Below are 277,134 nucleotides of genomic sequence, written 5' to 3'. Positions count from 1 at the left end.
AATGGTCGTAGCTACACATTATTTATTACACAAGTACAAAACTGAGATGGCTTTTCCTATTACAGGAAGCCCAGGAAGATCTCACAAAATCTCTCTCCCCACCCTCTTTGGAATAGGAACAGCTCACGCGTTCTAGCTTTTCTTTGTGTAAGCTATGTGGTAGAGAGGACTAGGTTACATTTGTTTATATAATAATAAACCCACATGCCTTGGAGTTACAGAAGAGTCAGTGACCCTAGGGCTTTTGTTTACTATGAAAAAGTGTCTTTTGTTGTTTAGAAATGGGGTTAAATACGTAAGCATCTGATTTAACAGAGAGACAGAAGAAAGAAAAGTGTTTAGTGGGGAATCACTTGTTGTTGCTGACGACTTAAAATGAATCTTAAACTGTCTTCATAAGCTGTTCCGTACAAGGTAACATGGCTTAAGAGGGAGAATCTTGAAATTTAATCTCAACATTTATTTTCTTGAGAAAAAAGCCGCTTACTGTTGGCTAGCCAAATATTCAAAGGGCAACGTTTGATGTTAACATGAGTTAACATTGACTTAGAAGCTAACTTAAACCTAGGTGCCTTCTTCTTATTTGTCTTTCAATCTTATTATAATTTGATTTAACTAAACCTTGGTCGCTTTACATTTGATGTGATTCTTTCATTATTTCTGGTAGCACAATAACACATTTGCATTCAAATACAGTGTTTAGGGTTTCATGTTTTGGTCATAATAAGTGGGCGGAAATTTAGTGTTTTTTTCTCCTTTATATTCAAATACACTGTAAGCGATGTGATTGTATTTTTCTGGCACACTTTAGTTTTCTTTTTATGTATTCTGCTTCCCGTCGTGGTTTCTTGATCTACATGACCATGCCTTTCTAAAACTTTGTGTGGAGACACATTTTCATATTTATTCCTTGATTAGTGTCAGTAATCATTATTTCTTGAGTAAATGGGATTTAGATTTCAAATTTAGTGGGCTGTTGTTATCATGTTGTTGAAACTGGGTGTAAGAGTTACCCGACATAGGTTTTGACTCTCCCTCTCTATGTGTGCCACACGACTCTTTGCTTTTAACATATGGAGACCGTTAGAGATAACAAACAAACACTCATTTTCATAATTTATAGCACTATTGGGGAAACCAAATTTGGGAACTTTCATAGCTTTTTGTTCTATTGTTTTATTTCTTGGAAGGTAAATATTTGTGTATATATAGATAGAGCAACCTGTGTCGGTAACTTTTTGACATGTTACTTCCATTATGTCTATCTCTAAATGGCCGACTGGTTTTTCGTATGCGTTTTGTTTGCTTTTCTGTTTCTTTTTTTCATTTAGATTCTATGTTATTTTATAATATTTCAAACTTATCAGAAGAGGAGATTCAGTTATACTAAAACGTTTGATAGAAATACTGTCTTTCAAAATGTAAACATTAGGAAGAAAAAAAATGTAAACATTAAGAACCCAAATGTTAACGCAAATATTTTATTTTTCACTCGGAACTTTCCTTATTCTCACTATTTTTGTTTGTTTGTTTTTCATTTTCCTGGTTAGTAGTCTCTTTCTGTCACAGATCACATGAAGGTCAGAATAATTCGGTTTTCCCATTGCCTGAATTAGTCAAAAACGATGATTAAATCAGTTTCATGGGACTATGCTTTCCAAATTGCTCCTTTTGCAATCAATTAAAGTCTCCCTTCATAACAGTACAAAAGAAAGGATAACATTCAAAGTTTTTCAAATTTAACCATGTGCACTATACAATGACTTATTTTCTCCTTTCACCTTTTAACACACACACACACACACACACAAGATTCTTATCTGCATTGTGTGGCATAATTATTTTTTAAAAGTTTTGCGTTATACAAGTGGTAGTGTGGAAAAGCTCCTTACCAACCTCTCTAGTCCCTGCACATTGCATAGTCGCATTTTCTCTTTCTTTTCTTTATTTATTCAATTTTGGGACACTACAAATTGGCATCCTCTCCCTCTCATTATCCTTCATTCTCATTTCCAAACACCTCTCTACTTCTTTGTTTCGCATCTCACAAATAACCTCTCCTTTTCTATCTCTATCTCTCAACAGATTTCATCTACTCCTAATAAGAAAATGGGAACTGTTGTGTATCAACAAGGGTTTCAGTCATCTCAGCTTAATGAGCCTTGGGCTTTAAGGCTTAGGCTATCTTCACCAACCCCTCACTTCTCTCAACCCTTAGCCCTCAAGTCTCATTTGCTTGACTCCTCTAATGCAAAAGACACCCAAAACAGCAACGATGACAAACCAGCTGCTTCCTCGGGTCCTGATTCGAGTAGCTGGAGCTTTATCCAGTCTCTATCCTCTGGCTCCTCCTCCTCTCTCTCGAAGACGACTAGCTCTGAGAAAGAGAAGACTTATGTTCAACGTCCTTCTTCTTCTAGAACTCTAAGCGACGAGAGCTTAGCATTGTGTACTGAAAATCTTGGAAGCGAAACTGGCTCTGATGTTACTGACGTCGAAGATCTGTTCTTGCTTTCTTTATCTGATATGCAGACCAAGAAACTCGAGGTAACAACAACGGAGACAAGAACGTTGAAAATTAAGAAAGGTTGCCCTAGTGATCTCCCACCTCCGTTGACCAGTATGAGAGGGTCTCAATGCATTCAAATGAGACCACACCGTGAAGATGGAAGATTGGTCATGACTGCCACAAAGGCACCGCCTCTTAACAGGTGCTTCCAAGCTGACCGAAGCAATGGTCGTCTCCGACTCTCTATCTTGAAAGACTCAGATGAGAATGTAGAAAACGAAGAAGTTAAGATTGAGACGGAAGAAAACGAAGAACACCAGGATGAGGACGAAGAAGACAATGAAGTGATGATGTACAAGGAGAATGTTCAAATATCAAGAAGATGTATTGAAGGCGATCGGGAAAACAGGAGATTGCTAAATTGGGAATCCTTCAGCATTGCTACTTCCCAAAAATAAGATACTCCTTTGTTTTGCTCTGTTTTTCACAATCATTTATTGTAATCTTTTTTTCAATTTTCAATAGAAATATCGCCGTTTCCCAACTCGGGAAAAAAAGTAGATTATAAAAGTGAATAAAAGAGATTTATTAATATATAATAGGAAGAAATGGGCAGAGGGAATATGCTCGTGGTCTGGTCGGTAGTTAATCTAGTTTGGTAAGAAAGATTCCCCTGAGTGGTCCGAAGTTAGTGGCATGCACACCCTCAACTTCGTTGGGACCATTGGACCCGGAAGCTTCCTTAATTTTCTCATGCCAATACTTCAAGTATATAAGCCTTTTCTCAAAAAAAAAAAAAAAATACTTCAAGTATAACCTCTTTAAATTAATACTCTATATATTAATATACACTAAAAATCTCTATAAAATAATATAATTTTATAGTTTTAAATTGAGTTGTTGGTTCAATTAGTATATCGATAAATTAATATATCTATAAATTAATAAAAATTATAGTTTTAGTGTAGTCCCAACATTATTAATTTATAGAAGTTTCAAATTGGTAGATTGACTTTAATAATCATTAATTTTAAGTTATATACTGCTATTTGAAGGTCAAATGAAGGTTAATGACAAACTCTTAATTGAGAAATGTATTATTTTCAAGTTATATATACCTTAGAAAAATGGTTACATAACCTAATGATTTGGATGCAAATGCTTGAACACTTAATTAAATGAAAACGGAATTTACAATTCACCATTTGAAATAAACATACAATTTCACATTCATTTTTATTATTTTTATAATTCTTTTGATATGACATTTATTTATATCCCACAAAACTTCAAAAAAAAACAAAAGCATATATCTATATAATATGTGTGTCAGTTTGTGTGTTAAAAATGGTATATATATATATAGCAAATAGCAAGCATACAATTTTGAGATATATTTGGACGTGAATATATGTATTCTCTCAAAGATAATCAATTCAATTGTATTAATGTATAGAAGTATTATTTTTTTCTTCTTTCGAATATGGGGTATCTCGGATTAGACTAATCTCTATAGAAAAGGCATTCGGTTTGACTTTTGACTCTCTCTCTAATACTCTCTCCATTTTATTTTAGTTTTTATTTTAGATTTGTATACATATTAAGAAACAATTTAATTTTGTATATTTGTAAATAAAAACATCACTACCTATACAATTAACCATATTTTGACCAATAGAAAAATAGAATATCATATAAAGTTAAGAAATTTTGCACTGAAATTTAAAACAACACTTATTTTAAAAGAAAATTTTTACTCTATAACAACAACTAAAATAAAATTGTGGTTATTATGTAATGAAAAGTTTACTCTATAATGACATTTAATTTAAAGCGGAGAGAATAGACATTTTTATAATTTTTCTCTTACCAAAATATTGTTTGTAAAATAAAAATTATATAAAATAAATATATATATATATATATTAAAAAAGTTATACCTTAATTCATAAAATTGATAATAACATGGTAACAATAAACTATAAAATCAGTATGCTGCAAAAGTTGTATACACTTATTATTATACATATTAATAGTGATTAGTAGAAAAATTAAAGTTCATATATATGACATATATATAATATTATATATAATATTATATATAATATCTAATTTTTTATTTAAAGTGGATATGTATAATACATATATTCAGTACTTTATAGTTTTGTTATTTAAATAATGTATATTATTTTATATATATATATATATATATATATATTTGATTATATTTTGAATTTGAAGTATATTTTTATTTCTAAACAGTGAATGTATATATATATTTTTTATATTATTAAATTAAATATAATTATTATTTTAATTTTAAGTAGTTTAAATACTAATGCTTTACCAAAAACACTATATAAAAGTATTAGCAAAGAACATTTGTTACTTTAAAATAATTAAAAATAGTTGATTAAATAATAAAAAGTATGATGCTTTGCAAATTTTTGCCAATCAAGACCATATAATTCTTGTAAAATTTTAATTTTTGTTTTGGTAGGCAACATGGATAGTCTTATAACAATTTTTTTTTAAATATACTATTCCTATTTAAAAAATATTTTCTAACCAACCATCAGGCTTACGTAATTAACTCAGATAGTATTCAAAACCATATTTCCTTAAAATTGACAAGTCTCCAAATTACTAAACGGCAATTATATTGGGTAAGTGGCCACTCTTTTTTTCTTTTTGAGTAAGTGGCCACTCGTTTTCTCTCTATATGGAGTAAAATAAGAGCGAAATGTTGCCAGCGACACGTGAAACTCTAATGAACTGAGCTTTTGGGACCTTTTAAAAATAAACGTTTCTTTTATGTAAGAGTTTTTTGGCTAATGTTATTGTTATTATTATATACTGTGAGTGGTGATGGCTATATAAAAGTTCTCTTTCACGTTCCTTTTCTTGCAAAGCAGTTTGCATGGGATCCGCGTCTATCCATTTGGGTTTTTGAACATTAATTTGGGTATATTATTGCATGTTTTTTTTTTTTGCAACTGAAAATATGTATTAGAAATATATTATTGCATTAGAAATATATTATTGCATGTTTAATAGGCATTTTATGTCAAAAATCTTTGGTTGTGCTTGTTATAATCTTGACTTGTACTATTATTTTGGGTATAATAAGGAATCGAAACATACATAGAAGTACCAAATTTAAAATCTCCAGAAAAATAACTCACACATTATTAGAACATCTACAACTCATCTATATATTTGTCTCTATAATACTAGTATTTAGAGTTAAAACTGTCTTCGTAAAAAAAAAAATGTTTTTTTCCACTTCTAATATAGAGCTTATTATTTTTCACTCTATTTATATAGGAAAATGATAGTATTCTCTATTTTTACTCTATATTTGGATATTACTATTTCTTAAAAAAAAATACATCAAACTAAATCATATTTCTATTATAGAGTTTTTCTGTTTTAAAGAAAATAGCAAGATACATTACAGTCTTACTATTGTACTTCATCACAGTCCCAGTAAATTACTACATAGTTTGATCATAAACTTTTGACATGACTAAAGCAACCTCGTAAAATATCAAAAATAATAACACGTTTTATATATGGATCCATTGATTTTGAATCCTGATATGTTTGATATTCCTGAATGAATGACCGTTTTAACCATCATTTGTTTTATTTTCTTTTGTCAAAAAACCATCTTTGATAGTTTCAAAAAGAAAAACCATCTTTGTTTCAATCTAAATAATTCATTATCCCACCAACTTGATATCATCAATATGATTAATGACGCAATATCTTTTTGGTGTGTTTCAATTAGGTTAAGCTTTAATATACATTCTGAAAATGTGGAGAGAGCATTTAGGTTCAAAAGTGGCACTTAGGCAGGTTTCTTTGTGGCTAAGTTGAACAAAAGGATTGGTGTGTGATTTTTTTTGAAGTATGTGGACGTCTAATATACTATTACGACCATGACGTCGTTCTCTTTCTATTCTATCCTCAGTTCCTCACAAGTGTCACACCTCATTTGATGTCACCCTTCTGCCCTCTTTTCCTAGACAATTTTTTTTAAAAAACTTTTGTTATAAAACCAAAAAGAAGCACTTATTTAAATACAAACTTTTTTGTTCTTTGAATGTGGGCTACCTTTAGATTCTTTTTGTTGTTGTCGCTCTCTTTGACCGAATAATTAACCAGTTAAATTATGAATTTAATTGCAATATCAAAATTGCCGACAAAAAAAAATGCAACATCAAAATTATTATGTTAAGAGACTATATGAAGATATCAGCTACCTTATAAGAAAAGATGGAATTAAATGTACTTCTTGGTAACTAATACTACAAAAACGTTTTTTTATAACATGTACTACAAACACTTATTTGTTAAGAATTGCATCATATGTTAACTTTTAGAAACAGAAAGAATTTTATTCTAACGCGAAACAAAAAATTTGCAAAATCGATATGTTTTTTTTTCAAAAAAAAAAAAAAATCGATATGTTCATTTGGCGGGTGTACCGGGTGGATCCGTGAATCGTGAGTAGTGGCAACATGGCGACAAAACCAAATCCTTGCTGGTACTCTATTGGTGGATTTGCTCCTGCCCTAGAATATTATATAATGATTTTGCAACGTGATTAATGGCGTTTTTGCATCTATTTGTGAAAAGGTTTTCATACTGAAAATATTTTACGAATGAGAAAAATGTTGAGGGCATATTCCAAAATTGTCGGCAAGCACAATGATACAAGACTGTAAGCAAGTTTCTAAGTTTTGAGGAAAACAAACTAACTAAACTTCTGAAATAACTAATGACAGAGAGAAAAAAAGGACAATACGAAGATAGACTATGAATTTGTTTAACACGTTTGATTTCTCTTATAACCAATTTTCAATAACCGTACGGGTATGTTTCAGTGGTATTACCTTCCATTTTTCAACAACTCAATAGTATATTTTTGTTTTCTTTGTGACACGATCAACCTAGTGCATAGATATACTTGCCCTAGAAAATGGGTGCATCTGTGACGATCAACTTCGTTTGGATACACACACTGACTGACACATGTTATTTCTTGACAATAATTAGAGAAATATAAAAAATACTTGAAGATATCCGAAATAGTAAAAAAAAAAATTATAATTCTCGGCCAGGAAGATAAGAAAGTCATTCATCACATTCAGAGCGTAGGCCTTCTCTTCTTATATATTGGATAGTGCACTGTAAATAGGAGCCAATTCAGATAAAATATTGAGTTTCTTTTTCAAAGAAAGGGATTCTAGATTGAGTTATAGAGTGTTCTTTGTTTGATATGAGCGAAGTATCCTTGTTTATCCATATATAATAAACTTCCAAACTTTTAACACGAAGAGTACTGAACATTTTATTTAGAGCCTAATTTTATTAATATATGGCTATGAAACCGTAAGAGAATTTAAAATGTCAATTGGCTTTTAGTTTCTTAATGATAAATTTTTCTTTTCAAAATGTTAACTGGTAAAAGAAAGTAAACTGTTTTTTTTTTTTGAAAAAGGCTTAAAAGAAAGTAAACTGTTACAAAAAGGAAATGAGAAAGAGAAAGTGAGGGTAAGAAAAGTAGATACGATTCGCTCTCAATCTCTCTTGATATTTTTTCAGTCATAACATGAGAGATGGTGAAAAGAAAGTGACGTTTCAAAGACGTATCTTAAACGCAAAATTTCACTTGTCTTCTTCTTTAAACATTGCGTCTCTCTGAAAATAGTCAAGTCCCTCAATCAAAACGCTCCCTCCTCACACTTAGAACATCCAACAAAAAAGGAGGCACAAAATCTAAATACAGATTATAGAAATCTCGACAAAATCAACATTTCAAAAAGTGAGAAGATATTCTTGTTTCTATTTTACAGCTCTATTTTTTTTCCTTTGACGTCCATCCACCACTACCAAGTACCAACCAACCAAACTGCACTATGATAAGTGTTAAATGTTTTTACTCTTGTGTTATTTTAAAATGTTTATCTTCCTCTCTTTTTTTATTTGGCAAGAAATGAATCATATAGTATCAAGACTTTACTGAACGCGGGCCTGTAAATAGTAAAAAAACAATAATTGACCTAAATACACTAGTATACACAAATATTGTAGTAATTTGTAAATGGAAATAGAAATAATATTGTATCATAACATATTATATATCCACTACTATTTGAACTTATCACATGTCAGTTTTTGTCAAAATCCGTACAGTTTATAAATAATTTAATATGCATAAAATAGTACATATTACAAAGAATGCTTCAACTTTTCTCTCTTTTTCTGTTTCATATAATAAAATCTGAATTCTAAAATTTGGATGCCACTAATACCAAAATAATCTGGAGATTTGATTATGGATTTAGTTTAGAAATAAACTATGGTTAAACAATTTTAATAAATCAATTTTAGAGATTCCAAGTGATTTTTATAAACCTATTATAATATTTAACTAGGTGTTTTGTTTGTAACTTGAGGGCTTAGTAATTTTACAAAAAAAAACTGTAAATTGATATATTATCAATTGAAAAAATATTAGGATAATTATTTTCATGTTTTTCAAAATATTTAATAATTAATTAAATATTAAATTTTTATATACTATAAAGTTTTTTTTTTAATTTTAATAAAATATTTTTAATTGGTAAAATAAACTTGAAAGTTTCATAATACATAAAACTATATACAGAAATTTATATTCATTTTAAAAATATTCTGATGTAAAATATTTTTGGATAACACAATATAGAATCTTTTAGACAATGATGATTACCAATTAGTAAATTTCGTTTTTAATTTAATGGTAATTATTTATTAACAAATCTAATATAATCTAAATATTTATTAAGAATAATAAAGACTTTAGAAAAAATCACATCATAAATAATAGCATTATCTTTGAATTATTTTTCAATTTTTTTTTATAAATTATCACAATGATTGATTTTGATTTTCCTAATAAATTGTTTTTAAAGAAATATGATTCAATATATATTATGTGATATATATTAAAATAGAGTTGGTTTAATATTACTAAACCAAATATAATATAAACATACATATAATATTCAATACTATTTAAGTAAATATAATATATAGATTTAAATATGATATCATCATTAGAATTTTTTAATTGTTCTCAATATTATGATAAATTATCAGCTAAATCACAAAAAAATATTTATTAAGATTAATAATGAGCATAAACTATGACTTGGAAAGCTGATGAAATCGTATTCTAATCGTTCGTATGCCTTGCTCATATCGAATATTTAGAATTATATACTAACTATTACACATATTCATTTAATAAAGTTTTAATTAATAATATAGATTACTTAAACTAATGACTTAGCTAGAAAATATTAAGAATATGATAAATAAACAAAATAACCAGCTAAACATTTTTAAAAACATGACAAATAATCAAAATAATCTAAAATCATGAAGAATATGACAAATAAACCTAATTATTATATTATCAGTAGAATTTGTTAATATCTATTGTTAATGAACTTTATTAATTAATAACCTCAAAATCTTAAGAATAAGAAAACATTATTATAATATTAACCATTAAAATCATAATTTAAATATAAAATTAACCTAATTATTATATTATCAATAAAAAAATTTAATATCCATTTTTTAATTTATTTAATTAATAACCTCAAATATCATGATAAATATATATACTATAAATAATATTTTATATGATAATATATATCGATCGATAGAATTTGTTAGTATCTATTTATTAATTAATTATCTTAAATACTATGATAAATATATATATATATATATTAAATAATTCTCAATAATAATATTAAATAAACTAATGATATATCCTAAAATCATGGAAAATGACAAATAATTATTTTCTAATAATAATATTAATTGGACTAATAATTTATCCTAAAATCATGGAAAATATGACAAATAAGAAAAATCATTTTTTCAAAATAATTGTATTTGTATCAATTTATTAATTAATTATCTTAAATACTATGATAAATAGATATATATTAAATAATTCTTAATAATATTATTAAATAAACTAATGATATATCCTATACTCATGGAAAAATGAGAAATAATAATTTTCTAATAATAATATTAATTGGACTATAATTTATTCTAAATTCATGAAAATATACAAATAAACAAAATCACTTTCAAATGTATAGATAATGCTACAATTACAATGGTTCGTTATAATTTTCATTAGTGGACCTAATTAGTATGGGCTCATCTTCTTCATTTTGTATAATATATGGGCCTATATTCATGTGCTCTTCTGTTTGTTTCGCCGCAGCTCGGCTAAGAAATGAATCAATCCTTAAATAATTTCTAGTTAATGTTTTTAGATACAGTAGTGGTGTTATTTCAACCAGCCAATTCAAGTACATTAAATCTTTGTAGTTATATAGCCAAAATACTTTTTATATGTCCTAAGCATTTTATGTAAACTTATACCTACAGATACTGATGCAATCATGGTCGAACCTGTGAATGCATACGAGTGGATGCAATCCCGTGGATGCGATTCTGTCGATGAATCCGAATAGATGCAACCCCGTGGATGCAATTCTGTGGATGAACCTAAGTGAATGCTTTATTCCAATGCTCAGAAAGAAGATCCAATTACCATATATGTTGGGCTCATTATGAGATCAAGGTCCAAGAAGCTAAGTGAAAAGATTGCTTGCCTTGTTCAGAACCAAGAAAGTGAAGAAGAGCTACTTGGCGAAACCACCGCCACTCCAACCATCTTCATTTACTCAGATGTCTGATTTATGTTTTCTATGATGTTCATGCAGCTTGCTTAATTATTTTTTGTCTTTTTTATGCTTTCCAGACTGTTCATGTAGTAGTTCTGGTATTTTCTATTTAAGTATTTTGAAATTTTATCAAAAACTTTAATAATCACTTTAATCAAAAACTTATTTCTCTCTTTGGTGATTCATTTGTTCTTTGAACAATTTGATTGTAGAGGTGTGTGAACTCAAAACAATCAACAAATCTCAAACTGGTGTGTCAAATCTAGAGTGAAAGAGAGAGTTTCTGAGGTCTTTTCGCAACTCTCATCGTTATAATTTATCAAATCCTTTCAACCCATCATTCTATCCACCCTAAATCGTCCATCAAACCAATATCCATCAAAAACCCCATCTTTCAATCTCTTACAGAGTAGATCCAATCAAAATCAGAGTGAAAATTATTGGGAAGAAGTTATCACATACATTAGTTTCAACTCTTTTTATGGTGTAAATATTAAGTAAAATAAACAATCGCTTAGTCATTTGACAAAAAAATAGTTTTACCTCTTTACATAAACTCAAATAATGTAAATAGTTTTTTTCCAAAGAAAATTGAACCCAATTGACGGAATGCCTACTAGACATTCCTTTTCCACGAGACCAACACTAGTTTCAATTTTCAAGATAAGACTGGCCCTTGTTTGTTTTAGAATCTTGCCATAGACAGAGGTTGCAAGAAGTAAAAAAGGCAGTGCAAATAAGCTGATCATTACTACAATAGCCCATCAAAATAAAACGATAGAGACAACACACAAAAGCAATGAGACTTTCACCCAAAAACATTATTTTTACAGAACAAAGACAATGAAAGAAACTCATAATGAGGCTCAAAACATAAAGAAACCAAACTGAGATTATTATTCAAGAAAAGAAACTCAAAACATGAAGAAAGAAAAGAGAAGAACCAACAAACACGAAGAAACGACACCGTTAACTCCAACTGCAAAAGCTCCTGAGTTACTGTCCTTAGTAGCCGGAGTATAGCCACCCTCAGTAGTATTTGTAGTGAGGATGACCACAATCCAATTATCATCAGAAGCAATACCAATGCCAGTGAACTTAGAATCATTCAGGTTCTGGTTGTACCGTGACTTTGTGAAATTGGACAAGACAAGGCTCGCATCAAGGTTAGGAACACAAGCTGGCATGATCTCACCGTCTCTGGTTGCGGTTATGTTGAGGCGGCATTTGGTGAGGAACTTTGGAAACTCTGTGAAACCAGGTTGTGATCCAGGGACGGAAGCAGGGCCGGTCATGTTAGTGCATGGTTGGTTCTTGAACTGGTCTGCGAGTTCGTCAGCGAGGCATTCAGCGTTGTTGTTATGTGTAAGTGTTGTTAGGTTTAGGGATGTTCTGTAGTCGTTGATGCCTTTAAGAAGAATGTCTTCCTCATCTGTTGATTTTAAAGACACAACACACACACAAATCATTTTCTTGCGGGTGAAACAAGAACCTGAATCAGAACTAAACTAGTAATATCGAGATCTAGCGAAGGTACGAACGAGTTAAACAGGTTCGATGGTTTATTTTCGGACAAGATCTAAAGTCAACATTACGATCAACAGTGTTGAGGTACCAAAATTCAATAATTCAAGAATATTCTTATGGAAATGAGGGAGCTGCTTACCGTTGTCGGAAAGAACAGGACGATGGAGGGAGAGACTGACAAGTGAGAGAAGAAAGAGTAGGTGGAGCTTGGATATCGCCATTGATGCTTGAGGAGGTTCTTTAGCTTTTTGCTGATTTTCTGCGATGGCTCTTCTCTCTTTCTATGTATTATTGGCGTTTCGCTTTGACTCTTCTTCTTCTTCGAAGTAGTTGGTTCGGTCTTTTTGGTCTCTTTCTTGTCCAATCGTTTTGATAACACGCACTCTCACGCGCAGACAAATTAAAAACGATATTATCTCTTTAAAAAATAAATAAAATGTTAAAGAAAGCTATTATACCAAATAGAAATAGTAGCAAAATATCTATCACTTCATCTAAGAAGCTGTTGGATTTTGAAATTTAAAAATTTTACACTTCATTTATACTAAACTGATAATATTTTATTATTGGGAAATTTGATTGGGTTTGTCAGCAATGGAGAAGCTCTTAAAGGTCTAGGGGTGTTTAATTTGAATTTGGTTGTTTGTTCGGATTTTCTTTTAATTTATAAATAGTGATATCAAAAATAAAACCAATATTACATGGTTTTGGCTTCCGGTGTTAGATGAAACTTCAATTCTAAATTTGTGATTTCTTTTTGTCGTTTATTTAGTTTTTGATTTTTCGATTATGGTTTTTGCATGGATCAGGTTATCGTTTTTGCTAGATTGATGTGTTGATTTGTAGTTCAACACTCTAGTCTCAAGAATGAGGAACTTGGCATTGTCATCAGGCTGATCACAAGTACATAAATTTTGAGTAAATGAAACGATAAAAAAACAAATATGATGAGCTCATTACACAAGAGAAACAAACCAACTATCAAACTCAAAACATGAAGAAACAAAAGAGAAGAACCATCAAAAGAAAATTGTTAACAAAACCGTTAATGCCGAATGTGAAAACTCCAGCATAATGGTAAATAACGGCCGGAGAAAAGCTACCTTCGGATGTATTTGTAGTCAAGAGGACAACCACAATCCAATTGTCATCAGAACCAATACCAATTCCAGTGAACTTGGAATCATTCAGGTTTTTCAAGTAGTCTGACTTTGTGAAATTGGTTAATACAAGGCTTTGATCATGGTTAGAAACACAAGCTGGCAGTATTACACTGTCTCTCATTGCGGTTACGTTGAGATGGCATTTTTTGAGGAGGTTAGGGTAGTTTGGGAACTGAGGTTCGGATCCAGGGACTGAAGCTGAGGTAGTGGTGTTTGTGCATGGTCGGTTCTTGAATTGGTCTGCTATTTCTTCTGCGAGACAATCTGCGTTGTCGTTTGGTGTTAGTGTTGTTAGGTTTAGTGATGTTCTGTACTTGTTGATAGTTGTAAGAAGAAGGTCTTCTTCATCTGTGGATATCAAAGACAGAACACAGACAATTTACTTGTTCGTGAAGCAATCCACAAATGAATAAACCTCAATTTAAACTAAACTAGTAAGAACGGTTACTACGAGTACTGGAACACAGAGGACGATGGAGTTACTCACCGGAAAGAACAGGACGATGGAGGGAGAGAATGACTAAGAGAAGAAAGAGTAGGTGGAGCTTGGATATCGCCATGACGCAAAGGTTTTTAGCTTTAGCTTTGCTGAGTTTTGGCGATGACTCTATCTTTAGTTTCTTTCGCTTATACTCTTCAGAGTCGTTGCTTCGGTCTTTCTTTTGTATTTCTCATCAGCAAACGGTCTCGTTTAAAAGAGTTTTTCCCCTTTTTAATACTAAAATCTTAGATTAAAATCATGAAAGTGTATATATTGATCATATAGTTGTACTTGCTATAGAAAAATTATATAACAAGTATGTACTTGCTATATAATTTTGATAAAATATATATGAATTTGTCCTTGATATATAAATCCTATAACCATATATATTCTACCATTTTATTTTTAGAATTGCTCTAAAATATCACTTAAATGAAATTTGTGATCAAGAATACTACCACATCCTTAAATGGTTTCATAAATAAATTAATGTATAACAAAAGGATGGGAAATCAAAATGATGAACTCAAAATTTGATTAGAAATTCTCGGAGATAGTGATTACATAACCTATCAAAAAGTTGTTCATATATATATATATAAAATCATGGATCATTGGCTAAAGTGATTTTAGTCTATGAAGAAATATTTTTTTTAGAAGAACTACACAAACATTTATACTATAATTTATTTGTGTTCCAAAAAAAAAACTATAGTGTATTTATTTTCAAAAGTATTAATAAAACTCTGCAAACAGAAAAAAGAAAAAAACTATTCTCCTGCAAATATTTTTTGTTTCCTTGATAAAACTCCAGTAGAATATGCCATTGTGAAACATGTCAAGACAAAAGATAAATGTCTTAAAATCTAAACACAAAACAATAACTAGTGGTTGATGTAACTTGTTGAAGATAGGGTGGAAGCAAATCCTTCCAAAATATCAAGTAAAATGCTAGTCCATGCAACTCTCTTTTCTTCGCTGTTATCTCTCCACTTGTCTCAGAACTCTTCAACAGCCAATATTTCCAGCAAAAATGGTTGCCTCTCCTGACTGCAGAATCTCCCTCTCTGCTCCGAGCTGCCTACGCGGCTCCTCCGGCTACACCAGGCACATTAAGCTAGGAAGCTTCTGCAATGGGGAGCTCATGGGGAAGAAGCTTAACTTGGCTCAGCTTCGATCTTCTTCAACCAACTCCTCTCAAAAGAGAATCCAAATGTCTTTAAACAGTGTAGCTGGAGAGAGTAAGGTAAAAAACATTTCAACCTTAGTGCTTCTGCTTCTTATATCCTTTGATCTTCTGTTTACCTCACCAACCTCCAGGTACAAGAAATTGAGTCTGAGAAAAGAGATCCAAAGACAGTAGCTTCCATTATTCTTGGAGGTGGAGCAGGAACTCGACTCTTTCCTCTCACAAAGCGTCGCGCCAAGCCTGCTGTTAGTTGCTTCCATCTTTCTAAATTTTCCGCAAAACAAAGTATAAAACTAATTTTGGAATATTGTGTGAACTACAGGTCCCTATCGGAGGAGCCTATAGGTTGATAGATGTACCGATGAGCAACTGCATCAACAGTGGAATCAACAAAGTCTACATACTCACACAATACAACTCAGCGTCACTGAACAGGCATCTAACTCGTGCTTACAACTCCAATGGAGTTTTTGGAGACGGCTTTGTTGAGGTTTTGATATTGCTTTCTTCATCACTCTTTTATGAACCAAACTTGGTTAACTCATCTGAGGCAATTGTTTGAAAAAAAATATTCAGGCTCTTGCAGCCACTCAAACGCCAGGAGAAACAGGTAAAAGGTGGTTCCAAGGTACAGCAGATGCGGTTCGGCAGTTCCATTGGCTTTTTGAGGTAGAAACCAAACTTTAAGTAGCTTATATCTTCCCATGGAAACACAAAGTGTCCAACATTTCTTTTCATAGGATGCAAGAAGCAAGGAGATAGAGGATGTGTTGATCCTCTCTGGTGATCACCTTTACAGGATGGATTACATGGATTTTGTACAGGTGAGACAATATTACTTCATCCCATGTCTATCAACAAGAAACTCACAAGTACTCGTAAATAGCAAGTAACAAAGAGGAACAAATATATTGCAAATAACTCATTCTTGATAAGTACTCGAAATAACAAATACTATTTTTAACAAGTAAAGTACAAGTTTAAATTTTCATTACTCGTACAAGACAAGTCTAGTATTACTAAAATAGTAAGTATCCGCCTTGTTCCCAGTCCTAACTGATAATTCAAATCTGCAGGATCATCGACAAAGCGGTGCAGATATAAGCATTTCTTGCATACCAATAGATGACAGGTGAATGCAAAAGAGTCCAACAAATCCATTCAAAGATCATGATTTCCTAATAGTCTCTTTTCTGTGTTACATGGTAGACGTGCCTCAGATTTTGGTCTAATGAAGATAGATGACAAAGGAAGAGTCATCTCTTTCAGTGAAAAACCTAAAGGAGATGACCTGAAAGCAATGGTATGTTGAAACTTTTTAATAGGAACTCTTAACCAAACCTGAAGATTACTGTAATATTATCCTTAGGCAGTAGACACAACTGTTCTAGGACTTTCCAAGGAGGAAGCTGAAAAGAAACCATACATAGCATCAATGGGAGTTTATGTTTTCAAGAAAGAAATACTGTTGAATCTCTTGAGGTAACAACACTTTTAAGCTCTATATTATGTATATGCATTCTAAGAAGTTTAAGTGTTCTGAAACCAGATGGCGTTTCCCAACAGCAAACGACTTTGGTTCAGAGATTATACCCTTCTCAGCTAAAGAGTTCTATGTGAATGTCAGTAACACTCAGTTTTATGCACACATTCAGTATTGTTATAACATCAGGGGATAAACAAGATCTTTTTGAGCAGGCCTATCTCTTTAATGACTACTGGGAAGATATAGGAACGATAAGATCTTTCTTTGATGCAAATCTCTCCCTCACTGAGCATGTAAGGACAAGATGTAGCTAATAATCATATAAACTCATTTTCATATCACTTACGTCTACATATCTTACCTTGTAGCCACCAGCATTCAGTTTCTACGACGCAGCAAAGCCTATATATACATCAAGGAGGAACCTGCCACCATCAAAGATAGACGGCTCTAAGGTTAGTAAAACCAGCTATCATTTTTTCGGTTTTAGCCCATTTTCTTCAGGACTAACTCTTTAAGTTCATTTCATTTGAAGCTGGTTGATTCGATCATTTCTCATGGCAGCTTCTTAACCAACTGCTTAATTGAGCATAGCATTGTGGGTATTAGATCAAGAGTAGGCAGTAATGTTCAGTTGAAGGTAGGCAAAAAAAAACAAATATCTTTCTAAATCATAATGAAAGGATTGGACTCTAAAAGCATGAAAACTATAGGACACTGTGATGCTTGGGGCAGACTTCTATGAAACTGAAGCAGAAGTTGCAGCACTACTTGCTGAAGGAAAAGTTCCCATTGGAATAGGAGAGAACACAAAGATTAAGTAAGACTAAATGTTCACTTTCAAATGGTTTACCTTAGAAACAGAAGGTTCCTGATTCCTTTCTCACTTCTCCTTTCCCCTACAGAGAATGCATTATAGACAAGAATGCTAGAGTTGGGAAGAATGTAGTTATCGCAAACTCGGAGGTAATTTTTTTTTCTTTTTATTTAACAAAAAAGGACCCATCAGACATACTAATGTGATGGTTTTGCAGGGAGTACAAGAAGCAGATAGGTCATCTGATGGATTTTACATCAGATCTGGCATTACAGTAATCTTGAAGAACTCAGTAATCGCAGATGGAGTTGTGATATGACTATATGAGACTTAAGTTTTAGTTATGAGAAAAAGTCAAAAACTATATTAATAAAAGCAATTTATTTGATAATGAAGACACTTCTCATATAATCATTCCATGTAACTAATCAAGTTGCATTAAGACAAATATGTGAAGTTTATGTACATAAAAATTCAATAGTGTACCTAAAACATCAGTTCCTCGCAGCTGAACATTAGTTCATTTTCGAATCTTTGTAAGACAAATCTTTCCTCAGAGGTGATCAGGTTGGTAACAATGCACTTCCTATCCGAAAAAGGTTTTCGACCAGCTCTTCCAGCTCTGTGAAGATAATCTGTAGCTGTTTGCGGGAGATCAAAGTTGAAGATGTGAGTTGTTTCCGGTAGATCAATCCCTCTTGCTGCAATATCAGTAGAAACAAGAAGAAACCCTCCTCCTTGCCGGATCTCTGTTAATGAAGCTGCTCGTGAATTGAAATTCATGTCTTCCTCTAGTAAGAGGATCTCCAGAGAGCCATCATATGAAGTTTTGAGGAATTCTATAAGTAGAGTTGTGGAAGGATCGTTTCCAGCTTTCTTTGACTTCTCAGACTGAAAAGAAGAAACAGAAAAAGAGTGTTAAATGGTTTTGAATAGGTGAAGTCAGGAGGGAAATAGAGGTTTTCAAAACCTGCTCTCCGACGAAAATAATAGCTGATTCAGGTGCATCAGACTCTAACAAGGCGAGCAGTACTTGATGCTTGTTTTTCTTCCCACACACCTGCCAAAATACAGATCAGAACAGCTCAATATTTAGACAAAAGAGGTCAGAACAAGTTATAGATCTTACTACAAATTTGTGAAGAAGGCACAAAGGCATGGGCGTGATAGCGCTAACATGAATATGAACAACATCCCTCTGCAAGAAATATAGAGTCAGGCGGGGTAGTATTTAATCTAACAGTAGCTCAAATCATTGATAAGCAAAGACCTTTGTCCATTTTTGTTGCATACAGTCATGCACAAAATGTTTATGCTGGGGAATGGAAGCACTGGCGAAAACCGTCTGACGTTTATCGCATGAGGAAAATGAAGTCAGAAGCTTCCTCACAGGACCGGCTTGTTTAGATGAGTAGAATAAGAAATCAACCTACCAACAAGTGACAGAAGAAACTATTCTCAGCATGATGTTCAATGTGAAGAACAGCATCTATCATTTGCTATGGAGAATAAGTGTGTGTGTGTTTATACCTCATCAACAACAAGAACTTTCACCGAGTCAAGTCTAAGTATGTGCTTTTCAAGCATGTGGCATAAACTTGCAACCGTAGCGACCACAATTGCTGGCGGCTCAGCCTGAAAAAGAAAGAGTTAAAACTTGCTAAGCTAACTCGCAAGAAGAAATGGCTAAGATCATTTTTAAGTACAAACCTTAAGCCAGCTTTTGTGCCTTCTTAGCATCCCTCCATCTAAGAGAGCCATAACTGTACATCCTTTCACCTCAGCATCGGTTGATTTTGCAGCCAACATTCGAGCAACCTTTGTAACCTAAACCACAAAAGAGGCAAGAATGTCCATATAAGAAAAGTAAAAACTCATTCAAAATCAAGGCATATAGTCTTACTTGCATACCGAGCTCCCGAGTGGGAACAACAACCACAGCTTGCACAGAAGATCGTTGAGGGTTTATAAGAGAGAGTATGAGTAACAGGTAAGTCAATGTCTTGCCTGAGCCTGTCTACATCACCCAAAAACATTAACCGTGTTCTGACAATAACAAAACAGATAATAGATATAAAGGAAGAGACTTGGGCATGGAGGATGCAATCACGGCCAGTGAACAGAGTAGGAAGAGCTTCTCTTTGAATATCCGTGGGAAACACAAACCCAATCTCCTCCATTCTAGCAAAACCCAGTTCACAAGTTTCGAACTTTATTACTAATTCGAATCAAAATTTTAACGGGGAAGTAAAAACAGAGCTTTTAAAGCCAAAAAGCAAAAAAGCAAAAAAAAAAAACAGAGCTTGCCTGTGTAAAATGTGTTCGGGGACAAAGCCTTGGCAGATGTTTCGTAGAGTTAAAGCAGTTGTTTCAGTGGGAGCGTTGCTTTCGGTTTCGGAGCAAGTGTTGGTGACGGCTTGGAGGTTAGTAATCCGAGAATTGGGGGAGGATTGGAGAGGAGAACAAGTAGTAGAGTGAAAGAGAGAGAGTTTTCGTGGTGTTGATAAGAAGGGAGGATGAAAGGGTGAGACTTTAGGGAGGAGGGAGAAATGAGGAACAGAGAGAAGCTGGTGGGACGCCATTGATGAGAGTACCTCCGGTGAAAGGAAGACGAAGGATAACGAAATTGAACTTTGGGACCAAATCTGCCGGTGCGGTTTGGTATGGTATGTTATGGTTTAGTGTCGTTAACAAATTTTACTCATTGTGATGTTCAAAAAAAAATGTTACTTTTTAAATTTACTGAAAGTTTATTTTGGGCCAATTTTGCAATTTACCACACAACTTTGTAATCCCTTATATATTAATTGAGAAACATTTGAAAAGATGTAACCTCAATTTTGTATTAATTAAAACAGGCCCCAATGCATAGGTGACACTCAATTAGGTAGTCAATTAAATTCAATTGAAAAATAAGTAGGTCCACATTCGATTTTTATATGTTGTTAGATACATAAGTTGGTCAAACTATATGATATAATGATATGATATGATATTTTCTTTCCTTAAATAAAACCTACGGAATTACCATAAATGACTAATATATATATGACAATTAATGAGTTTAATAATAAAGATTTGATAACAATGTATATCTCCTCCATCATTTTTTGTTTAATTTTATATTATTAAAATAAATTAAACAATCAAATTAGCTATAAAAATAAAATTTAGATTTTTTCGTATATGTTATATTTTGAATTTTTAAAAACGACAATAAATGACTAAAACTATTAAAATTATTATGTTAAAAATTAATGATCAATGGTTTAACATTTTTATTATAAGAAGATACACATGATTTTAAAACCATATGAGTAAAAAATATCATTTAATAATAAAATATATATATATATATATATATTAAACACTATATACCATAAGATTACATAAATATTTTAATATTAAAACTTTCAATGAATTTTCAAGAACATTTATAAATTATAAATTTATTAAAGATTTCAGATTGAAAATTTTGTTATCGATGATTTAAATATTTTGTTATAAAACGATATGAACGATCATAGAACCGTATGATTATAAATTCTTATTTAATATATAACTATACAAAATATACTATTCCTAGAAAAATAGGTTGGTCCATCTTAACTTATATTACACTTTTTATTAAACTAACTATCGAATTGATAAATAACGTACCAAAAAATGTTTTGCACTTTCCTTAAATAAAAGCTACGAAATTACCTAATATGATTAACGTATATGTGAAAATTAATTATAATGAATAATAAATATTTGATAACAATTTTTGTATCTTAGTTCTTTTTTTTAATTTTATATTATTAAAATATATTTAAAAATCACATTAAATATATAATAAAAACATTTATAATTTTTCTTATATGTTATATTTTGAATTTTTCAAAACGTCTATAAATTATTAGAAATTTGAAGATCCCCACTCTGAAAATTTTGTGATCAATAGATTATTTTTTTGTCATAATAAGTTACAAATGATCATAAAATTGTATTAATATGAACTTTTATTTAATATTATAAGAAGATACACATTATTTTAAAACCATATGAGTAAAAAATATCATTTAATAATAAAACATATATATTTATATATATATATATAGATTATACTATATACCATAAGATTACATAAATATTTTAATATTAAAACTTTCAATGAATTTTCACAAAAACATTTATAAATTATAAACTTATTAAAGATTTCACATTGAAAATTTTGTTATCGATGATTTAAATATTCAGTTATAAAATGATATGAATGATTATAGAACTATATGATTATAAATTCTCATTTAATAAATGACTATATAAAATATACTATTCTTAGAAAAATAGGTTGGTCCATCTTGACTTACATTATATTTTTTATTAAACTAACTATCGAATTGATAAATAATCTACCAAAATTTTTTTTGCACTTTCCTTAATTAGAAGCTACGAAATTACCTAATATGATTAACGTATATATGAAAATTAATTATTATGAATAATAAATATTTGATAACAATTTTGGTATCTTAGTTCTTTTTTTTAATTTTATATTATTGAAAGATATTAAAAAATCACATTAAATATATAATAAAAACATTTATATTTTTTCTTATATGTTATATTTGAATTTTTCAAAACGTCTATATATTATTAGAAATTTGAATATTCCCACTCTGAAAATTTTATGATCAATAGATTATTTTTTTGTTATAATAAGTTACAAATGATCATAAAATATAACGCATATGAATTTTTATTTAATAAATATTCAAACTAAATAATATATATATATATATAAACACTAATGATTTAAAGCAACAAGATTGGCTGGTCAATTTAGTCGTCCCGTTGAAATCTTTCAAAAGTATGTGAAAGACTAAAATCAAAGTAAATATGGATTTAGAATAGTAGTTATATTTTACTAACCAAATAACGAAAAAATCGAACCGAACCGAAACCAACCCGATATCCGGATTGAACACCCGTAATCCAAATGAAGCCAAACTATTGTTTCATTCTCCAAAATATAATAAAAATAATAACTTAATCCCGCGCAAGGCGCGGGTCTTATCCTAGTGGACTTATAAAACAAATTCGAAATTCAATTGCAAACACAAAAGTCCAAGTTTGCAAGGAGAAGCATGAACTTGTTCACTGTACTATTATGTTAAAAGTTAAAACTCTCTAATCACCGAAATATATATCTTACTATTATGTAGTAGTATACAACGAAAAGAATCTTGTAATGATTCCACTGCCACCTATAAAATATATTACTAGTTTATGTATGAATCAAAGTAACTGTATGTTTTCGTATCTTGTCTTGAAGGTTGTTGGCTGCTATTGATATTAATGTGCATTTAAATATAGTTTGTCTGTCTGTTCATTACTTCTTTATTACCATTTCCCTTGTATCTATGTTTTATTAATGTTTGATGTTGGGGGTTTGGTTAATATTTAGATTATCAGTTTTGTCTGTGTGAGCTTGTATTACTTTCGGACATCACCTATTCATTTGCTTTTTTACATGTGATACGTCCTGAAAACTAATAAGCGATTTTTAATGGAAAACGGAGTTCATCATCATATTATTTTGCGTTAAATAGAAAGACTAAAGGAATGAGAATGAATAATGAGGGACAGAGAGAGAGATGGGCATGTGAGTGAGAGTGGCATGACAGAAGGTGTGTGAGCTTGTGACAGTCTTTTTGGACCTCTTAGTTATTAGATCTGATCTTTTTATATATTCAGACAGTGTGGCAAACTCGTCTGTGATGTCCCAAAGATATTTTGATTGATTGGACAAAGTTAGAGAGAGACACAGAACATTTGCTCATTCCACATGGGGCTTGTCTTTACACATTCCTCCATCACTATTAGTTGTAATCACCCAACAAGATTTCATACCTTGATTTTTAATTTAATCCTTGAAACATATTTTACAAATGGAGAGAAGTCAATGAATATCTCTAAAATGACTTAAGAAAAAATTACATTAAAACAAGAACACACTTGGAACAAATCTCCAAGACCTTCCTTACAGAAGAAAGAACGCTTTGTTCTTCGCTGATTTACAAACAAATAAATCTTATGCATCTATAGAATATATATAGTTATATGAATCAATCACACAAAAACCATGAATCATGTAAAATATTTGCTAAAAACTAATCAAGTGTAGATAGATGCTGCATCTCTGTAGCTTCTTCTTGCGATAGAAGCATGAACATTACCAGTGATCATGCTGCTCTTGTTGTTGTGAGTGGTGTGAGTATACCTTGAGTTGTCCTGATACTGTTGTTTGTTTTGATGAAGAGAGTGTTGTTGCTTGGCGTTGAAGGAACTAAACCTACCTTGCTTCGGATGATGAGGTCTTCTTCTTGACTGAGAAGATTTAGGGATGAACACGCCAGTTCCTTTGCTTGGTTCTTTATGATACATATATGGGGCCGTTTGGTAGCTTCCTCTGAACATACCCTGTTTCCAGAAAGACACAGTTAGAGAGAGGTATGTTTTGAGAGAGAGATTAAGTGTGTGGAGAACAAACCTGGAACGCAAGAGAGGGTGTAGAGAGAGAAACAGGGTTTAACTGTTCATCTTCATCCATAATGAGAAGAGAGATCTGTTTGCTTATGTCTGCAAAGAAGACATCATCATCAAGCTCTATCTCCATAGCCGTATATATCTTAGTTTTCCTAACACTTTGCAAGTCTTGTGTTATTTCTTTGCTTGAAGTGGAGTTTGAGGGAATGTTGAAAGAGTCAAATATATAAGCAAGAAAATATTGGCCCTTTGAGAGAGGAAGAGAGAAGAAGAGCATGTGGGTGGGAGAGTGGGGACAGAGGAAAAAAATAAAAGAGATTTGAACAATGTAAATCTAATCTGGCTAAGTCCCACACAATTAGGACACACACAACATGAAGGACAGAAGGAGGTTGTGCATTGATGTTATCCAGTTGTTAAATGTTGAAAAGACAAATCAAAGTTCACAATATCCACTCTGTTTTTGTTACATTTTACATATATCTCTTGACCAAAAACTTTTATAGCTTTACTAAATTACTATCAATTTAACTGAACTGAACCAACAAGTGTTTAGATACCCTTGGTTTTCATTATTCATCATGATATTAACAAAACAAAACAAAAACAAAAAAAGAACAAAAACTAAGGAAATCTTTGTCATGGGTCTTATGGCTGTGAGATCCTAAAACAGCCACATCTAAAGACAGCTTGTGGTGGGCAATTGAGGAAATGGACAATACACAATTTGGATTTTGTAGAGATAGAGAATCTCTATATATGATATGGTTTGAGGATAGTGTTTTGAGTGAAAGTAGGGTCACACGCCTATCCTACTAGATGATAGTTCATATAAACTATTTCCCAAGGCAAGCTTGATGGTCTATATGGTATATGTACACAGTTATCTGTTTTATCATTCACTTTCCGAGTAAAAGTAATCATGGAATTCATATCATATCACCTACGTTAAACTCTTATAGACGCAAAGAAAAAGAAGAAGGCAGAAACGTATCAAGATGGAAAACTGTTTTGATTGTCATAAGCCTTTGTTGTTTGCTTTTAGTGGCATGTTGTTAACTGATGAAATCACTCAAATCTTTGAAGGTAATGAGATGTATTTTACAAGTTGTAAATTACAACCAAATATGCTTTATAACGTAATGAGTAATTACATATCCCCACCCAAAGTAACCTAATCACCTTATCAAACTACAAGAGCAAGAAGATGTTGTTTACCAAAAGATGTTATCTGAATCGCCATTGTTTGATCTTGACTAACCTTCTTGCTTTAGGAAAAGCGCACAAAGAAGCTCATTCCACAAATCAGGAACTCCATGGAGACACCAATGGATGCAGTCTTGCCTGTGGACTTGTGCAGGACCAGCGAAACCAGTGATTGGTGGCCATTAGTTTAACCATCTTTGAACTTTTCGAGTAGTAAAGAGACGACAAGACATCTTGAAGGAGTTTTGTATCTTCCCATGTCTCTCTGATGAAACCAGAGAGGCTCCAAAATCAGACCACGTGACATGAAAGAAAACTGGAGACTTAAGATTGATCGAAGAGTCATGTGTCTAGTTATGTGCAACAAACCTGAAATTCACGGGAGAAAATGCGCTAAGAAGACTTGTGTTTTGTTTGAATCAACCTCTTCTTGTATCCATGTCACAACAGTCTTTATAGCTCGTCGACGTCTATAGGAGGCATTTTCATCGTCACTTTTGCTCCTTCCTTAAAGTCACAACCTCTGCAGGAACAATCCAAGACTGGTCAGGGAACTGATTGGCCCAAAGTTAGAGCTTCTAACAGACCATAGACTAGATTTAAGAAGCAATGACTAAGAACACAGAGGGCCTACTCATACAGGAAACACACTATTCGGAAACAAACTGAAGGAGGAAATAGTATTCAGAAAAACACTCTAAAATGCCCAGTCATCTTCTCAATGCATTAGCGTGGTGAAAGTGTTGTGATTGGTGATCCGCAGAATCATCCATTACTGTGAATGACTAAACTAATCATATGCGTTTCTGCACAATCATTATCTATCTTTCCTGGTCCTCGTCTCTACATCCTCATCACGTCCAGATTCCTCACCTTCAGTTTCATTATGCCCATAGAACTTCGTCTTCACTTTCTTTTCCGTCAAGAATACAATGAGGGACCTCCAAAAGTCGTACACCACAGCCTTTAACCCTCCATTTTTTATAAAAGACTTCGAACTGAAACACAAGCTTGCTGAAAGTGGTGTCTTCGCCTTCAGGGAAATCATGGTTTAGACAGAAAGAAGACGGTCTGCATATCCATATAGATCCTGGTTCATATGGCGCATGTTTGATCCATATGAGACAGTGAGGCCATTCTGTTCACCGCTACAAGACACCCTCATCAATGAATTCTCATCCTCTTCATAGTTATCAAAGAGTTCCTGGATGATCCAAGACACACCCTCTTAATTATCAACGTCATAGTCTCCTGAAAGCAAGATGCAAGCTCTGAATCTGAAGGACGGAAGAAGAGACCTTGGAGTCATATTGATCGTTAGGGATCCTGAAGTAGTTTGGTGAGTGAAGTGTGCAGGCACTTCCACATCTTGTACGACCGCAGATTCGCAATCTGATGTCTGGAGGAACCTTTTCGTTTCTTGATTCAGGTTGAGACAGTCAGAACCTTCACCATCATCATCACTTTACCATCATTTATCATCATCTATATTTACGTCAGGAATACAAAGAGGGACCTCCTCCAAAAGTCGTACACCGCAGCCTTCTACCTTCCAGGCTTTACTATGGACTATGAACACAAAAGAAAGCTCGCTGAAAGTGGTTTCTTCGGCTTCAGGGCAATCATGGTTTAGAGAGAAAGAATCTTCAAATATATGCAAATGCCTTCGAAATACGCGTACACGTGTCATCTGGATCTCGTCTGATACATAGTGGACAGTGTGGCCATTTTGTTTACCCCTGACGCGATAAGACATACCACTCAATGAATCATCACCCTCTTCATCATAGCCATCATTGTAAGATGGATTATCACGCTCTTCATCATATGACAGCAAGATGCAAGCTCTGAATCTGAAGGATGAAGGAAGAGGTCTTGGAGGCAAATTGATCGTTAGAGAACGTGAAGTAGCTCGGTGAGGGTAGTTTACAGGCATTTCTTCACCAGGTAAGAACGCATATTTGCAAGCTGATGTCTCGATGAGATTTCTTGCTTCTGGATTCAGTTTGTAGCAGTTGGCAAAGTTTAGGCAAATATTTGGATTAAGAAAAGGAGATCTTATGCTCCTCAAGGATTCACAATTATCTGCATCTATAAATTGAAGGGAACTTGGAAGCCCTGGAAGTTCGTCGAGCATGACGCATCCTCCGACGGTAAGCCTACTTAGTCCTGAGAGATATCCGATGCAATTTGGAATAGTTTCCAAACCACCACCCACGAACTCTAATGATATAGGAGATGTAAGAGCCTTCTCAGGTAGACACTTCGGAAAAATGTCGCAAACATCGTAGTCTGATCGTAATGTCCAACCCCGCTCAAAGGCAGGCCCCCACTTGATTATTACTTCAAATAAGTCAGTACCATATCGATCAATATAATCAAGGTGACCAAAATCATCTAAACTCAGACATAGAGACACGAGATTCTCCAACTTGGAAATGTTTGGAGATATAGTTTTCAGCTTCTTGCATCCATACATAATTAGTTTACGCAGACGAGACAGATTCCCGATCCATGACGGAACCTCTTCTATCTCTGTACCGCACAACACCAACTCTACAATGCTGTCTGGAACGTCTGGGAACTCCTTGAGGTTTGTACACCCAGACATATCCAATTTATAAAGACAAGACCAAATTCTCATTAATGATGGCACTTCCTCTATCGGAGTATAGCTCAGCTTGAGTTCCTTCAAACTCGAACAACCATTGAGTTTTTCCAAACTTGAGCAACCACTGATTTCTTTCAAACTTCCGGAATTCTCGCAGTTACTGAGATTTCATTCCTCGAGATTGATTAACCTGCCTATAGAAGAGGGGAGCTCCTTCAAAAGCAAGCAACCCTTAAGTTTGCAGATTCTAAGCTTAGTGGCATTGCTAATAGAGCTTGTGAGCTCTAACAAACTTTTGCATTCACTGAGATCTAATTCCTCGAGACTTGTTGCTTTTGAGAGATCTGGAATCTCTTTAAGATACTTAGAGAAACTCAAATCCATCCGCTTGAGGCATTGGAGAGGCTATACAGAAAAAAAAAGACAAAGAAATAATATGAGTTAGAATTGACTGTGTTCAAAAAAAAAAAAAGAAAAAAAAAAGAAAGAGAATTGACTAATCGCAATACAATACAATAAATATTTTTACTTTGATTCCCTCCCAAAGCTTCTCAAATTTGTTACTTCGCATGATTAGTTCGACAAGAAACTTGCCAGAGAACTTGGAAGGCCAAAATATCAATGGACAGTCGTTCCAATCTATCAATCTGAGTTTGTCGGGAAGACAGTTGAGGCCTTCGGGTATGCGTACTTTATCAGATTCGACTTTTAGAAACTGGAGATTATTCATCCCATCGAAAGCGCTTTTACTTGTTTGGATTTCCTCCCCATTTGAATAAATTAACTGTATGCCTAGAACAGTTCCAGTACCCTAAGAAGAGATTATTCAAAAAGAACTAATAACTCTCCGCTTACAAACCCATGGAAATAGAAATACTGCAGATGTTAAGAAAAAATAAGAAACTTACAGTATTTTCTTCAAGTACATCAGAAATATCCTTGGTATCCATCAAGAACTGTCGCTTTCCAGGCTCCTCCAAACACTGTTTCTTGACAATTTCTCTTGCCATTTTTTGCAGTAACCTATGCATCCTTACGGATCCTTCTTCTATATATATAAGAGATTTATAAGCTAAGACTTGAAGCCCATGGTTGACGTCCAAACTGCTTTTTTCAAGAAGTCTCTTCAAACGATCAACCGTTAAGAAATAAGGGAACTTGGAAAAGAAACAAGCACAATGCAGAAAAAGAGCTTTATCTTTATCACTTAAACCGTCGTAGCTAAGTCTTAGAGTTGATTCAATTTCTCTGTCAAGGCTAGACTTGAGCCTTGGTAGTGCGTCTATCCACTCCTCCCTGGACATTCCTCGCAGATACGATCCCATGACTCTCAAGCCTAGAGGAAGATCCCCAGCAAGTCCAGTAACTTCCCAAGCAAGACTTTCAAAACCATAATCCGGAGATTTCTGACCGAAAGCATAATGGCAGAAGATCTGAAGAGACTCATTTCTGATTGGAAATTTCATCTCGTAGATATGATCGATCCCCAATCTGAGTGTCTTGAGAAGTTTTCTATCTTCAGTTGTAATGATAATAATACTTCTGGGACCAAACCATCCACGCTGGCTTGTAATTTCCTCTAGTTGCCACCAGCTATCCACTTCATCAAGAACAACCAACACCTTTTTGTCACTCAGCATTTGTTGAGCCGCTCCTAAGTGACGAACCTCAATTTCCTTTTGGTTGAATAGTTGAGACAACAAATTTTTATGCAAACACAACTTCAACTGATAGTCGTTACCACAAGGCTTCTCATAACTTCCTCTGATGTTCTCCAGAAAAGTGTTGAATGGAAAACAAGGAGAGAGTTGGTTGTATAAAACTCTGGCGGTGGTCGTCTTCCCAATCCCAGCAGGACCCACAAGCGCAATGACCTTAACTTCTTCTGACTGTAGGATCAACTTTGATTTTATCTCTTTGGCTTGAGCTCCTACGCCTACAAAGTCATCAAAGTCCTTTGATGGTGTAAAACCCAACACAGCCATGACATCTGAGGCTACTTTGTTGATCAAATCAGCTTCACTGTCACTAACAAAAACAGAGGCCACTCACTAAAACAGTAATCATGATAAGTAGCTACACAAGTGGAAGTAAAAGTGAACGAACCAGTTGCTAGAGTGATAACCAGCTATACCCGCAACATCCTTCAAAGCTTGCCTCCATTCCTGCTTCACCTCTTCTGTTTTTCCCACACAGGTCTCATCAAAGGCTTTTCCGAAATCTCCGGTCTGTTTCCTCACATGAGATGGATCCACTTCATAGAAAATGGTCATCACTGTTTGTTGATCCTGTTCCCTGAACTTCATGATTTCCACCAACTCATCCAAACACCAGCTTGAAGAAGCATAGTTACGGGAGAGCAAGACAACAGCAACCCTTGATTGTCTGATCGCTCCTACAAGCACTGGACCGACAGATTCACCTCGCTTGATCTCGTTATCAACGAAAGGTATGATTCCCTTGCTTTTGAGCTCTTTCAGAACGTGACTAAGAAAGCCTTTGCGCACGTCTTCTCCACGGAAGCTCAGGAAGACGTGATACAGCCAGCTGCGAGACAGAGATGAAGAAGAAGCCATGGATAACATCACGAAGAAAATGATCACTAAGTTTTCAGATAGAAAGAAGAAATAACATCGGAAAAGAGTAAAGAGGCGTAAATTGATAAGGAAACAGTAGGAAACAGCCAAGTCAAGTCAAGAAACGTATTCTTATACAAATTATTTGTACTAGGATTTGGCCCGCCCTACGGGCGGGTTATTTACCAAAATAACTACATAAATATATATATATATATATTTTATCAATTTTAATGAGTATTTTAAGATGTTTGGCTTATTTTTTTTTAAAAAATGATATTAATATTCACCTTGCAGGTTTTGTTATTTTTTTTTATAAAACATGTTCACAAATACATGATAGTTTCATATGTTTTAGTGTTTACTTACTTTAATTATGATAGTTATGATAGTAAGCATAATGTAGATTCAGTATAAAACCTGGATTACATTTTCGTTTTTATACATTTTTTTCTTGAATACACTAATAATTTATTTTCCAATGTGCAAGCAGAATACATACCAACTATAGAGGTTCAACTACTTTAAATTACAATTATAATACAAAATTCCAGTTAAATATGTAGCTAAAATACTTAAAATTACAATTATATATTTGAATATATTATTTATTTTTGGATAATTGTGTTGTTTTGGTTGAATTGTTAGTTGGTATATCTCCATCTTGTTGTATCTAACCTATCATTCGTTTTATTTTTGTTGAAAACTTGAATGTTAGTAAAAGTTCTGAATTATTTTTTACTTGTATTAAAGTTTTTTTGTGTTATGCGAGGAATATTAGTTTTTATGAAAAAATTGTGAACATTATTATAAGACATTAATGCTTATATTGTAAATCAATTGTGCAGTTGCTTATTGTAGATAAGCTCTTGTTCTTTGTTTTGGTCAGTAGTACTCGGCTTATGGATACGGTAGTTTTGGAGCAGGGAGACTATGTTATAGGCAATGTGTTTTTTTTACCTTTGTAGTTGAGTTATATTGATAATTTACTTGCGGTTGTTTTCTATTTTTTTAATTGTAATTTTCCTTACAAATTAGAGGGAATTTTTCTTTTCACATGGGTCATATGACCACCCTAGTGAACGAATAAAATCCAGTAAACGCAGTTTTAAGTTTTAAGTTATGATTTGTGTGGCTGGGAAACTTATTAACCTGAAGGCTCTAAAGGTATATGCCGAGGATCTCTTCGACGTTTTCAGTGGTTTCTTAAAAAAATATCAAAGAAGAGACTATAGCCTGGTTTGTTCACGAAGTGTTGTTATTCCTTTTATTTTTTTTTTTAATCTTGTTTATTCAACGAATTGTTATTCCTTCGTTTAGTTGCTCCTTATTCCTCTTATACTTTGTTATATCATTCGTAATGATTACTAAGGAATATGGCTAGTGATTGATCTAAGTCTTTGACTTTCAAATTTGATAAAGAAAATACATTTACTGGTAGGCCAAAGTTAGTCATTTGTGACACTTCCAATAGATATTAGAACCAAATAGTATTTGATTATGACAATAAATGTATGACTGATTAGCAGTCAAACCAACCTCATATTTGATTAAGTAGGAAATATGCTTATATTTAAAGTAAATTGCCTGGGAGACGTAGGAGAAACTAAATAAATTCAAAAGGAGATTGTATCCTCTTGAAGCTAACCGCTGTGTGCCTTCTTAGATGCATTGCTACTTGGTGGGAGCAGTCTTAGTGGATGTATAGCCACCGGGTCCACATATGGCTCATTAGCATTGTGGGCATGTCCAAGACTCAGCGTGGATGTAAGTGAAGTTGCTCTGTGTATATTGTCTCCGTGTCCGTTGCTTCCCTGATTTCACAGAAACAGACATGGTTAAATCCTAGGTAAAATAATGATGTTGTGGGCAGTGTTCTAGAAAACTCACACCATCACCAAAGTCTGGGATTGGACGAAGCTGACGTTCATTGAAGATTCAGAAAATAATAATGGTCTGACGCTTTGAAGTTAAATGAATGGTGTCAACCGGAACTGAAATCGTATAAGTGATGCCCACAACATCGGAAACATCAGAGATGAACGGGGAGCTTGCTTTCCCGTGGTTCTCAACATTTGTATGGTTGTACACTATATCGCGATTACCTGTTTTAAATTTGAAAGAATGAACATCACACAATAGTTTATTTATGCAAAGTTTTAGAGCTGTACGCTTACCAATAGATGCTTTGTTTCGGCGGCTTATCAACTTTGTCATTACATGCCTCCCAAAACCTCAACAAACGGACTTCAGCGACGTTGATGCAGCGGCCGGCTTTCCAATCGATGATGAAAACGAAGGAGGTTGCCATCGCTGATTAGTGATTCTCTAAGGATTATAATGTTTGAGAGGGAGCAAGTGATGCATATCAACGAAGCTTGCTCTCATATTTATAGGTCTAGATTCACTAAACATGGAGGAAGAAGGGGTTGTCATGAATGCGGCGTAGTGGAGGTTGTGGTCTCTGGATCAACCCCAAACCGTTACGCCATTGACTGGCCAGAGGGGTGGTGAACATAAAACGTCACAGCAATAACGACACCGTCGAGAGACGTAGGGAAGGAGCGAGCAGGTTAGAGATGATGGATTAGTTTCAGGTGGGTGGCCTGTTAATTCATTAAGCCACCTCTTATCAGAGAAAGAGAATCGACAAAGGGACGGCGCTTAGGGTTAGGGATGATGAAACGGGATCCATAAAGCGATATAACCCGAACGTCTCTTATCATATTAACATATTGGGCTGGGAAATGGTTTAAATGGACTGGGCAACTAACTTAATTTTTTTTTTCCAAGCCCAGTCCGGGATAACATGGCACTTTTATTGGCTAGGAATATTTGTGCCTATGTGGTAGTGCTTAGAGAGCTCCAATTTAGCTGCTTTTATATAGTAGGATTCAGTGCATAGTGGAAACTAAAAGTGATAATTGTATGGATTTAGGAAAATAAGGAAAAGGTTCTTTGAGAATAAAACAAAATTGAACAGAATAATAGTGTAATGATTACTAAGAAAAAACGTAACTGTAGTTTAACTTTACAATCTTCATGGTTTGCTTCAGATTAAGCCATTATCGTAAAGAACAGAGATTGTGTACCGTTGCTGTTCTTACAAGTCATTCAATTTAAAAGCAGCATAAAAAAATTTAGAGAAATTATACTATACTTGGGGTAAAACTGAGTGAATGACGGTTACAGAATGATCTGAGATCAAGAAAACAAAAGAAGCAACAAGGTTTCTTCCTTGCTTGCACATTCATAGGTTCTGTCATCTACTTTTTCTCCTCCCACCCCTCGATATTGTTATTATCCCATCTCCCTTCTTCTTGACCATCTACAAGAACAGAAAAGTAAGAAATTGTAAACAATCAAAGTTCTAAGTTAGAGCTTCTAAACAGACACCATGGATTACATTTAAGACGCAGTGACTGACTAAGAACACAAAGGGCTCACTCATCCAAGGAAACAAACTGAAGGGAGAAAGTATATTCAGAAGAAGACATTGAAGGGGCATCAACTAACTATCAATTTTCAAAAAACTAAGACCTTGACAAGCATCAACTAACTATCAATCAACCATTCACTTGAATCCGACTTGGAGCATCATGAGATTGTTCTAGAGACATTGCAGGGGGCATCAACTCACTATCAATCATTCACGGCATAATAGATCTATCTCTGATTACACACTAACGCAAACGAAAGAATCGAGCTTTGAGAGAAAGTGAATACAAGACCTTGTTCTTGTTGGTGCTGAGAAGCTTGAGATTGAACAGATCGTTCGTATTGTTCAGCCTTCTCAAGGAAAGGCTTGTATCCAAGCTCCAGCGACATGTACCCGAACGCCAATGATCCCAAAACCACCACCGATGATCGAATCGCGTTGTCCATCGCCGTCCTCTTCATCCTCCTTCCCCTCTCTCTCGCTCTCTCCAACTCTCAGTGTTTTCTTTCTTTCCCTAAAATAATAATTAAAAAAAAAAAAAAGTAAAACCCACCAAATCAAACAGAGGGTTCCTCTCTCTCTCTGCTCTATCGAAGCGGTTGAGTTCTCTTTTCAACTGTGCTCAGAAGACAACAGTTCTTGGTACGAACGCTTTGTGGCTCAAAGTTCCATTCTCCCCCAAGCTCATCAGATCAATGAGCTCCACATCGGAGGCGGACGCAGAGAGTGTTCTGAGACTCGTGACGCCATCTCTCGACCTTAAACGACACAAAGGCCAAGCTGGTTAGAAACTTACCTTCATCTCTTTTTATTTATGAATCAAATTTGAAATTACAAAGTTTGAGTCTTTTTATGTTAAAGCTCATGTTTTTGTAAATTGATCTTGTGTTTAGGGAAGATAGCTGTGATCGGAGGCTGTCGTGAATACACTGGAGCTCCTTACTTCGCCGCCATTTCTGCTTTAAAGATCGTTAGTAGTTTCGTTTCTATTAGCCCCATGACAGATTCTTTAGACTCATCTTTTGGTCTTGTCCGTAGGGTGCTGATTTGTCTCATGTCTTCTGCACTAAAGACGCAGCTCCTGTTATAAAGAGTTATAGTCCTGAGCTTATAGTTCACCCTGTTCTTGAAGAATCTTACACCATCAGGTGAATATTCCCAGTCCACACATTTGTTTGCTATTAAGTGAATTTCATGATCTCAATGTTTTGTTATGATGTAGTGACTTCAGTGAGGAAGAGAGGAAACAAGTTCAGGAGAGAGTGGTTGGAGAAGTTGATAAATGGATGGAAAGATTTGATTGTCTTGTGATTGGTCCTGGCTTGGGAAGGGATCCTTTTCTCCTGGTACAGATTCATTCTCATCACATTATGTAATTTGAGTTTTTAATGGTTTGACTTGACGACTCTGTGTTTCCAGGAATGTGTGAGTGAAATCATGCTTCTTGCCAGAAAGTTCAATGTTCCTTTTCTTGTAGATGGGGTAAGCAGTTACATAGACCTTAAAGATTGGATCAATCTCTTCTCTTCCTTGTTTAATATTACGATTCTGCAGGATGGGCTGTTTCTTGTAACAAATTCCATTGATCTTGTCAGTAGCTATCCGCTTGCTGTCTTGACTCCGAATGTGAACGAGTATAAGCGTTTGGTTCAGAGAGTGCTGAACTGTGAAGTAGATGAAGAGAATGCTGAAGATCAACTACGTTCCTTGGCCAAGCAGTAAGTACAAAACTCAGTTTAGAAGTATCCAACCAAATGCCATGTAGTTAGAAGTATTTCCACACAGACCTAGGCTGAACTGATGACTTTCAGAACTAAATCTGGTGTAATGATATTAGACGCATGTGTCATTCAGGATTGGTGGCGTAACGATTCTGAGGAAAGGCAAGTCTGATCTTATAAGCAATGGGGAGATAGGTGAGTGACTTTTTCTCTTATCCTCTCTCTATGTTAGAAATATTTTGAGAATGTCAAGTGTGGTTACGTCTATTTCTTGCAGTAAAATCAGTGAGCATATATGGTTCTCCAAGGCGATGTGGTGGACAAGGTGATATCCTCTCTGGGAGGTGAGTTCACTATTCTTTGATCTAAAATCATCAGATTGCTCTTGTGTAGCCACTAATAGTCTTCTACATGTGTTTGGTTTCATCTAGTGTTGCAGTGTTTTTGTCATGGTCGCAACAGCTTATATCAGGTCATGAAAGGTTGTTAGATTTCTCCTTCATCATATGTTTTATTGAGATTTTTTTTTTCTCATTTTGTTTTTGACGCTCTCTGAAAATTTTCAGTCTCTCGGAGAATCCAGCCATATTGGGATGCATAGCTGCATCTGGACTGCTGAGGAAGGCTGCATCTCTGGCTTTTACAAAACATAAGAGATCAACTCTCACAAGCGACATTATTGGTTGTTTAGGGGAGAGGTATTGATTTTTTAAGTACTGAAGCTTCTTCATCAGAGAATCCACGAAGCATTTTTTTGGCATTTATATATTTGCTTCTTTCTACAGTTTGGAGGATATCTGCCCTGCATCTTAATCTGCAGAACACTAGAGTTGGTCTTGCCTTCCACTACACCTTAATGTCTGTGAGAAACTTCAAAAGATGTTCCTGTTCTCTTTTGTCTCAGTATTGTTCTTCTCAGTGACTGTTGTGATTATGAAATAGAGATTACTACTCAATAATAAGGATCCATTCTATGCCAATCTCAGTATAACTTCATACATATCCATGTCTGAGAATTGCGGGATTTACGAGAGAAACAGGAGATGCAAACATTAAGAGAAGGTTAATTTATTGGGATGCAGACACTAAAAACACCAGAAGAGACAGACATTGGCTGTACAAAGAAACAAAAGACAAAGGAGAGATACAACACTAAACACACCATCACCAACCATTGATAGCTTTAACGAACTCATAGGACAGCTTGTTTTTTCTACATCATTATTTCATTTTGCTGTTAGAGTTCTCATTCTCAATCTGCAAGAACAGTTGCTCCTTCCACCTGTGTGTTCCACCACCATTGTTTGTGTTATGAGCATTCTTAAAAATGTTGGAAAAAAAAAACTAGATATGATTTGTTCTTGGAGAATCAATCAATCACCTTGAAGGTAGCTCCCCAAATTTCTTCCTCTTTAGCAGGAATGGCAGTGATCTTGTTCTTAGGGTTCTCAAAGCTCCTAAGCCCACCTAACGCAGTCGAGTAGAAACAGCCTGCAACACAGACAATTATTCAGATCGCTCTTAATATAGCTTGCAGTGTCTTAAAATCTTGAACTTAAAAAATGAAAAACCAACCTTGAGGGAAAGAAGCAAGTGATTTCCCACAAGCACCTTTTAGCAAGTCAAGATCATCAGCAAATGCCACATATCCATCAGCTGTTATCCCCCAATACAATGGTACCTTACCAACTTGGTCCTGCAGGAAATTTAAAACCAGAGTTTTACCGCCAAACTCAATCTACCTCACAGTAAAAGAGGGGGTTAAAATGAACTTACAGAGGCTACAAACAGAGTGGAGGTTGATTTATCAAAGACCACAAAGGCGAAATCGCCACTTAGGTGAGACACTACGTGGTTAGCCGGGTAAGGAGCTCTGTCACGGAGAGTCTTGTAAGCCTCGATGACCAAGAGAACCTCGTTTGCATTCTTTGCAAGCCCATATTGCTGCTTCAAGCTTCCTAGGTTGTCAAGCGAGCCTTGGAACAAACAGAATATCTCATCTTTAGCCCCAAATGACCTGCATAAATTCGAAAAAAAACCATCTTTAAGACAAGCATAATAAGCCTATATATTATATCCACAGAGTTCAAATTAACTCAATTTGAGATCTCTAGAGGAGCAAAACAAAGGTTTAGACTTTTAAATCCTTTTGATCAAAAGTACTAAGAATGTCAGGCATGATAATAATTCATAAGGCAATCAATAAATAATAGGGTTTGGTGGACCAATCAAAACAGCTTTTGTAGATTGGCCATACCATGTCACATCCAAAAATACATATTTCCCTTATGATTCTTTTAAGTATATAGATTTGTGGATGAATTTTGAGATATAATTTTTTTACCACATGGTGTCTGGTTGGTCATCCCCTCGGAGAAAATTTATTTTGTGGATAGTAAATAGTGATTGTACCACATCATTGGTATTTGACTACTTTTTTTTAAAAAAATAACTCATATAGTTATCTATTATCCGTTCATTAATGTGATTCATGCGCATGTAGACGTCTCTGTCTATGAACAAGGACCAAGTTTTGTCTAGTTTCAGTTTTGTGGTTAATGACTTCCAAATAGAATCCAAGTCTCTGTGACATGAACAATTCAGTTATGAGTCATGAGAAGCTTGTGAATCATCTTTGGTGATCTACACAGCTTCTGAGACGTGTTCTTGTGTTCCACCGACAAGTCGAGTACTATTTTTTATTTATTTTAAGGTATCTAATTTTTTTGGATCTCCCAATATTATATTTTTAGGTCATGAAAATAACATGTAAATACGTTACTTGATTTTGATTATGTGATGACTACATAAAGATTGAAAGAACTACCAATTGGAATCTTTACTTTGAATAAATATTCAGATATTTTAAAACTTTAGTTTTCCAATAAGTTACCTATGCTGTATATGCATATTTATCAAAATAATATATTAGATACAATATTTGGACTTTCATTATTGTTTGGGACCATGTACCACACCACACCACAAACACGTCACCCTTAAAATAATCCCATTATGTCGATCAGAATCTAGACTTTTATACAAAACAAAATTATCTACACCATTAAATATAGTCAGTGATTTTTACCAATCTTCTCTTCTGTGTGATTTTAGATAAGAAAATAGGACGAAATAGGGTTCAATTGGTCGATACATGCAACATGAACCCCTACTTTGTTGTCTTTTTATTATTGTCTTTTTGTAGTGATTTTTTTAAAGAAAGTAATTAATTTTAAACTCGATGAAACTAAAACGCTCGACGATGATTTCAGTACTGGAATCATCATGAAGCTGATTCCAACGAGAAAATAATATAAGTAAATCGCCCGCAACTCACCTTGGCCGGAGAGGACTCTCTTTGTGGTGGGTGTACGCAAGCTGCACATAGTCACCGACTTGTACGGACACAGCGGATGGGTTTTTCTGGACGAACTTGTTAACTAGAGTCGCCCCGGTTGTCTTTGGAGACGGAGTTCGGCTGCCGGCTGCAACCAGCTCTTCCGGTAGCGATACTATAGCTCCGCTGAAAATTCCCAACATCTTCTACTTCCACCGATGATAATAACTACTTGCTGAATCTTTGAGTTCTCTCTTTGTTTGAGATTATATGGGACAATGGATATGGGAGGTTGAGACAAATGAGAGAGATGGTGTTTATTTAATATAGGAGGCTGACGAATGATATGGTGGCATCTTCGTCATTTCAAGTTTTCTGAATCTTTTTTATTGATTCTTTGTTTTTTAGTTCTTAGTTTAATACACTGAAAATAACGTATTGACGTGTATACGTATGGAAGTGACGCACAAATACGTAAGTACCACACGGAAGAGATGGAATCATTCTTGAGCGTTAGATTCTAGTTTTTGTCGGGACCTATGTTGCCTTTGTGGTCTCTTGTCTTATCCATCTCCTTTTCATATACGTAGTTATTGAAAATTTCTCCAACTATATAACCTTTTTTATTTAATTATTGTGAATATTACTGTTTAGAAGATCACTAAGTTACAATTTCTAAATTTAAATTACTGTAATTTTTTTTTGAGATTATCTGGAATTTATTTATTTGTTTATTTGCAAAATAACTTTATTAAATTTAACTCGGTTTCTTTTTTTTTTTGATAAAACTTTTTTTTGATAAAATGTTAAGAAAAAATATCATAGGATACGACGTTGTTTCCATTTTTAAGCTACCATACACTTTTCGTATATAAGAAAATGATAACATCCACTTACAAGTTACAACTTTCTCTTCCATTTTCTTCGCCTTATTTTCTTACATTTTAATAGGAAAACCAGCAAAAAATCATAATGAAACTAAATGTATGTAACTGGTAAAATGTAATAATATGCACAAACATATAATTATCCTTTTCTATAAAAATATAATATACTTTAGGACGAAATCTGACTATTTAAATCTAATCTTGTCGGGGAAAAGAAATATGTCATATTAATTAAATCAAGTGATGTATCACCATATTTATCTTCTTTTTACGCTTTTTACTAATACGATTCCATTGAAATCACCAACCATCACCAGGATATTTAAACTGGTCTTGGTATGATGCAAAACCTCTTTTTGGTTTAAATCAGATCAGATCGTTTTATAAGCCAATAAATTAGGAGCAATGTAGAATTTATGTTCTGAAAACAACTTGAACCTAATTTAAATGGACATGTATCATCATTGAATTTTGAAATATGATTGAAACTAGTAAGCTTAAGATTTTGAACGATAAAATTTAAACATCTTTAACAAATGAAATAAACACAGCTACGTGATCCATATTATCCGTGTCTTACTGTATAATTTCGTTCGCAAAAGAACTATTCAGTTCTCCTGTTTTAATTTATGGAGTAATAATTTTCGAGACATTATAAATTCATCAAAGATTCAAAACTCTGTGTTACATATGACATATCATTCAATAATTTGGAGCTTTTGTAATAATAATCAATCTTTCTTCCTTTTTGGGTCAATAGTTACAAATTTCTTATATTTTTAGTTTTAATTTTGTTTTTGAGAAAAAGGAATAAAAACATTATCAGAAAAGAATCTGAATCTGTGTTGACAAAAGAAATATAAAATATTAAGAATGTTAGAACAGTGGACGCCCATCGTTTTTGTTTTGGAGACTGGCCCACTGCTTTAGTAATTTTTCCCGGTGGATCAGGAAAAATAAAGAATAATAACCTACTTGACAATTCATGTGAGTGGTTTTGCAATCTTACTTCGATTTTGAATATGATATATTTGTTGCTTTCAAATTTAATGGTACATCGCTGAAATTTGAGATTTGATAGAAGCTAATAGATATACGAATATAAACCCAAACCTAAAAAATTTCATTTTCAAAAATTTTAAGACTTAAACTGATTGTTTTTTTTTTACTTTTATCTTATAAGTTCTAAACAAATCGATAACATAATAAAATATTTTTGATTATTTTTTAATTACGATAATTATCCGCGTAAGACAAATGAAAAATCAATACCAGACGATATTCAATCGTTATATGATATCATGGTTTACCATATCTATGGAAGTTGTACTAAAATCATCTTCACCTCTACTTCATAATTTATTCCAAAAGACAGTTGGAAATGGAGCATGAACAAAAAATAAAAGATTATTCTATAAATAATAGAATGATTTTTTTTTATTTTTTTTTCATACTCCATTTTTCTGTGTTCAAAAAAAAAGTTCATACTCCATTTTTTACTCCTTTTATAGAGTAAATATAGGAGCAAATGCTTCCCGCCTTCTATGTATTTTTCAACAAATATTTGCAAGTTGAAAATTTGATTCCAAAAAGACAATGGTGAGTTGATTGATCCACAAAGTTCGCTGTAAAACAAAGCACAACCTTATGCATTAGATGTTTGCGCAAATAACATTGTTAATACTATAGTAATTGTTTCCAAATTACGTAACCTAAAAATTAATCTTCAAATTAAGCCTACAATCGAATACAAATATAGGTGAGTTGCTGAAGATTTTTGACCATTGGTTAAGAAAATGACACATTCAAAAAAGGAAAACCCATAGAGCATAATAAAAGGTTTGGTGACAACAACCGAGAAATGTATAAAGATAAATAATAAATATATTTCTAACCAAGCTACCAAAGAAAACAATGTGGACTGACGAAATGTTGAATAAATCGTTCTTGTTACGTAGTATGTATCCTTGATTCAAATAGTTAAAAAAAAAAAAGAGTATCCTTGATTCAAGCTACAATGAACGCAAAGAAAATATCGATACTCAACCAAAAAAATAGGTTAAGCAATATATATACCCCATCTAAAGATCAAACCGGAAAATGTGTTTTTGTTTCCATAGTTTTGGTGACTAGCACAGATAACCTGCATAACAAGCTAACAACAGACTAGTGCACAAAAAGAAAAAGCTAACAACACATTAACCAGGCACTTATATCATATACGTAATTGCAATACTTTTTATAATGAAACAACATCTTTTTTATAAACTTAAACGTACCTTGTTTAATACTTGAGAACATACAATTCGTTTCCTCCTTTCAGTTAATCAATCGGTATACTAAACAAATTTCTTTAGGTCAACGTTTTTGAGCGTGAGCTGCACTATTTGACATTTTGAGTGGACAACTACTGTTTTATCTTGTTCAATGTCCACGAACGTGGATGATTAAATTAGTATCATACTACATATTTCTATGTAAATAGTTTGTTTTTTGACTTTTCTATCAGATTCAAGAAAACTTATATATAAGTATAAAGCGGATGAGAAACAAACGTTATCATTTTGTTTTATTGATGTTAACAAAATACACAATAATCATTTTCTATTTTCTATTTAAAAAGAAACTAAAAGCCCACTAGTAGTATTATTTTCTTACATCCTCGCAAGATAATAGAAGATAGAAAGAAATACCTGACCAATGGCAATCATGGACCTGGGAGTTATTGAAATCAACCTTATGATTGCAACTCAACAATCAAGAACTCAAACTCAAACTCTTTTATTAATCTCAAAGCTCTAGAAACAATTCTCAAAAACTAAAGCTTGTAATCTCACAAGTTATGCAACAAGATTTGCATCTCCTTATATACTACATATAAGATCCTAAACTCATTAGGTAATATATCTTGTAGATAACTCTCAATCCATCTTTATCCTAATCTCATTAGGATAACTTCTAACTCAAGTTAACTTAACTCCAAGCTTAGGTTCAACAATCTCCCCCTTAAGCTTGACATCCTCACTCTTCACATCTTGTACTCCAATGAAGTCTCTCATCTCTTTAAACTTAATCCTCCCAAGAACTTTAGTCAAAATGTCAGCCTTCTGCTCTTTTCCAGCTACATGGTTCACGGCTACAAGCCCTTCTTCAACACACTCTCTGATGAAATGAAACCGCTTATGTATATGCTTGCTTCTTCCATGAAAGACTGGATTCTTTGTCAAAGCAATTGCAGATTTGTTATCAATGCGGATCATTGCTTTCTCGGAATCCTTCACAATCTCTCCTAGAAGTTCTTGCAACCAAATAGCTTGTTTAGCAGCCTCTGTTGCTGCCATGAACTCAGCCTCACATGAAGAAAGGGCTACGATCTCCTGTTTAGTCGAACACCACGAGACCGGGCACTCGTTCAGATAAAAAATGTGCCCAGTAGTGCTTCTACCATCATCTGGATCCACATTGTAGCTACTATCACTATATCCCACAAGTCCTTTCTCATTCTCTCGCTTATAGAACAAACCGAGGGAGCAACTACCCCGTAGATACCTGAGAACCTGCTTCAAGGCGGCTGCGTGTGATTCCTTAGGTTGCTGCATATAACGGCTCAAGACACCTACGCTGTAAGCAAGATCCGGACGTGTGTGTATCAAGTAACGAAGACATCCAATGTTTCTTCTAAACTCCTTCTCATTAGTATCTTTTTCTTCTATCGCTTTAGACATCTTCAAACTAGGATCCATTGGTACTTGAGCTGCGTTACTCTCATGCATCCCTGCTTCTTCTAATATTTTAATCGCATACCTTTCTTGCTTTAACACAATACCAGCTGCAGACTGAATTACCTCAATCCCTAGGTAGTAGGTAAGCATTCCAAGATCAGTCATCTCGAATTTAGTCGCCATCTCAGTTTTAAAACATTGTATAACCTCCAACTTTGAACCAGTAACTAAGAGATCATCCACATAAACAGCTACCAAGAGATCTTCCCCATTCGTTTTCTTTCTGAACAACGACGGTTCTTTGGAACACTTTTCGAAGTTCAGCTCTTTTAGTATTGATTTTAGCTTGATGTTCCAAGCCCTTGGAGCCTGCTTTAAGCCATAGAGAGCTTTGTGTAACCTGTAAACCTTATCTTCACGTCCCTTAACCTTAAAGCCTTCAGGTTGTGAGACGTATACCTCTTCTAACAAATCTCCATGAAGAAACGCCGTCTTAACGTCCAGATGATGAATCTCCCAACCATTGGATGCTGCCAAAGCAATGATCACTCGAACAGTTTCTATTCTAGCAACAGGAGCGAAGACCTCTTCGTAGTCGATGCCATGACGCTGCACGTATCCTTTAGCCACAAGTCTGGCTTTGTACTTACTTATACTCCCATCTGCGTTGCGTTTCAGCTTAAAAACCCACTTTAATCCAATTGCTTTACTCCCCACAGGAAGTTCCACAAGCGTCCAAGTCTTATTCTTCTTTATAGAATTGATTTCATCCTCGCAGGCTTCTCTCCAGGCCATCTCGCCTTTTGCCTCATTCCAGTCCCAAGGTTCTTCGTTAACGAGAAGAAGAAGCCTTTCTGTCTCAACATCTTCAGACATCAAAACGTAGTCATCCAAATAACCTGGTCTTGTACTAATACGCGTTGATCTTCTCGGAATTGTCTCAGTGTCCTCTGTTTCCTCTGTTTCGCTATCACCGCGATCACTATCTTCCTCTACCTCATCGTCTTTGGTCTCCACTTTAACCACTTCTTCTTTTCCGTAACCAGGGAGTGTGAGTTCGAAACTTGCCTCACAAGTATCTTCTCCGTTTTTATTCCACCTCCAAGCTTTGTCTTCAGTAAAAATTACGTCTCGACTTACCACTGTCTTGCGCGTATTTGGATCGTACAGACGATATGCCTTGGAGCCTGGTTCAACTCCGAGGTGTACTAGCTCTCTAGACCTATCGTCAAGTTTCTTAAGATGTGGAGTGTCCTTCTTTGCGTAGCAGACACAGCCGAAAACTCGTAGATGCCTCACATTAGGCTTTCTCCCTTTAAGACATTCATATGGGCTTTGATCCTTTAGTGTACGAGTAGCAATCCTATTAATCAAATAAGTTGCGTGTCTCACAGCCTCACCCCACAAATAATCTGGAATCTTCATGTGTTTCATAATACTTCTGGTCATCTCCATTAAAGTCCTGTTCCGTCTCTCTACTACTCCATTCTGTTGAGGTGAGTATGGAGCTGTTAGATGACGATTGATCCCATTTTCATCACAGAAACTTCGAAAACCTTGAGACGTGAACTCTCCTCCCCTGTCTGTGCGCAAGGTTTTAATGGTGGCTCTGGTTTCTTTCTCAACAAGTCCTTTAAACCTTTTAAAGTGATCAAAAGCTTCACTCTTTTCCTTCAAGAGAATTGTCCACATGTATCTCGTGTGATCGTCGATCAAAACAAATATATATCTGTTTCCTCCCGCAGTTGAAGGTGAAATAGGCCCACAGAGATCACCGTGAATCAGTTCGAGAGCATGTGTGGCACGATAGTTCGTTGCCTGAGGAAACGAAGCTCTCGTTTGCTTCCCCATAAGACAGGATGTACACGTTTCCTTTTCAACACTGATCTTTGGCATGCCGGTGATCATCTCTTTGCTTATCATCGCTTTCATAGCATCCAGACCAACATGTCCGAGCCTTGCATGCCATAAGGTAGAATCACTAACCTTCTCGAGCTGTAAACACTTTGTACCTTCGACTTCCATTGTGACTTTGTATAGACGGTTTCTTGACCTCATTGACTTGACTAGCACGTTTCCCTCTCGATCACGAAGTGTTAGGTAGTCATCTCGCATTCTGACATCACAGCCTGATTCAGTAGCCTGACCCAGACTAATTATATTGCTTTTTAACTCTGGTATAAAGTAAACATCAGCCAAAGACTTTCGTTTCCCGTCTCTAGTAACAAACTGAATCGAGCCCTTCCCTTTGATGTCGATTCTAGAGTCATCACCGAACCGCACCTTCCCTGAAATATTCTCGTTTAGTGATGAAAAATAGCTTCGATTCCCTGTCATGTGGTTGCTAGCCCCATTGTCTAGATACCAAACATTATCAGTTCCTGATGAAGTCTCAAACTTGCTCGGTCTCACATTATCTTCATTTAGGTTAACCACCTCATGCATCATCAGCTCCTCAGCCTCGTGTGTACTATCATTCTCAGTTTCCTGTGTTTCTTGAAGTTTAAGTAACCGGTCTGGACAGTCGTAGACATAGTGACCGGTTTTATCACACCTAAAGCAGACAACCCGAGATGCATCTCTCCCTTGTGTCCAGTTAGTTCGTCCATTAAACCTTCCTCTTCCTCGTCCTCTATTGTTATAGCGACCACCTTGTCCTCTGCCCCTTCCGTAGCTTTCTTGTGGTCCTTTTCCTTCGCTGTTAGTATATAGAAGCTTTCCATGATCCTCTGGTTCGTCTTCTACCTTAATTCTCTCTTCATAGGCCTTTAGTCTTCCCACAATATCCTCAAAGGTTGTTGTGTTTAGATCAAGAACCTGTTCGAGTGCAGCTATGATATGGATGTAATTTTTCTTCGGAAGACTGCTCAAGAACTTCTTCACCAGTTTTGATTCTTCAAGGACTTCGCCCAGGGCTGAAGATTTTGAGGATATCTCCGCAAGTTTTCCAGAGAATTCATCTATGGTTTCAGTATCCTTCATCCTCATACGGTTAAACTCATCCATAAGCGTCTGTAACCTTGCCTCTCGGACCCTATCAGCTCCCACGTTTCTTGCCTTAATTGCTTCCCATACTTCTTTTGCACTTTTTAAGTTTCCAACTTGTAGAACTAGGGTTTCAGGAATTGATTGAAATAGGAATGCTTTAGCTATATCGCTTTTGTCGCCATCATCGGTTCCTGGTTCTATCGACTCCCAAACCTTATGCACTTTAAGCAAAACATTCATTCTCATGTTCCAAACTGTGTAGTTGGTGGTGGTGAGCATTGGACATTGAATAGCTGATGGACCAGTTGTCTTTGGTTTAAACGTTGTCACTGTTAAATCTGTCATGCTTCTCCTCTCTTCTTCTCGATCGGTTTGATTCCAATAAAGAAGCTCTGATACCACGTATTGAAATCAACCTTATGATTGCAACTCAACAATCAAGAACTCAAACTCAAACTCTTTTATTAATCTCAAAGCTCTAGAAACAATTCTCAAAAACTAAAGCTTGTAATCTCACAAGTTATGCAACATTTGCATCTCCTTATATACTACATATAAGATCCTAAACTCATTAGGTAATATATCTTGTAGATAACTCTCAATCCATCTTTATCCTAATCTCATTAGGATAACTTCTAACTCAAGTTAACTTAACTCCAAGCTTAGGTTCAACAGGAGTGGGAACTACAAAAGCTGAAAACAACTATGATATCGTTTTGCAAAATATTTATCTTTATACAAATTTCAAAAACTATTTAAAACAAGATAATTATCCTACATGAACATGACATATACAAGGTTTTCTTGGGGGGGGCCACATACGAAAATCCAATATGATAGCCGTGTTATTTTGGTGCTAGAAATCATATTTGATAGTAACCCAGCATGATAAATGGTAATTGTTCATAACTCACATGTGATCACTATATTATCTATTCACTACATCAGAAACCTCTGGATAATGCTTGTTAATGAAAATGATTTGTCCCGTACGGAAACTCATTGATTTAGGAGTTACAATAGCCAGATGCTAATTAATATTTGTGTGCATCTACGTGAACATGTTATGACTTTCTTTATGCGTAAACCTAAACACTACAACATAAACATTATATATTTATTAGGATATTATTTAAATCTATGTAAGTTTAAATTTAATAGCAATACTTTTTATTAGTGTCTAAGTAATAATATGACCAAAGAGAAAAAATACTGTTTGACCAAGGTATATATGTGATCAGATCAATCTTGTCATTATTGAACCTTATTAGTAAGAAAGAACTACTAGTACATAAACAAAAACAATGATTTGGCACTAAATAACCCAAACAGAATGCAATATATTTCCTCTAGACGGTAAGGCAAGGCAACACGAGTTCTTTCTGCGAAGTGCCCAGTGAGTTTTCAACTTTTCATCATTATATTTTCCTTCTTCTTACTCAGTATACCTACCTCTGCTAGTTTATGTGAATCTTGTAATGCGCAAGAACTACAATAAGTCGTTTATGAGTGTTTGATGATAACCCTGTGCTTGCTCTGTAAACACAGGTTACTTGAAGGAACTATAAGATCAGTGAAGAACCTCCTTGAGAAGTTCCATCAATCGTTTTTCCTCTACCCATTGACTTCTCCAGGCAAATTTATTTATGTAGGAGCGTACATGCCTTTGCTATTCTTGTAGCCCCTCTTCCAATGGTCGCAGCCTCTTTATACATTTGATGGATGTAACTCCCTTGCCAAAGTTATAATTTAGCAAAAAAAAAAAAAAAACTCTCTTGCCAAAGCCACTCATAACCCCGCTGAAAACCTCAAGTCATGGAAATGGTTAGATGCGACCAAACAGGTCTTTGCGTTGTACTTTTTGGGTTTCATCGTCACACTGCTTCCTTACTTTATTTGTCAAGTACCGTGTCAACATTCCCCAACAAACCGCTCCATCATGTGGGCTACAACATCCTCTTCGCTTCCCCGGGTTGCTCTCCATTCTCCTCTCGTCATAATGGGACCAACTGGACTGTCTTGAAATCAGTAACCATTTCAGCTGCCTTCAACGGTCTATGCCTCATGTCCATAATCAACTTCGCCACCTCATTTCAGCTACTTGTGCCAATGTGTCTAATAGTTCGTCCTGTAAGAGCTTGTTGCGTGCGTCGTGCAGCTGCATTGTGTTGGTCACTGTCGCATTCCCGGTCATGTTTTTCGCGATCTCGAATGGATTGATAGGAGAAGGGCTTGTGGCCTGGGTTTGAGCCTTGGAGGAGAGTTTTGGAGATGGTTAGAGTTACTCTGGGCTTGGAAGAGTGCGATATATCTATACATAGGTATGGTTCATCTTCCTTGCTGGCTCCTTTGCCTCTGCATCTTGTTTCATCCTTCTTAACTTTTTTTTTTACTTTACTTTGTCAAAAAAAAAAACCTTTTTCCTTTACTTGGAGGGAAAGTTACACACACTCTGTTTGAATTTGTTTACTTCATCCGACAACCATATGTTTTGTATTTGTCGATATGTACGAGAGTTAAACTAGAGATTTAATTTTACTACAAAGCTTGTTCTACCTCAGCCGAAGACGTCATCGTGATCAGCAGAGACCGACCGGTACACACGAGCCATCCAATCAGCATTAATTAGATTCAGCTGCTGATCCGCAGAGAAAGTCAGATTGATTCTACGTACAAACTAATTAAGAGACTTTCTAGAGTAGAATTGCGATTAAAGGAATTGTCACGTGGAATAATGTATTTGAGGATTCGGACTATAAACAATAGTTCTCCATGAGACAATTGGTTAAAAGGACGGTCTAATACAATATGATGAGCTATTTGTAATCATGGTCATTCAATGCCGGTCCAAGATTTTCCTAGCAATATGAAACGAATTGATCACAAGTTTAAGGTACGATGGTTACTCCCTTTGTATGCATCTGTTTATCAAATTTTCGATCCAGCAAGAAGTGATCATAATATTAACATAATATATGTATGTCTATATAATGCTATCCTAATATCAGGTAATTCAATATTAAAACTACTTTGGAAAGAAATAAATATATGATGTTGACGTAAACCCACAATGCATGTGAGTGTATTCCATAAGCAGGGTTGAAAATTTGCATCTCTTACGTACCATTAATGCTAAATGTTCCTTAAACTAGCCTACGCGGACACACCTATTGATCTTCTCCTTCTTTTCAAATATATTATTTGTTGTCAAGCATTAAATCATTATTATGCATGGAGGTTACGTAGTCAACGTTCAAATATTAAAAGATACCATTACTATGGCCACCAAACAAAATTAAACAGAACACCATTATTTTCTAAGATCCTAGGTTTGTTTTTACATCTACTAGGTAAGGAACCCGTGCAATATTGCACGGAAACTCATTTTATAGAAATAAATCTTTTATATTTTATAAAAATGGTTTATAATTGTTTAAAAAAAAAATAGATGTGTTACAAAACTATTTTGCATGCATCTATATTCTTTTATTGATAATACTAAAAATCTGTGTGTTTTAGGTTTGGTTTGTAATAAAATTACACGCATGTCTATGCAAAGTAAGATATATGTCTTATTATATATTTCTCTAAATTATTTAAAAATCTCAAAAACTGAATATTTGACTTTATTTCTGCTACAACAAAATCGTTTTGTACAACAATACAGTCAAAATCTCATTTTTGGTTTTTACTAAGATACATGAATAACACATAAAGTTTCTGTATTTAATGTGTTTCTTTAAAATCTTTAATGATTAATTGAAAAATAGATCTTTCTCTTTATCTCTGCTAATTTGTTTTTAAAATATGATTTGTCAATTCACATAACTCCTAATATAAAGATTTAAAAGTTGCAATGGTTAGTAGCCAATCATTACAATGTTTAGATAAGAGTTATAATTGTTAACACCAAAAATTGCAATGCTTCACCACCAAATTCTATCACTACTAATAGTTGTAATGATTTATCATAGTTATAATATTTCATAAGCAAAAGATACCATCACCAATAACCGCAGTAATTTACAAATATAAAATAGTATAGAATAATTAAAATTTGCAATGATTTACTTATAAAAATGAATTACTTATAGTTTCTAAAAAATCTATACGCAATAGCTACAACTGCTTCTTCAAGAACAACCGTAAAACTCTTTTCATTTCTGTTTTTTTAATATCTATTTGTTAAACTGCTTCTTCAAGAACAACCGTAAAACTCTTTTCTCCACCATGGCTGCACCGCCATTGCAACTCCAAAACTCCGTTCACATCGGCACTACAACTCTGTTCACCGCACCGCTACTGTAACTACGTTACATTTTAAAAGTTAGACGGTTAGACGAGAATAAGTACATATAACAATTAATAGAGAGTTGCAACTGTAGGACATTTGCAACTTTACAAAAGTTAAAGTGGTTAGATACAAATAGCATAGGTACGGATAAAAAATGCAACTTGTGGTAACAAATTTTTTAAACTAATTAATAAACCACAGCTCTTATAACTAATAGATTTAAAAAAATCGCTAAGGGTTAGTGTTGGTTTGTTAAAAAAATATCTTAGCCATTTTATTAGATTAGTGAAGATTTTACTTTGAAAAAAACATAGACATAGATTATTTATAGATTTTCAAAAAAAAAAATTTAATTTAAAAGTAATTATTTTGTAATGATACTCATAAGAATACTCATAACTTTTAAATTTAAAGGTAGTTATTTTAAAATAATATTTTACAATATATTTTGAATAGACATATCATTTTAAACCAGTTTAATTATAAAAGACACTTTAACAATTTTAAAAAATAAATTTTTTATTTTGACACATCATTTCAAAAAATAAATATTTACTTCCCATACATCACCACTTGTAACGAACTATTTATCTACAATGTAAAACCATTTGATTATAATATCTGTGTGTATATGTATTTGACCTTCCATTTGCTTTGTTTACAGCTTTCTTCCAGATCATCAGGACCGGAACAAGCGGAGGCATGGCATAAACCTAATCACAAATCAAGCTAGAACTAAGAAGCCATTTTGCAACATGAGAAGCTGTTCTCTTCTTCTGTCCTGTCTCTTTTTCTCCTCCTGCATACTACTGTAGAATGCATCAACTTTGTATTGTAATCAGTGGCGGATCTAGAGATGAATGTTATGTGGGGCATTACCAAAATTGTTTAAGGAACCAACCAGGACACGAAGAACACTATCAAAATTTTACATGAAATTTTTAAAAATCATTTGGGGCATCTGCCCCACCCTATGACCATGTGGCTCAGCCACTGATTGTAATTTACAGCATGTTAATGTTATCAAGTATTTTTTTTCTTTTAAGTTTGATGTCGTTCTTGTTATGCTTTAGTGTACTTGGTATGCCACACGTGTGATTGATACTAAATACAAAAAGGGTTTAACAATACAAAATGGTTTAACAGTTTCCTTTGCGTTAAAAGTCAGATCTTGTGTAAAGAAGTTCCGACAAGAACCGGGGCTTCTAGCTCTAGTGGTAAAGGGCTTACAGCTGTGAGTACCGCCACCTGGGTTCGAATTCCGACCACTGGAGAATTAACATTTCGGCATCGCCAGGGACATAAGACCGACACGGGGCAACACGTGACTAGTCTGCATCACTTATGTGGGGCCAGGATACCTCTGTATAATTCAAAAAAAGAAGTTCCGACAAGTACACAACCCCAAGTTATTTATTACACAACACGATGCTTTGTAAGTATACTGCAGTCCCGAATATATAAAAAGAAAAACCAAAAAAAAACAACAGAAACAAACCAACCGAGTGTGAACCGTTCGATTCCAAGAGGACATACAAACCTCAAAGATGGACCCAAAGAGAAACAAAGTAAAAAGATGATTCATCAGGCCGTAGCCGTAGGGGAGGGATGGAACGCTGTTCCGCAAGCGATCCAAAGCCTCTTTCTCCCACCAGGAACGGTACAGCCAGGGACCTTGGCCCACTCCCTGGTAACAGCATTGTAGGTAATCAGACGGTTCATCTGTCTGGACCTCAAGGACAACATCATCAGACAACCTTTATTGCCTAGACAATTCATCCTTATGTGTTTTCCGTAAAACTCCAAGCACCATATGTTTGGCATTCTGTTACGCTTCAAACAGATCATGAGGAAACTCCTGCCATATTTTTTTATCCATGTTTCCATTAATTCCATCATCTCCTTCTGTGGATGGTTTTCCTTTATTCTTCTCTTTTCGAGATCGCTTGACAGTATCTAACATGTTGAAGATTCCCCTAGGCCTCTTTCCACCAGCAGCCATTAGAATATCACAAGAATAATCAGCAGAAGTTTCCTCAGTAAAGGGCAAAGGCAATGAGAAGGCATGGACATATATATATAGGCTATTTATAGATTTTCAAAATTTTGTTTGAAAAGTTACATCTCTTTCAATTTAAAGGTTGTTTTTATTGAAATAATATTTATATGAAAAGTCACAACTTTTCAATATAAATGGTCACATTCTTTCAATATAAACAGTTATTTTTTAATAAAGAAACACAATTTTTAATTGTTGAAAACAAATAACCTTTTAACTTAAATGAAATTTACAACTTTTGGAATTAATCATGATTGCTATCACATTCTTTCAATATAAACAGTTATTTTTTAATAAAAAGACACAACTTTTAATTGTTGAAAACACATAATCTTTTACATATCCGAATAGTCACAATATTACACATAATCTTTTACATATCCGAATAGTCACAACCTTTAACAAGTAAGAGACACAACCTTTAATAATGAGCTAACGCAACTTTTACCAAGAAAGAGACACAACCTTTTATAAAAAACACCTTAATGAACAAACACAAGTTTTAACAAGAATTATGATTCTTATAAAAACACACAACCTTTGGAATTAATCAGGATTCCTATTATTAGTAGATAAATACCATACATATGTTATAGTCCATCTTCATCACAAACCAACCAACAAAAAAAACCCTAACGAAAACAAATGATGGGCAAACTTTGCTTCCTCTCCATTTTCACGGCCATGATTCTGACATCACAAGCTCAATACCTTCTTCCAATCACAAAACACGAACCCACCCAACAATTCTACACCACTCTCGACATCGGAACCACCGTAAAATCTCCACTAAACCTCCTCCTCGACCTAGGAACCAACCTCACGTGGCTCAACTGCCACCAACTCCAATCTTTAACATCTCTTCACACCATCGCTTGCGACAGCGACTCCTGCAAGGTCATCCCTGGAAACGGTTGCAACGAAAACTCATGTCTTTACCAGCAACCTAACCCTCTCGGCAGCGAGAACATAACGGGCCGTGTCGTCCAAGACGCAGCCTCCTTCTCCACTACCGACGGGGGAAACTTACTTTCCCAAGTCTCCTTGCGCATCTTCACATTCTCATGTGCCTACAACCTCCAAGGTGTATCCCCTCCGGTAGATGGGGTTTTGAGTCTTTCTCCCGGAAGTTCGTCGTTCACGAAACAGGTGACCTCGGATTTTAACGTCATCCCGAAACTGGCTCTCTGCTTGCCTTCATACGGCACTGGTCGCTTCTATGTCGCCGGCGTTTACTACATCATCCCTCCCTTCGATAACAGCACTAATCAGATTCCTAAGACTTTAACGCCGATGAGAACTGACTCAGGAGATTACCTAATCTCTGTCCAATCCATCTACGTTGACGGGACTCCTTTGACGTTGAACCCTAATTTGCTTCTTGGCGGAGTCGGAGCCAAACTAAGCACGGTGGTTCCGTACACTGTACTCCACACCGACATCTACAATGCCCTTGCTCAGTCATTTACACTCAAGGCAGAGGTATAATTCCCAAAGATAAGAAATCATTTTTTACACTTATATGAAATAAAACTAAAATCTTGACATCGTAATTCGGTTTAGAAGATGAACACCACATAATAATGTTTAAAACTATACATTATAATGAGGAGTTTCTTTTAAATGAAAAAGGTGAGGATATTTTTTTACAGAAAAAAAAATTATATTCCATTTCATGGACAAAACTTAGGTTTATACATTCCAAGTTAAAAAAAAAAATAGAAATGAAGCAATGTCATGCTAAAAATGAGATTTTCACTAATTCTGTTTTTTTTTTTGGGGGGGGGGGGGATTTGAAATTACACAGGCAATGGGGATATCTAAGGTCGCATCCGTTGCGCCGTTTAAAGATTGTTTCGATGCACAAAACGTCGCCGGAAAGGATATGACGGGACCGAACGTGCCGAAGATAGAGTTTGGGCTGCCGGGGAAGACAGGGGAGGTGACGTGGGGATTTTATGGTGCTAATACGATGGTGAAAGCGAGTGAGATGGTGATGTGTTTGGCATTCTACGACGGCGGAATGAATCCGAACGATTGGGTTGTGATTGGGACACATCAACTTCAAGAATATTTGCTGGAGTTTGACTTGAGCACGTCTACGTTCGCTTTTAGTGACTCACTCTTGCTCCATTCTACAACCTGCAGCTCCACTTCCCCTTCCTAAAAATAGAATCAGTCACATGCGTATGACATTATGATATCGTCCCGTTGCTCTTGAATAATATCTTCTTTATGTGATCACATCTTTTGAAAGCATTCCTCCATTTCGATATGAATGATAATTTGAAGATTTTTCACACTTAACAATAAGCATATAGTTTATTCAAAAAAAACAAAACAATAAGGATATGATATACACCATCACGTCAAATTGATAGATGTTTCAAAAAGTAAGATATTTTCAAATTTCAAGAGTAGTTTTTTTGTAACTGAGAGTAGTTATTTATTACTTTTTCTAAGATTATCCCTATAATATTTATTATTTAACTATTAAACTTAAGTAATATTTAAGAAAAATAAGGTTAGACTTAGAAGAGTACTCACTAGTCATTACTAACATTCTCTCTCAAGATATATATTATTTGGAGTATAAATCTAAAGTATCATCTATTTCATTAACTAGTTTTGAAACTTAAAGTATTTTGATTTTTAAATTCAAAAATATAAATAAGTTTTGCTTATGAACTTCTAAAATATCACATTAACGAGTCTAGATTAATATAAACATCACTTTAATCTATTGAGAAATAGAAATGATATGTCTCAAATGTCATGTAAAAGCAAGTAAATCAAAATCATTTGCTTATGTGAGTTGAATCTATCTTTTCGTTTTCATTTTTGCATTGCCAATTAAGAAATTAGAAATATATATATATATATATATATATATATATATGATAAGATTATATATAATTTATTTGAAATAGTTAAATAACTCTGTCTTTTGTTGTAAATTTAAATAAAATTTCTAAATTTATCTCTATAAAAGTACTTCACATATTTGTTAAAGATGAGAGACTGAAAATGGAAAGTCTCACGTATGCAGATCTTCATTTCAATTTTATCAAGTAGCAACCATATATTTATGTGTTCACATCTTTTTGTCCCGTTTCTCTTGAATAATATCTTCTTTATGTGTTCACATCTATTTATAGCATTCCTCCATTTCGATATAATAATTTAGACATTTTACACTAAATAACAAACATATATATGATATTATACATACCATTCAAACTGATAGTTTTTAAATCGTTTCAAAAAGGTTGGATATTTTCAGTCTTCAAGAGAATCAAGACTAGTAGTTATTTTTCTCTTTTAAGCTTGTGCCTATAATATTTATTATTTAAATAAATATATATCCTAAGTAAAATTTAAGAAAATATAAGTTTAGAAGAGTCACTACTGATATTATGTCTCAAAATATATATTATTTGGAGTAAAGATCTAAACTATATATCATCAATATTTCACTTAACTAGTTTTGAAACTTAAATATTTTGATTTGTAAATTCAAAAATATAAATAAGTTTTGCTTGTGAACTTCTGTAATATCACACTAATTAAAAGAAACAAACAAAACGAGTCTAGATTAATATAAAGATATTTTTTAATCTATTGAGAAACAGAAATGATATATGTTCAAAAGTTATGTAAAAGGATAAATTGCTTGAAATACACTAAGTTAAATACAACTTTCAAAAATATACTCAATTAAAAATATTTTGACATTTAGGTTTATGGTTTATTGATTATTGTTTAGAATTTAGTATTTAGTAGGTGGGTTAGGTTTATAAACTGTTACAAATAATTATTAAACATTTATACAAAAAAATTAGGAGAGTTAATTTTATTTTTTTCATATAAACTTAATATATTTATGAAAATGATTATCATTTAAAAGTAAATTTGAAAAACGATAGTAAATGTGAGGTAAATTTAAGGTGATGATTGTTTTGTTAGATTCTAGATTTTGGTTTTTGGATTTTGGTTTTTGGTTTTTAGTTTTTGGTTTTTAGTTTTTGGTTTTTGATTTTGCAGTAGATTTTGGTTTTTTGAAAAACTTGATTGGTGGTTTTTGATTTTGGTTTAGTTTTTGGTTTTTGTTTTTAAAAGAAAAGAAATTTTAAATATTATGAATAGTAAAATATCTGTTATTGAAAAATAAAAAAATAAAATACTATCATCAAAGCATACATAATTTTTTTTAAAAATAATTTAATTAGTTTCTGTTTTTTCTTTTAAAATTAATAAAATATTTTTTATTGAAATTAAAATGTTTATTCTGAAAAATAAAATGTTTATTCTGAAAACAAAATATTTATTCTGAAAAACAAAATGTTTATTCTGAAAAATAAAATATTTATTCTGAAAATAAAATGTTTATTCTGGATTTTTATATTTGATTTTAGATTTTTTTTTTCTAAATTCTGATTAAATTTTTTTTTTAAAATTTTTATGTTATTTTTAAGAAGTTTTAGCTGAAACATTTATTATTTTACACAAACTTAAATTACTAAAAGAATATATCAGAAATTTTTAATAAATAATAGCAATATATTTATTAACAAAACAGGTAACCTTTACATAAAAAAATAATAAATTAATTTTATTTTATTTTATGAAAAAGTTTTAGAAATGTTCTTAGTAGATATGATTTTTGTATTATATATTATTAAACAAATGTTTTTTACTAAATCTGATTTGCTTGTATTAGTTATTGTTTTATTTATTTATCATGTATTAATAAATAAATATAGCAAAACATTAATTAAAAAAAATTGAAAACTGTCGCGAGTTTTTGAAAAAAACCACAAAAACTTGGATTTTGGTTTTTCTTTGGAAAAAACAGTTATTTGAAAAAACTAGTTTTCCTAGATTATAAGGAATCTATTTATCTAAAAACTTGATTGTCTAAAAAATAGTTTTTAGAAAAACTAAAACCAAAAACCAATTCAAAAACCACAAACAATCAACCTCTTCCCCATGTAAAAGTAAATATAACAAAATCATGGGTTTATATGAGTTGAATCTATACATTTGGTTTTATGTTTGCACTGCAAAATAAGAAATATATATATATATAGAGAGAGAGAGAGATATGTATATATATATATATAAAAAGAGAGAGAGTATACATGATTTTTAGAAATATTTGAACGACTCTTATCTTTCGTTGAAAATTTAACTGAAATTTCTAAATTTTCTCTGTACAAAGTACTTAAGTACCGCACATATGATGGAGATCAGAGATGATAGACTAACCAAATACTAAAGTAGAAAACCTTATAGGAAATATACAAACCAAATGTCCAACGTTTTCAAGGAAAGTCTCATGCTATCCCGTCAACGGAAAGGACTTAAATACTCTAAGCACATCGTCAATTCCATTTTAGCAAGTAGCAACCATATTTTTTCTAAATCAAGAAGGAAAGTTATAATGGCTTCTTTGACGACATCAATAATTCACCCTGAAGTTCCAAACTGAATTCAACAAGTTGGAAACTCACCTACTGTAACCACGAATTAATTCACGACTATACATATTCAAATAAAACCAATTTGAAAAGTAGGATATTTTTATAAAAATAAAATCTACTGAGAACATAAAAATACGAGCTTAAGAAAGCGACCAAAACCATTTGGTCTTCCCATTACTTTGCTTCAAATATTGAATGAAAGTTTTAACATTTTGAGTTATTTCATTGTATCTTCTTTAGTTCAATTGGAGTTTTTTTTTGAAACATCCAATTGAAGTTTAAGTTTCAAATTATATCTAATCTTAGTGGCTCTGGGGCAACTCTTTTCAGAGTGTTCCTTATTTTCCTCCTTTCTTCCTATGTTTAGATATTTCAAATAGAAATCAGATTGCAATCAAAGTTGTAGAAATAAGTAATAAGACAAAAAAAAATATTAATGATTATTAGATTAATACACCTATTTGATTTTGAAAAATGAATGATAATTCCAATTATTTAGTTTGACCTTTTTTACTTATTATAATCCATACTAGGGTTACGATTATAAGACAAGCGTATTTGGGTGTTCAAAACTTATGCTAATTAAACAAGATATCCTCTACCCGTTTCAAAATAATATATGTTTTGGAATTTTCACACTTATTAATAAAACATAATAAAACTTTGTTATTAATGCATAGTTTTTGTAATTTTAATATTTTCTATATTTTAAAACCAATAAAACTTCAATAAATGCAATTAATGTTCTTGAAGTTTACAATTTTTTATCATTAGTTGACAAAAATTGCATTAGAAATATAAAAAATACATCTTTTGAAACAAAATATTTTTTTAGGATATGTAATTTTTTGAAACGGATAGGATATTAAGAGCATCTCTAATGTTAAACTCCATTTTCTCTTTCCAAAATAGAGTAAAAGTGAATATGGAGTGATGAACAAACAAAATTAAATTACTCTATTTATGGAGTAAACTTCACTATAGAGTGAGATATGTAATTGGATTGCAGGATTTTTTACTTTATATTCACTTTTACTTCATATTAGAGGAAAATATGAAATATGGATGGAGATGCCATAAGAAGACAAGAGTTACATAAGGCATTATATACAACAGGATGAGCTAGTTATTAGGATTAACTCTCTGGCAATTTGAAATGTGTTAATCTCTAGCTAGGTTTGAAGTTTTAGATATGATTGTTGTTCAAGTTGAATGTATTTGTTTATATCAATTTCCGATCTGGAAAGAAGTAATATTGTATTTTTGATATATGATCAGGTCAAAATAATACTATACCGTAGATCTAACCACCCAAGTTATTACCCCTACCAGTTAATGCTACACCGACTGGTCTCCATTTTCTCAAATATAGTTAATGGTCTCATGCATAGTGTATGATGCATTGATCAATACCATTAATGGTGACCAAAAAGGATACATTACTTTTTATATAGAAGGAAATAAAAATACTCAAATAATTTAATCTTTCATTTTCTTAAAATACGAAACGTGTTCTTAGGTCAATAAATATCAGACATCTATTGTCCAACTTCATCACAACAACCAAAAAACAGACTAATAAGAAAAGAAATATGGGTGGCCTTATGCGCCTCACCGTCTCCCTCTCCATGTTCGCCGCTATAACTCTGACATCACAAGCTCAATACCTTCTTCCGATCACAAAAGACGAACCAACCAAACAATTCTACACCACTCTCGACATCGACTCCGCCGCAAAATCTCCCGTCAACCTCCTCCTCGATCTCCAAACCAGCCTCACGTGGCTCAACTGCCGTAAACTCAAATCTTTATCGTTACTCCGCCTTGTCACTTGTCAGAGCTCCACCTGCAAATCCATCCCCGGGAACGGCTGCGACGGGAACACCTGTCTTTACCGGCAACCAACCCCTCTCGGCGTAACCCCCGTCGTCACCACCGGCCGTGTCGTTCAAGACCGAGCCACCGTCTCCAAAGCCTCCCTCCCCCGCTTCACATTCTCCTGCGCCGAAGAGAAACGCATCCAAGGTCTCGCCCCTCAACTCGCCGGAGTTCTTGGTCTTTCTCCGGGACAGTTTCCGTTCTGGAGACAGGTGACGTCAGCGTTTAACATCATCCCGAAGTTCGCTCTCTGCTTGCCTTCCTCCGGAACCGGTCACTTCTATATCGGGGGCGTGAAAGGTGGTAATAACCGGGTTCCGATGACTTTAACGCCGTTGAAAAATATAGGCTCGGGAGATTATCTACTCTCCGTCCAGTCGTTCTACGTTGGTGGAAGCCCTTTATCGTTGAGCCCAAGTTTGCTTGAGGGCGGAGCTAGGCTGAGCACGGTGGTTCCTTACACCGTACTGCAAACCGATATCTACAATGCTCTTGCTCGGTCGTTTACGCAAAAAGCAACGGTATTAAAAAATAAACTGATTTTTATACATGAACAAATTAAAAATCTTATTTTTGATAGTAGGGATTCAAATTTACGTGTATAATAAATCCAACATCTGTATAATAAATACTCTGTCTCAAATGATAATAGTATTTTATGTTATTTTAAATTAGTTTCTTACAGAAAGACAAGTTTTTACCAAAATCACAAAATACTTCTTATTTCTCATTTTTAAATTAGTTAATAGTGGCAAATTTCAGATATTACAATAATATAACCATTTTTAAATTTCATATTTTAAGTTATAAATTGTTGATAAATAAATAGTATTAGTTATTTTGATATATGTAAAAATTCTAAAAAAACTGTCTTATCATTTATTAATAATCTCTGTTTTAAATTTGAGGTTCAACTTATTTACACAGAAAATAGGAATGTTTGAGGCTCCAGGGCATGCACCATTTACAGACTGCTTCGACGAAGGCGCTTCCTCTAGGAATAAGAGGGGACTGAAGAATGTGCCGGTAATAGAGATTGGAGTGCCGGGGAGGGCAGGGGAGGTAAAGTGGAGCTTTCACGGTGAGAATACGGTGGTGAGAGTGATGGAGACGGTGATTTGTTTGGCGTTCGTCGACGGTGGAAAGAAACCTAAAGAGTCTATGGTCATTGGGACACATCAGCTTCAAGATTATATGATCGATTTCGACTTTAGCACCACGCTTATGGCTTTTAGTGACTCACTCTTGCTCCATAACACTAGCTGCTCTACGCGGCCTTCCCGGAAATAGAATCATTTCACGCATGCATGAGTCATGACATTATCTTTTGACTTTTCAGCGTGTAACACATGTGATCCAGTCGAAATTTAAATAAACTAGTATATAATCCGTTTTTCTTATTAAAACATCGTTTATTTTCTTTTTGTTATAAATTATTAATTATCCGTATAACGTTTCTAAAAAAATTGTACATTAATGAGACAAACAGTAATAAAAACCCTAAAATTTCCAAGCCGCATAATTAATTACTATAAGTCTACTGTTTGAGGTATAAAATATTTATTTTTATATTTACATGTCTACGATTTTGTAAGAGCAAAAGGTTAAATTTCTCTAATCTTTTTAATTTTATACTTACTACTCTATTTAAACATCCGTCATACCAATCATCTATCTGATCTTATTTACAATTAATTTTTCTTTCACTGGAACACAACAAAATTAGAAAGCTAATATTCAGTCATAAAAAACAAAATTAGAAAGCTTCTAAAGAAATCTACCCAATGACCTAGCTTCCCGAGAAAGCTACCAAAGGTCACTCACACAAACGGAGTACTTGATTACTATAAAACACACTATCACTTTCATCGTAGCAACCATATCATTTCCCAAAAAAAAAAAAAAAGTAAACGTATACAACAATCGTTGATCAACTTGTTCCCATTCTTCATCATCTTAACCCTACAAACTTCCCTCACGGCAGGCGTCAAAAAACCAAACCCATCTGTTTTTCTACTTCCCTTGATCAAAGACAAAGCCACGAGTCTCTACTACACAAACCTCAACCTCGGAAACATTAATCACTCTCCTCTAACGCAGAGCCTCGCCATAGATTTCGGTGGCGGTTCAGCCGCTCTCCTCCGCTGCAACACCGTCGTAAAATCCATAACCTACCTCTCCATTCGTTGCAACTCAGCTGTATGCAAACAAACCAAGCCCGACTCGTTCTGTTTCAACAAGACCAACACTTGTGGCAAATACGTTTCCACTTCATTCACCGAGCATCCACTCAACACACTTCTCGGTACTGACTCCGTCTCTTTTCTCACCTCGAAACCTAACGGCGTCACTAACTCCGTCCACTCTCCGTTGATATTATCTTGCCCCAACAACGCTAACGCCTTGAGACTCATGCCAAAGGTTGTAAACGGAACCATAGGTCTTGGCAACTCCTCGTTCTCGCTCCTTTCCCAGCTTACATCTATGCACAAAAACCGGAGAAAGCTGTCTCTCTGTTTGCCATCTAAACCTGCCGGTTTAGGAAGCCTTCACATTGGAGGAGTCTCTCCATACACTAACGATGTTTCCAAGAACTTAGCCTCAACGCCTCTGGTAATTGACCAAACGACCGGTGGGTACTTTATCGACGTTATGTCCATCGAAATCGCCGGAAACGTCGTTCCTTTGGGTAAGAAAAGGCGTGGAAACGCTATGATCTGTACTTTGGCTCCTTACACTGTCTTGCAAGGTTTCATTTACAAGGCTCTGGTTAGTGAATTTGTGAGAGAAGCCAAGATGTTGAGAGTAGCAAACGTGAAGCCTTTCAATGCATGTTTTAGCTCCAAAGGGATGGGAGTTTCTGCTGCGGTTCCTGTGATTGATTTGGTGGTGCAAGGCGGAGCTAAGTGGAGGATTAATCGGTGGAACTTGCTGGTTAAGGTGAAGAGAGATGTGGTTTGTTTAGGGTTTTTGGACGGAGGTGTGACTATGAAGACGACTGAAATGGTGATAGGAGGTTTTCAGATGGAGGATCATCTAATGGAGTTGGGTCTTGAAGCTTCTAATAAGTTCTCTTTCTCATCTTCGCTTTTGCTTAAGAATACTTCTTGTGGTCAGAACAGAATTGTCTAATCACATATATCACCAGAGCGCTTCTTTAAGAATACTTCTTGTGGTCAGAACAGAATTGTCTAATCACATATATCACTTGTATCTCGAGAGAAATGTTAGAATGGTATCGGAAGCTAGGAAAAAAAATTAGTTATATCTTACAAATATCTATGTACTGTCGGTGTTATATCTTTTAAAAATATGTCAGAACTCAGAATGATCTGGTGTACTTTCTTGTCAAAGTACAACAGATTGAAAAAGACACTGTTAGATCTCATTGACTTAAATTTATTGGTAAGAAAGATGATAACTTTCATAACATCGATAATCAGTCATGTACACTACATTCCAAAGAACCTAGAAATTGAGCAAGAAGTGTTGTGAAGCAAAAGAGAAGAAGAGAAAGAAAACTTGGAAGCTTTGACATCAAACTCCAGCAAATTATTCTCCATTTGAAACCCTCCGATCACTATAGGGCTCTTTGGACTCACACCTCCGTCAACAAACCCTAAGCAAACCACATTTTGATTCACCTTCACCAGCGAGTTCGACCCGTAAATCTTCCACCTAGCCCCTCCTCTCAGCACAAGCTCGATCACCGGAACTCCACGTCCTCCGTTGGAGCGGAAGCACGCACCGAACGGCTTCACCGCCGGAGCTTTGACCATCTTAGCACTTCCGGTGAAGACTGCGAGAAGAGCCTTGTAAATGGAAGTGTGAAGGACAGTGTAAGGAGCCAATGTGCTGATCTTTGTAGTTCCATGGAGTATAGGAATGTTCTTTCCACCGATTTGGATGGACTTCACATCGATTAAGTACTCACCAGAGTTGCTACTGATCAAAGGCGTGGAGGCGAAGATCGTGGTGACATCTTTACTGAAAGGCATATAATAATAAGGGCCTCCACCGATCCAAAGATCACCGGAGTACGACTCCATTCCTTCCGTGGAAGGCAAGCAAAGTGACATCTTAGGAGGAAACTTGTACATAGAGACAAGCTGTGAGGGAATCGATATATGAGTGTTAGCTAGACCAATGGACCCATTGAAAGCCGAGGGTATAGACTTTAAGGCAGTTGCATCATCAGTGCAAGTCAAAGTCAACGTAGAGATCTTTTCGCTGTCCATATGGTATACTCCATTAGGAGTGTATAGTAAGTAGAAGGCGTCTCGGAGGAACCTAGCATTGACTGGTCGGTTAGTCAATGAAGTTGAGAGGTAATTGCCACAGGTAGGCTTCTTGGTGGTGTTGTTCGGACAGGAAAAGCTAGGGTTTGCGAATTTGCATGTTGTGGAACCGCATTTGATGGAGCGGTGTGAAGGGGATTTGGCCGCGGTGGCACAGTTTAGCAATAACGGTGCGGCTCCGTTGAGGTCGATGAGGAAGTTCTGGCTAGGGAGATCCGTGCCAATGGATAAAGGCAAAGAGTAGAGATTTGAGGCCTTGTCTTTGTAAATAGGGTGTAGAAATGCTTGAACCTTTGGTTCATAAGACTGCGATGTGTTTGCTAGGTTGAGAAGGATAAGTGAGAGTAGTAAGAAGATCTCACGGGAAACCATTGTTTTGTATATATTTTTGGACTTTTTTATTTGGGACTTGCCATGTGAATTACGATAACTGATCACCATGTATATTTAAAGAATGATATGTCTCCTCTTTGTTTCTTCTTTGGCAATTAGATATTACACATCGGGTAGCTTAGTCTTTTGAATGTGAATGCCGACAGAAACATCTTTACCACTTGGTCTCATTTAATAAGGTATTCTGAATATACAGCTATTGCTTATGCAGAAAAGTTATTAAAAACTTGACAAAAAAGAGATTTTATAAGAGTTTTCTTACTCATTCTACTCTAACAAAAAAAAAACTATTGTGAATTTTATCCAGTTTCACAAAATGGCACTAGAAAATACTATTTTCTATTTACCTATAGAAAATGTCTACACTTTTTTTTAACACTAAAATTTCATTAACAGAGGAAAACTCATTACATTGGTGGGATACATTGATAGAACACTTTGCCAGCAGGTTCATAATCCCCGGAGACGAAGCTCCAACATCGGAGAGGCTTAAGTCCCAAACAAGGGAACACTAAAAGTCTAAAGCAAGAAAGATCCCGATTTTTTTGTCTACACTATGGTTTCATATATTAAAAAATTCCACTAAAATTGTTTCTTAAAACTTAACACAAGAATAGTTAAGAAATAAAATTTACAAACTCCTAGTATTATGGATTAACTTTTAGTGGACAAAAAGAAAAAAGTTAAACACCACTATTCCAAAAGTTTCTTTAAGTAGCATTTTCTATAAATATTTCAAGTAATTATGTCTATAAAGACATCACTCTGAACCGCTCCGATCCGATTCAGCCCCGCTCCACCTCCTCTGTTCAGAGTTCGGACATATCTATATTTTAAGATATAGGCAAGTTTCTTGAAAGAATCAATGAAATATCCACTTTTGTCATATCTTTATAATTTAATTCAATCGATCGACTAAAACTTTCTCCACTTGGTAGTAAAATATAAAAGGAGCCCATTTCATCATGAATGCATTTTATAATCGCAAGAGCACCTCCAATCAATAGATACTTAGTGAATTTTTAAGTAATTAAAAAAGAATTATAGAAATTATGAGAGATACATAAAAAAAAATTAAACGAGGACTTTTAAGATACTTTTAGAAATTTATAATGAATGTGTCAAACTAAGCTTTTTTCTAAAAACTAAAAATTAATTCATTGACTAAAATTTAATTAAAATATTATTTTTTTAAGTTTAGAATCTTAAGTAAAAGCAACATTATTGGTAAGCTTCTCAAATTGAAGTTCTTAACTAAAAAATATTATTATTTTAACATTAATATAATTATTTAATTAAAATTAATTATTTTTGATAAACTGAACCAATTAAATACACACACGTGGAATCATACGCTTATGGTATCATATCTAAAAGTATCATTTTGAAATATTTTTCTTTGTCTTTCTTTTAATTTTTCTTTAATTTTATTGTTAAGATATTGTTGTTGGAAGTGCTCTAAGATATTACACCAATAAAAATGCTCTAAGAGCAACATTATCGGCACTTCTTAGGCCCATATCTTAGTGTTTTTGGGTCGAAAATTAAATCAAAAACACTTAAAAAGAATACAAACGGATCTTAACTAAGAAGTTTTCGGCTTAGTCCTTAAGTGCTATGTGGCAGCAGGCGATTGGGTGAGCAGAATCCGGCGAAGCCCGTGGCGGAGACGAATAGCACGATGCTGAGGGAGACGCAAGAAGATCCGCAGAAGGCGTCTTCTTCAACGTCACAGCAACCTTCCTCTGAAGATGCCCGAAGATGCTGAGATCAAGCCTCAGGTTCGTGTATTTTGATTTGGATAAGTGATGAATGAACAGTAAAACTTCCACCTTTCTCTCAGATCATTCAAGGGTTTGATCTTGAATTGACTCAATGATTCAATTTTGATCAGGATCCGGATTATGGTGTTTCTCCAAAGTATCCGGGTTTGTATCCGGGTCTTGTTCCCGGGTCGAATCCTGGGCAGTACGATGAACAGACGAACCGTGGAGCTGGTGTTTATGCGGTTCCTGTACATGTGGCTGGTCTTCCTTTAAACTATCTCATTCCTCTCACTTACCATGTTCCCATGTAAGTGTACTTTCCATTCGATACTCTTTGACTAGTGTAATGGAGAAGAATCGTATTTGTTGGTTGAATTGTTCTAGCTAGGAAAAACTGTGTAAAGTTGATCCCTTTAGGTTCAAATCACTGGTGATATTGCTTTTGAGATGACTTAGTGCTAGAAAGGTGTAGGCTTTGTATTGTACTTCCCCTTCCTTACTTACTCTTGAGTAGTGTAATGGAGAAGAATCGTATTTAGGTTCAAATCACTGGTGGAGTTGCTTTTGAGATGACTTTGTGGTAGAAAGCTGTAGGCTTGATGATGAATCTTCTTTTGGGTTGATGGTTTTTATCTTCTTTTGGGTTGATGGTTTAGGACTAGACCAAGCAAAGAGACTGAGGCTGGGGGAGAGAACCAAGCGCAAGGTGGTCAAGTTCAGTAGCAGCAGCAACAACATGCAGGTCAAAGGCAAGTGGTGGTACAGAGATTTGAGATTGCGTTTCAGCTTGACATATTGCTAATACTCAAGCTTGCTGCTGTTATCTATTTGTTCAACCAAGATGGATCAAGACAACGGCTAGCTGTTCTTGTGATTTTTGCCACCATTATCTACTTGTAAGCCTCCCCATTGATCCCTAACGTGTTGGTAAATAATTTGAAATTAGGTGTTTGGAAACTTTTGACAGATACCAAACTGGAGCCCTTGCATCTTTTATACCTAAGAACCTTGAAAAGTTCCATTGATAATATTGTATTTTACTTAAGTATCTTAGAAAACTTCTTAGACTAAAAATAGTAATTAAAAATTCTAAGATGTTTGCTAAGAGTTGCTATTGATAATGTTGCTCTAAGAGCCTTCTGACATTTAGAAAAAGAATGTCATTCTAATTGTAAAGTTGTAAGATGTGCTGTAAACATGGCACAGAAAGTGCGACCGCCGATACAGAGATTACAGATCTGACTATAAACAATTAGTATCGTTTTGTTTATCAAAAGCTCTGCTTTTTTTGCCCAAAACATTTTGAAATTTCTATGAAAAGAAAAGTAAAATATCAAAGTATAAATGTTGAAATGTAATGAGACGAAACACAGGTTAAACTGGCATAGATTACGGGCATGTGTATCACATGGAAAGAGAGTGGGTTTGTTATAAAAAGAACGTATGGACGACATCATGGGTTCAACTCATCTCTGGGAAGAAAGCGCCTTACGGGCATACACATCATAGCGACATCATGGGAAGACTTATTTGACCTATCTCACTGCAACCATAGTGTTTGGGAAACAATAGTTGAGGAAAACCGTGCTAAATTTGTCAGTTGTATCATTTTCTTCTTATCTTCCATGTGAATGATTGTCACAAAGAAAATTGTAACGCCCCGACCCGCCCACGGCTAATGGGCCACCCACGCCCGCTCTCTCGGCCCGTGGGCCCCATCCCGTCTGACGGTCGGTCCGTTAATTTTCCAAAGGCTCGAAATCATTGTTTACTGACCCTGCAATCACCACCCGACCTTTTCCCATGCTTTGGCCTCACTCGCACGCTATCGCGAATCACTTCCCGATAGGTCACCCATCCTTCCACTACTCCAGCTCAAGCACGCTTAACTCTGGAGTTCTTTCAGGATGTGTTTCGGAAAAGGTAAGTCAACTTTGGTGACATAGGTAGCCAAATCAATTCTCTTAAGCCTTTTCACATATCACAACTCGGGATGTTACAATTCACCCCCTCTCAAAGAACGCAACGTCCTCGTTGCGCCCCACGACAGGTCTCAAGACGCCTCTCAGGTCAGAACTGAGATGGCTAACCAGCTCTGATACCACTTATAACGCCCCGACCCGCCCACGGCTAATGGGCCACCCACGCCCGCTCTCTCGGCCCGTGGGCCCCATTCCATCTGACGGCCGGTCGTTAATTTTCCAAGGCCCGAAATCATTGTTTACTGACCCTGCAATCACCACCCGACCTTTCCCCGTGCTTTGGCCTCACTCGCACGCTATCGCGAATCACTTCCCGATAGGTCACCCATCCTTCCACTACTCCAGCTCAAGCACGCTTAACTCTGGAGTTCTTTTAGGATGTGCTCCGGAAAAGGTAAGTCAACTTTGGTGACATAGGTAACCAAATCAATTCTCTTAAGCCTTTTCACATATCACAACTCGGGATGTTACAAAAATATGTGGATTGCGTCTTCTTCTTTTGACCAGTTGTCACAAACAAATTACGTACTATACTAAATGTTTGTTAATGTATTTCCGAGAGAAGATCTCAAATTATTGAATTATAGAAACTAGATTGTCAAACTCAAGATCTCGATCGAGATGATAGGCTTGTATTCTCTTTTTCTCATGCTTTTAATTTGAAAATATTCAGTCAAAAAAAATAAATAAAAGAAAATAAAACTAACCAGGGGATGTATAGTACGACATATATTGTTTAATTTATATATGTTGACTTAGAAACTGCGAATAACTCACAGAAACATTGCAATTGCATGCGTGAATCCATAAATTACACGAATATATAATATTGATTGAAAAATATATCATTTGTAGTGCTTCCACGAGATCTAGGAGAATATTACATCAAGTGAACCATGTGGATTTGACCAAAAAAAAAATGTGAACCATGGTTAGATATCATTCATTGTACTTTAATTACTAGTGTCTCGACAGAAAATCTTATATTGGTTTCCTACATAGATTTTTTAGCATTTCTACGTACATTAACCACGTAATAATAAAATACACTCATAGAATATTATGATTTGATAAGCATTTCTAAGTTTCTAACTGGAATTTTTTAGCTGAAGCATAGTGCTTCTAGTACTAGTCTCTCGACATATATCATATTTATGGGTACTACATTTCTTCTTAGCATCTCTGATACTCTGTGTACAATGAGTTATTGACCACCCAGTCATCTTAATTATAAAATACGCACATAGTATATTATAATTTGGCAAGCTTTTCTAACTGGTACTGAAACATAGTATATAATCATGACCAAATTCAAAACTCTAGCCTTCTGTTCCTATCCGAAAAATCTCAGGGTTTTAGTCTGTTCTTCTGATACATGTACTGGATTTTGATAAAAGAACCAAAAAAACTCATCCAGTGTATACAAGAGATTAGGCTTAGATATGGCAAGAGCAAATAAACAATAGCTTAAAATACAATTAGGAACATAGATAAATTTCTGGTTCCCGATGAAGATTTACAGCCTCACTCCGTAACTTTCTAGTCATAAAAACTTATCATAGATAAATTCACAAAACAAATAAAAACATCCCCATTATGTTCTGAGCTTTCCATGATCCATTTGCATTATTTAACCAACAAGATGCATCATTCATCTCTCGTCACTTCATCATTATATCTGCAAAGTCTACTCAGGATACGTGGTTTTTTTGTTGGCCGAGATTCAAGGAGAACGCTAAAAACAAAAATTCTCAACAACAAAATCACATCAAGTAACTCGTGTGTTATGTAGAACAAAGATAAGAGTGGAAAATAAGTAGACGGTCCATTATGCTGTTGATTCTCTTCTAAAGTTTAAAGCAAGTAAAAATAATGCACCAGCTGGATCAAACCCGGGTCTGTACCGTGGCAGGGTACTATTCTACCACTAGACAACTGGTGCGTCTGTGATATCTCTCCCTTTATGTTTTAAAGTTTTCTTAATATAATTGTCCTCCGCAAGTACAAATGTACACTGCCTTTTTTTTTTTGCGGTGGTGTTTTTTATTTTCTTACAGATTCCAATACACTTTAGTGTTAATATTAACTGCTGTTAACTTGTGATGCAGATAGTTAATATTGATATTGCTGTTAATACTTTCTTAGCTTATCTCCATTAGTTTGTATTACATGATGTCCAGTTGTCCATATGCACTTTCCATAATTCTCCCCCTTCTAAACCACGGCACCCCACTCGTAGATAAAACAAACTGGGCCTTGATCCAAACCACAAAATATTTAAACCAATTGAAGCCCAATTATACCATAAGCCTCAAATCACATTACAGAAATTTGTACTCAATACCCCAAAAAAACTCAAATTCACTAACTAACCAAAATCACACTCCCTCTTTTTTTTTTATCTTCCCATCTCTCTCTACCTTTTCTCTCAAAATCTAATTTTAGTATTTTTTTTTTGGTTATTTCACAAATAGTCCCATCACACTAATTCATAAGATTTGTTTCTGTTGATGTATTGTATATCAGTATATGCGCATGGATGAAGTTTCAGCCCATTTTGTGTAAAATGTTGCCGGCAAACTTAACTTGTATAAACAACACACACAGATGTTTCACGTTGGCAAGCTAACCAGTAACCACGTAGCAAATTTCATTTTCAAATTCCGATCACTGGTAATTGGTAAATCAGTTGTCAATCAACTATTTATAATATAGAGAATCCCATGATCATTGTACGATGCAATTGATTGCTCTTTAGAAAAAATAAGATAGCGTTAACGATGGGATTTTACAAACAATATACAATTACGACTGTAAAATATCCCAATGATAAAGCTACCAACTTCTTTTTGTTTTAAAGTGAAAATTTATTAAATCAATTTACTGTTCTACTAGTTTATCATTCTGATGATAATATTCATATTTCATTTGTGTTTACTAGTTAGAGCTTGATAATGAACATTCTCAATGGAAAAGTCAATGTTGATGGAATCACTTTGATAAAAAAAAGAGTCTCTAGTGACTACTAGATGGTTAACCAATACTTCCAGAATTCAATTCCAAACGACCACCACATTACAAAAGGAAAAGCACAATATATCTAACAAATAATAGTTTGCATTTCAGCAGAAAAAACTCAGTAACCTAACATTCCAATTGGAGCACTGTGTACACAACTATATACAAAAAAAAACGTTATCAACAATAAATTTCCCAACATTTAAAAAAAAACGACCCACTGGATGATGTTATGCAATCACTCACATGTTCCACTTGCTGTTCCTGTCTCTTAGTGTATCAAAGTTAGATGGTGGTGTCCTTTTGTGTATACAAAGTCATCGAGGGATGTTGTTCAATTACAGTCCTCAGATTCTCTGTGATCTCTCTTTTTAAGTTGAAACACTTTTGTAACTCCTATTTACACTACACTGCTTCACATGCCCAAACATTTGTACCACTAACTTTTTCCTTACTCTTCTTTCTAATTCACATCCGCCAATGTACTAATTACTTTTCTTTATGATTAACTGATTGATTTTGGTTCGTAACGTACTACTTTTCCTCTTTAATTTTGCCGGCAAAGAAAGTTAAATATTATTAGTAATGAATTACCATAGAGAGTAGCGAGAGGGAGTAGTGATGACTGATGAGGCGTGAATGTAGTTTGGTATGGACTAAACTGGGGCCCACAAACATGGAAATCCACCGTACATTAGAAAGATTCTATATTAGATACGTGGGTCACACTAATACTTCTCGTAGCTTACGATCCCCACCGTTAATTATTATTTTCTCATTTCGAGGTTTTACACCAGATTATTGCGGTTACTTACCGGCTCTTCGACCCGGCTCGACTCATCCCATAATTGTTTTTATGTTAATTGATAATTATTTATAACAAGTGAATTATGTTATGTACTTATGTGTCATCTTTAAATTTTTACAAAAACAGATTAGTCAACCTAAACATATAATATTCTTATAATTGATAACATTAATTGATAATCTATTAATTTTTACATTTTTTCTTTTTTTTTAAAAGCCATAAATTAACAAATGTTGTTAAAATATATATGACAATTTATGATTTTGAATAGTAAATATTTAGCAATATATCTTCTATCATTTTCTATTTAATTTTATATTGTCAAAACAAATTTAACAATCACATTAACCATATAATACAATTTAAAATTTTCATATATATTATATTTTAAAATTTTAAAAACAATTTAAAATTATTATAAGGTTAAATGTCTTGCAATGAAAATTTTTATGATCAATGGTTTAAATTTTTGTTATAGCTTTATAAAAATGATTATTAAATCATGTAAGTAGAAAGTCTCATTTAGTAGGTATTCAAATTTAAAAATAAATATTTTAGTATTGTTTAAATTATACTACATACCATATAAAATGCATAAATATTTTAATTTTTAAATCTTAGAAATATGTATATACTTGAATTGATAAAACTTAAATATTTTCTAATTTTAATTTGATCAAATCATTAAAATATATTTTACATATCTTTTGTTTTATCTAAAAATAATTAAAAAAAATATTAGTTTAATAAATATTTATAAAATATTTCGCTCGGTGATTTTTACCTATTGATATTACTACTTTCAAAGCCTCTACACGGATTTCTTCTTTCTTATGATGTCTTTAAAGTTTAAAAGCTACATTTTTTAACCGCTCATTAACAGATTTTTTTTTATAGTTGCGGTGTGATTTCAAAGGTTTTCTAAGCTCAATGACTAATCACTACGATGTCCATAGAGATTTGAGTTTTTTTACCATTTAAAATATCTACGGATAGCCAAAGAAAATCAAATAGAGAACGGAAACTCCAGATGGAACTTTTTTACTATTAGGTTGAAACCGCTTGGTTGCTTATTAGCAGATAAGAGATCATTTTTCGTTTGTTCTTTTTGGCAGACGTCCCCGTAACAAGCAAATCAAGAATCTATTGATCACTAAATGACCGACTACAGTATGCTTTTGATATATGACTATGAGACATGATCTCGGTAGCGATCTCACGAGACCAGGCGACTCATGCACTGTGCTTATTATGGCCAAAAACAAACACATCTCTCTGTACAAATGGATACAATATTTAGTTCGTTTACTTTCGTTTGAAGATGATGTTTGGTTCGTTTCATACAGAACATTCTGCATGGGATGAGCATTATCAATTTATCACATATATAATATATAAACAAACAATCACGATTATTTCCAAACACATGACATTAAATTGCGTAATTTTGTTTAACTTTTGCCTGGTCATTGATTCGATGGGAATAGGAAAAAATGTTACCCGTTGAAGATTGGAGAAAGAATAAGCAGAAGCAGCCAGTGAATTGAGCATTGCCATGTGAACATCACTGACACTAGTCCATATTGGGTATTGAGCCATCTCTACTCGAACTTCTCACTTTGACTCTTACAAGTCTAACTCTTCTTTTAACTCACTTTATCATTTTATTAATTTTGCACCTTCACTAATTTCTTATTCCTTCTTCTTTTTTTTTTTGATCAAATTTTTTGTTTGCTTATAAAGTCATATTCTCTACACCCAAGTGTCCGACTGGTGCTTTAGCTCATTTATCTAATTATATTATACCGTTTATTTATAGAAAAACTTGTAATATTTACAGTATTTTCTCAGTGTTTTGTGTATTTGTAAGTTTTTTTCTTGTTTTCATTTCTCGTTTGGGAACTTATTTTTCTTTTTGGATTGTGACTTGTGAGTATGACATCTTTATGTGTTCCTTAGTGAATTTAGACATCCGTGTTTGTACCAAACTGTGTATGTTTCTTATGGTTCAAAAATAATTATTTTCCAGTCCTCCCATTGATAAATTAAAATCCGACCCTGACCATAATTTAACTAAAATTTGATCTGACCCACCAAATAAACCAAAATGAAATTTGGCAGAAAATTTTAAAATCAGCCCAAATTTTTTTAAAAAATATCGAGGACGATGTCTCTCTATTGTGACAAAAAGAGAAAACCTAACTCTAAAAACTAGATTTCCAATTCAACCGATGAAAGAGAAAAAAATTTGGTGAAATCAAGTGGGACTATTGACCAAAATCGAGAGTGAGAAAAGACTTAGTCTTGGGATCGATTAACTTCTCTCTCAATTATGGCCAATAATCCCACACGATTTCACCGACTTCCTTTCTCTCACACTGATTTGAATATAAACACTAAATTTCATGATTTTCCTCTATATGGCAATGGGTTGAGCTTTAGTTAAATTGCGGTTGGGTGGGTCGGATTTTAATCAAACATGAGAATTAAAAGAGTTAACATTTTTTCAACATCTAGCTTTTATTAATAAAATTAAGCTTGTGATATTATTAACTACATAACATCATTAAATTGAGTAGTTGTCATACATAACATATATTTCATGTAGCTAAGTATGCATCTGTTTAATTTTTGCATGACTAATCATGTAGTGGTCAATACTTCACATAGCTCTCAATCATTTTTTCTTAATTATATTATTATTATATGATAACAAGAGAACAAAAATTCCCCTGATTTTACGGTGCAGGCAAAGAATAGTTGTTGATTTCCTTTTCTAGACGTAATAATTGTTAGTTTATCTTGGTTTTTTTTGAAGTAAAAGTTTATCTTGGTTTAGAACTACACAAATGGAGTAAGTTGTATAGAATGTATTGGCTAAAAAGGCAGGGACTGGGGTAAGTAAATATTAAAAGATAAATATGCAGGATATTTGATGGGAATTGGATAAAGTCAGCTCTGACTTGTTTTTTTGTTTAGTTAAATAGATATTTTCCTATCTTTTACGTGCTGCTCGAGTATGACCATACCAATTCATATTATTGTAATTTAACCATATTCATTCGTTTTAACAAAATAGTAGATCTGCGCGGATGTTTGTTTTAATTTTTATATACATAAATATTTATTTTAGATCATTATTAGTAAATATTTTAAAAAGTTAATCATATATAACTATTTGAGATACAATAATTTAATAATTATATAGTTATATGTTGCAGTTAATCAATTGTTTAAAACCGTCATATGGATTTGTTGATTTTTATTATATATTTATCTTATTGTATTTGCATTTAGTAATTAAACAAATTAATATATGCATGAAATAACATATTTGAAAATTATTTTGTATTTAATTTATGTTAAATTCTTACCCGCATTTCAAAGCTACATTTCCTTTTGGCAATATGTTTTTACTTTTATTTAATTAGATAATATATTATTGTATAAAGAAAAAACTTAATTTTATACATGTATTATATAGTTTGCTAGTGTTAAGTCATTATGTCATCGTATTATATTTTTAACATGAATATTTTATATTTATGAATGTAAAATTTATAAATTTATCAATTTAATATAAACTTATCATTTTTTGTTCAATATAATAATTTTATTTCAACATGATTGATTATGATTATAAAAAGATAAAAATAGGATAGAATTTTTCATTTTATAAACAATAACTAAATATATATTAATGCATAATAATAGTTCATTTCTAATTACAAAATTAGTGAAAATATTTTCATAATCTATTAAAAAATTAAAAGATTTTTAAAATATTTATCAACAGATTTGTTGTAATAATTTTTTAAAAAATAAATATATATATATATATATATTTAAAATGAAAAGATATCATGATTAAAGTAGTTACAAAATTTTTATATTATCAGCTTTAATGAAATACGGGAAATTACCACAAATACCACATTCATAGTACCACTTTTCATGTTTACACTAAATACTTTTACCATCACTTTTAATGAAGAGTAAAATACAATTATGCCCTTAGGGTTAACTAATCTAGACTTAGGGTTTAGAGTTGAGGGGTGGGGTAGGGTTTTTAGAATGTGAAATTTATGATTCTAATAAATATATAAATACTTAAAAATATATAAAAAAATTTTAAAAAATAGTTTCAAACATAATTTTCGTTTTTCAAAAAGAAATTTGAAAAAAAAATAAAAAAATTCAAAAAATTGTTTTTTTATCAAAAAAGTTCGAATTTGAAAAAGTATAATTCGAAAACATTAAAAAAAATATTTTTTTTTTTATTATTTTTTTAATTAAATAATGATTTATTATATATATAAATAACAAGGATATAAGGGTCTTTTGCCACTTAATGAAGAATATATTTTTGAAAATGTCTCATTAGTGGTGGTAAAAATAAAAAGTGGTACCATGAAAGTGGTAAACATGTAATTTCCCCATGAAATACATGTCAATTTTCATACATGTATTATATAGTTTGATAATGTTAACTTGTTTTAGCAGCATATTATATTTTTGAACATAAGTATTTATAATTATGAAAATAAATTAGATGTAAATTGATTATTTAATATAATTTTACCATATTTAGCTCAATATAATAATTTTTTAATACGATTTATTATGATTGTATAAAAGATATAAATTAGGATATAATTTTTTTTTCATTTTTAAACGATAACTGAATATATTAATGTATAATAATATTTAAAAAATAAATACACAATTGGTGAAAATATTTACATATAATTTTTAAAATTTAAGATCTTGTTAAAATCTTTTCAAACAGATTTGTTAGATTTTTTAAAATATATATTTTTATATTTAAAATGAAATGATAATATGATTAAAGTAATTCAAAGATTCTATGTGTTATTACTTTTAATAAAGTACATTTAATAAAATTTCTTAAGGATGGTCCAAATTAAAAAAAAAACCACACCTGAAGTAAGTAATGACTTCTATTTTAATAGAATAGATATGAAAACCCCAAAAAAAATCAGTATTAATATATCGAATGAGACATGACTAATAACATTGATGACCTGGTTTATGGTTAAATATGACACCGACAATTACATTTAATGGTTATTTATATTATTAGATTTTTTTTTAGAACATGGTAATAATTCATACCTTGCATTTAATGTAGATTAATATTTTTGATATTTTTTTACAATATGATAATATCTTATATGTCATCACTTAGATAAATATATCCAAATATTACACTACAAATTGATGAAAAAAAAAAGATATAACAAATTTTGAAAAAATATTTTATTTAATTTTCTTATAATTTCGAAATATTGTTTTATTTTATTAAAAAAAAAATAATCGTAAAATCATTAGTTTCTTTGATATACTATAAATTTTATAAATACTGTTTATTTTTAATTTTTATAATTATACAATTTTATACCAATTTTTTATTAGTTTTATACAAGTTGATTTAATATATTTAACCAAACGAAATAGATAATTTCTTTCATTTAAGATTGTAATTTTAAATATATATACATAAATATTCTTAAATATAATTTAAAATAAAAAAAATTATGTTTATCTTAATTTTATGTTTAATTAAATCAATTTATATTAAAATATTGGTAAGAAAATAATGAAATCTACAATATTTAATAAAATTTTATTTTAAATATAAATATAAAATTTTAAAATTATTACTGGCAGAAAAACACATAGTTAATTTATGTGAAAAACAAAACAAAAAAAATAAATGGATGGTTGACAAAAAAGATATAAAGGAAATGAAAGGATTCGTGTCGACCCACTAAAGCACACACTCACTAAGTTGAACCAATCATATGCATTACAAGGACAAGTCTTTTCTGATAAGCTTTTATTTGGATCTTATTATGATAATTGATCGACTGCACCATACATTTGTTTACATACAAATTACATAAACAATACATCTTACATATAAAGAACAAAATATTATTCGTGAGAGAAAAAGACTGTTGCAACATTCTGGGTTGTCAAAGATAAGCCTTATCAAAATTGTTTTCTAGTATTTTGAGTTTTTTTTTAAGCCCGTGACTCGTTCGTGTCTTGTTGCTTGATCACTCTTCTCTCTATCTGTATAAACACTACACATGTTTTATCGATTACATTCACAAAAAAATTAAAGATACGTACTTTTTTTTGCAACATAGCTGGAGTGTCGGACTAAAGACTACTTCAATTTTTGCATACTTGTACTACATAATTACTCATTATCGTGCATTAGTAATAGTCTACTAAGTATGCATGTATAATGATATGAAGGTTCTGCGATGCAACTTTTTCTCTCTCTCCGAGTGCGACTAAACAGTTTCCACGGTGAGTGCGTTCCCGAACCACCTCAATTTGGTTCCTTTGGCAAAAAAAAAGTAAATATCAAGGAAGCAAATGAAATACTTAAAGTAGACTATTACGAATGCACGATAATGAGTAATTTGTAGTACAAGTATGCAAAAATTGAAGTACAGTCTTTATTCCAGCGCACTCCAGCTATGTTTTTCTGCTTTAACTTTGGTGAACTCCACTCCAGCTATGTTCACAGTGATATAAATAATTTAAAACGAACAAATCGCTCGGGTTTACTAGATTAGGAAGGTGTCTAAGATTTTGAATATCATCGTGACTTGATGAGACTGACATAGATCAACCCGAAAATTATACAATGCAATAAGGAATATATATGACTTTTATTTCCTTCCTTTATTTTGTTGTTGTTGTTGAACAGTTGTATACTAGCCGTTAGTTTGTGTGTGGTTTATATTCTGCCATATTACAATTTGTTTCTTCCCGCTATTGATTCGCACTATATGAATTGTGAGTCCACGTTAAGCGAAAACTCGTGGATGCAAATCCTACTTGCATACCTAAACGAGACTCAAAAGGCAAGGCAATACTTTATCTGAGTAAATAGCAGAGAATAAAGAAAACATAATACATACACTAAAACTGGTGACTGAAACAGTCAATAAGTAATGTTTACAAGATAATTTATTTAGATCAATACTATAAAACTGTACGAAAGCGTGTAGTTCAATAATTGATAATCAAAGACTTTTAGCATACTTGCTTAGTTGTTTGTCAAAGTTATCTTTGCTTTGCTTCTTCTACCAGGTTCACGTGAGCCATTTAATTCTCTTACCACGTCAATAGATTTATAACTTTTATAATGGATGAAAATTATAATAATGGGAAGGTAAGGAAGTAATAGCTTTCCTTTTTTTTTTGTAACACGAAAGTAATAGCTTTCCAAATATGAGAAACATTAATGAAAAATAGCAGAGAGCGCAGAATGCACTAAACTTTTTTTGGTGGTTAGAGATTAATACAAGTATATGTCAAGGAGAAGAAGTTTATGAGATCATTCGACCAAAAAAAAAAAGTTTATGAGATCAAACGAATGTTTCACCTTTATTATACTTTCAACCAATTAAGATAACGGAAATGTTTCTAAAAACCCAATTCCAACTTAGACGAGTTTTATTTCAGATGGATGTTCTCTATTTTTGTTAGCCACATATATGACCATGAAACTTCACAAATCTAATTCACACTTAAATTTTGGAACTATCTATCTACTGTTTAGTTTAAACATATATACAGTCTATATATAGTAGCCGAGGTTTCTAAAAATATGTATGCGTCTTATTTATTTTAAACATAAATTACATACAGTCTATGATAGCTGAGGTTTCCAAAAACATGTATGTATGATGTATCTATTGTCTTTTCAAAATGTATCCTGATATTTTTAAAATAAAAAAAGTTAAAAAAAAAAAGAGTTTGCTCTTTTATACTGTATTTTTTCTTGAATGTTCTGCTTGATCAGTTGTCAAAATGATTCAGATCCTTGAGTTCCAAATAAGACAGATTTGACTTTTGTTGGTTTGTAATATTCCCTTCTTTCATCATCGGAAACACAAACAAGCTTCTCCATGTGCTCACTTCCTTTCTCCAATAATCTCTTTTCGGGGCTCTCAATATCACACACGCTCTTTCTGTTTTTGTCACACCCACCTGGCCACCTCTGTATTTTAGTGTCTGCACCAAACAAATTTGATGCATGGTTTTTTTTTTTGAACTGGGCATGGTTTGTTTTCTTTATCACATCAAATTATATCACATACATACATATATATACACGCACGTACGTACATGTATAATATTTCGGATTGCATGACCCGACCTTCACGTGAGAAACCCTTACATTAACTTGCTTGGATTTGGTTAGATATTAAAAATTGTAAAAACAACATTGGCTACATACAGAGCCAATTTTTATAACCAGTGGCGGAGCCACAAATCTTGTGTAAGAGGAGGACATCTGCTTCTATGCCTTTTCAAACTCCCATGTAAAAAACATTGACTAATTTTCCTTTTTACAAACATTGACTTTTAAGTATGTTTTTTCTTTAACAAATCTATTCCAATTATGTGAACAATTTTAAATATGTCTTCTATAAAACAAAATCGCCTCTGGACATAATAAAATGAAACATTGGTTTTGAATTCTTAAATTTTAAGAACTAATATACATAATGGAAATCTGTTAAATTAAAGCCAAAAGATATTTTTAAATTTTTTTACCTTTAAAATTTTAAAATTTTCTCAGGGTCTGGGCACTGGCTATACATTAAACTACGAAAAGAATCAAATTTAAGTTAAACTATAACGAATAGGTGAATGGTCTAGTGCCTGCCCGCAATTCGATTGGTATGCAGGTTTTCATGGTACGAATGAGGGAACATTTGCGTTAATTCATAAAGCTCCTTTGTTTTTATTTTATTTTTTCACCCTGCTTGTGAGTAATTATGAAGCATACCAACTTTTATAAATTACGTGGCCCCCTACTGCATTTATAAAATTATCAAAAATATCCTTATTTAATTTCTCTGTTTGACATGACAATTATAGCAATTTAACGGCGTTAACAATAACATCACGTCATCGTAACTCACTCGTAGTTCGCGCGGATTCGTAACCGGCGAGCAAGTAAAGGCTGAAGGGAGGGTCCCACGCGTCTCCTATACAGGCTGTGATTTTGACGTTATAACGCTCAATAATTTAGTTCTGATGACTTGGCACTATCTCATTGGATAGTTCATGAACACGAAGGTTTATCTGACTAAGATCAGTCTGTCCTCTGTAGCAGAGGCTGAACTCCCTTGCTTTCATTTACTCTAGCTATCTAACTTTTGGTAGATTCTTTAAAGAAAAATTTAACTGATGTATTTATATTTTAAATGGAATTAAAAGTTTTTAAAAGTTATTATAAAAATAAGTTTATAAAATTGAAGTAGTTATTTTGACCAAAAAAATTGTAGTAGTTATATAATTGTAATACTTGCTTTCTTAGGTTTATAGGTTTCTTTTAAAATTAAGTAGTTTTTGTAATATTGTAATAATTTTTTCTTAGGTTTCTAGGTTATTATTGTAGATTTTCGCTATTGCTGTAGTATTTTTTGTTATCGTTATAGCAATAAATTTTCTTAGGTTTCTAAGATATTCTTGCAATAAGTGTAATTTTTTTTTTTGTAACTTAAGTGTAATTTTTCTTCAATAGCAATAACAATTGACTGGAACATCTGGTATTGTCCTTACTCGAATTAAAATTCACATACATGCATTCTGTTGAATCAAAAACTTTTTAAAGTGTGTTTATTTGTAATATGCCCTAGGGGTAAAATGTGAACACTGGAGATCCACTTTTTCACTTTTGGTGATAACTAAATGAAATATAATATTCACTCCGTTTCAATATAGATGATGTTTTAGAATGATTATTTTGTTTCAATTTACGAAATTTTGAAATTTTAAAATTAACTTTAACTTTATTGGAAACTGTTCAACCAATTAGATTTTACCGTTTTTTTTATAATTGGTTAACTGAGTTTAAAATTATATCTTTAAAATGTTTTTCAGAAAAAAATTCTTAATATTTGTGCACTAAGTGAAAATATTAAGTATTATGAAACATAGGGAATAATAATACTAAGGGACAAAAAATAAAGAAACGATGGGACCCAAAGAGAAAACAGAGGACAAAGATGGTTGATCTGTCAAAATTTGTAACGGGTTATTGGCTGGTAAAGTGTAAAGGCAGTTTAATGGAGTAGTAAAACTAGTGATTCACCGTGGAATAGCGTTAGAGCTGTAAACAAGCAACGTAATAAACAAAGTGTCGGTCCTGTCGTACCTCGAGCAGCCTGTTCTAAGCCTTAACTAGTCTTCTCACTCATCACTTCTTTGTCTATATAATGAACTGATCTGGTTAGTATGCAATCATAAACAAAGCAAATGTAGTAGTAACTTTATTTTCTCCATTCTAGGTAATGAAACAGCCGCATATAGAATTCTAAGTGAATTGATAAAATAACTTTTTTAAAGTAATAAAAAGCAAAATACGTATGAAAGAAGCAAAATCTGGCTGAATCCAGAGCGCTTCTTTAATAAGATTGTGTGTTATGTAACGTGTACAAAAGCATAAGAATGAGAAAGAGAAGAAACGTGTGCTGCGTCAGTGACGCTAAACACTAGTAGCTGCCACACACATCCATTTAAGTTCACTTATATGGGTCCCATTCATCATCTATCATCACCATCTTGATCATTCATGCATACATCATCGTAATGAATATGATGACGATGATGATCATCTTTTGTTATTCATTATAAGTTTTGACTTTGTTAATTACGAGATTAAACCGGTCTAGATAAGGACTATCGACATTAACGTTCACGGACGTTGAGACTGCATCACAATTCACAACCGTTGTGCCGCAACCAAAATAAACCCGTTCGTTTTGCCACATATGAAATTTTATTTGATTGTGCAGAATGCAAATCACTGGTGAGGAGAGTAAAGCAGATGCTGCTATCCTCGCATTCAGCGTTTTTACTGTCTATCTTTTTATTATTTAAAATACAACTGATTTGTTTACTTTAATCTGTAATCTTTTTCTTTTTATGAATATATTCAAACCTAATAACAAAAGCGAAATTAAAGCTAAAACCAAATGGACAATATGATCTAAAACTATAGTGGGTGGGACACAGTTCCAATTCCATTACTCATTATGTTTGCTCAGTTTGGCAAAATGAAATAAAGTACTTCTTGGACGAGTTTTCTCGATTTCAAGATCGAGTTAATATAAAATATACTGATAAACAATTTATTAATAGTTTTTCAAAATAAAGAGTTTATTGATTCACAAGTGTCAATATCACTAATCGCAGCTAGACTTGAAGGGGTTTGGTATCTAGTATCTACCAAACTTGTTCTTCGCAATTGCGCATATCATATATAAGAATAACAAATATCATGAGTCACTTTGTATATAAAAATACTCATTTCGTTTATGGCTTTATTTATATTATTTTGTCTGAAACATCTAGACAGCAGATATGAACACTAGGCTCTCGTTAAGAAAGTAAGAACCTAGACAAAACTTGCAATATAAAATATTCGTTTGATTTTATATTATGATTCTATAAGTTACTTAAGAACTATCACAAATTAAAAAGAAAAAGAAAACCCTAATATAACTTAGGATTTGATCCGTTGGAGTTTAGAAGAAGGATTGTAAGAACCCTTAAACCATTAAGAAAAACCCCCTCATTTCCATGTATAATCACAGACCAGACGGATACACAAACTATGGCAACTTTTGATGTTGTTTTGTTTTTTCGTTTGCTCACATGATGTTGCAGCTTGATGTATTCTCATCATTGAAGTAATGAGAATACTGATCACCACCATGAGGCGGATATTGGTATGGATACGGATACGGGTACGGATGTTGTTGGTACGGTTCAGGTGGCAAGTAGTTGACAGCGGGAGGTGGTCGAGCGTACATCATCGGCTGGAACCGTTCGTTGCCCATGGCTCGTTGCTGGTTCATAACTGCCGCCAAGTATTGTTGTTGTTGTTGTTGTTGCTGCTGCTGTTGCAAGTAGGGATTTCCAGGCACTGAGTCTTGGCCACCACCGTTGCTTCCATGGCCTTGGAAATACCCTGGCGGGGCTCCTACGGATGGGCCGCCGCCACCTCCTGGACCCATTGCGGGTAATCCTTGAACCGCCTGCATATTATTATTTCCCATTGCACCAGGACCACCACCACCCATTGATGGTAGATTACCAATTGGACCACCCATTGCCCCACTCATTGGCATACTCATGGTCGGAGGTCCACCTCCATTGCCGCCTCCCATTGGCCGGAAACCTGGTGGGAGTCCTCCACTCATGGGTCCTCCTCCGCCGCCACCTCCACCGCCAGCACCACCCTTTTTGCCTCCGTTGGGACCACCGATCATCTGGCCTCCGCCACCACCTTTATTACCGTTAGGACCACCACCACCTCCCCCATTTTTCCCATCAAACTGTCCACCACCACCGCCGCCGCTTTTACCACCGTTTTGATTTGGATTCCCCACATTACCCCCACCACCTCCACCGGGACCTCCCTTCTTACCACCATTACCTCCACCACCGCTAGGCATTTGAACAGGAAAAGGAACACCACCGGGGCCTCCTTTACCCACAATCTTACCACCGGCGGGTCCAGGACCACCGCCGTTTTTGTGAGCGTTTAACATTTGTTGAGCGTTAGGCATCATCATGTTAGGCATCATGTTATTAGGCATCATCATGTTACCACCAGGTCCACCACCCATCATAGGCTTCATCTTGTTAGGAGGAGGAGCGTGATCGTCAAACTCATCATCCTCCAAATCATCATCATCAAACTCGTCGTCTTCATCAAACTCATCATCATCGAATTCATCATCACTGAAATCGTCATCATCATCATCTTCAGGAACGTCAAACTTCACAGCCTTCTGATTAGGATTCTGAGGATTCTTGTTCACAGGAACAGAGCCAGGGCCTGGACCCTTCATCTGAGGAGGCAGCTTCAGATCTTGAAACCCTTTCATCTGCTGAAGCTGTTGAAGCTGCTGCAGTTGCTGTGGATTCAGCTGCTGCATCTGTTGTGGAGTTAACTGTGGAAGTCCCATCTTCATTGGCGGCCCACCACCACCCATCTTCATTGGCGGCGCACCACCTCCTCCACCACCACCACCCATCTTCATTGGCGGCCCACCACCACCTCCTCCACCACTCATCTTCATTGGCGGTCCACCACCTCCTCCACCACCACCCATCTTCGGTGGCGGTCCACCACCACCACCACCGCCTCCCTTCTGGACTTTGTTATTGTTTCCACCCCCATTACCACCACCGCCTTTGCCGCCGTGGTCAATCTGCATGCCTTTGAACTGATTGGCCAAGTTGGGTTGGTTCTGAATGGTGTTATTTCCCTTTGGAGCTCCCCAGATTTCGGCATGTTTACCAGATTTCAAGAGCTTCTTGATAAGAACAGAGGGGTCTACATTTCCAGATACCGTCACTTTCCCTTGCTCTGCGTCTATCTTTGTCGTGAAAACACCTGTACCGGCAACCAAAAACAACTTAGCCTAGAGTCGAGTCAAAATCTGAATTAAAAATGAAAATATTTCAGAAAGTCAAATGTAGAACGTGAAAATTTATTTTTATTTTTCTTGTTACTATACCTTCAATTTTCTGCAAGATTTTCTTAACTTTTTGCTTGCAACCATCACAGTGAATGTTCACTTTTAGAACACAAGTCTACACAAGAAAACACCACAACAGAGAAAAAAACAGAGTGGACTTTCATATTACTGTAAGAATATTAAAATCGAAACAGAAGAAAAAAAAGTGGTGAGCAAACCTGTATCTTCATAAACTCTTCTTTACTCATTTTTTTCCTTCAATTGGTTAAATTTTATCTCACTAGATCTGCAACAACTACTCTGGTTCTTGAAATTTTGATCTGCACAGTTAAAAACCAAGAAAATGTTACTATCAGTAATATATTCAAACGACAGAAGCAAATATAACTGTCAACACAAATATGTTATACATTATCTGAGAAAACAGTAACAATAGCTGAAGTGAAAAGACTTTTTATTAGATATTTTTCATGGAAGGCATATATGCAGAGAGAAGATTTAGAAACAGAGAAGGCAAAAGCAGAGACGTACTTGAATGAAGCAAAGAAGAAGAAGAAAGAAAGTTTCAGGCTTTACAGTAAGTTTGGTGAACATTAACTTCTCTACTTCATCTGTTTCAGAATGAAAGGGAGGGAGAGAGAGAGATGAGGCAGAGCTGATACTTCGATATCTTTTTTAAGATGTGCTTTAATTTATTGGGAAAAATGGAGTGAGTGCAAGTACTCTTATTTTGGGCTAATATGAATAAAATATTATTTTAATATTTTTATTACCATAAACATTATTTTAATGATTAGATGTGAAAAGTAATTGCCAAAGTAGATTAGGAGTATGTGTCAAAGAAAATAAACTACATTAGGAGTACGAGTGTTAATGGTATCACCGGTTTTAATATTCTAAATTCCATATCAGTATATATATAATTCTATTGTTTAATAAAATGTTGAATTTTTTGATCATCGTGGAAAAGAATAGTTATTTACAAATGAATCTAAAAATCCAAACTTTTTATCGTTTGCACATATTCTTATCTAATATGAGCCTCAAACCATTACTGCATCAGTTTCGTAAGTTTTCGCTTCTTGTATTATCGAGTAGACATAATCCTTTGCTTAATATTTTTCTCTATCACTTTTGCAAACTGGTTTGCTGGTCGACATCGCTGTGTCGTCTTTCGTTTCTATATAATTTTATCTTTTAACATACAAATAAGTTGGAATTTCGAAATAGTATAGATTTTTAATTCCATGAACTTACAATATGTTTTGCTTTATTTTATCCAGCATTAGACTTTCCGGTTCAAAGCAATAAAATAATTGAACATTGAAAAATAAATTAATAAATTTCACTGTGAGTTATATAAACTAACTCATCAAAAGGAAACGTTAGAAATGGGGACTAAGATCACTATGTGAATATTCATAAAATCCCCTCTATATTAGTGAGTATAAAGTACTACATTATTTTATAAGAATGTGCTTTTACTTTTAATTTACTCCTTATCAGATTTTCGTAGCTCAGCTTATGTGGCTTGGCGTGGCCTCAGCGAAACAACCAGTTGTTTTACGGAGTAGGAATTAATCCAATTACATTTAGATTAATTTTAATTTATTAATTACGACAGTGAACCAGTTAGTTTAACGTTACTTTGTGAGAAAACGTGAAGTAGTTCTCTCTTTATTCCTTCCGTGTAAACCGGTCCTAGGAATTTTGCGACATCATATTTAGGAACGATTCATTCTCATTAACTTCAATAATTTCTCTCCGTTTTGTTTTATAACACTGAAGTAACGTGAAGTTTTTGTTTATTTTGGGGAAAAACAGAGTAGATGTAGAATCTGATTATATATTTGTTCAGTGTTCACACATGCTCCACAATCTGGTTAACCGGTAGATTTTTTTCTTATTATTTTGAATAATTATTTTTTGATTAACATGGAGGTATTGCAAACTTATGTAAACGCTCATACTAAATTTTAAAAGAGGTGTATCCACGCATATACTTTTTCTTTGGGTATGTAAATGTATCGTAAGTAGAGACTCATATTTATATAGGTGTCCAAGAACAATATGACTTAATTTCGTGTAACATGTAAATCAAACTAGAAATGTGTTAGTGTCCCAATCCGTTTTCTTTACCACTGGACCAAAAGATTTCAGACTTGTATAAAATTTATAAATTATGGATTAATGTTCTTTTGATAATTTAAATTATGAATAATGTATGTCAAAGTATATATTTATAAAAATTATATTTTATATGTTTTAACTAAGAGTTATAAATAAATTTGGATATTCTATCATTTGAAATTTGTATTAAATTAACTATTAAATATCTTTTTATATAGAGTTATGCAAACATTAAAATATTAAATAAATACATCAAATATATAGAAACTAACCCTTATATTATACTTTTTGACATTGCATACTGACATAAAATACGGTATTCCTTTATCTCCAAAGCTAGCATCAATTAATCTCGCAAAAAAAACTAGCATCAATTTTTTTTTGAAGAAAAATTCATACAAATTTACGATCAAATTAATACAATCGAGCGGATTCAAATATTATTTTATATTGTAGAACAAATTATTTTATGCGAATGTAGTGAACTTAATACTTATTAGTTATGTAATTACGCCACTGACAAAAGGTTAATATGTGATTATAAGACAAAAAATTAAATTTTAACTATATTTTATCTAGAGAAATAAATACATTATAAAACCTACTAAATAAATGCACTAAATATATTTATCTAAATATTATGTAAAATAAGATACTTTGATCTCCAGCTACATCAATTTTTTATTTTTTTGAAAAAACTATTCATACAAATCTACGATCAAATCGATATAATAGAGCCAATTGAAATATTATTTATCATATTGAACACAAAATTAATTTTAATGCCAATAGAGTGAACAGAATACTTAGTTATATAATTATGTCATTGACAAAAAAAAGTTATACTCCCGTATGTAGTTATGTGAGACCGTCCTCGTACGGCTTTAAATAGTGAGATTATTAGATGCTGTTCATTTAATATGTGGAGCCATCGTAATGAATTGATTGCTAATTTGCTACACTGGTTTGAAATGAATCTCCTAATATTACCGATCATAGTTTATATTTCCTATGGATCAAAAGTGTGAATGGTGACAAAACGAAAGTATACAATCTATGATATTTCAGCTGGTAATTATTTCTGATTTGGTTTAGTATTCAATAGAGTTTGATTTGATGATTCATACACTGCAAAGAGCAAATTTATATATGTGGGATGATATTTATATATCACATGGTCTTTAGATTCTTTTCAGACTGGCTCAAAACATGGAGTGTTATATGGAAAAGGGCAAAAAACAATTAAACAGAGTAAAGGAAATATTGTCTTCTTCAATCCTTTCATTAAAAAAAAGGAATAAAGAACTGGTTTGGTTTATATGATTGTATAACACAATCATGATTAATTTAATTCTACGATTCAAATCACTATTGACCACAACGATTCACATATAATCGTAATAATTTCTCACAATTATATCATTCACGCATGGCTTGGTTTTTCAATCATTCACAACTATACTCGATTTATTTATTTTATTTCATATAAAAAGAGCCACGGATTAGGGTTTAATGACAAGAACTGATGAATGCATTTGCTCTGCACCAATAACGTTTTGACATCAAGTTTTTCTTTCATCTGGTAACTAAAAGAGAATTACAAATTTGAAATACAAAAATAACTATACCCGAGCCCGTTATTGAACCAACTAGATATCACAATCAAACATCCAAAAGAGGAAAACTAATAAGCCCTAAATAAAGAAAATAACACTACCGTCAATAAAACTTAAACAAAAAAGTTCAAAGGACAAAAGACTTAATTTAGCCAAGAATTTAAACTCTAACCAAAAGAAATTGCACAAAGGAAGAACCATACGAGAACTGTAGAAACGGGAAGGCCGAAAGTGACATCAAGTTATCCATGTTAATCTTTTATGTTAAAACTATTGTTTTCTTTAAGACCATCTCCAATGTATTTTGCTATTTTCACCTTTAAAATAGGGGAACTCTATAATAGAAATGAAATATGCTCCAATGTATTCCCCTAAAATAGCAATCTCTAAAATATAGAGTAAAAAATAGAGGAATGCTATTTCTTCCTCTATAAATAGAGGAAAAAATAGAAATCTCTGTTATAGAGGAAGAAATAGAGGTGGGTTGGAGCAATTTCACCTCTAAATGCTATTATAGAGGTGAAAATAGCAATGTGTTGGAGATGCTCTAAGTGTTCAGAAACTAACGAAATAAACATTAAAACTTACTGTATAAAATAAACACAATTTACGGTGCAATTAAAATTGTCCATGCTTTATTACCTTTAGTCGAAATTTTCTTGAGAAGTTGGGTAATACTACTACTAATAGTTATGTCAAGTGTTAAGAGAAATTCGTATACACGAATATGGTTTTCATTTGGCTTAATGGAAAACAAAGAGATTAACCTTAAATGAAAATAATAACAAACAGAAATTTATAGTAACTGAAACAGTGAGAATTGTGGGGAAAAAGGGTGGGGTTGGGAAATGATGAAAGGCTCACCCTTTCGAGTGAACATAATCACGTTTTCGGCCGCATCAGTTCTCTTAAACTTATTTTAATATTCAGTTATTAAACATTATTTAGTTTCTCTAAGTTTAGACACTTTTCTTAGACGCATTGATCATTATTTCCCTTTGTCTCAAAAGCCTAAATATTGTAAACATAGCATGAAACACTATATCCCCTCCCATTGTTTTAGTTTTCTTGTTGGCTTTTAATTAATATAATAAATAGAATATTTTCTTTCTTTACAGATTTCGTTGTTAAAAAAAAGATTTCATTGTTGGACGAGAAAGAAAATCAAAATTCACTGTTGTACAAAAAATAGTAACCTCAGGAGGTTTAATAGTTTGCAACTTCGGTATTACTACATTGTGAATGTGAATATTGTGGTGGGTGATGTCTTTCTGTTTTTTTTTTTTTTTAAATATCAGATATGCTTTATTGATGTGTTGGATAAGTTGTTAAAATTAAACGCGTTGGTAGTTAATAGTAGTACCAGGCAATTAAAAATCTATATCAAAGATATGTTTTGTAACATATTAAAATCTATTAAAGATATGTTTGTAACATATTTCTGAATGGGACTAAAACCTAAAAGAAAGTTCTTGGATATCACTTTTCTTTTCTCATTGATAATATTCATGGTTCCGAATAATTGATGCCACAGGACAAGAAAGAATAGCATCATCACGTACATAACAAAATCTCAAAGACTCAAATCGATCCTTTAATCAAAAATGAGATGATAACAACTGCGAACTTATCCTCGCAAAACACCGAAGTTTAAGATGTTAATTAGTTGTTAGCAGATTAGTATGATGATAGCTTTAGCTGATATCACATGCACTGAACATGAAATTTGATCATAAACCCTAATTTTGTTAGGTGGTACCGTGTCCAACGTTGTTCACGCGTTTCTTATATAACCTACGTAGGTTTTTATGGAAATGCTTATAGTATAGAAATTTTCAAAATAAACAAAAAATGGACGAGCTTGGTACAAGTATGTTATAGGTCCTATAATAATATATATACGTGTTAGAGCGAAAAAAACAATAAAAAGCGATACTCGTAGAAAAAATTACAAGATCTTTTCATCGCCATATCAATGAAACTTAGTTTGTAGTTTTGTACCATATAATTGAATAAGACAAAAGTAATGTTAACTCATATATCTATTGTATAATGTAGTCCAAGTCCTTTATAACGAAAGGACATGGTACAATTTTGACATTTATGATAAAGTTTTGCCATGGCTGGGGGGTTAATTATCTCATTCAAGTGTGATGTATTATTGAATTATTTGAAGTTTCACTTGGTACATATATACTTACACCTCGTATTCAAGGATCAAAATATTTACGAGTGAATTGGCTTAAACCCCAAAAAATGATGAAATTAGCAAATTATCTATGATAGGACAAGTTTTGTGTCTATCAACGAAGTCATAGTGGTGTAGAATTTAGGGTATTGACTTAATTAGAGAAAAAATGTGTAAATATGATATAATTTCACAAGATTTATCTCGTAAGTCAAATTTATAAATGGATATACTAGATGATACCCTTACGATTGACACAATATTTTATTTTTGGTAAAAAATTGACACGATATTTGCTCCTTTTTCAAAAAAAAATCTTTTGACAAGATATTAATAGAACTAATTTAAAAGTTCGATATATACTCAAATAAAATAAATTAAAGAAATAAAGAGAGTTGAGTTTCAGTAACGTGGAGTTGTAAATATTTAGCATGTACATTTCTTCGACTGAAACTTCTTAAAAGATCTGAATCTGAAGAAAATCTCAAACTCGCGTCAGACAACATGAAAACAACCTCATTTTAATTGGCCAGGCTACCAAAATTTTGAGTAAATTTTGGGATTATTGCGGTAAAAATGGTAGCTGAATTTTTGCCTAAAATGATAGAACTAAGTCACATGACTCTGCAATGTTCACATGGGGCCATCTTCGTCTTATTGACAAAATGACATTAATTGGAGCTTTTGTCCCTATTCTCACTTCTTGTTACCATTAAGATTCGTTTTCTTCTTTCCTATTCTTAAACAGAGCTTATCACAATGCGTTTCGGACTCGAATTGCTAAATTTTATCTTTGAAAATGTTATACTTATAGTCTATTTAGTTCATAATTAGTTGAATGTTGACAGTGTGCAAGATGATAAAATCTTGTAATTTTATGGTGATGATATGTTTGAAACTTGAACAGTGTGAACTGACGCAAATGATAATATCTTTGACGGTGGTACCTATATTCGTACCCATGCAGCATATTTATCGGTATTTAATATCTCCATACTCAATTACAAGGTATCCGACATTACTGATGTACTTATATATTCAAATCCTAAAAATAACCTCGCTTGGATATTTTATTAGCATTGGTAATATTTGTTCCTTTGAGTAACCTCATTCGTTTTTTGTATTCAGATAATCCGGGTTTTATACCAAAATTGTTCTAAAATGATATAGTTTTTTTTTTTTTTGATAACCGAGTGTCCTGACCACACCGTGGTGGTCCAGACTAGAAACCGAACCCTTTAGCGGCGCGGACGCACACCCGAAGGTGGATCATGGCCAGGCAACGGTCTTCGGTCTCGGGCGCCAGAGCAAGTCCGCATGTAAATTCCCTGGTGGCCAGTGCGAGTCGAACCCGGGGCCGTACTTGCAGCCACAAGCCGTTTACCACCAGACTAAAATGATATAGTTCATTAGGTAAAACTTCATCATACGAATCATTTATGTCTTAGGTGCAAAAGCCAACTGGTCCAGCAAGTGTGTGTAAGTTATAAGAGGTGAATTAAACTCTGCAGACGATCAATTATAGATCTTCGGTTCCCATGTTCCCAACCACTAGACCACGACCATTGAGTTACCTCGTTTATTTTAATTAATTTCTTATTGTCTAATCAAATGGAAAACAAATTTGAAATTGGCTAAAACCTTAAACTTCTTTTAAAACCATATCCATTGATAAGTTCAAAATCTGAGAAAAGCTATATAAGAAGGTTGGTCTAAAACCAGAACATATGAAACTGAAAATTGCTGGATGGAATTTACATCGAGTCAGATGAGAAATAATGTTTGGTAAGAATTTGATTAAACATCCTAGTAAGACTAGTAAACACTGTCATAGGAAAAAAAAGGAAAATGTCACATACATTCAATAAACATTCTAAAATAAGACAAAGATAAATCATACATCGAGTTTTACTGTTCATTTTTTTTAATATATGTTTGAAATATTTACAATATTATTAAATACATTGTTTTGTACTCCCTATGTTTTTTATTGTGAGTAGTTTTAGATGAATGCAAAAATATTAATAAAGTTATTAATTTTTCCAAAAATAGTATTTTATATATAAATTAGGTGTAGTTAAATCAATCATAAATAAGTATATATTGTTTGATTGGTAACACTATACCCAATAAAAGTAAAAATTACTTAAAATTATGAAAGCTACTTATATTTTGAAATAAACAAATTTTACTTAAACTACTTACGATAAAAAAACAGATGGAGTATAAGTTATAAACTCAAGCATAGCCAATGCATGCATTGTTTCTGTTTGTATTTACAATTTCAGTTTCTTTAAATAAGAAACTATTTTAAAAGAAAATTAGAAAACAATTTTGGATTTTTATCAAAGGAATATTATGTCTATATAATATATAGATCTGATACACCATAGCATCTGTATATGGAAAAAATAATTTGGCTTCTGAAGGTTACTTCACTACAATCAAATGAAGACTTTTCTTTTATATCTTCCTAATTAAATTGTGAAATTTGAACATTCTGTCAAAAGAACGAACAAATATTCACTTTTTTCTTTCAAGCTTAACTTCAGTAGGAAACATTCTCCATCCACAACTTGCTTTTCCTTTTCTTTATTAGCCTTTTTATAATAGACAAAAGGCAAATGAGAAAAAAAAAAGATTGCTTGGTTGAATGTTCTTCATCAACTTCAGTTCTATCTCTCTTTATTTTCTCTAGAATCTCAATAATTATCAAGGTCCCCATTTTTGACTTCTACACACCCATTTTACTTTCTCGAAAACAAGAAAAAAAAGTTAAAAGGAAAACAAAAATGAGGAACACATAGAGCTATCTTCTTTTGAACATAGAACATGAGAAGCGGATTGATTAATGTTGGAGCCTAACCTTCTTTTGGTAGCATGCTGGTCTTCACCTTATGAGTCACCGAATTGAGGAACTTTACCGACAATGGCTCCGAATGTTTCTAACCGTCCCACCCTGCACCGTACTTAATAGTAACAAAAATCTCTACATATATATCATATATAACTGTTAAAACCGCACCGCAATTGTACCGATTATTCCGCACCGCTCAAGCCGCTGTTACTATTCGGAGCCAATGTCTCTTATAATATCAAAGACATTAAACGCGTGCACACACTGCATATTAAAGAGATAAATTAGCTGTTAGCCTAAACTTATAGCGTAAGACTGTTTTTAGCATAATATTTTCAAAAGTCTGTAACCAAACTCGGTTAGGGCAAATACGTAATGAAACTAGAAAACCCATGAGGGCGACAATTCTTGTATACAATATACCTATCTCTTTTTACAAGGTAATATGATATAACTGAGATGAGGGAGCCTTATATCTCCTTCAAGAATATGTGACATCCATCAACAAATCCTGCAAACTTTGTCAACTTAAGCCATTGAGTTTGTGTTAATAATTTAAACACAAGCTCAATGACAATATCTTTGAAGGAGGAAGAAAGACTGAGGAACGAGCTTAAACTGAGTTATAAACTTTAAAATCTTGGATTACGATCTACACTAAAACTTGATACAAAGAAAAATTAAAGATATTAGTAAAAAGATCAGAGACGTTTAGTTCAGACTTCAGTGCCAAGGTAACCATCGTGAGAAAAATGGCTTTCTAGCTTATGTTTCTAAACTTGTCAAATCAATGGTAACATTAGTAATGAAAAGGAGAAAAAGCTAGCATTCACTCAAGAATCTAATTGGTTTGATAGCCAGGTTAACGATCATCGCGTTGAAGTAGCTTTTAAGGAATTCTCTAAAGCCGTGATCTTTAAAGCCAGTCAAGACTTTCATAGTTTTGAGTCTCGTTCAAATATCTGTTGATTGTACTCGTCATCTTAACACCTTTAGTTAACTTGCGACGCAAGAATGTCTATGTTCAACTTCTATCAGTGAGGTGAAAAGTTTTATATCATTTGATTTGTGGACTTGTACTGTTGAGTGTTAGCTCTCTCATCAAATCTGTTATGTTTGATAAAGACGAAAAAGAAACAAATCAGGTAGCATTGGCTTCATCTAGAAACTTCACCGGGACTGTTTTTTACCTGACAAGGTGTGGCCAAGTCTAGTTCTCAAATGATCATCACTAAGGTCAGAACTAAACATATCGCCGTCTCCCATGTAAGCGCAGAGGGAGTGATATCTGCCAGGAAAAGATTAATATTTCTATTCAAATTTTCCATATTTTCAAGGCAACGATTATGGTACAGTGAAATAGATATCATCACTAAGGTTCTCTGCTCGGCCTTCTTTTATCATGTTTGCAGCCAAATCTATCATAGCTGATGTTGTTTCAGGAAGTGTTGCTCTATACACTCTATCGCTGACCGGTGCTTATGGAAACACATTGCAATATGCAATATGCAATATCCTGTTTCAGAATGCGAGAAGAAAGAGAGCTTCTGACATAATTTTTTTCCTTTCAGAAACATAATGAAAAGAGAAAAAAAAAAGTGTTTAGGGCTTAACTAATCACCTGGCAGCCGGTGCTGTGACCAAGCAGAACAACGCCTTCAGAGTTCTCTTTGTTGATGAGATAACTTATAAGTTGATCGATCTATTGTGCATCCTGAACATTGAAATCTTTGCTAAGAAATCTGCTTAGTGGAGAAATTCAAAGATGAAAGTGGCCCTCGTGGCTGGATGAAGTCGTTGGCATACTTGCGTCCCAATTTACGTTGTTTTCGTCTATGTTTTATTTTTTAATATAACGTTAATACATTAATTAGTCCACGCTCAATTATGATGTCTCATGATTAATTGGAAGATTATGTTTATGTATTTATGTAGGCCCATAATTTGTTGGTAGACCCAATAATTATTATGTATAACCCAATAAAAGACATGCAAGTTTAACAGCCAACTAGGCCCATCTTCAGACCGATTCAGTGTTTATACGAAAATACCTTCATTATGCTTTGCCCTCCATCTTGATGTACATGTACCATGTACAGGGCCGTCTCAAAAAAATTTAAGACCCTGTTCAAAAAAATATTAACTATATATTTATAATGATATAATGAAATAGTTTTAAAACTTAATAACTTATCTATATATATATGAAGTTTCTCTTTAAATTATAAACTATAAGTTTAAGAATATATCTAAATTTTTAAAATTTTAAACCAAATATATGTATTTATTTTTAAAAATATTTTAATATTTTTTAGTTATAGAATCGGACCATGTTCGACCGTTCCAGTAGCACATGCTATTAGACGGCCCTGACCATGTATATATATCAGCATATGCAGCTCAAATAATAAATACATGCATTTGTGATTCTATGCATACGTGCAGTTTAAATGACAGAAATAATAACGACGACTAACTAACTATAACTACCTAGAATTTTATTTTCCAATAGAAAATAATTATGATGATTTTGAAGTGACTTATAAACATAAAACCGATAGGATAAATAGTCAATTCAAATTATACGTCAAAAATTACATCAAAGAAAATCTAATACTCCATATAAGTATGGTTCAACTCTATTTAGTATTAAAGGTTTGGGAAACAATTGATCGAAAAAGCTTACGTGGACAATATCATAGTAAGCTGTGGGTTAGATATCTGTCGACAACCATCTGGTTCTATTAGATAATTTGATCTCTAGCAAAAAACATCTGGTAGTTTCTGTTTTTATAATGTCTCCAACAAATTACAATGTCTGATTCAAATTTCATTATAAAAACAGAAACTACCATCACGACAACACATTTGTTAATTTAAGTCTTGTTCGTTTGCATGTCGTAGCTATCTATGACTATGACTTCCATTACTGTTGCAGGTTCCTGCGATTTACAATATATGGCTGTGATCTATGATAAATTATTGTTCGTTTTACTGTTGCATAAAAATTAGTTTTTAGTTTTGAAAACACGATTTGAGACTGGCTGCACGATCACGACGAAACAAACAATAATCTACGATTTGCGAACAACGTTATAGTTGTGGGATCGATCGTGCGACAGCAAAACAAACAACTACAGAGTAGCTGCCCTAGGTATATGCGGGGAAGCATGAGCTTCCAGTCCTATTTTTGTCCTCGTAAATTCTTCATTAGAGCAGTTAGTTTAAGGTTTTAAATTGCTGGACTGAGTAGTTCGACTATAGCTAGCCACCATTTTTTCATCACGAAACAAGTTCAAATTTTATCTTTTTTGCTTCCAGCTCATAATTTTTCCGGACCAGACCTGAAACTACAATTTGAAATTGTTTCTAGTCGCAAGTTGCAAATCACAGGTCAATAACACATAAATGAACAGTATCCCACTATTGTGGACTGTTCACCTTTAGTATTGTTTAATATCTAATAGTTAATGACACATGAAATTTTGTTATTAATATATAGTGATAATCTGGCAGTGATATTGTTATAAAAATACTGACCCAAGAAGAGTGTTTAATTTACCATTTAAAACGTCTACGATGATCAACAGATATAAAATGCATAAAACCCGATCCATGGTTGGTTATTTTGTATCTTTCAAAAATAAAAGCCCTAGGGAAAATCTATCCAATGAAACTATGAAAGCATTCATTGAAGTACGAAGGGGAGTATAAATGCTACCTGCGTCCGAATCTAACCATGTCCGTAATGTATATTACATCGAAGTCCATTATCGAATACTCTTTATCCTTTTTTTTAACACCTATCGAATACTATCAAATCCAAAATAATGGGTGTAATTTACATTTTACAAGAGTGAAGAGAGAGAGTGTGATTCTGAATGCAACTGTGTGGTTGATTAATCATTTGCAAGTGACTACACATGTATAAAAGCCCTCTTTATGCTCCAAAATGATGCTATCTTTATTCAAAACATCACAATCTCACCTTCTCAACGTATCGTTTTTTTTAGCCAAAATATCATTTTTAATTTAAATACTAAACATATATATTAAAAGGATATTAGAAGGTGAGATTGTGAATTAATCACTATCGACCAAACTTCTTGCATCGTGCGACGCACCTGACACTTTGTAAGCTATATCGCTAATCTGGCTAGTTTTGGCTAAATTCTGACCCTTCTCAATTCCATTTTTGTGACAGAAGTTATATAGGGACTGGCTAGCTAGCTAAGCCCAAAACCAATCCGATTCAATTATTGTTTTAAATTTTGGAATTTAAAAACAAAAGGTTAAACATATTGTCTTCTTAATCATTTAATTTTCATTATAATATTAAAAGTCGTGACACACATTTTATAATTAATAAGCCAAACGAGCGCATATGTTAACTGATACTTTTGGTTTTCAATCTTTTGCTCAAAATACAGGTTTATTTATTGTGTGCCAAAAGCAGGCTTATCCCTTACGTTGTGTTATTCATCTATACCCCCAAAGAATTGTTTCATGGTATAGTCTAAAAGTCAACCAGGTTTGTAGATTGGTTACTATCTAAACCATCTACAATTTTTGAACCATGTATCTAGTTTTTTTTTTCTTCATCTATTTTTAGTACTTTTGTTCGCAAATGTATTAGAGTTCTAGTTGAGCTTCCTCAGGAAAATCTAATAATTACAATTTCTTTTTCACTCTGTTCATATATTTATTAATTGATTTGTCTGCTTATAGCTTTGTATGTGTATTTATTCTTATGTCTTTATAGGCCCAAATGGGTTCCAAAATATGTTATAAAATATTGAGAAACCTTATCTCCACTTTGGACCATGATAACATTTTTAAATTTTTGAAGGGCACTCTATTAAATATTTTTAACAAATTTATTCTGTTTTATAATATTTTGATAATATTACTACTGTAGAACGGAATCATATTTCGTTTTTATTTCTACAATAATAACGATTTATAGTAAGTCCTTAGCATTGGCCCCTACCAAAGAAGAAAAACTAAAAATTAGGGAAAAGAAAAAGAAAATTCCGAGAGAATATGAAGTTATCAATGTCAAGTCAAACGTCAAATGTCAAATGTCAAATCTATGCTTCTTATTTATCGAGTGTACGGACACCTTTTCTTGCGGAAAATAGGTAACCTAGTTAGCATGTCTAAGATTTTAATAGTATAAATAAAGAACAATCGGGATGTAACTTGTGTAACAGGTAAAGATGGTTGGTTTGAAACAATATTAAGATTAAAATCGTAAATCATGAATTATATATATACAGAAAAATTAACTAATTTATACTCATTAATTTAAATAAAAATATCACTGGTTATTTTTTTTGGCTTTTTAGCATAATACTTCAGTTAAATCAAGTTCTGTATAAAATGAAAGTAGAGCATTTTTTGTTATTTCATCAGCTATGTGATAAAATATTTTGAATTGATTAGACATTTCAGTTTTATTTATATAGAAACATAGTTTTTCATTTTATCTGAAAACATTTAAATGCTTTTGTAATTAACTTTCAATTTGATATGTGCGGTTTATTTACAGTTCATGGCTTTTATTTTAAGTTGTTTTATATCTTAAATAATTTAAGTTTACCAGTTTTTGAAATAAAGTTTAAACCATTTTCGCAACTCACTTTCAATACTTCAGCAATCTATATTAGCGATTGTATTGTAATATCAATCGATCTTTAGTGAGTTATCAAGGCATCGAACACTTCTGTTTTCAAAGAAAGCAAATTCCATTGCTCGTAGCTTTGTTGAAAATAAAGAGATCCCCCGAAAATTGGTGTCACCTCATGGTTGCTACTTTTCATATGATGCCATGGTGAACGATTAAATATAGACCCATAACACATAACATGAATTAAAATCAATTAAAATAACATAAAGATACAAGTTATGCGAACATAAATTTAAATCATAAGTTTTTTTTGTAAAGAGGAACCCATCAGCGATGTCTTTTAGTTTAAGTTGACTATTAACATTTTGTACTTTTAATAATTAATTTTGTAACGACACCATCATTTTTTGACCTTATACTAATTAAAATGAATATATGTTTCTTATGATATACAATAATTGCTTAACAAAAGCTATATATTATATATCATTCTCCAAATCAGCTACACTTCTGTCTCGAATGATACAATTTGTGTCATTTTTCCCCGGTCAACCGATTTAAATTTATTTAAAAAGTCTATCTCAACCCTACGTCAACCCTATTTCGACCATACATTCATTTAGAATATGTTTTTATATTTCGATAAAGGGCTTTTTTCATTTAGAATAACTAGTGCAATATATCCTTTAATTGCTTTAACACTATGCCTATTTATACTTTTTAGTGTAACATAAAATTGCATATATATTATAACGCACGTGTGAGTTGCAAACAATATAAAAATGTATGAGCATAATTATATAACCAAGCTTCTATTTTTGCAAACCATATAATTAATTTATTATAATTTTTCCTTTTTATATAGTTTTTTGGTAGTTATATTCTGTACTGGTCAGTTAAACATGAAAAGCAATTAGTTCAGACTAATCTTCTGTACTATTGCACATCAACCATCTAATTTTGTTATATGTTACTTTCTATATTCTCCATAGTGGTGACCCACGTGAGCCGTGGGGGTTTCTTCGGGTTAACAAAACTCGACGAGGCTAATAGCCTATCAAATCTCATAGACTGACCTTAGAAGAGTTTTGGTTGGTCTTGAGGCCGTATGAAATTTAATATTTTTATGCCATATTGTTTATAGAACAAGCGTGCATACAATTACAATTTTTTTTGAATTCGATAAATGTTATTCTTGAATTGAACGACATAATACATCATCAGTTTTATCATTAGAGGTTAAGCCAATATGATATCTTAATTTATTCGCTTCACTAAACGTCCAATCAATATAAATTTAGTCCAACCACTAACTTGATTTCATCATATAATCTTTTTTTTTGTCTAATGATAAAAAAATCTCATCATAAAAGCAAGCTATAAATTTTATATGATTAATTTCTCTTATCAAGATAGATGTATAAGATTATTTAGGAGTGTTAGTGATCTTTTCTGGATGTCCAATACAATTGTTGGTTTAGTAACATTTTAGCCTATATATATAGTGTAAATCTGACAACAAAGAAAGAAATATATGAACAAGTTTGCAAAATAGTATTATACGATTTTATTCATTTTTGGCTAACATTCAGTTTTTTTTACAAAACACATCTTCAGATTAAAAAACTTTTAAAGCACAAAATCTTAGTATTACAGGCTGTTTCAGTTAGGATGATTACTTTTTAACGATAGAAAAAAATACTCATACTAGACATGAAATGCTATAGATGTGGCTTGCTTCCACTATAGAGCAACTCCAATGTAAAATTCATTTTTTCTTCCAAAGTGGAGTAATTCTATAATATAATAAATTTATTTCTATTCATCAAAGCATATTTAATGGTTATTTTATTTTTCATTCTAAAAATAATTTTTTTTTTAAAATATGTTTCAATAGTACTCTTTTCATCATTCTATAATTGAACGAAAAATGAACACACTCTATAAATAGAATATTATTGGAGTATAACTCAACTCTATTATAAAATTACTTTATTTTGAAAGAAAATATAAGGAATAATTGGAAATGATCGTATAGAATAGAAATTGGAGTAAAAGATTAGAGCACTTGTTACTTCAAACTCTATTTTAGAGTAAAATGGATTAGGGTTAGAGATTCTCTAAACACCCATTTTATGTATAGGTTGAGCATTTTAATTAAGAAGAGTTAGTGGCAATTAACAAATAAAACTAATTATTGTGCTCGGGAATAATTAAGCGAAATAGCAAAAGGCTTAAAACCGAAAGCCAAAAAACAAAAAAAAAAACTTCGAGACCTTAATTTATTCGATTGGCTCAGAAATCGCATCACCAATTTAATTTTAGTTGATTCCACTAACTTCAAAATCAATTTTCTATGTTTGTATGCTCCGATCAAACATGCGAGGGAATTAGACCATTTTGTTATAGTATATGTTAACTAATTCAAAAAAATATGAATAACAGTTGATGCGTTCATACCAATGATCACTAAAATTCTAACCGTGTCACTTTAATAACGAATCATAATCAATCTAATATAAAAAGTAGATTAGTCGAATCTATTATCAGTAAGTTTTGAGATAAAAAGTTTAACAAAAATTTGTATATGATATTAGAGCCTATATTCATCTGAAAGATCATATCCAATCCAACTACAATAAGCTAATTTTTTTTTTTATCTTGATCAGATATATAAGGAATGTTGCAAGAAAAAACGTAAAATATATAGTAAAGTATTTAAATTACCTAATTTAAACAACTCATTAACTTTGACTCTAACTATGACAATTAACAACCACGCTTAAGTTGTAGTATTGGTAACCATTGAATTTGATCAGTGACCAAATTTAGTGTATAGGTGCTGCGGATATAAAAAAGATCTGCGGATTCTGATTAGTCCGAAACTTCCGTGGTAATAAAAAAAGGATGTGCTTATATATCTAATCATTATGTGTCAAGACACAAGTGTCTGTAAAATATACAATAAACAAAATGAACAGCAACGTCGCTTAACACACCCCGAGACAGCTATAAATTCCAAGTCCCGATCTTTCCTCCACAACATATGCTCGTTGAGAGCAACAAAATACTTTCCTTGAGAGCAGCATATGTTACTAAATATTTATCACAACCTGAGCTAGAATCTTGAAACTTGCCTTCTCCCCCACATTTCATTTGAAGTTATTTCCATTTCCTAATTAATTAGAGAGGTTGATTACAATAAGAAAATATTGTTTATATCGATTGACAGGGAAGAGACAGTGCTCCGGGAAACAAGCCACTTCAAGGTTAGTAGTATTATCCGGGAACGGTGTCTCTGTCTTTGAACTTAAACGAATCTATTGCATGTTCTTATGTTTTTAATTAGATCTGTCTTAAACAACTATTTATATATAATAATTAATCCAGCAGGGGAATTTTTATAAGAATGAAGCCATGCATGACGGCTCTAAGACAAGCGATTCCACCATTGTTGAACTTCAAAGAGATATCCACCGGTTTGAACATGGTCGACGTTCCCTATTTCCGGCGAAAGGACAAGGTTGTTTTCGTCATGGGAGCAACCGGAACCGGCAAATCCCGTCTCGCCATCGACCTTGCCACTCGTTTTCCGGCGGAGATCGTAAATTCCGACAAGATCCAAGTCTACAAAGGTCTAGACATCGTGACCAACAAAGTCACTCCGGAGGAAAGCCTCGGCGTCCCTCACCACCTCCTCGGCACCGTGGAAGACACTCACGAGGATTTCACCGCGGAGGATTTTCAGCGGGAAGCAATCAGAGCCGTTAAATCGATCGTGGAGAGAGACCGTGTCCCGATCATAGCAGGTGGTTCTAATTCTTACATAGAAGCTTTGGTCAACAACTGCGTTGACTTCCGGTTAAGGTACAACTGTTGCTTCTTGTGGGTTGATGTTGATAAACCGGTTTTGCATTCGTTTGTCTCGGAGCGAGTCGATAAAATGGTTGAGATGGGACTCGTCGACGAGGTTCGCCGCATCTTTGATCCGACGTCAGATGATTACTCCACCGGAATCCGAAGAGCGATCGGAGTTCCCGAGCTAGACGAGTTTCTCCGAGCAGAACTGCTAAATTACCCGACGTCGAAGCTTCTGGAGACGGCGATCAAGAAAATCAAGGATAGTAACTGCTTGCTTGCGTCTCGTCAGTATCAGAAGATTCAGAGGCTTTATAAGCAGTGGAAGTGGAACATGCACCGCCTAGACGCGACGGAGGTTTTTCTCCGGCGAGGAGAAGAAGCTGACGACGCTTGGGAAGACAAGGTGGCTCGCCCTAGCGCACTCGCCGTCGACCGGTTCCTCAATTACAGCGAAGATCACCATTTGGAAGGCGCTGATATACTCCTACCGGAGATATCCGTCGTTCCGCCGTTTCCAGCCGCCGTGGCAGCGATTTCGCGGTGAAAAAGAAAGAACATAACAAGAACCGAACAATCTATATGCTGAAAAAAAGAGAGGGAAGTTCAAGAAATAAAAGAGACAAAATAATGCCACGTGGTGATATTGGTTAAAAAATAGTTACGATAATGCCACGTCGCAAGATGGGTCGCTGTCGGAGCAGATGACCTTTATGTTACTTATTGTTAGAAGTGTGTTGCGGTTAACGGAATCAGTTTTGAGTGGATGCTGACAGGTTTCCCTTTTGTTCCGGTATGGTACTTACCTAGGATGTGGTGCGGTTTAGTGTACGGTTACACGGTGGATTAGGTTAGAGTTATCAGTTTAGAGTCTTAAGACAACCAGATGTCGTTGGTCAACGCGGTTTTGTTGAACATGGACCCCATTTTTGACGGCGGGTTGCCGTCCGATATGTGTTAGGTCTTCTAAGATGTGGTTAAATAATTCAATCAAACGGTTGTGAAGTGATTATTATTAGTAGTTTATAAAGGATCTCTGTTGTGAAGTGATTATTATTAGTAGTAGTTCATAATAATTCTGGCGGGTTGCTGATGAAATCCATGCTGGATAAGACGTATGTAAATTTCTAAATTGCGATTATGTTAACAAATTATAAATGAATTTACATCATCAGTTTTTGTCCAACGAGAACAAGAACAAGAGGATATATATATATATATATATATATATATATATATATATATATATTTTAAGAGATTGCCCACTGGCCACTACCCACCACCCACCGCCATGCACCCCTTGTCCATCTCAAACAAACAAGCATGTACTCCCATTTGTAATACTTCAAGAGTGTGATTTTTCATTTCAATTTGGTAAATCATATGTCAATTACAAAGCAACATGTATGGTGTGTATTCATACACTTTGTTATGAATGTTTTAAGAGTTCTTTCGTGTTTACGTTATGTATTAGGAGATATGAGATAAATTGCTGAATAATGTTGGTTTAATGACACCTTATTAAATATGACTTGAAAGAGACAATATTCATGCTTTAGCAGTTGCATGAATTAAAACTCAAACATGAAAAATGTTAGTTCTGCTAACGACAAATATAGTTTAAGAATACGCGTGAGTACATTACTCTACCAATATACAAAGTATTATTTGTTATTTTTTCATAACTATATTGCGTTTGTTAGACAGTATTAATATCGTAAGTTTATAATAATTGGACCAAAATGTGCGATGGATGTCAAAAACTATTCCCATTAGGCAAGTTGTTTAAAATTTTGGAACGCCTCTATTATTAGCTCTGTCTACACGTTAGATGTATTCGAGCCACAACCCACAAGCTGTTTTCATAGCATAATATATATTCCAATATTTAAATTATTACTTAACGTATCTTACAAATCAATGCGTGTCGTCAAAGGATAACAACTCAATATCAGGTGAATCCATGTGTGTATTCTGTATATGGTTTATTTTAGTTGAAGTGATATATTAAATAACTCAGTTTTGTTTAAGTTAAAGCCATCACCACTGCTGGTATTTGTTAGAGTATCTAACCATTAACAGAAAAAGAAAGAGAATAAGACATGGGAAACTGTAAAAGAAAGAAAAATCATTAGAAACTACTAGACTACTTGTACAATTGTGACCGATTCAAGGTTCTGATTTAATTAATATTATAATAATATTAAAGTTAAATAATTAAACTATGTGAAGAATATTTCACCATCAAAGTAACATATATTCATTTTATGTACTTTTATATCAGTCACTAGAGCCATGCTTTGTATGAATTATTTATTGAATAATAATTTGAAAGATGCATGCATTAGTCCGTCTAGTCTCATCAACTTTTAAAATTTAGGGACAAAGTTATGGGCTACATATGGTTAATTAATGGTTAACTATCTTTATTAGAGAAGTTGTTAATCTTTATTCTCATTTGGTATTGGTTGAAGTATGCAGTTATCGTGTAATTATGAAAAATCAAGGTGAATTTAGGCATGCTAAAATAGCGAGGACAAATCTTAACCATTGACCAGTTCAAGAGCTTTTTAATGGACAAGAGGACTAGTGAAAATTAATATATGGATGCATGCATTTCCGATATATTAAATATAGAGTTATACAATAGTCACTAAGTACCTTTTTAACATAAAAATAAACACTGGATTAAAACATTTCTATCGTTACTGAAATTGACAAATATGTGGGTATGCATATTTTGAGTGGATCAGTTTGATCTCTTACCAACTCTAAACAGATGTTAGTATGTAATATTTTGTGAGTCCAAAAATATTTAGTCATTCTTTTTTATATATTCATGATCAAATGAATTCATAAGTTTTGATATGATTTGAAGAAAATCGAACAAAAATTTAATTGTATGACTAAGTCATTGAAATTTTTTAGAATGAATAAATTTACTATACGTATAAGTATTTAATTTGGCTTTTAACTTTTAAGGTTAACTGATTTACTTTTTATAGACACACAGGTTATAATGAAAATCTTACCGAATATATAAGTATTTTTTATTTTTATATTAATGATTTATCATTGTAAGATACATCGGTTATATGAAAATGAAATTCGATTTAATATAACATAAGATAAATGTTATATAAAATATTTGTTATAGCAAGAAGAACCTAATCTAAATACTAATATTTGTTCCAAAAAATTCCAATAAACCATATCTAATTTCAGTTTCCTATCTCCGAAGATTTTTCCTTAATTCTAAATTGTTCAAGATTTTATTTGCCAACCAATATCTTGCAAGATTTTTTTCTCCCTAGTTGTTAGATTCTATATACATTGAACGTACATTTTCCTCTTCTGTTAGTTATGAATTCCCCGTATAAAATTAAAAAGTGATAAAGAGCAAAGTTTGCTGATATATTAAAAGGATTTCTAAGTGTTTCTATCGTCCACAGAATATATTAAGAACTTAGAATAACCTTAAAGTTGTTAGATATTACAATCAAACCATTAACTTGAGTGTACTTACTAGACAATAGTTGACATAAAAAAGTTGAAACCAACAAGAATTCTTTACAAATATCAAACAAAACAGTTTTTAAAACTGAAAATAACATCATTAGTTACTACAATTTGATATTTTAGGCTGGTGCAAACTGTGCAATTGATTACCTACTCATAAACTAAAGTGTAGATAGCTTTTTTTAACGCATTACACAACTCGAGAACTTGGACTATGGAAGATAACCAAACTCTACACGACATACAATAAAGCATAAACAATTGATGTACAAAAACATCTAAAATAAACTGACAGCAATCTTAATATTTAGACCAAAAAAATTGAGAGCAAACTTACAAAAAATTAGAATGCTTCAAAACAAAATTCCTAGCAACACCATAACTTGAGAGATAGTAACTTTAAATTGTGATATTGATACCCAATCCACACTTCAAAATATCCTTAAAACAAAATTCGTTGCATTTTTAAATCATAAACGAACCACTACACAAGATAGCAAAACGGTTATAAATATGGACATACACCTTCATTAAACGTTTGGAGAGGAAACACTCCTTAAGGAGAGGTGCATGATAAAACAGATCACTTCTCCCAAGAAAATGATGCGAAAGTATAGATACTTGGTATATTTTTTCACATCTTAATAATGATAGCAATTCAAAACTACATCATAGTTTGAATTGCCAATTAGAAACCTTTATATGCTTTATATGGGTGGACAGCTAGGCTCGAATTGCCAGTTAAGCTTAACTAGTATATAAATGGAGCGAAACTAAAAGTCCAAACTAAACAAGCCCCATTATTATCAACTTGTGTGTTCAATTGCAAACGAGACTGAAGCAGAGGAGAGGTCATACGGGAGAGAAGAAGGAAAAGCAAAGAAGTTGTTGTGCAAATCATCGGAGATGAGGTGCCAACAAGAGATGTTAAGTGGTCAGCCTTCAGTGGTCTAGTGTGATTGATTTGTTTTGGGTAATTTAAAGGCTTTTTAGTGGGCTTGTTTATGTATGGACCTTTTGTATGGGCTCACATAAAAGCGAGTGAGACAAGTGGCTCGTGAAGGTGAATCGATAACGCGTCTGCACTTTAGTCGTTTCGTGTTTTTTTTTAATGAAAAAAAAGTGTTTTCACCTTTACATTTGTTAAAAGGTATTAGGGCTCTCTTTACCACTACGGCCAAGTGGACGTTGGTTGTGGTCGTCTCGTGTTCTTGTATAGAAGAAGAAGCTTAGCCACATCACGTCTCAGAGAGAGCTAAGAGAGAAGCCAAGCCAAGCCAAGCCAAGGAGTCAGCCATAACATGACGAGCCAGATATGGCTTAAGAACTAGATGTGAGGAACAAGGGTGGGAAGTAAGATCCTGCCATGTTATTTGACTTCACAGAATTGCTACCTTTGTCTTTCACGTTGTAATCTATATTCCCTTCAAATTCCTATTATTTAATAAGTCTCAACGATTACTCCGATAAACACCAAGATCAGTCACCAAATTTCATTGGATCTTTGCTTTTAATAGAAAGTATTGAAAAATAATTGCTGGATCAGATAGTTTCAGATCCTCCATTAGAGATGATACAATGCACAAATCTGCTCAATGCAACCGTTGCTTCACTCGTCTTCCATTAGCATCACACCCATCAGCAAATACCTCTTTTCGATGCCCTAATGCAATAACAGAGTGTTCACTACGCCTTGCTACATACTCCAATAGCTCAGTTAGTAGAGATGGACAACTTTTTTTCAGATAATCAAACCCATCTGTTTGCATCACAGCTGATAAAAACAAGAAGGAACCAAGAGACTATTGGCACAGAGATATTGTAATCCCTCGGTCCCTCAGTGCACGACTTCACCACACCGACACAGCAACGAACCAAGAGACTATTGTCCTTGAGATAGTCTGATGACTCTAAACCAGACCTCCTGAAAAACCGCTTGTAACCCCTGAACCAAACAACCATCAGATACATTATCAACACTGAAACCACTAAAAAATGTGTTCTTTTATTGCAAGTTTGAACCTTTCAAGAAACAGAGAGAAAGGAAAAGTACTCACCACACACTTCCACGATACTTGAGAGTATAGGGTCCTTTCTCGAGTGCTCTTTCGAAATGGCTATGAACCTTGTGCTTCCCATTACCACTCTGATCCACAAGCGTGAGCTCGAATAAAGCCCTCACATCGGTTCCCTCGTTCGCGAGGGCAATGAACAGAGAGACGTAAGACGCGTTATCCTTCGGACTCTTGCCGTCTGGGTAGAAGTAGATAGCCCAAGAGTAACCTTCGACGTGTATAATTTAAATAGCATCCGTCAATGTATAATTCAAAAATCATTGTGATGTGCACGAAAAAAATAGAAGGAAAATTTCACATCTCTCCCGCCTTGGGCCCGTTAATTATTTGTTGTTTATTGGGCCGTAGATGATTTATTATAATCAAACATATGTTTCATTCCATAGGAGTTTGGATTTGTGAGACACACTGTCATATCAGTTTTCCCTTAATTTCCTTATCAAATTCTTCATATCCCCAGCAACATAATCTTCCTTTTCCTTATCAAAATAATATTCCAAAGTTGGGGAAATATTTGGACTTTCTATATGAAAATGAACTTTTGTAACATGGTTTCTCATGGCAGATATTAATCTTAGTATCAATTAACGGAGTGTAAAATGTGCGTGTTTCATTAGTAAACTATACATGAAATCTATAATGTACTAAACAGACGTCAAAAAAATATCTAGAATGTGCTAAACTATACATGAAGTAACTTCAAAAGAGAGAATCAGACACCTTTTGAAGTGGACGGAGGGCTCGGGGAAGAGGGAACATGATGGCCTCCATGCTTCACCCTTCTCTCATCATCAGCTATCGTATTAAAAAAAAAAAGAGACTGAACCAAATCTCTTGAAAGTCTCTCCATTACAAAGGTGTCGCATATAATAATATGTCTTGTTGGATTTGCACAATATGCCAACGAGATGACGCATACTTACGCAAGCACGTCTCATTATTGTGGCAACTTTATAAAATCAAATTATGTACCAGGATAAGGATGTACTTGATGTTCGTAGAGTCTACGACCTTGGATGATATATAACGAGCGTTCGCTGCGGTTGAAGCATGTTAATTATCGACATATATGCATGCATTTAATATATATATTACTTGGTTAATTGTTTCACCACTTAAATCAAATCAATTTTACACGTAGATGTACGCATTCAATCACTACAAGTCAACAAAAGAAATATAGTTGTGGATATAGACTTTTGGTCCTATAAACTTCATTACCAGAAAGAAAAAAGAGTACAAACCATTTTTTTTGTTCAAATAGTATTAAACCAATTAAACTTATTAAATAATGAAGAAAGTAGAGTGTATAATGTATGTATTAGCCCTTTCAGTGGAATGATTAATCTTGGTGAAACCATAAGGGTTCATCAGATTCTTTCCTGTCCTTAATTCTTAATTTTTTAATTATTTTAATTCTCGAAAGATAATCAAATTTGAAAATACGGATTCTGATGTTTATAATAAAGAAAGGAAAACATATAGCATAAGAGGCACGAGGAATCATTTGCATCGAATAATAAATTGCCTTATATGTACCCAACAAGCTCATAAGAAAACTATACAAGTACTTAATTATTTCTTTGCTAAGATGCCTAAGACACAAGTACGTACTCTGACTATTATATAGATTTCAAAACCAAATAGTAACACAATCGGATATCGAGATTGATCGTGGATTTGGTTTTTGGACTCGAGACACATCTTAAACTCTTGATCTTATTACGCATGCACTGTCTCCGTTCTCCAGATGCGCTTCTTTTTTTTCATCTTTCCTTGGAGATTAATATTGACGAGCAAAAAAACTTATTAATAAAGATAATGAGAAAGATTGTTGGGAGCACAACATGAGATAGTGATGTATTAAGGTGTCTAAAAGAGAGTGGGGCTCTTTGCTTAATTATTATTGAATATAAACTTGTATGCGCATGATACAGTGGCACTCAATTTATCCTCATTAGAACCAGCTTCATCTACTCTCATTTTTATTTTACGCTCCATTTACTAATAACTAACAATATTAGCTTACACTTCTATAGTTCAAAAAATTTCAATTGAAAAATATGTCCAGTTTTGTTTTTTTTATTAATTTTCTTTTGATATATATCATATATGACGGTTGAATCATGGTCATTTGGATGTCTTGGTAATGTTTTATAATTCTTATCTTTGTAAGCGAATTTGCTTCTTCTTTTTTTTTGTTATATATGCACTCTCACATATGTAGATGGCTAAAGAGAACGTAATTACTATACTATTTTTAATCTACTAACAATCATGCTTAAACCATCGAAAGTTACTTAGAGTGTCATTTTATAAAATTCTTTGAGTTGGATTGAAGTCCCATTAACATATGATCATCTATTTCTGTTGTTTCTTTTTCAGTTTGGCCGTAAAGCATACAGCAAAGAAAACATAGAGAAAAAAAAAGAGATGAAAAATGTTTTTACCTGATGATTTGATGTGTCTTAAAGTCACCTTGGTCGCAACCTTCAGACTATAAAATTTGGTTTGGGGTTTTTTTTGGGGTAATATCAACTAAGATAATTTAAATACTTTTTTTTGTTCGGGGTTCCAAAGTTAAAAAGAAAATCTGACCTCGAACATAGTTTATCATCTAGAACTAATCACATTAACAAAAAAATAACTAACTTTTCAGAGCGATATTTTCTTTTAACTATGTGCGGTTAGAATGTGATGGCGGAGCCAAGGTGATATCAGAGGGTCAAATGACCCATGTGATTTTGTGCAAAAAAGTTTTTTTTTTACTTCTGTTCCCAAAAGAAATATGATGAATTTGGCTTATTGACCCATAGAAAAAACATTTGTTACCAATTTGACCCCTCTAAAATTTTTTGCTGCCTCCGCCTATAGCTTTTTCATCAAATGTGTGCAATAAATCGTGACTGATGGCTAAGGCCAATTTTAAAAAATATAAATTGCAGTTATATATAAGGACCCGTTATATATATAATATGTGTGTTTAGTTAGAACTGTATATATATGCTTTATATTTTTAGGCTAAACATCCAATATATATAAAAATCGTAATATAAAATTACCACATATAACAAATTCCTAATACGCGTAATTTTGGTTTTCCGTCAATTACTTAGATCAATTTCGATAAAAATAATATTGATTTTATAAAAAGAAAATATATTGTCAAAGAAACAACAAACGTACCAAACATAAGCGTAGTTGTCACCAACAAGAGTGACTTGAGTAGGGCCACCATGGTTCACATGTCAATGTCTTAAGAATTGAATTCATAAGTCATGGGCCTACTTTCCTCTTTTGTCGTCGGCTTAGGGCGCATTTCCAATGATGCTGTAAGAATCTCAACTCTTATGTGGGTCCTTTTCCACGTCGACGGTTCCCACCAAATTGCTGGCCCCACAATATATATTGAGACGAAGAAGAAGACTCGTACCTAAATATATCATGCGTCAACTTTTTGACAGTAATTCTTTTAGGGGTCAAAGCAATAGGTTTTTTTGGGGAATGTTCAATTTATTGCGCAAGAAAAGATTGTTTACAAAGAAAAAAGTACAACTCCTGAAAAGGTCATATAAACGCTCGAAAAAGAGGATAATAAGATTAATTTGACTATCTTCAACTTCCAAATCATCTTCGAGATCATCTAAATTAGAACATACTACTTTCGATTAATTTTCTATGAATTATTGTGTTGCCTAATCGAGCTAGGTAGCCATAACAATTTAGGGTTAGATACAAACACCAATGCCCATATTTTTTTTTGGTTGGTTTGAACTTTTAATTTTCAAAAGTTATGTTGTCAAATTTTGTTATGCTTTTTAATATGTGAGAATCACAAAACGTATATTTTTTTAAATGGAGGAAGTATAACTTAGCCGTTTTGGTGATTTATAGTAGTATACTTCTAATTAATAACCCTTTTTCTTAAAAGAAGAAGAAGGAGAAGTATACTTCGAAACTTGAAAAAGAATTGTTAACCCAGACCTGAATAGATTAGCATTTAAGGGAATAAAAAAATACAGCACGCGGCTTTAAAAAGAGAGAATAGATTTTGTGGAGAATGTTTTTTTTAACAGAAAATCTTAGACATCTCCTTTATATTATTATTATATGTGTAAGATGAATTAAGTCACGTGGTACAGTTATATAATGGATATCCGTGATTGACCTTTTTATGATACAATGTCTTCGAAGTTTAGATCCATTGCTCCAAGGACTTTCACTACCTCAATTTCAAAAGCAAACAAACATGATGTGTTAACCCAAAACCACTAAATATCGTGAATGCTAAAACAAAAAGAATTGATTACAAAAACAGTTTGCCCACAAAAACGAATTAATACATGCATTATTAAACAATAATGCTAAGAAATGTAGGTTTGTAAACGTAAATGCATTCAGAACCTTACATAAACACTCGTTAATGGAAAAATAATTAAAAAAAATCCAGTCCGATGTTTAAATTTTTTTTATTATATTAACCGTCTTGGGACCGGAAAATTGTTGCATTCTCTACAAACTAAATCGATCAGATGATTTGAACCATCTCAAATAAACGGTTAATAAATATCCCACGGAAAACTATGGCCAAGAACAAATATTGTATGAAAATAAATTTGATTATTAGTTAATTTTATTTCAGAGTTAATCAATACTCTACAAAAATGTAGAACAAGTCTTGAAATATATACATTTTGTTAGAGAAAACTTTCTATAACAATGGATTAATACATTTTGTTAGAAATAACTCAAGAGTTAAGCGCGTTTGAATTTAAGTAGTAAAAAGATAATTAACCTATCAAATGATTTACCATATTGTGTGAATGGAACCAAAACACAAAGAAATGTCATGTAGTTGATTACATAGTTAATAAATAAGTCTTAGAAGCCTCCATTAATATACCGCCCTGCACACATATGAAGCACATAAACCGAGTGAGTAAGCGTGGAAAATTCATTAGCCGTAGCCGGTCAATCGTTACAATATAACTTAGTTTAGTTTCAAAAAGTAATACTGTATATATAGCTAATCTTGTGGAATTCAAATTTTGTTTATCGTGTAACTATAGTATGGGTGGAATATTCTCTTTTAAATTTTGTTAATTAATTGGTTGGTTAATAGTAAATAAGTATGTGTGGGTGTGGGAGTGGGAGTGATGGAAGAAACTAGTGAGAGAGAAGATTGGTGGGTGCGCGTGCAGCTCTCTATACGTGGGATTGTGGTCATAATTCTTACTGCGCTGCTACCCTAAAACATTTCCTCCCTGTGGTAGGATAATCATCAACCCATATTTCATGTTTTTCTCTACATTCCATTCATGTTATTCCATTAGGTGTCAGCAGTTCGGCTGGTTTTGGTTACTATGGTATTTTAGTTTAGTCCAAAACTTTATTTGTTGATTAAAAGTTTAGTCCAAACTATGCGGGTTTCTTTACAAATCTGATGTCCTTAATCATGCTTGACACATAAGATATTGAGAGTTTTTTTTGTTTTTCAACATAAATATATCTAAGAAAATTAACCCATGATTGGTTTATATAAGATACAGTCATATCAACACTACTCCACGTCGACTACCATAATTGTATAACTTTTATATTCTAATTATCACAACCCAATCAATCGTTTATTTGTTTATATTATACTACGGTTCAGTTTATAAGTTTATAACTGTGGTAATTTTTGGAAAAAAACTAACTTAAATTAAAAGCTAAGAATACCATCTATAGTAACGAGGAAGAAATTTTAAGCATTAAGACCAATCGATTACTTTTCTTTTTTAGAATATAAAGCTATAGACAAACTATCTGGTCCCAAATCCTTTTTACCTATGAACTCGTATATTGGTGACTATGTAATAATCATCATAGTTTAGTCTACCAAATTAAGTAGAAGCATTTATCAAAAGGTTATCGTCTGCTCAAGTCAATGAATTCATGCCTTGCTTAGTTTTTGCTCTTTTATGGGATAACTGTTTTTGTAATACTGTTTAAAAATGGCATAACTAGATGGAAAGATATTAGATATTTAATTAGGATGATTTATTAATGTGCATGAAATGAGGTCTATGTATATCAGGTACATGATTGAATAGTTAGGTGAGACTCAAATAGTTCATCTATTTAGGTGTTGATGTCGGGGGATCCTCCAAATTTATTATTAGGTTCAGGTTCAAATTCAAGTAATTCAGATAATATGATTAAATTTATAATTTATCAGTTAACCTTTGAGTTTTTGACCTGATATATATTATATATAGCAATGGAGTCAACCAAGAGTAAACTACTGGAATTGGAGGTGATTCCCACAAGTCACAAGTACATGGATTTTTTTTTTTTTTGAAAAAAAGGGTTTAGTACATGCATTTCTAATGATAATTTTTGGCAGATTATATATAATTCATGCAAAAAATAATGGATAATGATAATGCCGGAATACAGAGTTAGACATCAAATTGCATGGAGAATAGAAATGATGTTGAAAGGGCACTTTTGGTATCACGTAATGAAGCATTCATTTCATTCCTTCCTAATAAAATTGTAAAGGGAAAATATATAATTAGCAAGTTGCCACGCCTGAGCATTTTTTATTTGGTAGTAGTTTGTTTTTCCGTTAATTCGATAAGTTCCCGCCCGACAAATTTCTGAACCAACGATCTAACAAACATATAAGACATTTGTAATTGAAGTAAAACCTGATAAACTAAAAAACCGGTTAATAATAATAACCATCCGATTCAGATGCTTTTACCGGTAAATTATTATTAATAAAACGCCTATAGTTGCAATGATATATTTGTGAATCTAGCTCCATAGATTTACTGGATGAATAAGTTGACTTTAAGCATAATCTTACTTGATCCTGATTTCTTAACAATACTGTATATTGGACGATAAGCATACAATTTACTATGAATAATTAAATGGCGGCTGGTTAATGTGTAAGTCTGCAGTGATCAGGGTTGTCATTGGTAGTGGACAATTATAAGAGTGTTTAATGTCCATAAATCTTTTCATTTGAACCTAAATCAAGTATCTAATGAAACCATATACTAGCAAAAAAAATATAAAGAATCAGAAACCATACCACATTTTAACATAATTTATATCATTAAATTATCTGAAGCATGCAAAATAATAAACATAATTGAGCGTAAATTTCTCTATCTAATGAAAATTTGAATGCAGATATAAACTATAAAACTAATACACATATTAAGTCGCAATTCATTTAATATTATTCAAACTCGAGAAATAAACATATATTATTGAAATGTCAAATCTCCAAAATAGCACCTTTCTAAGTTTATATCACAAAAATAGCACTCAACAACTAAAATGACCAAAATAGCATTTTATCTTTTGAAAAATTTAAATTTTTTTATTTTTCAAAATTTGAAATCTTATCCCCAAAACCTCACTTCTCAACTCTAAACCCTAAAACCTAAACTCTAAACCCTAAACCCTAAATTCTAAACCCTAAACCCCACCCCTTGAATGCTATTTTTGTGACTTTTAGCCTTAAGTGCTAGTTTGGAAACAAAAACTTGATTTAGTGATATTTTGGTTTTTTTCTCTTGTTGAAACTCAGATTAAAAATACCAAATAGTAGTGTTGGACGAGCGATTAGTTATGAATACCAACAATCTATCTTTCATTCTGTAACTATACTCATTTTCTCTTTTGGTGTCACTAACTATTCTTTGTTTCAACTTTATTTATTACGTTTTAGCAGTCTTGATCCCTCTCCGGTAATATACACATAAGGATATGACCAAGCTAGTTGTGGTCAAATGAATTGAGGGGTAAATGTTTAATGATTCTTGTTAAGGCAACAATATGGACTTACTTATGATTCGAACTTTAATGAGGTCTCTCTAAAGCTAGCCCCCAACAAAATCATCTTCAAATTAGCACACGATTTATCATTTCTCTTTCCAACCAAAAAGAGCTTCCTGCTACATCCAATTATTCATTCTTTTCGTCATGTATGAAGTATTCAATTCGAAATTTTTCCATATGTTTGGGAAAAATATATCTGACTCAGGATGTTGTTCTTATCTTCTCTTAGATTTTGGAGCTTGAATATGTATGTTTCTCGTATTATACGGCTTAAACTTCCATATTGAATAACATGTTTTTGGTCAAAACCATATTAAAAAAATAGATAAGGTTTACGTGCATATATATTGAAATAAACAATTAATTTTAACCTTTGGTTGCATCTGTATGTGCATTAGCAATTGTTTGACACACAAGCCACTAAAATTGATGTTTCTTGCAGACACTTGTTCCACTGCCTTTCAAGATCTTTATAGTGTGTCTGTGTGTGTGTGTGTGTTTATACATATAGCTAGTCAGATTATATTATTTAATATGCGCCACGTAAAATGGGTCCTTTATTTTGGCATGATGAGTGATAGGTAACGTGTATTTGGAACCAATTACGAAGAAACTAATATTTGTGCTAAGAATATTTTAGAAGGTTACGGTCGACAACGATTTTGAGTCTATTCAAGCCAAAAGGTGGAAGTATCGTAGTTTAGTGGCTAAGATTTAAAAGGTTCTATAGCTAGATTTGAGTTTTCAATCTCAAACAACATAACTTTTTATAGATTATAGGATGCAAAATTTAACGGAGCTTTTAAAGTGCGAGCATTGCAGGCAGAGTCGTTCGTTATAGTCGTATTCTGAGTATGAGTACTGCGGGCAGAGACTTGTTATGGTCGTCTGCTGTAGAAAGAGCATGTCCATCGAAAATGTTATACATGCATAATTATCCGTTGATTCAAGAGTTTTGGAGAGAATTTCATCGTGAAATCATTATCCATGATCATTATATTATATGTAATAGAATTAGAAATTATATAATGATGTAATTGTTTTTCATTGTTTTTTTTTATAACCGTAGTGTGATCCCAAAGGATTTCTAGGCCCAAGGACTAATCACTACGAGTTTTGCAGGATCCGCATTTTCGTATCACTTAAAGCGCTCCGGATGGCCAAGAGGAATCAAATCCAGAGAGCGGTACTCACAACTGTGAGTCTTTTACCACTAAGCCAAGACCACTTGGCTAATTGTTTTTCAATGTTAAAAATTCAAAATCTAAAATTGAGCACAGAGCAAATATCTAGATATTTGAAGATATCTATAATTTGGTACATTTTGTCTGGATAATCAACTCTCTGATCCACTCCGTAATTATCCAGATATTCAATTTCAGTCTTTGAAATACAAGCTATGCATCCAGGATGGATCCACTTGAAGAGGCAACGATTCAATTGACACCGGTAAAATAACAAAAACTATAATTTGTATGATTTATACATCAATAAATTACAGTTGGTCTGAATTTAACATTGAACCCCCCCCCCCCCCCCCCCCCCCCCCCAGACCATGGTTTGATTCTCCCCAAAGACACCTCTGACCCCAGTACCATCTTTTGTTGGATCCACCACTCTACACATCTCACTCTTCCAATTATCCCCAAAAGTTTTTGTACAAAGGTCAGAAACGCACAACCCATTACAAAAATTTCTCATTACAGAACACAAGAAAACATAACAGAATCAGAAACGCATACTCATTAGATCTCTCACATACACACATATTCATAGATACATACACGCATACATACATACATACATTCAAACACGTAGAAAGCAGACACAAACTCTCATCATCTTTCTCGTTTCATTATGCCTTGCAATCATGATATTTTGGTCTCTTAACCCGCATGCTCCTCCTTCTCTATATCCTCCAGAATCTCTCCCTATAAATATCACTTCTCCTCCACTGACCACCACTACCTCTCTCTTCTCTCTCTACAAACACACATTCTCTCTGCTCTGTCCTAGCAACCCCCTCTGTTCTGTTATACTCACCCATCTTCTTCTGACCTTGCAATGGCAGTATCCGGGTTCGAGGGATTCGAGAAAAGACTCGAACTTCGTTTCTCAACAACAAATAACAACCCAATGGGCCTCCGTCTAATAGACTTCGAATCACTAGACCAAGTCCTAAACGAGGTGCAGTGCACCGTGGTCTCCGCCGTAGCGAACCACAGCTTCGACGCTTACGTCCTCTCCGAGTCGAGCCTCTTCGTCTACCCAACCAAAATCATCATCAAAACATGCGGCACCACGCAACTCCTCAAATCAATCCGACCGTTCATCCACCTCGCGCGTACCCTCAGCCTCACGCTACGCGCGTGCCGCTACTCGCGAGGGAGCTTCATATTCCCGAAAGCGCAGCCTTTCCCTTACACTAGCTTCAAAGACGAAGTCGTCATCGTCGAAGAAAGCCTCCCCAACTCCCTCCGTTACCGTAAAGCCTCCGTCATGACGCCGTCTAATAATAATAATAATCCTTCACGTGCATGGCACGTGTTCACAGCGAGCGCTGACGTGGAGCCCGACGAGCCGCTCGTTGTAGTTGAGGTCTGCATGACGGAGCTTGACCGAGTCAACGCTCGGAGCTTCTTCAGACGGAAAGGCGACGGTAAAAACAGCGACTCCGCCGGGAAAGAGATGACGCGGCTGAGCGGTATAGATACGATAAACGCAAACGCGTTTATATGCGATTTCGCGTTTGATCCTTGCGGCTACTCGATGAACGGAGTCGACGGAGACCGTTACTCGACCATCCACGTCACGCCTGAAGACGGTTTCAGCTACGCGAGCTTCGAGTGCGGTTTGTCTCTATACGACGACGGTCACGGAGATATCTCGGAGGTGTTGACCCGCGCCATTGATGTTTTCCGGCCGGATTGCGTCTCAGTCGCCACCACTTACGGCGGCGAGGATTATAGCCACGAGGTGACGAAGCGCGTGGAGCGCATGTTGGCTAAGAAGCTCGGTCTTACGTGTCGGAGCAGGCTTGTGGATGAGTTTCCGGGTTCCGGCACGGTTGTTTTTCAGTCGTTCACACCTCGCCGGCAATATTCTTCGCCGGAGGGAGGAGAACAGTAAAGAAAGGGTTTTAGGTTTTTAATTTAGTTGAGAGGAGGAAGAAAAGGGGAGGTGATGACGTGGAGGGAGATGATTGGTTGACTTGGGTAAGGAAATATATAAGTGGGAACGTATGATCATGCACCCCACTTTGCACTTGTGGCAATGTCACGCCTAAGCATTTTTGAGGTTCAGTGTTGTAGAATTTTAGTGGGGGATGGTAAACAATTGTCTGCTCTTTTTTTCCTTTTTTTTTCTTTCATTTGTTTCTTATGTTTGTTTTAAAAAGAAATTAAATTATCTTAAATATCTGTATCAGTCTTTTGTTATACGGTTTAATCGTTCTTACTTGTATGGTTGCAAATTAATTCATGCACCACCGTCCCAAGTATGCATGGTTTTTAACCTAACAAGAACAAGAGAAATCAGATAAGATTGTACAAATATGCATATAATTTTTTTAATATAACAAATAAGCATATATGTTGATACCAAAGATCCTCTAGCTAGTAGCCAAGATATGAATATACGAAAAAAGTTTTGCTTAACCAGCTTTGGTTATGTTTTGTCGGTTTCAGTTACATCCGGCGTTAGCAAACATGTCTCAGTCCGGAATTAGCATTAATGATACTTGATAGTATATGTTACGCCTGTTGCTGATGTTAACAAGTTCGGTTAAATTATAGCACTGGTGTCATCTTCATAATTTTTGAATAGTGAAATCTAGTAGAAATGTAAAACTCATGGTTAGCCCAACAAAGGCCGACCATAACATGGATTCAGACCTAATAATGTGCATGTTTAAGTAATTTAGACTATTAAAAAATACTAAACAACAAAAATATTTACATGCTCAAGCCACGCTTTTGCTATTGACCTTCTAAAAAGAAAATTAATATATAGTTAAAGTTAATAATCGCGCATGTAAACTCTTTATCACCCTAACATATACTAAAATACAATTTGCACGTGACAATAATCGGCTAAAAGTAAAACCCAAATTTTATTATTATGCCCATGAGCAAAATGTAACTCGTTTTGTCACTAAGATATTCTTAGCAGTGGAAGCCACTCCACTATATGAAACTTTACTTTTGTAAACGATTGATCTAAGTAAATCGTTTTCCCCTTAAAAACCACCACTTAATCAATTAATAAACAATCAAACAATTTTCAAAGATATCTAGAGAAGGCTGAAGTAAATGAACATGTATCTCAGAGTTAAGAAGCTTATCTGCTCACCTATTCCTTTCCCACCACAAGATTCATGTTCCAGTAACCTAAACAAGTAGCATGCAATTTTAAACGATGTGTAGCTTTTAGAAGAAAGATGTAAAAGGGCCTTCGCTATAAGAAGTAGCATTCCATTAAAAAAAATTAGCATTTCACTAAAAGGATTCAAATGAGAGCAAACAAAAAACAGAGACACCCCTCAGAAGTCGAACCAAGTCTTCTGAAAAAAATATCATTGCTGTATAAGAACTAAGAAGCCACTAATCAGTGCTTCCTAATCATGTGTGGCTTTTCCTCATCTCTGTCGTTTCTCCGTTCTCCTTACATTGCATTCCTTCGAAGCTTGAACGTGGAACGAATCACAAACAACAAAAGGTTACCAACACTATCCGGAGCCTTAGGCCCATAAAAGAACTTTGATACAAATAAGTGGTCAACATGTAGTTAAGTCAAAGCTTATAATGTTACAACAGTATTTGTGTCTTTCTCTAATGACTTCAGGTCCACTAACCTTTGTCGGGTTGTCCGGAAACGGACTGTGTCCCATGGCGTTAACCCAGCAACGTGGGAGCTGTCACATCCACATAAACAATGGTTTCCTTCTGAATGTATCGGAAAATGGTAGTAAATTTTTTCACTTTCATATTGACTTTAATTAGAAAGTTGAGATTGGACAATACATTAGTCTGTTACTCTAAATTTAGGTTTTAAAATATTGATCAAATTATTGAGAATATTCTCTGGGAATTTTCTATTTAGAAAATATTTTTTTTATTTCATCTAAAATTAAGAAAGAATAGGCGGATTTTCAGTTATAACAAAAGAGAAGATGAGGTGTAATAAAAGAGAACCAATGATCATGTCTTCCGTTACTTTCTCTCTTCTCTTTCCTTAATCTCATTTTCTGTCTCCAATTCCATGGAAGGCGTTCGAGACTCCTCAGAAACTCTTGCTTCCACGACAACGTCTTCTCCGTCTCCCTCCGAGTAATTTCCTTTCTTTATTTTTCTTTTGACAAAACATATAGAGACATATGTTTTTAATGTTGCTCGGAGAAATAAGATTTGCAAACCATTGCACGTGAACCTTGTCTTGCAAGTAATCTGAAAACAATGTCTCAATTTTGCATGTGATCTCGCAGCGATGTAAACGTTGAGAATCGTGGAAAACAATCAACTCCTCTCTCAACAAGAAGATCTCGAGCTGGCTTCTCTGATTCTTTCTCTTCTCATGGTAAAATAATTTTTAAAAAATCATTGACTTTTTGAGATTATTCTTGGCTAAACAATTTCATGAAAATTTTACCATCATTCTATCCAGATGAAGAACAAATAGCAACCTTCTGCGCTAACAAATCAGAATCAGACGATGATTTACTAAGCAACATAGAATCTGAAACACTATCATCTTCCGTGTTGAGCACGTCAGACACATCATCATCAGAAGCTAATCATCATCCCCACCATCGCCGTCATCATCATTCGCATGTAGGTCCTACCAACGGTCACTGGAGAGGTTTCCACCGTTTACTCAAGAAAGGATCATCAGCGATGCCATTCAATACATTCTCACATCTCAAAGGAGTTCCTAAACTAACCAGGCGCAAGAGCAAACGCATAAAAGACAACATGGTCCCTGTTCTACCTGCTGCTGCTCTTGACACTGATGACTTGCTCCTTTTCAAACCTTCCTGGAAAAATTATTCCCTCCAAGATATTCAAACCGCTACAAATGGCTATAGCCCTGGTTAGAAAATCTTACTTCTAAGAATCTTTTTTTTTAAAGAATCTTTGCTACATGCTGTATGTTATTTTGTTAAAGAATCTTTGTTACATTTTTTATGTTATTTTGTTACATCTGAGAATCTTTGTTACATTTTGTCTATATACGGAAAAATGTGACATGAATATTGTGGATATTATGGCAGAGAATCTGATCGGAGAAGGTGGATATGCGGAGGTATATAAAGGAGAGATGGCAGATGGGCAAATAGTAGCCGTAAAGAAACTGACTAGAGGGTCTGCGGAAGAGATGACTATGGATTATTTGTCAGAACTAGGGATCATAGTTCATGTAGACCATCCAAACATTGCTAAGCTTATTGGATATTGTGTTGAAGGAGGAATGCATCTTGTTCTTGAGCTATCTCCTAATGGAAGCCTCGCTTCTTTGCTATACGGTGAATAAATCTCTTTTCTTATTTGATGTTTTCTCAAGTAATCTTGTAAATCATTCATTTGATGATTCAAAGAGCTACCTGAGATTTTTATAACATTTTTGTAGAGGCAAAAGAGAAACTGAACTGGAGCATAAGATACAAAGTGGCGATGGGAACAGCAGAGGGACTGTACTATCTCCATGAAGGTTGTCAGAGAAGGATCATTCATAAAGACATCAAAGCTTCTAACATCCTTCTCACTGAGAACTTTGAGGCTCAGGTAATGATTATTAAGACAAATCTAAGATCTACCTACCCTAATATATATTCTTCCAAACTTATGATTTTTAAATAAGAACATATTCATTTCTGGCACAGCCGGATAAAATGTTCAGCTCCAAAATTCTAAAGAGCTATCATACAAAGTTAATTTAAAAATGTTTATAAAACTTCAATCACTAATCCGGCTCTGAATAAGAATAACTCAAAACCGTATCCCTTTCTTTCTTAGATATCTGATTTCGGGCTGGCGAAATGGCTACCAGACCAATGGACTCACCATACTGTATCCAAAGTGGAAGGAACATTCGGGTTTGGAATCTCTCATTGATGTAGATCATATATACATGGATTCACTCATCTCTTGGACTTTTTAAATCTCACATAATGATCTCTTATGTGTTTCATACATCAGTTACCTTCCGCCAGAGTTCTTCATGCACGGGATTGTAGACGAGAAAACAGATGTATATGCTTTTGGTGTACTGCTTCTTGAGCTCATTACTGGTAAACAAGCCATCGACAGCTCACAACATAGCGTTGTCATGTGGGTATGTAATGTGTAACCCTCTCTTAAACCCTATAGCTAGATAGAGCCCTTATCTCATACGTACTGACATGGATATTGGTCACAGAACCAATGTGAGTAGATTGTTAGACCGTCTCTAATGATAGTATGTGAAGTCTCATACATTTCCACAAACCAAAAACTGTTATAAAAAGGTGTTTCAAAAAGTTGAGAAATTCATCCAAATTTTCTATTTACAAAATTTAAGTAGATTTTTCAACTTTTGTAATACTTATCTAATATTATAATAATTTTGAATTTTATAAAATATGAAAGACTTACATGAGATTCTCCTTATTGGAAACTTAAATGGAATATGAGAGGGTTACATGAGATTTCTTATTAATAATCCATTTCTTTGTGAAAGTACCAACATGGACTATCTATGTTTTTGTAGGCCAAGCCATTGATCAAAGATAACAAGATCAAAGAACTTGTTGATCCGATTTTGGGAGATGACTATGACTTAGAAGAGTTGGACCGTCTTGTCTCCATAGCGTCCTTGTGTATACACCAAACCTCCATGAACCGGCCTCACATGAGCCAGGCACGCATAACAAAAACATTCACACTTTTCTTTAGCAAAAGTGATTAACATGGTCACACATATATAATAATTTATGATACATACACACAGGTTGTGGAGATTCTGAAGGGAGACAAGTGCAGCTTAGATAAGCTAAAAGAAGGAGAAAACTCAAAACTGCAGAGGACATACTCAGAAGAACTATTGGATAACGAAGAATACAACTCAACAAAATATTTGAACGACATTAATCGACACATGGAGACTGTTCTCGGAACATCTAACGACTCTTGAAACATCTTACTTGTTAAGTTACAAAGAGAATGATTTCACTTGTTGCATATGGTATTTGATGATGTTGTGTTCTTCCTTATTTGACTAATTGTTTGTTAAATGTTATTCTATTTGTTCTATATGTTTATTACTAAAATATATAATCTCAAATTTGAAAAATGTTCAATACAAAAAATCAAATACAACACTAGTATAAGATGGTCATTTCACAGAAAAGACAAGGCATAATTACATTATCTGAAATTGAATGGAGCTGGACCGGGCATACGCAAGATCCGGTACGGTATAACAACATTCTAAAAACCTGACATGCAAAACTGTTTTGTCGTTATTACAAGAGCATAAATAAACTACGAGATCAATGTCTTTTCTTAGTTCCGTCTTCTCTTTCCTCGTACCGACCCTCGTTCATTCTAGATCTAATCAACTACGATGTCGATGTCTCATAATGTATTGTTATTGTTCTTCCCTATCATCTTCTCCGTCCTGATTCAATCTTCCACTAGCGCCATTGTTAATCCTTCCAGAGTCAAGCAGGTTTCATCGAAACCCAGGTTTGCCCTCGAGTGATCTTTGGGAAAGTTTGAACCTTTCAATGATGAATCGGAGAATTATATGGTTTTTCTTTGTTTCAGGGCGTTTGTGTATGAAGGGTTCCTCACGGAATTGGAATGTGATCATATCGTTTCCCTTGTGAGTTTCTCTTCATTTCATCTTTAGCTTTAATTTGGAAACTTGTCTGGTTCTAATTTTTCATTTGGTCGGTAAAAAGGCAAAAGCGAGCCTTAAGAGATCAGCTGTCGCTGATAATGATAGTGGAGAGAGCAAGCTCAGCGAGGTTCGAACCAGCTCTGGCACCTTCATCCCCAAAGCAAAGGTTCAAACTTTCTCTCTCTCTTTGCTTCCCTTCCTTGATTCTTACTTGTCTTTATGTGAAGTTTTATCTTTTCTCTCTGTTTGATCACAGGATCCCATTGTTGCCGGTATAGAAGACAAGATCTCCACATGGACATTTCTTCCTAAAGGTACTAACCAAGACTTGAAATCTCATATGCTTGACAAGATGAAAGTCATTTAATTTTCTGTTTGTGACAGAGAACGGAGAAGACATTCAGGTATTGAGATACGAGCACGGTCAAAAATACGATGCTCACTTCGACTACTTCCATGACAAAGTCAACATTGTCCGTGGTGGACACCGCATAGCAACGGTTCTCATGTATCTATCTAATGTCACAAGAGGTGGAGAAACCGTCTTCCCCAATGCAGAGGTCAGATGAAGTTCTTGTATTGGTTCATTTGTTCTCTCTTTACATAAACATCTGTTTTTGTTTTAATAGATACCTTCTCGTCGGGTACTATCTGAGAACCAAGAAGACCTTTCTGATTGTGCTAAGAAAGGAATCGCCGGTAAGAAACCAAAAACAAAACAAAACAAAACAGACTTTTTGGTTTCTGTGTGTGTGTTTTATTGGTGTAATGTTTTTTTTTATCAGTGAAACCAAGGAAAGGGGATGCTTTGTTGTTCTTCAACCTCCGCCCTGACGCAATCCCTGACCCGTTGAGCCTTCACGGTGGATGTCCTGTGATCGAAGGAGAGAAATGGTCAGCGACCAAGTGGATCCACGTGGACTCATTTGACAGGATTGTGGCGCCCGGTGGAAACTGCACTGATATGAACGAGAGCTGTGAGAGATGGGCGGTGCTTGGAGAATGCACGAAGAACCCAGAGTACATGGTTGGTTCTGCTGAGCTTCCTGGCTATTGCAGGCGTAGCTGTAAGGCTTGTTAGACTTTGTTCTCTTAGCCTCTTCTAAAAACTCTATGTTGATGTCTCTTGTAGAGTTGTTATCGTTGGTGAACTTATTCTAACTGGAATATGTATAATTACAACAGTTACCTCGAGAGAATAATATGTAAACACATATACTTAGGCCATGCATCTAGATGTAAATATTTGTTCATTTGGACATAGTTGCATCAGCTCTAAATGCTGAATCTGGAAACAAAATACACAACATAAAAAAAAAAATTGATATTTGAGATGAAACAAAAGTACAGTTTGGATGTTGCATTTCCATCTCAAAATCTAAAAGTTTTAAATATCTTTCAATATAAATAGAAAAAACAACTAGTTTATATTAATTATTAATATTAGATATTTTCTTTACAAAAATTTTGAAATTGAGTTCTTTTAAAACTTCAAAATCATGTTTTTCCTGTTAAAATTGCTAAATAATATTTTTCTGCCAAAACCAGAGAATAATATGTAAGCACATATACTTACTCAGATCCTTTATTGGTTATGTGATCCATTTCTTCTTTCTAAGCGTTCTGCTTGGTGGTGTGGTCCGTTTCTTTCTTCTGAGTGTTCTGCTAGGTGATGTTGATCCATGCCTTCCTTTGTTCTTCAAAGCTTCCTATGATTGCAGATTGTATCTTGTCATTGAGCTTAGAAGCGAAACTCTCGTAGCAGCCTCTTGAATCGATGCTTTCGAGTATCTGTACTCGTCTTCCATGCAGTTTATCAATCAATATCTGACCGTCTTTCGATTCAGACCCTTCTGCGATCACTTTAACTTGCTCATCTCGTAGTTTTGGCTTCAACACAGCATGGTCTCCTCCCAAGACCATTGCTCCAAGAACCTCTCCTAAGAACATTCCCTGGAACAACAGTTAAGTGTTTGTTTAAAAACCAGAGAATATTAAACCGTTAGGAAGCGGAAGACTAGAGAGATTTCTACCACATGCTTGTAGCTCCTGTGATCCTGATGAAGAGCATGTAGTCTAGCGAGTAACTGGTGCACGAATTGAGATTCAGGTGTTCTATCAGTAGAGTTGAGACTGTTGAGCATCATCTCAAAAGAGGTCAAGTTGCGTTGGGTGGCTAGAGGGATGATTGTGATGTTTAGACCGGATTCAAGAACAGTCTTAGCTGCTAAAGGATCAAGAAACATGTTAAATTCAGCGTATGCATTTGAAGGAACAGTGAATATGTTCCCTCTGTCTGATTTGTTAATGTTTATGTCCTCCCACAATGTTAACTTCCTGCAAATTTACATAAAAGTTCTCTTAACTAAAGATCTTCAAACGAGAGAAAGTAACAGAAGATTCTCACCTTGATAAGTGAGGTTAAGTTTTTATCTGATGAGATGATCTTGGCTAAGCTAGTCAATGGTCCATTGGTTAGTACAGTGATCTTAGACACTTCACTAACGGATTTGGTCACATGTTGCCAAACTTCAAGTGCCAAAGGTTGTCTAAGTCCAGGACTATCAGTGTTACTCGGAGCTCCATGTGCCACTGAGGTCTCTGCAATGTATCTGAGAAACAGTGTTAGTAAATAAATATGTAGAGAGACCTTAGCACCTAATGTGTATCATATATATAACGACATAGACTACTCTATTTATTACAGTGCATATTTAAGTACCTACGAGCGCTTCTTGGGAGGTCACGAGCGAGGCCATAGAGAGTGTCGGAATCAAGAAAACCGCCACAGCCTTGAGGAATGGCCTTGGCATACAAGCAATCTCCAACGGATGGAGATGTTGGGTCAGACTGGTTTAATGCTAGCATGTCCCCTAGACCTACTGGTATGTCGTCACGTCCCATCATATGAAGCAGATCATAGACCACATCTATAGTCGCTGCGTTAGCCCAACCGGTAGGGCTGACAATAATTGCCTGTAAATTTCAAAAGTGATGAGAGAGTTACTTGTGTAACAAGAAATATGTAGAGAGACCTTAGCACCTAATGTGTATCATATATGTGTATCAAAACACTCGTCTTTATTCTATCGTTAGCGGGAACCACATACCTTAAGTACCAAACCAAAAACACCAAAACATATACCAAAGTGATAATGACATTTTGATGACTAATCCATCACTAAATTAAAATTTGAGCATTATTTCCTTTTCATTTGGATTTTACCACAAAAAAAAATGAAGGTGGATGATTCATTGCATGTTAGCACACGTATATCTTTGAGTCTTTCCTGCTAAAGTAATTGAATGCCATGTTTAAGATTTAGCACACGTATATTTGGAAGCTTTATCAATCAAATGAGTCCAAAGAGTAGCCAGGAAGCATATACATTCAATCAAATCTTTGAGTGGTTATAAGTATTTTTGTGTTGCTCTCTCTCAACTTGGTGGCGTGTTCCATTTCTTCCTTTGTTCTTCAAAGCGCAGATTGGTTCACATCATCGAGTCTAGAAGCAAAACTCCTAAAGTAGCCTCTTAAATCTACTCTTTCGAGAATCTCCATTTGTTTTCAACAAAGTTTATCGATCAATATCTGACCATATCTTGAAGCAGAACAAATGTATATAAGACTAAATTACGATTATTATTTGTCCAAGAATCATTTTTAGACCAAAAACAAACATTACACAGTCAGCTAAAGCAAACCCCATTATATATAACACTATTCTATGAGGAAAAATAAGATCACTGAGCAGACCATTTCTTGTTATTACAGTTGAAGCACCACCACCAGTCATTAAGAAATTGGGAAGAAGATGAACACAGAGAAAGAGCAAGGAAAACTCATCTGATCTGCGAAGCTGTAGCTGAGCCCTGTTGAAAGCTGAGACAAGCTTTTTTAAAACAGCTCCCTTCAAGCTTTCTTTGATGAACACACTTTCACGGGGTTAATATGAGAGTCTCTGCCATTGAACTTTGTATCAAAGTTTGTGCGCCAATCTCGCTCGGATCGCCACTGCAAACTGTGTGACCTTGTTTGGATGGTAGATAACCGCACAGACCGCAAAGCAGACAACGAATGTAGTGATTAAGAAAGCAGTTTGACGGGACCTGATTGTTTGGGCAGAGTGTATTGGTATACAGGACTTCCTCGGCCAGTCTCCTTTGTCACTTACGTTCATGACAACCTCTTTCTTTAAAAGAGGATCCGTTTCATTAACGCCAGTATCTGGTGAAGCCGCTTGTATCCTCTCCTTACAATCTAATCCTGCTTCCGGATCCTGTAAACACAAAGGGGAGGGAATGTTAGTATGCAAAACCACTTAAAAGAGTAAGATTTTGCGCAGAATCCATTAATGTATCTTCATAAGGATATCACAAAGCACACAACTAACTACCAGTACTGGAGCAAGAATCCAAATGTGTAAGACAAGTGAAGATTGTGTGCCAAGTCCAGTTTATATCAAATAAGGGAAATAAGATGTTAGTGAGAATACCTGATTGAAGTTTAATGTTCTTGATGGTTTGTCTTTATGAAAACTGCTCTCACAACAGCACGCTGATGTAACTGGATTCACCTTTGAATCTTCATCGCTCTGCTGCTTTCTGGCTAGATTCATATTCTCATGTAGAAGCCTCACGTCGCAGTCACATTTACTGTGAATGAGACTGCCTGGATCCATTTTCTTCACCAAAGTTTCCAGATTGTGCAGTATGTTTCCTAAGATTGAGGGCGAGTTACTACTTTGTTTCAAATAATTCAACACTCGGTTGTATCGTTTTATCTGACATCGGTTCACGGTTAGTTCAGTGCATTCTGCAGAGGGCACCTTCACTGACCATGCAATATCTAACAAGAGGCCAGTAAAGGTGCTTTGCCTCTCTTTGAAATCCCTGCAACGGCAAGTCAAAGAACAATAGCATGCGGTAACGTCTTGCTCCTCTGGAAAGAGTGTAGCATTGAACTTCTGCTCTATTAGTTTCATTTCAGAACAAATAGCTTTGTCTCCAATTATTAGAGGTATGAAATTCGATAGGCCAGATTCGTTTTCAACCTACAAAAGGATTAGAGGAGGACCATATTATTTTCAGAAGCAAAGCTACTTGTAAGAAGGTATATTTTCAACAAATGGATACCTCGACAAATGCAGGGCCAAAGAGATTAGGGTCAGAATTCACAATAGTTATCCTGTACAACTTGTTACTACAAGAACGCTTCCCATCCTGGTCCGGTGCAGGTACAACAGAATAGTTATGTGGTAAGTACTTCCCAGAAAAAGACACAAGAAACCTGCAATGTAAGCATTATCATGTTATTCTTTCCTATCCAGGTCATCGCAGTGGTCACATGCCCAAGAAACGTAACCAACACATGATGAGTTCTTGAAATATAGTTCCATCATATAATAACTGACAGACTAAAACATGCCAGAGAAGCACGAAGCATAGATCAAAACAAGGGCTGATACCCATACCGGCATTTGGGTTGCACAAGGTTAAGTCCACAAACAATGAGTTCCATTGGTTTTCCAGCTTCAAAACATGTTGGATACACAAACTGAAGTTTCGGTGACTCTAATTTTACATCAACTCTTTTTAAAGTTGTTCCACCTGTCAAAACCAAAACATATAAGAATAAACTTACACTAATAATGTCTGACTCACAAGATTATGCGTATTTAGTATGATAGGGAATAAGAAAAACAGAGGAAAAAAAGTAAAGCACATCATCTTGCCTTTCAAAAGACGGAATATCATGTTATTCAAATATACAGTCATCGAGCCTCTTCCAAATAGCATCTTTCCAGGTTTAAGAATAAATTCATCAAGATATGCCACCGGATCTTTAGACAACTGCTCAAAGGAAGGAAACGCTTATTACGGTGAAAAGTCAAAGAGAGGATTCACAAGCTTCCAGATAATGCACACTTTTCAGAAACAAAAGAGTGACATGACACAAAAACCCGTAAGAACTTTAATGTGTATATAGTACTTAAGAGGGAAAAATGTGCACAGAAACTAGAGCACCTTTAGAAAATAGGTGAAAATAAACGATTTTTATGTTGTGTTATGGCATCAAGAACATGAAAACGATAAGTAAAAGATAATAGTATGTACCTTCGCCCACATAATCTCTGGCATTGCAATAAAGACAGTCAAAATTGTACATCCTGGGCGGATATAGCCCTCCAGCTCAACAGGCATGGTCGCCAACCATTGGAATATCTGCAAATTCAATTGATCACACGAAAATTAGTTCTTTGAGATGTCGAAAAGGGTAAACATAGTCTCTGAAGACTAAACTGTAATGTAAAATTCTTGAGTATACTTGATGACGTAGTCTCCGTGGGAACTCTGCTGGATTCCAGTCGTAGAGCTTAAAAGAGATCCGTCCTGTAGGGCACTACAAGGAAATGGAGAAAAGTTAGTTCATAAAGCACATATAAGTTTTTGATGTAAGAATGGCTGAAGAGAAACCCACCACAGTTGAGTAAGCACTTTTGTTGTCACCACTAGAAGGTGAAGGTTCAAACTTTGTGTCATTCATTCCTTCATCTGGTTGAGCTTCACCCGAACCTGTAACAGGGACAAAGTTGTCTGCGTTGATGCTATGAGGAAAGGGTACAGAACCCTGAGTGGGAATATTCCGATCTTCAGAAATCAATGAAGCCTCTTGTTCCACTCTCTGATCACTAGAGCATGTATTATCTGCTTGAAGTTTAATAACATATTCAATAGGATTCAGCTTAAAATTCCAAGAGAACTCAAGCATTAACAAAGAAACCACATGATGAGATGATTTGTGCTGTTCAGGTATACCTTTGCCATCATCAACATCAATTACACTGTTATCATTCTGTGATAACACTTGCTGTTGCTTAGAAGCAACTCCTCCTTTATCTACAGGTTTCCTTTTTCGCCTGTTATTGTGACGCTCTAGCTTTCTCCTACAGCTTCGTTTTCCCTCATCAAAGTCCGGGAGCACGTGGAACCTGACATATGGTTTACTCACTGTAAGCATGGAACCAGCATCGATACCACCAAAAAAGTGATAAAAATCCCCGCTAATAATATTGACTACTGAACCGGTTCAGCTCAGCTTAGTGCAAAACAAAGAGAGTTGGATAATGATATATCTGAAATCTGTGGAATCATTCAAACAGATCAACTGCCTCTCCCCAAGTTATCTAATGGTAAATTGCCCCCAATATGAATAAAAAACACAAATCCACTATCCAACCAAAAACACCCATCTCTCCTTATTTCTCTTCCTATCTCTCTCTAACCTTTCACTAAAAATCTAATTACCTTTTTTGTTAAGCCTTTATCTAATATCTTCTTTTTTTGAATACCAAGAGGTTAGGGGTAGAAACCCGTAATCCCCCAGGCTAGAAACCACATGTAATATTAGTTTCGTCCCAGCAATCACTTGAACTAGGACTAACTAAGAGCATCTCTAACTCCACTACAAAAAAAACTGAAAAAAAAACTGCAAAATGGAGTGGAAAATGTAGTCATAAACAAACAAATGGAGTGGAAAATGCAGTTTGTTCACGACTGCATTTTCTACTCCATTTTGCAGTTTTTTTTTGGTTGGAGATGCTATAAAGATAGATTCATAATCCAATCAAACAGACAAGACAACAGGAATCAATCAAGATCCTGAAGACTCCATGTTGATAATCAACTCTATTGTATGTATCTATTAAGCCATAGGATCAAATCTCAAAGCCTAGAAAAAAAAAAGCAATAAAAGAACATTACTTTCCACACTGTTGACAGTATCTCTTATCCACTCCCTCAAGCACCACGGAGCTAGCGTTAGCACACGCAAGACAAACCCTATGCCTTTTATGATACCCTTTGAGCTCACTTATATCCACTTCACAACCCGGAACCTGACACCTAACCACACCCGACCCGCCTCGAACCCGCTTCCTCTTCGGCAGCTCAGCCTCCTCCAGCTTCTGATCGAGCTCCGGACACGAGCACGGGACCATCCCTTGCACGAAATTGGAACAGAGCAGCCTCGGGTCACGCTTCCTGACCCGATCCGAGCCCGAGCCCGATTCATCCGGAGAAGGATACGATTCAGATTGCGTCGTAATCATCGCCGGAGGAGGAAGGGGGGAGAAGAGTAGACGGTCGTCGTCTGCGGCGAAGTCAAGGAGATCTCCCCAATCCCACGTGGCGGAGGAAGGATCGTCGTCGAGCAATGCCGGCGGTTGGATATCCATCTCCGGCGGTGGTGGCGGTTGCGACATAGAAGATTGTATATCTGATGATGCGTTCGTCTTCGAATCGTTTAAGGACCCATCGGTTGTTGAGGAAGTTGGTGATTTTGGTTGAAGGTTTTGGGTTAAATTGCAAACTAGTCCTTCAAATCTGGGGAAAGGCATTTTCTAAGGCAAAAATAAAATAAATTATCTCAACTACTACTCTACATTTTTTATGAACATGAACTCGTTGAATTTATACAGTCATGATTAGTTTCAATCGTGCTGTAATAGTTTATTCATATATTATTTTCCTTTTTCTGGTGCTTAAATTTTGATATAATTTACAAAAACTGAGTTTTTTATTTAATATAAAGCAAAATAATAAAATTTCTAAGGCAAAATAAAATAATTTATCTAAACTAGTGTACAGTTTTTTATGAACATGAACTTGTTGAACTATTAAACACAATCATGATTAGTTTTAATCGTGCTGTAATAGTTTATTCACATATTATTCCCCTTTTTTGGTGCTTAACTTCTTTTGACATATTCTTTGTGACACAATAGTATATGACTGTGATTAACTTTAACCTACACTTTTTAAAAGCTAAAATGAGGTTAAATTTTTTTCTGTCTATGTCTGATTTTATATTATCGCCCCCCCCCCCCTCCCACAATTAGAGCACATTTTTTCAGTGACACAATTTCGCTAAAATATATTTTTGTGTCCAAAAAAATCACAATGGGTAAGATATGTAATTTTGAAGGTATATAGGGTAAGATAGGGTAACTTTTAGTTTATTATTTAGTTGTCTGATTTCAATGGTACTAATTTAGAAAGGGTATGGATCATTAGTGACACAAAACCATATATCATTATTTTTTTTTGTCAAAATTGAACAATACCGTTTTCATACAAATTAGTAAATCGTTGTAGTTGTGTTCCAAACCAAATGCAAAAACATGTTGAAAACAAAATAATTATATTAATTAAAATAAGTTAAAATAAGATTAGTGAAAACAAGTTTAAAAGGTTTTATAAACTTGATTGAGGAGGGTAAGGATTGTGTGAGCCGGGTAGGAATGTTGGGGCGTGACAAGCACGCGTTACATTAGTTTAAAAAACTTAAAGAGAGAAGTCGAGTGCAAGCTACGCGAGTTTGAGGAAACCGATGGTTCATCAGTCGTTATCGAAAACGACGTCAGAGCAGTGTTATTTGGGACGTGAGCTCTCTCTTTTTTTCTTTCTTCTCCAAGAATAATGGTAGAACTTGGCTTGGTTCCAAGTCAAACACCATAGGAATGTCGACACGTGCCTCCACTTACCATGTGATAACTACTGTATAGCAATAATACATGTCTAGTGATTGGGTGGCTGTGGTACGAGAATATGTGCTGAAAATTGAGAGAGTAGCCCAGTTCTTGATAGGGCCAGTCCGGGCCCAAGAGAAAATGACGACATCATGAACATTTAAACCACCTGAATGAAACCGATGAAAACATTAAGGGCCACTCTCTCTGTAACATTCGATGATGCAAAGCAAATGCTTTTGAAATCTTTCCTTTTGAGACAAATCTTGCTTACCTTATGCTTGACGTGTGCAACGATAATCCATCAATATATTTTTTAAGTTATTTTCAAAACTCAAAGGTCACTATGGTTTGATAGATTCTACAAAGATGGACTCATATATTTATTTATTTTTTGACATCAGATGGACTCATATTTTTTTTTCCGTCAATAATATTTTTTATTTATCCCAATGAGATACTAAGAGCCCAAACAACATGCAGTTAAAACCCACATCGGGGCAACTTAGAACAAATACATTACTACAACCAAGAAATTCTAAGATCCAACATGACAATAGCACATTAAGCTAAGATGGACTCATATATAAAAGACATATTTCTCTTATTTTGAGGACATTAGTGACATCTTTTATTAAATTAACTTGGATATAAACCAGTCACATGATAAGACCTTGTGTTGAGAGTCTAATTAATAGTTAGTTTCAGAAATTCAAAATTATATAATCGAATGATATCAGGCTGATAAACAGATTAAAAAAAAAAAACTGTATATTATAGTAACTAGTGATTACAACGTCTGAATCTTGCGTTACAAGGCACATCTCTTGTTGCTTTGTGCGATAACTGAGGCTAACAATAAACTTGGCTTAGACTAAAAGCAACAATGATTACAATAATCTTTTTTTCTTTCACCCTGTGCACGTACTACTTTACTAATGACGACAAAACCAAACACCATTTTGTGAGCAAAGGTTTGGATTCAGACAAAATCTGCTGAAAGCGTTTGTTTTTTTCTGCTTGGTTATGAAGTGGGTATGCCAGGAACTTCAGGAACTGCAGGTTTAGGCTGCTTGATCTTCTCCACTAGCACTGCTTGAGTAGTGAGAACAATGCCGGCAACAGAAACCGCGTTTTGAAGAGCGAATCTTGAAACCTTGCAAGGATCTGCAATTCCAGCGTTAATAAGATCCTCATATCTCCCAGACATTGCGTTGTAACCGCTTCTCCATTCGAGTTCTCTCGTTTTCTCCACCACAACTGATCCATCAACACCAGCATTGGTTGCTATGACCATTGCAGGTGCCGTGAGCGCCTGAAAAAACACACACACAGAGTGATTATAACTTCTGAAAGGGTCTTTCAGGAAGGTTAAAAAAAAAAAAAGTTTCATACCGTTGCTACTATATCTGCACCTATTTGTTCGTATAAATCTTCCATTAGATTCTTCTTGATTCTCGGGATCTCGTCTAAAAGATGGATATACGTCGCACCACCACCTGGTACTATACCTTCTCTCATGGCTGCAAACGTTGCGTTCTTCGCGTCTTCTATTCTAAGTTTCCTGTCCTCAAGTTCTGTCTCAGTGTGACCTCCCACCTGAATCAACACCAGGTTAAGCTGATGCTTTTAAAGAGGACTAAAAAAATGAAAAATCACGTTGTGTCTGCATATTATAAGCAAAGAAGGGTTATTGTAAAACCGGACCTTTATTACAGCCACGCCTCCGGAGAGCTTAGCTATTCTCTCTGCGATTTTTCCTGTCATATATGAATTATCTGTCTCAGCTAGATCCTTCTTCATCTGAGCTATTCTCGCCTGAATCTCAGGTTTAGTTGAAGGGTCTGCCACTATAGTTGTTGAGTTAGCTGTGATTGTTACTTTCCTAGCAACGCCTAGCTGATCTGAAGTTGCGCCCATTAGACTCATGCCTAAATCTCCGGCAAGATAATCAGCTCCTGTTTTACATCATTTCTCATGTTAGAATCTGAACACTGAAAGTACAAATGAGTGTGAGAAAATAAACCTGTCATGAGTGCAATGTCTTGTAGCAAAGCCTTTTTCCCATCCAACATTCCAGGACATTTAACAACAGCGACATTGATCAAACCTTGCTTCTTATTCACCACAAGTATCTCGAGCACTTCAGCCGAGATATCTTCTGCTATTATAAGAAGCGGAACACTCAGTTGCGAAGTCTTCTCCAGTAAAGGAACTAGTTCTTTGGCTGAAGTGATTTTCTGATCCGTAACAAGGATTTTAGCTTTATCGAATTCCACAGTAGACTTCTCTTGGTTTGTGATGAAATGAGGCGACATGTAGCCCTTGTCAAACTGTACAAAAGAAAACATTCCTCATTAATCGCAGAAACTCAATGTTTTGTTGTCATTGTGAAGCTTTTAAAACTAACCTTCATGCCTTCCTCGACTATAACAGATGTTTCTGAAGTGGAAGATGTTTCAATGGAGATGACGCCATCAGGTCCAATCTTCTCCACAGTTTCAGCAATCAAGTTCCCCACAAACTCATCGTTACCAGCAGAGATTGAAGCCACGGCTACAAAACACACAAGAATATCTCTTGAATTTTACATCAAACTAAGACAAGAGGTTGATAAAAAAGCATAGTTATGGTAATAAGTAGTAAGTAAGTAACCTTTAACATCACTCTTCCCTTTAACAGGAAAACTTTTCATCTGCAACACCCTGACCAACTCCTTAACAGTCTTGTTCATTCCGTTCTTCACGGAAACAGCGTTAGCTCCAAAAGCAATAGCCAAAGAACCAGCTTTGATCATCTCTCTAGCCAAAATGATTGCAGTAGTCGTCCCATCACCTGCTGATTCGTTCATTTTAATCGCAACCTACAAAAAACATAGAGCTAACCAGTCTTAGTGTAATCATTCTCATTTATCTTCCCAACTAACAAGGAGAAGGTAATCATTTTGAGCCACCATGAATGAACAACCTCTTGGATAAGTGTAGCTCCAGCGTTTTCGATAGTGTCAGATAGCTCAATAGCTTTAGCAATGGTGACACCATCGTTAATAACTTTGATTGTATCTGATTCAGCCAACACTACATTACGCCCTGCGCTCCAAAAAAAAAAAATCATTTCGTTATCACTTAAGACGTCTCTAAGCAGGCGTGGTTAGCTCATAATCCAATTCAAATTCAACTTAAACCAATTCAAAATTCCGGTTTAACCAATTTCAGGAAGAGAATTTCAAATCCCAAACCTCGATTTTCTCTATTTGCTATATTCTTAGAGGGTAAGAATCGTGTCTTACCTCTAGGGCCTAAGGTGACGGAGACAGCATCAGCTAGTTTATCGATTCCGGCTTGTAGAGCCTCTCTGCTATCTTTACCGTACAGTATCCTCTTACCTCCTGCCCTCACCACCAAGAGCTTCCTAGGCAATTGAGGTTTCTTCCCCTGACCGCTACGGCTCTACAGGACAGAGAGAACTTTATTCGTTAAAATAAGGGAATAATAAGAATCTCGGGAAAGAAATGGAACCTGGAGAAGAAGCATATGAACTCACCGGAGAGATTGTTGCCGGCGAGAAGTACGACGGTGAAACGGCGAACATTTCGTGTCTTCCGGTTTATATGGTAAAGAAGAGGGAGGAGGGAGGTTTTTCCCAGGGTTTTAATTGATGTTTCTGTAGAGGTGAGCGAGTTTTGGAAGTTTGATGACCCGGACGAGTCAAGTAATGACTCAACTACTTCCCTTGTGGGCTTGTCGCTAATTCAATCATATTAAGGCCATATAACATAACGGCCCATATAAAGGGACAAAAATCTCTTATGGACCAAATGGTCAAAAAAAGTCTACAACATCCAAAAAAAATCTAACATGGACCAATTAAAGAGAAATGACGATTTTGCCATTAATGAAAGAGTAATATGGGCCATTGGATCATAACATCTACGTTTTAATCTTGGCCATACAATTTAACACGTCTCATTCTCCCTCATTCTCTTTTTTTAATCTCAGCCACTCACATCCACACAATCTTTCTTATCTCATTCTCTCATTCGAGTTGGTAAAACTAGTATAATTCGTACAACTAAACATTTTAAAAAATTATATAATTAGTATAAAAATATTATAATTTACACATGAAATTAACAAATAAATATTCTAATTGGTATATGATGACAAAAATGTCTTCTAATTCGTTTAAGATTTTTCAATTTTTTGTTATATTATTGTATTACACACTTAATTTTATATTATATATTTATACTTTTAAGGTTATTAACTATATTAGCCATATTTTTATGATAATCAAACATCAAACATATTTTACAAAGCTATGATGTGAAAATATTGGTACAACCCTTATAACTAGACATATAACCAATATATATATATATGTATATATATATATAATTTTTATTATATATTAGACTAGTATTACTGGTATAACTAGTACAACTTCGACGTTTCAGAAATTAACAAAACCAATTTGGTATTTCATATGAGAAAAACAATCATATATCCCAGTTGGTATGTACTCATAAAGTTTCTTTTAATTTAAATTGAAGTTTTAGAAAAAAATATAAAAATTATTACACAATTCCATAAGTTTACATGATCTACCTTATACTTTTAATGTTTGTTAACTTGTTTGTCCACATAAGTTTTGGAAAACATACATGAAATGTCGTTTTACAAAATTGATGATTTCATTGTAACCGGGCAAAGACATGTAAACATAAATAAGTGGTACAACTGAGGTAAATGTATTTATTATGTGGTACAACTAATATTTTATGATTTCACTGCCAAAATACAACTATGCACAAACTGGTACAACTCAAAAACTAGTACAACTATATACAGTCGGTACAACTAGAAAACTGGTACAACTACTTGTTATTTTATTTAGTATTATTTTAAATATGCATCATGTTGTAACTTAAATATATCATCCCATTTAAATATGTAATTATAGATTAAAATTATGCTATGAATATATTTGATATCTTTTTTTAAAAGTAAAAATAATTTTCTGTATTATTTTCATTAATATATTTTCTTGCAATATATTTGACTTAATATTATTTACTAGTTATTTTTTAATAACTTTTCATTATATATTAAACGTTTACTACTAGTACAACTCATATAATTAAAAATATATTCATATACTAGACATGTAATATTGGTACTACTGGTTCAACTTCTTAATTATAGAAATTTTATTGGGAAAATTGCCAAAACAGAATAAAAAAATAGAATGGTTGTCCCTATGGTATAAATTCAATCTAAAGTTGTCCCTATAGTATAATTTTCTTCATAATACCAAAATTAACCTTAAACTAATCCCATTATAAATGATTAATTGTATTTAAAAAAAATGGAAATCAGTTTGTTTAAATGGGGAAAGAATAAAAAAAAACAATCTAAAGGGAAAATTGTACCCCTAATTCCCGTAACCCTAATAAAAAATAAAACAATCTCTCCGCCTCTCTCTATCACAGCGACGAAGAAGGCGATTGCGTCTTCTCCGGTAAAATCAACGGCGAGTGCAGACGCCACCGGTGGAAATTTCGGTTCCCACACTATTGTCATAGTACAAACACCAAACATGAAGCTTATCCATCATTTTCAAACCCGTGAGGGCTTCTACATCATCTTTGCATTATACTCTTTTAAATCTTCTACATCATCTTTGCATTATACTCTTTTAAAACAAAATATAACCATATTAGTTGAAGAGTTGTACTGGTTATACGCGTTTCAGTTTTACTAATATACATGTTATACTCCTTCTAGCTGTATTATAGGCTATTACAAAACACATCTTAACCTAATATAATTTTTCTGGCTTTGCAACTACCTTCTTCGGCTTCGAGAGCAAAAAGAATGAAGATGATTTTTTTCCTAAATAGTACAACTAGTAAAACAAATTCATTATCAAAATTAAATATTATAGAAAACAAACTATTAAGATATTTTAACACATATAGGTGGGAGGATTGTACCAATTTTTCATTGGTTCTGCATCATCATCTTCTATAACATTATTAATAAGCTGAAAACAAAAACCAAATATCACTATACTAATTGCAAAGTTATACTAGTTATATGCGTTCTAGTTGTACTAGTCATAGTGGTTATACTCACTCTAGTTATACTAGATGTACTGGTTTGAGTTGTACTAGTTGTACTAGTTTGAGTTGTACTAGTTATACTATTAATACTCTTTGTTCTTCTTTGACGCGAATTTTTTACAACGAAGATGAAATTCGATTCAGATAAGAGTAAATCGATTAAGGATGATAATAGGTCGATCGATTTGGGATAAGAACAAGAAAACAATAATATATTCTGGGTTAAAAACAAGAACAACAAAATTGGATTGTGGGAGGTGAAGGAGATTGTGTTTTGATTTGGGGATGTAGGGTTACAAATGGGTCGGATTCTGGGTCAGAAAATCGGTCGGATTTTGGGTAGGATAATAGTGGCACGGGTTGTAAATAAGTTAATTTCTTCTGGTTTTTCAGTTATTTACTTTTGTTTAATATTTAAATTTTAACTGAAAATAAATAGAAATTATGAGTGGGTCATTTTAGATTTTTTTACCCCTTGTGGTCCATTTTAGGATTTGATCCCATATAAAGCCTAACCGTAGCTTCTTTATCCTGGATAAAACTGAATGAAGAATCTTTATAAACACTAGTTGTCAACTGTCAAGTATGGCAAAAGATAAGCACATAAAACAGATTCTGTGCCTGGTTAAAGAACAATCAAACAATGAAAACTGAGTCATTTGGCTGTCTTTGAGAAGTCGCTACGAAAGCACTTGAGAGGAAAAAATGGTGACGACAACAAAAGGAAGAGAGTAAATAAGCTCATTTTAATGAATAGTTCCCTTTTCTTTATTAGGAGATTACAAATTAGCTTGTGATTCTCATTTCAGGGGACAAACTTTCTCGAAGGCTTCTTGCTCTTTCCTACAGAGATCAAACTCGTTTGTGTAGTAATACATACACCCAACGTAGTCATCCATCTCCTTTTGGCATTTCTGGTGAAGATCCTTCAGCCTGCAACAATTATCAATCCATCAACAAAACTAATGTTTTACCAGAGGAGGTACCATATAATGTTTGAATGATGCAGAAATGATATAATTAAACACAGTATGATTGATAGGTACAACCGTACAAAGTCTTCTTGTTTGATATTATTAGAGCTTTGTATCACTGTATAAGAGTACACAACTAAACATCAAAACTGAGTCTTACACCAACATTCCAAGGGAATCAATTGGCTTAAAAATGAGAAGTTTGTGAGCATGAGCATGGTACGAATGTGTCCCTACTATGTGAAACAGATGGTTGTTCTCTTATGTGTGCCAGTTTCAAGGGTATCATAATAGTGAAAATGCATGGCACATATAGCTCTTTCTAGATTCTAAGCCCAGAACACATACTAAGCTTGCAAAGAGATTTTGAAGATACGTACAAGCCAAGGACACAGCGAGTGACGTCACGACCCTTGTCGAGACATTTCTCAGGGTTTGGATCGTTCTTCTTGCATTTCAGAAACGCAACGTTCTCCGGCATACATCTTAAACCTATATGCTTCGCCGACGCAGTCAACACTGCAGAAGTAGGGATCGGGTTCCCCGTCGCGTCCACCGCACTCGACATAGCTCAGAAACTCACTGCATCGGAACGGAAAAGATAAAAGTCAATTCAGTCTAATCGTAAAGCATCAAGAAAATCAAAAATCAAAAATCAAATAATCTACACTATAAGCTAACAACGAAGGAGGGTAAGACATACCTTTTCAACGGATCGATTTGGATATTCTCCTCCTCTGAACAGAGAGAGAACAGAACCAGGTGAGAGTTGCTTAGAGAAAGCAAGCCACTCTGGGCCTATCAATATATAAATGGGCCCAATAAAATAATTGTGTGTATAAAGCCTTTTTGTTTTATATTCATTTCTTTAGCTTCTTCTTCTCACTCCCGATTCCTCTCAGCCGTCGTATCGCCGCCGTCTCGTAACCGTCTGTCATAGGTGAGTTTCTGCTGCTCCACCTCTGTGTTTTATAATCTGTTGTTGCAGTCGGTGAATTCTCCTGCTCAATTTTATTGATCTGCTGCCAAAATCTATGAAAATGTATAGATAGTATAGTAAATGGTTCGTGATTGCACTTTGCTCTTTAGGTTTCTAGTTCGCATGATGATGCAAATATTGAATTGAGATTTGATCTTTACTCTTTAGTGATGTTTCTGTGGTTTAGTGTATTGAAGTGAGGAAAAAATGGGGGACAAGAGGAAGAAGACGTTCATGTTCATCCGTCTGGTCTCAGCTGCTGGAACTGGGTTCTTCTATGTGAAGAGGAAGAGTAGCAAGGGTCTTCTTGAGAAGCTTGAGTTCCGCAAGTACGATCCTCGTGTCAACCGCCATGTCCTCTTCACTGAGCAGAAGATGAAGTGACTCTTAACTCGCTTCTTTTTTTTCTTTCTTTTGTGTGTGTGTTTCATTGCTTTCCAAGAGCCCCATAACAAATCTCTGCAATTAGTATTACTATTCAGTCAAAGAAGTTCTCAATGGGGTTTAGACTTTTTGTTAAGTTTCAGTGTGAGGCTTGCATCAAGAAAGTGGGTCTCTTTAATGGTCTAAGTTTACATTGAAACTCAGGGTCTACAAAAACGCATAAGACTTTATAGTAATCCAAGTTCAACAGTTCGCATCAACATCTTGATGTCAAAGAGACAGGCTGACAGAAACCTAGAGCACCTTGGTTCAATCGTAGAACAATCTTCTTGAGTGTTGTTGAGTTCTCTACAAAGTATCTAACAAGGTCAAGTTCCGTTGCTTTTATCGTGATCGAGCTCTCGGTATCAACAGACTCAACTGATGATATAAGAGGCAGTGCAGTTAAAAGTCTATTCCTCCCCTCTTTACTTGAAAATCATGAACAACTTAATGTGAATTTATGTGTAAAAAACTTGCATAGTTTTAGTCAAATCTTCACCAAGGTGAGGGTGTTTTGGGTTTGGACATGTCTCAAGAATGATTGGCAGCATCTCAGGAGAGGAGAGTTGGAGAACATAGAAGCACACAGACAAGCCAACCGATGAGATTTGGATCGTGTGTTCATAGATGAACTGCTAAAAACAGAGGAACTTAAGGTTAATATTTAGAGATGATGTCTTCCGTGAGACACACGCATTAGTAAAGTCCTTTCAGTCATCACTTTAGTCATTTAGCCTTTTCTAATTAATTAATTACCAGAGAAAAAAAAACAAAAAGAGAGAAAAAAGGACAAGACTTTCCAACCTCTATAGATTGCGTCTCTCGCTGGCTAAGGAATCTATCTATCTGTCTGGCTTAAACAGATTGAATCACTTTGGTTCTTGGGTTTTTGATCAGCTCGACGATTACGATGCAAGATTCTTCTCCTCCTTCTCAGGTAAACTCCAAATCTTTGTTACTCACTAAAAAACGATCTGGGTTGTATAAAGATTTGAATTTTATCAGGTTAAAGAAGATGTCACCAGATCTCAACCAAATAAAACCCAATCTGATGCTTCAATCCACAAACTCCCCAACCCTATGCCTATAGGAATCTTGAGGAACCTGAGTCTGAAAAGAAAAGCTTCTCTTCCCAACTATGAGAAGAGATTGCTACTTAGTCCAACTGTTTCAGAAGCCTCTGAAAAGCCTAATAGCTCCGTTGCTTCTTTGCCTTATTGGAAAAGATGCTTGTCACTTCCTTCTTCTACAAATGCTGCTAATAAGTTGTCTCTGGCTACATCTACACCGCAGGCTTCACCTCTGGGGCATACTGACCAATCTACATCTAATGTGAGTAGAGTAGTTTATAGTGTGCAAAAAAGTTTTGATTTTTCTGTATGTCAAGGTTAAAATGTTGGAGTTTGTTTTTGCTGCAGAGGGATGGTGCATCAGTTTCAAGATCCTTGTCTATGCCTGGGAGAAACAAAGTCATTGTACGAGCTGTCTCTTTTGACAACAGCAGCAAACAACACGTTTCCAATGAAGCAAGTGGTAGTGGTAGTGGTATGTTACTAACTTTCCTTTGTTTTTTGTGTTGGATTCATGGGAATGATTGATGAGTGTTGGATGTTGATATGAGGAATGGTTTGATTCATAAACATCTTTATCAATTGAAAGAATTTAATTTTTTTGTCAAGTTTTCACTTCTGTGTATGTTCTTTCTTGTGTGTGTTTCATTAGCAGATGAGATCACTCCGGTTACTGCGGAAGAAACTGAAGAAGAGATCCCTGAAGAAGAAGCTGTGTGCAGGATTTGTCTTGATGTCTGCGAGGAAGGCAACACGCTGAAAATGGAATGCAGTTGCAAAGGCGACCTCAGGCTTGTTCATGAGCACTGTGCGATTAAGTGGTTTAGTACAAAGGGAACTCGAATTTGCGATGTTTGCAGACAAGAAGTCAGAAACTTACCAGTGATTCTGCTTCGTGTCCCAACAATCAATCAGCTTACCACTAGACGGGAACTCACTCAGCAGAATCCACAGCCACAAAGCATTAGGTAATATTCAGAATCCTTTTCAGAAACTTCTTGATGAATACTAACAGTTGAAGATCATTTAATTGTTGCAGTGTGGGGCAAGAGTTTGTAGTGCTTGTACTCATCAGCACAGTCTGCTACTTCTTCTTCCTTGAACATCTACTGGTATTGCTTGTTTTCTTCCCCTGAGATATGTCATTACAAAGATTACATGACATGACAAGGTTTCTTTATATGTTCTGTAGATTCGTGACTTGAAATCACAAGCTATCTTTGTGGCAGCGCCATTCTCATTCACCTTAGCTCTCTTAGCCTCAACTTTTGCCGTCGTCCTCGGTATAATACTGCTCCCTTTTTTATCCATCCATGACACAAGTCATGTATTAATTGTTATTATCCCAAACTTGCAGCTATAAGAGAATACATGTGGACATACGCAGCTCTTGAGTTTGCACTAGTGGCCTTGCTTGTTCATCTCTTATATGTTACAGTAAGTAAATGCTACTCAAAACACCAAATCTCAGACATACATTGAAAAAAAGTTCTCATGCTAAAGATCTTTTGTTTCAGTTTGGTTTGCCGGTTGTCTACTCAATGCTTTTCGCGGGGATTCTTGGTTTCGGTATGGCAATGTGCTTGAACCAGCTGTACGTTTGCTATGCTTCTCGGCTTGTGCGAGTTCCACAGAACAGGAACTTAGTATAAAGAAAGTCTCTTGCCTTTTTGTAGTTCCCTTCTGTTCTCCCTTGAAAGCTTGTATATGAAAGTGTATATTGCTGGATTAGAAAGATTCATCTGAAACAGTAAAAGATCTGTAGATGTATATGGGTTCTTTGTACGAAGCAATATGAGTTTTGTGGGACTACAATGAAAAAATGTGAAGATTACATCAACTGAAAGAGCTGTTATGAATGAGATCAGTAACTTCTTTGTGAAATGGAGTCTCTAGGCTTAAAAGTATTTTGCAAATTTATGACATGTAGTTGTTATCTTTTTATTCACACTTCGTTAAAAAGTAACGTCCTTTAAGTTATGGACAGTGTAAAAAGGGGCGTTCCGAGAATCGAACTCGGGACCTCTCGCACCCAAAGCGAGAATCATACCACTAGACCAAACGCCCTTGGTTGGTGGATTTAACATCTATACTTAAACTAACGTCAAACGGAAAACAACAAACCAAGACAGCTTCATGGTGATGCTCTAATATTACAAAAGTGAAAATAAAGATAAAGCAAGAAGCACAATTAAGCGAAAAGGTTCACCTAATTGATTCCACAGTCTCTGGTAAACTTGAACCGAGGGTAAAGACTTATTATCATGCAAGTTAACTTCTTAACCCAAAACAGAAAGCTACACATTGCACAAATTGCAAAGTCTATCTCTACTAACTAGGAAAGAAAAACCAAACCTCCCTACCAGAATTAGACAAATTTCTGCCCAAGTTACGGGACAATGCAGCTATATCTAGCTTAACATATAGCCCTAAGAATTTCCTTTCTTTCCCCAGTTAACCAAAATGGAGAAACTTTATGTGAGATTCCTAGCTCACATTCACTACAAGAAAACACAAGATTAACGATGAAAATTAACGAGGAAAACTGGTCCTCGTAAATTTACGTTGACTTTACGAGAATCTTACAAGAAAATTTACAATCAACGTTAGTTCGTCGTAAAATAACGAGGAAACGATTTCCTCGTAAAAACCACGCAAGGTAACTTCGTTTTTACGAGGAAAAACTGTTTCCTCGTAAGCTCGACGTAAAAGTAGCATCTTCTTTACGAGGAAATAGTTTACATTTACTTAACGAAGAATTTTCGAGTCCACCCACTTTGTAATTGTAACACGTTTTTTGTTTCGGCTACCTTACTAAATTCCACATAATCACGAGTAATGAAAATGATGATGTTTCTGGTGATGACGAAAATGTCGATGTATCTGACTGATGTATTTGTGTTTTAATATGACTGATTTTCAGACTTAATCCATGTGATTTGATGGATTTAATCATGAAAATCTATTTATATAATTTAATTTTATGTAATGGGGTTTGAATTAGAAAGAAGAGATTGAGATTATTAGTTAAGGAATTGTGGTTTTAGAATTTGGGGTTTAGAATGGATAGAAGAGATTGAGGTTAAAGGGAGGATGGGGTTGGGGTTGGGGTTTGGGGTTTCGGATTTTAGGGATTTAAACGTAAACATAGTTATTTCCTCGTAAATTAACGAGGAACTTACGACGATTCTTAAAAATAAAGAACGCGGCACTCGTTAATTCCACGTAAGCAGAAATCGTCGTAAAGACCTCATAATAAAAAAACGATGGCCTCGTTCATTCCTCGTAAAAATAAAAGCGGGCCTCGCTAATTCCTCGTAAATTAACGACGATGTAACGAGGAAACGAAACGGGAATAAATTGGTTTGCCGTGATCAAAGTTACACCTCGTGGACAAATCATCAGTGGAGAAGAACCACCATTGCAAGAAGAACAGATAGATGAAGTTGAGGTACCTGAACAACAAATTGATGACATCCTTCTCATTGATCCGCATAATCATGAGTACGAAGATATTACTGACGATGCCACGGACGAAGCTGTTGAAGACGAGTTTAATGAAAATGATGATGTTTCTAGTAATGACGAGAATGTCGATGTATCTGATTGATGTATTTGTGTTTTAATATGATTGATTTTCAGATTTAATGCATGTGATTTGATGGATTTAATCATGGAAATCTATTTATATAATTTAATTTTTGTAATGGGGTTTGAATTAGAAAGAAGAGATTGAGATTATTAGTTAAGGAATTGTGGTTTCAGAATTTGGGGTTTGGAATGGATAGAAGAGATTGAGGTTAAAGGGAGGATGGGGTTGGGGTTTGGAATATATGAAGTAGAAGATAAGGAAGATAAGGAAGAAGGGGTTTGGGGTTTCGGATTTTAGGGATTTAAACATAAACGTAGTTATTTCCTCGTAAATTAACGAGGAACTTACGACGATTCTTAAAAATAAAGAACGTGGCACTCGTTAATTCCACGTAAGCAGAAATCGTCGTAAAGACCTCGTAATAAAAAAATGCGGGCCTCGTTCATTCCTCGTAAAAATAAAAGCGGGCCTCGCTAATTCCTCGTAAATTAACGACGATGTTACGAGGAAACGAAACATGGACCTCGCGAGTTCCTCGTAAATAAAAACACGGGCCTCACGAGTTCCTCGTAACTTTACGAGGAATTTACGACATTTCATAATTTCCTATATATACACGCGAGTTCTCACTTCCCATTTCGTCTCAACTTCCTCTCCCTTTTGTAGCTATGGTACGCTCTCTATTTCCTCTCTAATTTGATTAGTTTAGGTAGATTAGGTGGTTAGTGTAGGAAATTTAGATAGTTTTACGGATTTTATGTTAATTAGTGTTGATTAGGTGGTTAATGTAGAGAACTTAGTTAGATTTATAGAATTTGTTAATTATTGTTGATGTTAATTTTAGGCGAATCATCATCCGTCACACATGCCGACGCGGATGTAGAGAGGAGGAGTGAGGAATTCTACCGGGGATGAACGACCCTTAGTTTTTTTTTTTTCAATGGTTGTATTATAAATTCAAAAATTATTTATGTATAAATTATTTTCGTATTTAATATTCTTTTTAAATTAGATTTTTATTAAATAATTAAATACATTGTTTTTTTTTAATCTGGAAAATATAAACTCAAAGTAAATTCGTAGCTAAATTACGACAACCTTACGTGGAAATTTTACGAGGAATTAACGAGTAAAATATTTACGTCAACACTACGAGGAAAGATTAACGAGTATTTGACGTGGAAACATTTACGTGTTATTTACGAGGAAATGTTTTCAAGGTATTTACGAGGAAATGTAGCGTCCCCCTTACGTGGAAGGGTTACGTGGTTTTTACGACGAATACTTTGCTTCGTCTTTACGAGGAAATGTTTTCTCGTTAGTTTACGACGAATTAGCAAGGAAATATGCGTTACGACGAACAAATAACGACGAAACGTGTTTCCTCGCTAGTTCCTCGTAAAACTGATTTTACGACGAACTTACTACGAATTTCGCCGTCGTTAATGTTGTGTTTTCTTGTAGTGATTTTAGGATCATTTTCCTCACATTGATGCTTATTTCCACTTTTTCCTTGAAGACTTACAATGTATTGGAAGAGCACTATCGAATCACTAAGTATTCATTCAGATTCTTCCCCATTTGCTTCATCAATTTAGTTACAGCAAAAGGACTTTAGAACGATGATGATTTGTTTGAAGCTGTCGATAATGTCTATCTTTAACCTATTTCAGGTTCATTAATTTTTATTTCATATAAAATGGAATCCATGAGGTAAGATGCCATATTCCCTTTTTGACAACAGTAAGAAGTTGTATTCTCAATTCATTTTGTCGATAAAAATATCTCATAAATGGACTAATGATCATGAACAAGCTTAACTTATTTTTTCAAATTTTAAAGTATGTCATTTGGGTATGAAGATTTAAACATGATTCATGTCCACAACAAAGACAATTGATGTCAAACACAAATGCAATGATATTAGATGAAATCCATGCCCAATATTGGATATATCTTTTTTAAAATCACTAAAGTAATCTATTATATACACTGCAAATTTCTTGATAATTCTTAAGAAACAAAAGTTTTTAAAATATTCAAAATTCAATAATATGAGATTGTGTAGTCATACTAACTCGATCATAGATTAATGGTCATACATAATTGTACTATATCTGCATAAGGTAACAAAATTTTGGTTTTTACTCTTAAAAACAAATGGATAACAAAAATGTAAATAACGTGAATTATTTTTTTTTAACACTTTTAGTTTCGATAACTAGATATGTTCAGTATTGGTTATTAATAATATCTCCATCGCATAAATCCCATCATACAACTAAGGATGGTACATAAAATTGACCAAATAAAAGTTACCCACACGAGTATGCTTTCATTCAAGGAAAGCTGTGTAACCGCACAATGTGGTAGCACATTTTTTCCTTGACAATATCTTATTCCGGTCCGAACCGTAGAGCAGGAACGTCTTGTGGTATGACATTGTAATCTTCTTAAGCTATTAGCAATATCCTCCATCACCTGCGATTAAGACAATGAACATGAATTATTTATAGCACATGGTTTTATTTCAATCTTGAAAATATTCATAATAATTTGATAGAAAATAGAGTAACATAATATTTATTCAATTTCTCTAATTTTCTTTTGCATAGATGTTTGTTATCAACACTCACAAGAACAACATAGTAAGATCATGTCAAAACAAGTTATCTTTCTAGCTCAACACAACCTCTAAGAACTCCATATCTTTCTCCGGTTAACTGGAATGCAAGAACATAATGTGATACATGTTTTATATCCACAACAAAGAGAATTGAGTGAGTCAAGAGGACATGATATAATATGGAAAGTCAGGCCCGCTATTAGATATATCTTTTCAAAGATTACTAAATCATCTATTATACACATTATGATTTTTCTGACAATTTCGAAGAAACTGAAGTTCTTTGGAATATTATCTTCATTAAACATTTAAGTGAATGTTGTGTATCCATCCTACCTTGGTCATATATGGTCATATATAATTGTACTATATATATTCTAGATAACTAAAAGTTGGTTAACTTGATAAAACAATGGATAACATAAACATAAATAAAGTGATTTGTCTATCGTAATTGGTTTTATTTGAATATTGAAAGTGTTTATAATTTGATTGAAAAAGAGTATTCAAGTCTAGAGTGTTTTGTAATTCTTTTTGTATAGACTACATTTATAACAACATCCTCCTTCCATTTAACAAACTACCATCTTTTTTAATTCACAGATTTTCATTTGATGTTGTTGAATCAATTCATAAAATAAAATATTTATCTCTTGGATAACTCGTTTTTTTTTATGTTGAAGATGCCAAATTCGATTGGTTTTGACAACAAAAATAAATATGTTGAGGTAAAGGTTTTTGAAGACATGCCAAACTATTTCAAACCAACATTGAAAATTTGACGGCGAGAGAGATTCAAGAGTGACGGTGAGAGAGACAAGCTCGTGATATTAGGTTTAGGTTTATAGTTTGTGAAATTTATTAGGAGTAGAAATTTTACAGTTTTACTTAAACCATCTCCATCGAGATGATTCAATTTGGTTCAGTTGACTGGTTTTAAAAATTAAACCTAAATTTATAAAACTCATCAAGATGAACCATTTAGATGACTTGTAATTTTAAGTCTAAACGAACAATAATTTCATCTCCATCCAGATGGTTCTCATATGTGAAAAGTTGTTGCAAGTTTGAGTACAAGTATATGTTTTAAGATTCAATTTGATTAGTTGGGAAACTGATGCTTGTGTTGTTTTTCTTATTGTGAGAATAACCCAAAAGACATATAGTTAGTAAGCATGCATGTGGCTTCATGACCATGATGTATGATCATATTTTTGTGTGTTTAGTTCTCTTTATTTGCAAAATATTGCTGATTGTTTTTCTTTCCACTTTGATAGGTCATGGTGAACCAAAGAAAACCTTCACATATATATTGGAGACAAACAACACATGACAATGCATTCCTCATAAATTTTTGATGATCTTAATTATACTTGAAAAACTTGTATCAATCTTTAATATTGAAGAGATTATCCTGGTTGTAGTGGGAGGCCTACTATAAATGGTAAGCTCGAATTCTTTTATTCTATATTGATGTGTGTTTTGACTCATATTTTCAGTTTACTGGTTCTTTTTTATTTTATAAGTTTAATGAAGCAGATTGTACTTTTACAAAGGTTAAGCGGTTAAACCAATCATTGCCAAAAAAAGTGAAAAAACAACGATAGGTTTCAGAAGTTACTAAACTAGTTACTAACAGATGATCACTAGGTAGAGTGTTTCAACCAGTGTCCGAGGAGTCTCCGGACTTTCTTGTGGTTCTTCCTTGCGATGATGGCCTGCCGGACTAAGCGATCAATGATCTTGAAGCATCCTTGGGGGGTCGAGGTTGGTGAAGAGTGAAGTCTTGCATTTCTCTCAAACCAAATTTTGTAGATCGTTGTTTGGATAACCAGTAGACGAAGCGTAGTACGGCAGGTTGTGTCCTTGATGTCTGACCATTCGAGAAGGGCCGTCCGAGTATGAAACATGACAGGGCAGGTTGCATTACTGGTCCTTTCTTCTTTCTTTCTTTTTCGGTTTCTTTTGTAGTCGAGACTGAAACAAACCTTAATCTGAAAGTTAGTTACGTGATCTAGTAATTTCGTTTGTAGTATACAACAACATGCTGATTATATAGTTAAATACATTGACGTGAGACCATGTCTTAAGTCTACTACATACCATCAAAACAGGTAAATACAAACGAAAAAAAAAACTAATATTAAAACATAGATTTAATCATTAATAAAATAAGAAGTTGGCTGAATCAAGTCCAACAAAAACCATATTTAAAAACAACTAACCAATCAAAAACTCGTTAAAGACAGACACTTCTCATCTGCCAATTCATCTCCTCTTCATTATCATCTCATCTTCCGTGGACTCATCATCAGATCTTAAGGACACAAAGAAGAATGGGTGGGATGTGCATGTCTTCGTGTTGTGGTGGTGGTGGTGGTGGCGACGATGGTTCTAGTTTACTATTACATCTCCTCATCATGGTGGTCGTCTGCCTCTCTGTCATGGCTGTCTGCACCTCCAACGAACGCCGTACATCCGTTCGTGTTGCCCGGTGCCGTTGACCAACCATCTAGCTATATCAGATCACAACAACTCTACAAAAAAAAGATTACTTCGGATCCTTTTCTCTTATACATGTATGTGTTTTGGTTCTTGATTAGTGATAAATAAGGTATTTGGTTTTGGTTCTTTGACAATGGTTTTGTCCTCTCTTGTTAACAAATTAGATTGGTCAGAATGATATAAATCACATAATCTCAACCGAGTTTTCACCATACAAGTATACAACAAACTATTTGGTTACAACTGAAATAACGTCAAATATGCGGGGCTGTTGTTGAAATTTTATCTTTTGTGTTTGGTGATGAAGTTACGCGGCAGAGAGTATGTTGATTCTTGATCCAGAGACAGGGAGAGTATAGTGAAGAGAAGAGTCCTAGTTACGTGATACACACGCTTAAGACTTGTTTGAGAATGGCAGGGGTCAAGAGCTCAGAGAACAGTTCTTCTAGTGGAAAGTTTAATGCAAAATGAGTTTTGACCTGTAGTGTATGTAACTAATGAGATTATAAAGTATCTGTGAATTTGAGACATTCGTTGATCCAAACAACCATAGAGAAACACACACATTGCAACATGTATTATCTGATCTAATAAGCCTTAGATTTCAGCAAATCTCTGAAAACATTTATATCCAGGTAAGTTTTTCCCCTGGATCAAGAATATATAACAAGTATATTATACATGACAATATAAGAACAACAAACAAATCGAATCATGAAGAAGACAAATGTGTGTTTTTGCTTTTGTGACCAATCAATCTTTTTATATCCTTTTCTGTTATATAACCAATCATCAATCTTTGCCCCTAGCAACAAGAGTTCTTGGTTGCTTTCTGGTGGCAATACTTGAAAGATCTATAGGTTTTAGTCATTGAGGAAAAACAGGAGGTGCGACTGCTCTAGTGTTGTAAGATCTACAATGTCCACACTTCTGTCCTATTATGTGGAAGTAGACTTGTGTTGTGTCGTTACAGTCATTGCATAGTATCCAAACCTGTTGAATGCAACACACATAATCTTGTTAGTAACTTTCAAGTTCGAGTGACAGAAACAAAGAAAATTATTTACCTTCTTGTCACGGTAATCTGAAGGCATAGAAATGGCTTCAACCTAAGAAAAACCAATGAATATAATTATGAGATTTAATGTACTTATACAAAGATTCAACAATGGAGTTTGAAACTAACCTCTTCATCCATCCTCTGCCATGTTTTAGACATATCAATCACTGACCTTGAGCAAATCGGACAACAAAATCTACATCAAACAAAAAACACACACATTCAAGATTTAAACAGAGAGGCAAATAGCCAACAAGAAAAGAGTGAAATTACTTGTCACGTTTGAGCATCTCATGATAGCATTCACAGTGCATTGTGTGTCCGCATTTCATCACTGTAGTTTCTTTAAGTGAGTCAAATAGATACTGCATCAACAAAAGCATACTATATGATCTTCTGAAAATTTTCAGCTGTAAAGTTATAGCCTAAAGACCCTAACGCACACACATACAGTACCTCGTAACAAATGGGACAGTGATGTCGCATTGAATCCTCCACGCAGCGGTGGTTGTTCCGCAGACCAATCCCATAACAAGATCCTAATAGCAAGAAAATGGATCATTTTATGAGTCAACAAACATTTTTTTTGTTTTTTTTTTCTGAAAATGAATAAGTTAGTTTACCACATTTCTTGCAATGGAAGAAGTTCTCACGCCCACCAACTCTGCAACACGTTAAAAATAAGAAACTCATTACACAACTCTAAAAAGAACTACAATAAAGAAGAATGTACAAAAGATCCTCACCTACAGATTCCACAGTCATCACAATGGAACTGTTCTTTTTCAATCTGGAACAGGACAACACAAGAGCTATGATTAGAATCAAATACCGACAAGAAAGAGGATTCAAATCAAAACTTCTTTACATTATCATCATAGAACTTGCAGATATTGCAAAAGTATTCACCCATGTTGACACCACAGTTGGAGCAAACTTGAGCTACCTGATACGTGAGTGATCATCATAACTCATAAGAATAGTTATATAGCAATTCAGACTATAATGATGAGAAAAGTTACCGGCTGCTCTGTATCGCAAACAGAACAAATCACCTGAAAAAGAAAGAAACCACCATAAGATGCAACAGATAAGAAAAAAAAATGCAAACTTGCTGAGATCATATAGTTCAGTTAAGAGAATGGGATCGTGTACTTGTTTAACGTCTTGACGAACAAGCTCATGACGGTCGTAAATATTCCGCAAAGTGCTCTGTTTTAACAAAGGAAGGATGATTTTTTTTTTTAGGGTTGGGACATAACAGAAAAAGTAATTTCGGACAGTAAGTTGAGAATAGATATTACAGTGGTCTCGTTGTGACAATGGCGACAAGAGAAGACTTCGTTGCAACAAGGAGCTCTGATTTGGCATCTCCTCCTGTAATGCTCACACCTAACATACATGGAAGAGAAACGATCTTAATATTGATCAGAAACAGCTTCAAATTGACACAATTGAGAATTATCAAAGTTTCTGGATCGAGACAGATCTTATTGTTACAGGCCAAAAATAGAAACTTTTCGAAAACCCATGAATCAGATATGGAAAAAGGAAGAGACTTTGTGAAAAGTGCCCCATGAATCAGATCAGGAAACATTGATCTGATAAAACAGAGTAAAAGAGAGGAGAAACAGAGGAGATCTTTATTTACCCGAAACCCATGATGCCAAAATGAAGGCGATGATCATTGGGTGAATCTTCCATGAGAACAGGAGGAGACAATGCCCGATGGAGGGGGACTCTCTTTCTCTTTCTATCTAATCTATCTACCTTGCTTTTTTGACAATTCTTTTCTCTCTCTCTCTCCTCGTGAATGTTGTTGTTTTACTTGTTAGCTTGGGAGTTCGTGAAGCTTTAAAAGAAACGGAATAAATTAAAGATAAGGTGAAAAAAGTGGAGGGAGGGAGGAGGATGGGATGACATGGCTACAAAGTACAAACCGTAACAGAGAGTGCCGCTTTATTTGACCAATCACATTTCTTGATCGTTATTTCTATTTATTTCTTATTCCCCAATACTTTCTTTACTAATAATAAATCACCTATTTGTTTACCAGCTATATAGTTTTATGGACGGCTAAAGTTAGTGATTCCTGGTCCTAAAAGAAAGAGGCAAGAAGACATGTTTTGTCTGCTCTTGCAGAAACTGAATATCACATTCAGACAGGATCTGCTCAGCTTTAGATTCACAACAAGGACCAAAAGGCCACATGCACTTACACCTTGCTTGATTGATTGGTAAAAAAGAGAGAGAGGTAGAGTAGTTTTAGTATCTGAAAGAACAGAGAAATACAATTTGATATTCATTCACATATATACATAACTTGAATCCAATTTCTATGAGATCTTTACATGTTTTTTTGTCTTATCAACTGATAACCTATTTACAAAGCTTTGATTATTATCTGTACACTATCTTTTACAACCACAAAGAATCAAAGAACCCTTCTTCTTCCTCCTTCACATTTATGTCTCCCAACCTCACCCTTTCAAGCAACCATTCTTGTTCAATCAACCAGCTACTATATACTAGAGACTCCTGTTTTGGATAGAGTATTCGTTTCAGTGGAGGGAACTGTCCGAGACAGGAATATATTACCCTTTGAATCTTTCCTGCTGTACCTCTCCACCTCATTGCTCATCACTATGTTGCATTGTCTCCAACTCTCACACATCAAATCCACCCCAAAGTAAGTTAAATGGTCAGATATGCTTCTTCCCATCACCGATCTGAAATAACAAAAGACAACAGATTAGTTACTACCTGAACTGTACACAAGTGAGAACATGAAACATAATATGATGTACCAAGTGAAACAAGTTAGTTACTACCTGCAGCATGTAGGATCTTCACCGGTGTTGTCACAAACTTTCTCCACACCAAAACGAACAAGTTTCAAAACACTGAGTTCTCTCACCCACACCTGCAACCCGACACACACTATTACCAAAATGTTTGCATAAAGATCTCAAAAGCTGTTACTCGGATGAACACTTTTGTTACCTCTGTTGGGAAGTGGTGGTATGTTTTACGAGGGAAATAATAGAAGTAAGGAGGCAGATGAGGAACTATATCATGGTCATGCGTGATCCTGAAGGTATTAGGCACAAGCAAACTGTAGTAAGATGCAAAATCCGCATTCCCAATACGAGGTTGCCCAAACGTCATGACCTGCACGTTTTCTTCTCCTTCATTTACCTGCAAATTTACATCTCAACCCAAAGTCAGTTAACAAATTCAAAGAACATAACCATAACATATAAATAAAGTTAGTTTTAAGTCAAGGATGGTTACAACTAGATCTAGCCCACAAAAGGCAGCCATGGCACCTCCCATTGAATGACCAGTCACCATGATGGTGCTGATGTTCTCCCCATAGAACTTCTTCGCCCGTTTTACTGCACCCAAAACTGCAGGCCGCACAGTTGTATTGTGGTAAGCAGTATAAAAGCCATGGTGGACCTGACAATGTAGGACCATCGTTCAGAATATAAGAATCCAGATGACAAAAAGAACTTGTTGGTTAAAGCGTTACCATTGCATCTGGCATATCAGGGTAATTCAGATCAAGCTGTTTCCAAAACAAGTCTGAGATCCAGTTTTGTATGCTGCACAAATTTTAGCTTAATCAACCAAGTTTAGACAAAAGGTGTAGTAGCTTAAGAGTGATACCTGTGTTCTTGAGTTCCCCGGAATGCAATAATGATAGCATTCAAATCCTTTGCCACACCAACATAAGCCTGTTGTTGTAACAATTTAAAATGAACTGATATTCATAAAAGAAAAGGATGTCCTCATAAAGCTAAAGATACAGTGGCAGACCTGTAGGCAGTACTCAATGTCAACTATGATCTCTATGACTTGGAAACCCTTCAACCATATTAGAATACACAACTGAAGCTACACGTACTTGTGGCTTTAAAAAGTGGAAATGTTATTATACCTTTGTCAACCCATTGCATCTTTCGCAGGTCCAAGTGAAGAGTTGTGCCAAATCAGACATATACACCTGCGTGCATATATAAACTTGATTCATCAATCTGATGTACTTACTTGCTTAATCTCTCTAGTAGTGCTAGTAACGATATATGAAAAATATGAAGATTATTACACATGCAGTATTAACTCCTGGAGTCCTGGTTACCTTGCAGATAATATTAGAGATAATGTAGTAATTTGGTATCAGCTTACCGCAGAAGTATACTCCACAAGTGTTAAGGCAAGTGTATGGTTGTAAACAGGTCGTCCATCATAGCTCTTCAACATAACTGCAAATAGAAGAGAGAAGCTCACACCATATCTTAATTAGGCAGAGAAAGAGAGAGAGAGAGAGTTGAAAAGTGAAGTTCCCAGAAAGGTAAGAGACAGAATCAGAAAGGAAACATAAGTTCCATTTATTACCTCTCCCACGTGAAAAGAAAAGAAGACAAGCAATAAATGCCAGCAAGAACAGGAACCATCTCTTTTGTCCCATGTTCTTCTACAAGAAGATGCCAATAAACACAACGCACATCATCTTTCTGTTCATGAAGAAATAATAAGAGTAAACTTGAGCTAATCAAAACAGTTGAGGAATCAAACCAGACAGAAACTGAGTATCAACACAAGCGAATCAAATCCTCAAGCCACCTATTTGGATATACATTTTAGATAATCCTCGGCTGAATATTTATATATCCAAAGAAGAAACTGCGAGGAAATACGAATATTCGTTTTTTCTTACTAATTTCCAGTTTCGTCCTTTACACGCAACACCGAAGAAGAGACTCGTGTTGGTTAATAGTAAGGGTATTATCGGAACTATACATGTATTTTGTTGACCGATGAAAGCCGTTTCTAGACTCTACAAGAGACGCTTTGTCCTCCAGTGGGTTCGCAATCATGTAAAGCCACAGATTACAATATTACTTTACATTCATCCAAACAAACACATGATTTTGATATAGCTATATACTTGAAATAAAACTATTTCGTTACCATACAATATATCCCATTTACATTTTTTCATATTTGAATCCAACATCTATGTGGTAATGGTATAAAAAAATATAATCTGGTTGTTCATTTTTTTCTGCTACATGCTATCAACCTACAACCTATTTACAAAGTCTTGATTATATGTATCTATACACTTTCTTTCTCCAACACCGAAATCTCCTTTTGAAACAAGCTTTGCTTGACCAAGACTTGAATCAACTGATTCCTATAGACTAAAGATCCCCATTTTCAATAATAGTTTCTGTTTTGTTACCGTTGGTGGAAGTAACAGCCCGCGACATGATTAGGTTACCCTTTGAATCCTTCTTGCTGAATCTATCCATCTCATGGCTCATCACTATTGAGCATTGTCTCCAAGTCTCACAATGCAACTCTACCCCAAAGTACCTTAGATGGTCTGCAATGCTATTGCCCTTCACCGATCTGAAACAACAAGCAACCAAGAATTATACTGGAATCGTGTAATAAATGTCTGGTAACTAAGCTAAAACATGGAAACATAAGCCTTGCTGTAATGATTCCTGACCAATAGTTGAACTATGGTAGTATACAATAATCTTGTTCTTGCTAGTATACAAGGCTTATATCACCAGGTTGTTTACCTGCTGCATGTGGGATCTTCACCGGTGTTGTCGCAAACTTTCTCCACACTATGATTCAAAGAACTGACATCTCTTAGCCACACCTGCAAGCCGAAACACACCATTACCTCTTTCACATCTTCCACACAGTTTATAAACCAATCGGAGAAATTACACTCAAGACATTGGAAACATCACCCGAGTAGTCCAGTTTTTTTTTCATGAAATAGCTTTAAATTTTTTAAAATATCATTCTTAAGAACATCCAGTGGACTGAGGAAACGATGTTACCTCTGTTGGGAAGTGGTGGTATGTTTTTTGAGGAAAATGATTGTAGTAAGGAGGCAGATGAGGAACTATATCATGGGCATGCGTGATCCGAAAGGTGTTAGGCACAAGCAAACTATAGTAAGATGCAAAAGCTGCATTCCCAACACGAGGTTGCCCAAATGTCATGACCTGCACGTTTTCTTCTCCTCCATTTACCTGAGATTTACATCCAAATCAACGTGAATGAACAACTTCAAAGGACATAACATAAGATAAAGACAAATATGATTACTACTAAGTCTAGCCCACAAAAGGTAGCCATGGCTCCTCCCATTGAATGACCAGTCACCATGATGTTGATGTTCGGACCATAGGAATCCTTCGCTCGTTTTACTGCAGCCAACACTGCGGGCCGTACAGTTGTATTATGATAAGCACTATAAAATCCATGGTGAACCTGCCAGTGTAAACCACTATTACAAACTCCACCTTACTACATTAATGTCTCGATGGCAAAAGTTCGAATTCAAGCGTACCATTGCATCTGACATGTCAGGATAATTAAGATCGAGTTGTTTCCAGAACAGGTCTGAGACCCAATTTTGTATGCTGCACATGTTTTGGCTTAATCAACCAAGTTGAGACAAAAGGGGTAGCTTCATGATTAGAGTGACAAGAACGATACCTGTGTTCTTGAGTTCCCCGGAATGCAATAACAATAGCATTCAAATCCTTAGCCACCCCAACATATGCCTGTTGTTTACAAGTAACAGGTAATAATATTATTAAAAGTTGATCAGTGAGAGACATTGTGTCCAGATGTATCTTATGATACCACGGCAGACCTGTAGGCAGTGCTCAACGTCAAATATTATCTCTATTACTTCGAAACCCTGCACCATCCAAATCACATTAGAATGCCGAATTGGATCTATTAGCTTTTGATATAATGTGGCTTCAAACAGTGATTTTGCCTCAATATTTTGTTATACCTTTGTAAAACCATTGCATCTTTTGCACGTCCAATTGAAGAGTTCTGACAAATCAGACATATAGACCTGCATAAATATATAAACATGATTCACCCAATATCTGGTGAATTTTCATCAACATAATGGTTCTTTTATAGCAGTGCATCTAGTTCACTGTATTCTTAGAGAGATAAATGGCATGCATTCCGTAGAAGAATAACGTAAACAGTAGATTAAAATGTCTTTTTGATCACTGTAGTATCTACCATGTTAGCTTACCGCAGAAGCATACTCCACAAGTGTCATGGTAAGAGTATGGTTGTAAAGAGGTTTACCATCATCGCTCTTCAACTTGAGAACTGCAAATACAAGAAGAAGTCACCATAAAATTTACTTGTTTCAGTCTCTTGATCTAGTTATAGCTCACAACTCATATACCAAGTACATATAAGAAATGTGGGTATCATAAAAGCTTCAAAATCAATGCTTTGATATCTTCATGGTTCCTTATTCCAGTGGGAAAAAATCAACTTTACATTGTGTTGTAGCCAGAGTATAAATATTTTAATTTATGTTTTTTCAAAGAAGCTACCAATACACTTAAGTTTGAAGGCTCATTGTCTAAAACTGAAAAATCAACGCTCTTGGAATGGAAAGAGACATAGAATTAATATAGAAGTTTCATTACCAGCTGTTCCACTTGAAAAGGAAAGAAGAAAAGCAAAAATTGCCAGCAATAATAACCATCTCCTCTGCCCCATATTCTGCCAAGAAGGTCAACATTCATATCAAAATCGGGGAAAATTGAGCAAAAATAGGAAGAAAGTAAACAAACAAAACCTTCTAATAAAGATAGTTCAGTAATCAAATCCAGAAATTTTAAAATCCACCGAGGATCAAATCAAGCGAAGGAAAGCTTACTTCTTTGACCACGATACGAAATTTCTCTCGTGATCGGAGATATTACCACCCAGCTATAACATTAACGGCGACAGATATAGGATGGGAGAGCGTGATCTTGCGATGACGACGATTCGCTCAGATGAAGAAACGTGCGAAGAAATACGAATCTTCTTTTATTTAAAATCAAAATTCCACTTTCATCCTCCTTTATACGCAAAGGCGTTACTAGCGTGTTTCGCTCTTAATAAGGGCATTACTGGAATTTCAACTGTAGCGTGTCATATTCGGCGGGATAAATGGATATCGGCCCATGGGCCTTATTGGCCCACTAAAGTCCAAGGCGGGAATTTCCGAAAACTCAGGTGGCGGGAAATTCTGTTTATACCGAAAATCCACGTGGCACATCTGAGCCGGAAGATACGGTCGTTAAAGCGTCGGGTCTTTGATTCATTTTAATCGTTGCTTCCACATTAAAATTCACTTTTGATTTTGCTCTACCCACAGGAACCCTCGGCGTCCATGGCGAAAGCTTCTAAGAGCGAAGTTTCTTCAGACGAGGCTTACTCATCTGAGGAAGAGGCGCAAGTTAACGATCAGGTGAATGTGGAGGAAGATGATGATAAGGAGCTCCAGGCCGTTGCTCGCTCGGCGGACTCCGACGAGGAAGCACCCGCATCTGACGACGAGGTTGTCCCTGTAGAAGATGACGCCGACGAGGTAATTTTCGATTTGAATATCCATTCTCATGTTCGCCGTTAGTTTGCTTGAAATTTTGAATTTCTTATTTAACGACGGTTATTAGGGTTTCTTTTGGGCTTCCTAATTGAATAGTTGCTCATTATGGTGGTACATTAATGGGACTCGTGAGGATAATTGACTCCTTTCATGATTTGATGAGCATATGTAGGACGAAGCAGATAATAAAAAAGCTGAAATCAGCAAACGTGAGAAGGCTAGGCTTAGAGAAATGCAGAAGTTGAAGAAGAAGAAAATTCAGGATATTTTAGACGCCCAAAATGCTTCCATTGATGCTGATATGGTAAGCTAGTATTAAATTGTTATGATTTGTGTGCTGTTTGTCTTTTACATCCCGAGGCATTGAATATTCTTCTATCGTTCTATGTATGTAGAAAAATAAAGGGAAGTGAGGATTGAAATATCTTCTGCAACAAACCGAGTTGTTTGCACATTTTGCTAAAAGTGAGCCTTCTCGGTCTCAGAAGAAGGGGAAAGGAAGGTGCGCTGAATGTTCATGATCTAAAAACATATTGTGGTTAATCATCTGAAGTTTCATGAGATATGATCTTTAATTTATGGGGGTTTCACTTAATCTTCAGGGGTCGTCATGCTTCCAAACTAACTGAAGAAGAGGAAGATGAAGAGTATCTTAAGGAAGAAGAGGGTGCTATACCTGGATCTGGAGGCACACGATTGCTCACACAGCCCGCTTGTAAGTACCTAAATATTGCTCCTCTTTATCTGGAAACTAGGAGAGTTCCGCGCTTCGCGCGGGATTTGATGAATCAGTTCTTATAAAAAATCTAATTTTGTGTAAATTTTATTTTATATTAGCTTGGGTGTGAGTATGATTATTTTATCTACACCAAATTTGAATTATATACCTAAAAATGATCGAATTCTTAGTATTTTTGTTGTTCGAATCTTAAATTGTAACTTTATAGTGTTTTATGTTTTGTAACATTATAAAATACATAAATCCATCGGATTCGATCAAAAGAGAATGAGATAATAATTTTTAATACTATTATATTTTTTTAAGATTTTATAAAATAGTGGAGAATGATTGATATTTTTATTTAGAAGAATTCTTTGTCAAAGTTATTATAGTTGTTTTGTAGAATGTTAGTAATTGATATTATTAACAGTTATGGTTGTTTCTTGGCCTTTGTTTATTTTTATGTGTGATATTTTTTATATTATATTTATTCTAATAATTTTATTAGTAAGGTGAAAAAGGAAAAATAAGAAATATAAAGAAAAGGAAAAAATAAATAAAAATATAGTATGAGTGATTTGTGCTGTCTGTCGTTCAAATTCTTTATATTTTATCATCATTTTATATTTACCTTGTTTGTTGTAAATAAATTTAGCCTTGTTTACAATGTTTTTGACTCTATAACAAAGAAGATACAAAAAAGAGTGTGTATATGTATCAAAACCATGGAAAATCATTCAATATAATTAAGATACTCTCATCATAAAACTCCAACTACTTTAAAAGTGACTAATTTAATGGTTAAATCCCTTTTGTTTGTTCCAAGGAGATCAAGCGACGTTGTTAGGACCTGCACTGCTAGCTTGTTCCATGACCGTCTCGATGATATCGCCATTCTTCCATCAGGAGCTGAGCAGGGGTCTTGCAACAAATACTCACACTCTTTAGTAGACTAATAGTGGTCACACTCTTTAACCGCACACCACAGGACCATTATAGAGCAAACACAAATCATGTCTCAAACTACTTACTTAAGTTAATCAAATGATATACAAACAAAAGCAGGCACTTTGACTTTAACCACACACCACATGAACACTCTATAGCAAACACAAATCATGTCTCAACCAAATGATATACAAAGCCACACACTTTGAGAAGATGAATGGGTTCCACCAAAAAGCTAATGACTTTCAAAAACCCAACTCACTTTGAACAGAGAAATCAAACATTTTTAAAAAATTGTTCACTTCAACAATAGACTCCTGAAACCACTTAGAATGGTCTCACAAATGAAATGGTAAACAGCGCAAAACACATTGAGCAAATGAAATGGGTTCCATCAATAAAAGCTAATGTAAAGCTAAAAAGGGTTCCTTAAACCACTATGTAATAAGCAACAATCAAATATCATATAGTCTATTATGTACTATTCTAGAAACGTAAAAAGAGATGTGAAAAAACAAACCAGTTCCTGCAGCTGTAATGGCCTGCCTATACTTTTTGTCTTGCACATCCCTAACAGCGAACACACCAACCATGCTCGTCTTAGTGGTACCAGGCCTGGTCACCAAATACCCATCCTCATCAAACTCAAGCTGCCCATCCAAGAACTTCGTTGCCGCTCATGACCAATCGCAAAGAACAACCTAGACACTTTCAAATCCGAAACATCACCAGTGACAACATTCTTCACCTTCAAACCACCTAAGAGTAAGAGACTTAGGGATGTCCAAGATCTTCTGTTGGCAGCGGCACTGGATCCTGGTCCGGCGTAACTCGTGGTGGTTATGACTCCGGTTCCATGGTGATCTATATACTGCCTTCTCTGTTTAAATGAAGCAAAAAAAAAAATCAAAACTTTAAGACTGTGATCAAGGAAGAAGAAGAAGCGATAAGGTCTGATGAAAAAAGAGCTTTCTTTAGCTATACTGAGAGAGGTGAAGAGAGAAAGATAATTAACAAATGGTCCCAAGTTTGTTCATCTCACTATCAAAACCCACAAACATAGTAGAGTCAGACGCATCAAAGACTGTCGTTTCAACCCAGTACCTTGTTTAAAAACACAGAAACTATTTGTTATGACTTAGGGGAATGAGGTTGGCCTTTAAACCACTTAGAGAGAGTGAATGGGAATGTGTTCGAGATGGACTACCTTACCACCCAAACAGCGTTTTGCCATTACATGATGCACGGGTGGAAGATGAGAACCCACGTTAAAAATTCCGGAAGCAGTTGGAACATGAGATATAGGACCAGCCATTGGCGGTTTCAATTTCGAGAACGTCCTCAGTGTAGGAACTCCACAATCTACCAAGGTTGGAGTTAGTAAGAGAAAAGTAGTAGGCAAGTATTAGGAAGCTGTTAAGTAGTATAACCTGGGGTGGTGAATTGAGCACAAAAGCATTGAGCTTGGACGGTGTCATAGATTATCTATCCAACTGTTTTATAAGGTAGTGATTCGTAAAAAAAAAAATTATGGGAGATGGTGGACGTTTACGGTGGCTTGCATCAACATCTACTGAAAACGTATAAAATCAACCATTAATCAAATCAAAACTTGTAAAGCTCAAACCCTGTAATAAATAGTAATGTGTAAGTTTTTTTAGTTCATCGGAATTACCCTAGCTCGAGGAGCAGTAGCCGCCTCTCTTCATATTGCTGGCCTCCCAAAAATCCAGCAGACGCACTTCTACGGTGGTGATACAGCGGCCGTTTTTCAATCAGCAAGGAGGAGAGAGAAGTTCGAAATTGTACTCTGTGAATGGTTTTTGTTTCAATATTACTGTGAGAAATGAAATGATGAAATTTACGGATACAAACTAATCTATTTATAGATCCAGATTAACCGACTGGAAGGAAAGGGGACATGAATGTGATATCAAGGAAAGAGTGGGTTGATAGAGTTAAGACGATTGTTAAAGGCATGAATCAATGCCTAACGTTTTGGAGGATTAGAAACGTAGAAGAAATCAAAGATTCACACAGAGATTATACATGACGATTCGTCTCGCTTTGACATCCCAAACGCCATTGCTGGCGTAGATCGTCGGGGATCGATGTAAAAGACGAACCATATTCCGACTTTAGTCTTTGACGAAGAAACATCAGTTTCTCTCTTTCGGGCTGGATTTTGGCATGAGAAGCCCATTTATTTTGAATGAAACAAAACACAAAAAATCTAGCCCATAGAAAGACACGTGTCACTCTGTTGTTTACCTATTTAGTGACGTGGAGGGCTGAGAAGAGAATCCCCTTCTACTTTATGTTATTAGATGGTGCATAATTGGGCAAGTTAAATTGATAAGTTTCCTGGGCTTCCAACTCAAAATCAATTGGCAATTAGTGGATTGACCCAAATCTTTTATATATTACTCAAATCCCTTTCATATTTCTGATGTGGGATTTTCTCTCCAATGATAAGTTTCATGGGCTTCCAACTCAAAACCAATTGACAATTAGTGGATTGGCCCAAGTCCCTTATATATTACTCAAGTCCCTTTCATATTTCCGATGTGGGATCTTCTCTCCAATATAAATTCTGATATGTGTTTTACGTAATTTCCTCAGTTGTGGCCTCACAGTTTCTCTCGTATACTTTGTTAATTCTGTTGAATTCTAGAGATCTGATTTATATACTAATATCACAGGCATTCAGGGGGAAATGAGAGACTACCAATTGGCTGGTTTGAACTGGCTCATTAGTTATGTATGAGAATGGCATAAATGGAATTCTGGTAAACCATTGCTTACCAAAGTATAGATTAAGTTTTCTTGCAGCTCTCTGTTTTCTCTGATGCTAATCTTTGCTTCATTTTTATTTCATGGTCTAGGGTCTGGGGAAGACACTTCAAACAATTTCTTTGCTGGCTTACCTGCATGAATACAGGGGAATTAATGGTCCTCATATGATAGTTACTCCAAAATCAACCATTGGTAACTGGATGAATGAAATTCGCCGATTTTGTCCCGTCCTGCGTGCTGTGAAATTCCTTGGTGATCCTGAGGAAAGGGTAAGCCACAACCGCTCTGCCGTTTTCATGGTTTTATATGTGTGTGCCCACTAGGAATCTGAAACATATGTTAAATATTGCAGAGATATATTCGTGAAGAACTGCTAGTTGCAGGGAAATTCGATGTTTGTGTTACAAGCTTTGAGATGGCTATCAAAGAGAAGACAACCTTGCGACGCTTTAGCTGGCGTTATATAATCATTGATGAAGCAAATCGAATCAATAATGAGAATTCCCTTCTTTCAAAAACCATGAGAATTTTTAACACCAATTATCGGCTTCTTATCACAGGAACCCCTCTTCAGGTTTTGTTCAATCTCATGATCTATAATTACTTAGATTTTACAACAATTCTGTCAAAGAAAAATCTTACTGTAACTGTTTGAGCATTGTCGTTTTGATTATATATACTTTGTTCATACTTCTCATATTATTACTTGGTTTGTTTACTGTTCTCAACTTCTTATTCGTTATTCATATTTGTTTCTTTTATACAGAATAATCTTCATGAACTGTGGGCTCTTCTCAATTTTCTTCTCCCCGAGGTTTTTAGTTCAGCAGAGACTTTTGATGACTGGTTTCAAATTTCTGGTGAAAATGACCAGCAAGAAGTTGTTCAACAACTTCATAAGGTACGTATTCGTGGATATGAATTTTATTCTCTTTGTTGATGCTAATCACTTACCTCTTATCTTTCCAGGTTCTTCGACCATTTCTTCTTCGGAGGTTAAAATCTGATGTAGAAAAAGGCTTACCTCCAAAAAAGGAGACGATACTCAAAGTTGGCATGTCTCAGATGCAAAAACAGTACTACAAGGCGTTACTGCAGAAGGATCTTGAAGTGGTCAATGGTGGTGGAGAACGCAAACGTCTGTTGAACATAGCAATGCAATTGCGCAAATGCTGCAACCACCCTTATCTCTTCCAGGGTGCAGAGCCGGGTCCCCCCTATACCACAGGAGACCACCTTGTAACAAATGCAGGTAAGATTTGCATTCAAAATTTAACATTTTTACCCCAAAAAAAAGATGTACATTCAAATTAGTACGTCCAAATATCTGTGGCCCAAGTATCTTAGTTAGATCTGATGTGATTGTTGTTTCTAGGTAAGATGGTTCTCTTAGACAAGTTGATACCTAAGTTGAAGGAACGCGATTCAAGGGTTCTGATATTTTCTCAGGTAGAGATTAACACAAACAAATAAGGGTTCCTTTCTTGTTTCCTTTTGTCTAAGTGCTATTCTTCTTGTTTCTTGTTCATGTTCTAATGATTTTACTAATTGATTTCAGATGACAAGGCTTTTGGATATTCTCGAGGATTATTTAATGTATCGTGGTTACCAGTATTGCCGTATTGATGGAAACACTGGTGGTGACGAACGAGATGCTTCCATTGAAGCCTACAACAAGCCAGGAAGTGAGAAGTTTGTTTTCTTATTATCCACTAGAGCTGGAGGGCTTGGTATCAATCTTGCTACTGCAGATATTGTGATCCTTTATGACAGTGACTGGTTAGCTCCTTTCTTTTCTACTGAGGTTAGAGATTATTTTCATCATGCTTAATGAGTTGAGTGGACTCTGGCAGGAATCCCCAAGTTGACTTGCAAGCTCAAGATCGTGCACATAGGATTGGTCAAAAGAAAGAAGTTCAAGTATTCCGGTTCTGCACAGAGGTTAATCTTCTACACGTGAATTAAGTAAGAAAAACACCAATTACCTAAAACTAATTTTGTATTGGTCATTTACAGAATGCTATTGAGGCAAAGGTGATTGAGAGAGCTTACAAGAAGCTGGCACTTGACGCTCTGGTAATTCAGCAAGGGCGATTGGCAGAACAGAAAAGTAAGTGTTTGTCTACTGAGATTGTAAAATGCAGCGGCTTCTTTCATATAGATATGTATTGTCTCGTATACATTTGTTTCTCTTCTTTACTTTTCAGCTGTTAATAAGGATGAGTTACTCCAAATGGTTAGATATGGTGCTGAAATGGTGTTTAGTTCTAAAGATAGCACAATTACGGATGAGGATATTGACAGAATCATTGCCAAAGGAGAAGAGGCAACTGCTGAACTTGATGCGAAGATGAAGAAATTCACTGAAGATGCAATACAGTTTAAAATGGATGACAGTAAGCATCTCATGTGCCTGTTGTCTTGTTTTTGATAGTAACTCTCTAGCATGACTAATGGGGAGATCCGAATAATCTGATTTTCGGTTTGTTGCAGATGCTGAGCTTTATGATTTCGACGATGATAATAAGGTACTCTTGCATGATTAATTGCACGGCTCAAGGAAATATTCAATCCATACTGTGCTTAGGCACCTGCGCTATTTTGAATAATCTTACGTGATCTTTTTTTTTTATTATTGTCTGGTAGGATGAGAACAAGTTTGATTTTAAGAAGATTGTAAGTGAGAATTGGAATGATCCACCAAAGCGAGAGAGAAAGCGCAAGTAAGTATTACTTCTATCCTTTTTGTTAAGTGATCTATTCTGTCTTCCTAAACAACATCCAGTCTCAAATATTTACTTTTATCTACCCACCCTTCAGCTACTCTGAAGCTGAATACTTCAAGCAAACATTGCGACCAGGTGCTCCAGCTAAACCTAAAGATCCTAAAATTCCACGCATCACGCATGCCCCAGTTGTAAGCACTTTTTTCCTGGATTAGACATTTAACCTTTTTCTTGGATGTTATTTTTATCGTATGTATCTTATTTATTTTCCATCCCGCAGGCATGATTTCCAGTTCTTTAACCTGGAGAGACTGACCGGGATGTATGAAAAGGAAGTGCGACACCTTATGGTGGGGTTTTAATTTGAGAATTTATCTGACTTATCATGTCATTTATGCAACTTGCCTCTGATTACTTTAAGGCGTTATAGGGTAATAGCAACTTCTTTTGTTTTTGTTTTCAGCAAATACATCAGAAAACTCAGGTGAAAGACACAGTTGAAGTTGATGAACCTGAAGGTCAGTCTTGGTTTCTAAGTCCGTGTCCTCTTTTCTTAGACTACTCCACTGAACCTGTTACTGATTAAGTACTTTCTTAGAAGTTGGAGATCCCTTAACTGCCGAGGAAGTGGAAGAAAAGGAGCAATTGTTGGAAGAGGCAAGTGAATCCACTTGACATTATACAGTGAGTTGTCATTTTTTTTGTGATGGGGCTTTGTATAACGAATACAGTTGATTATTTTTCAGGGTTTCTCAACATGGAGCAAAAGAGACTTCAATACCTTCATTAGATCATGTGAGAAGTATGGCCGGAACGATATAAAGAGTATTGCCTCTGAGATGGAAGGGAAAACAGAGGAAGAGGTTGAAAGATATGCTCAAGTTTTCAAAGACCGATACAAGGAGCTGAGTGGTAAGTAGGTTTAGATTGTTAAGTTTACAGTATCAACAGTAACATACAGTTGGATATTTTGCCTCGCACAAGTAGCTTATACTAAGTAAGCGTTACCTCTGACCTATAATTTGTAGATTACGATAGAATCATCAAGAATATTGAGAAAGGGGAAGGGAGAATCTCTAGGAAATATGAAATCATGAAAGCTATTGGGAAGAAACTGGATCGCTACACGAACCCGTGGCTGGAACTGAAGATTCAGTATGGTCAGAACAAAGGGAAGCTGTACAATGAAGAGTGTGACCGTTTCATGGTCTGATATCTTTTTATCCTTCTCTATTTTTGTTACTCTTTTACTGTTTTCTTTCATTTCTATAAGACATTGATCCGAGGAACTTATGATTAACAGGTATGCATGGTCCATAAGCTTGGGTATGGAAACTGGGAAGAACTAAAGACTGCTTTTAAGACATCCCCATTGTTCAGCTTCGACTGGTACGTAAAATCCCGTTCAGTTCAGGAACTTGCCAGGAGATGCGAAACACTGGTCCGGCTGATAGAGAAAGAGAACCAAGAGTATGATGAGAGAGAGAGGCGAGCCCGTAAAGAGAAGAAGCTTGCAACGGTGAGGACTTTTCGCACACATTGTTTTAGTGTTTTGTTAATGGTGAGAAACGCGATGGAACTGTTTCTGATGGTCCGCTTTATAAATTCTTTTCAGAATGGAACACCTTCAAAGCGAGCTTTGGGTAGGGAAGCAATAGAGAGCCCTACTTTCTTGAAGAAACGAAAGCAGCTGTCAATGGATGATTTTGTAACCTCGGTAAGCAAAAATCGTGTAAAATATAATACAGACTTGTTTATTTTACTTGTTAAATGATGCAAAAGCAGACAATTCTTTAGATGAGAAACTAACTCAAAAACTTTATGTATCTGCAGGGAAAACGTAGGAAATAAGGAGAGCTTAGTTGAATCCATTCGGCTATGCACATTATTAAGTAATGTGTTTACTTTTAGATAGTAGATTAGGTATGATTTCAAATCAGAGAATTGGTCTAGCTGTAACAAAGGCAGATCTATCATTTTGTGTTCACAACTCATTGTTTTGACTATTCTCTTTGATCCTACTTTCTCCGTGTATGTTTGTTTATATATGTAACACATTCCTAATCTCAGCAGTCCAAATTCTATAGAGGAAATTCAAATTTTCGTTTGTACTAAGAACTTGAACAGACGAGTCCCTTCTCAGTTTCCCAGGAGGGACACTGGTAAGAAGCTGTAATTTTAGATGGTAAGACGGTTGCTAGTGCAGATTCGTTTCTGTCGGTGTTTATACTTAGAGCTATTTTGTATATCTTTACGGTGGGTGTTAACTGTTGAATATGAGTTTGGTCGATTTGAAAGAACTGAACAAATTCGACTGACTGTGGGTTATTTCAAAATGTTTTTATTGATCAAATGAGAGAGGTTACTGTATAGAAATGTTGATATTGCCCTTTTGAGTTACTGTATAGCCAACAATATGATTTATCCAATTTCAAGGTGCAAACGAATCTGCAATTTTGTATTTTAAAAAGTGAATTGTTTAACGAAAAACAGGAATTCATTTTGTAAAAAAAAATGTATTTATACATTCTTTTTTTTTGACAACGATGTATTTATACATTCAAGAAAGGAATTTAAATCAAAGTTATGTTTTTGAAGAGTTGAAATTTTAATTTGGGGGGCAAGTACCTCTCAGAAGAATAAGATTCGGAATCCTTTGTGGGAACACGCGTTTCTCGGTTACGGATTTGAGCATTTTCTTGAGCTGACGACAAACTCTTTTTATCAATCTTTTTTATATGATGTTATCAAATTGAAATTCCTTTTAATGATGATTTTATCATTCTCATTCCTCCACGTACTAATATAGATAGATAAATGCACAAACACATGAATATATATAGATATTAATTAATTTATTGTAAAAATGACTTTTTATTAGCATCTATCTCTTAAAATTAGGAAAATAATTTTATTTTCTTGAGTAAAGCAAAAATTAGGTATGGATGCAATTGACGTACAACCACACAACGTACGGACGATGATACCATATGTGATGCCACGATCCGTCCTCGCGATATTTATTATTATCATCGTCGACATTGGTTATCTTTTGTTGACTTGTAACATTGGTTATCTATATTTTCTTTTGCTAATCCACTTTGGTTATCTTAATTTACTAGTTTTATGTATATAAATATGAGTTTTTCTGCACCATGTGCATACATAATAAATTTAAATATAATATTTTTATTTTAAAAGAAACATTTATTTTACATTTGGACATTATTAATTTTTTTATTTTAACTTCAACGATTTGAAAAAAATCATAAATGTATTTTCATATTCTTACATTTTATTTAGTTTAACTAATTCACTTTTATTTTATTTAATTTCAATAGAGTTAAAATTATATTTTATAAAAAGTCATTTATATCATATTATATTATATATTTAGTAATTATTTATTTTAAATATATCTCTTACCACCTAGTTTTAAATATATCTATATTTAATATATAATTTCTAGTAAAATTTAGAATTTTGTCTATATTATTTAAAATACGTTAAACTGGGAAAATCAATTTGTTAGTTAACCTAGTGAAACAATAAATTTTAATATAACTTTAGTAATTTAACTATAATTTTTTATTAGTGTTACTTTTGTTTTGTTTTTGTTGATACACGCTTATAGTTAGTTTGGTAAAATTTATATATTTATAAGAATATGATATCAAGTTGATGTAACAAATTATATTGATCATTATATTTAGCTTATTTTTTATTAATGGTATATATACATATCAATTTTATGGTGATATATGAGTTATTATTAATATATTTTAATAGAATTTCCAAAAATAAATATTTATATAGAAAATTTATATAAATGTAATATGACTTAATAGTCATTATCATATTTAGAAATAATTACCAAAAAACATAAATATTTATAAAGAAAATTGTACATGTCACAATAAAATTGATGTCACGTCACAATAAAATTGATGCTATGTCATAATTTCATAAGCAACATCGTTTTTTTTTATTGAGATTGAATGTGGAAATAATACATATACAAATCACTTCACAAATAATGTTTAATAATATTCAGAAGATTTTAAAATCATAAACGTGACATATAGCAGCCCACATATTGAAGTTGCATGACAGAACATATCACATCAGATTTATAATATAAAATTTATATAGTATAGAAAGTTTTTTTTGGGTAAAATATAGTACAGAAAGTTGACATTCTTTTTTCCTATATTTGTAAGTTGCTAATAAATAATGACCACACGATTAAAGGCATATATATATTGATATCCATATATCTTAGTATACATCATCATAAATTGAAGATTTTCTTATGCCAAAAAAAAAACGAAGATTTATTCCATGTATATTTATTCTGATCTACTTTTCACGATGCTAATATATACAACAACTCAACTTTTTGTTAAACATACACAAACGTAACTTCAGTTCGGCTATTTTTCTGCAACCAATGATTTTGGTCCCTCTATGCTTAAATAACAGAACTGTCTATTTGAATTATATATATAAGGGCAAAAGTATGTAATAGAGCGTAAATCACATATCTATACTATAATCGTATTAATTAATTAATACTTTATATTCTAATTAATCTGGATATCCGAGAGTATTTCATGCGATTAAACAATTCAAGAACTTGTTCTTACAGTTACACTTCGGAGAGAATATATTGTATGATATATTTTGAAAATTAATAAGGAAAAAACATAGTAGGATTTCCACCATGCATGCATCATGCATGAACCCAAATAATTTGGCCATTGGCCTTCTAGGAGGCCAAACTATGAGGTCCAAGAGTCGTACATAAAATTGTCATCGAATCTATGAATTTTCGTATTCTGACATGTACTATATATAGAAGATATACACATACAGAATCAGTATCTATATTTAAGCAAGTCTTTAAAGAGCATCTGCAGTTTCAAAAAGAGGGTTCGTATGTACTGGATAAATGTTCTTTTCACGTGTTTATGGCCATCAACACATCCCAAACAAATGATTCGATGGAATTATATATATAAGGGCAAAAGACTTTTTAACTTAAATGGAAATAAGGTTAAAGAACTTCAGGAGTTACAAGTAGGGATGAAACATATAGTTAGTTATTCCGATTAAATAGTTAACTAATACTCTTTCCGTTTCACTTTAGTTGTCGTTTTAGATTTATGCATACATATTAAAAAAAATATTTAATTTTGCATATTTCCAAAATAAGAAAATAATAAATTTTGCATTGAAAACATAAAGTGACACTTAATATGAAACAGAAAGAACATATATATCAAAGATAATGGACCTTGTATGAAGCAATCACATATACACATACATATAAGTAATTTGGTTTTACTTTCATATGTATTATTGATTCTTTGTCTTTAAAATTCGTTTGCCACCATGAAAGCAACTGAAGAATGCTTAGCTCATACATAGAATCCCTCTCTTTCTCTCTTCCTCTCTCTTATAATTGTATGTAAAATGTGGAAGTGGCGAGTCGAGAATAGAATCATTACGTAGAAGAAGGGGACGTATCCTAAAGAAAAAAAGAGACCCTATTTTGGATAACTATTTCTCCAACGCATAAGATGCCTCTTTGATAAGCTTTACATATTCCAGTTCTTGTTCGAGAGAGAAGAAATCATATATAAGAAAATGCAATGTTACATATGCAAGAAAGTAAGAAACACAACTCAACTGTGTGAACCTTGGAAATATTTAAGAAGCTTGGGTGTTTATTATGATTCATGAAAAAGATATGATGATAAATGGGGTAATTACGCTAACTTAATTCGAAAAAGTATAAAATCAAATTCCATAAAATATTTAGTAGTAATTATTAATCCACATGGTCCATTGACCTCGAAGTACCTTAATGTACGTAGGTTTCCCGAAAGGGTTCCACATGACATGATCCACTGCATGCATACACAAACAAATAACATGGTAGCAACAAAATCAGTGAGATTTAATAATAAACCTTCTTTACGTTGCTGAGATACAATGAGTTATATACCGAAAACAATTTATACCTATTACCTATACTTTCTACATAAATCAATGATTTGTGAATTGTGATTTTAATATTTAATTGAGGATGACTCTCACTTTTATGGAATCGTACGAGCTAAGGACATTCTTACCTTTTAGCCACGATCACTATGTATGCCTAAATGGACAATAAAATAAAAAGAAGAGATAAAACCTTTGAAAATCATTAGATTCTCATCTTTTACATTTTGTGATACAAAATTAAAACTGAGCATGTGTCGCATTCGGACAGGATATCGTTAGAAACAAAATCCAAACATCTTGTCCGATCTAATCCAATAATCATCGTATTCTTTGCCTCTATATAAACAAAGACTTCTTCAACCAATAATTTCATATCCACACAACATTCTCACAACCTAAAACTATCATATTGATTCAGAAACCTATTCCAAAGGTTAAATAAGAAACAAAAATTAAGAAACTGAATTTTAGTAGTGATACCTTATAATACAACTAGCAATGGAGATGATAACTAAGATGGTGTTGGAGAGACCAGTGGTCATTTACAGCAAAAGCTCATGTTGTATGTCCCACACGGTCAAGACTTTGCTCTGCGACTTCGGTGCAAATCCAGCGGTTCACGAGCTTGATGAGGTACCTAGAGGCAGGGAGATTGAGCAGGCGTTGTTGCGGCTTGGATGTAGCCCGGCGGTTCCAGCAATTTTTATTGGAGGAGAGTTGGTTGGTGGAGCCAACGAGGTCATGAGTCTTCACCTAAACGGCTCATTGATCCCTATGCTTAAGCATGCTGGTGCATTGTGGGTTTGACTTAATATATTTAACTAACTAGTTTACTTAACACTAAGTTAAGTACGCAGAATAATGTTTTTAAACACATCTATGGTCTTTGACATGGTGATATGTACGAGTCCATGTCAGATCAATAATCCGGGTGTTATCTTTTTACTGTTTTTGATGTTACATGATAAGAAAATAAATATAAATAATAATGAAGAAAGAAAAAGAATTACAAACTGATTTGTATTTAATCGATTATGTTCATGTCATCGCGGTATCAGTACCCGCATTGTAAAAAAAAATGCTAAACCATTCTCCAGAAAAAGAATGTGAAAGCTTCCAGTGGCCACGCGCGTGAAAATCTGGTGTGGTACAGATTCAAACTCGGGTTCCTTTAAGGATCCATGCTTTGACCATCCGACTACAGACGCGTGGTTACAAAGAATCTTTAACCAACACACCACAATAATAACTTCAGTACCCGTATTTAAGATCAAACGTTAGGTGAATGCAGGTTCAAGTGTTTCATCGGAAACAAAGATTACAGTCTCTTGAGAACATAGCTGATATACCAAGAAAGCCTTTCCATTTCTAAACGCAGACAAGTTTTAAGCATATGGAAAGTACATAATCACAATCGTCTATTAAAGGCTACATATCCTGTAATTAGTCTATTGTATCTCCTAGAATATTGTCTTACCTTTCTTGTAATCATCTCTGTACATATAAGAACAGAGCACCTCAATGCAATATACTCATTCGATTCCAATATTCAATATGGTATCAGAGCTCTATAGGTGAAAACCCTATTTCTTTCCGCCTCTCTCTTCTCTCAATTTCTTCTACTCCTTATTTGTAACTTGTTCTTCACGCATCAATGGCTGATAACACAGCTGAGCGTACGGTTGTCAATATATCGAGCGCAACGAAACTCACGACGACGAACTACCTGATGTGGAGTCGTCAGATTCGTGCCTTCATCACTTCATCGAAGATAACAACATTGCACCAGATCAGACTATTATAGCAAATGGTGAATCTCAACCAAATCCGGCCTTTGCTCCTTGGAGGCGCCAGGACCAGCTCCAGCTATTCATTAAAACATCCATCAAGAAAAGTAGCTACACAAGTGGAAGTAAAAGTGAACGAACTAGTTGCTAGAGTGGTAACCAGCTATACCCGCGACATCTTTCAAAGCTTGCATCCATACCTGCTTCACCTCTTCTGTTTTTCCCACACAGGTCTCATCAAAAGCCTTTCCGAAATCTCCGGTCTGCTTCCTTACATCAGATGGATCCACTTCGTAGAAAATGGTCATCACTGTTTGTTGATACTCTTCCCTGCACTTTATGATCTCCACCAACTCATCCAGACACCAGCTTGAAGAGGCGTAGTTACGGGAGAGCAAGACAACGGCTACCCTTGATTGCCTGATGGCTCCTACAAGCAGGGGACCGACAGGTTCGCCTCGCTTGATCTCGTTATCAATGAAAGGTATGATTCCCTTGCTTTTGAGCTCTTTCAGAACGTGACTAAGAAATCCTTTGCGCACGTCTTCTCCACAGAAGCTCAGGAAGACGTGATACAACCAACTACTGCGAGACAGCGATGAGGAAGAAGAAGAAGCCATGAATAATAATAGCACGAAGAAGAGGATCACAAAGCTCTCAGATCTGAAGAAGAGATAACATCGGAAAAGAGTAAAGACGCCTAAATTGATAAGGAAACAGCCAAGTGAAATGCAATTTTTATATAAATTATTGTATTCAGTGCGTAGAGGAAGCTAAAAGTGATTGTATAGATTTAGAAAAATAAGGATGGTGTTGACAGACAAGACAAGAGACATAAGACTTGCACTTTGTAATCCTCAATAGACAGAACCCCTCTCTATGTTTTGTGTATTAATGTAAAAACGAAATTCAGAAATTACAGTAATCAAATCAGATTCAAAGTAAGAAGAAACAAGTGACAATATAAACAGCCATTTTCTTTCATTTAATTAGAAACATTATCACTGCGACTCTTCCTCAGGAGGTTCTTCTTCTTCTTGAAGAAGGTTCTCACGGTTGTCATGAGCCCAGAAGCCACGCACATCTATCAGCATGCTCGCAACAGTTCCACCTTGTTTACATCCCAAGAGATCATCCAGAGTGATCTTTAGTGGGTCAGACGGTTTCACCATGTCCCAGATCTCGTCCCTAACGTCTTCTATGCACAGCTCATAGTTCCCACCTTCTATCCATTTCTGGTGAACATCTCTGCAAGTTCAAACAGATGGAGATTTAAGACTCTAATTTAGGAGAGGATCACACATCAAGGGTGTGTTTTATTATGCGATGGTGTCTTTGCAGATATGAGACTCGCGGAACAAAGCTCAGCTACCGCAAGCAGGAAGTGCAGAGTTTTTATTTAGGAAGATTGTATCAGATAACATCACAACTCTTTGATGCTATCCTTCTTTTACTTCCCATGTCTTTTAAAGGAAAATCTACTAAAAAGTAATTCAATCACTTGACAGAAACTCATTATTACCTGAAAAGAGAGTGAATATCAGCGGTGGTGAGAAAGCCTCTCCCTTGGAGATCAAGACAGCGGAATAAGTATGTCAACCCCTCTTGAGTGTCTTTGTTCTCCAAAGCTAGAACGAAATCTAGGAAGCTATCGAAGTCCATCTCCCTGGAATTGCCTGATCCGCTTTTGCCACGGCGTACATGCTCATCAAACACTACAAAAAGAGCAAAGGATACTATAGTTCAGCTTGTCTGAGATCACTATTGGTGACTATAGTAATTGAATTTTACCTCTTTCGATGAAAATTTCAGTTAGTGTCCCATCCGCGTATTCTTTAAGTTCTTGTTTGCTCAGCGATCCACTACAATCTTTATCAAGTGCAAGAAACATATCTACAGAAGAAAGAGAAACTCTATATCAATTTGAGTAGTTTCTAGTTTATCTACAGGTATTAAGACAAAGTATATCACACGCACCACATATACGTTGAGCTGAAGTCAAAGAGAACCAATTCTCAGCCTGTTCTGTGTCTGTGACTTCCTCCTCACTTTCCTAACGAAGAGTCCAGGGGAACAATCAGTAAAAAGTAGCTTCTAAATATGTAAAGCTATACACGATCACAGAGCTATCTTTCACTAATCCTTCATCTAAACTAACCTGATGCAATTCCATTAGTTCTTGTAGACAGTTACTGAGCAGTATCTTCTTAATACATGCTTTTCCTGTACGCAAAGATAGATCACATGTAACACATGGCGACTAGATACTAGATTAAGCAAATTTCTCGTTGTCTCTCTTTAGTACCTACCTCGCCTATGGGGATCACAAAAGAAGAAAAACTTTTGTGAAGCTATGCGGCAATACATTTGAGTAAAGGGCTCCGGCATGTCCCTTAATTGTGCCAAATTAGGGATTAGACCAAGAATATATGACTCCATTTCCTGTAAAATAACAGCAAGTAGACTATTTGTAAGGAATCTGAGATTAGAGTCAGCACCAGTTGCTGGTAGAATGACGCCTTAAAGTTTCTTGGGCCAATTCTAAACTTAAAGCTTTAGAGCCAGTTGAGTACTTACATGAGACTGAAGGAAACCATCAGAGTCTTCATCAAGCTCACTCATATCAATCCTAGCTTGTGTAAGCGACACCTGAACAGTGACGAAACAATGGTTATTAAAACAAGTATAAACTATAGTCAGTTGAAGTAAAAAACTACCGAAGCTGGTGCCATTCAAACACAGTAACCAAAGTCTCTTTATTTGGCTTATGGCGACAGGATGAGATTCAGCTATGATAAACAAAGTGTAACCCAAAGATATCAACTGATAAGAAGAAAACATGAGGATACTAACCGTGCGCATCACATAAAGATAGAATGGTAAAATAGCAATCCGTCCAGCCTCATCCTTCTCAAACTTCATAAAATTTGACGGGCTGAAAAACCGACGACATTTGGGGCCGATTTGTTCAGTACACACAGATGCAATGTGACAGAAGTCTTCATAGTTCATCTATTTGAACAAAAAATTAGCAAATCTCAGAATCATTGTAAACGTAGATAAACATAATCTCAGCTCTGGAGCAAAAACTTTATGCTTATATACCTTTTCAGCACCGGTGCCATCATCAATCACACAATTTTCTCTCAAACAATTCCACATAGCAGCCAAATCATCAGAGTTCAACAAAAGATCCGATTGTTTCTGTACAAAATAAATCAACATACTGAAGTGAGCAAAAACTTCTTCTGTTAAAGTAATAGGAGGCGATGAAGAATATATATACCTTCAAGAAGCGGTACTTTGCAAGCCTCTGGACCCTTCCACTAATAGACCCTTCTTCTGGTTTCTGAACAAAGAGTAAAAGAAACAAAATCTTACTGTATAACACTAACACCAAAGGAAACCCAACTCTTACAAAGTGTGTACTAACAATTCAAGTTTAGTGCCATGAGGCAATCATACTATAGAGTAAAGTACTCATGCAAGGGACATACCTTCTTGTAGAAACTCGGTATAGTGCCTGCTTCTTGGCTCTTCTGTTGCTTGTCTTTGAATATCTCGAGCAAGATTCTCTTCGTTTCAAGCTCTTGCAAAACCAAGACTCTCAACGTTAACATAGTGTTTGAACACACAGACAGAAGCTACATTTTCTACAGACAGCCCCAAATTCAGAAACTTTACTCATTTCGAAACTGGAGATGCGAGTAAAGGTTCAGACTTTACTACAGGGAAACGAAAGGGAGTAACTTTAAGACATACCCATTAGAGCTTCGGATCCTAATCCGGCGCCGGAGCCAATATACCGTCGTAGATTTCTAACCCAAAGCATCGAGGACGCCGGCGGGATCTTCCTCTGCGTCGGTGGTGTTGTGTCGTGGCTTTCCCCATCGCTAGATCCGCTATACATTGAATCAGAGAGAGAGAGATTAAACCCCTGAAGCCAAAGAGCTGAGAAGAACTCTCTGATCTATAAGATCCAAAAGCTTCAAAGGTAACCAAAGTTTATCACTTTTACAAATACAAGTCCTCAACTTTATAATACTTTTCACTATAACCCCATTACTTTATAAAATCAACATTTAGTACGGTATGTTGTAATCCATAAAACATTAAAATCATTTTGCTAGAGAAACGCAAAATGGCTTCCATATCCATAAGCTGTTCCTTCTTCACTCCACAAGCTCTATCTCGACCCAACAGGACGAGGAACAAGATCTCCGCTAAACCTAGCAAACTCTCAAGCCTTAGAAAAGCCAATCTCCAACGCGAACTCGAGCTTAAATCTCGAGGCGGTGATAGACCCGACGTAGGCGGTGAAGCCACTACTTACACGCGGCTTCCTCCAAGAGAAGACTTCTCCGACGTCTCTCTGCTATCTTCCTCTTACCTGAAGCTCTCAGAGGAAGTGAAGCTGTCTGAGGCAAATGTCGCTGGGGTTGAGGAAAAGGTTGAGACTTTGGAGGAGAACGATGGAGAGGAAGAAGAGAAAGAGAGAGAGGTGAAGGAGTATGATGATGAGGATATTTGGGGGAATTACAGAAGGTTAGATGTGTTTGAAGGAAGCTCTGGATTGATTGATGAAGATGATGATGAGGATGATGAAGTGTTTGAGTATGGGGATGAGGATGTGGAGAGAGCTGGATTGAAAGATGGAGAAGCGATATGTTTCTCTGGCGAAGTGGAAGAGGAGGAAGAGGAGGAGGAGGAGGATGATATTGGTGTTAAGGAGAAAGGTGTTCCTGCGGTTATGAGGTGTTTTGATAGAGCGAAGATATTTGTAAAGGCGGGAGATGGAGGGAACGGTGTTGTGGCGTTTAGGAGAGAAAAGTTTGTTCCTTTTGGGGGACCTTCTGGTGGAGACGGAGGGAGAGGAGGGAATGTGTATGTGGAAGTTGATGGGTCGATGAACTCTTTGTTGCCGTTTAGGAAGAGTGTTCATTTCAGGGCGGGGCGTGGGGAGCATGGGAGAGGGAAGATGCAGAGTGGTGCTAAGGGAGTTGATGTTGTGGTGAAAGTGGCTCCTGGGACGGTGGTGAGACAGGCTAAAGAGGTTGGGAGTGAGGGGGAAGGGGAGGAGGAGGAGGAGAAGGAGGTGCTTTTGGAGTTGTTGTATCCGGGGCAGAGGGCGTTGTTGATGCCTGGTGGGAGAGGGGGGAGAGGGAATGCTTCGTTTAAGTCGGGGATGAATAAGGTTCCTAGGATTGCTGAGAATGGTGAAGAAGGTCCTGAAATGTAAGTGTGTTCTTTCATTTTTGAGTTGCCTTTTGTTTGTATGGTGTTGATGGAACAAGTCTTGGGAACTGGTTGATTTGGTTTAGGAACAAAAGAATGTTGTTGTGATGTGTAAAGTTTGAGACTTAATCATCACTCCAATTGGTTGAGTTTCTGAAATGGATTCGTTATGTTAATTTTTGCAAGGATGAACCAATCATTGAAGCTATGTAGTTTAAGGATCCAAGAACTTCATTTTTCGTTTAGGAGGATCGCTCTGGGACACTCTTTGATATCTGTTTCTATCAATGTTCAAAAAAGCGCTAGGCGGCCCTTATAGAGGATTAATGTTTAGGCGGGCACTAGACCGATTTTTAGAACATTTTTTTCTATTATTGGGTAAAGTTTGATTCATACATGTGAGTAACTGAGTATTGCTACCTTCATATGATCTTCCGGTTAGTTTTTCTTTTTAGATTCAACTCAAATGAACTAGTCTTATTGCAGTTGCTCAGTATCCAAAGATATTGTATATAGATATGGATCACAGGATTCTTTGAGATCTTCCATTGCTGACTATACAACTAGTAATGCTCCTGTTGATATTTTTCTTATGAAGGATGTTAGTAATGCTCCTGTTGATATTCTTTTATAAAGGATGTGAAGTTCTGGCTTAGCTCTAGATCAGATTGAGTAGTTTTAGAATCCAAACACTTTCACACTGGTGGAGGGTAATGAGACTTTGTGTTTGTCTTCTAAAATTCTATAACGTTTCAAATTGCAATAGGTGGCTTGATTTGGAACTGAAGCTGGTCGCAGACGTGGGGATTGTGGGTGCTCCAAACGCAGGAAAAAGCACATTGCTGAGCGTGATAAGTGCTGCGCAGCCCACCATCGCAAACTACCCATTCACCACATTGCTTCCCAACCTCGGTGTGGTTTCATTTGATTACGACTCGACAATGGTGGTCGCAGATCTTCCCGGTTTGCTTGAAGGAGCTCACAGAGGCTTCGGTTTAGGCCACGAGTTTCTAAGGCACACTGAGAGATGTTCAGCACTGGTAAAACAAATCATCTTTTAGATTCAAACTTTATACTTCTTTGTCTAAAAAGAGCCTTTTCTTTTGTCTGTGTAAAGGTACATGTTGTGGATGGTTCAGCTCCTCAACCTGAACTTGAGTTTGAAGCTGTTCGTCTCGAACTTGAACTATTCAGTCCTGAGATCGCCGAGAAGCCTTACGTAGTGGCGTACAACAAAATGGATCTCCCGGATGCTTACGAGAAGTGGCCAATGTTTAGGGAAACTCTACGTGCCCGCGGGATTGAGCCTTTTTGTATGAGTGCAGTACAAAGAGACGGCACACATGAAGTCATCTCCAGCGTTTATGAACTGCTGAAGAAGTACAGAGAAGCCAACGCAGAACCCAAAGGTCTTGATTCTACTTTTAGTTTGGTATTATAAGATAAAACAGCGCTTGTGCAGTGTATTTGATGGCTTCCTTTGTGTCAATGTGGCTAAAGGGTTGTACGATCAAGTAAATGAGAATCTGGACCATGTAGCTAAGAAGATAGATAAGGAAAGACGAGCAGCCATTAATGAGTTTGAGATATTCCGCGATAGCGGTACAGGTGCTTGGCATGTAGTTGGAGCCGGGCTTCAACGGTTTGTCCAGATGACTAACTGGCGGTATGAGTTAAACTACAACCAAGATTAATGCACTCTAATTAAACAAGTGTCACTAACCAATGTCGTTTGGTATAGGTACATGGATTCAGACAAAAGGTTTCAGCACGTGCTTGAGGCTTGTGGTGTGAACAAAACGCTGAAGAATATGGGCGTTAAAGAAGGGGATAACGTGATCATAGGAGAGGTTTGTCTGAGTTACTCTGAATGTTTTGTATGTTATAAGTGGTTTAGATTTGCTGATTGTAAAAGTTAAACCATCTTTTGTGATTGTGGATAGATGGAGTTGGTGTGGCATGACTCAGCCAATGGCTCGAGCCGTCCTACAAATTCGAACAAGACTTCCACAGACTCAGTTAGATGGCCTCAATGGAAGTGAACCAACAGAGAAGTGAATATGATTACTTTTCCGGTTCAATGGATTAACCAACAGGTTGCAGATCATTGAATCGATATGTTTGTATGTTTAAATATAATATTTTTAACTAAAATTAGTGAGGTTATTGGTTTTCCTATTTTAATTGATTTGAAATCTAATCTAATTCAAGTGTTATTATATTTATGTTTAATTTCAAATTTTATGGTGAAATCATATGTTATTGATTCTATATTTCTATGTTAAATATTAATTCAAATCATATGTTTCACTAATGAATTTGATTACATAATAGATTTAATAAATTTTAGATGAAATTTTTATCAAAAATACAAAGACATAAATCTGCGAAAAAATCTTAAGATTTGTAAACATTAACTAAAATTCATTAAAAAGTTATTGGATTTGTAAATAAATCAATTAAAATGCATAAACAAATAACACCACCTAAATTTGATAAAGTTCTGTTTTTAATTTTCTTAATTTGAGATTTGTAATGTTGTGCAACAGATGTGAAAACCGGCACGGTTTAACGCCCGGTATATTTTAAAAAGACAGGAAGAGAAGAAACGGGGAGAGGGTCATGGTCTAAAAAGATTTGACAGAAAATCACTCTCAATTGATTTTCAACCGTCCAATCAAATATCTGACGGTCCGTACTGAGAGAGATCTTCTTTTTGACCAAACACGTCAAAACAGACAATCACTTCTCTCTCTGTTCTTCAGAAAATCGTAGCCGTACGTGTCTCCATTTCGCTCCATCCTTCAGATCACGACACGTAAGTAGAGCATTCGATAGTTAGTAGGTCCCATGCTAACACTGTTTCCTCGTTGTCGCGTGCGGCAACAGTGTCTTACGTGTCATCGACAGTGTCCCACATAGTATGCACATACTAGGTTCGGTGGGGCTTGTTTGTAGCTTACTTGTCTATTACTGATTGGTCGTTGGTTAAGTATCTAATTGTATTTGGTTTATAATGTTTTTTTTTTTAGAAATGGCTTTTGGTTTATAATGTTTTCTACCTTGTTTGGTTCTTGTGTTTAGACTTTCCGACATATTTTTGAATTTAATTTATAATGTAATATCTGTTGTTAACAATCTCCTATATATTATTTGAAAAGCATTACAACTTCTTTTTGTAGTCACGTGTCATCACTAAAATGATTCTTAGAATCATTAGAAAAATATGTTGGTTCATCTAATTATATAATAAACTTTTTATTAAATTAACCATAAATTCATTATTAATGTTCTTTATAATTTCTTTAGATAAAAATTACGGAATTGCCTAATACGGTTAAAATATATAAGGCAACTAATGATTTTGAATAATAAAGATTTGATAAAAATTAGTGTATCTTCTATCATATTTGTTTAATTTTAAAATATTAAAATAAACTAAACAACCAAAATAACCATATAATTAAAATTTAGATTTTTCTGTATATGTTATATTTTGAATTTTTTAAAATGACTATAATCTACTAAAACTGTTAAAAATCTCACATTCAAATTTGTGATCCATGGTTTAAAACTTTTGTTATGAAAAAATACAAATGATTACAAAATCATAAAAGTAAAATGTCTAATTTAAATCATTATTAAGATTAATAAATAAATATATATATATATATATATCATTTTAAATTAAATTATAAACCATATGAAATACATAATTATTTTAGTTTCAAAATTTAATCTGAACAATTTTTTTGATAAAAAATTTGAATGAACATTGACAACTTAATTTTTTCTAAAAATATAAATTACTAAACTATTAATCCCATGAAAATTTTGTTATCGGTAATTTAAAGTTTTTACTATAAAAGATATAAATAATCAAACAATCATATGAGTAGAAAGCATCATTTAATAGACATTAATATTAAAAATTCAATATGTATGTTAATATCATTTAAAATTTAAGTGCATATCCTATCAAATAGAAAAAAAATGTTTGGATTGATAAAATTGATTCAATTATATGTTCGTACCAATTTAATTATATATGTAATAGTTAATGACTTTTAATTATTCAATATATATTTATTATTTCATGTAAAAAGATATAATATATATAATTATTTATATATATAATATTGATTCTGCGCAAGGCGCGGATCTCGACCTAGTTTAATTTATAATGAATTTGCCATTTAAACCAGACTGGACCGACTACAGCAAGATTAAGAGTATACAGTACTTATAGAAAATGTAGTGATTAAATATCTTTTTCGCTGCAGTTACCAAGTCCTGGTCGTTGATATACACACACACACGCAATAAAAACCATATATTTTCATTCGTTTTCTTTTTTTTTTGATAAATAATTTTGTCACATTTATCCTTTGATATCTTTAAATCGTTCTTTTCAAGTTTAATACGACTGGAAAATATATATTTTTATATATACCATATTTTTAATTTTGCAAACGAGTAAAATATATTCAATAAAATATGATTTTGAATAGTAATAATACCTCATTCTATAATAGAATTCTTTAGAACAAATATGTAGAAATTAAGAAAGGGGCACATGGGAGCACGAACATTATTGAGTTAGGTTATTATTATGGTTTATTACGTCGCACTATGTGCCACGAGTGCGTTTGATTACCAGACTTTAATGTAAAAGTGAGTAAGAGTAAACAAATGGATCGGAGCTTATAACTTTATAGTAACCTAAATTCTTGAACTACCAAGTATAATTACTAATTTACTGTACACGAGTGTGGTAAAAGTACTACTGTCCTCTGATTTCTGAGCATGTGTTAAAAATTATTAGATAGCTAAACCCTTTTTCTGGTCGAGATTTTCAATAGTAAATATATACGTAAGAATAAATCATTAGAACGTTATATTTCCACTTTCTTGTCTGCCGGCTATAAATTACAAATTTTCCATGTTCAATCACACTATGGTTTATTTGTTAAACTAGTATTTAGCAAATAAAAAATTAACTCAAACATACAAATTTATATATAATATCTAAATGGTATATATATTCATAAACTTAAATGAATCTAGCTATATCAGTTTTGGAAACATATTTTAGTTTTTTTTCATAAGGTGGACGTGCTGCTACATCAACTTCTACTATGAATAAGCAAATTTAATAATAGTAGCGATTAATACTCATTTGTATCTTCATGACCTTATATCATCGGATTTATATTCAATGGCAAACTAATAGTGAACCCCCACTTGGCTTTTCAGTCAGAGTGTCTGGACTCTCGTCAAAGTCCAAGTTTGTTCGAAGATAACCTTTAGAGCAGGATTAACGGGGTCCCTTACGCAAGTCTCTTATGTTATTTAGCATTAAAAATAAAAGAAAAATACTGATTTATCAAAGACACGTCTCCTAATTAGGAGAAGCAAGGAACGTCTCTTGTGAGACAGGTGTCCAAGCTTGCAGCAGTTTCGTCTCTCTTCTCTCCGTGTCTCTCTTCTCTCTTTCTCTGCTTTCTCTCTTCTCTCTTTCTCTCGACGGTGAATTCTCTTCACATCAGATGGCTCTCTGATTTCTTTCTCTCTTGGTGGCTGTTGTACCTCATCTCTTCTTCCTCCGTTACGTTCCGTTCTCCACAAAAAAGGTAAAAACTAATCATTAGTCATCTTTGCTTGTAATGTTTACATTCGTTTACAATGTTTGCTCATCTTTGCTTGTAATGTTTACATTCGTTTACAATGTTATTCATTTTCTGAAAACTAGTTTCATAATGTTGGCTTTAGTTTTCTGTTGGTTTGTGATTATGAACTAATAGAAGAGATAATGCATTTTTTTTAAGAACCCTTATTAAGAGACTAGCATTGGAAGAAGAAAATGATGATGTCTCTTAATTAAATTCTTAACTTACATTTATTATTAAAAAATTCACTAAGAGACCTTAATAGGGTTGTTGGGTTAATCATGCTCTTAACCCTAAATCCCGGAGTGTCCTTTTGACACAAAAAGAAAATATAAAAGCCACAACAAAAACTATTAAATCATAAGAAAAAGTTTTGGCTTTTCATTAGATGTTCAAACATTTATGTGTGTTTTCGTTGCCTTTATTTTGAGAAATGTGAAGAAATTCTCCTTTCCTAAACCCAAGAAAGCCTCGATCACATGGAACTTGACTAAAAGGTTTCACTCAGAGTGTTCAATAGTGCAATCCCAATATCGTGCGCAATACCCTATTTCCAAAAACACACATTATTGATTTGTTTCTCCGAGTTATGATGATGCACAAGATACCCGTATGTCCACACTATTAGTTTAGAATCGTTACCAATAGTGTGCACGTGATATGGAATTCCAAAACACACATTAGCTTAGAATCGTGCGACCACTACATGAACTCAATATTAACCGTATGTCCACACTTATTAGTCACAGTTATCTTGTGCATCATCAGTATTTGTGTATATATGAAATGAGTCAAACACACTAACTAATATGATAGTTTTTTTGTAGATCGTAACGATATGACGTATGAGTCTTGACTATATACGAGTTCATTCATTCGAAGTTGATGAAATATAATACGAGGCATAGATACCGAAAAACTATATATGAATTCGTTTCCGTGGACAATAAGTTTAAGATGTACAAGACGTTCATGTATATTTTTAGTTTTTACTCGTTATATACATGTTGTTCGTTGTAATGTATAATAAAAAGGGCACAATGGGCACAATGGAAGAAATCTAGCAGGAAAATAACCTACGTCTTTACGTAAATACGTTGAATTTACTTATAATTCAAATTGTATTGTTTTCTTAAGAAAATACTTTATATACCTGACCACTAAAATTCAAAAATATAAATTATTGTTGATTTAATAGCATTCACTAGTTTTAATTTCACTGGTAATAAGATGCAAAATATGACGTATTCTAGAAGATATTCAAATGGAAGGCTAGTCCCACATGAAGTTCAAAATATGAGTGGATGAGTCAAGGGTCAGATTCTTCTATATCTTAAATTTGTCTCTAAACCAATTTCATAAAAAGGATGAACATATTAATAAATTCACCAAATTAAGTATGTTTAACTTTATTCATAATCATTGCATTTTAGAACACTATGTAATTTTCGATAAGCATTGTAGTTCTCTAATATATTCTTAGAGTTCTAATACACAACATTCCTAGATATACAGATTCTTTAGATATATGCTATTCAATAATTGGTCTCGGCCTAATATTTCTCCTATATAAATATGCATAGAGAGCGGAATGAGACACTTTTTTCTCTTTTTTTACTTCATTAGACACATCTCACTTGAGGGACACTTCTTCCTCTCCCTTCCTATGTGTTTTGACTCATATACCCTTTTGCTTTGGTTAGTGATGAGTTAGTTTTATTATATAAAATTACTGTCAGCTTTGTGGGGACCAAAAGAGGAGCAACGTGTTTCCTTAAAAGAGAGAGTGTATATACTTTGACTCTTTTTATATGTAGCAAAAGAGTATTTTATACTAAAAGTAACTTTTTAAATTTCCCAACATATTATATGTGTCATTATTTTATATCATACTGTATAAATAAATATATAAAAACATAAAATAAATTATTAAAAATTTTCTTTATATTTTGATATCCATATGTATATATATGTATTTTAATATTTATCAAAATTAAATTTAAATTACATACTGTCTATTTTGATACTTGTGGACACACTTTTGTGGATACATTGTTGATGGACACATTTAAAATAGTCATGGACATGTATTTGTGGATAGCTTTTTGGTATTTTGTAGATACATTTTTGATGGATAAATTCAAAATATCCACTGAATGACAGAGACATTTAGTGTACAAAATTTTATGGACAAGATTTTATGGACAAAAATCTCAATCTTACAAATTTTATGTATAAAATTTTGTGGACAAGATTTTTGTGGACAAAGTTTGTAGACAAATCATACAAAGTTCAAAGAACTAGTCCCTGATTCGACGCTTTTAAAAGAGACCTTAACAAATTGATAGAAGCTTGTAAGACTTAATGACTCGAGCCTGAAGATGTTCCAGCATGTAAAGTCCAAACATATTTAAAGCATATCCTAAATCCAATTAACCAAACAAAGATAGCATGTTCAATAAACAGATGAAGCCAATTTTATTAATCATGAGGAAGGGTTTATAATCAACAAGCAAGAGCTTACATCATCCGTAAAATCTCTAATAGACACATCAGAAAACATAATCACAAAACATAATAGGCACGAGAGCTTGTCATCGTCTTTTCCACAACGGAGGTGGGACCTGCTCGTCGTCGCGTCCTCTCCATACCGGATCTCGAATCTGTTGGCTGTCCTGTCGTCCTCTCCACAACGGAAGTCGGACCTGGTTGCCGTCGCGTTGTCCTGTCCATACCGGAGCTCTCGGATCTGCTCGTCAGCTCTCATGTCCACAAAATCTCAGAGATTCGATTCAATTGAAAAAGTACAACACAAACAATTAAAAAAAAAGAAAAAATATAAAAAAGGTTAGGGGTTTCAAGGAGAAAGGTATTGAAATCGGGCGACGGAGAATGAAGGAGAAAGGTGATGAGATATGAAGAGATAGATACGAGATTATACAGTCACTACCGCTGTGAGCCTTCTGGATTCATGGTGTTTTACAGAGAAATTGAAGACGAAGAAGAAAAGATTTAGCAGAATTATGGTTAGTAAACGAAGGGGCTGGGAAATTGGGAAAATTAGATCTGAATTTCAAAAAGTAAAGCCAGAGAGAGAATAAATGATGGTTTCCGAAAACTCAAAAATAAAGAAACTGATTTGTTGAACTATTTTTAAAAATATGGAAAGTGACAGCTTAGTTAGTGAGGAGAGAGTTTAGTTAGTTTGAAGGCATGTAGGACATTACACAATAAAGAAGTGTGCATCCAGCAACAAGTGTCCTTTTGTGTAAATTGAAAGACAAAAAAGTGTCTTAGAGAGTAAAAAGTTCATATGCATAAAACTACATATAGACTAAATTTATTTTTTATATAGACTAAATATCGTTGTTGTTACTTTATTCTGGCGTACAATTTTATTTTGTCGTGTTTGGTAAATTGTATCGCTAAGGCGCGGGCTGCACCAGAAGATTGTGACTGCGATTATCGTGGTCCGACCACGGTTGTACTACTTATGTATTAGGCAAAAGAAAAAAAATTCCAAGAGCCAAAATGATAGAACTACATATATAATATTAGTCCGACCCATTTCATATATAAAGTAAAGGAATATTTTTACCAAAAAAAAACTAAAAGAATACAAGTTTCATTTCCAATGCCATTTAGCAATGTGCAAAAAGCTTACCAACAATTGACATATTTCGAAGCCTTAATACACGGAATACATCACTCACTTTTGTGCACTAGCCCATTCGGTTAAAAGGCAAAATACTTCATTCAAAAATGAAAAATCAGTAGGATATTTACTTTACGTGGCTTATGTGACTCAAAAGAGATTGAGAAAAGAGAGAATTTGACTGATCTTATGGCGTACAACACCTTTTCAGTTAACAATATGATATCTAAATAGAAACCTTGGTAAAAGGTTAAATTTAGTAACACTTTACTTCCTTCTTCTGCACCTTTGTTAGTTTATAATAAGAACAATCCTGAGGTAATTACAAAACTAATAACAGATAACACTTACCATTTTATATATCGTAGAGTTTGACTTTTTTCGCAAGTTGGATAAAAAAGTTATCTGTTATCAATTTTTGGGTTAGAGCACTATCATTGCAAATCTCTCAAATAAATAAATGGAATAATAATAATACTTTTTTCGAACTGATTGATAATAATACTTTATTAAATAGATATCTCAAATAATTTAAAATAAATCTAACCTTACTATTTAATATATTTTAAATTAGTTCTCAATCACTTAAAATATATATTCAATAAATTTATTATATATTTTATCAATAAGATATTCAATTAAAATATTACCATTCGAAATGCTTTTATACTTTACTAGTGCGATAATTAACCCAAATGTTTCAAAGTGTAAATTAAATATATATATGTAACCATCTCTTATATAAAATAAAAAGTTAGATTCCCAATAACGATTCAAGTTTATCGAATTGTATCCCGTTTGATAGAACTAGAAACATAATAATTGTTAATGTAAATTTGTGTGTTTACTTAAAATGTTCTACATTGTTGATCAAAATCAAGGACGTTCAATAATTTGTTTTATAGTTTGATACATATAACTAATTTTAACCACTGTACAAGAAAATCATGCAAACAAATTTTCAGATAATATGTATATTAAACACTTGATTTGAAAGAAATTTAGAGTTAATTTATTAATTATAACTGAATAGTTCAAACCAAAACCTAATTTAATATATGAAACCCATAACCATTATGTGACATCAAAATAACAAAAAGAAAAATAAAACAAGTCTACTGGGAATCGACATGTGGCGTGCATAAACTCATGCAAAGATAATTACTATCAATTAGTTTTTTTTGAACTGAAAAAAACTAATTGATAGTAATTATCTTTGCATGAGTTTGTTTGATTTTTTACTAAACTCAAAGAAGTGCCCTACCATGTTGCTCTTGTTTGGGCAGTTTTTGATCAACTTTCCTTTACAATTCTTTTTGAGCTTTCCTAATTTCCCTTTTGACTGCTAATTCTTTTTTCTCCAAGCGGGTCCATTGATAATGGTGTACTTAACACGATCGTACATGTTGAAAGAAAATTAACTAGTTGATTTGATTATTTTATATCGTCAAAATATTTTTGGCTAAAATTCCTCCAAATTACTCTTTTGAATTATATATTTGATGTAACAAACATTTTATTTAGTTTGAATAAATTTTACATTCATTTTTTTAGAAAAAAAACAAGAACTCAAACGGAAATGTTCTACTCATTTGATAAGTGCAATCTAAAGTCTCTAATTATAAACCAAAGTTCAAAGTTAGAGCTCATAGTCATTTTGGATTGTGAGCTACTTTTTGAACTCTAAGTTAAAGTCGTGTTAAAGTTGACTATGCATAATTTTCTTGATTTCATCACATATATCCGTGTTGTCGGGTAAGACATAATTAATTTCTAAATACAACCACATATGACAAATAACTACTCAAGCTCAGGTGTATTTATATAATCCAAGAATATTACAAACACAAAGAGACTAAGATTGTTGTTGCCTTATGTTTGTTTGCATGTAAGGACATCAATACAAAATTGTCCACTGAGGTATTTAACATTAAAAACCAAATTTATACGTACTTTCCAAGCATTTTATTTTGGGTTTGGTTCATCGTGTCTCTCTTTAACCACTCCCATTGAAAAAATCATTACAAGATGACAAAAAAATTGTTCTCACTTCTATTTCCGCTTAAAATGCGGGTAACCATGTGATTTGACCAGGGGCTTCTGCAATTAAGTTAGATTAATACTTATATTCAAACAAACTAACCTAAACCAAATTTATATATGATTAAAAAAACTCAAATTTCTGTCGCTTGCCTATCGGTTGTTATATTTCATAGAGAAACATATTCAAACTTACTGATTTTGAAGTACAATTGTTGATAAAAACTTGTTAGAAATCAAATTCATAATCGACCTCAGAACATTCAAATTTATCAGACATCCTAACTGTAATAGCAATGCATATCACTTCAAATATATATAGTTTTTATTAATCGGGTATGAGGTTTAAATCTAAGTGAAATATCGATTTTTTATATGTAGACCCTTGACCTTTAACCTATGATATGTAGGGTTATTATGCATATTGCACGTGACCACTAAGCAAATTAATTGAGTTAAATAATTAGCATGATCCCATTGAAATAAAATATTTGAATAGCATGATGCAATATATGCATCACAATTAAAATATACTTTTACCAAATATTTTACTATCCAGTCTATAATAGAATTTGTTCTTAATTTCTAAATCAAGATTGGTCACTGTGACATTCCAGATTTTGCAGTAGATCCAATGATCAGTGGCTTCCTTCTAATTAGGCTTTTATAAATAGCCATCCATACATACAACCACATATAGAATATAATGTATACACATCGTAAAATAAAATAAAAAATCAAATGTTTGCTATTTTCCCTCTAAAATAGAAAATTAAATAATAAAATTTTATTCAAATATATTCTTCTAAAACAACATTCTTCAAATTATGGAGTAAAAATAGATATTATTATTTATTTTCCTAAATATAGAAGAAGAAAATATAAATGAGATTGAGTGACTTTAACTCTAAATATTATATTAAAACAAAAATATCAATGAGTTGAAGATGCTCTAAGACAAACCAGTGAATTGGAATGGTTATAAGCTGATTTAACAAGATAAAAAAGTAATAGCCAGAAAACAGATTAAAACACTCAATTAAGCTTTCTTAAAATCGGTTTTGATTTCTTTTAAAGCCATATACAAAAATCTTATAAAATCCAACCAATGTGCCAACCTTTAATCTATCTTTGTCACTGAAGCCTACATATAATATCTTCGGAAAAAGAAATAAAAAGCCAAATAGAAGAAATAAAAGATACACTAAAAGCAGTTGAATCAAAAGTGAAGTCTCTCTATCAGGCTCACTGTCTCTCTATTTATAACAGCACTTCACTTCCATTTCCAAACAACATCATCATCTTTAGACAGAGGCAAAAGAACCAAAAAAACCCTAAAATAAAACTTCCTTTCGAAAAACCTATACCTTCATCATCATGTCAACCTCCAAAACCCTAGATAATAACAAACACTTCGAAACATCCCAAACTCAAATGGGTTTTGCTCTAATCAACCAAAACACAACCAACGCAACCACCACTACAACCGGCGAGAGACGAGGCCGGAGATCAAAGCAAGCAGAGCCAGGGAGGTTCCTAGGAGTCAGGAGACGTCCATGGGGTCGTTACGCAGCTGAGATTAGAGATCCAACAACCAAAGAACGTCACTGGCTCGGCACTTTCGACACTGCTCATGAGGCCGCTCTTGCCTACGATAGAGCAGCTCTTTCAATGAGAGGCACTCAAGGTCGTACTAACTTCGTCTACACTCCAAATGACGTTCACACCATCCTCACAAACCCTAATCTCCACTCTCTCATAGTCTCTCCTTATAATAACCAATCTTTATTACCCAACTCTTCTCCACAGTTTGTCATTGATCACCATCCTCGTTATCAAAACTATCATCAACCTAAACTTACTCTCCCCCAAACCGTCTTACCCGCTGGTTCTTTTAAAACGCCGGTTCGTCATCAAAACGCTGATGTTCAAGCGTTTGGTACTAGTCCTCAAAACTCGTCTTCTAACGGCTCGTTATCTTCTTCACTAGACGAAGAAAACAACTTCTTCTCGTTAGAAGGAAGTAACTCCAGTAACAACTCGGGCTACTTGGACTGCATTGTCCCAAACCATTGCCTTAAACCACCTCCGGAAACCACCACCATCCAAAATCAGACCGGAGCTGGTTTCACAACTCCAGCAAGCAAGGCTTCCGAGTCATATGAAGGGTTTAGTAATAGTTACTTCCAAGATGTTGACATGATGATGGAGTTTGGTTCGTGTGATCTCTCTGCCATGATCACTAACTATGGTGTTGGTACTTCCATGTCAATGGAAGATTACGCAATAATGGAGCAACAAAACTTTTCTTCTTCTTCTATCGCTGCTTTTGGAGATGTTGTTGCAGACACTACAGGCTTCTACTCACTCTATTAGAACATTCTTTTTAATATTTCTGTTTTTATATTTATGTAATAATATAGTTAGTACTTTACGTTATTCCATGGTCGTTTGGTTGTTTAACAACATGTTTATCGACTTTATTATATATATATTCTGCTTATTGTATCATGCACCATAAGGTTCCCTTACCATGAAGTTTTAAATTTTCTTTCTTCTTTATTTTTTTTGTAATTTCTTCAGTATCATGGTTTTGAACTTTTGATTAATTAGCAAAAGGTGTTAATGCGAGTTGTATCAAAGACCACTTTTTGTCCATGCTATTTCCAACATGTACTATTTAATTATGTATATAATAAGTGTGGTGTGTATAGAAACAAATGACTTATTCATAGTAGATATTTAATTGTAAGTGAATAATATCTAAGATATATACCAGGATAATGAGATTAGTTGCATAAACTCAGTGCGTATACGCTCGGTTATTATAAACTTTTAAAACAAAAGAAGGTTTGGAATTAGACTGAAAATTATAATATAAGATATATATACGTATATATATATATGGTTTTTGAAAAAAAAAATAGTTAACTTTAAGAAAAAAAAATAGTTAATGTGATGGACTTAGTGAAGTACCATGATGGTGTTTTTGGTCTTTGGACATGTGTTTTGGTCATGACTTGTTTGGTCTTTAATTGCACAATCACTGTTTCATGTCTCCCTCCTTTTGCCTATACTTTTGTGTACAACAACTCAACATCACAACTCTTTTTCCTTTTTAAAATCTGTTTCAGGTTTTTGACTTTCTTTCATTGAACTCAGTTAATCCCCCTTTCTAAAGTTTATCAACTTCACTTTATTTTTTTAAATCATCAGACCCAAACAAAGCTGCTAGCTATACATATCAAACAAATATATAAATAGTCCATAGAGTGCAAAGAAAATAACTTACATAGAGTGCATAATATTTTAATTTGTAGTTAAGTTCTTCATACATCAATCTAAACAAAAATGGTTCATTATTCTAAATTATGGTAGATCATCTAAGTGATAACTCAGGGAAAAAGCATTTAATGATTATTATTTTTGTGGGTTGTTGAAAGCTTTTGTTGTGATGTCTCAGTGACCAAACTCATGATTATGATTGTTCTGATTGTTTGAGTAAAACTAGACGCAACGAACAAACCATACATGCACATGTTATATCACCAACACAAAGAACCAAGTACGAGAATTACTGACTTCTACTTCCACATCAACAGTAATTTTACTTATTGTGTACTCCCTTCTGTTCTTATATTCATGATCAAAATCGTACGAATCGAATGTAGAACAAATAGATCGGTTCTGTTCTACCTTTTCGTGCTCTTTCTCTTCTTGTTGCTGTTCTAAAAACATTTAGTTGGATTGTTTCAACGACTATTGCGTTTGGGTTTTACCATTTAAAAATATTTGAATATTTTGTTTACTATTAGAAAGGAAAAGGGCCTTACTAATGTATTTGTCAAATCTTTTTTACAAACTGTAAACGCAAAGTTAAAAAGAATTTCACATTCTCTTTATGTTGTCATCAGTGCCGTGCGAAGAGTTTTAGGGGTCTAAGACAAGTTCTAAAAATAAACTTATTTACAACCGTGATGAAAACAATTTTCTAATATGATATATTATTTTCACCAAATACACAAGTCTAATACTGTAAAAGAATAAGTTTATAACGTAAATATGTTATATTATGTCATATAGAAAAAAAATACATGAATTCAGAAAATGAGTTAATTAATTTTCGTAGAAATGTTTTTTTCTTAAATAAGTCTAAACCACTAGACTAAAAATTATTTTAAATTTTGGGACCCTAAAAACAGTTATATTAATCGGGGGCCTGAGGCGAATGCCTTTTTCAATACACTGTAGGCACGCCTCTGGTTGTCATGTAAGTTTATAATTTCTTAAAAAATGTATGATAAAATCATTGAAATATGTACTCTTTTGAATTACACAAGACCTTATAAAGTGTAATTAAAATCACAATCAGGCTCTTATTCCCCATATTGGCGTAGTCAATAATTTTTTTTACACATGGGATTTGAAGTAATCAGATTTGAAGTAATCAGATGATTTCATGAACAATAAGTCCATTTATAAATAATCATTTTGAAAAGGTTTTGTTTTACAAGATAGAAAGATGGCTGTATGAAGGAATCGTATGAACATGGTAAGAGAGACCTCAACTAAGAGGAGAGACTTAACACATAAAACTAGAGCTGCTTTCATCTCTCTCTGCTTTTGCTTCTTGTTGTTGTCTCCACCACAAAAAATAAAATAAAATTTCTTATGTTCCTGAGTTCTGAAAGTGTGATGGAAATAAGAAGAGATGGAGAGTAAAGAGAGAGAGAATAGAGGAAGAAGAATAGAGAGAGATTCTCTTCCCTCCTTTGAGTATTGTCTCTTCAACTTGAAGTCTTAACCTCAATGCTAGCCGAGTCACCAGTTTTGGTCTCAGCAGGCAAAGTTTCTGAGCCACCACTTGTTGTGTTTGTGGGTTTAATGGAGCTTGAAGAGTGAAGCTCTGTGCGTTGGTCAGACAAGGATGATGATGATGATGATGGAGCTGATATGCCGAGCGATGAGGACCCGAGAGGGTAAGGCACCACGTGCATGTCACTGACCGAAGAAGCGGACGGGCTGTAGGTAAGTGAAGAAGAGCTCATGGAATGGTCAAATTTGCATGCAGGCCCAAACTTGCAAACCCCATGTTGCGCAAAGTGGCTGCATTGCGCTGTGCCCTGAAAATGTCAGTACTATTAGCTTTTGTCTTTGTTATAAAGTTACACTATTGAACATAAAGAATGAAATTTCAAGTAACTATGTCTGAAATCACGAGAAATCAAATGAAATGAAAACAGAACTTCATGTTCAAATCAAGAAACAGAGTTTCTACAAAGAATTTATCATAAATTCATTACCAAAGAGACCGTATCTCATGGAGCAAAGCTAATATATGGAAGATGCTAGGGGGATGAGACTTACAGGACGAAGTGGAAGGCCAATGGGGCTGAGGTTAACTCCCTTGGGAGATGCTGCTTCCAGAGGATGGTGGAATCTGCATGAGTTTCCAAACTTACAATCTCCTGTTCTCATAAAGTATTGACACTCAGGTTGTCCAGGTCGCTGAGGAAAATATTGTTCCTTATTTGAAGATGAACCGGATGGATACACAGGCGTTGGAGGAGATAACGGTCTAATTCCATAGAGAGAGCTTGATCCCATAGATGGTTGAGTCCCAGGAGACGGCATTGCACTTATAGAAGAAGCCTTAAATAAAACGTAATCAGGCTTTGTTAACACTAAGATAAGGAACAAAACATAAGAGGAGTGTTTAGAACATTTACCAGGTAAGGGTTCCAACCTGAGTATGGAACCATACCAGGAGGAGGATGAGGAAGAACCATTTGGTTGTAAGTACCGTAAGGGCTTTGAACATATGAGCCTTGTAAAAGCTGAGGTCTTGGTATAACTACTCCAAATTGTTGTGATGAAGGAACGGATTGAGACTGAAGCGATGGATAAATAGCTGGACCAGTTGATAACTGCTGCTGCTGAGATGCAGCTTGTTGTACCCCAGGAGGAACAGGATGGTGAAACCGACAGGTGGAACCGAATTTACACTGACCTGTCCTCATGTAGTATGAACATTCTTTCTCTCCCTGTGTAAGAAAAGCCTTGAGAGATCAGATACATAACAATACACCACAAGGACACAAAAAAGACAAGAGGAGAGGTTTGAACAAACCGGGCGTAATGGCAATCCCATGTAACTTAATGAAGTACGAGCAGTAACAGAATCTCTTACTCCTTGTCTAGGATGATGATACTTGCAAGTAGCACCGAATCTACATGTTCCCGTCCTCATAAAATGCTGTGCAGAGAAAAGCATAAAGAGTGAGAATTGTCTACACTAGAGGAGCATTAAGTGCATTGCTTAACCCGTAACCAACAACGATCCAAACAGATACCTGACACACAGGCTGTCCCATTCTCTCTGGGAACTCTCCAGCTTCTGTTCTGAGACCTCCCAGTACCTAAAAAGAATGAAACTCAGAACATCAATTAAATATACAAAGACTTCACACATAGGAAGCAGACAAAAAGGTAGTAACTTTATCAAAACCCCACCAAGACAGTACAAAAACAGAGCGAGTGAAAGAGTTTATTACCGGAGCACGGTTACGTGGGTGATTAAACCGACATCTCGACCCGTACCCGCAAACACCGGTTCGTATGTAATAGACACAATCAGGCTCATCGGGTCGCTCCGGGTACAATTCACCTCCACCGCCTCCTAACCCTAACCGCCACATCGAAGCTACAAACGCCGCATTTTCAAAAAAAAAACGATTCTCACAAAACGCTAATCGCAGATTAACAGAATGGGAAAGAGAGAAAAATGAAAGAACACACATTATTAACGTTTACCTTCTAAACCGGTTTCAAGTGATGGATCCGACCGCGACCTTTCTTCGCCGGTGCGAGCGTACCGCTCCATTATTTTATTACCCTAACCTCTCTGTTTTTTTTTCTCAAGGCCGGAGCTGCGAAAAACAGAACACAACAATGTCGAGGTCCGATCAAATGGGAGTGTCGTTGGGAAGAAACCACAGATCGTGGTTACTCTAAGTCGCTTGATCTCGTTTGCTTAAAGCTGAAGACTTTTGTTTTTTTGTTTTTAGGGTTAAAATTTAATTTTGGATTTCGGCTGAGAGATGTTTTGGAAGGAAGGAAAGGTTTGATCTTTCTTTATGGGGTGATGTCTGCCGGTGGTGGTTAATATACGCGCCAAACATAGAATAAATTACTTGTCTTTTTTTATTCTCTTTTTTTTTTTTTTCGTTCTTTTCCATACTTGATTGTACATTATTACTGTGAAACTAAACCTGAAAAAAATAAAAGAAAGATGTTGTACAATTGACCATTTCTTAAATGTTAACTTAATATTTTTTTGGAAAATAAAAATACTAACTTTAAATATATTAAATTCATTAATAATAAATATATCAATATATCATTATTACTAATATAAATATAGTTTTATTCATATGAATTTACGTACACACTAAAAAGATAAGTTACATTATTTGAAAAATGTAGAAGTTCTTAAATCATACACAATTTTGAACCAAGCATTTTAATAATCTTTATTTAGTCATATATTGTTGCTAAGTTAATTTATTGGGATAGTATAGTTCAAATGATGATTAAAGTGACTGAGGTAAAAGTTGAAGATGATGCTAGGGATATGCTAAGAAGATATTTTTTATACAGTGGAGGTGGATTGTGGATCAAAATCCTTATTATTTTTTGTTGTATGTAGAAAATCGATTTTCTTATATTTAAGATAGTTATGGTGATTGAAAATGAAACATATCATAATATTTTTGATGGTGGGACTCGATTTTTGACTTTGATCCATAAAAAAAGAGGTATTAATAAACTTATCAATCTATCTTATTAAAACTCAAGTACAAAATTGGAGTGTTTGGAGACTTGAATAGAACTTTTAAAAATTTGGAGTGTTTGGAAACATGGATTGCAGTCTTTTAAAAAAAAATATTTTTGTTTGAAAACAAGGATAGTAGTATTAAGAAAAAAAGTAATGGGCTTATGTTTTTTAAAAAATTGAAAGTTATCTAGGCCACTTTTAAAATATACCAAAATGGGTCAATCTAATTCCCTAAAAAATTTTTTTTTAAACTAACCATAAAACAAAATTTAAACTTTATATACATATTTCAAATCAAAATAATAATTCAAATTTGATTTATATCAAAAATTGATTCAAAAATATACATATATTCAAAAATGGATTTTTACTAAACTATTTTTCAATAACCATTATAAAAAAATATTGTCAATATATATAAGAAAAATATAATACAAAGCCCAATTTGAAATACCAACTCAAATTATGGTTTTCATATTTCATATTAAGTTTTAAAAATATAATATATGTAATTATTTATATGATGGTATGTATAAAATACTATTAATTATATGATTACTTATATGATGGTACATATAAAATACGATTAATTATATGATGATAAAATACGATATATAATAATGACTAGGGATGGGCTTTTGGATACCCATACGGGTTTAGTTCTGATCGGTTTGTATTTTGGGTTTTCGGGGTCAAAGATTTCAGCCTTATTAGAATGTTTCTAAATTTTGGTTTGAGTTCGATTTGGATCTTTGCGGGTTTGGTTTGGGTTTGGATAACTAATTTAAATTATTTTTAAAGTCTTAAATCATTATATATTTTAAATTTCTCAAAATGTATAAATAAAATAATATATTAAGTATAAATTTGAATAACATATGTCATAATACTTAAGCTTAACATATCAATTGACTTGATTTAAAATTTTGGATACGAAATCAATAATTATTTTAAGTATTTTTGGTGATTTGAGTATACTTTAACTATTTCAGATATTTACTTTTGACTATCTATATATATTTTTAAGTATTTAAACCAATTTAAAAGTATCATTTTTGATGTTTTATATACGTTAAATCTAAAAATAATTAATATATATAAGTATATAAATCTATTTTTAGATAAATTCGGATACCCAAATACTTCGGTTCGGATCAGATTCGGTTCTCTAAATAACAAAATTTTGAATAATTAGAATATTTAATCAATTTATGGTTGGGTTTGGTACTATATCTTTGGATCGGTATCGGTTATGTTCCTCGGATTCATTTTTCCAATTCCTAATAATTACATGAAAAACAAATATCAACATATTTTTCAAAATATACACCCGCGCGCCTGCGCGGGTCAAAATCTAGTTAGTTATTGAACCATGAACACCACACATAGATATATTGATAATGAAATATGGAGTTTGTTGCCAAAAAGATATGTTGATAGTAAATATTATGAAATATAGATTTCCCTCCAGATTCAATATATTATTATATAAAAACGTGAAATGACTGTTTATAGATTGTAATAGTTAAATAAAAATGGTCAAAGGAAAAAAATATTTGTTGGCTCAAGTTGCAGTTTGAATGGTGACAGACTGCGCTTATATTTATTATAGCATGTTTTTGTTATTATTAAATTCGCACCACATTTATTCCGCAGTTATTTTGGATATTACCATTCAGAGCTATAGCAACAAGACAATTTCTTTGTCAATACTCATGCGTGAGAAAAGGAAAACATTAACTCATGTGTTATTTATTAGTTGATGTTAACATTTTTGTTTCATCAGCCAATCTGCTAATTATTTCTTAATCTTATTTATGGAGAAAACTGATTGGTCTTTAGTCGGTACGACACTGGTCGAACATATTAATTTTGTGCCGCGACTCCGACGTAACGACCCTATATTCATAGGTCCGATATATAAAATATTATCTACGCCTAAGAACTTTGACTAGCTTTTGTCGAGTCTGCTTATAAGTATATTAAACAAAAACTTCAATTAGATATCTAATGATAATACTATTAATCTTGCGGTGAACGTTTTAAACAAGAATTATTATTTTGTTAATTAAGAAATTCCAAATCTATATAGTAAAAACCAGCTCTTGTTAATATCTTTACTGGACGTGAATCTTCCTTTCCCAAGGGCTTGAACTAAGCACCTCACCGTTCCATCAGTAGATTAACTTGCTTTGGTAAAAAGACATGAATATATTTTTTTTTTTTGCAAATGACATGAATAAATATTTACACTACTACTAAATAACAATCTCTACCTGCATGCAAAAACTATGAAAAAATAATATAAGAAAATAAAAGACTAGACAACCGACTAAAAGATCATTACCACTTAGCAAATGTTAAAAGAAACGTATAGAGTTTGATGGTCTTAACGTATAGTATTACGGAAAGTATATTCTTGCACGCTCACGCAAAGAGTGTGAATCGCACTCAACACCAATCGTTTAAAAAGTCACTTCACACTAGAGAGCATATAGTATTTCCACTTCTGATATTTCTATGGAAACCGTAAACTTTAATGCTTTGGAATTGGGTGATTGATTACAAAGGACAAAAGGTCATCACTCATCATAGCATAAGATTTTGTGCTGAGACAAAGAGATGCAAAAACATTGGATCTCTTTCTCAAAGAGACATGGGTAGTTTTAACACAACTATATGTATCCGACTTTATTATACAAGATTAAGCGACAAATTGAACAAGTTGAATGCATGCATGAATATGGGGCATTTGAATATTATCATTCATCACGTATTATTATTGTTGTTCTTTTTGTTTTGGTTGCCTTGAAAATAATTGAGGCCGCGTAACAAGGACATGTGAGAGGATTGTGTGTTTTATGTTCGGATCTTGATGTAGACGAAGATCAAGATGAAGACATTTTTGTTGTTTAATTTGTTTTGTCGCCAGATGAGGCATTTATTATAACTTACTCTTTCCGTTTGAATTTAAGTAATGTTTTAGAAATTTTTGTTTTTATTTAATATTAAGTGAATTTTTTTTTAATTTTACTAGGGCTGTTCAATATGGTAAAACCGAACCGTACCGAACCGAACCGAACCGAAATAGACAATATGGTTTGGTTTTGGTATATACCATATAAACCGAATGAATATAATTTTATAAAAACCGTAGGATTTGGATATGGTTTGATATATAACCGATTAAACCGAATAAACCGAACAAAACCGATTAAAAGTAGAAACATGTAAATATGTATCTATTTTATAACAATACATGAAAATCTATTTGTTATATAAGTTAAATTTGTGTTAATAACTATTACCATAATTTTATAGTAATAAAAAACCGTAATTTGTAAAACGTTTGAACTATAACTAAATAACAATACATCGCAATTTATACATCTTATTTTCTAGGGCAAATCTCCAAAATAGTACCTTTCTAAGTTTATCACAAAAATAGCACTCAAAAACTAAAATGACCAAAATAGCATTTTATCTTTTGAAAAATTTAAATTTTTTTATTTTTCAAAATTTGAAATCTTATCTCCAAAACCTCACTTCTCAACTTGGGAACAAAAACTTGATTTAGTGCTATTTTGGTCTTTTTCTCTATTTTCTAAGTCTTTTTTTGATCTTTTTGATTTATTTTAGTTTCACTAAATTAATATGAAGATTATAAATTTGATGGATAATAATTAATAGAAAATTTTCAATTGAAAAAGTATAACTTTAATGAACACTAAATATGGAAGAGTGGAAAAACTTTTCTTTCGTGTTTCTATTTTGTTTCATATTTTTATTTTCAAAATTTCAAGCTTTGATTTTAGTTATAGATTTGATTATTTTATTTGATGGTAGAGGCATTTTTACTTTTTTGTTCATTTATTTGAACATATAATATATTTTTAATAAATGATTGTATTGACAATATGACTCTAAAATTCATATAATATGATCTCAAACAAAATAATTATGTTTTTTGGTATAAAACCGAATAAACCGAAAACCGACGGTATATAAACCGAACCGAACCGAAGTAAATATGGATTTAGAATGGTAGTTATATTTTACTAACCGAAATACCGAAAACCGAAAAAAACCGAACCGAAACCGAACCGATATCCGGATTGAACACCCCTAAATTTTACGCAAAAATTCAATGTTATGTTTGAGACCATTTATATTATGCAGTATGATTTCTAATTAGTTAAATTAGATATAGTTATTGGTGTTTTATGCAAAACGAGATAAAACAAAAAAAAGTTAGTAATTTTTTTAATGGGTGTATAAGAAGTTATTTATTTTGAGATAAAATTATAAGCATGGTTTTATGAAGGAGGTGAGAAGTATAAAAACAGCTCTTTCAATGGAATAATTAAGAAAATGGAACTCGAAGGTTTTGACTTGAGGTATTGGCCACATGCCAGCAGCTTTTGGAGATTGTTGTTATTCTCCAAAAGATCTTTTGGACCATAACATCCGTATCCTCCTCATCTACCAAATGTCGGCGAGGTCATTTTATTATTATTGTGTCTCCTCTTGTGTCCTTTGGAAGTAGTACAAAACACAATTAAACCCATGATCTATGTTTTGTAAACTAGCCTGCAATGAGCTTTATGCAGATCATTACTCATTGGAACTGGTCTTTTAACTACGATCAAAAAGGCTAAAACACAATCAAAATTTCCAACAATAAAAAAAACATGTTCCAGATTCATGGAAGCTATTCATTCCAAAGCCACAAACAACTCCAGTCTAATATTTAACTAATAAAGACAGATAAAATAAGAAAGCTCATGACCCTAGTCCATGTCCATCTTTATCAAATATGCGACCACCAATGTATACGTAAAAAAGGGACACTAAAGCTTCAACTTCTTATTGGGTCTCTTCAAATTGGCATCATCATCGACTATGATCTGTTGCTTTCAAAAAAGATTACCACACGCAGATATCAGTGAAGGAATCCACAAAGTAACGTAAATAGACTTTATAAAACCGTGTTGGAAAAATAAAAAAGCAAGTAGAAAGATGAAATAAGGAAAAAAGATGTGAGGGAGATAAACCTTATGCTTTTTGTTTTTTTTCTTCTTTTTCTCTTCTTTTTTCTTCTTTGCGTTTTTCTTCTTTTTCTTTTTGGTAAACTTAGTGTTCTCTATCTTATCATCGTCATCAGAAGATATCTACACATGACAGAAGAGGGTGTAAGAACTGGTCAGTAGCACATATTATCAAATTTATTCCATATCCAAACAGAAAGAAAGATAGTAGAGAGAATCAGATACCTACCTCGACGTCTTCAAATTTGGCAACGTGTTGGATTCTTCTTCCTGAACTCGAAGCTCCACCTGAGACCATTAGAGTATCATAAAGACTATGCCTTCACATTCAATACTTACAACTACCAGAGCTTTAAGAAAACTCATTCTGCCATATATATAATAAGTTCGCCAATAACATAACTGATGCATTTTCTTTGTTTCATATTGGGGGCTTGGATAAAAGCAAACCTCTCCATGTTGGTGTGTTATGTTGTTTTCACTGACAATCTAGGAATAGCTTTATGCTAAACTTTGAAATGAGCTAACCTTAGTCCACAGTTACAATGGACTTAATAGTGTGAAACTAGTTTCAGGCAAACAGTCATTGTGCATTTTTGTCTAATGAATGCTAAGTATGCTTTCTAAATTCTTTCAAAGCTACTTTAACCCCAAGGAAAACCATGCAATGCATTAATGCAATGCACAATCTTTATTTGCAAGGACGTAGTGAATTATAAGGCCTCATGTTTGATGCTATCCACAGTTTCTACTAAATTATTCCACTTTTCATAGTTCTCCTCCCCCCTTGAAGGTGAGAGTTGGGCTTGCATACAGATTATCTTAACTAGAAGAATTTGTCCCTATCCCTCAACCCTAATGCCAGCAAAAATACTGGAAAATCTAGGATATCTGATGAGAAACAGTCCTTTTATTCACGCTTTTGAATCAATTACAGAAGATGAATAGAGAACAAACTAGATCTAAGTACCAAAGGATCGAACCCTGAGTTGAAGTCTAGAGAACCCATAAACTCTCCTAAACCCTTAACCAACATCCTAGCCTAATTTAGAGTGAGCTAACTCATTTCTCTAGCTCCCCTTTAAACCTTAAGCTCTCAACTAACAGATAAGGCCTGTTACTGATCTGGCAAAGGTAAATTTCATTGCAGGACTGGTATGCTAGTTGTTACTATAGTCTTGCACTATATCTAACAACAACACCTCAACAGATGATGAGTATCACCTCAGCTCTTTACTAATGCTGAGCTGTCAACCGTAACAATAATCAACTACAATAACAAGAAGCGGCGTTATCATCACAGGACATGCCACTGCCATATTCCAATGCTATAAGCCTATCTAACAAACTAATCCCTTTTCGTTTCCAATTCCAAAATTAATACTTTCAGCTATATAATTATCAAACAATCTTTTATTTTTTGTAATACTCACTCGAAATAACGGTGTCTTTGGCGTTTTTGACGGCTAATTCGATAAGATCAGGATCAATGGAAGACAACCCATTGGGATCCTGAAGCTTCCGTTCTAGAAACTTGGCTAAAGCCGCCGCCTTGTTCGTCTTCAAGGGTCCACCTGGATGAGCCAATCTGTAGGAAAGTGAGGAATTTCATAATCGAGAAGAAGGAGAAAAGCCCTAAGGAGTAAAAAAGGAACCTGGGCAGCTGAGAGCGAGAAGAGGAGGGAAGAGAAGTAAGCGGAGCGAATTTGCTTCCTCTTAGAGCTCTCTTCTCATCTTCCGTCAGTTCCTCCATGCCTCCTCCTCCCATTGATTATTCCCGACGGCAAAATACCCTCCGTCACAGTTACTTTCACGGCCGTCTTAAATAAACCAAAATCCTCCTCGCCGAATTATTAAACCGATCGAACCGGTCATTTATACTCTCTCCAATACATAAATAGATTAATTTATCATATTTGGTGCCAATTTCTTTATTTTACATTTATTTCCGTGGTTGAAACGGCGTCGTTTATGTCTCTGCACATCTGCTAAAGCATAATAACTGGAAGGTATCCTTTCAGCATTACATAGAAGCCCTCTGGGTAGATGTTGCAGTATATACACAGGACGATTTTCTCAAATAAAATTTAGAAGCTAGGCATGCCTTAAACAAGAGCCCTCCCCCACTTCTTCTAAGAAATAGCTCAAGGAGAACAAGTAGTCCTAATTAAACCCTTTGGTGCAGTAACCATGGTCATGGTTTCCTTTGTCCAGTAGCTAGTTCGGATCGGCTTGTAATTGAGCGTTTTTGAGCGTTTTGGGATTCAATACAAACTATAAACACATGTAATTGTTTCATGAATTCGCAAAGATTAAAACTATAAAAACTGTTGAACGTTTGTAACAATGGAGTTTTCAATATAAAGAAGAACAAAATTTAACACAAGGGAACAAAAGGTAGTTGCAATATTAGCCGACATTAACATAAAACATACTCTGTGTCTTCCAGTCTTCCAGAGCCTCAGACTTTTCCCCTTTTTATCTCAAAGCTCAAACTCATCGTCTCTAAGCGCAATAGCAGCAGCTTCTTCTTCATCATCATCAACAGCAAAGTACTCATTCTTCTCCTCAGGCCTAAACATATAAAACATAATCACATAGAACACCAAACTCACAATCTCCTCCGCCGCAAAACTCACCCACTGGTACTTATACGCCGCAATCGTCTTAAGCGCAAACACAACGATCCTCGTGAAGTACAAATACCCAATAACAACAATATAAAACTGTCTAAACAACGTCAGCTTCGACAAGTTCCTCGCCGCTTTCCCATCGGTTTTCGATGTCTCCCTCAAGGCCCGAATCGACCATACGATAGGGAAAATAATCGCACAGCAACAGATTATATCAACAAGCAAGAACACTTGGTTCCACGTCACCCAATCTTTAATGAAAGGCCCCGTCTCGCCGATCACAATCGAAGCAATGTTGGCTAGGACCTGAAGAGGGATCACAATCATCAACACGTTCTTCTCCTTCTCCTGCAAAAACGGCTTCAAGAAAGACCATCCCGTTCCGATCAAGATGATCACGGTGAAAAGCAACACGACACGAATGAATTGGAAGATGTAGAAGAGGATGTCCCATCCGTGAGGCGTCCCCGTGATCTTCACGTAATGCTTATCCTCAGCTGCGCAGATCAGATTCAACGATTTGATTAGAAGCAGACCTGCCATGAGAAGATGGATCCGATGAACGACTCGCTTGTTGGTATAGCAAGTGTATCCCCAGTATCCGAGAAAGGTTGCGTAGCAGAGGAAGAAGAAGGAGTAGAGAGACGGCAGCTGTGTGGATCCGGCGGGTAAGTAGTCCTTAGATCCGTTGGGATCTTTGTTATACATCTCGGTTCTAACCGCCATGGAGACTTTCGTCTCGGGAGCGCAATTCGCGAAGAAGAGAGAGTACTCGTTGGGGGAAGTCACCGGGTACGAGTGGTTGAACCGCGAGTTCGGCGGAGGCGATAGATCTCTGAAGGTGAATAGATGCGTGACGTAGTGCGAATCGAGAACGCAGAACCTAGCGTTCTGCTGGATCTCGAGGAGGACCTGGAGGAGGGACTCTTCGGAGAGGAGGAAGAAGCCGAGGCGGGATGGATCGGGGTTCGGATCTGGGGAGGTGGAGACGACGGAGACGGAGGAGACTGAGACGGTGACGTGGCCGGTGTGTGTGAATCCGAATTTCTCGAAGAGGATCATGGGGCGGGCGTCGGAGGAGATCACGAGGGATTTGATCTCGGCCGTGGAAGGTGGGACTACGGCGGAGATGAGGAGGAAGAGGAGGAGGACGACGGTCAGGGGCGTTTTCGTCATTTTGAGGTCGATGAGTAGAAAGAACGTGTTGGGTGCTGGATCGAGTAACCGTCGGCGAATTTGATTTTTTGGTTTATATAGGTCTTCCTGTTATTTCAGATCTGAGTCAACTGTATATTTTTCTAATTTGTCTGCATCATTTTAATAATACAATTTAATTCGGACTATACTGTATATTACGTGTATATACCATGATATAAAGAAATATAATTTGATGAAAATTAAGATAATTGAAAGTTGATACATCATAGCTAGGACTTTTAACCGAACCGAAATTTTGGTTAATTTGATTCGATTTAATTGATTTATAAAAAACTTCGGGTTTTTGGTTTAGTTCGGTAATCAGTGGTTTAGTTCGGTAATCAGTTAGTTCGGGGCTTTTTTATTTTTTTTTAAAAGAATTTGATAACTAAATTTCGAATCAGACTAACCAAATTATTAAAATTTCTAACCGAACTAATTGAAATTATCCAAAAATATCGAATTTACCAAAATTTTGAAGCGAATTAACCGAACTAACCCAAATTGACCAACTTTTTCCAAAATTTTTAACTGAAATACAATCGAAACCAAAAGCTTCGGTTAATTTTTGGTAAAATTTTAAAAAACCAAACTACCCGAAAACTGAATCGAATATTTTTACAGTTCAATTCGTTGAACCGAACTACTCAAAAATCAAACTACCCGAACCCGCATGTCATAATACTTGAGACTAAAATTTTCCAAAAGCAAACAGAAAACTACACTTCGTTTTTATCAAAGACTTAAATAACATAGCCTACCGTTTTATTGGTTCAAAAGCAACCTACATTGCAAAACGTAGAGAAGCAAACTATAAATACAACAAACAAAACACTGTACACAAGCAAATGATGTATTATGTGAAACCAGACAATGAACACACAGAGTCACAGACACACTCTCCTGGAGCAGAAGAAATATCACATAACAGAGAAGATCTAGGGAAGAAACAGGACTATCCAGCTTCAGGCTTTTTGTCATGGTATTCACTCTTGAGTCCTGTCAGTGTCTGTACTGTTCCTAGGAGGATCTGAATCTCTTGCTGTCCCCTTCTCACTCCTTCCTCTTCTTCTATCCTGCAAATTCTCAAAAATTGGTAGAGCCTTCAGCAACCAAACTCCACAAAGGATGATCCTTCAGGATAATTAAAAAAAATAAGAGGAAGTTTCCAAAGTTGGTACCTCTCTAGGAATTGGGTATTCTTCAGATTCCAGCATACGTGCAACTTGGCTCATCCTAGGTCGTTTCTCGTACAACGGATCAACACATCTCAAAGCAGTCAAGAGTGTTCTTTTTAAGACACTTGTAGATGGTTTTGTATTGAGGTTAGGGTCAATCACTTCTTCTGAACGTCTTTGTTGAACCATCATCTTCATCCATTCCACCAAATGTACCTACAAAATGAGAAGACAACTCTTATGAGGCCGCAAAGTTTTAAATGTGTTTAAATGTTTCTTTACTTTACCTCAGGGGGAGGCCGAGCGTAGTCTACAGGATATCTACCAGTTATAGCTTCCAAGAGTACAACTCCGTAGCTGTAGACATCACTCTTCTCATTCAAAAGACCGGAGTTCGCATACTCTGGAGCTACATAACTGTTAACAAAAACCATTTAAGTCTTCAAATTAAAAAAATTATAGATATATAAAGGGAGGCTAGAACTTACCCAAAGGTACCCATTACTCTAGTAGTTATGAAACTTTTATCACCGCCAAGCAGCTTAGCAAGTCCAAAGTCAGATATTTTAGAATTAAACTTGTCATCAATCAGAATGTTGCTAGACTTTATGTCTCTATGCACCACCTTTGGCTCTATCGCCTCGTGAAGATACGCAAGCCTGCATCATTAGCCTCGTATGAGTAGGATTAACAAACAAAATATATAAATCTGTCACACAAGACTTACGCTTTGGCTGTTCCTATAAGAATCTTCAACCGTGCCTCCCAAGTTAAATACTCATGATTCTGATTATCTCCACGTAGCCACTGCTCCAGATTCCCATTATTAACATACTCATACACTAGCATCCTCTGCGTCCCCTCCATGCAATAACCAAGAAGACGTACCAAGTTCTTGTGTCGAACGTGACCTATAGCCTCAACCTCTACTCTAAAGTCTTTATCAGCTTGCCCTCTAGAAAAAACACAAAAAACATCACCATTACAAAAAAATAAAAAAGATTCAAGAAATCAAAATTTAACAACTTACAGATTGTTGAGCAGCTTTTTAACCGCGACAGGAGTTCCATTAACAAGGCTACCACGGTAAACAACTCCATACCCGCCATCACCGATGATACCATCCCTCGAGAAGTGGTTTGTAGCCGTCTGGAGATCTCTGAGAGTGAACCAGTGCCCCCATCCGAGGTGAGAGAACTCTGGAAGACCAGACAAAGGTGATGGAGCTGTTAAAGGATTAGCAGAAGAGACGCTGGAGCCATCTTTCTTCTCCGAGTGGTTAAAGGAGCCTGAGCGGCTACTGTTACCACCGTTCTCTGACTCTGCTGCTACTGCTAGTGTCTCTTTTTCAGGTTCTTTGTGAGAAAACTTCTCGCTGATGGTGGGGTAGCCGTTGCTTGAGGAAACGTCGTCGACTCTGATCTCTTTTATCTCTTCAGGGACGTTAGGAGGAGTCTGGTGGCTAATAGGGGTTTGGTTAGAAGAAGGTTTAGATGTTTTCTTTCTGAAAGTAAGATATAGGGATATAGCTAAAACTAGGAAGAAAATGGCGGAGAGAACGATAGCTATGATCTCCCAGAGTTCCAAACCACTGTACTTCTTAGATAATGTGTCGTTTAAACTAGTTCCCATCTTCTTACCTGAAACAAGATAAGAAGAATCTAAAACTCAACACACTACAAGAAACAAAACTTTTTGTTGCTGATTAAAACAAAAATAAGAGAAGAATGATGTATAGAGCTGAATCAAAGTATACAAAACCAGGAGAAACTCAAAGCTTATATACAAAAATGGAACCATAACAGCCTTTAGAGTTCAAACTTGAAAGGAACAAGCAAAAAGACAAAGAAAAATCAGATTCATACAAGCATTGTCTAAGTCCCAAAAATTGCCAGCTGCCAAAATTTCAGTTATCAGACGAAACTCTAGCTAGCTGGAAAGAAAACTACAGGTGAAAAGTACAATCTAGCAGCTCGATCTAGAAAGAGCTACCGACAATAGAAACTAACAGAAAGTACAAAATGCTTCGCATTGTCTGATAGAAACGACTTAGCAGAGTAGCAGACCAAAGGAAAACTCTGGAGAGAACTTACAGTTAGAAAGAAACTATGGTTCTGAGGTGAGAGAGAACCAAACCTGATGGGTAAATTTTTGGAGGATTTCAGAGAGAAATTGAAGGGAAAAGGTCAGACTCAGATCTCAAGCAGCATTGACTAGAAAGCTCCCTGCTTTGGATCTTTGTAGAGAGGGGGATATCTGATATCTCTAACCTACAGACAAGAAGACCCAAGCAGTGAAACAAAAAAAATCGAAGACCACAGAGATAGCAGTGGGAAAGAGAAGCTTTACTTGTTAGCTGTGTTCCATAAAAACAGATAAACAGTAAGTGAAAAAGATGATTTTATCCAATTATTTATTCTCTAGTTTAGGTGACAACCGGCTAAAACAAACAAGGTGAAAAGACTTTTGGATTTTGTCACGGACAGAGACTTTTTTTTTCTGGTTAAATGGTTGGACATTAGACTTCGTACTCAAAAGTTTTGAATGGTAACCAACCTTTCTACACTGCAGCACCGTCAACTGTCAACTGTATCAAAAACTCTAAATGATAACAAACTGTGGTGAGGTTCAATTAGTAACAAAAATATTTAGATATATAAGTATATGTAGATATTTTTGTTATGGTGCGGTCGATTACCATTTAGAGTCAAAATTTTTACATATATCTATATATCAACAAATTTTTGTTACTATTTGAACTTCATTGCACTTATCTCGAAGTTTTTTGGTAGGATACCATCTGGAGCCAAAGAGTAATAAAAAGAGAGCTTCCAACTAAGAGACTGTAACTGATATGGAAATGTCAAAGTCAAACTAATTATAATTTACTCCTAGACAATACAATCTTCTTCGCTCCTTATAGATTGTTCAACGATGGTGGTGGGTGTGTCTGATTATGATTAACTGTGAAATTAATGCCATTTATATTTTACTAACCAGTGTAAAGAAACGTCTCGTGTTTTGTTTCCTCTCCAAACTCTTGTGTTTATGCAATAAACCCATTTGGTTTGGTCTCTAACTTATATTGCCACTAATCCAGTTCAGAAAATATTTTAAAAAGTTGTCATGTTCCCAATAATATCTCGTCATGTGATGTTAGCCTGTTACAGTTACATAATTGGTCGTAGGCTTATAAAAGCTTTCTCGGCGGTGAAAGGAAAAATAAGTGAATTCTCACTTCTCAGACACAGAGCACAGAGACAACACCAAAAATGATGTTTTTCAGAACTCTATTAACGTTTAGTTTCCTTAAATTTCCTCGATTGTAAGATCCGAATGATTATTATGGTGAGACTCAAGGCGAGTCTCTGGCTTCTCGTGTTCTCAATCGCGCTGTTAAAGGGCTCCTTTGGATCTGAATCAAGTAAGGAAGCTTATGTCACACTTTTATACGGAGACGAGTTCTTATTAGGAGTCAGAGTGCTGGGAAAATCGATTCGAGACACAGGATCCGACAAAGATATGGTCGCTTTGGTCTCCGACGGCGTCTCAGACTACTCCAAGAAGCTTCTCAAGGTTTAAAGTTCTTGTCTTTTTCTAGAATTTGATCAAAAGGTCTGAACTTTAAACTCTACAGGCTGATGGGTGGAAAGTAGAGAAGATCAGTTTATTAGCAAATCCAAACCAAGTTCACCCCACAAGGTTCTGGGGTGTCTACACAAAGCTCAAGATCTTTAACATGACTGATTACAACAAAGGTGAAGAAGCCTTTGATGCTTTTTTTTAATGTGGATTCTGTTTTTTGACAGTTGTTTTTTTTTAATTGCAAGTTGTGTATCTTGATGCTGATACTATTGTGGTAAAGAACATTGATGATCTGTTCAAGTGCTCCAAGTTCTGCGCGAACTTGAAGCACTCCGAGAGATTGAACTCTGGTGTCATGGTTGTTGAGCCCTCCCAAGCTCTTTTTAATGATATGATGCGGAAGGTGAAGACTTTGTCTTCTTATACCGGAGGAGACCAAGGGTTCTTGAATTCTTACTATCCTGATTTCCAAAATGCTCGTGTTTTCGATCCTAGTTTGACCCCTGAAGAGTTGAAGAACAGACCTGCTCCTGATATGGAGAGGCTTTCGACGTTGTACAATGCTGATGTTGGTCTTTATATGCTTGCTAATAAGGTAATTTTGCCCTTTCTCGGTTTAGGAAACATAACTGTGTGCTTAGCCTTTGATGTGTATTTGGTTACTGTGTGGCTTAGTGTGATTTTGGAATTTAGGATTGGTTTTAATCAGTTTAAGGTATGTTCATCTATTTCTTTAGCTGTTTAAGATTTTGAAATTTTGTCATTATATCTGCAGTGGATGGTGGATGAGAGTAAACTTCATGTTATTCACTACACACTAGGCCCTCTTAAGCCTTGGGACTGGTGGACAGCTTGGCTTGTGAAGCCTGTTGATGCCTGGCATGTAGGTGTTCTTCTTATTCTCTTTGGTTTTGAGTTATCTTTCTACTTATTGTGCATTTAGTTTGATATCACCATTTCAGAGCATTAGGGTGAAGCTTGAGGAAACTCTTCCTGGAACTGGAGGTGGCAAAAACCAGAAGGATGAGTTCGTTGTCAAACTCCTGTTCTTGTTACCTCTTTGTGCGCTTTTGTTCTGCGTTTATAGATCTATTCAAGTTAGCACTTCTTTGTTTCTTTCACCTCTTGCTACATTCTTTCATCCTTTCTTGATTTTAAATTCATTATTTTTCTTGCAGGTTCATGAGGGTTCATTATTCAATCAGATTAGATATCTTTATTACAGAATCAGATCTAGTGGAACACGCGGTGTTTCTACATTTTCGACCATGAATCCCAGCTATCAAGTGTGTTTCTTCATCAAATCATTGTTTTTAAACTTCTTTAAAAAAGTGGTTTGTATCTCATTTGAACATCTTGTATTGTTTCTGTCTAACAGCTCCACAATGGCAGCACTCACTCCAAGGTTCCTCAACACTTAGGCGCGGTTTCAGTTCTAGTCTGTTTTACTGCACTTCTGATATCCGTTGGAACTTCCTTTGTGATTGTGCCGAGGCAAATCATGCCATGGACTGGCTTGGTCTTGGTGTATGAATGGACTTTTACAATCTTCTTTCTTTTGTTTGGTTGCTTCTTGCTTTTGGTGCATCAACATGGAAAGAAACTGTCAGTTCATACAGATTCATCCTCCTTGGATGATTCTCGAAAAGGTATGGAAATGAGAAGAAAAAGAATATGTCATTGTACCATTCTCTACTAAGTTGGGGATTAAGAGAAGTGATTTTCCACCATTTTTGTTTTTGGTCTCAACAGGTCATCAGCGAGGAAGTGTGTCTTGTGACGTTACTACATTGTACTATGGATTAGGGATGATGTTTCTGGCTATTGCTGCAGTTTCTTTGCCTTATATTTTAGGGATCACCGCTTTATTTCTTAGGTATTAGTTTTCTTAAACAACTTGCTGAGAATGCTTCTTGCTACTATTGGTAACACATTCTCGTCTAGATTTTGACTTGACTCTGAACTTAGTTGCTGGTTTGTTGCGTATTGAGCAGGTTGGGTCTTATGGTTGGTGTAGCCATAATTCTAGCTGCCTTCATGACCCATGCTTCAGAGCAACTCGCGGTCAGATGGTTCTTGAGAGGTCTAGAAGACCGTGGTGAAGCATCGAGATCAAAGTCTTTATGTTTCATGTGCTGACACAACCAAAAGCAAGACACCGGAGAAAATGTGTCACCATTGACCATTGTAACTTGCAGTAACAAGAGCATATGATCTGAACGTTTGTAGTTCTGTCTTGAGATTGTTATATAGCTTTGTTCTTTCTTTGTCTCCTCTCTTTGTAGACATTTGTACAGTTTATATTTTAAATACTGAGAGAGTCCATTTGTGCTCAAACAGTTAAAAAATTTCACATAAGATTCTATCATACATTGTGAAGATTGGGCAGAAAACTTTACACTGGGCCACAATTTTTTTTTGAAAAAAAGTAACCAATGTAGTTTCTCTGAAATTTATTCATTCTAACCGGCTTTCCGTGTGTTTCAAAAAAAAAAAAAAAAAAACCGGCTTTCCGTTACTTGCCAGTAGAATTTTTAAAACCTAATTTACAACTGATTATCTTTGATTACATAAGATATAAAGGGCTTAGCAAGTCACAACTTCAACTATCAGAATCTGGAATATTCCAATTTGATCACTCACTCAACAATGGAGTTTATTTGCACATTTGAGGTCCAAATAACTGATAGAATTGTTTGAGGATATGATCTGAAAAGAAAAGATTTTACTAGATCAAACCAGATATAAATAAATTGCTATTATTTCATTTTGTAAAATTTTCCTTTCAATTATTTATATCAAAGAAACCTAGGTATATGTGTTCTTAGGTTGGATGATGTACACAACTTGTTCATTACAGTTCTTTGACAATTATGATTAATTTTGGAATAATTAAACGATTATTATTTTTCAAGACACCACTAGTTAATTGTGGAAACTCGCTGCGATTTATTCGTTCCTTGTCGTTTTGAATCCTCCGAGAGCTGTTAAGTAGTACATGTGTGTGTGATTGATAGTGTTATCTTGCATAATCAGAGATGGATAGATGTTCGCTGTGGTTAGGATTTGCGAATGGAACGTTTCTAGATTTTTGCTGTGAGATTCTTATTCCTCCATAGATTGCAGATTTTGTTTCGTTTCATAGTCTCTAGTTAGTTTCTCTTTGGTTCTGTGGAAACTCGATGCGTCTCGATTTTTGAATCCGAGACTAATTGTGGTAGTGTTGTTGCCTTGGCACGAAAAGCGTTCGCTATGATCGTAGTTGTTGTATTCATTGGTTTCGAATCAAGGATCGTTATGTTGAGAAACCTAAGTCATTCATGTTGTTCATTTTGGCAGGTTGAGATACTCAGCAAACAATGAAGTGCAACTGTTGCTGGAAGGACTTGGAAGGGCAACAAGCCGTTTACACAACATGTGGCCACCTTTTGTGTATGCCATTTTACCTTCTTTCTTTAGCATCATTTTCTTGATGAATCGATAATATACCTATTGTGTGCTGTGAGCTTGATACTTAACCTCATACGACTAGGTACTGAAGATGCGGTCAAAATTCTCAGTGACAATGGCGTGTGTCCCCCGTTTGTGATCAAGTTCTCACCGAGAGGTATAAAAAATGTCCATGACCTCTTCATTCTTTGTTCCTTTGCTTGACTGTTTAATCTTTTGTTTTGTTTTCAAATCTCAGTTCCATGAAAGCCGTGGATATCAATCCAAATGATGACTGGGTGAATGTAAGTGGTTTTAGCACAGCTTTCCAATTTTGTAACATTCCCGTCATTTGACTGCATGCCTTTGTTGTCAGATGGCGATGACCGGTGTTTCTCCCCGAGACCGTATCCTTTTTTTCCAAAATTCTATCAACTTAGTTACTCCATTTGTAATTATGTTGCACTTCTCTTCTTGTATGTTTTCCTGATTCAACCTAGTGATGAAGTGTGCGCTAAGAAGTGTGACGTTCTACATCTCGCAAAGGGACCTGGAGATGCAGCACCAAATGAATAAACTTGTTGATAAGTGCAATCAGAAATGTGAGGACGTGAAAGCAAAGATTATCGAGAAACTGGAGCAAGCGCAGGCAACATACCAGAAGATGCACAAGAGGCATGAGAAGATGCAAGAAGAGGTGGAAACCCTCAAGATGGATATTCAAGAGCTCCAAGAGAAGTTCTCCGAGAAAGCAAGGTGAGCTATCTAGCATGACGTTTTGTTTTCTTTTATCTTTATTGAACTCTAAGGACCTTCAAAGCTAAATATGTTTAAAATTAAATATTGAAAATTTAATTATCACTTCTATCTGCCACAATTTCAGTACGTTTAGCAACTTCATCCTAACTTATTAAATGGAGAGATCCCAACTTATTTAATGGAGAGAAATTTTCTTACCAATTCGAAGTTGCTCTCTTTCAGAAGAGAACAGAGATCCGCAGCATAAAGTAATCATATGACTTCTTAAATAAATAATTATTTTTTCAAATCATAATTTTTAAGTTATTTTTTTAGTTCTTTTAGAACTTTAAGTTTTTTTTATAATATAAATTCAATTCAAACTAATCAAAACACTAGAATATTTCTAAATAACTCTATTTATTTTAAAGATTTGATATTATTTTAACCTTTTCTATCATTCTCTAAGATAAACCATCGTTTAGCAATTAATCTTCAAAATATTTGCAAATAAAAATTATTACTATTTTATAAAATAAAATTTTGATCGAGTGTTTTGACCTGAAATATCTTCCTTCTTGATTATATCTTTAAACATTCTCATTTTTAAGATTGAACATATTAAAATGTGATCATATCAGAATCTAAATACAAGATTCTAGGTCGTGGTAGTAGAACTAAGGTTAAGAAGAAATTTTACTATCTATATTATTGAAACAAATGTATTCTACCAATGATATTTTGAATTTTGGATATTTTATTATAACAAAATATTATAGCATTATTTCAATTAACAACAAATTCATAATTATTATTAAAATACATAAATTAAATTAATTCAGTATTAAATTTAAAAAATATTTCTAACTAAATTTTTATAGCAAATTACAGTAATTAAAATAAAATTATTTATTAATTATCCAATGTACAACATGTCAAAACTAGTAAACTATTAAATTTTATATCTACTACTATATATTATCTAAAAATATATAAACATCAAATAATTTTTCTTAAAAAAGAACTCCTGCCTCCAGGTCAGAATCTATTTATTCTTTGACACCGAAGCATCATATTTTAAACCGAACGTACAACGAATAATGTTGTTTATAGCCCGAACCGTACCGAGATCTAATATTTATTAAACCGAACCGGTTTACCATCATCGTCGTCGTCAGTCGTCACTCTCACTCGTCTCTTAACCTAACTTCACACATTCGAATCTCTTGATCACAGGTGATACAATGCGTCTCCCAACTCCGATAATCAACGAAAGTCGCCACCTTTCATCGTCTCCCCGATCATGGATATCTCCAATTTCCCTAACCTCCAAGAAGAAACCAGACCCACCTCCCGAATCCTCAATCTCACAAGTGGACCTAAACCCTAAACCCCAATTCATCTCCCACGAATCCGCAATCAACCTCATCAAACGCGAGAGAGACCCTCAGCGAGCCCTCGACCTCTTCAACAAAGCCTCCCAGCAAAAAGGCTTCAACCACAACAGCGCCACGTACACCGTCCTCCTGGACAATCTCCTCAGGCACAAGAAGCTTAACGCCGTCGACGCGATTCTCCGACAGATGAAGCACGAGACTTGCAGGTTCCAGGAAGGTCTCTTCCTCAACTTAATGAGACACTTCTCCAGGTTCGAGCTGCACGATAAGGTGATTGAGATGTTTGGGTTGATCCAAGTGGTCGCACGTGTGAAGCCTTCTCTCAACGCAGTTAGCACGTGCCTCAACCTCCTTGTGGACTCAAAGGAGGTTGGTTTAGCTAAGAAGCTGTTATTGTATGGTAAAAAGAATCTTGGGTTGCAGCCGAACACTTGCATTTTCAATATTTTAGTGAAGCATCACTGCAAGAGTGGGGATGTTGATTCTGCGTTTAAGGTTGTGGAGGAGATGAAAAGATCTGGACTTTCGTATCCGAATTTGATCACTTACTCGACGTTGATGGAGTGTTTGTTTGCGCAGTCCAGGTCTAAAGAAGCTATGGAATTGTTTGAGGATATGATCTCTAAAGAAGGGATCTCTCCGGATCCTGTGACGTTCAATGTTATGATCAATGGGTTTTGTCTTGGAGGGGAGGTTGAGAGAGGTAAGATGATTATAGAGTTCATGAAGAAGAACGGATGTAATCCTAATGTGTATAACTACTCTGCTTTGATGAATGGGTTTTGTAAAGAGGGAAGGGCTCAGGAAGCTAAAGAAGTCTTTGATGAGGTTAAGGAGACCGGGTTGAAGCTAGACACGGTTGGGTATACTACTTTGATGAACTGTTTTTGTAGGAATGGTCAGATTGATGAGGCTGTGGAGTTGCTTGGAGAGATGAAAGCTTTTGGATGCAGAGCTGATGCGTTAACTTACAATGTAATACTCAGGGGGTTGTGCGGAGAAGGAAGAACAGAAGAAGCTCTTGAGATGTTAGGTCAATGGGGATGTGAAAGAGTTCATTTGAACAAAGGTAGTTATAGGATCATACTGAACGCCTTGTGCAAGAAGGGTGAGCTGGAGAAAGCGGTGGAGTTTTTGAGTTTGATGTCGAAGAAAGGTGTTTGGCCACACCATGCCACTTGGAACGAGTTAGTGGTTAAGCTTTGTGGGTCCGGGAATGCAGAAATGGGGATTCGAGTTCTGACAGGGTTTGTGGGAATGGGGTTTAAACCAGAGCCTGAGTCTTGGAGAGCTGTGGTTGAATCAATATGCAAAGAGAGGAAGTTATTACATGTCTTCGAAGTTCTTGATTCTTTAGTTTCTTGATAATTTAAACACCTTTATTGATATTATTTACTCTTACAACAACACATCACTTCACAGAATCAAGAACGTAAATTTTTTGTTCGAAGGTGAAGCTATCATAAGGGAAAAACTTTGATCCTTTTCCCCAATACTGACATTGACCATCAGAAAAGGATTGGAACGCTATGCAAGAACAGTTTCTCCAGCAGCTTCCATGGCAGTCACTAAGCCCAAAGCTCAAACTATCACCATAGTAACCACTACCCGTCATGTACCCTCTTCTCGGTTCGAAATACTCTGACCCTTTCCTACAAGCCGTTGGCTTCTCCGTGATGCAGACCGCTGAACTGTTCTTTAAATCTGTCGTGCAAGGTTGACTGCTTTCAGAGATCCACCTGTTGCTTGTGTTGCTCCTGAGGACGTTGGTCACAGTGATTTGGCCTAGATTGTCCAGTGACCAGCTGGAATAGACAGAACCATTAGTTTTCTTGATTGAGTAACTGAAGTACTTCATGTACTTGTCTGAACCAAACTTGAATTCATAATCAAGGTACTCTCTGGATAGCTCTAAGGTTAGTTTAGAGCTTCCGTTGTTTGTCAGAACTCCGCTTGACCAGTAGATTTCACCATGGCGCCAGACGAGTAGCTGGTTGGCTCCTGACGGGTCTAGCCCTAGTCTGAATGCTCCTGAGGCTGGTACTTGGTTACTTGTCCAAGAAGTAACCGAGACTTCTTTCTTGGTTCTTAGGTTAAACCCTATCTTCATCCCGGGGAGTAACATACTGGTGGGATGGTCAAAGCTTTGCCATAGAACCCGACCGGGGACTCCTCCTGGTCCGATATTTCGGATCACGAAGTTCCCGGAATCGAGTAAAGTGGCAGAGACGTTTCCAGCCAAGGAAATGTGCTGGTTCAGCATGATTGGAGAAGCGTTTGCGCGTGTGATCTTGAGATTCCCGTTAGTATCAATGGATAGAGAGCCGGATGAATCAGAGACTGATTCGGTTGGGTTACCCACCCAAACTGGATTTATTGGACCGTACTGAGACCAGATACCGATATACCTAACACCAGCTGAACCAAGTAAGAAGGTAGATGATTCTGTTGGTGTAAAGAAACCGAGAGTGAAGACGCCACCCGAGGAGATCAACTGCTCCCAGTCTCTGAGCTGCTGCCCCGGTTTCAATGTATCGGTTTTGAGTGGTGAAAAGGCCGAAACCGACCCGAGAAACATTGGTATGAGAATGAGAATGAGAGGAACAAGAGTGGGTGAAAGAGCCATTAGATAGTTGATTAGTTCAATTGTTTGTCTTACTTTAGGCTCTCACTTAAGGGATATACATATAGCACCTTTGGCTCCTTTTACACTCCCAACTGTTTCTATGACTTTTGTATAACTTTGAATAAGTAATTTAGAACGGTCTTTGGTATATGCTTGGAACATAGCAGAGTCTCACATTCTTTAAGAACATGATGGAGACTATCTAAGAAATTTCTTTCCAAGTATTCCACTGAAGTCTCTTTCAGAGGCAGAAGGTTCAAACTCAGACCAAAGACTGGGATGTATTTGGTCCTACTATGACTTACAATGGTTGATCAAGGTTTGCGACGGTAACAATGGGTTACTGAGACAAACTTTAATTGGTGTAGAAAGAAGAAACGTGTCATGGGGTCTTCTGCTATATGCAAGTGGCTGATGAGCGAGGACCATACTTAATCACTAGGTCCAAGCATCAACGACTTGATGAATAATTTTCCAAGTCTTCGAATAAATTTCCAACGTGTATTGAAAGTTTGAACTCTCATATCATACACGCCTCTTTTCTCTATTAATGCAATAATAAATTACTAGGTTTAAATGTTTAATTAATAATGTTGACGATGTAAAAAAAACAATAAGGAAATATTCAATTTTCACTGAAAAAATAACATATTTCAAACTATGTACACTTGTTTTTTCAAGCACACCTAGGATTAAAACCTGGACCACCGTAGTAAAAATAAGTTCCCCACTCATTACTAGACGAACTCTTAATGTCGTAACATTCGGTGTTCTCGGCTAATATCTTGACGTCCTGCACCGGTACAAGACTGTTGTCTGAATCAACAATCTCCAAGTTCCGGAAGTAACTTGCTTTCCCAAACCCTTCATCCGGAAAATGACCAGAACCCATTTGGGTTGTCGTGTGACGGCCTGAAGCACGTGTGTTCACGACCTCACCGCCCCATTCCACGGTGGTTGCGTGGTCGGCTAAGTGGGTGAATAGCTCTGCTGGCCAATACCCGACCAACGTCTTGTCTCCTAAACCCATCCACCAATTCCCCAATTTTGGATCCTGCATGCATTTAATTGCGAGTTTCATTTAAACATTATTTTGGAATATCTCAAGTAACACGTAAACTAGTTTAATACTAGAGTTTACGTGTGTTTATATATAAGAGACAAATAAATAGAGACAAACCTTCCAAATGAGAATGGTGATATCAAATTGGTTTCCATTGAAAGTAGAGAGAGGAGAAATGGCGGCTCCAATGGCAATCTTGTTATTTGTTTGGATAAATCCAGAGCATAGAAGATTGTAACACCCTGTTGCTTGATATGAATCACTCTAAAACAATACATAAATTATCATTGCTTTAGGATAACTAATTATTCTCAAGTAAAACAAAATGCTTTAATCAAGTTATTGCCGAAGCAATGATCATATACCAATTTGTTCATCCAGATTTAATGATTTGGAGAGTAGTACAGAAATTGGAATGGTATAAATCCAATTAATAATAAGCTATTAATGCAATAATAAATGCTCTTCACCAAACAATATCATCATGACTCTGCTCTACCACCATTAACTTCAATATGATCAATACTACACACTAAAAGTACCTGTAAGAATTAATGTTACAAATAAATTTACTTTCAACCGTCATTTTTTGGCGTAATTTACACTTTCAATTCACCCTATCATAATCTCCATGCACAGTGTCACTGACTTTCTAGATGATTACTATTTCATTATATACAAAAGATAAAGTACCATATTGGAACTGTGCTTTCAAAGCAATATATATATAATATATATGGTAGTTCTGAAGATACAATCTATATACCATAACTAGACACTGAACTACACATGGAAACTATCCACTACCACATGAATGTCCTAAAAACCAACACATTAGCTAAAAGTCAATCCTCAAGGATATTCAGTTTATACCCCTAGTAAGTTTTAGAGTACTTAACATTTTTACCAAAAAAATATCTTTTTGACTCTTGATTTAAAGCAAACTGATATGAAAGTGCAACCAGATTATTTGTTGCATCAAAACATAGAAGAGTGGACAAGTAGAAAGCAACAAGCATACCGTCCAATAAGTGAACAATCTTGGTCTGTTGTCACCATACAGCTCCGGACTGACCTGACTAGTATAACAATCAAAGCTTTAGACATATAATACTGCACACAGTCACTAAATAAATAAACATCTCATGAAAGGTTGAATAGTAAAATACAGTACCTGCCAGCCAGCTTCGATGCTATTGAGATCAGGACCGACGAAAGATCCGGACAGAATCCAAATCTGTGAGAGACTGAACTCATTCACTTGTTCAATCTTTGGGTCCCACACATTTATAGTAGCTTTTGCTCCGTATATCTCCGACGATGTTTCCGTATAAGCGATAGCATGCTATCATTCCCCACCACCACCATTAACTTAAAGTTTAGTACTACTATCATTTTAAAATCTTTACTATATACTCCCTCTGGATTTAAATGTATGATGTTTTAGGTATTTCACACATATTAAGACAATAATTATTTGCTATAAATTTTGTCACTGCAATGAGTTTTAATGCAGGACAAATAAATTCTCTAGTAAAAAGACAAGTTGCACGTACCCAACCACCCAACCAGATAATTATTTGCTATTACTAGATTTGTTTGTTTTTCAAGATAAATTTGGTTACTCAAAAGACACTTTACACTTTGGGAATTTTTTTAGTTTTGGAGCCACATTTTTAACGAAAACGAATTTAGAATGGAGCCAAAACCAAAAGAGTATTTCACTAATCTTCTATATATATTAGCAATATGGATTGATGCAAATTAAAACTTATCAATGGCTTTTCACAGATTTGATTTAAATTTACCATTTCAAAATAATGAAAGAGAAGCTTTGTTTGATTTGAATAAAAGTCCACCGAGAAATTCTACTCCATCGGATGATGGTGCAATTATTCAATATGATGAAGAACTGGAAAATCATTCTTTTACGAATTCAGGTATATTTTGTTTCCTTATTTTTAGCTAATTATTTATTTTGTATTGTTGATATATATCTACATATTACTTCTAATAATTTGCTACTAATACATGTCAAGAAATATTCTCTTTTTTGGATAAATCAAGAATTATTCTCTTTTTTGGATAAATCAAAAATCATCGCTGTTTGATCGATTATTTATATATACACAAGAATCACAGAATAATAATTTTTGTTATCTTAATAATTTAATCTTTTTGATATTTGCAACAGGAGAAAACATTCACGTGTCAGAAGGTCTTCAAGAAGCTAATGTTCATAAAAGAAAACAAATGACAGATGGAGAAAGGGTAGAGATCTATCTTGCACTGTTGGAGAGAAGTGTCAATGGAGTTTTACCGAATTCAACGACAACAGAAGTTTCGGATCTATTTTCAGTCCCCTTACAAACGGTCCAACGGATTTGGCGACGAGCCAAAAATACTCCTAGTGGAGAAGCTGTTGACGTATCACACAAGAGGAAAGGAAATTGTGGGAAGAAGAAAAAGCAAATTGACCTTGAGCAATTCGCTAACATTCCACTCCATCGTCGCACAACACTAAGGTCACTTGCAGCATCTTTAAATGTGAGCCATGGGTTTTTGTCTCGACTTTTAAAAGGAGGGATCATTAAGCGACATTCAAATGCCATCAAGCCATCTTTGAGTGATGGTAATATGAGAGCTCGGCTGGAATTTTGTGTCTCGATGCTTGATAGTTCTACTATTCCCAATAATCCGAAGTTCATCGATATGTACAATATTGTACATATCGATGAAAAGTGGTTTTACATGACAAAGAAGAGTTCGACTTATTACTTACTTCCTGTTGAAGAAGAGCCGCACCGTACATGCCAGAGCAAAAACTACATTACAAAGGTAATGTTTTTAGCTGCCATGGCGCGTCCAAGATATGACGGAGAAGGAAATGAGATTTTTTCAGGAAAAATAGGATTGTTTCCATTTGTTACAATGCAACCAGCTCAAAGACGAAGTAGAAACCGAGCGGCAGGCACTTTGGAGTTAAAGGCAATGACTTCAATCAAGAGAAAAAATATAAAGGAGTTCTTAATTGAGAAAGTAATTCCAAAAATCCGGGAAAGATGGCCACAAGAAGATTTTGGAAAAACTATTTTTATTCAACAGGATAATGCGAGAACTCACGTTGATCCGAATGATGAAGAATTTCAAGCAGCTGCTTCTGATCATGGTTTTGATATCCGTTTGATGTGTCAACCACCAAATTCACCTGATTTGAATATTCTAGATCTGGGATTTTTTAGTGCCATTCAAGCACTACAATATCAGGTATGTCCTAAGACTATACAAGAACTTATTTCTGCGGTTGAAGCTTCATTTGATGAATATCCTTCAACACAAGTGAACCGGATATTTTTGACTTTACAAACTTGCATGCAAGAAATTATGAGGGTCCAAGGAGAAAACAAGTATAAAATCCCACATATGAAGAAATCTGTTTTGGAGAAGGAAGGCAATTTACCATTACAACTGAGTTGTGATCCTATCTTGGTACAAGATGTAATAAATTATTTGTCTACTTAAGTTTCTATTATGATTGTGTTATGTTGACGTTTTGTTTGCGTTACATTAGTAAAAAGCCTTTTTTAATTATTTCTATAGAGTTTGTCTTCTTGTTGTAATTTTTTTATTCTTTCAAGTTTATGTTTTCTTTGACAAAATTCTTTCGAATTCATATTACGAATCTCTAGTGGTCGTAAGAGACAAAACCAGAATAAGAAAATTTATTAGAACAGAGATGAAAAATAAACAAACATCATTAATAGAACAAAGCAGAACTATAAAAAGCTAAAAAAAACTTAGACATATTTATCCTCATTATTGTCAATATAGTTTCTTCAATCTCTTTGTCGGGATGAAGCCCTCCCACTTCATAATATATTTTGTTCAAATCAAACTCTCGCATGGTGACAGATTTGCTGTCATGAATTCGATACACATCACTTGATTCTTCTTTATCAGAAGATTTTACATGACAGACTTTCATGTTATTTGATTTATTTTCTTCTTGCTTCACTTTTGTCTTGCCATATTCATCCATTTTATTTCTGGAAAAAAAATCTTAGAAAAGAACAAAAAAGATGATACATTAGGTGACGGTAAATAAGAAGACTATTCTTTACAGAGGTGTAGGTGTGTACGATAGTTTAATTTCATGCAATAGTCATTAATAGTTTGACTTTGAAATTTCTTTTACCCATATAAATTAACCACTTTTGCACAGATAAATATACATTCTTGGAAGTTTCATTTTTATAAAACCAAAATGCATTAACTAAACCTTAAAACATCTTACATTAGTATACAAGAAAAAAAGCCAGAACATCTTACATTCATATCCGGAGGGAGTACTATTTAAGATTTAACTTCTAAATCATATTTACAATCCCAATATATGCGAATGAAAAACCGTGCGTTTACATATTCTTTTATAGATAGTTGTATCATTCAAGAATTATTATAACTAGACCAGATCTTAAATCCATTCAATGCTTATGTTTTGTGTATTTTTATGACTTTAAGTAATGAAACTGACATTGGAAGCTGTTATATGGGTCCATAATTAAATGATTACACAGACAATTCACATTAACATTGCTATCCTATAATATATGGTATCAAGAAAGTATGTAAATGCTAAAAATATTCATTTTCAAGCAAAATATTTAATCAGCAACCGAAAATATGGTTGGATCCAAGGGAGTGAGAAGATAAATTTATGATCTAGTGTACCTCATGTCCACTAGTTCCAAGGGCATCAGGCTTTTCTGTCCGTTGATCAAGGTGAATACTTCGTCTCTTTTTCCCAAAGTCAAAGAGAGACTTGGCTCTGAGCACATCGTCCATTGTGTTGCGTCGTATGGGAACAGTTCCCTTGGGGCACCTCGTGCCGTTCACGTGCCACATTTGCCATGCACCTTCCAGTACACTCGCTGCTTCTTTAACATCATCGCTTCTCTCTTTTCTCACCATCTTCGGGATTGTCCTCGGTGCTTTCTGCGTTATTTCTCATTTTTAAGTTCTAATTTTAAATAAAGCTTTATTACTATCATCAGCCGACTTAATTTATTGTATAACTAAGAAAAAAATACACACTGATAAAAGATGATACAAGCGATATGATTATATAACTTGTCAAATATTTTAAGCTTAACAGCATCACTATAAGTTTTTTTTTTTGGCATCATTTTCATGATTTCTAATTTAATTTGACCTAACAGAAAGTGTTATATATATATATTTCCATACACACTTATAACTAACTTGTGATGTATAAATAGTATGTTAAAAGGTAAATTTTGCTAGTTGGCGGTCGTAAATCAGAATTACCTGAATCTTGTGATGCTTTAAGAGTGGATGATCCAAAGCTGGCTGCTTTCTTTTGGGTACACAATCTATTACATCACCGTCAGGACTCTGGAAATTATTATTTTACAACAACAAAAGGATCTATCACATATAAATTATAGAAATCAGCAAATGCATTTGATACATGTACACACATAATATATAACCTGAATGGTGAAGACAGGAGGCTTGTTGATATTGTTCAAGTGATTTCGGATCCTCTCAACTCTCAAGGTGCTGACTTGTCTATGTGTTTTGGTGTAGTTAACGGCAGAGACATGTGTAACTTTTATGCTCAAGAGACTTACAAAAACAAGAAAGATTAGAAGAAGACTTCTATTGGATGCAAGAACAATAACCTCCATTGATGGATCTTTGAATGTTATCACATTCAGTGACCTGAGACCGGAAAATGAAGAAATGTAAACTGAAAGGAGGACAGATTTTTATAAAGTTAAGATAAGAGGAGGACCATCTCAAGAAAGATTTACAATAGCTAGTCCAAAATATGTAGATGTAAAGTATGTGTATATAAATGTGTATGTGTGTTATAAATGGGGAAGAAGAGAAGTGGGTGAGGAGATATTATGAAGTGTAAATATGGAAATGGAAGAGAAGAAGAGAAAGCAATGAGGTTTTCGAGAAGAAGATCAAATCAAGATTCATCATTGCTCTGCATCGGTTTCATTTTTATATATAGACAGATTAGTTATTGTCTTTTCTTTCTTATTAATAGAGAAACAAAAAAGGAGAAAATATTCATTTTATACATGTGTGCGTGAGAGAGTAAAGCAATACTATTGATTAAAATAATTTTAAGAGAAATAAATGGAAGAGAAGCAAAGGAGAGTATTAATACAATAGAGAGACCTACCCAACTAACTAAACCTTTCTTCCCTTTTATGACACTCCTTCAATGTTTTCATCTGTCACTCTTTCTTTTTCTTCATTTTCTAAAAGTATAAACGTATATTTAGCAATATACAATATTAGCCAAACATATATATAGAGTGCATATTGTGCGTATTTGTACGCCGTATAGTATAACTTGATACCTACTTATGATCTATATATATTTATATATATATGCTAAATGAACAAATTTGTTTTGGTTTAGTTTTGTTTGGAACTATTGATACCAACAAGTCAAAGTAAAATGTTTAAATATGGTTGAGTTCATTTTCATTTCATATTAAAACCGATTATATTTATAAAGAAATCGCACTTCTATATGAAATTTGGTTAGTGTCCGATATAGTATTTTACTGATGCATCAGTTAAACAAAACTTACTTTATAATCTTATAAATAATGTATCATCACATTGCTTCTGTTGCAAATATCTAGTAATTAAAGTTCTAGTGGAAATGCACGAGACGGATCAAAATCAATCACATGATTATGATAATAATCTAAGCATCAGTTTGAACGTTTTATATTCAGTAAAAGATTATGGAGGACCTTTTCACTATCTTTGCTTGAGGGTCTATCAATCGATCCAGCCTTTTTTTAGGTACAAGCATCATCTATATTTGGTACTTTGTCACATGTGTCGTCTTTTAATTGCGTACCAGTTCACTACATATAATTATTTTTGCGTATATGCCTATAAATACAAACTCTGAATGCGATGTCTGAACCAATATCAACAGATGGATAATGAATATACCAACTGGATTCAAAGTGCTAACTAATGAAAATTTTGTCATTTTGTTAAATTAGTTATATTCCCTTTTGGTTTCGTGCAACTTAAACTCGTTGACCAAAACACAATGCTATTTAACTGAATACCCATTTCATTCAACAATAAAATGTATGTGTATAAAATCGTTATACATTAGTTGTTCAAAAAAAATCGTTATACATTATAGTATAGTCTCCATATATACATATAAGGTACTCGAAGTCAATATTAAAAGTCACACAGTGGTTTTATTATAGTGGTCCATGGCAGATCTAGTCAATTTGTAGGTATATCAACTGGGTCAATATATCCGGTTCTAGCTTACCCGAACTCGGTAGAAAATGTTATCAAATTCAAGTTGATCTGATCTTTTTGGGTTAAGGATCATGTTAGATAAAAAAAGGATCATGTTAGAACAATTATAAGCTTTTAAATGATCGCCTCAAAATCCAGAAGAAAACTTTATATTTTGTAATCTGGATGACTGATTTTGATAGTCTTTTTCATCCAAGTGCATGGTACAGACTAGCCTTAATTTATATGCATGTGAGTGAGCATATTTCTATATTATTACTGTTTGAAAAAAACTTTTAGATATCATTAGCATGAATATGCATATTACTGAAAATTGCAGAAGAAAAAAAGTTCCTATTTATATATATGATTCACATGAATTATTTTTCTTCAGCTACATGCGTTTCAAAGATAATTATATATTGAACGTCACTCTTTGAATTTTTAGTTTTTCATTTACATACGAGTTTATCAGTTCCAAGAAGTAGGGGAGTAGAAGAAAACAAGTTTCAAACAGTTTCGACGATCTGAGTGACACTCATCCCCACACTTGCTTCTTATTACTATCTCACACATGTTCCTTTTTTTGTTAACATTACACATGTTTCTTATTCAAAGATAATGAGATTTGTATTTATAACGAACTCATAATAACACAAACTGTCCGATTTGCCCGAATAAATGCAAATTTCTCTAAATTATTTAACTCTTACCATCAACTATGCATAAGACTGCTTTGCTAATTGCATGGTCATCCAAACCCCAAAGTAAACAAAAGGAAAACTAAAAAGCCTTAAAATTCATAGTTTTTTTTTTTGAAAAAATTAAAGTTCATAGTTTTTAACTGAGATATAAATTTAAAGATTTTGTTAATGTATTAATAAATCAGTACATTTTATACACACTGCCATAAAAGTCAAATATAGAACGGATCTTTTTTATCATCAAATGTAGCAAAATCTAGGGAGTCTTTCAAGAAAACTGTTAAAGAAAATCGATGTTTTTAATTGTCAACAATGAAAATAGATGACTTATATAAGTAAAAAAAAAAGGAATAGATGATTTAATAAGTAGTGGTAGAAAAATAAGTACTTCGAGCCGAAGCACATAACGAATGGTTAAGCCATATGTGTTCCTAGTCGTTTGCCAGGGCATCCTCTATTTCAACACGTGACATACAGGCATGTACGTTTACGTACGTATAGAGTTATGTTTTGTCCTTGTTTTCTGTTTATTTTATCAAAACTGTTAAACCTATCCCAAAACAGTGGTCTGGGAGTCGTTTTCGTGTAACAAAGAGACATTAAAAAAAAACAAAAAGAGATTCCTTAGTATACATAAATACACACGTAGACACTCATGCACATGCCACGAAAGAATACGTATACTCTTGACGTGTCCATGAATATATATAAACGTACTCTTCAATTTTCATTTCACTCTATATATATACTAGTTACTAATTTAGACTGTAAATAAAAACATCCATCTCTCAAAGAACACACCATGGAAGAAGAGCAACCTCCGACCAAGAAACGAAATATGGGAAGATCAAGAAAAGGTTGTATGAAAGGTAAAGGTGGTCCAGAGAACGCTACTTGTACTTTCCGTGGAGTTAGGCAACGCACTTGGGGTAAATGGGTCGCTGAGATCCGTGAGCCTAACCTTGGCACCCGCCTCTGGCTCGGCACTTTCAATACCTCGGTCGAAGCCGCCATGGCTTACGATGAAGCCGCTAAGAAGCTTTACGGACACGAGGCTAAACTCAACTTGTTGCACCCACAACAACAACAAAAGGAAAAAGTTAACAGGAACTTGTCTTTCTCGTTAACAGGAACTTCTTGGGATTATAAGCTAGATAAGGTTCATGGGTTGGACCTTGGTCTCGTCCCGTCAAGTGGGTCACGCGGTTCGTGGTCGGGGAGTTTTAGTTTTATACAAGAAGATGACAAAACTACAAGTGAGTCGAGTGTTTCTTGGTTATTACCAAAACGAAGTGATTCACAAGATCAAGAAAGCGTTCATGCTGCGAGTAGCTTGACGTTTTCGACGAAGTTGAAACCGATGATGACTCCTGATTATGGATTATCAAATGGAGTTGGTTCTAGGTTTCTTGTAGAGCAAGAAAAGAAGACGGTATATGATGTATCATCATCGTGTGGCTCGTCGGATAATAAGGAGAGTATCTTGGTTCCTAGTGTCGGCGTCGGGGAAGTGATGCATAGGACGGAGGTGGAGGAAGGGACAGGGTATTTGGAGATGGACGACCTTTTGGAGATTGATGATTTGGGTTTGTTGATAGGTAAAAATGGAGACTTCAAGAATTGGTGTTGTGATGAGTTTCAACATCCATGGAATTGGTTCTTAGAGTGAGTTTTATTTATATTATTATCATTTATTGTTTATCATAAATCTCTCTTTAGTTCGATATATAAGATTAATTAATTTGTTATTCATACATAGTATCGTCATGTGTGTATAAATAGGTTTGAGCATGTTTTGAGTTTCCCTATGCGATATGTAAAATATAGATTTTATACGAACACTACCGAAGTCGGAGACGCTCCCAGACACAGTAATCGAGACACCCTTTATGGCTTTCTTTTCTGGCGCCGGTGAAGGCGTTTCTCGCCGGCGCCGGGACTTACCGGCTCACCTATGCCTCCTTTTCGTAGCTATGTTCTTTTCATACCTTTTGCTCTGTGTTTCACCGTTCATAAAGCTGTTATTATGCGGTGGAGTGAAGATCCGAAGCTCTGGCGACGGAGAAGATAAAAAGATTCATATGAACTTATCGGTGTTCCCTCTGGTTGGTTTCTCATCTGCGTCGAGTCCGGATTCCTCCGTTGAGCTGTTCAATGGTTTTTTCAAAGCGTTTTTTGAATGACGACGTGACTGCGTCATGCTGGGCTGTGGGCGGAGAGGAGGATATTTCAATGAGGACTGTTTCGGGGAAGTCTTCCAAGTTTGTGGGAACCGACGAGCTCTTCCATCCACCGTTTGAGACGCCCCTTACTCCATCCGAACCAGATTGGAAAACGTCTGATACTGATGAGTTTCAGAAGCTTCTTATCCCTTCGTTTCCCACGATGATGATGCCTGCGTTTAGTCTCCTCCGTAGCCGGTTGGCCGTCGACAGAGCAGTCTCGGGGGACGTAGTTACGGATGGATTGATGATTATTTTGATTTGATGTTTTTGATGTGTATGATGTTATGTTTTTGTTTTGAGTTGTATGATGATTGATTTTATTGTCTTATCATTTTTGATTGTTTGAATATGATTGAGTTTTTGATTTTCTCTTGTGAGTTTTTTATGGTGATATTATTTTGATTTTTGATTGTAGTTTGTTACTCATCTATAAGTTTGTTTGATTGCATGATACTTGTGATTGATATTGTGATTTTTATTGTTTTATGTTTCTTTGATTGATTGATGATGTTTTGAGTTGTTTGATTGGATAATTTGTTATTTTTTGTTTTTTTTTTTGTGATTGATGTTTTTTAACTGAGATGTAATTTAAGTTTTTTAATTTTAAGTGATTTTATATGCTTTGAAGTGAATATTGATTTTACATCGATCTAGGGGATTTAGAAAAAGCGGAGACTGGTCTCGAAGGCATGATTAGTGACACAATAATACAAGATGACAGGAAACACGTCTATTATGGCTTTCCTACTCTGCTGGATACTGATAGACGTGTTTCTCGACATAACAGCCGAAGGATCATATGAAAGGGGAATGGTGTGAAGGCATTTTTCCGTGGATTTTGACTGATGGGAATGATTGAACTTTTGATATTTGATTTCGATATATGGTTGTGAATGGCTTGATGATTTGGATTGACGGCCGAGGTTCTCACATTGGTTGACCCAACTGAAAATGAAAAGTTCGTTACTTGTCTCTTTGATTGATTTTTTGATTTTGATTTGATGATTGTTGTGTTGATTGTTGCATTGACTGTTTTGATGACTTGAGGATGATATGATTGATTTGATTGTTTTTTTCCCGAAGGTTGATTGGTTTTGAAGAGTTAAGCTTGTTGACGTGAGTTGTTGTGATGGTGATTTGGAGTTGGATTTGATCTGATGAGGTGATTTGATTGATCTGGGGGAATCTCTTGACGCTCTGAGTTCCGTCGGGGACGGGAGATTACGGGGGTGAGGAGGAAGGGAGGCGTTGGAGACCTTCGGTGATGATGATTGGTACATGAATTCGAAAGGGTTGTGATGGGTGACCGGATTGGAACTCGGACCTAGAGTTCAGCTTTCATTAAGCTCCCTATTTTACTCCCTGATGTGGATTTTTTTGTCATTTTGATGATTTTTTTTTTGATTGATTTGATGATGTGATAAATATGATTTTTACGATCCCAGACGTCCAGTTTTTGATTTGTTTCTTTTTGGCGCCCGGTGAAGGCGTTCTCGCCGGCGCCGGGATTACCGGCTCACCTATGCCTCCTTTCGTAGCTATGTTCTTTTCATACTTTTGCTCTGTGTTTCACGTTCATAAAGCTGTTATTATGCGGTGGAGTGAAGATCCGAAGCTCTACGCGACGGAGACAGATAAAAAGATTCATAGAACCACCTCTATCGGCGTCACTTGCCCTCGGTTGGTCTTCTCATCAGCGTCGAGTCCGGAAGCTTCCTCCGTGCTGCTGTTCATGCGTTTCGGGTAAAAGCCCCGACGTTTTCTTTGCGGGTGACTGTCGTACATCCTTGGGGTCAGCGCTTCCTCTGTTCAAATTTCGGTGAGGACTCCATATTCTCAAAGAAGCCCTCTCTTCCTGTCTCCGGGAACCGACGAGCTCTTCCATCCACCGTTTGAGACGCCCCTTACTCCATCCGACACCAGATCTGGAAACAGCTCTTGGCTTGATCTGAAGAGTTTCAGAAGCTTCTTATCCCTCTCGTTTCCCACGATGATGATGCCTGCGTTTAGTCTCCTCCGTAGCCTGGTTGGCCGTCGACAGAGCAGTCTCGGTGAAGCTCCTTCAACGGCGGCGGCAAGTTCAGCCTAGGTTACGAGTGCATCTTGGGTCTTTCAGCTGACTTTGGGCCTCATCTACCTTTCTTTGGGGCTTGGCCCACTAAACTTATGGTAAAGGTCAGCCTTTTTACTAGTCAATTAAAAAACAGAGTCGTGGTGAGAGACACGATTATAGTATGTACGGCCTTAAACTGTTTGACTAGATTTGTAAAGATTTTCGGTGGGTTCACCGACGTCTATGATTTATGCGCATTGCCATATATCTACTTCATGAAGAAATTATTGGTGGGTTCACCAAGTCATGTTCCATGTTCGATTCCGTTCCCATACCTCCTTTCTATGAAAGGAGAAGACTTCTCGGTTTCTACGGGTAAGTGTTCCAGCTTTTACACCGTCTTGTTATCTTGTGTAGCGGTCTGTACGGGGCCTGAAGATGCAAGCGAGACTACTTCGGTTTATCTCGTTGGTGAAAACTGGGTTTCAACGTCACTTGTGACTAATTTTCGGCTGTCCGACTTTGTCGTGAAGCTCTTATCGACGCATTCAAGCTTTGCTTTGAATTCGCTGTCATCTTCTCATGAAGACCTATCTATTTTAGCTTTGTTTGCTTATGTAGTTTATGCTTTTAATCAAAGAGGATGTTTGATTCCCTCTGGTTGTACGGTTGTACCCAAAAACATTGAAGTTTAATGAAAGTAAGTCGTGTTCAAAAAAAAAAAAAAAAAATAGATTTTATACGAACGTTCTCTATTATAAATCACTCTCTAATGATTCATTTATTAGAACTCGTCTAATTATTTTCTCCTGACTACAAACCTTCAAAAAAGCAGCACATATAGATTGATCTTCAAGACTTCTCACAAATTTGAACTTAAAAAACTTACAATTTATCAATCAGAATCTTCATCACCATTCACAACCACATCATTACCACAATGGTCATCATCGGATAAAACTTCAGATGTGGGATAATCCTTATCATGTTCACAGCCAGTCTCTTCTACCTAACCAAAGGCAACTTCCGAGGTTGCTCTGGCGACTCCTTAAAGAATGAACTCATTACCATGACGTGGAAGACCTGTAATAACTGACTCTTGTCTCTCTTTATGTCTGCGCTTAGGAGCTTCTCGAGCAATGTAGGTTGTTCCGTTGTTATGGAAGATTCTTGAGATGAGTTATTGTCTTGGATTTTTGGTTTTTTACTAAACTTGTCTTTTCCACTACTACCTCTCTTATTCTGGAATCTTCCCTTCTTGCCATCCAGACGACCCATTTTTGCTTCCTTGTCAAGGTAGCAGCCTGAAGCATTTTCCTTTACATTCTGCAAATAGGTAACTTAGCATTCAACGGGTCAAAAGGCGGTGAGAGAGGGATAGCTGGCTGCTCTAACCTTCTCAAAATTGAGTTTAGTTGGATAATTCTTACGCCGAGCTCCACGCCATTGGTTAATTTCCTTTGGAGTATAGGTCCAAACGTATGACCTTCTCGTGGAGAAAAATCAAAACAAAGCTGATAGCTGAGAGCTGACATTAACGTGAACAAAAATGATAACAAAGGATGTAGTCCAGATAATAATCCTAACCAATATTAAAAGTTATATATGGATCACAATGCATTATGAGCGTGAAAGGCAAAAAAAAGAGAGTAAATGGCTTATTGAACAAAAGGAGATTCAGTGAGACATATAGCAAGGTGCTATGATAATTAGACCTGGCATCACTACCTTTTCTTTTCCTTAGCTATGTTATCAGCATCAGATCCATCGAGCTCAGTTGCCATCTTCTTCTTGTTCCCTGCAATTGAAGTCAGACATAGAGAGATCAAAAACAACACTACTAACTTGAAATAAACAAGATGTCTGGAACCAAATAATCTAAAGAGATACAAAAGAATTATATTTTAAGGCTAACTTTATCAACTAACATTATAACGGTAGGGGTAACACCATTCTTTGCAGTAGTAACAATTGGCATTTTCAACGGATACTGAAAGAGCTCCAAGTTTATACTATTTTGACTAAAAGGTATATAATTTCAAAACAGAAATGTGAATTCGATGGAAAAAGAACTAACCTTTTGCCTATTTGATCCTTATTAAACCCAAACTTTTTCTTTGGATTATCTGCTTGATGCAAATGAGATTTCTGGAATCTACAAAAACTCACAATACATATATCCAAGACTATAAAAAACTAATAAATGAAAAGTGAGAAAGTAGTAAGAACTTACCCTTGACCAGTGCCTTTGAATTTTTGTTGTTTTGTATATTTATTTCCAAAATCATTAACTTTTGAGTTGGAAGTTACATTGGTGTTGTTGACATTTCCAACAGACTGTACCTGCAGAAGCCTCAAAAGTTAATTAACCAAAGTAAAAACTAAAGAGATGAGACAACAAGAGTCACCTGTGGCCTTGGCTCTGAGAAACCAGGAGGATGCATTTGGTGATTCTGATGTGGAGTTGGAACCGGAAGATACGGAAGGGAGTTAAAGGAGTTACCCTGTGGCTGAGAAGTGAAAGCAAAAGGGTCAAGAAGAGAAGGCTGGAAGAAAGTGGGATGAACTAAAGGAGGGAGTGAGTGACCACCTAGAAGATTCCCCAATAAGTTTGGAAGTAACTGGTTGATATGGTTAGGCAAACCAAACTGGTGAAACTGTTGAGGGATATTGAGGTTGTTAAAGAAGTGGGGATGCATTGGCATATTGGGCATCATCATTGGATGTGGATTCACTAAAGGTTGGTAACCATTGTACTGGTGCTGATTATGATAGCCATTGTTCTGCAAACACAAAGCGAAAACAGAGAATAAATGGTTACCTTTGAATCGTGAATTTCGCTGGCGTGGAGCTGGAGACTCCCACGACTGTGTTGGAGTGAAGGAAGAAGAAGATGGAACCTATTTAATTGGACCGCGAAGCAGCTGACACGAACTGGTAATGTTCTTGTAGACGTGGCACGCTGACCTGGAGTCAAACTGATGATCCACGTGGCTATTGGTCTTACTTTTGGATATGTAGTAACGATAAATGGGCTATTAGACTGGGTGAGAGTGTTGGATCACTTGGGCCTTTTTGTCAACTTTTTTGTTAAAAGATATTTTATCTAATTAAATGAATTAAGTTTCTGGTTAAAAAGGAAGTTTATGGTTGTTCTCCATAAGCTGGCATACACAAGTCTCATGTGAGTTCTTGTTAACAATAAAAGTAGGGTGGTTTTGTGTCCCAACCTTTTGTTTGTTCCTTACTTCTTGTGAAACTTTGAGGTGGATATGGGTGGCCTTTAACATATTCACAAGTAAATACAGAATGAATTTGTGAGATCTAACCATGCCCTAGTTTTTGAGTAGTCATTTATTCTTTAAAATGCAGTGAACAATTGTAACCAAATAATGTCTTTATCAAAATTGTAGTAGTCAGTGAAAAAACAATGGCAGAGAAAAGGAAGCCAACTTATGTATGATAATACTACATATGTAGATGTACAACATTATCGTTTTCTTGGACCACAAATACTTTGGTAATATTATCGTATAATATAGTTCTATTTTTTTAATTGTGGGATTGTAAATAACTAAAAATTAGAAGTAAATACTTCTGGTTGGCTTAACATGGGATTGAATTCAGTTGAATAAATCACATGAAAAGTTTAAACCAAAATTTCAACTTATATAAATTTCACTCTTCATTATATCTTGAAGTCATTTTCAAACTCAAATAAATAAAAAAAAACAAAACGCCGGATGGCGGTATCAACTAGAAGACCCGGATCAATGATGGTTATAGCAAACGTGTCTATGTTCCTAGCATTGGTTGTGTCCGGTCCTATCGCAGTTGAGGCTGCACGTGCCTTCTTCGTGTTCGGAGACTCGCTCGTCGACAGTGGCAACAACAACTATTTAGTGACGACTGCACGTGCCGATGCTCCACCATATGGAATTGATTTTCCATCTCGGAGACCAACCGGACGGTTTTCCAACGGTCTTAACATTCCAGATCTCATCAGTTACGTTTGCTTACTAATCTCATTAACAGTTTTAGAGTAATAGCACATGCAAACATATACTTGTATTTTACCAAAAAAAACATATACTTGTAAGATGTAAATATTATAAAACATATATTATCATCATCATTCATAATAACCAGTTGGTTAGTATTGATTAGGTGAGGCAATTGGCAATGAAGAGTCACCGTTACCGTACCTTAGTCCGCAGCTAAGGGGACGTAGATTGCTTAACGGTGCCAATTTCGCATCCGCCGGCATAGGAATCCTCAATGATACCGGATTTCAATTCGTAAGTAACCAAACTGGATTAACATAAATTAAAATCTCCATAAGTCATCCGATTTTCTATAGATAAGAGTTTCGGTATGCAGATAAACATTATAAGAATGTACCAACAACTAGCCTACTTCCAACAATACCAACAACGTGTGAGCCGCTTGATTGGGATACCACGAACACAAAGGCTCGTGAGGCAATCGCTTGTACTAATCACGGTCGGTGGCAACGACTTCGTGAACAACTATTTCTTGGTGCCATATTCCGCTAGGTCGCGCCAGTATTCACTTCCTGACTACGTCCGGTTACTAATCTCCGAGTACAAGAAGATACTAATGGTAATAACAACCTTAAACAATTTTTTTGTTAAGTGCACAAGGTAACAACTTAATTTGAGTTATTTTTAGAGGTTACATTCGCTTGGAGTGGGTCGAGTTCTAGTGACGGGAGCCGGACCCCTAGGATGTGCACCGGCCGAGCTGGCGAGATCAAGCTCGTCCAGTGGGAGATGCTCAGCTGAGTTACAACGAGCGGCGGCTCTATACGATCCTCAGCTAACCCAAATGATAAATGCACTTAACAGAAAGATTGGGAAAACTGTTTTTATTGCAGCAAACACTAACCAAATGCAAATAGATTTTCTAACCACTCCACGAAGATTCGGTAATTAAATTAAATTGAGTTTTCACTTTCTAATTAGTATCTGCTTTTTTTTCCGACAAGAAAGTGTTATAACATTTTTTTGTTCGGTGGATTATAGGATTTATAACGTCGAAGGTTGCTTGTTGCGGACAAGGGCCATACAATGGGATGGGTTTGTGTACGGTACTATCGAACTTGTGTCGGAACCGTGAGTTATACGTGTTTTGGGACGCGTTTCATCCATCCGAGAAGGCAAACCGCATAATAGTCCGTCATATATTGACCGGTACCACCAAGTATATGAACCCTATGAACCTTAGCTCTGCTCTTGCCCTATGAGCCACACATGATGAAGTGGGAAACTCAGTTTGAGCAATCCCTAAGTTCAGTTTTATTCATTTATACTATATTATTCAGTTCTCAAGATGTATGTGTTCGAGTACATGAGAATGAAATAACTCAAGTTGTTCTGAATGTAACTTGTTTCATTATTTGTAATTTTAATTGAAAAGTTGTTTATGATTTTAATTATTTACTTGACGACTCCCAGCGCCACCATGCATGCATGGACTGATGCATGGACATATGAAATTATCATTTCTCTTATAACCTTAATATTATTAATTTGTTTCTTAAATTTGATAACCACATTATATAAATCACATTCAATACTAATTCTAAAATACAGAATTTAAAGATATTAAATGACTCAGAATTTTTGTAAAAGTCGTAAATTATAAAACCCTGGCTAGTATAAACCCAAAATTGAGACCCATACTGGTATACCTGGTTCAAATAATTTTTTGTTTGTCAACTCAAATAAATTTTCTTAGATTTGTATTTCTAATTATTCCTTCCGTATATGCCAAATGCATTTATTTAGGTAAATCTTTTAACACCATCTTGTAGTTATGTGAAATCGTGCTCGTGCTCTGAGCCTCTGAAATATGAGTTCTCAGATTTCTTGGCTTAACAGTTGGTAGATTTATTGTAAAATACGCTATGCGCTAGTCGGACGGTTGACAACTGTATAGCATATGAACGTATATACGTTTGTATATACAGACGTTTATGCGGGATATATACAGTGTATACAGGGTATATACGGTGTATATTTTCTTTTGAAAAATATATATAAGCTAATTATATATATGATATAAAGTTAAAACGATTGTATGAACTCCAAGTTAAAAAAATTATAATTTTTATTTATGCTCATGTATATATAATTTTGGCTAATTTTGTTATAAAATTCATTAAGGATGTGAAATATGTGTGTGTCCCACATCAGTTTATGTGGAAACGTAAAGCCTAACAAGAGCTCTAATATTTGACCCAAAACAAAAACAAAAACTTAGTAAGGGAAACACTCAAACGATATAATTATCTGTAGCTATCTTTTTAATGTGATTCAGTCGATTTGTGAACAAGCCGTATTATTTAACCGTACAAGTAAAAACGGAACGGTAGCTGACCGTTCAGCGCCTGGACAACGTATATACATCCGAATTCATCGTATTTTAGAACAGTACTAACAAGTGGTATATCGTTCAAATACATGCAGAATAGGCTTCTAAGGCTTGTTTGCGTCTTCTTGCAGAGTTTAATTCGTAACAACATCATTGACGGTTGTCGGTATGTAACTGTTCTCATCTGTGTTTTGTTTTGACTGATTGCTATCAGATTTAGATGAATGTTTTTGGTAAATGGAAACACCGAAGGATCTATTTATAGAAGTTCAAGCATTCTGCATTGACTTTTCACGGATAAGAGAAGCAGCTGGTCTCTTCAGGCTCTTGAAAACATTGGAATGAATAAAATTGACTCTTTCTTCTTGTCCTTGTCAACATCTCAGTCTATCTTCACCAACGTTGAGTTGGCCTAGTGGTAAACAGGTTGCGGCTGTAACTATAGTCACCTTGACTCAATTCATGCTGGAAAGACTATTTACAATGTTTGGATTCCCGGCAAAAAGGTGATCAGCATTTGAATACTAGGAGGTCGTGGTTTGATGATATAATTTGATAACCGGTGATCTTGTCCGAAAATATTTGTGCCGAGATGATATATATCTGACTACCTTCTTAGGTTTAATGTAGATTCAGTAGAGAATTGTGGCCTCGACTCTATGACGAGCTACTTACATGGTTTTCAGACTTTTATTGATGTTGTTTTATGGGCAATCACGCAGGCTCAACATAAAGCAATGCTCTGTTAAGGAAAATACTGGTTAATTTTGAGTGTGTGCGCATACTTGCCACTACCTCGTGTTTTTAGTGGCCGGCAATTTTAAGAACGTTCTTCAAATAAAACTGTTAACCAAACTTGAAACTCGTTTTCTCAATCCAAACTATTGATTGAACTCTGAGTCTTTAGTGACAAGTGGTGATGATTCTTGTCAAATGTCATAGCTATATTTAGATTCTTGTCAAAGATCAATCTATAATTTAGATTGAGAAAACAGAGTTTAACCTCCTCAATACATTTCCATGTCTTCCAGACACAATAGAATAGTTGAGTTTCAGCAGGACAGAGATCCATGTTAATGAACAGCTGCATGAAGCAAAGAAGCATCGATGCTGGGATTTCTAGGCTGGAACATATCAAAACACTAGATTTCTTGGGGTGCAAGAATGTTGTGTATTTTTCCTGAAAATTTCTCTAAGAGCTCTCTCTGGTTCGGACATAATCTGGGGATGAAAATGAGAAACATCCAAAATGCTGATCTTCCTCGACCATTTTATTTCAGGAATAGTTATATGGACACAATCCTGGATTGCATCACACGTCACTGTCAGTTGCCTTTTCTGAATTCATCATGATCAGTCTCTAACAATATAGTGAAGCATTTCATTTTGATTGATGAACTAAGATCGGGAGAAGAATGGCATGATGATGATGATGATAATGCTGACTGAATAGAGTTTGATTTTTTTTTTTCAAGTTGGACCCCATCTTTTACGCTTGTCTTCCAGTTTCTATTCACGCGTAATTTCTTGACTTTTCTTCTCCATCAGTGCATCCTTATCTATCTACGCGTCTCTACTCTTTTACGTGGTTATGAACCACACACATACAACACAAAGCCTCTTTTTTCTTATCTCTTCTTCAGATCTGAAAGCTTTGTGATCATTTTCTTCTTGCTGCTATTCATGGCTTCTTCTTCTTTATCTCTGCCTTGCAGTTGTTTGTATGACGCCTTCGTGAGCTTCCGTGGAGAAGACGTGCGCAAAGACTTTCTTAGTCACCTTGTGAAAGAGCTCAAAAGCAAGGCTATCACACCGTTCATTGATAACGAGATGAAGCGAGGCGAATCCATCAACGCCGAGCTTGTAGGAGCAATCAGACAATCAAGGGTGGCCGTTGTCTTGCTCTCCCCTGACTATGCTTCTTCAAGCTGGTGTTTGGATGAGTTGGTGGAAATCATGAAGTGCAAAAAAGAGAAACAACAAAAAGTGATACCCATTTTCTATAAAGTGGATCCATCTGATATTAAGAAGCAGACCGGACATTTCGGAAAAACCTTTGAGAAATCCTGTGTGGGGAAAACAGAAGGGGTGACCCAGGCATGGAGGCAAGCTTTGAAGGATGTCGCGGTTCTAGCTGGTTATGACTCTAGCAACTGGTTTGTTCACTTTTACTTCCACTTGCTTATTATATTATGGGGAGCTACTTTTTCATGATGTATGTTTTAATGGTTAGCCTCTGTTTTTGTTAGGCAAAACGAAGCTGAATTGATAGAAAAAATTGCTGTAGATCTTATGGATGTGCTGGGTTTAACACCATCAACAGATTTTGATGATCTTGTTGGCATGGAAACTCGTATGGAGGAGATAAACTCGTTGTTGGACCTAACAGCAGGTGATGACGTTAAGATTATAGGAATTGTGGGTCCTGCTGGGATTGGTAAGACGACCACAGCCAGAGCTTTGTACAACCGATTCTCTCGTGATTTTCCGTTCAGCACGTTTATTGAGGATATCAGAGGGAGTAAAGAGATGCCTTCTCTCGGTGGTTCCCTTGAAAAATATCAGTTGGATTATCAGAAAGAGTTACTGTCTCGGATTTTCAAGCAAAAGGATTATGAGGTTCCTCACTTGCAAGTGGCTGAACAAAGGCTGAGAGACAAAAAAGTGTTGATTGTTCTTGATGAAGTGGATTGCTTGTTGAAACTAGAGGCGATGGCAAAAAGGCCTGACTGGTTTGGTCCCGGAAGTATGCTTATCATTACAACCGAAGATAGAAACCTTCTCAAGGCACACAACATCAAATGCATTTACGATATGAAACTTCCGGAGAATGTTGAGGCATTTCAGATCTTCTGCCAATATGCTTTTCCTCAAAACTCTCCATTTGAAGGTTTTGAAGAGCTTGCTTGGGAAGTTACTCGACTTGCTGGTAATCTTCCTCTAGGCCTGAGAATCATGGGAGCGTCTCTACGAGGAAAGACCATGGATGAGTGGATGAAAGCAATGCCAAGTCTCAGGTCTAGCCTTGACAGCAAGATTGAATCAATTCTAATGTTTGGCTACAACGGCTTATCTCAAAAATATAGAGATCTTTTTCTGTATATTGCATGTTTCTTTGTTGATTTCAAGGTTGATCGCTTGAAATGTTTACTTGCAAATTGTGGTTTGGACGTCGACCACGGGCTTCAAGTCTTGGCTGATAAATGTTTTATATCTTTTAAATACACATACGTAGCGATGCATAGTATACTGCAACAACTGGGTAGAGAAATTGTCAAGAAAGAGTCTTTGAAGGAGCCTGGAAAGCGACAGTTCTTGATGGATACTGCGGAAATTTCTGATGTACTTGAAGAAAATACTGTAAGTTTCTTTTTTTTTCTTAACATCAGCACTCTTCTGTTTCCTTGGGGTTTGTAAGCTGAGATTTATTAGTTCTTTTTGAATAATCTATTCTTAGGGTACTGGAACTGTTCTAGGCATAATGTTGCGTATGCCAAAGGGAGAGGTAATCCAAATAAGTAAAAGAGCTTTCGATGGGATGAATAATCTCCAGTTTCTAGTAGTAGAATTTAATTACATAGGCATACGTATGAACATAGATTCTACGTTAGGCATACCCGAGGGCCTCAACTGTCTTCCCGACAAACTAAGATGGATAGAATGGGACCTTTGTCCATTGAGATTTTGGCCTTCCAAATTCTCTGGCAAGTTTCTTGTCGAACTAAGCATGCGACGTAGCAAATTTGAGAAGCTTTGGGAGGGAATCAAAGTAAGAATATTCAGCCATTTTTTCCTTTGTGTTGTATTTCATGTAAAGTGCATTAGTCATTTCTCTAAAACTTATTTTTCTTCTTTTTAATTTTTTGGGTACAGCCTCTCCAATGCCTCAAGCGGATGATTTTGTGTTCTTCTGAGTATTTGAAAGAGATTCCAGATCTCTCAAAAGCAACAAATCTCGAGGAATTATATTTCAATTGTTGTCAGTCGTTTGAAAAAATTCAGTGGTGGCTCAAGTTTGAAATCACTTTATCTGTGCCATACTGCCATAAAGGAAGTGCCATCATCAATGAGCACTTGGTCTTGTCTTTATAATTTGAATATGTCTGGGTGTAGCAACCTCGAGAAGTTCCCAAATGTTCCAGACAGTGTTGAACTGTTGAATTTGGGCAGTACAGGGATAGAGGAGGTTCCTCCATGGATCGAGAAGTTATCTCGTCTGCGTCAACTAATTATGAATGGATGCCAAAAGCTGAAAAGGATATCTCGAAACATTTCTAAGTTGGAGAATCTTGAGCTTCTTGTTCTGGGTTTCAGTGTTTTTGATGACCGTGCAAAAGATTATGAATATATAGCTAGTTATCCTCACTTATTTGAAGCAATAATCGAGTGGGGACCTGACTTGAAGCGCAGTTGGAGATTACGATCAGACTTGGACGTTGACTACATTTTGCCGATATGTCTACCCGAGAATGCTCTTACATCTCCAGTATCATTACGTTTACGTGGTGATTGTTTAAAGACTATTCCTGATTGCGTAAGACTTCTCAGGGAGCTAATTAAACTTGACGTCAGAGGATGCAGAAAGCTTGTAGCACTTCCCCCGCTTCCAGGTTCTCTTCTATCAATAGATGCAGAAGGGTGTAAATTCTTGAAGAGAATAGTCTCGTCCTTTCAAAATCCGAACCTTTGCCTAGACTTTGCTGGCTGCATCAAACTGAATAAAAAATCGAGAAAGCTCATCCAGACATCAACTTGCAAATATGCGCTCTTACCAGGAGAAGAAGTGCCTGCATACTTTCGTCACCGAGCTACTTCATGTTCCTTAACGATCAACGTAACTCCAAAACCTCTTCCTTCATCCTTCAGATTCAAAGCTTGCAAATATGCGCTCTTACCAGGAGAAGAAGTGCCTGCATACTTTCGTCACCGAGCTACTTCATGTTCCTTAACGATCAACTTAACTCCAAGACCTCTTCCTTCATCCTTCAGATTCAAAGCTTGCATCTTGCTGTCAGAAAACAACACTTATCGCCCGGATCATAGTGATGACAATGATGAAACATGTTTTTTCATAAGGGAGGAAAATATTCGTAATTTCTTTATGCCTGAAATATCGTCGCATAATTTATTGATGCGTGTGTCTTATTGCGTCAGTGGTAAACAGAATTCCCTCACAATCCGAAGTGAGTCAAAGCAGTTCCATCATGTGCTAACTCGACGTGCAATTTCAGAGTATCTGTATATATTTGAAGATTCTGTCTCTCTAAACCAGGATTGTCCTGAAGCCGAAGAAGTCACTTTCAGCGAGCTTTTTTTTCAGTTCGTAGAGGATAATAGCTTCTGGGAGGTCAAAGGCTGCGGAGTTTTGGAAGTCCCTCATTGTATTACTGACGGAAATGCAGATGATGATGATGATGGTGACGGAGATGAAAGTAATGATGATGATGATGATAGTGGTGAAGGTGCTGAGGATGAAGCGGATGAAGGTGTTGATGATGAGGAGGATATAGATGAAATGGACATTGACATAGACGCAAACAATGAAACTGAAGAAGCAGGAGAAGAATCTGGTCGTGATGAGGATTCAGAGACAATGATCAGGAAACAAAAGAGTTTAGACCTTGGCTCGTCTGTGAACGCTTTGATAACGATGATGAATAGGATGAGAATTCATTGATGTGTGCGTCTTGTAGTTGGGGGTAAACAGAATAGCCTCAGGGTCTCATATGGATCAAACCAGCGCGATATGCCTTATCTATATGGATACGAAGAAGAATCAGGACGTGATGAGGATGCAGAGATGAGGAGCATGAAACGAATGAGGTTAAGCCTTGTGTAGGTATTGTAAAATTGTCATGTTGTTAAGCGTTGTGTAGGGATTATTTAGGATATGAAATTGCATGATTTAGGTTCAGTAAAGGAAATACTGATTGCAGGATCTCAGTGGTGACCAAGTAAAAGAAACAGCTATTGAAAGCTCATGGGATCAAGCTCATATACAAAGCTCATCTATCTGTTTTGTTACACTTACAGTTTGTTTTGTGAGTTTATTAGCGCATATACTTACCATCATCGTAGGTTTAAGGTTTCCTCACATTCAAAGATATTGATATCAAGAGAACCAAAAGTTTGGTGATGTTAACTAACTCAACTACTCAATCAAGAACCTGAACCCTGAAAATCTGCACTACACATATTCTCAGAATGCACATATCTATTAATTTATAAATGTTGATTATTACTGAGATTTTGCATAAGGAAAACCTAAAGAAACGTACGAGAATATCATCATGAGAATAAGGAAAAGGTTAGGACTAGTTTCGTAATAAATGGAAAGTTGAAGGATTACAAATTTATTATTAAAGTAAACATCGTTGAATCTTCCTTCCATGAGTCTTCCTCTCCACTCGTCTTTGGTTGGACTCTTTTCTGTGGTTCTGTGTCTTCGTTGAAACTTCCTCTCCACTTTTGTCTTTCTTCTCTATTTACTTTTGTCTTTGGAAACATTTTTGAGGCTCTGTGTCATCGTTGTTATTTCTCTCTTTTGCTGAAATCATTGCGATTCTTTTCTTCAGTTCATTGCGTGCTCTCTACTCATGGCTTCTCTGTCTCGCACTTTGAAACATGATGTCTTCCCGAGCTTCTGTGGACGAGACGTGCGCAAAACCTTTCTTAGTCACCTTCTGAAAGAGCTCAAAAGCAAGGGAATCCAAACTTTCATAGATGACGAGATTGATCGAGGCCAACGTATCGGTCCCGAGCTCGTACTAGCGATCAGAGAGTCAAGGGTTGCCATTGTCTTGCTCTCCGTTAACTACGCTTCTTCAAGCTGGTGTTTGGATGAGTTAGTGGAGATCATGAAAGGCAAGGCAGAGGATCAAGATGAGTTGGAGGAAATCATGGAGAGGGATCAACAAAAAGTGATGACCATTTTCTACGAAGTGGATCCATCTGATGTTAGGAAGCAGACCGGAGATTTCGGGAAAGCCTTTGAAAAAACCTGTGTGGGGAAAGAAGAAAAGGTCAAGGCATGGAGGGAAGCTTTGGAGGGTGTCGCCAATATAGCTGGTTATGACTCTCGGAGATGGTTCGTTCACTCTTATTATATGTAGCTACTTTTCATGCATGTTTGTCTGTTTTAATGGTTAGCCTCTGTTTTTGCTAGGGAAAACGAAGCTGATTTGATCAACAAAATTGCCGTTGAGCTTATGATTGTATTGGGTTTTACACCATCAAAAGACTTTGACGACTTTGTTGGCATAGGAGCTCGTATCATAGAGATAAAATCCAAGTTCATCCTACAATCAGAAGAAGTTAAGGTGATTATGATGGTGGGTCCTGCCGGGATTGGGAAGACGACCACTGCCAGAGTTTTATACAACCAACTCTCTCCTGGTTTTCCATTCAGCACTTTTTTGGAGAATATCAGAGGAAGTTATGAGAAGCCTTGTGGTAACGACTATCAGTTGAAGTTGCGTTTGCAGAAAAAGATGTTGTCTCAAATATTCAACCAAAGTTATATTGAGGTTGGTCACTTACGAGTGGCTCAAGAAAAGCTGAGTGACAAAAAAGTGTTGGTTGTTCTTGATGAAGTGGATAGCTGGTGGCAACTCGAGGCAACGGCATACCAGCGCGGATGGTTTGGTCCCGGGAGTATTATTATCATTACAACCGAAGATAGAAAACTTCTCAAGACACTCAGATTGGGAATCGATCATATCTACGAGATGAAATTTCCAACTAGCGATGAGTCTCTTCAGATCTTCTGCCAATATGCTTTCGGTCGAAAGTCTCCAGATTATGGTTTTGAAGAGCTTGCTAAGGAAGTTACTTGGCTTGCTGGTGATCTTCCTCTAGCCCTGAGAGTCATGGGATCTTATCTACGAGGTATGTCCAGGGACGAGTGGATAGAGGCACTACCAAGGCTCAGGTCTAGCCTTGATAGAGAAATTGAATCAACTCTAAGATTTAGCTACGACGGGTTAAGTGATAAAGATCAAGCTCTTTTTCTACATATTGCATGTTTCTTTTCTTGTTCCCTCTGGAAGGTTGATAGTGTTAAGAGGTGTCTTGCAAACTGTGGTCTGGACGTCAACCATGGACTTCAAGTCTTAGCTGATAAATCTCTTATATATATAGTTTACAAGGGATGCGTAGAGATGCATAGTTTACTTCAAAAAATGGGTAGAGAAATTGTCAAGAAACAGTCTTTGGAGGAGCCTGGAAAGCGACAGTTCTTGATGAATACCACGGAAATTTCTGAAGTACTTGAAAAAAGCACTGTAAGTGTTTTTTACGTATGCAGTATTTTTCTATTTCCTCAGGTTTTTAAGATGAGATTTATTAGTTCCTTTTGAATAATCTCTTCTAGGGTACTGGAAAAGTCATAGGCATATATTCCCATTGCGGTGGGAACTTCCAAATAAGTAAAAGAGCTTTCGATGGGATGAATAATCTCCAGTTTCTAGCAATACTCTACGATGGTCCCTTATGCATGCCCGAGGGCCTCAACTGTTTTCCCGACAAACTCAGATTTATACGTTGGCCCTGCTGTCCATTGAGATTTTGGCCTTCCAAGTTCTTTGGCAAGTTTCTTGTCAAACTAATCATGCCAGATAGCAAATTTGAGAAGCTTTGGGAGGGAATACAAGTAAATATATTCTGGATTTTCTTCTATTTCATGCAGTGTTTTAAAATCCGATCCGTACACTGAACCTGACGACTTACCGGGTTGCTGGATCACTAGATCGACCGCGGATGAACTACATGTTAATAAATGAATTAATTTTAGTATATAATAATATATCGCCTATGTAAATAAAAATATAGAAACTAAAGTTTAATATTTTCTAAATGTTTTTAAAACATAAAGTAATAGTTTGGATATGTATATATTTTATGTTTAAAAATATTTAGAAAATACTTAACTTTAGTTTTTATATTTTTATTTTTATTTAACATACAAAATATCAAAAAATAGTTTAGATTATTTAAAATTTTCTATAACAAGGTAAGAGTTATGATATCTAAAAAAGAATCAAGACATAAAATTTATAAATATTTAAATATCTAATGTGAATAATAAATTAAATTTAAAATACAAAATAAACCAAAAATAAAAGATCATTATAATAATTATCAATAACGAAAGTAAACCAACACCAAACCACATCAACTAATTTTGTTTCTCTCTACTATCGTTCATTTCATTTCTTCAGATGACATAGTGAAATTTTCATCAAAATCTAAAATCACAAATATAAAACTGAAAAGGAAAAACTTAACTTTTGTTTTTTTTGTCACCACCTAACTTAATTGGAAACTTAGAATATAAAACATAATTAAAAACTAAAGAAAAAAATAAAAGTTATTTATTGGTTCAACCGGTATCGGATTCCGAGTAAGGTTTTTGCGGGTTTCTAAGTATTGGGTTTTTCACAAAACTTAAACCGGATTTTTTCTGGGTTACCAGGTTTACCGGTTCAACCGCGGGTTTGGGTCGGATTTCAGTGAGATTTTCACGTAAAGCACGGTCAGTCATTTCTCTAACTCAAATTTTACTTTGTTCTTTTTTGGTATAGCCTCTCCATTGCCTCATGCTGATGGATTTGAGTTCCTCATGGCGTCTGAGAAAGATTCCAGATCTCTCAAAAGCAACGAGTCTCGAGAAATTAGATCTCAGTGACTGCAGAAGTTTGTTGAAGCTCACAAGCTCTATTGGCAGTGCAGCTGCGCTTGAGCTACATCTGAGGTATAGTGCGATAGAGGAATTGCCATCATCAATCAGCACCAATCTAGGGGTATTGGATATTACAGGGTGTAAAATCATCAAAGACTTCCCAAATGTTCCTGACAGTATTGTAGAGTTGGTGTTGAGTGAGACAGGTATAGAGGAGGTTCCTCCATGGATTGAGAACTTATTTCGTCTGCGTAAACTAGATATGCATGGATGTGAGAGGCTGAAAATTATATCTCCAAACATTTCTAAGTTGGAGAATCTTGAGTTTCTTGCTCTGAGTAACGTTTACCGTTGGGTGGAGGATCTTGATTTCTTCTTTCAAAAAAAAGAGTATTGCGATTTTGCCAATTACGATGAAGCAATAATCAAGTGGGGGTCTGAAATGAAGCGACGTTGGAGACTAGAAACAGACTTCGATTTTGACTACATTTTGCCGATATGTCTACCCGAAAAGGCTCTTACATCTCCAATATCATTACGTTTCAGCCATAAACGTTTCACGACTATTCCAGACTGCATCAACCATCTTTCCGGACTAACTAAGCTTGACATCACACAATGCAGAAATCTCGTAGCCCTTCCCCCACTTCCAGGTTCCCTTCTATCTATTGATGCACACGGTTGTGGATCCTTGGAGAGTATAGACTCCTCCTCTTTTCAAAATCCAAACATTCGCCTAAAATTTGCTAAGTGCTTCAACCTGAATCAAGAAGCGAGAAGGCTCATCCAGACATCAGCTTGCAAATATGCGCTCTTACCTGGTGAAGAAGTGCCTGCACACTTCACTCACCAAGCTACTTCAGGCTGCCTAACGATCAATATGGCTCCAACACCTCTTCCATCATTCTTGAGATTCAAAGCTTGCATCTTGCTGACAAATGATGGCGATGATGATGAGGATGAGAATTCGTTGATATCTTGTCGCGTCAGTGGTAAACAGAATGGCCACACTGTCCAATATGGATCAAACCAGGTCCACCATATGCCATATCTCGATGGCCAAGCAGAGCATCTATATATATTTGAAGATTCGTTCTCTCTAAACCAGGATTTTCCTGAAGCCGAAGAAGCCACTTTCAGCGAACTTTTTTTCGAGTTCAGAATCCATAATACAGCCTGGAAAGTCAAAGGATGCGGTGTAAGACTATTGGAGGAGGTCGTCCCTCAATGTATTCTTGACGGAAAAGAAACTGAAGACGAAGAATGTAGGGGCATAAACATAGAGGCAAGCAATGAAAATGCAGGTGGAGAGGATAAAGAAAAGGAAGATGATGATGATGGTGGTGAAGGTGCTGAAGATGAAGTGGATGAAGGTGTTGATGCTGAGGAGGATATAGATGGTAATGACGCTGTTTTTTCTAATGCAGGAATCGACATAAACATAGAAGCAAACAATGAAACAGAAGAAGAAGAAGAAGGAGAAGAATCTGGAATTGATGAGGATTCAGAGACAATGATCAGGAAACGAAAGAGTTTAGGCCTTGGCTTGTCTGAGAACTCGTTGATAACGATGATGAAGAGGATGAGAATTCATTGATGCTAGTGTCTTGTAGTAGGGGGTAAACAGAATAGCCTCAGTGTCTCATATGGATCTAACCAGCGCGATATGCCTTATCTATATGGATACGAAGAAGAATCAGGACGTGATGAATGAGGATGCAGAGATGAGGAGCATGAAACGAATGAGGTTAAGCCTTGTGTAGGTATTGTAAAATTGTCATGTTGTTAAGCCTTGTGTATGGGTTATTTAGGATATGAAGTTGCATGATTTAGGTTCAGTAAAGGAAAGATTGATTGCAGGATCTTAAAGGTTTTGTTAGTTCTTGATGATGTGTTGATAATAAACTAGAACAATGTGTGGCTTCAACACGGGTGGCAGACGAGAGTAAACAGGGGACATTTACGAAGCTTGCTAAGCAAGGATCAGATCATGCAGTGACCAAACGCAGAAGCTGTTTTATAAGTGGCTCAAGAGATCCGGTACTGGTGAAGAGGCACAATGGGTTGAATGTATCACCAAAATCAGGTCTTGTTGATACATAAAAAAATCTTTTGTTTTTGAAAACTTACTCTTGCTTACATTGTATATACAATAACTTGAGAGGGACTGAGTTTTGCTACTCTTAAGTTCATTTTGTTGTTGTTTCTGATTCGTATCTCTCGGCTACTGCTACGATCAAAGATACATAATATTGAAAGCTTTAAAGGATTACAAAACAGGTGCTGTGTAATTTAGGGATATAAACTGTAAACATTGACATTTAAAGATAAGTGGAGATGATTCATGTCGCTCTATTTAGATTGTCTACAATTAAGATTTGAGAAGACGAGTTTAACTTCAAATGTGAACAGAAGGCAAAAAAGTAAACGTTCTTTATGTGCAAAGCGTATCTCAACTCTCAAGTATCAGAAGCGTATCTATCAATCATCATCATTTATCAAGATCTGTATCTTACCTTTCCAACTAAAAACAATAAGATCTTTATTAACCTTTAGCTTCTACTCATGGCAGATTCTTCATCTTTGTTGTTGCAGTCTTGCCACTGGAGACACCATGTGTTTCAAACTATATAGACAATGATATCAAGAGAAGCCAAACTATATAAACTATCAGAGAATCTAGGTTTGCGGTTGTAGTGTTGTCGAAGAGATATGCATCTTCAAGTTGGTGTTTGAATGATTTGGTGGAGGTTAAGGAATCTAGCAAGAAGATCTGCGGAGAATTTGGAACAGCATTTGAGGAAGCATGTCAAGGCAAACCAGAGGATGTGAAGCAGAGATGGAGAGAAAGCTTTGGTATATGTGGTTAATATAGCCGCAGAGAGTCTTCTAATATAGCCAGCTGTTGTATCCGTGCAATGCTTCGGAAGGAAGAAGACAGCAGTTGCCGTAACCCACTGCTAACGCGGGTGTGGCCTGATCAAGTTCAACGGTTGTCCAACGGTTGATCAAGTTCTTCTCCTAGGGAAGCACCGCTTCGCAGGTGTGGACACGAGGATACGAGTCAAGGGTGGTGGTCACACTTCCCAGGTCTACGCCATTCGTCAGAGTATCGCCAAGGCGCTGGTTGTATGTTGATGAGCCTTCGAGGAAGGAGGTTAAAGATATTCTTATTCCTTATGATAGGACTCTTCTTGTGGCGGATCCGAGGAGGTGCGAGCCAAAGAAGTTTGGTGGTCGTGGTGCTCCTTCTCGTTTCCAGAAGAGTTACCGTTAATCTTGGTTTGTTTTGTTTTCAGTTTTATGCTTTGTTTTGGTAATGGATATGCTCGAAGAATACATGTTTTGCTATGTTTGCTGTCGGAAAGCTTTAGTATTTTTTTCTCTGTTATTTCTTGTCCTGAGATGTATGGCATTGGCATAGTTGGTTCAATGGTTAGGTTTTATGAGAATGTCGTGACTAGTTGTCTAGTATAGATAGCTAAGATATAACTGATCAAACATCTGGAAACAGGTGATTTTGTCATTTTAAGTTTCTTAATTTGTAGCTTTTAGTGTAGGCTTTGCTGTCGAGTAGAGTAGCTTGTGAGCTCAGACTCTATGATGTAGTTTACATGATTACAAGGCTTTTGTTGATGTTGGTTTATGTGTAAGCACGCCAGATGTAACAGAGGAATGAGCTTTTGTTGATGTTGGTTTACATCTATTCTCAGAATGGCTCATATTATAGATTATGGAAAGTGATCATACTTATTAGAGGCTTTGTACAATACTTATACACGTTAGAAGAGAGTACTAGGTCTTGACTAATTACACATAATAAGGATATCAACTATCTATTTATTTATAAATGTTGATTATTGCTGTTCCTATCCGAGGGAAAAGCTAAAGAAACGTATGAGAATAAGAAAAATGTTAGGAGAAATTCGTAATAAATGGGAAGTTGAAGGATTACAAATTTATTAAAGTAAACATCGTTGAATCTTCCTTCCATGAGTCTTCCTCTCCACTCGTCTTTGGTTGGACTCTTTTCTGTGGTTCTGTGTCTTCGTTGAAACTTCCTCTCCACTTGTGTCTTCTTTTTCTTCTATCTACTCAGAATAGCCTCAGGGTCTCATATGGATCAAACCAGCGCGATATGCCTTATCTATATGGATACGAAGAAGAATCACGACGTGATGAGGATGCAGAGATGAGGAGCATGAAACAAATGAGGGTAAGCCTTTTGTAGGTATTGTAAAATTGTCATGTTGTTAAGCCTTGTGTATGGGTTATTTAGGTTCAGTGAAGGAAAGATTGCAGGATCTTAAAGGTTTTATTAGTTCTTGATGATGTGTTGATAATAAACTAGAACAACTTTGACTCATGCCTTGGTCATACAATCTCAGGTTCTGGAATTATGATCATCGTGACCAAGGAAAATAAACAGCTTCTGAGAGCTCATGGGATCAAAGCCTGCATACAAAGCTCTCCTACGTGGCAGTCTTTGAAGCAGGGATATTATTGTCTTTTTCAGCCATTGATTCTAACAATCAGGCTCTGATAGAATGTTATCCATCAGAGAGAGCAGTCTAGCGATCATGTGCGGACTGAACACGGGTGACAGAAACAGAGCAAGGATCAAATCGTGAAGTGACAAAAGCAGAAGCGGTTTTACACTGGCATGGCTCAAGTGTTACAGTAATGGTGAAGAGCCACAAAGGGATGAATGAATCACCAAAATCAGATCTTATTGATACATAAAAAGTAGTTGTTTTTTTTTGCTATCATCATATTCATATATGAATTTTGTTGCATGGATGTAGAATTGAAAACATGAATTTATTTATTGTTTCCATGTTGGAATACTTCAAACGAATTAGCTTGATACCATTTTTTGTTGAAACGCAGTAGAAATTAAAAGACTATCACCAATTAAGATTGAATATCCTTAATCCTTTTCATTCTTTGATCATTGATCCAATATTTCTCTCGTCTTTGTTTCTATCAGTGGCCAAGTCTAGTTTCAAAAACAAAGGAGAACGATATTCCACATGCAAAGTTGCTTTGATCAATGATTATCGATATTCCAAATGTTGAGAACCGATGTGACGAAATAGAGAGAAAGTTTTGTAAAGACTAAAGTAGAGATGTAACAAAGAGCACTACGAAACCGATCGACAATCATTGATCAAGAAGAATGGGACAACCTCGCTATTACTTTGTTCCCTCTTTTGACTTTTCTATAAACCATGAGTGTGCTCTCCCTCTTTTTCTGCCAAGCCACGTCTATATGACTATATCATATATAGGCCCGGCCCTGAAACTTCTGAAAAAACATTGGACCGGAAGCTTAAAAAAACAAATTTGGGCCAGAATAAATTATAAAAACAAGGAAAACGTTTGCAGTTTCAAAGAATTGAAACCATGACAGCCACTTACTTACTGTGCATGTTTTGTCGGTTGAACTAATAAAACTTTTGAAAAAATGAAGGCCGATAAGTTATGTATTTTAAGACGGCTGGAAGCTGATGCTTCCTCCGTTTCCTACCAGGGCCGCTACTGATCATATATATGTATATTGAGTGAAATTAAATTTATAAAAATACAAATTACATTATTCGATTCATGCATGATCCTACTATTTCTTCTCCTTCTCTTCATTCTTCCTTTTCAGTTTAAGACGTGCATGGAACCAAACATGTTAAAAAGCCAGGCATTCTCTTCTGCAACACCAAATGTATAATATAAATGAGAATAAGAAAAGTATATACACCATTAAAAGTATGAGGTGGCATCAAATTAAAAATATGATCATGAGCTTGATACCATTTTAGATCATTATATAAAAGTGAACAATTTAACAAAAGAAAATATTTGTTATAAAAAAAATGTGTAAATACGTCACTAAATACCATTTATGACATGTTTTCTTTTCAAAAAAAATTTACGTATGAGAGATGGGGATCTTAAAGTCTTACCCTTCTTGAAGAATATAAAAGCTCAGGAGGAATCTTGTAGAGATCCTCATCAACGGGCTTAGGTGGCCTCGAAGCTGAGGCAACGTTGTTTTGGTGCTGCTTCACTCCAGTGACGTCTACATAATACTTGTCTGTCTGTGCACTGACGTCACGCACGCGCCTTTGTGGGCGCCTCCTTTCATTCGTCCCCGCCGTCTACGGCAAGTCATTACACAACAAACCGCGTTTTACTTTAGCTGGTTACATTTATCGAGTTAATTAACAATATAAATAAACATTTATTAATTTGATGAACCTGTCTTGAAGGATGTAGGTGACGTGGACGGGGATGGTGAGAAGCAAGCTTTAGGGCTTCTGCTGAAGAAGAAGAAGAAGAAGAAGAAGAAGAAGAAGAAGAAGAAGAAGAAGAAGAAGATGAAGATGAAGTGGTTGTGTAAGAAGAAATGGAGTGATGATGGTGACGAAGCAGACCAGCTTGTCTTGGATTCTCAAAGTATTGTGTTATTGGCATCTCACTTGCTTCCTCCCATTCTCCAAACCTCGGAACCTGTCCACTTTTCTTTTTGCAGTTATTATCATATCTCCCCTGTCCCATTCATATCAACCAATTTATTATTTATTAGTACATGAATATACTAATCAAGAACCCTGAAAGAATGCTCAAGAGTACTCAATAACCCTTAGATAATCAGATATTCAGAAATCGAAATCAAGAAGTCGCAACAATCAAGACACAAGAGACCCCATAAGAATCATGGAGTCAGGAATTAAAAACATGAAGGGCCAAACACATGAATAGTTTTGGCTATTGCGTATATATCTATGAATGCGAATTCTATAAGTTAGCGAGAGAGAGAGAGAGAGAGATTAGGTTTATGTGAAGTGAGGATACAGTATTAGGCAGGTTTTGCCTATCTTGCTTGATTCTTGACAAAGATATCAATTATTTGCCCCAAAAAAAGTAGAGAGAAAACTTCTGGAATGTTAAAAACGACAGAAAGAACAAAAGGATAGAGGATTAAAAAAATCACTTACATGAGCCATGAGGATATCTTTCTGTTTCGTATCTTCTCTCCACACACTTTTTTTTTTTTGAACACAATCTTCTCTCCACACACTAACACACAAAATAAGAAAAGACTTATCTCCAGAAAGGTTACTGTCTTTTTATAACAAGAATGGGTTATCTAGAGGCAAATTAAAGAAATTGTCCATTTCTTATTAAATAGTCAACTATGAGAGAGAGAGGAAATAAACAAAGTTCTAAAGCTATTTTTTTCTTTTTTGAATAAAAAATTGCTTCTGATTAGTGAAGAGTAGAGTCGCTTTTAAGTAGGCACAATCGGAGACTCTCTCTCCTCTCTCTCTCTCTTCTCTCTTACATACCTTTCACAGAGAGATTGAGATGAGAGTCGGTGACTTTGCTTGACGCCGGTTCGTTTACAGCGACCAGCTTTCCGTCTGTCGGGATCTTCTCCGACATCCATTAGCTTCTACAAGGATGGATTGTTCGGTTTTCGACTCTGGGGCTCATCCTTTCTCAGGATGTAGTCGCCGGCTTTTGACTCTAGCGATCCACCTTCCCCTCCGGTGGTTTCGGCCGGCTTTGCTCCGGAGCTTCCTTCACCCTTCTGGTTTCCGGTGGTTTATGAGCTTCCGGCGAAGATCTATTCTGTCGGTGATGTGCAAAATTCCTCTCGTCGTTGGTGGAGTCTCTAACTCCGGGTTCCTGTTTCCGGTGCGTTTCCGGTGGAACATGCCGATTAGAGCCTCCGTTGATGACTTTCTGGCCGGCGAAGTTCGGTGGCGCCTCGACCAGTGGGCACGTGTCCCTGTCACGCTAAAGTTGCAACGCGTGGATGAGGTCGAGCCGATCCATCTCCTTCCCATCGGTCTTATTTCGACTGGATCTCTTTGTGGGCCTCGTGGTCCTTATGTTTGCCCTTTTCTTGGGCTTTGTTTTGTTGTTACTGTTATGGCCTTTTTCTTATGGGCTTTTGTTGTAAATTTTACCTTGTTTAATAATACTTCAGATGGCAAAAAAAAAGAGTCGCTTTTAAGTTTGTTTGACCGGAAAAATCAATTGGTTAAAGTGTAAATTTCCAAACATATGATGTGTTTATGGTTTTGTTATTTTCAGTTCATTCAAGTGACAAAAGTTTTACATAATTTTTGAAAACTTGTACAAAATGATGTATTCATTAAGATAATAGATATATATATATGAGCAAATTAGTTCAATATACTTAAAATGGTGAGATACCATACAAATGGGGGAAAATGGTAATAATGGAGGAAAGAAAATTGAAGGGATTTAAGATATAAAGTGCAAATAGAGGATATTTAGTGTGTAGGGAGTACAAATTCTCTATATATTATATAGATTATAGTACATAGTTTGCCTATGTGTAACAATCTTTTAAACATTGTCTGATCGAAAGGCGAATACAACATTATGGTTACACATAAAAATAGTCAATATCTATATACTCATTTTACTTCAAAATGTAATTAGTTGTACGTAAAAGCACTAATATTAAGAAAGTTGTTCTTTGGAAAGATGGTATCATTTATACATAAATTTAATCGATTATAAAAATCTCTATGAAATAATTGATTGAACAATACTCAATAAATATAAAATAGCATTGAAATATGAAAATATTTATATTTTAAAATAAAAGAAATTTTTTTAAACTACTTACATTATGAAACATAGAAATTGCATCATTATTATAGATTAAACAATACTCTTCACAATATTACAGACCGAAACTTTTCAATTTTTGGATTATAAGAGAAGAAAAAAACAAGTGAAGAAGGTGGGAGAAGGTGGGAGAAGGATATAGAAGAAAGAGTACGCGTTAGTCTACAGCTTTTAGTTAAGTTTCGTCAGTGACACTGACACATTAATTTTACGTTACAGTCCATTTCAAACTCTTATGCTATAAGAATACGTATCTAACTAGTAGTCTATTGTTATTATATTCTTACTACTGTCGTAATGATTGACTATTATATCGTCGGCCCTCTATTCACATGGAATTCCTGAAACTTTTTTTTATGATTACTATACTGTTATTAGTACTACTATTATGAATGAATACGTAGCATTGATGATTCTTACCTACTAATGATCATCATATAGTATAGGTTTTCATTATGTTCAATCAATGAGCCTGCTCATTAATGAATGGAAACATTTAAGTATTTACATTTGATTGTGACTGATTATCTTTTCTTTTATCAAACACACAATATATGGAGTATCCTAAGTGTCAAATATATACCTCGCCCTGTTTAATTTTGAAGATGTAAATTTGAAAACACTATTATTGGTCCAAACTGAAACCAGACGTTGAGTTGCAGTCCGGCCTCGTGGAGTGATATGCGGTCAGAAATAAACAAGTCTTGACTTTTCATTGTCGTTTCCTAAATTGCTATCTTCCCAATGTGAAAATTAGAAATCCACACCTATTTATTTTATTTGTCTAATTTCATTGAAGAAAAGTAACCATAATCATTTGACCAAATCATAGCTATCAATTTTTGTTAATCAGTTCAGAGCTATTGTGGAGAACATAAAAGACTAGACGCATAGTAATTTTCAGTATTTATGAAAGAGCAGGTATTTTTGTCATGTAGAGTATCTATAATGATCAATCATTGAGAAAAATGCTGTTAAACAAATGGGGATTGAATCCTAATCTCTGAATATATTAGATTTTTCAAAAACTATTGAATGCGAGTAAATTCTATACTAGTTCTCCCTCTGTTTTTAATAGATGGTGTTTTGAAAAAAAAAATTGTTTCAAATTACATGTCGTATTCGATGTTTAATGCAAAATTTATTAATTTTATGTAATACAATTTTTTATATTTTTGTAAATTATTTTATATTAATCAAAATGTGGTTATTTAAATAAATAATGATGTTTTTGTCTAGAAAATTACAAAATTAAATATTTTCTTTAAATGTATTTACAACCACTAAATGTCGTATAATAAAAATGGAAAGAGTAACATTTATGTTTTGCGTTCAACTAAAATGCACGCTTTTTACAATAAAACGGTCTAAAGTATTAATGAATGTTTCATTAGTTAAGCCAACTACTACAAAAGAATTATACTATACTGAAAATACCATTTTTCATTCTCTTTTACCTCCCCGAAAGAGACAACACGTTACAAATGCACGAAAGCACGAAGAGAAATAAACAACACCCTCAGGCATACAAACACCAAAAGGAAACACATGTGAAGCAAGCACAAAACAGACGAGTACTAGAAATTATTTTAGTTACCAAATCCAAAACTGAATATGGCGTTACATTTGAAAAGAATAATTTTATTGCTGTTATATTTGCTTTAAGAAATATGGTGGTTTTTGTGTCAAAAGACAATGAATATGTTTTGAACAAAAAAAAAAAAAGACAATGAATATGTTGTTGGCGTAAGCTTGACGATGACGGTAAAGAAACTTTTTTGGGAGTCTTTTCGCATCGCAGTCAAAGTTCACATTTTAAAAGAAAGTTTTTTTTTTTTGGCTGCCATACTCCAACCAAACAAATACGTCACTTTTGTGCATTTATTGTTGGCTCATTATGGTTTTCTCTATACATTAATGAAATTACAAGTGTTAAAAGCAACACGTTGTTTTAATAGGAAAAATCCTCAGAAATTTTAATTTACCATAAATTTAGTACTATTACTTTTTAAATTTCTTCTTAAAAGATACTCCCTCCATTCTTTAAAGTTACATATTCTAGAGAAAAAAATTATTTCAAAAAGATTAACATTTTCAATGCATGGTTTATTAACTATTTGCAAACTTCAAAAAACTTAATTGCATTAGTTGAATTTTTATTGATTTAAAATTATAGAAAAAAGATAAACACAAAAACTTATGTAAATTTAATATGTTTTATTAAAACGTGTAAAAAATCTAGAATATGTAATTTTAAAGAATGGAGAGAGTAATTAGTTTCATAAATATCTTAAATTTTGTGATAAAAGGACTAAATTAACTTTCTTAAATTATTTATAAATCTATAAGAACAATTTATAAAATATAGAGAAGGTTATAAACTCAATCTCACCTCCTAAACAATAACCACTAACTCAAATGTTAAAATATTTTTGATTGAGTATATTTTGAAAAAAAAATGTTATTTCAAGCAATTTCGTTTTTATTTCTGTTTTGTAACTTCAGTCACCCTTTTATGATCCATGTTTTAATATTTATAAAAAGTGAGTATAATAACATGTCAGTAATAACACCTAAAATATATTATATTTTTTAACACAAACTAATTCACTACAGTAGTATTAAGGAAATTTATATGTAGGTATAAAAAGTGATTACTACCGAAAATACAAGTAAGATATACCTACCTATAAATTTCAAAAACGAATAGAAAGAGATTGATTTTTATAAAACAAAACAAAGGAAGTTCATGTTCCAACGTAGGAACAACTGGCCTATATATTAAAATATGTGGGTTTATTATTGGGTCAAACTAAAGTCCAATATATGGTAGTTGGGCCGTTGTATAGATCGTTTAGGAGACCCACCATCACGACTTGTTGGTAAGAAATAAAAAAACTATAGTCAAACCATAATGGGTTAACGAACTATTTCCATACCATAACTATCGTATAATAATAAATTCACACCAACTTTAGACCTCGTCCCGATTGCACACGATTCAACTATCTCAACCTATTTTTCCGTATTTGTAAAGATCGAAACTCGTTTCCACACAAAATTTGAAAGACGAACAAATACCGACAAATCTTGGTTTAAAGTATGTTTAGTATTTTCTTTTTAAACTAAACCAATGACAAACCCAATTAAACCTAGAATGACCCGATAACGCCCCGATTAGAGATGTAAACCGGATTAACCCAATGAGAAACCCAATTTCGGTTTAAATATTTGTGTCTCTTTCTACCGAAAAGAGGATCGACGACAAAGGGTGAAGAACGACGTTGCTGCTCTCTCTCTCTCTCTCTCTCTCTCTCTCTCTCTCTCTCTCTCTCTCTCTCTCTCTCTCTCTCTCTCTCTCTCTCTCTCTCTCTCTCTCTCTCTCTCTCTCTCTCTCTCTCTCTCTCGTTGTTGATTATGTAGGTCTCTGTTTCCTCTTTTTCCACAAATCGAACATGGATGATCCATGGACCGATGTTAGCATGGAATGGAATGAAGTTCCTTAATTTGACCCGGTTACTACGGATTCTCTTGATGATGACTTTGACGGTGAAGATAGAAGAGAGCGTAATGACTCTATGATAGTTATGCAATCGTCTGGGGGAGTCGGGTTTTGCTCTTTCAATTTACGGGGAAATAGGTTGAAATAGTTGAATCGTGTTCAAGCAGGTAGAGGTCCAAAGTTTATGTTGATTTGTTACTATATGATAGTTATGGTGTGAAAATAGATCGTTACCTAACCATATTTGAATGAAACATTGAGACATGCAAACATTATGATACTTTTTTTTTCTCGGTTATATTGATATCTACCTTTTCAAATCTTTGGTTCAATGGATGTAATTGGTCCTATCATGTTGGACTGGGACGTCAATCTTCAGGTTGTCCTTTCAAACAACGACATCAACACTAGATTAGTTCTCTCTCATACCATTGGAGCTATCTATGTCAGGTGTTTTGGGTGTGTTTTCGTGCTTGGATTATTTGGCTGTGTTAGGTTTGAGTAGGGTTATGAGAAGTTGTAGAAGGAGTTGTTTCAAGGTTTGAGAACATTTTTTTCTCGGTATTGTGGTGCATTGTTCTCGACTTCGACTATCCCCGATTTTTCTGGTCCGAGCATGTCTGGTTGCTTAGTTGATTGATAGGTTTTGGTCTGAATCTTTTATTGTTTCGTTCTATTTATTAATTTAATCTTTACATTTCACTCTTAATTTTTTCTAATTTCTGATACAAATTTAAAAATTGGTATAATATTTAACATTTACCAAAAGAATATATATATGTACATATATCTGGAAATTTAACTCCGTGTAATATGATTTTTGAGTAAAATACCATTTCATTATTTTTAGATTTTTAACATGTGTAAATTCACAACTGTTTCCAAAAAACAAAATCGTTTAATCTCGCAAAGAGTAATAAACAGCAATATAATGATGATTATTTATTTGATAAATCATAAAAACAAAAATCTTACAATAGTGCATTGGTATTTCTAACTGAAACATATATTTCAATTTTAGAAAGATGTTTTTATCAGTTTGACAAGAATTACTAATTTAAGGAACAATACCAAATCTTAGAAATAAATTAAACAGACTGATTTGTTTAATTTGTCATTGTGGTGTGTTGTTAATCCACGTGCAGACTGGCGTCCAATAATTGTCTCCCACTCGTGTCGTGTCCCTCGAAAGATAGGCAATTACTTGCACACAACAAATGGTGACTCATCATTATATCTATCCCATTTTTATCAAAAATTCAATTAAAATAACACAACCTAGTTAAACAACTTACATTGTGTTTCGAAGAAAATATTTTTGTAGAAAAATTTAATGATCTTTGTGACATTTTGGCATATTTAAGATATATGAAACTACAATACATTAAAAAAAAGATTTTAATATATATAAACAAACTTAAATCTAGGTTTAATATTTCAAAATAACAATTAAGTTCTTAGGATTTATAAATTTTGTTCTGGTTTGGGGTATGATTTTGGACTATCAAGATGAAAGAGAAGTTAATGAATTAAAATGTAATCTTCATTAAGTTAATCATCAATGTAGACATGGGTTATTTATATTACAAGTTATAAGGAGTATAGCTCTACAAATGTGTAAATGATATTTACATCTAATATAGTATATGTTGATATGTAAGTTATTTTGGTTTCTAAACCATTCCAATTTAATGTATCTGATAAAAAAATCTGATCATCTTTCCCTATTATCAGTTTAATCACCATTACTAACTTTTAACTCCCTAAGAAAAGAAGCAATTTTCAAGCTTCACGGTGAAGTTAAGTTTCATTTTTCAGTGAATTATTGGGGAATCATTTGAATTTTAACAAATAGAATAAAGCAAACCCAATAATATAAAACTTTCCATAAAAACGAGGACATATGGCACGTTTATTTTCAAAGGAGAATCGTATGGCTTACTTTCAAAAATTGAAACGACTACTCGTTTATGAATTGATCATCAGTCTCCACTTTTTCAATAGTTTGATTATGGATCGCTCTATTGTTACATTCAGACTAAGGAGACGGATTTTTTTTTTGTAATAATTACTTAGCTGAAACTGATATATAAGTTGAGTATTTGAACATTGTTCGATTACAACAAAATGAGTTTGAACCTAAGAAAAATAAAACCGATTTATCTGGAGAGGGGAAGTTCGGAGAACGCGCATGAACAAGTGTCATGTTTTGATTGGTGAGCTAAATAATATTCAGGATGTGACGCTTACTTATGGCCCATGCATTAGCTAATGGAAATTATTATCCTTTGTTTACCATATATCAGTGTATATGCACGAACCACACATGAATATGTATATCATTTGTTGTATACGTCTTTGCAGCAATATGTTTAGTGAGTATATGTGTGTGTGGCGTATTGAAAATACATGTATAGTTGTCTTGTAATGGGGAAGCAATTACCACTCAACCGGAGATTGAATAAGTCATTTTCTACTTTAAATTAATTTCAAATTAATTAGTTTTGAGTCGTAAGACCTGAACTAACTAATCAATAGAAGGTGATCAAAATTGACAGTTAATATTTTACTACAAGTATTATATTGGAAATAGTGTTTGTACACACATATATAAAAATACTTAAAACATATTCATTATGTTTCAAATTAAGTGTCATTTTGATATTTTTCACGGAGATTCAAAAATTTATACAATCGACTAGTATATTCCTATTTAATGTATGATTAATTAAATAAAAATGATTTAAAAAATATTAGTTATTCAAAAAGATAAAAAATAGATTAATGTACAAAATTACATTAAAATAATAGAATGACATTTATTATGAAACAGATAGAGCATTTATCAAGAATCACATAAGTAATTTTATGTTAAGTTTTCAGATTTCTTAGTTAAATAAATAAATTAGAGAAAAATAAGAATATTTCAATCTAAAATAAAAATAAATAATTTTGATAATATTGTGTGTAATGGTAGTTATGATAAAGAAAAATCGGATAAATTATGAGAGGTTAACCCTTTCTAATTCTAGGTACGTTTAAAGATCTCCAAATTATAAATCTTAGGCCATTATTTGCAGGTATAAACGAATAGTTTAATCCACTAAGTATGTACGTGATTAGGATATAATGTATACACGTAAGCATATACTTCCTAATTTTCTATTATTTTTTCTCAAAAAAGAGTATATACTTCCTCAAAGCATGTTAAACCTAATCGTTTTTATCCACCACTGATAGATACCACGATGCGTTTGCCACACGTATATCTTATATATTAATTGAAAACCATTACAACATTATTTTGTACCTTAACTATCTTAAAAAGATAAGTTAGTCCATCTTAACTTATATTATATTTTTTTATTAAACTAACTATTAATTTGATAAATAGTGTACAAAACAATATTCTCGCGCTTTTCTTAATAAAATCTACGGAATCGTCTAATATGGTTAACATATATATCAAAATTAATGATTATGAATAATAAATATTTTCTAATAATTTTTGCATCTCAGATCTTTTTTGTTTAATTTTATATTATTAAAAAATATTAAACAACAACATTAACCATATAATAAAAAATATTTTTTTTTCTTATATGTTGTATTTTAAATTTTAAAAATGACTATAAATTACTAAAAATGTTAAATATCTCAAACTAAAATTTTGTGATCAATAATTTAACTTTTTTGGTGATAACAAGATATAAATGATCATAAATCGTATAAATATGAGGTCTCATTTACTAGACATTCATAATATATATTGATATAGTTTAAAATTAAAATATATAACACAGAAAAATACTTAAATATGATATATTCTAAATTTTTGTTGAAAAAGTATTGAAAACTTAATATTTAAATTTTGAAATTTGCATTCAAAAAATCGAACATTAGAAATTTTGTCTTTGTCACATAAGTATGAATTCTCGATAATAAATATTTATGTTAAAATATATTATATATCTATGTCCATGTCATTTAAATTTAGTTATATATCATATAAAATAAATAAAATGATTATTTTGATTTACTTACTAAAAAGTATCGTAAATAAACATATTGTTTTGATTTATGTGTTTAGTCTAATTTAGTTATATACATAAGACCTAACTGAATACAAATAAATAATAATAGATAAAAAAATATTTTTATATATAACATTCATTCTGCGCAATTGCGCGGATATTAAGCTAGTAATATTTTATACTTGTAATTCAGTTGTAACTCACTATTTCAATATTTTATATGTCTATCGAACCAGTTAGTATTTTAAATTTGACGAAACTAAAGAGGCTTATGACCGATGTATATATGCATAAAAGCTAAAGCATATAAACTTGTTTTCCTATACTTTTTTTTGTATTACAAGTAGTTAATTCTTTAATTTTGAGATGATTAAAAGGTGAATAGTTGATTCATATTTATAAACATGAAAGCCCAATTTAAGCAAAAAGAAAAACATGAAAGCCCAATAGACACATATGACAAATCTATTACTTTTGTTTAATATGCTTTCAGATTTGCAGTGGTTATAATATATCTATACTATTATTTGTGAAGTAAATTTTTGAAATCGAGCTTTCACGGTAAAAATTAGAATGGTTAATATCGCTCATACACTTAATGAATAAAATGTATAAATAAATTAAAAAAATGAAATTTTAATTTATTTGATTAGATAATTGAATAAAATTAATAATAGTAAAATTATCCAAAATCTGAAAATATAATTTTAAAAATAGATAATTTATATATATATATATTGTATTGTTATCCGAAAAAATCTTTTGGTAAAAAGTTAAAAACATAAATTATATAACTAAATATTAATCAAATAAAATTCTTAATTATATAATTATAATAGAATATTGAATTATCCAAAATCTGAAAATATAATTAAGAAAAATATAATTTTTATATATATTGTATTATTATCTGAAAAATTATTTTAGTACAAAATTAAAAACATAAATTATATATTTAAATATTAATCAAATAAATTTTATAGAGTGGTTAATATTGTTTATACCCTTAATGAATAAAATGTATAAATGAATTAAAAAATAAAAATGAAATTTTAATTTATTTGATAAGAAAATTGATTAAAATTAATAATAGTAAGAATTATCCAAAATCTGAAAATATAATTTAAACAAAGATGATTTATGTATATATTCTATTGTTATCTCAAAAAGTCTTTTAGTAAAAAGTTAAAAACATAAATTAAATAACTAAATATTAATCAGATAAAATTCTTAATTATATAATTAAAAATAGAATATTGAATTATCCAAAATATAAAAAGATAACTAAAAAATAATAATTTTTTATATATTGTATTGTTATCTGAAAAATTATTTTAGTAAAAAGTTAAAAACATAAATTATATAATTAAATATTAATCAAATACATTTTATAGAGTGGTTAATATCGTTTATACCCTTAATGAATAAAATGTATAAATAAATTAAAAAAAAAACGAAATTTTAATTTATTTGATTAGATAATTGATTAATAATATAACTGATTAAAATTAATAATAGTAAGAATTATCCAAAATCTTAAAATATAATTTAAATAGAGATAATTTATGTATATATTGTATTGTTATCTGAAAACGTTTTTTAGTAAAAAGTTAAAAACATAAATTATATAACTAAATATTAATCAAATAAAATTCTTAATTATATAATTAAAAATAGAATATTGAATTATCCATAATCTAAAAACATAATTTAAAAAAGATAATTTATATATATATATATTGTATTGTTATCTGAAAAAGTATTTTAGTAAAAAGTTAAAAATATAAATTCTATAATTAAATATTAATCAAATATTTTTTTAATTAGATAATTAAAAATATTAGATTGAGTTGTTTTAAGATTTATTTTAATATAATGAATATAGTGTACAAAAAACTTTTAAAAAAATTATGAAAATGTTTAAACCCGCATCGCGGACAAAACACCTAGTTTTTTTAATTACTAACTATTTATCCCGTCAACGTGATTATAAAAAAAATTTAATATATGTATGTATGAAATGATTCATAGTGTATGTATACATAGATGCGTATAAATATGGAGAGGTGAATCAATGGAACATGTATGACAGAATGGTCTAGTCTATATAATCCGCTAACAAGCCCCTCTAAAATTGACTTTAACATTTACATATCAAATTTCCAAACCAGTTGCTGCAATAAGATAATCTTTAATAACTGTTAAATAATCATTTAAGAATATTATCCTTTTTTCTTCTTTCAAATGTCGCAAGCCTACCCATGGGACTAGTAAACATACTCTAATTAATTATCAAAATACAACTGTCAACATATTCAGATCTGATCCATATTTGATTAAATTTACATGTTAAACTGTGATTACATATTTACATGTATCTTGCGTCCACATTCAAAATGAAGTTTTTAGTAGCATGAAGATATTTGTGTTTTGGTCTGATAGTAATAAACAATACATACAATATACATTTCTTATATGACCTAAACATATATATTCAGTATCTTAAAAAGTACATTTGAATAATTTTGTTTACATACAATACAACCTCCAAATACCAAAAAGTAAACTTTTAATCATGAATATTCTAATACTAATCATAAAACATATAAATTATTAACACTAAAAATGTTTACATATGGTGGTCATCGATAATTGAAACTCGAATATGAAGATTCAAACTCGGCTCACATTTAAATAAAAGCGGTTTAACAATACTGTAAACGAATGGTAACATATATATATATATATATATTGGTTTACAATAATTGCTTTTGTTCATAAATTTGTTTAATTAATGAGTGTAATTTTGATTCATAAAGGTCTAGTTATATGTTGTAGATATAGCCAAATAAAATATACAGATGATCCTACAAAACAATTATATATGAAAGCCAATACACAAATAAAATTTTAATTTATAGTGTATATATATATATATTTTTTAAATAGTGTATATTTTCTATGACAATGTTTTGTAAAGACAAATCTCGTATCAAACATGGAAAATAACATATGAAAGACATCAAATATTTCTACAATACTTCAACAGGGCTTTCTATATTTTACATATATTAATAAATTAGATTCCTACCAGCAATAACAATAACATGGATCCTAACTTCTTTTAGCTGCAGCATACATTTGTTGTCTGTCTCAGACTATGAAACAAACAATTTTGGTCTGTATTTTATTTGAACTATCGAATTATATTTATAAAAAGGTCGTCAAGTTGATCCGCAAGTCCAAATATAAACATTTTTAAAAAAAAACTTGTGAGCTTAGCTTCTAATTATCCGATGCCGGAGAACTAGTGGTGGTGGCCATGACTTTGAGCAATGTTGAATGACATCATACTCAGATCTCATCATCATTTCATTATTATGTTACATACTTAATACTTACATGTACTACATCATTACATCAACTTCACATACAAGGATCATACATATTCACAGAATATTTACAATGTATATATATATATATATATATATATTCACAGTTTACACATAATTAACAGTGAAAATAATACGTACGGACTAATTTACTTACGCATGTGTTTTTTTTGGGTCAACCACTTGCACATGTGTATAGTAGCAAATTTTCTTTTTAAAAACCTTATATAGTTAGAAGTAGCATTGTTTCAATATACAAGAATTATAAAACCAGTAACTAGATCAATACTTGAATTCTGTCGAAACTATCTTTTCCATAAATTAAAATATAAATCTTAATACCGAGTCGATTATCTACTTTTACGTTCTCCACCATTAATGCACATGACTTTCTAAATCGAGCAGAGCAGCGAGCAATATATACATAAAATTTCATATTTTTAGCATATTATATAATCTTTTAAAAAATAAGTACAAAGAAAATACTATGATAAACGAAAACAAGAACCAACTGTAACTTTTACCAGAAAATAAAGAAAGAAAGTACACGATCTCTCAAATTCTATCAGGGCAAAAAAAAACAATCAGAGCCACACACCCAACGGCTTGAGAGACATCCATGTGTCTTATTAAAATTCGTTGAAAGTGAGAGTGATGACGTCAAAGTTGACGTCAAAGATCCCTCAGCCAATGAGGTGGCTCCTTCGCTTTGCAGGCTCGTCTTCGGGAGCAAAAGTCAACCTTCTTAAGCTACACCCACCTACATTTTATAATCGTTCTTCCACAGGGTCCACACGTATAAACAAACTAAAATGGAACAAACGTTACCAGAAATCAAAATTACTACTAGAAGTACTGCTTTATTTTATTTATTTTAATCCGTGATTTCATTCCATATCTTTTGGTCCTTATAATCGTTATATTATTTTAAAACATATTAATCTGAATTGTTATTCTTATCCTGTTTCCTTAAAATATGCTTCACATACGATAACAAACGCGTTTAAGTGAGATAATTACGGGAAAAGAAAATTAAGACAAAATCAATTTAAAGATAAAGACAAATAAAGATACAGACTGATACAAATATATACATACTGTCAAAATTCGTCTGGAATTCACTTGCATTTGCGACAAGTCAGTACGTTGTATAATTAGCCAACTTATAATGGCAGTTAATCTAGTGATTAGAAGCTTATGTCTTCATTTAAAATAAAATAGATAAACGATTTTTTTTTGCTATATGTTAAAAAAACGATTTTTTGCTATATAACCACAATAAGCTGCACAGTTTACATCCGTAGGCAAAGACTAGTAATTTTGTTTTTTTAGAGAGTGGTTTACCTAATACTAATAATTATGATGTTGTTTATATATATGTGATCACACATGCACATATGTACAGTATATTCTACATTCAATCAATAAATGTCAATGTTAATAAATACTGGTACATGGTTAAGTTCGTCGGTCAATAAAATGAACAGATCAACGAAATGAATTAAGACTAATTTTTTTTTATCAAATAAATTAAGAGTAATTATACTATTAATTATGAGCTAAGATGCAATAGATATGAATAAACTCGTAACTTTTTTTAAAATGCTGGTATCAAGTCGGTGGTTTGTTACAGCGTATTGACTAAAACGACTTTAAAAGTTAATATGAGTCGGCAATGTGTAGATTATTACGAAATTCCTATTTAAATATATATTCGTCGTCTTAATATTCTACAGAAGATGACAGTCTGGAATTGGAGGAATTTTAACTTTATAAATGCGTACAAAACAATTATACAGAAAATTCAGCTATTACTTTTTAAACGAAAACTTACTGTTCATTTTGTAACCCTAACCGAGCTCGTAGGTCATAATAAATGTGGTTTACGTATATCAGTTTATATTAAGCTCAAGTTGGTATTTATAATCACAAGTCTGTATTTTTATCCTGCTTGGATGTTGTTCTCAAACTATCTCCTCTGGAGGAGAAATTTTATAAAGTATATTTATAGAAAAAAAGGTATTGTCTTGAGTATATACACTAGCCTATGCAATATAATTGAGTTCAAACGTTTTTTTTCTAAAAAGACCATGCAGTATAATAGCGAGTAAATGTTAGTTAGGATATTCCAATATCCTAAGTATATTCTCATGCATATCTTTACGTAGTTAAGATACGGTAGATATCGATAGACATGAACACTTGTATAAATACACTCTTGTGATCAATGAGATAATCATCGAAACATTCACACTTTCATGGTATCAGAAGCTTTTCGATCTTAGCTTCCTCAAAATTAGCCAATCGGCTGCGATATCCTCTTCTTTCCTCTTTTCCCGTCTTTCACCTCTCTAACCCCCTTTCTTTCACCAATATCGCCATGGCTGATGACATTCCTCTCATCTCTG

At 34.6% G+C, this 277,134-nt stretch overlaps 46 protein-coding genes, 2 long non-coding RNA genes, 2 other non-coding genes and 5 pseudogenes across 77 annotated transcripts; 25 read left to right on the top strand and 30 right to left on the bottom strand.

Annotated features, from left to right (window-relative positions):
* The first annotated feature begins 1,283 nt into the window (after positions 1-1,283).
* Positions 1,284-3,050, top strand: LOC106431471 (protein FANTASTIC FOUR 3). Its single transcript, XM_013872280.3, has one exon. It carries the CDS (start codon positions 2,110-2,112, stop codon positions 2,965-2,967), a length of 858 nt encoding a protein of 285 aa, XP_013727734.2. The 5' UTR covers positions 1,284-2,109; the 3' UTR covers positions 2,968-3,050.
* An 8,956-nt stretch (positions 3,051-12,006) lies between these two features.
* Positions 12,007-13,198, bottom strand: LOC125582981 (uncharacterized GPI-anchored protein At5g19250-like). The gene is made up of 2 exons (XM_048749485.1): positions 12,947-13,198; positions 12,007-12,712 (listed from the first exon to the last, which is right to left on the bottom strand). Exons 1-2 carry the CDS (start codon positions 13,026-13,028, stop codon positions 12,195-12,197), a joined length of 600 nt encoding a protein of 199 aa, XP_048605442.1. The 5' UTR covers positions 13,029-13,198; the 3' UTR covers positions 12,007-12,194.
* A 477-nt stretch (positions 13,199-13,675) lies between these two features.
* Positions 13,676-15,083, bottom strand: LOC125582984 (annotated as a pseudogene).
* A 289-nt stretch (positions 15,084-15,372) lies between these two features.
* LOC125582979 (glucose-1-phosphate adenylyltransferase large subunit 1, chloroplastic-like) lies at positions 15,373-18,337 on the top strand. Its single transcript, XM_048749479.1, has 15 exons — positions 15,373-15,700; positions 15,775-15,888; positions 15,966-16,133; positions 16,220-16,312; positions 16,384-16,467; positions 16,720-16,775; positions 16,853-16,946; positions 17,013-17,125; positions 17,193-17,265; positions 17,342-17,422; positions 17,498-17,584; positions 17,665-17,769; positions 17,843-17,949; positions 18,035-18,095; positions 18,164-18,337. Exons 1-15 carry the CDS (start codon positions 15,413-15,415, stop codon positions 18,263-18,265), a joined length of 1,626 nt encoding a protein of 541 aa, XP_048605436.1. The 5' UTR covers positions 15,373-15,412; the 3' UTR covers positions 18,266-18,337.
* Positions 18,309-20,612, bottom strand: LOC106431468 (DEAD-box ATP-dependent RNA helicase 58, chloroplastic). 2 transcript variants are annotated; one of them, XM_013872277.3, is made up of 9 exons: positions 20,254-20,612; positions 20,034-20,127; positions 19,850-19,963; positions 19,657-19,773; positions 19,477-19,581; positions 19,217-19,375; positions 19,076-19,144; positions 18,917-19,006; positions 18,309-18,837 (listed from the first exon to the last, which is right to left on the bottom strand). In XM_013872277.3, the coding sequence occupies exons 1-9, from the start codon at positions 20,526-20,528 to the stop codon at positions 18,433-18,435; spliced, it is 1,428 nt and encodes a 475-aa protein (XP_013727731.1). In that variant the 5' UTR covers positions 20,529-20,612; the 3' UTR covers positions 18,309-18,432. The 2 variants fall into 2 exon arrangements, with proteins under 2 accessions (XP_013727731.1, XP_013727733.1); XM_013872279.3 differs by lacking the exon at positions 20,254-20,612 and having other exon boundaries at positions 19,850-19,959.
* A 3,300-nt stretch (positions 20,613-23,912) lies between these two features.
* LOC125575035 lies at positions 23,913-24,719 on the bottom strand. The gene is made up of 2 exons (XM_048749473.1): positions 24,485-24,719; positions 23,913-24,414 (listed from the first exon to the last, which is right to left on the bottom strand). The coding sequence occupies exons 1-2, from the start codon at positions 24,608-24,610 to the stop codon at positions 24,109-24,111; spliced, it is 432 nt and encodes a 143-aa protein (XP_048605430.1). The 5' UTR covers positions 24,611-24,719; the 3' UTR covers positions 23,913-24,108.
* An 811-nt stretch (positions 24,720-25,530) lies between these two features.
* LOC106431481 lies at positions 25,531-31,022 on the bottom strand (annotated as a pseudogene).
* Positions 31,023-33,848: 2,826 nt separating this feature from the next.
* On the bottom strand, positions 33,849-34,847 carry BNAANNG08720D. The gene is made up of 2 exons (XM_013872256.3): positions 34,605-34,847; positions 33,849-34,201 (listed from the first exon to the last, which is right to left on the bottom strand). The coding sequence occupies exons 1-2, from the start codon at positions 34,771-34,773 to the stop codon at positions 34,140-34,142; spliced, it is 231 nt and encodes a 76-aa protein (XP_013727710.1). The 5' UTR covers positions 34,774-34,847; the 3' UTR covers positions 33,849-34,139.
* Positions 34,848-34,849: 2 nt separating this feature from the next.
* LOC106383498 (ATP-dependent (S)-NAD(P)H-hydrate dehydratase-like) lies at positions 34,850-37,013 on the top strand. The gene is made up of 11 exons (XM_048749468.1): positions 34,850-35,095; positions 35,206-35,282; positions 35,351-35,460; positions 35,535-35,658; positions 35,732-35,794; positions 35,867-36,030; positions 36,167-36,228; positions 36,311-36,377; positions 36,465-36,515; positions 36,600-36,731; positions 36,819-37,013. Exons 1-11 carry the CDS (start codon positions 35,008-35,010, stop codon positions 36,844-36,846), a joined length of 966 nt encoding a protein of 321 aa, XP_048605425.1. The 5' UTR covers positions 34,850-35,007; the 3' UTR covers positions 36,847-37,013.
* Positions 37,014-37,085: 72 nt separating this feature from the next.
* On the bottom strand, positions 37,086-39,751 carry LOC125575199 (stem-specific protein TSJT1-like). Its single transcript, XM_048749469.1, has 5 exons — positions 39,371-39,751; positions 37,810-38,050; positions 37,609-37,729; positions 37,415-37,524; positions 37,086-37,315 (listed from the first exon to the last, which is right to left on the bottom strand). The coding sequence occupies exons 1-5, from the start codon at positions 39,571-39,573 to the stop codon at positions 37,286-37,288; spliced, it is 705 nt and encodes a 234-aa protein (XP_048605426.1). The 5' UTR covers positions 39,574-39,751; the 3' UTR covers positions 37,086-37,285.
* A 10,184-nt stretch (positions 39,752-49,935) lies between these two features.
* LOC125582970 (probable aspartic proteinase GIP2) lies at positions 49,936-55,564 on the top strand. The gene is made up of 2 exons (XM_048749460.1): positions 49,936-54,802; positions 55,128-55,564. The coding sequence occupies exons 1-2, from the start codon at positions 53,966-53,968 to the stop codon at positions 55,485-55,487; spliced, it is 1,197 nt and encodes a 398-aa protein (XP_048605417.1). The 5' UTR covers positions 49,936-53,965; the 3' UTR covers positions 55,488-55,564.
* Positions 55,565-60,323: 4,759 nt separating this feature from the next.
* On the top strand, positions 60,324-62,100 carry LOC106435006 (probable aspartic proteinase GIP2). The gene is made up of 2 exons (XM_048749455.1): positions 60,324-61,202; positions 61,609-62,100. Exons 1-2 carry the CDS (start codon positions 60,396-60,398, stop codon positions 61,969-61,971), a joined length of 1,170 nt encoding a protein of 389 aa, XP_048605412.1. The 5' UTR covers positions 60,324-60,395; the 3' UTR covers positions 61,972-62,100.
* Positions 61,996-63,813, top strand: LOC106431446 (probable aspartic proteinase GIP2). Its single transcript, XM_022694831.2, has 2 exons — positions 61,996-62,023; positions 62,666-63,813. Exons 1-2 carry the CDS (start codon positions 61,996-61,998, stop codon positions 63,811-63,813), a joined length of 1,176 nt encoding a protein of 391 aa, XP_022550552.2.
* A 249-nt stretch (positions 63,814-64,062) lies between these two features.
* LOC106431454 (gamma conglutin 1) lies at positions 64,063-65,421 on the bottom strand. The gene has a single exon (XM_013872261.3). The coding sequence runs from the start codon at positions 65,418-65,420 to the stop codon at positions 64,134-64,136; it is 1,287 nt and encodes a 428-aa protein (XP_013727715.2). The 5' UTR covers position 65,421; the 3' UTR covers positions 64,063-64,133.
* A 19,000-nt stretch (positions 65,422-84,421) lies between these two features.
* Positions 84,422-87,207, bottom strand: LOC106431482 (heavy metal-associated isoprenylated plant protein 33). Of its 3 annotated transcripts, none has more exons than XM_048749442.1 (4): positions 87,076-87,207; positions 86,718-86,819; positions 86,539-86,614; positions 84,422-86,414 (listed from the first exon to the last, which is right to left on the bottom strand). In XM_048749442.1, the coding sequence occupies exons 2-4, from the start codon at positions 86,745-86,747 to the stop codon at positions 84,661-84,663; spliced, it is 1,860 nt and encodes a 619-aa protein (XP_048605399.1). In that variant the 5' UTR covers positions 86,748-86,819; positions 87,076-87,207; the 3' UTR covers positions 84,422-84,660. The 3 variants fall into 3 exon arrangements, with proteins under 3 accessions (XP_048605399.1, XP_048605389.1, XP_048605391.1); XM_048749432.1 differs by having other exon boundaries at positions 87,031-87,201; XM_048749434.1 differs by having other exon boundaries at positions 86,910-87,185.
* Positions 87,208-103,654: 16,447 nt separating this feature from the next.
* On the top strand, positions 103,655-105,948 carry LOC106431451 (adenylate isopentenyltransferase 5, chloroplastic). Of its 2 annotated transcripts, none has more exons than XM_013872258.3 (2): positions 103,655-104,188; positions 104,310-105,948. In XM_013872258.3, exon 2 carries the CDS (start codon positions 104,329-104,331, stop codon positions 105,322-105,324), a length of 996 nt encoding a protein of 331 aa, XP_013727712.1. In that variant the 5' UTR covers positions 103,655-104,188; positions 104,310-104,328; the 3' UTR covers positions 105,325-105,948. The 2 variants fall into 2 exon arrangements, with proteins under 2 accessions (XP_013727712.1, XP_013727711.1); XM_013872257.3 differs by having other exon boundaries at positions 103,656-104,188; positions 104,313-105,948.
* A 2,978-nt stretch (positions 105,949-108,926) lies between these two features.
* LOC106431445 lies at positions 108,927-110,592 on the bottom strand (annotated as a pseudogene).
* Positions 110,593-120,147: 9,555 nt separating this feature from the next.
* On the top strand, positions 120,148-121,669 carry LOC106431431 (S-adenosylmethionine decarboxylase proenzyme 4-like). Its single transcript, XM_013872232.3, has one exon. It carries the CDS (start codon positions 120,278-120,280, stop codon positions 121,340-121,342), a length of 1,065 nt encoding a protein of 354 aa, XP_013727686.1. The 5' UTR covers positions 120,148-120,277; the 3' UTR covers positions 121,343-121,669.
* A 1,723-nt stretch (positions 121,670-123,392) lies between these two features.
* On the top strand, positions 123,393-126,549 carry LOC106431430 (receptor-like cytosolic serine/threonine-protein kinase RBK2). The gene is made up of 9 exons (XM_022699654.2): positions 123,393-123,540; positions 123,696-123,787; positions 123,875-124,300; positions 124,482-124,733; positions 124,838-124,992; positions 125,224-125,303; positions 125,407-125,542; positions 125,957-126,106; positions 126,197-126,549. Exons 1-9 carry the CDS (start codon positions 123,473-123,475, stop codon positions 126,377-126,379), a joined length of 1,542 nt encoding a protein of 513 aa, XP_022555375.2. The 5' UTR covers positions 123,393-123,472; the 3' UTR covers positions 126,380-126,549.
* A 187-nt stretch (positions 126,550-126,736) lies between these two features.
* Positions 126,737-128,321, top strand: LOC106431474 (probable prolyl 4-hydroxylase 4). The gene is made up of 7 exons (XM_013872284.3): positions 126,737-126,933; positions 127,015-127,072; positions 127,152-127,256; positions 127,347-127,404; positions 127,475-127,650; positions 127,720-127,789; positions 127,876-128,321. Exons 1-7 carry the CDS (start codon positions 126,812-126,814, stop codon positions 128,169-128,171), a joined length of 885 nt encoding a protein of 294 aa, XP_013727738.1. The 5' UTR covers positions 126,737-126,811; the 3' UTR covers positions 128,172-128,321.
* A 148-nt stretch (positions 128,322-128,469) lies between these two features.
* Positions 128,470-130,072, bottom strand: LOC106431476 (annotated as a pseudogene).
* A 636-nt stretch (positions 130,073-130,708) lies between these two features.
* Positions 130,709-135,527, bottom strand: LOC106431473 (squamosa promoter-binding-like protein 7). Of its 2 annotated transcripts, none has more exons than XM_048755643.1 (10): positions 134,855-135,527; positions 133,910-134,082; positions 133,572-133,801; positions 133,419-133,493; positions 133,208-133,315; positions 132,826-132,943; positions 132,565-132,700; positions 132,227-132,380; positions 131,587-132,144; positions 130,709-131,370 (listed from the first exon to the last, which is right to left on the bottom strand). In XM_048755643.1, the coding sequence occupies exons 1-10, from the start codon at positions 135,487-135,489 to the stop codon at positions 131,071-131,073; spliced, it is 2,487 nt and encodes an 828-aa protein (XP_048611600.1). In that variant the 5' UTR covers positions 135,490-135,527; the 3' UTR covers positions 130,709-131,070. The 2 variants fall into 2 exon arrangements, with proteins under 2 accessions (XP_048611600.1, XP_048611605.1); XM_048755648.1 differs by having other exon boundaries at positions 133,572-133,798.
* A 1,844-nt stretch (positions 135,528-137,371) lies between these two features.
* On the bottom strand, positions 137,372-140,371 carry LOC106431421 (chaperonin 60 subunit alpha 2, chloroplastic). Its single transcript, XM_013872219.3, has 9 exons — positions 140,164-140,371; positions 139,910-140,069; positions 139,588-139,709; positions 139,276-139,483; positions 139,031-139,176; positions 138,647-138,953; positions 138,328-138,578; positions 138,016-138,219; positions 137,372-137,935 (listed from the first exon to the last, which is right to left on the bottom strand). Exons 1-9 carry the CDS (start codon positions 140,209-140,211, stop codon positions 137,645-137,647), a joined length of 1,737 nt encoding a protein of 578 aa, XP_013727673.1. The 5' UTR covers positions 140,212-140,371; the 3' UTR covers positions 137,372-137,644.
* A 2,909-nt stretch (positions 140,372-143,280) lies between these two features.
* Positions 143,281-144,545, bottom strand: LOC106431423 (NADH dehydrogenase [ubiquinone] 1 alpha subcomplex subunit 8-B). The gene is made up of 3 exons (XM_013872222.3): positions 144,422-144,545; positions 144,099-144,300; positions 143,281-143,677 (listed from the first exon to the last, which is right to left on the bottom strand). The coding sequence occupies exons 2-3, from the start codon at positions 144,284-144,286 to the stop codon at positions 143,545-143,547; spliced, it is 321 nt and encodes a 106-aa protein (XP_013727676.1). The 5' UTR covers positions 144,287-144,300; positions 144,422-144,545; the 3' UTR covers positions 143,281-143,544.
* A 20-nt stretch (positions 144,546-144,565) lies between these two features.
* Positions 144,566-145,280, top strand: LOC106431424 (50S ribosomal protein L33). Of its 3 annotated transcripts, none has more exons than XR_007323822.1 (2): positions 144,566-144,658; positions 144,885-145,280. XR_007323822.1 is itself a non-coding variant. In XM_013872223.3 (2 exons), the coding sequence occupies exon 2, from the start codon at positions 144,905-144,907 to the stop codon at positions 145,079-145,081; it is 177 nt and encodes a 58-aa protein (XP_013727677.1). In that variant the 5' UTR covers positions 144,595-144,658; positions 144,895-144,904; the 3' UTR covers positions 145,082-145,280. The 3 variants fall into 3 exon arrangements, 2 of the variants coding, with proteins under 2 accessions (XP_013727677.1, XP_048614205.1); XM_013872223.3 differs by having other exon boundaries at positions 144,595-144,658; positions 144,895-145,280; XM_048758248.1 differs by having other exon boundaries at positions 144,600-144,658; positions 144,866-145,280.
* A 558-nt stretch (positions 145,281-145,838) lies between these two features.
* On the top strand, positions 145,839-148,077 carry LOC106431422. 2 transcript variants are annotated; one of them, XM_013872220.3, is made up of 8 exons: positions 145,839-146,060; positions 146,129-146,455; positions 146,542-146,668; positions 146,846-147,161; positions 147,233-147,305; positions 147,386-147,476; positions 147,551-147,630; positions 147,711-148,077. In XM_013872220.3, the coding sequence occupies exons 1-8, from the start codon at positions 146,034-146,036 to the stop codon at positions 147,843-147,845; spliced, it is 1,176 nt and encodes a 391-aa protein (XP_013727674.2). In that variant the 5' UTR covers positions 145,839-146,033; the 3' UTR covers positions 147,846-148,077. The 2 variants fall into 2 exon arrangements, with proteins under 2 accessions (XP_013727674.2, XP_013727675.2); XM_013872221.3 differs by having other exon boundaries at positions 145,840-146,060; positions 146,849-147,161.
* Positions 148,078-148,188: 111 nt separating this feature from the next.
* TRNAP-UGG lies at positions 148,189-148,260 on the bottom strand. Its single transcript has one exon. It is a non-coding gene; the product is annotated as a tRNA-Pro (tRNA).
* A 4,917-nt stretch (positions 148,261-153,177) lies between these two features.
* On the top strand, positions 153,178-155,041 carry LOC111208585. The gene has a single exon (XM_048753897.1). The coding sequence runs from the start codon at positions 154,748-154,750 to the stop codon at positions 154,913-154,915; it is 168 nt and encodes a 55-aa protein (XP_048609854.1). The 5' UTR covers positions 153,178-154,747; the 3' UTR covers positions 154,916-155,041.
* Positions 155,042-155,466: 425 nt separating this feature from the next.
* Positions 155,467-157,844, bottom strand: LOC106431429 (E3 ubiquitin-protein ligase MIEL1). Its single transcript, XM_013872229.3, has 12 exons — positions 157,628-157,844; positions 157,281-157,368; positions 157,132-157,188; positions 156,999-157,031; positions 156,845-156,922; positions 156,723-156,766; positions 156,600-156,640; positions 156,433-156,515; positions 156,250-156,341; positions 156,103-156,172; positions 155,984-156,025; positions 155,467-155,909 (listed from the first exon to the last, which is right to left on the bottom strand). The coding sequence occupies exons 1-12, from the start codon at positions 157,678-157,680 to the stop codon at positions 155,784-155,786; spliced, it is 807 nt and encodes a 268-aa protein (XP_013727683.2). The 5' UTR covers positions 157,681-157,844; the 3' UTR covers positions 155,467-155,783.
* A 411-nt stretch (positions 157,845-158,255) lies between these two features.
* LOC106431426 (probable feruloyl esterase A) lies at positions 158,256-160,669 on the bottom strand. Of its 2 annotated transcripts, XM_013872225.3 has the most exons (11): positions 160,558-160,669; positions 160,378-160,456; positions 160,168-160,244; positions 159,920-159,985; positions 159,799-159,846; positions 159,649-159,716; positions 159,512-159,584; positions 159,271-159,438; positions 158,980-159,174; positions 158,808-158,899; positions 158,256-158,705 (listed from the first exon to the last, which is right to left on the bottom strand). In XM_013872225.3, the coding sequence occupies exons 2-11, from the start codon at positions 160,448-160,450 to the stop codon at positions 158,498-158,500; spliced, it is 1,068 nt and encodes a 355-aa protein (XP_013727679.2). In that variant the 5' UTR covers positions 160,451-160,456; positions 160,558-160,669; the 3' UTR covers positions 158,256-158,497. The 2 variants fall into 2 exon arrangements, with proteins under 2 accessions (XP_013727679.2, XP_022555351.2); XM_022699630.2 differs by having other exon boundaries at positions 160,378-160,566.
* A 221-nt stretch (positions 160,670-160,890) lies between these two features.
* Positions 160,891-163,863, bottom strand: LOC106431427 (probable feruloyl esterase A). 2 transcript variants are annotated; one of them, XM_048753879.1, is made up of 11 exons: positions 163,718-163,863; positions 163,485-163,560; positions 163,076-163,155; positions 162,818-162,883; positions 162,671-162,718; positions 162,511-162,578; positions 162,362-162,434; positions 162,121-162,282; positions 161,847-162,041; positions 161,577-161,659; positions 160,891-161,397 (listed from the first exon to the last, which is right to left on the bottom strand). In XM_048753879.1, the coding sequence occupies exons 2-11, from the start codon at positions 163,555-163,557 to the stop codon at positions 161,187-161,189; spliced, it is 1,059 nt and encodes a 352-aa protein (XP_048609836.1). In that variant the 5' UTR covers positions 163,558-163,560; positions 163,718-163,863; the 3' UTR covers positions 160,891-161,186. The 2 variants fall into 2 exon arrangements, with proteins under 2 accessions (XP_048609836.1, XP_048609831.1); XM_048753874.1 differs by having other exon boundaries at positions 162,118-162,282; positions 163,718-163,861.
* Positions 163,864-163,885: 22 nt separating this feature from the next.
* Positions 163,886-165,597, top strand: LOC125585221 (ISWI chromatin-remodeling complex ATPase CHR17-like). The gene is made up of 4 exons (XM_048753893.1): positions 163,886-164,416; positions 164,607-164,738; positions 164,830-164,936; positions 165,037-165,597. Exons 1-3 carry the CDS (start codon positions 164,219-164,221, stop codon positions 164,845-164,847), a joined length of 348 nt encoding a protein of 115 aa, XP_048609850.1. The 5' UTR covers positions 163,886-164,218; the 3' UTR covers positions 164,848-164,936; positions 165,037-165,597.
* A 190-nt stretch (positions 165,598-165,787) lies between these two features.
* LOC125585225 lies at positions 165,788-168,289 on the bottom strand. Of its 7 annotated transcripts, none has more exons than XR_007322172.1 (6): positions 168,153-168,289; positions 167,779-167,913; positions 167,534-167,673; positions 167,311-167,465; positions 166,624-166,983; positions 165,788-166,076 (listed from the first exon to the last, which is right to left on the bottom strand). It is a non-coding gene; the product is annotated as an uncharacterized LOC125585225 (long non-coding RNA). The 7 variants fall into 7 exon arrangements; XR_007322165.1 differs by having other exon boundaries at positions 167,534-167,676; positions 168,153-168,288; XR_007322169.1 differs by adding an exon at positions 167,146-167,207 and having other exon boundaries at positions 165,849-166,076; positions 167,534-167,676; positions 167,779-168,272.
* A 428-nt stretch (positions 168,290-168,717) lies between these two features.
* Positions 168,718-173,726, top strand: LOC106431435 (ISWI chromatin-remodeling complex ATPase CHR17). The gene is given in 22 exon segments (XM_048753859.1): positions 168,718-168,892; positions 168,989-169,168; positions 169,252-169,473; positions 169,666-169,800; positions 169,869-170,151; positions 170,275-170,348; positions 170,458-170,678; positions 170,753-170,840; positions 170,916-171,009; positions 171,107-171,295; positions 171,393-171,427; positions 171,546-171,622; positions 171,720-171,801; positions 171,803-171,816; positions 171,906-171,975; positions 172,089-172,143; positions 172,224-172,282; positions 172,372-172,537; positions 172,654-172,832; positions 172,929-173,144; positions 173,241-173,342; positions 173,459-173,726. Coding segments are annotated over 22 exon segments (2,589 nt in total). The 5' UTR covers positions 168,718-168,862; the 3' UTR covers positions 173,477-173,726.
* A 4,267-nt stretch (positions 173,727-177,993) lies between these two features.
* Positions 177,994-178,651, top strand: LOC125584061 (monothiol glutaredoxin-S2-like). Its single transcript, XM_048751905.1, has one exon. The coding sequence runs from the start codon at positions 178,133-178,135 to the stop codon at positions 178,439-178,441; it is 309 nt and encodes a 102-aa protein (XP_048607862.1). The 5' UTR covers positions 177,994-178,132; the 3' UTR covers positions 178,442-178,651.
* Positions 178,341-180,053, bottom strand: LOC125584060 (disease resistance-like protein DSC2). Of its 2 annotated transcripts, none has more exons than XM_048751901.1 (2): positions 179,591-180,053; positions 178,341-179,500 (listed from the first exon to the last, which is right to left on the bottom strand). In XM_048751901.1, the coding sequence occupies exons 1-2, from the start codon at positions 180,039-180,041 to the stop codon at positions 179,433-179,435; spliced, it is 519 nt and encodes a 172-aa protein (XP_048607858.1). In that variant the 5' UTR covers positions 180,042-180,053; the 3' UTR covers positions 178,341-179,432. The 2 variants fall into 2 exon arrangements, with proteins under 2 accessions (XP_048607858.1, XP_048607857.1); XM_048751900.1 differs by having other exon boundaries at positions 179,622-180,053.
* A 229-nt stretch (positions 180,054-180,282) lies between these two features.
* Positions 180,283-183,435, bottom strand: LOC106431461 (probable serine/threonine-protein phosphatase 2A regulatory subunit B'' subunit TON2). The gene is made up of 12 exons (XM_048751895.1): positions 183,184-183,435; positions 182,919-183,010; positions 182,708-182,770; positions 182,527-182,625; positions 182,275-182,433; positions 181,999-182,070; positions 181,731-181,863; positions 181,580-181,644; positions 181,399-181,474; positions 181,213-181,314; positions 180,944-181,136; positions 180,283-180,669 (listed from the first exon to the last, which is right to left on the bottom strand). Exons 1-12 carry the CDS (start codon positions 183,329-183,331, stop codon positions 180,423-180,425), a joined length of 1,449 nt encoding a protein of 482 aa, XP_048607852.1. The 5' UTR covers positions 183,332-183,435; the 3' UTR covers positions 180,283-180,422.
* On the bottom strand, positions 180,749-180,866 carry LOC125589639. The gene has a single exon (XR_007325812.1). It is a non-coding gene; the product is annotated as a small nucleolar RNA snoR104 (small nucleolar RNA).
* Positions 183,436-183,533: 98 nt separating the features above from the next.
* LOC106431460 (GTP-binding protein OBGC, chloroplastic) lies at positions 183,534-186,927 on the top strand. Its single transcript, XM_013872266.3, has 6 exons — positions 183,534-184,656; positions 185,423-185,696; positions 185,774-186,065; positions 186,157-186,322; positions 186,398-186,506; positions 186,600-186,927. Exons 1-6 carry the CDS (start codon positions 183,563-183,565, stop codon positions 186,696-186,698), a joined length of 2,034 nt encoding a protein of 677 aa, XP_013727720.2. The 5' UTR covers positions 183,534-183,562; the 3' UTR covers positions 186,699-186,927.
* Positions 186,928-195,651: 8,724 nt separating this feature from the next.
* LOC111204560 (ethylene-responsive transcription factor ERF086-like) lies at positions 195,652-200,158 on the top strand. The gene has a single exon (XM_048749425.1). The coding sequence runs from the start codon at positions 197,398-197,400 to the stop codon at positions 198,394-198,396; it is 999 nt and encodes a 332-aa protein (XP_048605382.1). The 5' UTR covers positions 195,652-197,397; the 3' UTR covers positions 198,397-200,158.
* Positions 200,159-200,472: 314 nt separating this feature from the next.
* LOC106431433 (zinc finger CCCH domain-containing protein 58) lies at positions 200,473-203,165 on the bottom strand. Its single transcript, XM_013872234.3, has 7 exons — positions 202,834-203,165; positions 202,575-202,723; positions 202,374-202,439; positions 202,151-202,276; positions 201,750-202,064; positions 201,388-201,672; positions 200,473-201,143 (listed from the first exon to the last, which is right to left on the bottom strand). The coding sequence occupies exons 1-7, from the start codon at positions 202,901-202,903 to the stop codon at positions 200,808-200,810; spliced, it is 1,347 nt and encodes a 448-aa protein (XP_013727688.2). The 5' UTR covers positions 202,904-203,165; the 3' UTR covers positions 200,473-200,807.
* Positions 203,166-208,507: 5,342 nt separating this feature from the next.
* LOC111204557 lies at positions 208,508-210,815 on the bottom strand. Of its 2 annotated transcripts, none has more exons than XM_022699610.2 (5): positions 210,561-210,815; positions 210,339-210,493; positions 209,135-209,193; positions 208,912-209,028; positions 208,508-208,770 (listed from the first exon to the last, which is right to left on the bottom strand). In XM_022699610.2, exons 1-5 carry the CDS (start codon positions 210,671-210,673, stop codon positions 208,708-208,710), a joined length of 507 nt encoding a protein of 168 aa, XP_022555331.1. In that variant the 5' UTR covers positions 210,674-210,815; the 3' UTR covers positions 208,508-208,707. The 2 variants fall into 2 exon arrangements, with proteins under 2 accessions (XP_022555331.1, XP_022555334.1); XM_022699613.2 differs by having other exon boundaries at positions 208,508-208,764.
* A 380-nt stretch (positions 210,816-211,195) lies between these two features.
* LOC106431466 (protein CANDIDATE G-PROTEIN COUPLED RECEPTOR 7) lies at positions 211,196-212,833 on the bottom strand. Its single transcript, XM_013872275.3, has one exon. It carries the CDS (start codon positions 212,712-212,714, stop codon positions 211,389-211,391), a length of 1,326 nt encoding a protein of 441 aa, XP_013727729.2. The 5' UTR covers positions 212,715-212,833; the 3' UTR covers positions 211,196-211,388.
* A 608-nt stretch (positions 212,834-213,441) lies between these two features.
* LOC106431465 (probable receptor-like protein kinase At5g18500) lies at positions 213,442-216,370 on the bottom strand. 3 transcript variants are annotated; one of them, XM_048749413.1, is made up of 8 exons: positions 216,263-216,370; positions 216,050-216,183; positions 214,944-215,553; positions 214,641-214,868; positions 214,402-214,572; positions 214,201-214,330; positions 213,917-214,129; positions 213,442-213,811 (listed from the first exon to the last, which is right to left on the bottom strand). In XM_048749413.1, exons 3-8 carry the CDS (start codon positions 215,543-215,545, stop codon positions 213,722-213,724), a joined length of 1,434 nt encoding a protein of 477 aa, XP_048605370.1. In that variant the 5' UTR covers positions 215,546-215,553; positions 216,050-216,183; positions 216,263-216,370; the 3' UTR covers positions 213,442-213,721. The 3 variants fall into 3 exon arrangements, with proteins under 3 accessions (XP_048605370.1, XP_013727728.2, XP_048605374.1); XM_013872274.3 differs by having other exon boundaries at positions 216,050-216,278; XM_048749417.1 differs by lacking the exon at positions 216,263-216,370 and having other exon boundaries at positions 216,007-216,256.
* Positions 216,371-217,096: 726 nt separating this feature from the next.
* On the top strand, positions 217,097-219,866 carry LOC111204552 (inositol phosphorylceramide glucuronosyltransferase 1). Of its 2 annotated transcripts, XM_022699595.2 has the most exons (9): positions 217,101-217,489; positions 217,551-217,671; positions 217,744-218,093; positions 218,274-218,381; positions 218,461-218,595; positions 218,677-218,784; positions 218,877-219,147; positions 219,251-219,374; positions 219,493-219,866. In XM_022699595.2, the coding sequence occupies exons 1-9, from the start codon at positions 217,250-217,252 to the stop codon at positions 219,635-219,637; spliced, it is 1,602 nt and encodes a 533-aa protein (XP_022555316.2). In that variant the 5' UTR covers positions 217,101-217,249; the 3' UTR covers positions 219,638-219,866. The 2 variants fall into 2 exon arrangements, with proteins under 2 accessions (XP_048605358.1, XP_022555316.2); XM_048749401.1 differs by having other exon boundaries at positions 217,097-217,489; positions 218,461-218,784.
* Positions 219,867-222,689: 2,823 nt separating this feature from the next.
* Positions 222,690-224,473, top strand: LOC106431478 (pentatricopeptide repeat-containing protein At5g18475). The gene has a single exon (XM_013872285.3). The coding sequence runs from the start codon at positions 222,910-222,912 to the stop codon at positions 224,425-224,427; it is 1,518 nt and encodes a 505-aa protein (XP_013727739.2). The 5' UTR covers positions 222,690-222,909; the 3' UTR covers positions 224,428-224,473.
* On the bottom strand, positions 224,420-225,688 carry LOC106431479 (G-type lectin S-receptor-like serine/threonine-protein kinase At1g67520). The gene has a single exon (XM_013872286.3). The coding sequence runs from the start codon at positions 225,686-225,688 to the stop codon at positions 224,474-224,476; it is 1,215 nt and encodes a 404-aa protein (XP_013727740.2). The 3' UTR covers positions 224,420-224,473.
* Positions 225,689-226,251: 563 nt separating this feature from the next.
* BNAA02G35170D lies at positions 226,252-232,891 on the bottom strand. Its single transcript, XM_013872287.3, has 7 exons — positions 232,265-232,891; positions 232,080-232,166; positions 231,483-231,746; positions 227,926-228,096; positions 227,773-227,826; positions 226,869-227,015; positions 226,252-226,742 (listed from the first exon to the last, which is right to left on the bottom strand). Exons 1-7 carry the CDS (start codon positions 232,460-232,462, stop codon positions 226,365-226,367), a joined length of 1,299 nt encoding a protein of 432 aa, XP_013727741.2. The 5' UTR covers positions 232,463-232,891; the 3' UTR covers positions 226,252-226,364.
* A 2,130-nt stretch (positions 232,892-235,021) lies between these two features.
* LOC111208584 (dehydration-responsive element-binding protein 2G-like) lies at positions 235,022-236,822 on the top strand. The gene is made up of 2 exons (XM_048749383.1): positions 235,022-236,443; positions 236,561-236,822. Exons 1-2 carry the CDS (start codon positions 235,581-235,583, stop codon positions 236,691-236,693), a joined length of 996 nt encoding a protein of 331 aa, XP_048605340.1. The 5' UTR covers positions 235,022-235,580; the 3' UTR covers positions 236,694-236,822.
* A 2,705-nt stretch (positions 236,823-239,527) lies between these two features.
* Positions 239,528-242,521, bottom strand: LOC125582922. The gene is made up of 2 exons (XR_007320314.1): positions 240,452-242,521; positions 239,528-240,382 (listed from the first exon to the last, which is right to left on the bottom strand). It is a non-coding gene; the product is annotated as an uncharacterized LOC125582922 (long non-coding RNA).
* A 231-nt stretch (positions 242,522-242,752) lies between these two features.
* LOC106431489 (GDSL esterase/lipase At5g18430) lies at positions 242,753-244,511 on the top strand. Its single transcript, XM_013872291.3, has 5 exons — positions 242,753-243,061; positions 243,224-243,354; positions 243,437-243,679; positions 243,749-244,004; positions 244,102-244,511. The coding sequence occupies exons 1-5, from the start codon at positions 242,800-242,802 to the stop codon at positions 244,320-244,322; spliced, it is 1,113 nt and encodes a 370-aa protein (XP_013727745.1). The 5' UTR covers positions 242,753-242,799; the 3' UTR covers positions 244,323-244,511.
* Positions 244,512-247,020: 2,509 nt separating this feature from the next.
* On the top strand, positions 247,021-251,598 carry LOC111198391 (annotated as a pseudogene).
* A 310-nt stretch (positions 251,599-251,908) lies between these two features.
* On the top strand, positions 251,909-259,998 carry LOC106398395 (disease resistance-like protein DSC2). 7 transcript variants are annotated; one of them, XM_048749302.1, is made up of 6 exons: positions 251,909-252,539; positions 252,618-253,734; positions 253,824-254,102; positions 255,034-256,894; positions 257,041-259,347; positions 259,520-259,998. In XM_048749302.1, the coding sequence occupies exons 1-4, from the start codon at positions 252,049-252,051 to the stop codon at positions 256,726-256,728; spliced, it is 3,582 nt and encodes a 1,193-aa protein (XP_048605259.1). In that variant the 5' UTR covers positions 251,909-252,048; the 3' UTR covers positions 256,729-256,894; positions 257,041-259,347; positions 259,520-259,998. The 7 variants fall into 7 exon arrangements, with proteins under 7 accessions (XP_048605259.1, XP_048605257.1, XP_048605261.1 ...); XM_048749300.1 differs by having other exon boundaries at positions 256,992-259,347; XM_048749304.1 differs by lacking the exon at positions 257,041-259,347 and having other exon boundaries at positions 255,034-256,878.
* LOC106431439 (40S ribosomal protein S16) lies at positions 256,778-259,998 on the top strand. Its single transcript, XM_048761180.1, is given in 6 exon segments — positions 256,778-256,878; positions 256,965-257,001; positions 257,882-257,945; positions 258,007-258,259; positions 258,261-259,347; positions 259,520-259,998. Coding segments are annotated over 5 exon segments (603 nt in total). The 3' UTR covers positions 258,409-259,347; positions 259,520-259,998.
* A 598-nt stretch (positions 259,999-260,596) lies between these two features.
* LOC106431438 (uncharacterized protein DDB_G0284459) lies at positions 260,597-262,390 on the bottom strand. The gene is made up of 4 exons (XM_013872241.3): positions 262,127-262,390; positions 261,387-261,677; positions 261,092-261,286; positions 260,597-260,836 (listed from the first exon to the last, which is right to left on the bottom strand). Exons 1-4 carry the CDS (start codon positions 262,133-262,135, stop codon positions 260,789-260,791), a joined length of 543 nt encoding a protein of 180 aa, XP_013727695.3. The 5' UTR covers positions 262,136-262,390; the 3' UTR covers positions 260,597-260,788.
* Positions 262,391-277,134: the final 14,744 nt, after the last annotated feature.

This window comes from Brassica napus, chromosome A2 (assembly GCF_020379485.1).
Source record: "Brassica napus cultivar Da-Ae chromosome A2, Da-Ae, whole genome shotgun sequence".
Taxonomy (NCBI): Eukaryota; Viridiplantae; Streptophyta; class Magnoliopsida; order Brassicales; family Brassicaceae; genus Brassica; species Brassica napus.
This window is presented reverse-complemented; position numbering and strand designations above follow the sequence as displayed.

Coding starts and splice junctions, on each gene's coding strand:
- LOC106431471 (XM_013872280.3), top strand. CDS start 2,110: ATGGGAACTGTTGTGTATCAACAAGGGTTTCAGTCATCTCAGCTTAAT.
- LOC125582981 (XM_048749485.1), bottom strand. CDS start 13,028: ATGGCGATATCCAAGCTCCACCTACTCTTTCTTCTCTCACTTGTCAGT. Junction 12,713..12,946: donor TCCTGTTCTTTCCGACAACG/GTAAGCAGCTCC, acceptor TAAAATCAACAG/ATGAGGAAGACATTCTTCTT.
- LOC125582979 (XM_048749479.1), top strand. CDS start 15,413: ATGCAACTCTCTTTTCTTCGCTGTTATCTCTCCACTTGTCTCAGAACT. Junction 16,776..16,852: donor TGCATACCAATAGATGACAG/GTGAATGCAAAA, acceptor GTTACATGGTAG/ACGTGCCTCAGATTTTGGTC. Junction 17,266..17,341: donor CTAAAGAGTTCTATGTGAAT/GTCAGTAACACT, acceptor CTTTTTGAGCAG/GCCTATCTCTTTAATGACTA.
- LOC106431468 (XM_013872277.3), bottom strand. CDS start 20,528: ATGGCGTCCCACCAGCTTCTCTCTGTTCCTCATTTCTCCCTCCTCCCT. Junction 19,376..19,476: donor AAGTTCTTGTTGTTGATGAG/GTATAAACACAC, acceptor ACTTGTTGGTAG/GTTGATTTCTTATTCTACTC. Junction 19,007..19,075: donor GCCTTCTTCACAAATTTGTA/GTAAGATCTATA, acceptor GTATTTTGGCAG/GTGTGTGGGAAGAAAAACAA.
- LOC125575035 (XM_048749473.1), bottom strand. CDS start 24,610: ATGGAGATAGAGCTTGATGATGATGTCTTCTTTGCAGACATAAGCAAA. Junction 24,415..24,484: donor CACCCTCTCTTGCGTTCCAG/GTTTGTTCTCCA, acceptor TTCTGGAAACAG/GGTATGTTCAGAGGAAGCTA.
- BNAANNG08720D (XM_013872256.3), bottom strand. CDS start 34,773: ATGAAGAGGACGGCGATGGACAACGCGATTCGATCATCGGTGGTGGTT. Junction 34,202..34,604: donor TCAGCACCAACAAGAACAAG/GTCTTGTATTCA, acceptor CTGTTCTTGTAG/ATGGTCAAGAAGAAGGGAGA.
- LOC106383498 (XM_048749468.1), top strand. CDS start 35,008: ATGAGCTCCACATCGGAGGCGGACGCAGAGAGTGTTCTGAGACTCGTG. Junction 36,031..36,166: donor CTACGTTCCTTGGCCAAGCA/GTAAGTACAAAA, acceptor TGTGTCATTCAG/GATTGGTGGCGTAACGATTC. Junction 36,516..36,599: donor CTTATATCAGGTCATGAAAG/GTTGTTAGATTT, acceptor GAAAATTTTCAG/TCTCTCGGAGAATCCAGCCA.
- LOC125575199 (XM_048749469.1), bottom strand. CDS start 39,573: ATGTTGGGAATTTTCAGCGGAGCTATAGTATCGCTACCGGAAGAGCTG. Junction 37,730..37,809: donor CCACTCTGTTTGTAGCCTCT/GTAAGTTCATTT, acceptor AATTTCCTGCAG/GACCAAGTTGGTAAGGTACC. Junction 37,316..37,414: donor TTTGGGGAGCTACCTTCAAG/GTGATTGATTGA, acceptor TGGAACACACAG/GTGGAAGGAGCAACTGTTCT.
- LOC125582970 (XM_048749460.1), top strand. CDS start 53,966: ATGATGGGCAAACTTTGCTTCCTCTCCATTTTCACGGCCATGATTCTG. Junction 54,803..55,127: donor CATTTACACTCAAGGCAGAG/GTATAATTCCCA, acceptor GAAATTACACAG/GCAATGGGGATATCTAAGGT.
- LOC106435006 (XM_048749455.1), top strand. CDS start 60,396: ATGGGTGGCCTTATGCGCCTCACCGTCTCCCTCTCCATGTTCGCCGCT. Junction 61,203..61,608: donor CGTTTACGCAAAAAGCAACG/GTATTAAAAAAT, acceptor TTATTTACACAG/AAAATAGGAATGTTTGAGGC.
- LOC106431446 (XM_022694831.2), top strand. CDS start 61,996: ATGACATTATCTTTTGACTTTTCAGCGT. Junction 62,024..62,665: donor ATCTTTTGACTTTTCAGCGT/GTAACACATGTG, acceptor CCCTCACGGCAG/GCGTCAAAAAACCAAACCCA.
- LOC106431454 (XM_013872261.3), bottom strand. CDS start 65,420: ATGGTGATCAGTTATCGTAATTCACATGGCAAGTCCCAAATAAAAAAG.
- LOC106431482 (XM_048749442.1), bottom strand. CDS start 86,747: ATGAGTAAAGAAGAGTTTATGAAGATACAG. Junction 86,615..86,717: donor AAGAGTTTATGAAGATACAG/GTTTGCTCACCA, acceptor TTTCTTGTGTAG/ACTTGTGTTCTAAAAGTGAA. Junction 86,415..86,538: donor AATCTTGCAGAAAATTGAAG/GTATAGTAACAA, acceptor TTGCCGGTACAG/GTGTTTTCACGACAAAGATA.
- LOC106431451 (XM_013872258.3), top strand. CDS start 104,329: ATGAAGCCATGCATGACGGCTCTAAGACAAGCGATTCCACCATTGTTG.
- LOC106431431 (XM_013872232.3), top strand. CDS start 120,278: ATGGCAGTATCCGGGTTCGAGGGATTCGAGAAAAGACTCGAACTTCGT.
- LOC106431430 (XM_022699654.2), top strand. CDS start 123,473: ATGGAAGGCGTTCGAGACTCCTCAGAAACTCTTGCTTCCACGACAACG. Junction 124,301..124,481: donor TACAAATGGCTATAGCCCTG/GTTAGAAAATCT, acceptor ATATTATGGCAG/AGAATCTGATCGGAGAAGGT. Junction 124,993..125,223: donor CTGAGAACTTTGAGGCTCAG/GTAATGATTATT, acceptor TTTCTTTCTTAG/ATATCTGATTTCGGGCTGGC.
- LOC106431474 (XM_013872284.3), top strand. CDS start 126,812: ATGTCGATGTCTCATAATGTATTGTTATTGTTCTTCCCTATCATCTTC. Junction 126,934..127,014: donor CAGGTTTCATCGAAACCCAG/GTTTGCCCTCGA, acceptor TCTTTGTTTCAG/GGCGTTTGTGTATGAAGGGT. Junction 127,257..127,346: donor CCTTCATCCCCAAAGCAAAG/GTTCAAACTTTC, acceptor GTTTGATCACAG/GATCCCATTGTTGCCGGTAT.
- LOC106431473 (XM_048755643.1), bottom strand. CDS start 135,489: ATGCCTTTCCCCAGATTTGAAGGACTAGTTTGCAATTTAACCCAAAAC. Junction 132,701..132,825: donor GATATTCCGTCTTTTGAAAG/GCAAGATGATGT, acceptor TGGTTTTGACAG/GTGGAACAACTTTAAAAAGA. Junction 131,371..131,586: donor GAACATTAAACTTCAATCAG/GTATTCTCACTA, acceptor TTGTGTTTACAG/GATCCGGAAGCAGGATTAGA.
- LOC106431421 (XM_013872219.3), bottom strand. CDS start 140,211: ATGTTCGCCGTTTCACCGTCGTACTTCTCGCCGGCAACAATCTCTCCG. Junction 139,710..139,909: donor CGTCACCTTAGGCCCTAGAG/GTAAGACACGAT, acceptor TTTGGAGCGCAG/GGCGTAATGTAGTGTTGGCT. Junction 138,954..139,030: donor TAGTCGAGGAAGGCATGAAG/GTTAGTTTTAAA, acceptor TCTTTTGTACAG/TTTGACAAGGGCTACATGTC.
- LOC106431423 (XM_013872222.3), bottom strand. CDS start 144,286: ATGTCGAGTGCGGTGGACGCGACGGGGAACCCGATCCCTACTTCTGCA. Junction 143,678..144,098: donor ACTCGCTGTGTCCTTGGCTT/GTACGTATCTTC, acceptor TAATTGTTGCAG/GCTGAAGGATCTTCACCAGA.
- LOC106431424 (XM_013872223.3), top strand. CDS start 144,905: ATGGGGGACAAGAGGAAGAAGACGTTCATGTTCATCCGTCTGGTCTCA.
- LOC106431422 (XM_013872220.3), top strand. CDS start 146,034: ATGCAAGATTCTTCTCCTCCTTCTCAG. Junction 146,456..146,541: donor CTGACCAATCTACATCTAAT/GTGAGTAGAGTA, acceptor TTTTTGCTGCAG/AGGGATGGTGCATCAGTTTC. Junction 147,306..147,385: donor TCTTCCTTGAACATCTACTG/GTATTGCTTGTT, acceptor TATGTTCTGTAG/ATTCGTGACTTGAAATCACA.
- LOC111208585 (XM_048753897.1), top strand. CDS start 154,748: ATGGGTGGGATGTGCATGTCTTCGTGTTGTGGTGGTGGTGGTGGTGGC.
- LOC106431429 (XM_013872229.3), bottom strand. CDS start 157,680: ATGGAAGATTCACCCAATGATCATCGCCTTCATTTTGGCATCATGGGT. Junction 156,767..156,844: donor GCAAGTTCTATGATGATAAT/GTAAAGAAGTTT, acceptor GTCCTGTTCCAG/ATTGAAAAAGAACAGTTCCA. Junction 156,026..156,102: donor GGCAGAGGATGGATGAAGAG/GTTAGTTTCAAA, acceptor GGTTTTTCTTAG/GTTGAAGCCATTTCTATGCC.
- LOC106431426 (XM_013872225.3), bottom strand. CDS start 160,450: ATGGGACAAAAGAGATGGTTCCTGTTCTTGCTGGCATTTATTGCTTGT. Junction 160,245..160,377: donor TTTCTTTTCACGTGGGAGAG/GTAATAAATGGA, acceptor TTCTATTTGCAG/TTATGTTGAAGAGCTATGAT. Junction 159,717..159,798: donor ACATTGAGTACTGCCTACAG/GTCTGCCACTGT, acceptor TTACAACAACAG/GCTTATGTTGGTGTGGCAAA.
- LOC106431427 (XM_048753874.1), bottom strand. CDS start 163,557: ATGGGGCAGAGGAGATGGTTATTATTGCTGGCAATTTTTGCTTTTCTT. Junction 162,719..162,817: donor GATGCAATGGTTTTACAAAG/GTATAACAAAAT, acceptor TGGATGGTGCAG/GGTTTCGAAGTAATAGAGAT. Junction 162,435..162,510: donor CGGGGAACTCAAGAACACAG/GTATCGTTCTTG, acceptor AAACATGTGCAG/CATACAAAATTGGGTCTCAG.
- LOC125585221 (XM_048753893.1), top strand. CDS start 164,219: ATGGCGAAAGCTTCTAAGAGCGAAGTTTCTTCAGACGAGGCTTACTCA. Junction 164,417..164,606: donor TAGAAGATGACGCCGACGAG/GTAATTTTCGAT, acceptor GAGCATATGTAG/GACGAAGCAGATAATAAAAA.
- LOC125584061 (XM_048751905.1), top strand. CDS start 178,133: ATGGAGATGATAACTAAGATGGTGTTGGAGAGACCAGTGGTCATTTAC.
- LOC125584060 (XM_048751900.1), bottom strand. CDS start 180,041: ATGGCTTCTTCTTCTTCCTCATCGCTGTCTCGCAGTAGTTGGTTGTAT. Junction 179,501..179,621: donor AAACAGAAGAGGTGAAGCAG/GTATGGATGCAA, acceptor TTTAATGAATAG/CTGGAGCTGGTCCTGGCGCC.
- LOC106431461 (XM_048751895.1), bottom strand. CDS start 183,331: ATGTATAGCGGATCTAGCGATGGGGAAAGCCACGACACAACACCACCG. Junction 182,071..182,274: donor ATCTTTATGTGATGCGCACG/GTTAGTATCCTC, acceptor GTCACTGTTCAG/GTGTCGCTTACACAAGCTAG. Junction 181,645..181,730: donor TTGTGATCCCCATAGGCGAG/GTAGGTACTAAA, acceptor CTTTGCGTACAG/GAAAAGCATGTATTAAGAAG.
- LOC106431460 (XM_013872266.3), top strand. CDS start 183,563: ATGGCTTCCATATCCATAAGCTGTTCCTTCTTCACTCCACAAGCTCTA. Junction 184,657..185,422: donor GGTGAAGAAGGTCCTGAAAT/GTAAGTGTGTTC, acceptor AAATTGCAATAG/GTGGCTTGATTTGGAACTGA. Junction 186,507..186,599: donor ATAACGTGATCATAGGAGAG/GTTTGTCTGAGT, acceptor GATTGTGGATAG/ATGGAGTTGGTGTGGCATGA.
- LOC111204560 (XM_048749425.1), top strand. CDS start 197,398: ATGTCAACCTCCAAAACCCTAGATAATAACAAACACTTCGAAACATCC.
- LOC106431433 (XM_013872234.3), bottom strand. CDS start 202,903: ATGGAGCGGTACGCTCGCACCGGCGAAGAAAGGTCGCGGTCGGATCCA. Junction 202,065..202,150: donor TGGGATTGCCATTACGCCCG/GTTTGTTCAAAC, acceptor TTTCTTACACAG/GGAGAGAAAGAATGTTCATA. Junction 201,673..201,749: donor CAGGTTGGAACCCTTACCTG/GTAAATGTTCTA, acceptor GTTTTATTTAAG/GCTTCTTCTATAAGTGCAAT.
- LOC111204557 (XM_022699610.2), bottom strand. CDS start 210,673: ATGGGAGGAGGAGGCATGGAGGAACTGACGGAAGATGAGAAGAGAGCT. Junction 210,494..210,560: donor TCTCGCTCTCAGCTGCCCAG/GTTCCTTTTTTA, acceptor ACTTTCCTACAG/ATTGGCTCATCCAGGTGGAC. Junction 209,029..209,134: donor CCAAATTTGAAGACGTCGAG/GTAGGTATCTGA, acceptor TGTCATGTGTAG/ATATCTTCTGATGACGATGA.
- LOC106431466 (XM_013872275.3), bottom strand. CDS start 212,714: ATGACGAAAACGCCCCTGACCGTCGTCCTCCTCCTCTTCCTCCTCATC.
- LOC106431465 (XM_048749413.1), bottom strand. CDS start 215,545: ATGGGAACTAGTTTAAACGACACATTATCTAAGAAGTACAGTGGTTTG. Junction 214,331..214,401: donor AGAGTAATGGGTACCTTTGG/GTAAGTTCTAGC, acceptor TTTTGTTAACAG/TTATGTAGCTCCAGAGTATG. Junction 213,812..213,916: donor AATACCCAATTCCTAGAGAG/GTACCAACTTTG, acceptor GAGAATTTGCAG/GATAGAAGAAGAGGAAGGAG.
- LOC111204552 (XM_048749401.1), top strand. CDS start 217,250: ATGATTATTATGGTGAGACTCAAGGCGAGTCTCTGGCTTCTCGTGTTC. Junction 218,785..218,876: donor CCATGAATCCCAGCTATCAA/GTGTGTTTCTTC, acceptor TCTGTCTAACAG/CTCCACAATGGCAGCACTCA. Junction 219,375..219,492: donor ATCACCGCTTTATTTCTTAG/GTATTAGTTTTC, acceptor CGTATTGAGCAG/GTTGGGTCTTATGGTTGGTG.
- LOC106431478 (XM_013872285.3), top strand. CDS start 222,910: ATGCGTCTCCCAACTCCGATAATCAACGAAAGTCGCCACCTTTCATCG.
- LOC106431479 (XM_013872286.3), bottom strand. CDS start 225,688: ATGGCTCTTTCACCCACTCTTGTTCCTCTCATTCTCATTCTCATACCA.
- BNAA02G35170D (XM_013872287.3), bottom strand. CDS start 232,462: ATGGAGGTTATTGTTCTTGCATCCAATAGAAGTCTTCTTCTAATCTTT. Junction 231,747..232,079: donor TAAAGCATCACAAGATTCAG/GTAATTCTGATT, acceptor GAAATAACGCAG/AAAGCACCGAGGACAATCCC. Junction 227,827..227,925: donor GCATCGAAGCTGGCTGGCAG/GTACTGTATTTT, acceptor TATACTAGTCAG/GTCAGTCCGGAGCTGTATGG.
- LOC111208584 (XM_048749383.1), top strand. CDS start 235,581: ATGGAAGAAGAGCAACCTCCGACCAAGAAACGAAATATGGGAAGATCA. Junction 236,444..236,560: donor CCATGGAATTGGTTCTTAGA/GTGAGTTTTATT, acceptor GTGTATAAATAG/GTTTGAGCATGTTTTGAGTT.
- LOC106431489 (XM_013872291.3), top strand. CDS start 242,800: ATGGCGGTATCAACTAGAAGACCCGGATCAATGATGGTTATAGCAAAC. Junction 243,680..243,748: donor AGTACAAGAAGATACTAATG/GTAATAACAACC, acceptor AGTTATTTTTAG/AGGTTACATTCGCTTGGAGT. Junction 244,005..244,101: donor AACCACTCCACGAAGATTCG/GTAATTAAATTA, acceptor GGTGGATTATAG/GATTTATAACGTCGAAGGTT.
- LOC106398395 (XM_048749304.1), top strand. CDS start 252,049: ATGGCTTCTCTGTCTCGCACTTTGAAACATGATGTCTTCCCGAGCTTC. Junction 252,540..252,617: donor GGTTATGACTCTCGGAGATG/GTTCGTTCACTC, acceptor TGTTTTTGCTAG/GGAAAACGAAGCTGATTTGA. Junction 253,735..253,823: donor AAGTACTTGAAAAAAGCACT/GTAAGTGTTTTT, acceptor AATCTCTTCTAG/GGTACTGGAAAAGTCATAGG.
- LOC106431438 (XM_013872241.3), bottom strand. Junction 261,287..261,386: donor ACCTACATCCTTCAAGACAG/GTTCATCAAATT, acceptor GACTTGCCGTAG/ACGGCGGGGACGAATGAAAG. Junction 260,837..261,091: donor TTTTATATTCTTCAAGAAGG/GTAAGACTTTAA, acceptor TTGGTGTTGCAG/AAGAGAATGCCTGGCTTTTT.